The sequence below is a fragment of the Tamandua tetradactyla genome, chromosome 1 (genome assembly GCF_023851605.1).
Source record: "Tamandua tetradactyla isolate mTamTet1 chromosome 1, mTamTet1.pri, whole genome shotgun sequence".
Taxonomy (NCBI): domain Eukaryota; kingdom Metazoa; phylum Chordata; class Mammalia; order Pilosa; family Myrmecophagidae; genus Tamandua; species Tamandua tetradactyla.
In genome coordinates, this window is record NC_135327.1 from 3,467 (window position 1) to 291,824 (window position 288,358).

General features: G+C 40.2%; 2 protein-coding genes, 6 long non-coding RNA genes and 5 pseudogenes across 32 annotated transcripts; 3 read left to right on the forward strand and 10 right to left on the reverse strand.

Moving 5' to 3' along the window:
* Nucleotides 1-10,832: 10,832 nt before the first annotated feature.
* On the reverse strand, nt 10,833-12,238 carry LOC143688430 (serine/threonine-protein kinase 40 pseudogene; annotated as a pseudogene).
* A 345-nt stretch (nt 12,239-12,583) lies between these two features.
* On the reverse strand, nt 12,584-45,630 carry LOC143688438 (uncharacterized). 2 transcript variants are annotated; one of them, XR_013178003.1, is made up of 5 exons: nt 45,123-45,630; nt 31,084-31,207; nt 18,976-19,061; nt 16,783-16,922; nt 12,584-13,266 (listed from the first exon to the last, which is right to left on the reverse strand). It is a non-coding gene; the product is annotated as an uncharacterized LOC143688438 (long non-coding RNA). The 2 variants fall into 2 exon arrangements; XR_013178002.1 differs by lacking the exon at nt 12,584-13,266 and having other exon boundaries at nt 14,921-16,922; nt 45,123-45,618.
* LOC143682910 (coiled-coil domain-containing protein 122 pseudogene) lies at nt 37,342-37,911 on the reverse strand (annotated as a pseudogene).
* Nucleotides 45,631-47,657: 2,027 nt separating the features above from the next.
* On the reverse strand, nt 47,658-101,206 carry LOC143688442 (zinc finger protein 510-like). 17 transcript variants are annotated; one of them, XR_013178027.1, is made up of 15 exons: nt 101,054-101,206; nt 100,084-100,181; nt 99,288-99,456; nt 98,904-98,957; nt 98,652-98,757; nt 92,850-92,973; nt 91,520-91,636; nt 81,264-81,389; nt 76,666-76,952; nt 75,822-75,880; nt 73,279-73,423; nt 60,789-60,917; nt 59,823-60,242; nt 49,746-49,859; nt 47,658-49,004 (listed from the first exon to the last, which is right to left on the reverse strand). XR_013178027.1 is itself a non-coding variant. In XM_077166361.1 (10 exons), the coding sequence occupies exons 7-10, from the start codon at nt 76,739-76,741 to the stop codon at nt 70,981-70,983; spliced, it is 369 nt and encodes a 122-aa protein (XP_077022476.1). In that variant the 5' UTR covers nt 76,742-76,952; nt 81,264-81,389; nt 91,520-91,636; nt 92,850-92,973; nt 98,652-98,757; nt 98,904-98,957; nt 99,288-100,240; the 3' UTR covers nt 70,661-70,980. The 17 variants fall into 17 exon arrangements, 2 of the variants coding, with proteins under 2 accessions (XP_077022476.1, XP_077022481.1); XR_013178029.1 differs by lacking the exon at nt 100,084-100,181; XR_013178015.1 differs by having other exon boundaries at nt 99,288-100,181.
* LOC143688425 (asparagine--tRNA ligase, cytoplasmic pseudogene) lies at nt 57,381-59,831 on the reverse strand (annotated as a pseudogene).
* A 304-nt stretch (nt 101,207-101,510) lies between the features above and the next one.
* On the reverse strand, nt 101,511-103,521 carry LOC143682921 (uncharacterized). The gene is made up of 3 exons (XR_013175366.1): nt 103,469-103,521; nt 102,666-102,709; nt 101,511-101,604 (listed from the first exon to the last, which is right to left on the reverse strand). It is a non-coding gene; the product is annotated as an uncharacterized LOC143682921 (long non-coding RNA).
* A 2,566-nt stretch (nt 103,522-106,087) lies between these two features.
* LOC143682954 (uncharacterized) lies at nt 106,088-119,976 on the reverse strand. The gene is made up of 4 exons (XR_013175392.1): nt 119,810-119,976; nt 108,618-108,769; nt 107,647-107,741; nt 106,088-106,182 (listed from the first exon to the last, which is right to left on the reverse strand). It is a non-coding gene; the product is annotated as an uncharacterized LOC143682954 (long non-coding RNA).
* Nucleotides 109,921-114,605, forward strand: LOC143682942 (uncharacterized). 2 transcript variants are annotated; one of them, XR_013175385.1, is made up of 4 exons: nt 110,077-110,146; nt 110,267-110,362; nt 111,608-111,837; nt 114,353-114,605. It is a non-coding gene; the product is annotated as an uncharacterized LOC143682942 (long non-coding RNA). The 2 variants fall into 2 exon arrangements; XR_013175382.1 differs by lacking the exons at nt 110,077-110,146; nt 110,267-110,362 and adding an exon at nt 109,921-110,004.
* On the reverse strand, nt 112,141-112,331 carry LOC143682929 (cytochrome c oxidase subunit 7C, mitochondrial pseudogene; annotated as a pseudogene).
* A 5,429-nt stretch (nt 119,977-125,405) lies between the features above and the next one.
* LOC143688469 (ral guanine nucleotide dissociation stimulator-like) lies at nt 125,406-138,620 on the reverse strand. 7 transcript variants are annotated; one of them, XM_077166393.1, is made up of 16 exons: nt 138,347-138,620; nt 136,786-136,979; nt 136,099-136,158; nt 135,136-135,344; nt 134,295-134,803; nt 133,289-133,504; nt 132,846-132,949; nt 132,323-132,386; nt 130,626-130,700; nt 130,066-130,098; nt 129,595-129,716; nt 129,409-129,507; nt 128,883-129,075; nt 128,522-128,686; nt 127,155-127,269; nt 125,406-125,806 (listed from the first exon to the last, which is right to left on the reverse strand). In XM_077166393.1, exons 1-15 carry the CDS (start codon nt 138,443-138,445, stop codon nt 127,156-127,158), a joined length of 2,256 nt encoding a protein of 751 aa, XP_077022508.1. In that variant the 5' UTR covers nt 138,446-138,620; the 3' UTR covers nt 125,406-125,806; nt 127,155. The 7 variants fall into 7 exon arrangements, with proteins under 7 accessions (XP_077022508.1, XP_077022519.1, XP_077022572.1 ...); XM_077166404.1 differs by having other exon boundaries at nt 135,151-135,344; nt 138,347-138,617; XM_077166457.1 differs by lacking the exon at nt 138,347-138,620 and adding an exon at nt 135,634-135,715 and having other exon boundaries at nt 136,786-136,834.
* Nucleotides 138,621-162,440: 23,820 nt separating this feature from the next.
* On the reverse strand, nt 162,441-178,164 carry LOC143682974 (uncharacterized). The gene is made up of 3 exons (XR_013175393.1): nt 178,096-178,164; nt 164,265-164,368; nt 162,441-163,120 (listed from the first exon to the last, which is right to left on the reverse strand). It is a non-coding gene; the product is annotated as an uncharacterized LOC143682974 (long non-coding RNA).
* On the forward strand, nt 165,714-168,138 carry LOC143682963 (E3 ubiquitin-protein ligase Praja-2 pseudogene; annotated as a pseudogene).
* A 32-nt stretch (nt 178,165-178,196) lies between the features above and the next one.
* Nucleotides 178,197-215,773, forward strand: LOC143682981 (uncharacterized). Its single transcript, XR_013175394.1, has 4 exons — nt 178,197-178,252; nt 213,528-213,816; nt 214,271-214,334; nt 215,566-215,773. It is a non-coding gene; the product is annotated as an uncharacterized LOC143682981 (long non-coding RNA).
* Nucleotides 215,774-288,358: the final 72,585 nt, after the last annotated feature.

Below are 288,358 nucleotides of genomic sequence, written 5' to 3' on the forward strand. Positions count from 1 at the left end.
ATCATTGTGAACAGAATGATTAAATCTACATGAACTCAAATGCTGTGTTGAAGTGATTTTCATAAGAGATTATCGGGATAAATCAGATGTGATGCAAGAACAATTATTTTGTTTGTGTTTTTACAGTCACAATATGGAGCTTCAGTTTCTGCCAAGCCTGATCTGCCTATCTTTTATACGCCAATTGATATGGTGGACATTAGTGTGGAAATGGCTGGACTGAAGTTCACAAATCCTTTTGGTCTTGCTAGTGCAACTCCAACCACCAGTGCATCAATGATTCAACGAGCATCTGAAGCTGGGTGGGCTTTTGCTTTGATGAAAACTATTTTTCTTGATAAGGTAAGAAAATATACTTAAAGTCATGTTTAAATGTCCACCATGCATTTTTACTGGGGCACTAATATTATATGGGAAATATTTTTCACTCAGAAATAAGAGTGATTAAATTATTGACAAGACCTATCATTGCCGTTTAGACTTTACTTTCTTTCCATTCTTTCTATTCCAAGGCATGGGGGTGGAGGATGGCATGTGTTTTCTCATTTTATATTGTCTTGAGAGCATCAAAATATATATAATGCAAAAGTGACTATTTCATTTCATAGTCACAACTGAATGCATGTTAATTTTGATATTATTAGTTGTTTTGTGATTTCTGGATATGTGTGACTGAGAGCACACACCTGAATTCAAAGTTAGAGAGATAGTAGGCGCCTTCTACAAAATCCTGACATCTGGTTCATGTCAAAAAGAATCACTGTATCATTGGTTCTGGTTGTAAATAAGACTGTTCTTGAATCTTTGAATCTATAAACTTGCCTTAAAATGTAAATGCCTTGAGTTTCACATAGTAGTACAACTTCGTCCTCATCCTGAAACTGGGTATACTCAGTAGAAATGAACTAGATATTAAAGTTGAGATTGATTCTTTGCAATACGAAAGCACATTTAATTTTTTTAAAAAAGAGCAAATGCATGTTTTCAAAGTAGAATGATTTATCCAATAGAAAGTTGCATCCTTATTAAGGTTCTGAATTGGAAAAGAACAGCAGAATTTAACATTTCTTAGTCCTTTTATTGATGAAATTGTAGATGCTAAATCTATCAATGTATTTAGTATTAACTGGTAGTTAGTAATAATTGATGCATTAGAATCTATGAATCTAGTGACTGAAAATAAGGTGTCATTATTTAAATCAGCCTTTATAGAGAACAAACATGCCCCATTAAACACATTCTCTCTTTTTCCTCTTCCTAGGATCAATAGCTGGCATTATTATGGCTTAACCACTACGGCTGTCTTATTCTGACAGCTTTACAAGATGCTATGTATAAATGTGGTCAAGGAAATCTAGAGACTCCTCAAAAGTTAGGAAAAAAAGTGCATGAAAATATACTTTTTTGCATATTTTGATTTTTAATTATTAAGCTAAGGGGAAGTTCATTTTCAAGTGAATCGGCTGAAAATTTAGAAATACTTTTATTTAAAATATTGTAAAGCAAATGTAGCATAGTAGATTCAGTTTTAGACTACAGTGAGTTTACAACCAGTATGAAATATTGATGATATATTCGGCTTTTTTTAGTTTGTCCATTAAGAGCCACTGTGATGCCATCATTAAATGGTTAATCTATTGGTTAAAATTGAGTCCCAGATAGCATTTAATGGCTATATATTTGTTATTCTATTTAAATTTTTAATATATAAATGATATTAGGAGGCTAATGAGCACAAGAGAAGAATTGTAGGAAAAAAATTTTTGCTTTCAATTTGCTGGGGTTTTTTGCTTATAAAAATTGAATTCTGATTAATCAGAGACATCTGTCTTTACTCTGTTGGTGACATGCATTGATTTGAGATGCTGTCTCTTTCAGTAACCTAGAAGCAGTTGCCCTTATTAGGATCACCAGCAGAAGTAAATGTAGACACCGACTTCCTTCTCAACCTCCAATTTGAATTTAACCTATCAATTCAGAAGTTTGTGATGCTGGTTCAAAAGAAGAGTTATAAACAAATGCAAATTAAATTTGGCATGTGAAACATAATTATGGGAGATTTTAAGAAGCTCTATTTTATCTTCTTTCATAGTGGGCATAACAAAATATTTGTGCAAAAAAAGTATTCTAAACATATTTGTGCAGATTGTAATGACAAAAATAATGATAACACCATGAGCTTATATATTGCCATTTTCAAACCATGATTTTTGCTCCATTCATGATTTTATGAAGTAGTCAGTTTGCTTCAAAGAGAGCTAATTTTTTGTTGTTTTCTTGTATTGGCTGTAATTAGTGATTAATACTTTTGTAAGAATATAATTATGTCTTATGAACGTCTGTGCTTTCTTATTGATGAAACGTTGTGCTGTACAACTCAGTATACGAATACATGGTTATCCCACAGCCTCTTAACAAATATGTCTATTAAAATATTATCTATTTGTGTAACATTTTAACATACCAATTTAAATAAGCCTTGTTATCATTTATTATGCCAATTCAAGAAGCTATTTAAAATGTATTAAAATGCAGAATCTTGACATTTGAAATTTGGATGTTCTTAGTATGACAAAGGTTATTCTATGGAGTTTTGTTATCATATGACATATTAATATTTCACAATACAGTTTTGATGAAGTACGATTTGCCAAGCCTGCATATGATAAAGAAATTAAGTGCTTACCAAGGGAGTTCAGTAAACATTAGAGCCCTGCCTGAACATCTGCTGGAAATGTTATTATCCTGTCCTACTGACAGTGTGGCTCCCTCGTTGTTTTTCTAGATTGACAGCTGAGTATTGCACTGATCTCTTCGGCAAATATGTGTAGGTGAACTTTGTTTCCTTTTTTATTTATTTATTTTTATTTTGGGGGGAATTTGGAACATGCTTTTGATTTTCATCCTATATTTTTTTATACTCTTGACATTTGTAGGTGCCAGATTGAGGTCTAATATGCTGTAGCAATGATAGGCCATTGACTTACAGTGGAATGCCAGTTGATATCTCAGTAAACAAAAATATTATTATTCTTTACTGTGCAGTCTGTCTAAAAGCTGTGTGTGCTTTTCTTTAGGGAGGCAAATTATCAGATTTTTAATGTCAAGTAGAAAAAGATCTGGGTTTGCTTTTGTGCTAAATAACATCAAAGATGGCCCCTGTTAATGCTGTCCTTCCTCCAAAAAATGTCACAAAATCCTTAGATTGCTTTTCTCGAGATTTAGTTTATATTTAATTGAAATTATAAAATGATATTTAAAATATAATCTCATATATTTTTTCTCTTTAAATATATTTTGGGTTCAAGCTTCAATGAAAAGAAGTCAGGGATAAATCAACCAGTTAAGAAAAAAGTAAAGCTAAATTATCATAACACACCAGATAAATGGTGAGTTTAGCTAGAAATATTAGAAATGCTTTTACTTTATATAAAAACCTCTTGATCTGTGGTCTCATTATATTGAAAGGAAATAGATAAAAACATTTTGTTTTTGCTGATTATCTCCATAAATTTTGTCCTTGCAGAGAACAGATTACATGCTGCAGATATATAATATTTAATGCTGAATTATATATATATATACATATATATATGCCTTTATCACTGTACACTTAAACAAAATTACAAGGAAGTGTTTATTACTATCTGAAATAAAATCCAAACCCAAGCAACAGTTCATTTCATTTGTAAACAATATATAGATATCAAAGTAGACTTATGATTGATTTTTAATAATATCTTGAGTACATATATTTTGTTTCAATAAATATCAGATGTTAGGTAAATATGTGCATACATTCTGAAATCATCATAAAATGCTGAAAACTAAAATTAAAAGCCGAGAAATATTTGAGTCTTCACTTATTTGGAGTCAAAATTTGATTTTAGCTGTTTCCATAAAATATTACCTTATCATAACAGGATGCTTAGAGTACAAAAAGACTTTGATAAAAGTTTCATAAATATTTGTTGGAGAAATGAGTTAAGCAAATAAATAGATTCTTGGGGGCAATAAAAAGCTCAGCATAGTGAATTTATTTTTTTCACACGATTGGACAGACAACACATAAAAAAATTAACTGTTTTGAATATTGATCTCAAAGAAGAAAAGACCGATTTCAAATTTTCTCATCCTATATTGCTTTAGTGATGTATTGTATAGTACATCTGCATGTTTAAAAATGAAAACATCAGAGGGATTTCTGAATGTATGGATTGTATTTTAAGACTTAAGCTGTTGCCCTTAGCCTTTAAAAATGCAAAAAATATTTGAGAAAACAGACTACTATCATACAATATTAGGAAAGTACATAAAAATAATATGGCCAAAATATCTAAGCTCATATGTCAGTAGCCTTATAGAAGAAATATAACCTGTTCTTGAGTCATTTTAGTAACAAATAATATGCTAGATCCTTAAGGCAGCCTTTTGTAACTATGGAAGGATCTAATATTTCAAATATCTTCCTTTCATTGCCTCTAAGTCTGCCTTTTAATAAGTTCCATCTGTTCTGAGATATCATGGATAAAGTAGTTTAACTTATTAACATAAATAATTGTTGATATTAAAATATGGTTGATTTTTTCCGACTAGACATATACCCTATAGAAAGGCTAACAAATATGGAAGGCAGCGTAATGCAGGGAAAAGAGTTTTGGTCTCAGAGATGCCACTCTCTATCCACAGCTACCTCTAAATCACTATCTCGGATATGGTTTTTAACATTAAAGGTTATTGTTGTTGTTTTTGTCATTAACTATTTGTGAGTACTAGAATGTATTGGCATTGCAAAATTGTTTTTCGCATTGTTCACATAATTTCTCATTCAATACTCAAAATCCCTATAAGGTAGGGAGTTTTTTTTGTTTGTTTTTGTTTTTTTTTTTTTAATACAGTGATAGGCTGGCAAAGTTAAATAAATTGCCCCGGGCTTAAAAAAATTATTTGTTTACAATTATATGCACTGGCAATACAGGCTGAGCTTAGAAGAGCAGTTCCTCCACCTCCCATGGTGTATGCTGGGCTCACTCATGCATTTGCAGTCAGTTGGAGGATTCCCTGGGTCCTAGCAAGGTGACCTCACTCATGTGTCTGGGACTTCCATTTTTTCTATCATTGATGAGATGGCTGGGCCTCTCTCTCTTCATCTCACGGTGATTCGTCCTGAAGATTGCTAACTTGGGCTTGCTCACAGTGGCAGTGTTCCAAGAGGACAAGAGGGGAAGCTGGAAGATTTCTTGAGGCAAAGGCTCAACAATCACCCATTGTTATTTGCACCATATTCTCTTGATCAAGGCAGATCTTGAGGCAATCTCAGAATCAAGATGCAGGGAAATGCCATATACTTTTATTCATAGGAATAACAACTAGATCATATTGCAAAGATGCATGTATGCAGTAAGGAAAAATTATTACTACCAATTTTGAACTAGCCTGTCTTAATCTACCCTCTGGTCTTGGTAATTCATATCCTCTTCCTCATATGTAAAAGGAAACCACCCTTTCTCAAGACACCCAAAATATCATCCAATCCTGGCATTAGGTTCAACATCAGTGATCTTTTGATGTGTATCAGGTACAAATGCATGTAAGACTCCTTCTCTTCATCCAGGATTCTGTGATGGGGAAAGACAAGTCATCTACCACCCAACATAAAATCATATGGTCATGATAACCACAGTAGATACTCTCATTCACAGATAGGAGAAAGAGAAAGTGCAAAGCAGTCATTAGGCCATAGCAACTTCAAAATTCATTTGGGCACATACTGTCAAGCCCCCTACTATAGGGACAGAGAATGTTCCTTGATTTGGGCCCAGTTCTGCTCCTTTGGAATTGTTCTCTAATCCATTATCTTTTAAAACTGTTGCCTGTGCCCCTGGGCTCTTGATTCTATCCTCTGATTTTTTTTTTTTTTTAAGAAATGGCCCATATCATTAGCTGAGTAGCTTTTATAATTCATGCCTACCCATATAAAGCTAAGGTTCTCTATTTCTCTTATCATTTTGAATGGTCTCTTTTAACTGTGGCTGTCAGTGATATCATAAAATGCTCTTAAGAACTTGTGAATCTATTAAGAGCCAATCCATGTCCTGAAGGTACATCCGCAATTCTTTTTGAGAAAAAAACCTTTTTCTTTGGGTATGTTCTGTGGCTGTGATACAATGCCTTTAAGATATTTAGAATCCCTATTGTCTACCTGAGAGAATCTACTAGGATCTTTCTTAAATCTTTCTAAGATCTTAACAAAGTATCCTAGAGAACACCCTTCATTTGATCTTTACCCTGACGTCATTTCTGATTTTGAGAATCTATTTCCATCAGGGAGAAACTGAGTATAAAGGACAGTTTTATTTTCCAACCCATCATGCCCTGGACCCCTTCGATTTATTCTAAATTTTCCAATATAATTCTTCACCTCTTTTCCTTTTCAGACTGTGATTTCACACTTGTTAATTAGTTAATCGTTTTTGGTAGAACAGACAAGGTGAGATTCAAATAGACTTTTGATAATATAAATTGATGTGTAAAATTTTGATCTGGGCTAGCTGATCAAGTTAGAAGAATCTAACTTGTAATGGAAAATACCTCTTATTCAGTAACTTTTTTTCCTTAGAGTAACTGGTGTTAAGGTTAATGGAAAATTCTGATAATTATGACTAATGTAAATTTCCTTAGAGAACAGTCTTGCTCTTTGAGAAACTGATTTTACTCTCATCCTGTCTCACATAACTCTTTTGGAGATTTAAAATACAGCTAATTAAAGGTATCCATATTGTAGGTTTGTTACGATGATATAGTTTTTGGTTGAAATTAACATGAGTTAAGTTCCATAATGCCTTCTTTGACTTTGGGCTTTTTGTTTTGTTTTGTTTTCTTTTTGTTTTGTTTTTGTTGGTTTTTAACAAGATTTTAAAGAGTCCTTCGTAAGTAGGGATACTCTTTACCTTCTTTAAAAGAAAAGGAGATAAAAACAATATTTACATACTGTTTAAATAATTTAATGTTGAAACTCACTGATAACTTTCAAATTTTTGTTAAGGTCTACATCAGCTAATTTATTGCAAGATCTATTCAGTTTTACTAAAGTCACAGTTCTGTTTACACTCCTTTTCCTTCTATTTTGCACTGCTTCATAGCCAATCACCACTACTTTTGAAATAAGGTGTTATTAGATGCTGAAGAAAGATACTGTTTTTTTTTAATGAAATGTTTAGCCCAACTGCCCTTTCACACACTAATTACCTTTTCTTACCTTACTCCCCATCTGCTTCTCTCACTTCAGTTATGTCTACTGCCCTTTTTATCCTGCTCTGCCTATTCATTTGCATGTTTTTCCACAATATCTCATATGTCTGGAATAATTTCTCAGTTCTCGTCTGCCAAATTTCCTCTCCAATAAAAATTAAAATTCACTTAAAATTTGCCATCAAGTAAAGTGCCACTTTTAGGTAAATGGACTAGATTGGAAAAAATCCTGAGAGCTCTTGCTAATGGTTTCTATTTACTTTCTTTTTTTATTTAATTCACTCAGCAAACGTTATTAGGCCCTAATCATGTAGTATGTATATGTGTGTTGTGTGTATATATATATATGTGCTTGCATCCTGTTTGTGTGCATATATATATACATACACACCCATATATATGTACATATGTATTCTTTATGTATGTATAAAGAAATGGTCTATGGTCTGAAAAACTTAAACTCTAGTTCAGAAAGTAATTAATGAAAAGACAAAAAATGACTGGATGTTGACATGAGGCAATAGAGCTTCTTAGAGTAAAAAGTATTTTCCTTTTTTGTTTAAAAGTTAAGGAAAATGGCTTCACATTTGAGCTATGTCTGTCTTCTAGGCAGAAGAGAAAGCACATAGTCATCTATGTTCATAAATGAGAGCACAAAAATATTTAAGATTCAGCATAATGTAACATAAGATGGTATAAGTAGCTATAGAGATTGTAGAAAAGGCCTTCTAGACTAGGAGTTTAATTGTGATTATATAGACAACAATAAATCTGAAGAGATTTTCAAATGGGGGAATCACATAATTCAATTTGGGAGTTAATGTTAATCATAATATCACTTCCAGTCACCATTTAAACAACTTCCATGTCTCTCCCATACACATCCTCTTTTATGATTAAACTAGTCTATTCACTTGACTTGTATTTGCATCATCTGTACCAGAAGGCAGCTGTCTTTGTATGATGATCAATATCCAAACCATCTTTTAAGGCCAGTGATGACCTCTGTAGCTACCTCACCCCATGGTTGTCTTCTCTCTGTGCTCTGAACTATTATAGATTTTATGGTCTATACAGTTCAGGTTGAATGAATCTTTATGGATTTGTTTCTGTTTTTCCTAGCCTGTATATAAGCCTTGGGAAGGGAGGTCCTGTTACTTCAGGCAATGATAGAATGGTTTGCAAATAGTGGAGCCAGAAAGTACCTCTTGATTGACTAGTTCCCTAGGTTAATCAGCAAGACAATTGTAATTTGGGATGTACAACACTCTTCAGCATATTGAAAATATGAATTTGGTAAATATCACTAACCCCTGAGAACCAATTTAAATTGTTAGCATAAATATAATCATATAGAACTATAATATTCTTCTTTAGGAGACTTTTATTTAGGCTAACTCTTTCTCATGAGTGCTTTTATGGGTTCTTTGGAAATACTTTCTATCTCTAGGAAACTCTGACCTATAGTTCTTTTGATGCATTGGTCATAGCTTACTCCTTACACAACACCTACGAACTCTTTGACTTCTTTAGCTTTTCCATGCTGAGACTTTGCCTTCTTGAGAATTCCTACTGAAAATAACTTAAGGTGACCTCACACTGCCTTATTTATTTATTTATTTATTTTTGCAGGGGCAGGCACTGGGAATCGAACCCAGTTCTCCAGCATGGCAGGTGAGAACTCTGCCTGCTGAGCCACCATGGCCCGTCCTCCCTTATTTTTATATGGATTCTTCAACCAGTCCACAGAAGACTCTTACATATCCCATATCCACTGAAAAATCCTAGAAGTGCAGGCTGGTCCAGAAGTAGTTACATTTCCTTTAGTTACATTCCTTTCAACTTCCAACAGCATACAACTTGGTTCTCACAGTACAGATGTATCAAGCAAGAAGAGTGAGACACTTTCTCCTGTACACCAGCCTACAAAATATGAAAGAAAACTGAAAGGAACACATATCAATACCCCTTAAGGGGCTTCCTTCAGCTCCTCTTTCTCCTGGGGCTTGGATTGAGATGGAACCATCAGCACACTTCAAAAAATCATTTCTATTGTGTGCAACATTCCTAACTCTTTTCTGCACCCTTATTGGATAAGGATATGAGTGCTCTATGCACATTCTTGTCATCTCCATGGACATTTCTCCAAGAGGAAAATTTACTTTTGTAACTGATTTCTATTTCCCTTAGGGTCCCAATCAAAATTAACATTTTAATTTTCTGCTACATTACTCAAATCTGTATTGAATTTTAGTTATTGATAAAATTAATTTCATGAAAATATGCTATGAAAAAAATCCTTGCATTTTACCAAATCTCTCTCAAACTGAGATTTTTTACCCATAGCTTTTGTGGATATCATGTAACTTTTTTACTAGTAGCAGGATTATTTTAGTCCAGGTCTGTGTTAGTTACGGTTCTCTAGAGAAACAGAATCAACAGGGAACACTCACAAATATAAAATTTATAAAAGTGCTTCATGTAACCACAGGGATGCAGAGTCCAAAATCTGCAGGGCAGGCTGTGAGGCCGATGATTCCGATGGAGGGTCTGGATGAACTCCACAGGAGAGGCTCACCAGCAGAAGCAGGAAGAGAGCCTGTCTCTTCTGAATCCTCCTTAAAAGGCTTCCAGTGATTAGAGTGAGCATCACTCATTGTAGAAGACACTTCCCTTGGCTGATTACAAATGGAATCAGTTGTGGATGCAGCTGATGTGATCATGATTTAATTCTATGACATGTCTTCATTGCAACAGACAGGCCAGCACTTGCCCAACCAGACAAACAGGTACCACCACCTGTCAAGTTGACACATGAACCTGACCATGACAAGGTCCTCCAGGAAACAAGATGCAATTAAACATGCCAGGATTCTATTAGGTGTAATGCCTATGAAAGAAAATATAGATGGAGCCAACCATAAGACACAACTGTTAAATCGGATTCTAAGTGAAAGACAGAAGGAAAGAGGGTTAGCTAGAAATATCCCAAAGTACCTTGTACACTAAGTAGTTTTCAGCAAAGACATCAGGGAGCCCCTGTGTCTCTCAGGAGTGAATTGCTTTAGCTATAGCCTTTCTCTGTGGTTGGCTGGGAACAGACCAAGGGAAGCATGGTCACAGCACAAATGCAAGCATGGAGCTTGGTCAGTTATGCTCCTGATCATTGGAGTTCTGTGGGGTTGCCACAAAAATGTCTGAATTTTCTTAAATAGCTAGCATGAGGTAGGTAGTCACTTACTATGTGGTTCTTAAGTGGGTGAATAAACAAATGTTTGCATTGTATTTTGAAACCTTTTTTTTTTTTTAGATTAAAACATGATTAAAAGCAGATTAGTTATCTAGGCTTCTCAGATTAAAAAAACCAAACAATCAGGCAATCATTCCGAAAGGTAGCCATGTGGTACCTCTGCTGACCCTGTGTGTGACCTGGGCTGTCCCCGTCCCTGTCCCCATGCCTGCGTGGGGGAGAGCTCAGCACTATGGGGCCTGGCCCCAAGGACCCCCACAGCCAGGCCTCTGGCTGGGGGCCGGGAGGAGGCAGCGGACGGTGCAGGTGCCTTGGTGGAGGCGGCTCTGTCCTATTTCTGCAGGTAGCGCTGGGCCAGGATGGCGGCATCGAAGGGTTCATGGGCTGCACGTCGTGGCCCAGCTGTCACACGGGGGGCACGCTGCCAAACTGCCGCTTGGGCACCCAGCTCCGGGCCTCGTGTATGGAGCTCTTCTCCTCAGCCAGCAGCAGCTGCTGCTGCACGTAGTTCTCAAACTCGTACTGGGAGCACTCCTCCATCACCTTCGCCTCCTGGGAGCTGTCCGCATTGCTCATTTGGTCATCGATGTCAGGAACCACTCGCAAAGGCCCGCTCAGAGATGCAGGGACTGCCAAGATGCGATGATGGCACCGAGCGCCTCTAGGACGTCGGCAGCAGCGAGGCGCTGCTGGGGGTCTAGAACCAACCGTTTCCGGATGAGACACACGGTGTTTTCAGAAACCCGCCGGTCCTCGGGGATGGTGTACTCGGCGGCCTTGATCTTGCGGAAGAGCTCCTGCGGGTCTGTCGTAGAAGGGGACCTGGCCGTGCAGCACGGTGAAGAGCAGCACGCCCAGGGCCCACATGTCGCTCGGCTTGCCCGGGTACAGCCGGCCGCTCAGCACGTCGGGACTGTGTAGGCAGGGCTGCCCCTCTGGTCCTTCAGCAGGTCCCCCTCGCTCACAAGGCGCTTCCCAAGGCAGAAGTTGGTGATGGCTATCTGGTGCATCCTCTTATTGAGCACCATGTTTCCAAGTTTCAGGTCCCTGTGCACAATGTTTTTCTGATGCAGGGCTTCCACCACCCGCACCACGTCATAGAAGATGATCACCGTCTCCCGCTCGCTCAGCCGCTTCTCCTTGATGACGTAGTGCTGCCGGTTGATCAGGTCCGCAGTCTTGTCGCTGAAGTCATGTGCACAGAGGCAGTCGAGGACGAGGCAGATGCGCTTCTTCATTTTCTTAACCATTTGGCCGGATTCCGTATCCTCAACAATTTCACAGGTGCGGTCCTGGAAGAGCCCGTGGTGGTGCACCGCGCCATCCTGCGTGTGGAGGAGGGAGAGCAGGGAGTACTCGGTGTGTAACAGCATCTTGCCTTGCCTTTCTTCCTGGCTTTCTATTCCTTGGTCCCCCCTTTCCTCGAGGGTAAGGATCTTCAGCTGGTAGAAGTCATCCGTGCCGTCTTTCCTTGCCAGACACTGCACAATGCTTGGCACTGGCGAGTTGCCCAAACGGGGACCAAGGACAAATGGTCCTGCTCTCTTGGCATTATTTCCGGAAATTCCACTTCCCAGAGCTTTCGCCTTGGCCGACGTTTCTCCAGCTCCTCCGTGTGATGCTCTCCGCTTCATTCTCAGCTCTTCCCGCGGTGCTCAGCGCTGCTCGCCCATAGTCCGTAGCCCGGAGCCGGGGCTGCTCGGCTCTCGGTCCCGGGGGGCCAGGGCCGGGCTGGGGGCGTGGGTGCCGCTTACCGCCACCTCCCAGCGCAGCCACCCGAGCAGCCGCCGCCCCCGCCTCCCTCCATGGCTGCGGCGCCGCCACCTGACCTGAAACCTTCTTTTGATCAAGAAAGGAGAAATGGTAAGGTACCAGAGGTAAATGAAATTTGTACATTAAAGTATTATACTCTGGGAAGAGGAAAACAGGCTTGAATGCAAAAAAGCTGGAAGGGTAAAATAAAACTTTAATTTCCTTTCTTTTTTTTTTTTTTTTTGCATGGCAGGCACCAGAAATCGAACCTGGGTCTCTGGCATGGCAGGCAGGAAGTCTGCCTGCTGAGCCACGATGGCCCACCCAAACCTTTAAATTTTTAATTGTAGATAATATCAGTTATTATTCAAGTGTTAGAATTTCCCTCTTTTGTTTGAAGAAAGTGTTGAGGTTCATCTTTGTCCTAAGTAATGTGTCTGTCAAATTACTTAATTTCTCTAAACCTCAGCATGTTCACCTATAAAATAATACCATAATAGCTGCTTTACCATGGTATTCTCATTATGCACAGATTTAATTTAAAAATCAATAAATAAAAGAAGTAAAATTATCTGTATCATGCAAAACACCACATCAGTAAAAGTTATAGTTATCACAATCTGCATGTCAAACTAAAACATGAATAGTTATATAATCACTTAAGTAATAGAAAAATCACTAAAATTGTGTCCTTTACATGTAAGAATTCATCTCCTAATTATTACCACCCCCTGAAAACTGCTGTAAAAAAGTACCAAAAACTGAATGCACTAAAACAACAGAAATTTATTGTCTCACAGTTCTGGAATGTAGGAGTGGAAAATCAAGGTCTCAGGGCTGGGCAGGGGGAATATGACCATCTGAAGCCCATATGGCAGAATCCTTCCTTGCTTCTTCAAGCTTCTGGTGCTTGCAGGAAATCTCTGCTCTTTCCTGTCTGGTTGATGTATCCCTGCAATCTCGCCTCCTCCATCTTCAGTACCTGTGTGTGCCTGAGTCCAAAGTCCATCTTCCTATAAGGACACCAGTCCTATGGGATTCAGGATCATCCTAATCCATTTTAGCCTCATCTTAACTCATCACATCTTCAAAAACCCAATTTCCAAGTACACTCACTCTCATGAGACCAAGTGTTAGAACTTGAAACTTGAATATGCTTTTTGATGAGACATGATTCAATCTATAAATACCCCCTAAACATACTTTCTTCTTGGAAAAGTACTTTTCCCTATTATAGGCCCATATTTGAGAGGTTAATGGGATGTAGGATTAATAATGGTGAATCTTGGTCTTTGACACAGCATGACCCATGTGCAAACTATGGAAGGTTTTAGAAATACAGACTCTCAGACCCTACCTCAAACATGCCTCAGAGTCTGCATTTTTAAGAAGCTCCCCAGGTGATTCCTCTATGCACTGTACATAACACCTCAATCATATTAAAAGCTAACTTTTTAGCTCAAATGCCTGAGGGAGAAACATATTCACTGAGATTATCCAACAACTCCCATCAATTTCCTTTTTTGTTTTCTTTTTACCATAACATTATAAAGCACTTGCCCTCTTTTCCCACTACAGGTTTTAACACAATTTCTCACCTGTAGTGAAAGTTATCTTTCAAGAGAAGTTATCTCCTTATGTAATTTGATAGGAAGAATTATGTCTTTAATTTCTAAAGGCTATCACCATTTTATTACCTTGTGGTGAGAGATCCTGAGAAAACTGCCAGGGTGGGGGTTCTCCCTTTTCCAAAGGAAGAAATTTACAAGTGCAAGCTACTTTTTGGTCTCCTCTGGTCTAGGCTACCCCTTCACACATACCACTCCCTGCAGTGAGTTCCCACTGATATATAGTTTTCAGTACTTCCTCAGAAACTACCTAATCACCATTGACATGGTCTGTGATGATATATCTGATTCCTTAAAGCTGGCATCCATGACAACTCCCAGCACTGACCCATAATGCCCTAATATCTAATTCTGCAAAATCTTGATCACCCAAATTGTGACTGGTGATATCACACTGATTCAGATGAGGTTCCCAAGTTACATGTATTCTGCAGATCAGACAGGTAATTATCATGCAGCTTAAAACTTTTTTTTCCTCCTACTGAAGAATCACAAGTTGCAGAGCAGCACTGGGAGAGACCATTGCTCTGCATAATCAAAGCCTGTCTGTCAGACTTCTGATCTTAATTGTTGCCTTTTTGTAAGTTCGCTCATATTCACAGTTTATTGATTTGTAGGATTTTCTGTTCTTTGAACACTCACTGGTTGGATTATAACAAACAAGATGACAAAAACAATAAAATATGGGGAACATATTTCAGCAACTAAAAGGCAAGTTTAAATTGTCTTTCCCTTTGAAGATGTCTATAGTTGATGCTATCTAATCATTATTTTTCATTTTTTTCTAGAAATCCGCTGGACTCGGGATTTCATTTATGAGTGGTTTCAGTACTCACTTTTTTTGTAACAAAATGTTAATTATGATATTTATTAAAACATAATTTCACAAGATAATTATCTAGTTGTGAATGCATAATAGCTAAATATGCAATTATTGGCTTGAGCACAAAGTTGCATTGAGAAATTATTATTCTTTCTTTGTGTCCTTTTCTTGCATGGGTAAGCATGAAAGATGACAAACGAGACTTTCAGCATCACTGATGAAAATTCAATGTTTAGAGAACACTTTGAAGTTTTTCTGGTACTAAGGGTGGTTACTAATCAAAAGAATTGGATTTTAAAGATATGATTTCAAAAGTTGTCCCTTTTGACTTTGTTTTTATGTTTTCTTATTGTAGTGAGATATGTCTACTCTACTTTGGAAAAGTTAAATGCTTGATAAATAAATATGTGTAAAGATGAAGGAGAAGGGAGACAAAATCAGTTCATTCTAGGGGCAAGAAGCACACACGCATTCCACAGAGAAGCTAATATTTACAAACCGGGTGTGCTTTAAATACCATCCCATGCAAGAAACATAAATAAGTCCATAAATAGATTTCTAATTTAGTAAATTCAGAGGCATATGTCAGGAATTATATTTAGTTGCAGTGAAAGTTCAGTCAACAAAAGAATCTATGACTGAACAGTGGACAGCTCTAGACCTTAAAAATAAGGAAACAGGGAGTGCAAGTATTGTTCAGTGGTAGAATTCTCACCTGCAATGCAGGAAACCTGTGTTCAATTCTCTGTCCATGCACTTCCCAAGGATATGAACAAACAAGCAAAACAAGTAAACAAAAACAAACAAAAATGTCAACAAACTGTGCTGCAATAATGCGATACTCACATGGAAAAATAATGAAATGTGACACCACCATACAGCATACAAATAAAAAGGGAAAATGAACAAACAAACAAAATAAACCTTAACCCATAAAACAAATTCAGAAGTCAGGACACACAGTAAATTTAATTGATGAATGCCTTCCACCCTAATGTTTTGAGTCTTCCAGATTACTATGTCCTAGTTATCCACCTATTTCCAAAGCCTACATAAAAGGAAAATTTTTTCTCCATGAATCATGATACCTTTTCTTTCCTTTCCAGAAAGAAGGAATGAATTTGTTTTAAACAAGGTTCCATATAGCCTTACAAGTTCTACCTTAGAATTATAAAATACTCCCCAGTATAGCTTCACATATAAAGGTGCTTAGACAAACTCCAGGCAATCTTCCACTTAGAAGAGAGATTGGATTCTAAGCATCTGTTACTAAATTGGTTGTTTGGGAGGAAAAACCTAGAAATAACATATATGATAGTTAAGCTCCCAAAATAGCCTACAAATATCCATTTCCTTCTGGATTCTGGGGAAAATGGGGCTTTATATTACATGATAGAAAGGAAAAGTGCCTCTCCACCATTTTCTGGTTCAGTTTCCTTTAGAATTCTTTGACATCACTTTACACCTTTTCTGATAATCCCCACCCTTGAAATGCAGAAACTATATATTGCTTCAGTCAGCATAAAAGGTCTTCCTGTGGGACAGAGCAGTTTAGACTCCATCCATAAAAAATAACCGTGCCTCAAAACAACACTCAACCTTCTCCAAGTCATACCTTCTGCTCCTACAGTGCAACTGGTTTTACCAAGTGCAGGAGGCAAGGCAGTCATGGGGTGAGGGAGGGAGTGCTGCTGTGAGAAAACCACCACTGAACTGAACTCCACTGTTTACCAGCTTTGCAACCTTAAACTCAGTGCTTATCTTTTCTGAGCAATGGTTCCTTCCCTTTTGATACTTTGCAGAGTTGTGGTGACGGTTCAGGGGAGCTTAGCCAACTCCTCCCTTCACCCTAAAACTAATTCAGTAAAGGTGTATGTGATGTACGGTCATTTATAAACAATGGAAGAAAACAGCATTTTTAAGGTTAATGCTTAATTAACTAATAATATGGAGGACAATAGCTAACATTTTTTGAAGACTTCTCACAGGCCAGGCACCATGGCTTATATGGATTTCTGTTGGGGTAACAATATGAAATGCAAACAAAACAGTATCAGACAGTGTGTGGAAGGTTATACCTGAGACCCGACTTCTCCCGTCCTCACCACATCCCATGGTTTCCGGAAGATGACCACAGAGTGAATCTTTTTCTTATCCTTTACTTTGTATTTCTCAAATGAAAGGTTTTTGTAGTAGGAGTCACAACAGCAGCAGTTGACTTTCACAATAGGGTAGGAATAGGGAAAAAGAAAATACCATTTGTAAATACCGCATTTTTATATGACAAATGGTTTCTAATTTGTAAAAGATATTTAAGTGAAAGAGCTATTCAATATCTACATCTACTGGAGAAAAAAACCCTTCTTTGAATAGCATATCCATTGCAAATTTGACCTCGTTTACATAAAACCCTGCTATCCGGCTTTGGTTTTGTTCCTGAAGGGACATGCCATGACAAACTAGGGCCCATCCTTTCCCCTGTTTCATGAAAGGTGAAATTATTCTTCTATCCCTTCTGTACCCTGCTTTTCTCCTTTTCACCAAATCTAAGTCCCCGAGGGACTAGCAGGAACTCTGATTTTCAGTGAAAAGTTTGAGGCTCTAGCAGACGGCAGATCGTGTGTGTCCCTTTCCTGGGCTCCACGAGGCAGCCAGAGGGCAGACTCCATCTCTGTGTCCTCTGAGATGTACCAGGAGAAACCTGGCCAGATTCAAATGCCTTCCATTCATAGTTTAATCCATTCATTTAATACATAAATACTGACTCCCTCTTACAGGCCAGAAATAGATAAATTCCCTTCTCCAACAGAGCTAAGAATTTAGTTGGAGAGATAACTATTAATCCAATAATGACACAAACAGAGTTTAGGTTTCAAACACGGGAAGTGTTTACAGGAGATGGATGAGGTGCTGAGGAAGGGGTGTTTGACCTGGTCTGGGAGTGAGGGAGTCATGGGGGGTTTATCTGTGAAGAATAGAAAAGACTGAATTAGGGAAAGAGGGGAGAGAAGCATATTTTAGGCAAAGGTGCTATTGTTCAGAAAGGTTCTGTGAAGGGGGGGAGAGCATGTCAATTCCATGTGTCCTGGGGCAGGGCATTGTGACTGGAGGTCAGCAGTGAGGGAGACTACTATGCAGGATGAAGCTGAAATGATCCTCTAGGCCATGCTAGTGATTTCAGAATCTGTCCTATTAGCAAATACCTCTCGTCAAAGTTTCTAAGGAGAGAGTTAACTGATTGATACCCAGGAAAGTTTAGATTGGTGAGAAGGTCAGAAAGGATGTTCCTGGGCCAGTTAGCAGGTTACCAGAGTAGGTTAGGTGACAAATGACATGTATTCATGTGGCAGTCATGTAAAGGGAGAGGAGTGAGCACATTCAAGGTATTTTTAGCAGGTAAGATAAATATTACTTGATGTTGGGATGAAAATGGGGGTGCGGAGGAGAAAAGAGATTTTTAGCCTGTGCCCCTATTTACTTACAGAGGGAAATAAGAGGAGGACCCGGTTTTGGGGAAAAGAACAAGAATTCAGTTTTAGACAATTGCCTTTAAATTTTCCCAAAGGAGATGTCAAATAGGCAGGTGACATCTGTTCATCTAATATATTTCTGAAGAGAGAGATGAGTTTGTGAAAATTCTAGGACTCATACAGACCTGAGTAATCTCTGGCTTATCTCAAGAATGTCCTCAAGAAATACTTAAAAAACATACAAAAACAATTCATTCACTGAAGTTCTATTTCACAGAACTATGTACTAGATGATATTAGAATACATTTTCCCTACTTTAAAGACTCATTCAACAAATATTTGTTGAGTGCATACTATGTGCAAAGCATTGATGTAAGCACTAAGTGAACAAAAGGGATGAGATACTTGTCCTCACAGAGCTTACATTCTAATAGAGACAGATAATAAATGAACATATAAAAATGTAATCACAGGTGATGATAAATACTGATGAAGTGTCTATCATTCAATATCTAAAACAGTAAGCCAGATTTATTGTTTGCGTAAACAAGGGAGAACTGTGCTTATAAGACAAAATTTAAAAACAAAGAAGAGAGCTTATCTTTTATAGAGTTTTAGAAATTATGGATATTAGAAGCTATTCTAGTTTGCTAGCTTCCAAAATGCAACACCAGAAATGGAATGAATTTTACAAAGGGGAATTTAAAAAGTTGCTAGTTTACAGTTCTAAGGCTGAGAAAATATCCCAATTAAAGCAAGTTTATAGAAATATCCAATCACAGGCATCCAGGGAAAGATACCTTGGTTCAAGAAGACTGATGACGTTCAGGGTTTCTCTCTCAAGTGAGAAGGCACATGGCGAACACAGTCAGGGTTCCTCTCTCATCTGGAAAGGCACATGGTGAAAAGGGGGTCATCTGCTAGCTTCTCTCCTGGCTTTATGTTTCATGAAGCTCCCCAAGAGGCATTTTCCTTCTTCACCTCCAAAAGTTGCTGGCTGGTGTACTCTGCTTCTCGTGGCTATGTCATTTCCTGCTCTCTCTGAATTTCCTCCATTCTCCAAAATGTTTCCTCTTTTGTAGGACCCCAGTAAACTAATCAAGACCCACCCAAATGGGCAGAGACATGTCTCCACCTAATCCAGTTTAACAACCACTCTTGATTGAGTCACATCTCCAGGGAGATGATCTAATTACAGATTCAGGCATACAGTACTGAATAGGGATTAGAAGAAATGGTTGTATTTATAAAATGGGATTAGGATTAAAACATGGCTTTTCTAGGGTACATACATCCTTTCAAACTAGCACAGAAGCTGACGTGTTGACTTTACATGCCATGGAAATATGTTTACCAGAATAAGACTGTTGCTGAGTGGCTGACTCTCAGAAGTGGGATGGAGTGAATGCCACTGATGGGCATTCTTTAGAAGTCTGTGTACTGTTAGGAAACCATCACTGAATTATTAAATAGGTTTAGCACTGTTTGTGATTGTTACTCATTGCTATGGTGAACAAAGATCATCATCTCTTTCCTACAAGGGAGGAAAATTTATATTCTCAATACTATGAAGAAAAGTAATTCAGGATAAAGAAATAGAGAGAAATTGGAGTTACTGTCACATTTGAGCAGAGATTTCAAAATAAGGAAGCAAGTCAAAGTATCTTTACTGAGAGTTCCAGGAAGATGGAAAAACAAGTGCAAAGGCTCTGAGTAAAGAGTAGACTGGTGGCTGAGAGTTCAAATAGAGTTGAGAGGCTACTCTGGAGGTCACTCTTATGCATGCTTCAGTTAGATGTTGCTACCTATCATAACTTCACAAATCCCAACCAAAACCATTCCTGCCAAACTAAAAGAACACCTAGGGCATTACATAAAATTCTACAAAAGTTCCATGCACTGGTGTAACTTTACAGAAACCTACAAACTCCAGATGGATCCCTGGACCAGATAAGTCCTGAAATTCGGAGGGGCCAGCATTTCCAGAACATCCACTAGTTCGTTCCCCCATCCAATATTATTGACAGCCCTTCCAACATGAAAAAGGTAGAATGACCATAGCCCAAATACCCCTAGAGATCAAAGGTGATGGTGGAGTTATACAGAAAAGGTCGGATTTGACATATGAGTATGAGTGCTGAATCATTTTACAGATATTTCTTTTAGTTTCCAGTACCTTAGAGCAGCAAAAAAAAAACCCTAAAATTGTGGAATTTTAACCCATACCAAACTCTGAAATCTGCTGTACAACTCATTGTTGTGATGTACTTTGAAATGTATTGCTTCTATGTACATGTTATTTAAAGAGAAGGAGGATTATAATAGAGAAGATAGGGCTTAACAAATAAACATGACTGCTGAGTCATTATATGTTTGCCTGCTGGTCTCCAGTGTCTTGGAGCAGCTAGAAGAAAGAATGAAAAATCATGGAACTGTAACCCATACCAAATGTTAAAATCAGTTCTATAACTACTTGTTAAAATGTACTTGGAAATACACTGCTTTTTTGTATATAGGTTATATTTCACAATAGAAAAGAACATATATAGCAGGCTGGGCAGATGTGGGGCCAAAAAATTGAACAGGAAATAAACTTTCAGGACTTCACAATTTCCTCTTATCCTTGCGTTTACTGTTCTATGTCATAGTCTCTCTAATGTTAATTAGAGAGGAGAAAGAAGTTATTGTTTATGAGATTTTGACACTCACAAATTCAGCAATAAACATAACATTTTGTAATTTTGTTTTTTAACATCTCATATTTGTTTTGAAATATGTGATTATCTTAGAAGGAAAAGATTTTGAATAAAAATTATCTAAATGCAAATGGGGCTGTGTCTGTTTCTTACACTATGACATTTTTGCTGTAAGAAGTCAGCTGGCTTACAGTGATGCAAAGTGCACAGATATTAAAGACTTACTGGTTCAACAATTCCACCACCTATCACATGAATAACAGATTAATAACCATTTAAAAAATTATACCGCTTGATTTACCATGTTGACCCTTCGAGTTTATTTGTGTTTCTTTTTTATTATTAATTTAAAAAATCAACTAACACAACATTTAGAAATCATTCCATTCTACATATACAATCAGTAATTCTTAATATCATCACATAGATGCATATTCATCATTTCTTAGTACATTTGCATCGATTTAGAAATAGAAATAGAAAGACAACAGAAAAAGAAATAAAATGATAATAGAGAGAAAAAAATTAAAAAAAGAAAAAAAGAAGAAGAAAAAAAAACCTATACCTCAGATGCAGCTTCATTCAGTGTTTTAACCTAATTACATTACAATTAGGTAGTATTGTGCTGTCCATTTCTGAGTTTTTGTATCCAGTCCTGTTGCACAGTCTGTATCCCTTCAGCTCCAATTACCCATTATCTTACCCTATTTCTATCTCCTGATGGTCTCTCTTACCAATGACATATTCCAAGTTTATTCTCTAATGTCGGTTCACATCAGTGGGACCATACAGTATTTGTCCTTTAGTTTTTGGCTAGTCTCACTCAGTATAATGTTCTCTAGGCCCATCCATGTTATTACATGCTTCATAAGTTTATCCTGTCTTAAAGCTGCATAATATTCCATCGTATGTATATACCACAGTTTGTTTAGCCACTCGTCTGTTGATGGACATTTTTGGCTGTTTCCATCTCTTTGCAATTGTAAACAATGCTGCTATAAACATTGGTGTGCAAATGTCCGTTTGTGTCTTTGCCCTTAAGTCCTCTGAGTAGATACCTAGCAATGGTATTGCTGGGTCGTATGGCAATTCTATATGCAGCTTTTTGAGGAACCGCCAAACTGCCTTCCACAGTGGTTGCACCATTTGACATTCCCACCAACAGTGGATAAGTGTGCCTCTTTCTCCACATCCTCTCCAGCACTTGTCATTTTCTGTTTTGTTGATAATGGCCATTCTGGTGGGTGTGAGATGATATCTCATTGTGGTTTTGATTTGCATTTCTCTAATGGCCAGGGACATTGAGCATCTCTTCATGTGTCTTTTGGCCATTTGTATTTCCTCTTCTGAGAGGTGTCTGTTCAAGTCTTTTTCCCATTTTGTAATTGGATTGGCTGTCTTTTTGTTGTTGAGTTGAACAATCTCTTTATAAATTCTGGATACTAGAACTTTATCTGATATGTCGTTTCCAAATATTGTCTCCCATTGTGTAGGCTGTCTTTCTAATTTCTTGATGAAGTTCTTTGATGCACAAAAGTGTTTAATTTTGAGGAGCTCCCATTTCTTTCTTTCTTCAGTGCTCTTGCTTTAGGTTTAAGGTCCATAAAACTGCCTCCAATTGTAAGATTCATAAGATATCTCCCTACATTTTCCTCTAACTGTTTTATGGTCTTAGACCTAATGTTTAGATCTTCAATCCATTTTGAGTTAACTTTTGTATAGGGTGTGAGATACGGGTCCTCTTTCATTCTTTTGTACATGGATAGCCAGTTCTCTAGGTACCATTTATTGAAGAGACTGTTCTGTCCCAGGTGAGTTGGCTTGACTGCCTTATCAAAGATCAAATGTCCATAGATGAGAGGGTCTATATCTGAGCACTCTATTCGATTCCATTGGTCGATATATCATCTTTATGCTAGTACCGTGCTCTTTTGACCACTGTGGCTTCATAATATCCCTTAAAGTCAGGCAGCGTGAGACCTCCAGCTTCGTTTTTTTTCCTCAAGATACTTTTAGCGATTCGGGGCACCCTACCCTTTCAGATAAATTTGCTTATTGGTTTTTCTATTTCTGAAAAATAAGTTGTTGGGATTTTGATTGGTATTGTGTTGAATCTGTAAATCAATTTAGGTAGAATTGACATATTAACTATATTTAATCTTCCAATCCATGAACACGGTATGCCCTTCCATCTATTTAGGTCTTCTGTGATTTCTTTTAACAGTTTTTTGTAGTTTTCTTTGTATAGGTCTTTTCTCTCTTTAGTTAAATTTATTCCTAAGTATTTTATTCTTTTAGTTGCAATTGTAAATGGAATCCGTTTCTTGATTTCCCCCTCTGCTTGTTCATTGCTAGTGTATAGAAATGCTACAGATTTTTGAATGTTGATCTTGTAACCTGCTACTTTGCTGTACTCATTTATAAGCTCTAGTAGTTTTGCTGTGGATTTTTCAGGGTTTTCGACGTATAGTATCATATCATCTGCAAACAGTGATAGTTTTACTTCTTCCTTTCCAATTTTGATGCCTTGTATTTCTTTTTCTTGTCTAATTTCTCTGGCTAGAACCTCCAACACAATGTTGAATAACAGTGGTGATAATGGACATCCTTGTCTTGTTCCTGATCTTAGGGGGAAAGTTTTCAATTTTTCCCCATTGAGGATGATATTAGCTGTGGGTTTTTCATATATTCCCTCTATCATTTTAAGGAGGTTCCCTTGTATTCCTATCCTTTGAAGTGTTTTCAACAGGAAAGGATGTTGAATCTTGTCAAATGCCTTCTCTTCATCAATTGAGATGATCATGTGATTTTTCTGCTCTGACTTGTTGATATGGTGTATTACATTAATTGATTTTCTTATGTTGAACCATCCTTGCATACCTGGGATGAATCCTACTTGGTCATGATGTATAATTCTTTTAATGTGTTGCTGGATTCGATTTGCTAGAATTTTGTTGAGGATTTTTGCATCTATATTCATTAGAGAGATTGGTCTGTAGTTTTCTTTTTTTGTAATATCTTTGCCTGGTTTTGGTATGAGAGTGATGTTGGCTTCATAGAATGAATTAGGTAGCTTTCCCTACACTTCAATTTTTTTGAAGAGTTTGAGCAGGGTTGGTACTAATTCTTTCTGAAATGTTTGATAGAATTCACATGTGAAGCCATCTGGTCCTGGACTTTTCTTTTTGGGAAGCTTTTGAATGACTGATTCAATTTCTTCATTGTGATTGGTTTGTTGAGGTCATCTATTTCTTCTTGAGTCAAAGTTGGTTGTTCATACCTTTCTAGGAACTTGTCCATTTCATCTACATTGTTGTATTTATTAGCATAGAGTTGTTCATAGTATCCTGTTATTACCTCCTTTATTTCTGTGAGGTCAGTGGTTATGTCTCCTCTTCTATTTCTGATCCTATTTATTTGCATCCTCTCTCTTCTTCTTTTTGTCAATTTTGCTAAGGGCCCATCAATCTTGTTGATTTTCTCATAGAACCAACTTCTGGTCTTATTGATTTTCTCTATTGTTTTCATGTTCTCAATTTCATTTATTTCTGCTCTAATCTTTGTTATTTCTTTCCTTTTGCTTGCTTTGGGGTTAGTTTGCTGTTCTTTCTCCAGTTCTTCCAAGTGGACAGTTAATTGCCGAATTTTTGCCCTTTCTTCTTTTTTGATATAGGCATTTAGGGCAATAAATTTCCCTCTTAGCACTGCCTTTGCTGCGTCCCATAGGTTTTGATATGTTGTGTTTTCATTTTCATTTGCCTCGAGATATTTACTAATTTCTCTTGTCATTTCTTCCTTGACCCACTGGTTGTTTAAGAGTGTGTTGTTGAGCCTCCACGTATTTGTGAATTTTCTGGCACTCTGCCTATTGTTGATTTCCACTTCATTCCTTTATGATCTGAGAAAGTGTTGTGTATGATTTCAATCTTTTTAAATTTGTTGAGACTTGCTTTGCGACACAGAATATGGTCTACCTTTGAGAATGATCCATGAGCACTTGAGAAAAAGGTGTATCCTGCTGTTGTGGGGTGTAATGTCCTATAAATGTCTGTTAAGTCTAGCTCATTTATTGTAAAATTCAAATTCTCTGTTTCTTTATTGATCCTCTGTCTAGATGTTCTGTCCATTGATGAGAGTGGGGAATTGAAGTCTCCAACTATTATGGTAGATGTGTCTATTTCCCTTTTCAGTATTCGTAGTGTATTCCTCACGTATTTTGGGGAATTCTGATTCGGTGTGTAAATATTTATGATTGTTATGTTTTCTTGTTTAATTGTTCCTTTTATTAGTAGATAGTATCCTTCTTTGTCTCTTTTAACTGTTTTAAGTCCACTGAAATGACTGGAGTCATGTCGCCACCTAATCTAGCAAAGCAAAAACGCTGGATTAAATCACAGCTGCAGGGAGAGGATCTGACTCCGGTCTGAAACATACAGTATAGGATGGGGATTATTCTGCCTTTTGGAAATGGGATTGAAATTAGAACACAGCTTGTCTAGGGAACATGCGTCCCTTCAAATCAGCACATTTCACCGTTTGGACCCTAAAAAGGACCTGTTTCTCCCCTGTGCAAAACACATTCATTCCAGAACAGTCTCAGGGAACCTCAGAGCACTTCACTAACAACAGACATGACATACAAAGTGAGAAATGAACAAAGTCCTTCCTAAGTTCGTTATGGCACGGTCTCTGAACGGCAAAATTACCCTCTGCCTTGAGATCACTAAGAACCCAAGACAAGTCATTTGCTGCCAACAGACGAAGGAGGAACAGTCCTGGGATACACGTATGCTGTCCGATAGGGTGGAGGGAACACAGGGGACACAGGACCCAAGCAGACTGGAAAATCTGCAGGACAAAGTCCATCCGAATGTTCCAGTCTGAAAGTCACTGGTCCTCGGGGCTCCTGAAAGCAGCAGGCCCACCTGGAACAAAGGCCTCTGCAGAGGTCTGCCTCTTGACAAAGGGAACCTTCTGGGACACTGGGGAGAACACCTTTTTCTTGGCACCACCCTCTCCCAGCACAGGGGCGGCACCCAGGCTCTGTGCCATCTCTGCGGCACATGCTCACCCCACCATGTGGTGGCAGCCAGGCTCTCCCCAAACCCCAGGGAATGTGCTCCCCTCTCTGCAAGGCCTGGAGGCGGAACGACGCTTCCATTGCCACCAGGAGGAAGGCCCACCCTCGGCCTTTGGGGCAAACTCACTCCTTCTCCACGGGCTTGGGTGGGTCCGCTCTCCTGGCCTGAGGCTTCTTGACTTCAGAACTCAGCCTCCAAGCTTTTGCCTCTCAAGTCAGTTTTCTTCCATGCTGTCCCTTCTCTGAACCCCACGGTCCACACTGGCAGTGGCTCTCTTTCTACCGGTCCCACAGCCCTCTCGTTGGCTTTCAAGGCAGTAGCCTTGGATCATGCCCATCACACAGATGGCGTTTCCACAAACCCTCCCTGGAAAACTCCAGGTCCGATCCTGGCTTTCTCGGAAAACACTGACTGCTTCCGTCCTCACAGGGTGCACTATTCTCTGGTGTCTCCCTTCCGGGAAGCCCATACTTTCCCAGAACATCAACTTCTGGTTTCTTGCTACCCAAGAATTCAGGCCTCAGCTTATCTCTCCCCAGTCACATCTGACGATAATGCCAGGAGAAACCAGGCTGCACCTTCAACATTTCATGGGGAGATCTCTCATGTGAAATATCCAAGTTCATGGCATTTGAAGTCTACCTTCCAGACAAAGCCACTCGTCCATTCCGCCCGACTAAATGCGGTAGGGAAACAAGGATCGCCTTTCTTCGAGTTTGCAATTGCACATGCCTCTTTTCTGTCTACGGCCTCATCAGAGGTATCTTCAGAGGCCACATTTCTACCAACAATTTCTTCAAAGCAATCGAGGCCTCCTCTGTCAAGGTTCTCACAATTAGCCCACATCCTTCCCTCATCCATTTCAAAAGCCATTCCAACATCTTTGGTGTTTGCAAACTGCAGCAGCAGCACCCCACTCTCTGGTACCAACATCGGTTCTGGTTTGCCAGCTGCAGGAATGCAATACACCAGAAACGGAATGGTTTTTCAAAAGGCGAATTCAATAATACTATATGGAAATATGACTGATTTTTAACCCACCCTGTAGGAGTATTTCAGATCATTTATAGTTTTTTTCTCACAAATATTGTTGAGCTGGACATCCTTTTTCCTGGTGAACACATACAGTAGGATTTTTCTAGAGTATGTAAGCTAGGGAGTGGAACTGCTGGATACAGAATGAATATATTCACTTTAAGTGTAATGCCCACCTCCTTCTCCAGGGTACTGTGCCAATTTATACTGCTGCTTGCCTTGTGAAATTCCTGTTATGACATTACACCAAACTATCACTCTCTGGGAAGAGTCAGCCTTCTTATTCTTTGACAACTTCTTGGGTATATAAATTCACAACTCATGATACGAAATTATACCTGCCAGATCACTAATCAGGTAATGAATATGCATGATAGGTACTTGAACTTTACCTTTGAAAAATGTCTGATCTGTTTTTTGCCCATTTTCCATTTTAGTTATTTACTTTATGAAATAACTTATATGATGTTCAACTTCAAAAACTATTTGCTGATTTCTGAATGTATGATGAGCATATTTTCAGTACAATGGGGATGAAACATTAATGAAAATAGAGAGAAATACTTATCCTCAAAGGCTTTATATGAGAGGACATAGAGACACAATAATATACATATAAGCAGGGTGGCAATGGCAGCTAAGTGGTAGAGTTCTCACCTGCCATGCCAGAGACTCGGGTTCGCTTCCTGGTACCTGCCCATTGGGGGGGAAATATATATATGATATATGATATATGTATATAGATATATCAGCAATTTATGTTACATTAGATGGTGAGAATGGGTTTGGAGAAAAATAAAGTGGAGGAGGGAAGACATGAAGTACTGGATGTGAGGAGTGCAATTTTAAATGGGGTATCATGAAGTCCTTATCATAGGAAAATTAAGGAAAGTTTGAACTATTTATGCATTCTAAATGCCTGCCTATTTCGGTTATATATGTTACAAATATCATCTGTCACTTTTGGTCCATCTCTTATGTCTTTATTAGGTGTGAAACATAATACACATCTGCATAAAACTCTTTTATGGAATATGGCATTACAAGTGCTAAATAATTTTTAATAAAGTATTTATAAACTAAGTCAAGAAATAGAAAATGATTGGCTTTGTAAAAACTTGTATTTACTGTTTTTGCCTGATCACAACTTCTTTATGCTGAAATTTCACCACTCCTTAATATTCATGTCATTTGATCTTTGCTTTTCCTTATATTTCATGACTAACATATGAATTTCTAAAAATGCAGTTGAATTGTGCCTGTTTCTGACCTTTACATAAATGTAACCATATAGGCATATTCTTTTGGTTTCTTCTGCTTAGCATGTTTCTAAACATTTAACAAGTTTTTCTGTAGTTGCCTAATATTCCATAAAGAATATCACTGTTTCTCCCATCTACTGTTAATAAACCAGTGTTTGGCAATTATAAAAAATAATGGCCTAAGTATTATTTTAGCATCCTAGAGTGTATAATCATGACTTTTTCCAGATTATACAGTTAGGAAAAGCATTGATTGACTATATGTTATGCATAACTTTTAAAAATTATTGTTTAGGGCATTCAGATATTTTAATTCTTCTGTGTCAATTTTGGTAAGATTTTTTTGTTTTTATTTTCCTGTTTTTACATGTACACAAAAAACATACATTCTTGACATACAAACATTCCATACATGGTGTAAAATCAATGGCTCACAGTATCATCATATGGTTGTGTATTCATTACCATGATCATTTTTTTGAAAATTTGCATCACTCCAGCGAAAGAAGTAAAAAGAAAAAACTCACAAATGCCACACCCCTTACTTCTCTCTCTGACCACTAGTATTTCAATTTACTGAATTTACTTTAACCTTTGTTCCCCCTATTATTTATTTTTCATCCATATTTTTTACTCATCTGTCCATAACCCTAGATAAAAGGAGAATCAGACACAAGGTTTTCACAGTCACACAGTCACATTGCAAAAGCTATATCATTATACAATTATCTTCAAGAAACATGGCTACTGGAACACAGATCTACAGTTTAAGTACCTTTCCTCTAATCATCATAAACCTAAAAGGGGCTACTATATAATGTGTAAGAATAATCTCCAGGATAACCTCTTGACTCTGTTTGAAATCTCTCAGCCAGTGACACTTTATTTTGTCTCATTTCTCTATTTCCCCTTTTAGTCACAAAGGTTTTCTCAATTCTTTGATGCCAAGTCCCAGCCCATCCCAGGATCTCTGTCTCATGTTGCCAGGAAGGTTTATATCCCTGGGACTCACATACCAAGTAGTGGGGGGAGGGCAGTGAGTTCTATTGCCATGTTGACTTAGAGAGAGGCCACATCTGAGCAACAAAAGGGTTTCGCTGGGGGTGACCCTTAGACCTATTTTAACTAGGCTTAGCCTATTTTTTCAGGGATAAGTTTCTTTGGGGCAAACCCTAAGATCAAAGTCTTGGCCTATTGATTTGGTTGTCCCCACTGCTTGTGAGAATATCAGGAATTTTTCAAATGGGGAAGTTGAATTTTCCCCCTTTCTCCCCATTCCATCCATTCCAAGGGGTCTTTGGGAATACTTCTTTATTCACTGTTCATATCACTCTGGGATTTATCGGGGCATCACACTAACCTGGACAAACCAACAAAATCTCATGCCCTATTCAAGGTTCCATGTACTTATGGTGTTCAATTAAACTGACCATACAAGTTAAATTAGGAAGTACACTAGTCAAAATATAAACTTTGCGCCAAATAAACATTTCTCCTTTTAGTCTCACACAGAAGTTGAAGTTCTAAAATATGAATGACTATCTATTTTCAACACCCTCAATACTGACATTCCTTTGTTCTTCCTCATGCAAAAACATTTTTTTTAATTTGTACATTTAGTCACTATTATTGTACACTCTAGGCATTCCTAAATTATACCATCTCAGACTTTATCATCTACATTTTCTCCTGCTTTCATATGTGCCCCCAGCCCTTCTCCCTCATCATTCTCACATGCAGCTTCATTCAGTGTACTTATATTATTGTGCTACAATCAGGTAGTATTGTGCTATCCATTCTGAATTTTTACCACCAATCCTGTTGCACAATCTGTAGTCCTTCAGCCCCAATTACCCAATCTCTACCCTATTTCTACCTCCTAATAACCTACACATAACTTCATTTTAACCTGCTAATATCATCCTGACTTCAAGTGGCTCTACCAGTTTATATTTCCACCATCACTGCATGAGGGTCTCCCATATTCTACCTCTCACCAGCACTTGGTATTGTGGGATTCATTAATCTCATCTCTTGGGTAGCTCCCTGTTTTATTTCACATTTACCTCAAAATTAATGAGACTGAACATGTATTCAAGGCCATTCAGATTTCACTGAAAGTTTCAGTTCATACTCTTTTGCTCATTTTTAATTGGGTTGCCTACCTTTTTCACACATTCACTTACAGAAGTTCTTTATAATGTTAGGATGCTTATCCTTTCTAGGCTACTTGAACCCATTCTGCCACTCTGTGGCTTTTCTTTTCACCTATTTAATGATATCTTATATGAACAAAGTTCTTAATTTTAACATAGCCAAGCCTATTCTTTTGGTGCTTTTTGTATCTTTTGGCCTTCTAAAAATAATTCTGGAAAATAAAGGTGTTCACTTCAGAGTTAACTTTCTGGAGTCTCCTTCCATCTGCAGGATTCTGTCTGGCACTGCTCAGTAACCTACCTGGGTAACTCTAGTTTGAGAATTGTTCCTCTAACAACCATGGCCCTTTTCTTTGTTTCAACTTCAAAACCACCTCTGGTTTGAAATGGGAACAACTGAGAACTTAGGTCAGCTAAATGAGCCTTTTGGTTTCCAAAAGTGGAAGAAGACAAAGCTTCCAAGGCAGCAACGTGAAGGTCTCATGTAAACTTCCCATTGCTTTCAAACACTCTAGTCCTAAGAATGTTCAGTTACTTTAGACTCCTGAAAGAAAAGACTAAATATTTAACTAAATATTTAACATAAACTCTAAATAAAGTATACAGGTGTAAAGGCAAAATTTAAAGGAAATATCTTCTATAGAGAGGTATACAGGTAAGTCATGCAAACATGCTCACCCACTAAGACAAGGTGGCTGTAGTTCTCTAGCATCACATCTCTGTACAGGGTCCTCTGGGCAGGTCCCAGGAGCTGCCACTCCTCCTGGGTTAACTCCACAGTGATGTTCTTGAATGACACTGTCTGTAACAAGACAGCTCTGTTCAATCTGAAGGTCATACTTAGGTTTTATAGAAAATATACAAGAAATCTATTCTTATACTTTACTCTAAACAGCATAAAGCAAATTATTGTAAGGGATGCCTATTCTGGACTTAATTTTATCTTATACTCTGTAGGAACTCAATTACAAAAAATGCTTTTACCATATAATTCACTTGGATGTATTTATGAGTTATGTACATGTATTGTCAATAAATATATTAGAAAAGCTATGTTTTTTAACTCTTATTTTTCTAGCTCATATAAAATATAAACAAACTTCCTACAATCTTCATTCCACATCCCAACAGATTTCCTCTGGCATACTCTAGGTCAGGGGTCAGGAACCTCTGTATGGGCCCATGGGCTAATTCCAGCTTGCCACTATTTTAATATAAATAAAGTTTTATTGGAACAGGGTGATGCCCAATCATTTACAAAAGAGCAGAGCTGAACTGTCCCATCAGAGACTGTATGACTCTTCAAGCTGAAAATATTTACTATCTGACTCTTTACAGAAAAAATGTGCCAATCCTTGGACCATGCAATCCAATTCAAAGAAGGGCTGTCTGGTTACATTAAAATCACAACAAATAAAATATTTCATATAGAAAGTTATCTGTAGACTGAAAAAAAAAGGACGTAAAATGATGTACCATGCGAACACTAATGAAAAGAAAGTTGATGTGGGTTACATTATTATCAAAACAGTAGGTTTTAAAGGAAGAAAGAATTATGAAAAATAAAGAGGAACAGTTTATAATAATAAAATGTTCCCTTCAACAAGATAAAGCAAAGTTAAATTTGCATGTAACTTTCCCAAATATATAAACAGAAGTTGACATAAATAAAGTAGACAAATCCACAGTTCTTTGTGATTTTAATACAACTCTCCAATTAATTCATGTAAAATGTAGACTAAAATAATTAATAAGGACAGAGAACAGGGGTTAGCAAACTACAATATAAAGGAAAAATCTGGCCTGTCACCTGTTTTGTAAGTAAAATTGTACTGGAACACAGACACGTTCACTCCTTTATGTATTATCTATGGCTGCTATAGTGCTTCACTTGCAGAGTTCATTAGCTCCAACTGAGACCAATCCTTGTAAGAAGCAAGCATTCTAACTTGTGAAATCACAAGTCAATATATTATTATTGTTGAGCCCATTAATTGTCTGCCATTTGTTTTAGAATCTAGTAAACAAAAATGAGAAATAAAGGAAAGTATGAAGACAATGTGTCACTAAATAAGAGGTTCAATAAGGAGATTCTGAAAAAGAACCAGCTCACTGGGCTCTCACCTGATCCAAACGGCAGAGTGAAAAGGTTTCAGGGCTGACTCCCCAAAGAAGCTTTGAACAACTAGTAAGAACTTGCAGAAATGTGGTTCTCAAAACTCCAAAAAAAAGTTAAAGGACTGCAGTAATAGGGTTTCTGTCAAATCAAGAAAGACTACTTGCGGTGCCCTGGCTGGCCCTTTCCCTTCCTTACTGGCCCATCATGCAAGAGGCCTGCACTCCCCAGTGTGGATCCCTGCTCCTCGTTTCAGAAGGAACGGAGTAACCCTTGTGCTCATACAGGCAGCACGTATGTCTGGCCTCATCTGTCTGTTGACGGCCCGAGGGATTTCTGTCACGGGACCTATCCTATGCACAGAGAGTGGCACAGAAAGCTCCTACAGAACATTCTGGGAGGCAGTCAGATGTTGCCTCTTAGGGAAAGATACTGCTGGCTTGGACATACAGAGCAGTGCCTGGGACTGAAGAATCTGTTTCCTATAGAACAGAGGACACTGCTATCCTGTAAAAGGAGAATTCCTAGGGTCAAATATGCATGCCCCAGACCAGACACCCATGCAGAAAGGACCTAGGAGGTCCCTATGCTTTGGCTTGGAGTTATTCTCTAAACACTCTGTGGATGGATAAACTCTAATGGAGAGCACCCAAACAGATCAATCTGCAAAGATTAGGAGGGGGATTTTCATTTTTCCTTTCTTTCTTAGCTCCTGGCATTCAATGAAACTTCTGACATAAAACTAGCTAGATACAAACGTAAGGAATATATGTTCAGGGTCTAAATCCCAGCAATAACAGCTTAAAATAAACCAAAATGTCCAAGTTACAACAAAAGATTTTTTAAAATACAAAGAAACAAGAAGTTATGGTCAAGTCAAAGGAGAAGATTGGAAACCATCAATGAGGAGATCAGACCTGGGTATTCCAGATGAAGACTTTAAAGAGAAGTAACGGTTGAAAACTCCTGAGATTTAATGAATATATACATCCAAGATGCTCAATGAACTTCAACCAGGATAAACATAAATAAACCGAAACTGCACAACATTACAATGAAAATGTTGACTTACAAATATAAAGAGAGAATTCAGAAAGCCAAAAGACAGAAGCAACATGCCACATACAGGGGAGCCTCAAGAAGATTACGAGCTGATATTTTATCAGAAGGCATAGATGCAAGAGGGCAGTGGGAGGACATATTTCAAAAATCATAACCAAAAAAATTTCCAACAAAGAAATCTATAACTGACAAAATTATCTTTCAAACACAAGGAATTATTGGATATGTGAGGGTAGTTCAGTGGCAGAATTCTCACTTTCCATGCGGGAGACCCGGGTTCATTTTCTGGACCATGCACTTCCCCAAACAAACAAAAGCAACCAAGAAAAATTTAAACAAATGCTGCTGCAACAGTGGGATACTCACATGGAAAAAGAATGAAATGGGACCCCCACCATACAGCACACACACATATACACAGACAAATGAGGGATTAAGACATCCCTAGATAAGGAAAAGGTGAAGATTTTATTACTACTAGACCAACTCTACAAGAATTACTAAAGGGAGGTCTGTACATTGAAAGAAAAGGACACTAGAAAATTGAGTGAAGCCACACATGATGAATTGAAGATTTCTGGTAAAGAAAATAATAAAGTAAATACAAACACAAGACTTTTACAGATTTAGGATGTTAAATTTAAGTCACTAGGTAGCCACAAAGAAAATATCGGAGAATATGCAAAATGCGGAGACAAGAAACAGTGCACATTACCAAGGTTGAGGAGTGAATGCAGAGTGAATGTAGGGTGTCGGCTTGGGTAAAGGACAGTTTTATAACTGGATGGTGATGAGGGTCCTGCAACACTGTGAATGTGATACTCCCACTGACTGCTAAGCTTGGGAAGGATGGGGAGATTCATGTTGTACATATGTTTCACAATTTAAAAAAAGAAAGAGAAAGGAGGAATCAAAGAGATAATGACAATTAAATGCATACATGATATTGGATGGGATCTAAGTATGGAGGAGAAAAGGCTCAAAAGGATATTATTGGGACATCAGAGAAAATTTGAGCATATACTATAAGCTTCATATCAATGTTGAATCTCTTGAACTTCACAACTGAGCTTAAAGTGATCACGTAAGTGAATATCCTTGTTCAAAGGAAATGTACATGGAGGTCTTATGTGTCCAAGTAGTAGCATGTTTGCAACTTGCACTTAGATGTTCAGAAACATAGATAGATAGATAGATAGATAGATAGATAGATAGATGGATGGATGGATGGATGGATGGATGGATGGATGGATGGATGATAGGTGACAGAGAGACTGATGTGGCACAGGTGATAAAATGCTAACATTTGTGGGTGGATCTGTCTGGGTGTCTGCGGTGCGGAAGGGGTTTGCTGGACTTCTCTGTATGGTGTTTGTACTGTTTCTGTAGCTGTCCTCTAATTTTGAGATTATTTGAAAAGAAAAAGTAAAAAGAAAAGAAAAAAACCTTAAACTATAGAAAGGAAAAATATAATAACCAAAATGAAATATTCCCTAAAGGGACACAACAGCGAATATGAGCAGAAATCAGGAAAATAAGGAAACTTGTATAAAGGCAAACTGAGAATAATCAATGTGAGAAGCAATGAACAGAGTCTTAAAGACCTCTTGGAAACCAACATACATATAATGGGAACTGCAGAAGTGGAAGAGAGAAAGATATGAAGGTATTGAAAATGGTTGTAAACTGTTGGGCATGGATGAGGCAGAGATCACATGTTCACTGCAGAGATACAGCAATGCTGTCTCTGTGGAAACAGGCACTTGATGTCCTGGAAAGACTAAAGCATTGCAAAGATGCTTGAGTGTGGGGCTGAAGAAGGCCTTGAGAAACATTGTAACTTTTGACTCATCCCAGCACAGGAAAGCAGATGGTTCAGCCCTGTTTCCTCCTTTCCCATTCTTTAGTTACATTTTTGTTACTTTCTTTACCTCGCAGCCCTATAAAATAACAGTGATGAACCTCTTGGGGTCTTTCAGTCTCCATCAGAGCTCAGAGTTCCACCTGCCCCCAGCTTTAACTGTATCTTTGTCTCTCATCTTTCTTTCTTAATTCCCTATCATCTCCCTTCAGTCCCCACACTGAGCCATGCTGGCTGCAGCAGTTTTCTGCTTTTTTACTAATGGCCATTCTAGTGGGTGTCAGATGATATCACACTGTGGTTTGTTTTTATTTAAATATTTTATTGATGAATCTTCATGCACATATATTCCATACATGGAGTACAATCACTGGCTCCCAATAGTATCACATAGTGTGTATTTAACACCATGATCATTTTTCAGAACATCTGCATCACTCCAGAAAAAGATATAAAAAGAAAAACTTGTACATCCCATACCCTAACCTTTCCCTCTCACTGACAACTAGTATTTCCATCTACCCAATTTATTTTACCCCTTCCCGCCCCATTATTCATTTCTTTAAAACATATTATTTTACTCATCTGTTCATACTCTGGATAAAAGGAGCATCGGACTCAAGGCTCTCACAATCACACAGTCACCCTGTAAAAGACATCTTCAGGTAGCTGGGTGGAGAATGGATTAGAAAGAAGCAAGAGTGGAAGCAGAGGACCAGTGAGAAGGCTTTCACAGCAATCCTAATAAAACAGGACAATGGGCAGGAGGTGGAAAGTTGAGTGGAGACAGAGAGATGTTATCAGTACATTTACTGAATGTAGAAGGGTGAACTGTGGTGTATACCTACAGTGGATTGTTGTGTGACTACAGAAAGGAATGAAATCGTGAGGCATGCAACAAGGTAAATGAACCATGAGGACATTATGGTGACAAAATATGTCTGAAACTAAAAGACAAACAGTATATGGCCTCTTTGACAAAATACTTTTAAGAAAATTGGGGCCTAGATTGTAAGTTCTTACAGCAGTCACATTTATTCCTGAGCTTTGGGTGTTCTATCTAAATTCTGAGATGCTGCATTATATGTGCATGACCTGGTATTTCCTTTGAACTTTGGTACCTGTGTGACACCCAAGACTCAGAGTTGGAGTTCTACAACTCTGAAAATCAGCATTGATACCTACAACAACTGTTAAAGAAGCCAAAAAACTGATCAGGAAAACGAAGTTAATCAGGTTGATGCCAAGATAATCAAAATACAAGGTAAAGGATGATACTGTCTGTATTCTGTATGAGACTGTGCTGATTTGCAAGAATACATGCAGCCTAGAAAAGACATTTTTTTCAAATAATCAATAAAATTTTATTGATACCTTCTGATTAAAAGAGAAGTGAGTTAAATATCTGAAGCACGGAACAAAGAACAGCATTTTTGTAAATTTCAATATTCAGGGGCTCAAGTGATGGTGGTTCTAAAAAAATAAGTTCAAATAAAAAGTTTGAAATAGATGAAATTTTTAATATATTGACAATTTAAATCACAGAAAAATCAATTTATCCTTTTCTTCTAAAAGTTTTACTCCATATGGTGGTGAAGTTGACAAAGTTATAAATAGGCACTCCTGAGTACAATATATTGTGCATACTCAAAACATGCATGTCGCCTTTCACTATTCTCCAGTAAGCATTCTGATTGTCTATCTACTGCTATTAGTAGTAGGGTTCAGAAGAATTTTAATAAACAGATTCTGATTTTGAAAAAGAGCAAATATATCCCTCATCCAGACAGGATTCTGATAGTGGACCCTGGTTGCTAAGAATCCAAAGGAATTTCTCAACATTCTGTCCCATAATTGAGTTGGCAGAGTCTGTGCTCCCCTTTGCCCTATGACAATGTTATTCTTTCATTTCAATGCGTTTTCTTAGTTCAGCTGCAGTTTTTTCAAGTCGTTCAATGTTCCATTGCCACTGTCTTCTATTTGACTGAAGCTTGCTCACCTGACAACGCAAACGCTTAAGAATTGCATCATATCTCTTATGTTGTACCTCTATTTCTTTTCTTAATTTTTCATGTAACTTTTTTCTTCCTCAAGAAAACAAGCTTTTTCAGTGATAGATTCTTTTACAGTTAAAATTTTATCATTTAGCTTCGTAATGTCTTCCTGTACTTGTTCTATTCGGTTTCCTTCTGGATTTTGGAGATCTTGCATAAGTTCCTCTTTCATCATCTTTAGTTTTTTAACAAGATCTTGTTTTTCCCGGAGTTCAGACATAAATGACCATTTGCTCTCTACTTCTCCAAAACTATCTTTATATGCTTTTATTTTTGCATAATATGCATTATGTCTTATCATTTGTTCCTCAAAATCTTCTTGGGTTGTTCCAATGTCAAATTTAAGCTTTACATTTTCTGTATGTAAGGCTTTGATTTGAGTTTCAAGGCTTTCACATTGGCGTTGGGTATTCTCTATGGCAGCATCTTGATGATAAATTTGCTTTTCTGTTTCTTTATTTTCGTCAGAGACAGATGCTATTTGTTTTTCAAGCTCTTGAAGTTCATTCTTACTTTTTCTCTCCCTAAAACGCGATTCTCGGGTGTAGCTCCATGTAGAAAAGACATGTTTTAATCCTGCTCTCATTTTGTAAAGGCACCGTTCCTTCTAATCCCTATTCAGTATTATATTTTTGAAACTCTAATTAGACAATCTCCCTGGAGATGTGACTCAATCAAGAGTGGTGATTAAGCTGCATTAGGTGATGACACGTCTCTACCCATTTTTGTGGGTCTTGATTAGTTTATGGGAATCCTATAAAAGAGGAAACATTTTGGAGGAAGCTAGAGATTCAGAGAGAGCAGAGCAGAATGACATGGCCACAAGAAGCAGAGTTCACCATGCAGTAACCTTTGGAAATGTAGAAGGAAAATACCTCCCAGGAAGCTTCATGAAACAGGAAGCTAGGACAGGAAGCTAGCAAATGACACCGTGCTCACCATGTGCCCTTCCACTTGAGAGAGAAACCCTGAAATTAATCTGCCTTCTTGAACCAAGGGATCTTTCCCTGGATGCCTCTGATTGGACATTTCTATAGATTTGTTTTAACTGGGACATTTTCTATGCCTTAGACCTGGAAATGAGCAAATTAGTAAATTTCCCTTTTGAAAAGCCATTCAGTTTCTGGTATATTGCATTCCAGCAGCTAGTAAAATGGAACAGAGACCAAAGGAAGAGAGGATTATTTTGTCCAAATCTTGAAATTAGCATACACTGTAACTCAATCTGTCTGGTCAGTTCATTTAAAAAACCTCAACACATAGAGTCTAGAATTAGGAACAAGGTCTTGCAATTCTATATAACCTAATGTAATACCCAGATACCTTCCAGAGTATGTTGGCCAGATACTTAAAAAGTATTGGCAAAGTTTCTGGAGGGAATGGATAAAAAATATGGAACAATTAAACTTTTCTACCTCGTACTTTCTCAAACATTAGCAACTTGATCTTGAGCCTTGCTCTAAAGAAACTTATTTCTGTAATGGAGGAGCTAAGCCTACCTATAATAATGCCTAAGAGTTACTTCCAGAGAAACTCTTTTGTTGCTCAGATGTGGCCTCTCTCTATAAACTCAACTCTTCAAGTAAAATCTTTATCCTCCCCCCCACATGGGATATGAGGTCCAGGGATTTAAGTTTACCTGGCACCGTGGGACCTGACTGACAAGGATGAGCCTTGCTCAGGCACCATGCATTGACAATGCCTACCTGACCAAAAGGGGGAAAGAAATGTAAAAAAAATAAAATTTAAGTGGCTAAGAGATTTTAAATAAAGTTCAGAGGTTCTTCTGGAGGTTACTATTATGCAAGCTTCAGCTAGATACTGCTAATTACCATGGTAGCCAAGCCCCAAACAACAATATTATATTCCTATAAACTCTAAGAGAATACCCAGGGCTCTATCTGAGACTCAATAAAAGTGTCAGACTCTCAATTTCTTTTCTGAAACCTAAAAACTCCTGATGGTTCCTAGGCTAGATAAACACTGAAGCGCAGAGGTACCAGTCTCTCCAAAAACATCAACCAGTTACATCCCTCTACCCTATTATGTTGACAACTCTTTTCAACATAAAGAAGTTAAAATGGTTACTGCCTAAATACCTCTAAAATTTAGAAGGATCAAAGAAGGAGGAGGAGTTGTAACAGAGAAGATAAGATTTTACAAATGAGTGTAACTACTAAATCATTATATTGATACTTCTTTTAAGTCTCCAGGGTCTTAGAGCAGCTAGAAGGAAATAGCTGAAGTTGCTGAACTGTGATCCATAACATACTCTGAAATTTGTCCTATAACTACCTGTGAAAATGTACTTTGAAATTTATTGCTTTTCGGTCTGTTTATTTCATAATAAAAGTCTTTAAAAAACAGAAAATAAGAACTAGGGCACTCATTTATTGCTGGTTGCAATCTATGAGTTTTTAGCAAGACAATTTGTCAGTGCTTCAGAAAGCAAAGTACAGAATTACCATATGACACAGCAATCCAATTACTAAGTCTATACGTAAAGGGCTCAAAAGCAGGGTCTTGAACAGGTATTTGCACGATGATGTTTATAAGAGCATTTTTCAAAATTGTGAAGGATAGAAGCAACCTAAGTGTTCATTCATTTATGAATTAATAAATAAAAATTAATTAATACATACAATTAAGTATTATTCAGCCGTAAAAAAGTAAAGAAGTCCGGATACATGCAACAACATGGGTGAACCTTGAAGACAGCATGTTGAGTGAAATAATCCAAACATGAAAGGGCAAATATCTCATAATTTCATTGATTTGAAACAATCAAAATAAACAAACACATAGCATCAGAATCTAGAATGTATATTACTAAAGGAAGGGGTGAGGATTGGTGTGACAGTTTGAATCTGTTATATACCCCAGAAGAGCCATGCTCTTTAATCCTCATTTACTATTGCTAGGTGGGATCTTTTGATTGTTTCCACGGAGATGTGACCCACCCAGTTGCATATGGTAACTTCTGATTAGATGGTTTCCATGGAGATATTTCTCCACCCATTCAAGCTGGGGTTACTTACTGGAGCCCTTTAAGAAGGGACCATTTTGGAAAAAGCTTGAGAGCCAACAGAGCCAACAGAGCCCACACAGCCAGAGACTTCTGGAGATGGAGAAGGAAAAGGACCCTGAGGGAACCACTGAAGAAGCCTGGAGATAAAGCTAGCAGCTGTCAGTGGTGAAACACCAAACATCACTGGCCTTCTTGATCCACGGTAATCTATCCCTGGATGTCTTAGTTTGGACATTTTTATAGCCTTGCCTTAATTTGGACATTTTCACAGACTTATTACTGTCAATTTGCAGCTTAATAAATTCCCTTTTTAAAAAGCCATTCCATTTCTGGTATACCACATTGTGTTAGCTTGCAAACTAATACAATAGGGAATGAGAAGTTAAGGTTTAAAATGAACAGCCAACCCAATTACAAAATGGGAAAAAGACTTGAACAGACACCTACCAGAAGAGGAAATACGGATGGCCAAGAGGCACATGAAGAAATGCTCAATGTCCCTGGCCATTAGAGAAATGCAAATCAAAACCACAATGAGATATCATCTCACACCCACCAGAATGGCCATTATCAACAAAACAGAAAATGACAAGTGCTGGAGAGGATGGGGAGAAAGAGGCACACTTATCCACTGCTGGTGGGAATGTCAAATGGTGCAACCACTGTGGAAGGCAGTTTGGCGGTTCCTCAAAAAGCTGAATATAGAATTGCCATACGACCCAGCAATACCATTGCTAGGTATCTACTCAAAGGACTTAAGGGCAAAGACACAAACGGACATTTGCACACCAATGTTTATAGCAGCGTTATTTACAATTGCAAAGAGATGGAAACAGCCAAAATGTCCATCAACAGAAGAATGGCTAAATAAACTGTGGTATATACATACGATGGAATATTATGCAGCTTTAAGACAAGATAAACTTATGAAGCATGTAATAACATGGATGGACCTAGAGAATATTATGCTGAGTGAGTCCAGCCAAAAACTAAAGGACAAATACTGTATGGTCCCACTGATGTGAACGGACATTCAAGAATAAACTTGAAATATGTCATTGGTAACAGAGTCCAGCAGGAGTTAGAAACAGGGTAAGATAATGGGTAATTGGAGCTGAAGGGATACAGACTGTGCAACAGGACTAGATACAAAAACTCAAAAATGGATAGCACAATAATACCTAATTGTAAAGTAATCATGTTAAAACACTGAATGAAGCTGCATCTGAGCTATAGGGGTTTTTTTGTTGTTGTTTTTTACTATTATTACTACTTTTATTTCTTTTCTCTATATTAACATTTTATATCTTTTTCTGTTGTGTTGCTAGTTCCTCTAAACCGATGCAAATGTACTAAGAAACGATGATCATGCATCTATGTGATGATGTTAAGAATTACTGAGTGCATATGTAGAACGGTATGATTTCTAAATGTTGTGTTAATTTCTTTTTTTTTTCTTTTTTTCTTTCTTTCCGTTAATAAAAATAAAAAAATAAAAATAAAATAAAAAAAAATGAACAGGGTTCTTAACTGGAATGATGGAAATGTTTTGGTAATGGATGGTGGTGATGGTAGCACAATATTCTGAATACAATTAACAGCACTGAAATATATACCTGAATGTGATTCAAAAGGGAAATGTTAGATGGTATATATGGTAAAGGAATAAACATTTTAAAAATCCATGGAACTACACCACACAATGAACCCTAAATTAAACAGTGGACTACAGTTTACACTTCAATTACTACAATGTGCTATCATCAATTGTAACCAATATCCCACACCAATGTAAGGTGTTAATAATAAGGTGGTTCATGGGAATCCTATCATTTACACATGATTGTAGGATAAGTCCACAACTTCTCTTATAGAAAAATAACTCAAAATGTATCAAAGTCTAAACATTGGAAGAAAAAGAATAAAACTGTTGAAAGAAATTGGATACTAATCTTCACAACCTTAGATTTGGCAATGATTACATAGAAATAACATCAAAAGTATAAGCAACAAAAGAAATATGAACTGGACATAAACAAAACTAAACAAATGTGTAAGTATGAGAGGATACAATCAAAAGAGTGAAGACAGCCAACAAAATGGGAGGTAGTATTTGCAAATCATATATTTGATAAGGTTCTAGTATCAAGAACACATAAAGAACTCTTATAACTCAACAAAAAAAGCCAATGACCCAGTTAAAATATGGGCAAAGGACTTAAATAGATATTTCCTTAAAGAAGATACTCAAATGGATAATAGGTACATGAAAAGATGCTCAATATCATTAATCACAAGGGAAATGAAAATCAAAACCAAAGGTGGTATCACTACATACTCACTAGGATGACTACAATTTTCTTAAAAAAGCAAAATAGATCAAGTTGTAAAAAGGATGTGGAAAAATTAGAACTATTAAATGTAGTATATTCATGTAATGGAATATTATTTGGCTATAAAATGTATGAAGTACTGACACATGTTACAATATGGGTGAACTGTGAAAGCATGACAGCAAGTGAAAGAAGCCAGATACAAAGACTATATATTATATGATTCCATTTATATGAAATGGTCAGAACAGGCAAATCCATGCACAGAATTAAATTAGTGGTTGTTTAGGCCTGGAATGGGGGGGGCCCTCAAGAGAGAAGAGTGATTTCTGATCAAACATTTCAAGTGATTTTTTTTCATTTTCAGTGACAAAAATATTCTAAGATTGATTATGGCAAAGATTACACAAATTGGTGAATTTACTAAATACTGGAACTGTATACATTAAATATGTGAACTGTATGTATGTGACATGTGAATTACCTCAATAATACTGTCATATACAAAAAGATACCAGAAGAAATAGGATTGTTCAGACTTTAAAAGAACATCAGAGGGTGGTGTGATGGTGGCTCAGAGACAGAATTTTTGCCTGCCATGCCAGAGACCTGAGTTTGATTCCCAGTGCCTGCTCATCCAAAAAAAATAAAAGTACATTAGAGAACTGAACACATAATTAGAAGTAATCGCAAAGAAAATCAGGCTTCAGTGGTATATGTTTCCATAACATATGAACATTTAAGAAGGACATAACTGCAATCTAACACAAATTCTTTCACAGAACAGGAAAGAATGAACTATTTCCAAGCTCATTTTATAAGAGCAGTACATTGATGTCAGAATCTCACACAGAGCAATATCTCCCTATTAATTTAGACTCAAAGTACTAATTCACATATTAACAAACTGAAACCAGACATACAGGTAAAGAATACTGCATCATAATCATATGGGATTTATCTCAAGAATGCAAGTCTGCATTAAACATTTAAAAAACCATTCAACAGAATTTATCCCTAAGAGAATGAAAGAATAAAATTATATGATAGTCTCACTAGAAATAGAAAAAGCAGTTGACAAAATTTAATACACATATGTGATAAAAATACTTGGGAAACTTAAAACAGAAAGGAAACCTCTTTATTCTAATAAAGAATATGTACAAAAAAATACAGAGAAGGAAAATAAGATTTAATGGTGAAATATTGAGTACTTTCCCCTTCAAGTGAGGTATAAGACAAGGATGTCTGTTATTACTACTTCCTGTCAACATGTACTGGAAGTCTTAGCAATAAACTAAAAAACATAATTAAAGATAAAATAGATAAGGAAGGGAGATGGAAAATTGTTTTTATGTGAAAAGACATGATGGTGCACATCTAAAATACAAAAGAATCTACAAATAAGCTACTAAAACTAATAGGTGAATATATTAAAATGGCTAGATAAAAGATCAATATTTGAAAATCCATTGATTTTAATGAACTAAAAACAAACTGGAAAATGAAATTGAAGAAATATCATTTATAATAGTGTCAAAATAGATTAAATATCTGGGAATAAAATTAATGAAAGACATCCAACATTTCATTCACCTCTACAGTGAAAAACTCCCAAGCAATGTTTCCTGTGGGAAATGATAAAGTTCTGAGAAAAATGCAACAGACCTAAAAGAGTCAATACATTCTTGAAGAAGTAGAACTCGGAGGCCTTACACTACCATATTTCAAGTCTTACTATAACACAACAGTAATTATGACAGTAAGTACCAGCCAAGACACTGGTAACTGGGACCTGATACAATGAAAAATTTAGATTAGACCCATCTGGTCAATTGACAACAGAGGCACCAATGCAATTCAGTTGTCCAAGGATGGTTTTCTCAACTTTCTTACTGAAAACATCTGCCCTGTCACCTGCATGAAGAACATCAGGAAGTTTTTCCAGATTTCAGTGTGTTTTGTTTCTATGAAGTTTGGTTTATTTTCTCTATCATTTCAAGTCGTTAAATAAATATTATCTGCCTGACTTTCTTCTGCAGCTTTCAGAAAGTTCAGAAATAAACTCTCACCTCCACTTCGGAAATCTGTAACACCAGAGGACCTGAATTTTCCTGCATGCTGACTCTCCCTGCTGTTCTGCTTGTCTATATGCCCCCTAAATGATTCTTATCTATCTTTAATTCTACTTTTCTATTTTAATGTGCGGATCCCTAAATATCTATAAAACCCACCATAAACAATGTGTTAAGAAATAACTCACCTGAGACGTGTCTATTTTCTGCCCCTCTTGGAAGAATGTAGAGAACTGCAATGGCTAAGCTGAGGTAGAAAAAGAGGAATGGAGTCATGAGAGATCTGGTGAGCTCCTTATCTGCCTGCCTAAAAATCTTAACACAACACCTTTCACCACCTGAATTTGTACATCTCTTAGAGGATCACCTAGGCTTAAACCCAGATTTTTACTAGGTGAATTAAACTTTTTTCCTACTGACTTATGAACAATTTATGTTCCCTCTAATCAACTCACAAAATAGTAAAAGAGGATTAATATTTCATTAATATTATTTATATCTCAAATCAGGAACTTCTGAAAAAAAGGGATGTTTAATAAGAGAAAATGTCTTAATCCTGCTGTTCTAACTGGTTGCTGTTTCACAAGAGGCAGTTCTGATAAGAATCTTCTGGTGACTTACTGAGACAAACTGAACACCTCTGTGCTCTACTCCTAGCACTGTCCTAGGTGATCCTGGAAAAGCCACTTATTTGAGGCCCAATATTTTATTAAGCTTTTAAGAGTCAGAAAAAAACCCCATACCTGTACTATCATTTTTAAATTCTATATGTTCAGGATAGAGGTAACCTTAGACAACTCCAAATGCAACATGGGACTGACATGGTGGTTCACTTCCAGAGAATCTCTTCTGTGGCTCAGATATGGCCTCCCTCTTTCTCTAAGCACAACTCTGTAATAAATTCATTATCTTCCCCACGACATGGGACATGACTTTCAGGGGTGTGGGTCTCCCTGGAAATGTGGGCCATGACTCTCAGGGATGAGCCTGGCTGGCATCATGGGACTGACAATGCCTACTTGACCAAAGGGCAGAAAAAACATGTAACAAATATGTTTCAGTGGCTAAGGGAGTTTAAACAGAGTCAAGAGGCTATTCTGGAGGTTACTGTTATGCAAGCTTCAGCTAGATATTGTAAATTGCCACAGCATGCCAAGCACAACCAACAGTCTTCCTAAAAACCATAAACAATATCCATGGCTCTATCTGAGACACCATAAAATTTTCACTGACTAAGTTCATTTTCCAGAAACTTAAAATACTAGATGGTTCCTATGTCAGAGAAACCCTGAAACCCAGAGGTACCAGTCTCTCAAAGAACACCAACCAGTTGCATCCCCCTATCCCATAACATCAGCACCCCTTTTCAACATGAAGAAGTCAGAATGATCATTGCACAAATATTCCTGAATATTGGGAGAAAGATCAAATCAGAGGGAGGAGTTGTTAGAGAGAAGATAAAATTAACTAATGATTATGACTATTGAATTATTATACTGGTATTTCTTTTTTGTCACTAGTGATTTGGAATAGCTAGTAGGAAATACCTGAAATTGTGGAACTGTAACTCATACCCTACTTTGAAATTTGCCCTGTAACTTCTTGTTAAATTCTGCTTTGAAATATATCAATATCTGCATATGTTATATTTCACAATAAAAATGTTTTTAAAAAAACACCTGTTCAAAAAGTTTCTTGCCAATTTTGTGCAATATTTACAAGAGTTAACGAGTAAAGCACTAACAAAATCCATTTTTATTGGAATGGAAAAAATTGGTAAATATTTCATGAAGAATAGATATCTTTAAAATATTCAGGCTTCTCATTCATAAATATGGTGCATGTTCTCATTTCTTAAAAATCTACTTTCATAATATTTTTGTAAGCTTTGGTAGTTTTCATCATATAATTGTATTTTTCTTAAATTAATGCCCAAATTTTGTTGCTGTTCTTGTAAATGGGATTTCTTCCTTTGCATTGTGCAACTGGGTTTTGTCTTTATAAAGAAAGCTATGCCCTTTGTTTATATTTTTTGCATTAGGATATCTTAACTGAACTGTTATTAAATCTGATAGTTGGTCATAAGATTTTCTAGGTAAACAGTCATAGCATATGCAAATAAATGATATTGTCACACCCTTTAAAAATACAAAAGAGCCACAAACAATAAAAGCTGCTCCACTTTACTCATCAGAACATAAAAGCTTATCAAATTCAGAACATAAAAGATATCATGTTTTTACCACACCTGGCAACAACTCAGAAAATTTGAGAGAACACCCTCTATTTGCAAGGCTGCAGGGAAACAGGCACTCTGATTCTGTTGGTTCTACCTCCAAAATACATCCAGAATCTGACCACTTTGAAGTTTCATAACTGCTAACACCCTTATGAGTATCATTTCTTGCTAGAATTACTAAAATAGCCACCTGCATTGTTCATGTTTCCATTATTGTTATTATATTCTCGAATAGTATCAAAGTTATTCTTTAGAAATAGATGTCAAATCAGTCCTTTTTCACGTTAAAACCCTTTGTTATGACTTAAATAAATGGAGGGAAATACTGTGTTCATGATCTTTAAGACTCAATATGATAAAGATATCATGCAATCAAAATTAAAATCTCAGGTTTTTGTTTGTTTTTTTTGTTTTGTTTTTTTAAAAATCTCAGCAGGCTTTTTCTAAGAAGCTTATTTTAAAATATTTATATAAATTGCAAGTGATCCACAATATTCAAAACAATTGATAAAGAACAAATTTGGAAGACACATTACCTCATTTCAAATCTTACTGTAAAAGACACTAAAACACTATAATAACTGCAAAAGGATAAACATAGAACAATCAAGTAAACAGACTTCAGAAAGGGATGACATATACGGAGCCCCTTGAACAGAGGTGTCAAGGCATTTCAGAAGAGAAAGTATATTCTCAATAAATGCACTGGCACGTGGGTCTGGAGAGGTGGAGAACATAAATATGGTGAGTTCACATTTCCTGTACTCAAATATTTACAGCACAGAGCCAGCACAAAATGTTACCAACACTAGGGCACTAATATTTTAAGTTCTGGATTGGGCCAACTAGAACATATTTTGTTTATTCTGATCAGCAGCCTCAACACTAAAATAAAATAAAAAAACTGATCAAGAAAAGAAATACTTATATGACAAAGGACACATAAAGATTCTAAAATCCTAAGAGCAGCTCATGAATATACATCTAAAAATATAAATGGAAATAAACAACTTTCTACAAAAATGTAAGGATAAAAATTTAATGAAAAAATTCAGGATAGATATATGACTATAGATATTTCTTAATTCAATAATCAAAATCTGCACCCCAAAAGTCTCCAATGGCACAATTTTATAGGTAAGTTTTACAAAAACATACAAGTAACAAGCAATTTTCTCATCTAAATTACTACAAAGTAAAAGAAAGAACAGAAAAAAAAAGTGTCCCCATTTCCTTTGGAAACTATAACCATGACATCATTATTAGGTAGGAACACAGGAAAATTATAGTCTAATCTAGTTTGGGAATATAAAAATAAAAATCCTAAATATAATTTCAGCAAAACAGTAACAACAGAACCCTTAAGAACATTTATTTATTGTTAAGAACAATAAAAATTCATCATTTATTAGTAAGTACAGCCTATTTAAGAATTTAATACATTCATATTAGAAAGCAGATTACAGCATTCACCATATTTACTGATCAAAGAAACTACAGCTTTCTTTCAATAAATATGCAAAAAGTACTCAATAGAATTCAATGCAAACTCATCACTGACATGACATCTTAGTAAACTGGTAACTGGAGGGAAGCTACTTGCCCTAACACAGGTTACCTACCAAATGCTAACAGCAGACATCAGGATTAATGGGAAATGTACCCTCAAGATTGATTTTATCTATTTCTAGCTCTCCTTTTTCAATTAATGTATGGACTTTTATAAAACTCCTAAATCCATTACAAAACAAAGTGGGAATGAAAAGAGCTCACCTGAGACTTTTTCATTTCTGTGGCTCTTAGGAAGATGCAGAGAACTGTGATGGTTCAGCTGGGGGGAGAGAAAGAGAATAGGGGTCAAGAGATCTAGTAAGCATCACAGCTCCTACCTTCGCCTACTAAAACTCTGATACTTCAGAGGGGAGTAGTGCCCTACAGAACTGGGCGCTGTGGGCTGTGTAAAGACATCAGTAGGACCACGTTGAGATGGTGGGATCTGCCCATGTGCGACTCGAACACAATCGTGTGGCCTTAATCTGCAGCTCTTCAGAGGGATGAATGTAAACTTTTCTCAACTGATTTAACTATATCGACTGTGCCTTTCTGGCAAATAAGCACAAAGAATTTACAGTGCACCAAAGGATGAGATACTATTCTTTCTTTCGGGTATATCAGATCTTTGTTTTCTCAGCACAGAAAACTCTAGAGAGCAGAATAAAGGGAACAGGGATGCCTTAAGGCAAGGACTTTTAACTATCTGTTTTAATTGTCGTTGTGGCACGGGGGACACAGCGGTAGTGCACGGTGGAAGGCCCTGGACATCCAATCCTCACCGCCTGCCTTGGGCCTCCCTGGACATGGAGTGCATACGTCTGATGGCAGTTGGGGGCTTCCCAGGGACTTGCCATTCTCGCTCGAGACACAGGCCCGCCATTCACGGCTGTCCCCCATGTGCTCTTATCCCCAGGTGCGCGGGGTTCACTCTGAGGCGATCCAAGTCACTTCAGGGGAAGCCCGAGAGACAAGAAAGAAGCCTCGTGACTCCGGCTGCGCACGCGCAGAAGAAACCTACCGTTCGTTCCCAGAGTGCCGTGCGACGCGTCTGTAGGGGTCCAGACTACATTTCCCACAAATCTTCGCGTCCATCTTTGAAGGGAGTCTCACTGTATTTCTGCTATTTGCAAGGCTGGGGAATGATATTATTAAAGGTTTCGTTTTCGCCAAATGCAAAGTGTGGTTCTAATCAGACCCTGAAGCAATCTCATCAGAGGACATTTGGATGCAGTTGGGAAAAACCTGAGTGTCTGCTCTGGACACCTTTCCTGGGGAATCAGGCTTTTAAGGCTGACTCGAACAAGATTCTTTGTACAGGTTTAAGAACTTTCAATTGGTGAAAATGAAAGTTTATTATCAGCTGAGAAAAAAGTAGGGAACAATAGACTTCTTACATATTTCTCTAAATCCCAAGAAGTGTTCCTAGTGTAACTCACGAGAAACCTGTCCGTACAAATTCCCTTATGGACACAAGGCCCATAATGGAAGTAAAAACCAAAGTATGGCCAGAAGGAAACATACAATGTCTAATCCACACCAAAGGAAATCAAGATCTTGCTCAATAGTAAAATAAGCAACGAGCGGTATCCGTGAAGATGGATACTTAGGATATTAGACTACTAAGAATGAAACAGACTTAGATAGGGTCCAATTGATCATATGAATGTTCTCACCATGCATTTAGGAGAAGCCCATCCTTTATATACATACCTTTAGTTGGTGTGTGTATACATAAGTATAAAGATATGTAAATATGTATATATATGTATCTATAAATGTCTATACATAGATATATAAAGATAATAGATACAGATGTAGATATGTGTGTCTAATGATATCCTGACATATATTTTTAAACTCTCCAGGCATTTCCAATATGCAGACATGTTTGTGAACAAGTGACATGTAGGGATTTGTATGTAGGAGTATATGTGTAAGAGTATGAAATTCTAGTTCTCATAGGTAGAAATTAACATAAGTCTCCACATAGGAATTCAAATCTATCTTTCCAGTTCCTTTATAGATCCTAATTTATGGACAGCAGTCTTCAACTGATAAGGAAGCTGGGTCCCTTTGAATAAATTCCTGGTTATTTAGTCAAAAATATATACTGTGAATCATTCCCAAGCACTCCCAAGGGAGATCTCTGTAGCCAGAGACAGGCTGAATCTCTTTCACATACAACCTACTATGTATGGTAGAATCATCTAGAAATGAATGTGGCTGCAATTATAGTCCCAGTGAGGTGTTTCTGAAAGGATATGGTGAAATGAAATCTTTCCAGTGTGCACACTTTAGCAAGGTATATACGTACACTTTGTGATGAATACAGAGATTCTGAGTTGAGATTTATATTGATTCTGGTACAATGGCTCAATCACTTCACTGGCACTTGGGGGTCAGAAAACAGTAAGAATGGAAAATTGGTGACAACATCTGAAGGAGACATATGTGGATGGACTTGTAGGAAGAAGCATAGAGTAGGTTTATGATTGCTTACCAGAGGATAGGACATTAGAGGGTGTTAAGCAAGTGGACATGGAGTATGCATTCTGATGACTCTGTTTGCTGAGTCATGTTTCCAACATTACAATGTTCTTATTCCTAAGGTCATAGCTTCTATTGGGGTGACATTTTCTGCCTGATCCCAGTAATTGTTCATTTTCTCACTTCAGACCTGGTGTTGATAGTTTCTTCACAGGGTGGTTCACTAAACCTGCCCATGGGTTGTCAAGAGTCCTTTTATTGACTCTCCTCCATTGTCCCAACTGAGTGTGACACCTGTTTCTAGTGGGGACCTTGACTTATAGTCTCCTCACAAAAATCTTGAACATTAATTCCATGGAGGTAGGGAATTTTACATTTTATTTGATGTTGGACTTCGAGTATCTGGAATGGTATTTCTTGTGCAATAGATTTCTTTCTTTTCTTTTTTTATTAGAGAAATTGTAGGTTTAGAGAAAAATCATGCATAAAATACAGAGTTCCCATATAACACCCTATAAACCCCTTGCATTAGTGTGGTGCATTTGTTATAATAAGGATCCACTATTTGTGTTGTAAACTTGTTTTTCTTAAATTTTTACTCTAGTAACATATATACAACAAGTTTACAATAAATGTTTGTTGAATTAACTAACCGCTTTTTCTCCTTCATTGATCTTAATGTTGAAGTCTATTAAAATGGATTTAACAAATATCCACCGGCATTGCTGTACTTATTACCTGTAATTGCTTAAGAATTATATAATATTGGGGAAACACAAGCAAATGTGTTGTTTTATTTTCCTAGAGTGTCAAATACCATGAAATACCATGAAATGGGCTGGCTTAAACAATGGGAATTTATTTGCCTACAATTTGGAAGCTAAAAAAAGTCCAATGAAGGCATGGTGAAAGAGATGCTTTCTCCCAGAAGCCTGAGGCATTCCAGGACTGGCTGATGGCAATTCTTGGTTCTTGGCTTGTCACATGTCAATCCATATGGCAGCCCCTCCTGGACTATCTGTTCTCTTCTGGATTTTCTTGATTTCAGCTTCTTACTTTCTGTGGCTTTTTTCCCCTAAGTTTCATTCTTCTTATAAAGTACTCCAATAATAGGATTAATAACTATCTTGACTGAGGTGGGCCACATTTACTGAAGTAACCTCAATAAAGGTCCTACTAATGTTGAGTTCACACTGATAGGAATGGAATAAATTTTTTTTTTTTTTTTTTTTTTTTTTTTAAAGGAAAGACAGAGAGAAGGAAGGAAGGATAGAAGGAAGGAAGAAAGGGAAACATTTTTAAACATTTTCTTGTTTTATTGTATTCTGTTTCTCCGTTCTTGTTACATGGGCTGGGGCCGGGAATCGAACCGAGGTCCTCCGGCATAGCAGGCAAGCACTTTGCCCGCTGAGCCACCGCGGCCCGCCCTAGGAATGGAATAAATTTTAAAAAATATTTTTCTGGGGTACATACACATTCAAATCACTGTACTTGTTATTATGTGCATGGAAATCTGAGATAAATTTAAGAAAAGCTTTGCTAGAACAATAAAAGAATACAGCAAGAAACAAGGTTAATATATAAAAACCAACAATTTCCTTATATAGGATATATCTATAGCACCAGACTCAGTTTCTGCTTAGAATCTTCAAGCTGGGATCTGAGAGTACCAGGACTCCATGTCTCAGGGTTGATTGTCCAGGATTTGTAAAAAGACAGCATGAAGGTCCCATGATAAATTTGATAAATTATGAGGAGGATTTATAGTTATATAATTTCAATCTTGAATATTTCAATACTCAGAATCCTAACTAATCAGATAAATTTCCTATACAACTCCAGCATTTTCACAAAATAGATTGTCTAATTGTTTGGAATATGGTTGTTCATAGTACTCTCTTATGATCCTTTTTATTTCTGTAGGCTCAGTAGTAATAACCTTTCCTCTCACTTCAGATTTTATTTGTTTGAATCTTCTCTCTTTTTTTTCTTTTATCAGTCTAACTAAGGGTTGTCAATTTTATTGATTTTCTTAAAGAACCAATTTGTTGCTTTGTTAATTCTATTGTTTTCTACTCTCAATTCCATTTTTTCTGCTCTAATTCCATTTATTTTTGCTCTAATTTTTATTATATGTTCCCTTCTGCTTGCTTTTGCATTAGATTGTTAACTTTTTCTTAGTTCCTCCAGGTGTGCAATTAGGTTTTTTCATTTTATCTCTTCTTTTTGAAATGTAAACTTTTAGGGGCTATAAATTTCCCTCTCAGCACTGTGTTTGCTGCATCCCATAAGTTCTGATATATTGTCCTTAGCTTGTCACATGGCAATACACATGGTGGTGTTTCCTGGCCTCTGTTCTCTTCCATGTTTCCCTGATTTCAGTTTCTTATTGCCTGTGGCTTTCTTTGAGTTTCACTCTGCTTATAAAGGACTCTTGTTTTCTTCCATCTCAAGATACTTACAGGTTTCTCTTCCAATTTCTTCTTTGACATACTGATTAAGAGTATGTTATTTAGCTTCCATATATTTGTGGATTTTCCATTTCTCTGCCTGTTATTGATTTCAAGCTTTATTCCATAATCATCATAGAAAATGTTTTGTATAATTTCATTATTTTATAATTTATTGAGACTTGTTTTGTGATTCAAAACATGGTCTATCCTGGAGAATAATCCATGAGCAATTGAGAAGAATGTATATGCAACTGTATTGAGGTTTGATGTTCTGTATATATCTGTTAGGACTAATTCATTCAGCATTTTATTGAAATTCTCTGTTGCCTTAATGATTCTCTGTCTAGATGTTCTATCCACTGAGGAGAGCATTGTATTGAAGTCTCCAACTACTATTGGAGAGGCATCTATTTCTCCCTTCAGTTTTGCCAGAGTCTGCCTCATGTATAAATATTTGTATAAAAATCTTTTTGGTAGATTGCCCCATTTATTAATATATAGTACCCTCCTTTGTACCCTATAACAGTCTTGAATGTAAAGTCTATTTTGTCTGAAATCAGTATACGTACCCCAGATTTTTGGTTACAATTTGTATGGAATGTCTTTTCAAACCTTTCACTTTCAACCTATTTGTGTCCTTGGGTCTATGGTAAATCTCTTGTAATAACCATATAGCTGGATAATGCTTTTTCTTTGTTATCCATTCACCCTACCTATGTCTTTTGATTGAGGAAATTAATAGTAATATTCAATGTTATTACTGCAAATGCAGTATTTACTTCAGCCAATTTATCCTTTAGATTTTATATGCTATTATCTATTTTGTCTCTCTTTTTACCCTTTTAATTACACTTATTGATAATCTTCATTTCTCCACACTGCTCCAAGACTGACTCTCCAGTCTTTTCCTTCCAACCTGCAGATGTCCTGTTAGTATATCTTATCAAAAAGATCTTTTGCTGAGGAACTCTCTAAGTTTCTATTTATCTGTGACTAATTTTAACTTCTCATGCATTTTTTAAAAATCAGTTTGCCAAGTAAAGAATTTTAGTCTGTAATTTTTCTCATTCAATACCTTAATTGTATTATACCACTGCTATCTTGCCTCCAATGTTTTTGTTAAGAAGTCAGCAATGAGCTTCATTACAGATCCCTTGTATGTGATAAATCACTTTTCTCTTGCTCTTTTCAGAATTCTGTTTTCATCTTTGGCATTTGACATTCTGATTAGTATGTGTCTTGGAGTAGGTCTATTAGAATTTATTCTGTTTGGAGTATGTTGGGATGCTGGGACATGAATGGTTACGTTTTCATAAGAGTTTGGAAATTTGGGGCCATGATTTCTGCAAATTTCTTTCTGACCTTGTTCCTGCTCTTCGCCTTCTGAGATATCTATGATACATGTGTTTATGTACTTCTTGCTGACCCTCAAATCTCCAAGACACTTTAATTTTTGCATTCTTTTCTCTCTCTGTTCTTCTAATCTGTGAGATTTCAATTGTCCTATCTTCTAGACCACTGATTTTTCTTCTGCCTGTTCAAATCGGCTGTATGTGCCTCTACTGTGTTTTTAATTTCTTCTTTTGTGACTGTCATCCCCATCATTTCTGTTATGTTTCTTATCAGACTTTCAGATTCTTCTTTATGCTTACAAGTTTTTTGTTATCTCTTTTGCCATATTTTCCATCATGTCCATCATCTCCTTGAATTGATTTTATTTGTTTGAAATTCTGTGATTAGATGCTGCAAGTTCTGTGTCTCCTTTGATGTTTTGTTCCCTTGACTGGGACACATCTTCCTGTTTCTTAGTATTACCTGTAATTTCTTGCTGATGTCTAGGCATTTCATTATCTAGATGAGTCCACTTTGAAGGAGAGTTTCTCTTGCCTAGGATTTTATTGTTGAATGACTTTGTTTTAAGGCTTTTTTTATGCTTAGCCCCTCTTATTCTAGACTTTTAGAAGAGACAGTGTTTAATTGATAAGATTATTTCATCTCTTTTTCATCTGATTCTTGCTCTGGATATGTGGTACAGTTTTAAAGATTAGACTTTTTGTGTATCTACATTTTTCTCCTCCAGGAGAAACTTTCCTTTCCTCTGTTCTTCCTATGGGAATCTTGATCTGTTGTTTGTTTTTGTGCAGACTTTTCTTCCCAGTTCCAGGTTTTTCCCTATTAGGGTATCACTGCCTGGGGAGCCAAATGGGGTAATTCAGAAATGCAGTTCACTCCAGAAAAGTCTGATTTGCATGTAGGTGGTCCTGCCAGCAGAAACTGGACTGAGTGAGTGCCCCACTTGCCAGACTTTTTGGTCTTATGGAGCCCCCATCTATGCAGCATTCTTAAGATGCTTGTGTTCTACCTAGAGCCTCTGGGGACTTGGGTCCCTGCATCTGGAGATTCATGTGATTCTAATTTACTGCCAAGCATGGTTCTATAACCTCTTTTGCCCATGGGATGGACTCAGGCCACAGCCTCTGAGCAGCTCAGGAGTAGTGTGGGACCAAGTGAGAGGAGGGGAATGGGACTAGCATATATGGGATTGAAATTTCCTACCTGCCATTTTAATATTTCTTCCATTTGGGGTTTATGGAGTCCTTCTCCAGTCTCTACCATCTTCCAAAGTGCAAGCAACTGGGATTTGCCCTTTTATTTGTTGAATCTCTGGGGAGGGTTTTTTAGAGGATGTCTTAGATTGCTGTTATCTATGTATCTAAAGTTATGCCAGTGCCACACTCTCTTGATAACTGTGGTCTTTTAATAGCATTTAAATTTTGAAATGTGACCCATCAAACTTTGATCTTCCTTTGCAATACTGATTTGGGTATTTGGAGTTCCTTGTAATTCCATGTGAATTTGACCTTAAGCTTTTCCATTTCTTTCCAAAAAAGGCTGTTGAGATTTTGATAGGTATTGTAGTGAATCTGTAGATCTCTTAGTGAGTATTGATATCTCAATATTGCCTTCTTATCCATGAACACAGGATGTCTTCCCATTTATTTACATGTTCTTCAATTTTTTTCAGCTATGCTTTATAATTTTTGCCATTCAGGGCCCAAACCTCCTTGGTGTGGTTACATTTATTCCAAGTTATACAATTCTTTTAGGACCTATGTGAATGGATATTTGTTTAATTTTATATCTGTACATATATTGATTGCTGGAAATACAACCTATTGAGAATATATGACATGCATTTTTGGGGAGAAATTAACTAAATCTGAAAAGAAATCATTCAATAAGCCCACTGTGATTTAATAAGGTAACATAGATTAGATCTGAAAACAGGTTGGGGACAACTCAAACACCCACTTTCAGTCACTATTAAGATTCCAGCTACAGATTCTTTTAGCTACAAATTCATTTATTCTTACTTACTTAGGAAGATCAGTCTGCCTCTTTAACTAAATCTTTCCAATGCTAGGAGAGATGTGAATCATTTAACTAGTAAAAAAGAAACATTCTCTTACTTTAAATTCTTGAAGACAATTCTATTATTACAAATTTTTCTGTATCACTTATATGTCTTAGAATTATAGGTAGTTATATAGATTTAGAAAAGATTGATGATGGATTGAAAAGACAGTATTAATTTGATCCCAAGTCTACTGCTGAATGATATCAAGTTCTAAAAATAGCAAATTTTCATGCCCATATTACCAAATTTTACCCAGGATTTTTAGCTCATTAATAGAATAAAATTATATAAATTAAATTCCAGCTACACTTGAAAAGACAGAAAGATTAAGTTACTGGGATGCCTTATAACATCACTTAAAATTGTTTAATTAAAAGCATGCTATATTTGGATACTAAAGTGCTGAAATGAATCCATATCCTCAGGGTTATATGCCACATTATTTTCCCAAAACTTTGTAATGGATTTTGTTTTTTTATAAATGACAACAACAATGTCACTTTTATGGTAGTAGGGATAAAAATCAGAAAGAGAAAACAGAAGGTTATATCCCAATGGAACAAAAAAAGGAAAATTTTGGCTGTTTCTTTTTTAAAGAGGCAGTCTTTTCCTTTCACAAAATGTGTTCTTTCCTAATGGTTCAAAAGGAATTGGTTATGGCTTACAGCACTGGACAAATCAAGGGTATAAGCATATCTCTCAGATGTGATACCTACTGAGAATCCAAGTTAAGAATGTTTCCAAGCCTAAGCCATATCCTCCATAAGGATGTTTCATATCTTCTCTGATCTATATACCAATAATATTGTGTGGGGTCAATCCCTTCCCTTTAATAGTCTGCCAGTATGTCTTCACACTCCCAGTGTGAAGTGTGAAACTATGTCTTGAGCCACCCACAATCTCACTAACATTAGACATCAATTTGTGGACAGACTCAGTGAGGCAGGAATCCTTAGGACATGGCTGCATACAGAAGGATTTGATCACTACAGGAAATCAACACAGCAAGATTGGTTCATTAATATTGTCTGTTCATCAATCTCTCAGGAGCTTCTGGGATATTTTCTCCAAATTCATAAAAAGTTCCATCTTCTCTCTTTATATTGTATTCTTTTAGAAACACAATGGCATCTGAATAGTTCATTTGTTTGAAAAGCTGTTTGGGGGGCTTGATGTTTGGGTTGAACTCATATACTGTGTTTGCTGTAGGTGATTTCAAGACTCTCTACCATGTCAAAAATCAAGTCCTCCAGTCAGTTCAGAAGCTCCTCAAAGGTCAGGAAAGGGCACTCTGCTTCAACATGAGTGTATTCTGCCAGGTGTCTGCATGTTCTGGATTGTTCTATCCTGCAGGACTGGGCAATGCAGAACACAGTGCTCAGAGCTGGGATGCAAGTCTCCAGGTACAACTGAGAGGAGTGAATCAAAAATGCCTCCTCCCTGAAATAGTCAAGGTTGAAGAGAATAGCACCACCTAACACTTATGTTTGTACTGATGTTGGGGGAGTGACTTCATAGTATCTGCTGTCAAAGAACTGGTCTCTAAAGCACCTGGTAAGAGGTTCCGGGAAGATAGCAGAATAGAATAGGTGGAGTACACCCCTCCTCCAAGGAACAGCTAGAGAAGGGATGGGAAGGAGACTGAGACAGCAATTCCAGGGTGTAAATGACCTGGGAGAGTATCCTACACCACATAGGGAGACCCTGCTTGCAAAAAGTGAAGAACTGAGATGCAGAGAATCAGAGACCCTCTGGCTGGTGCAAACAGCCTAATGTGCCCCTTTCCAAATGGAAGCCCAGAGTCCTCTGAGTACACAGATAGGGAATCAGAACTAGGAAGTAAGCCAAGCTGAGTTTCTTGAAAGTACTACCCTCACCAGTGCAGCCCCATGACCCAGAACTCACCCCACACTCCACACACATGAACACCGTCACCTGTCATCTCCTCCCTGCACTCCAAGTGTCACCTCCATGACAAACCCAAAGTGTGTACCCACCTCCCACCCCCACCCTCATCCCCACCCCCACCCCAAGCATGCCCTTGATGGCCCAAGCCCAGCCCACCTCTCTTGCACAAGTGCAGTCTCCCCCCACTCCCACTGCCCCCCAGAGACACACCATCCCTTCCCTGCACCATGTAGGTGTTCAACACCACAAAAAAGCTGCAGGTGATTACCTTCATACCCAGCCTACTCCTGCCCTCAGACCATATAATCGCACAACCACATCCCACCCCACCCCCAGCTCTACGCATCTGTACAACAGTTAAAGGACCTTCTGGAGCGGTACCAAGTCATATTCTGAGCTTTGGGCCGAACCCAGGCAGTTACAAACCCAGCCCAAGGCCCCTAAGCTCTGTGTAAGTGCCCCACACCCAAGACCAGTGCACAGGAGACCCACACACCTGCACAGCCACATCCTCCCAGCCACGGCGTACTCATATAATTATGCACTGACTTCTTGACCGTTGCACCCCAATGGCCTGCCCCACAAATGTGCACACTTGCTCCAACCCCCAGTACAACACCTTCTTCTTGGTACACCCTCTACCAACATGGGGGCTGCACCCAGGCTCTTTGTCATCTCTGCAGCACATGCTACACCCCACAATGTGGTGGCTGCCAGGCTCTCACTTGACCCAGTGAATGTGCTTAACTCTCTGCCAGGACCGAGGTGGAATGACTCTTCCACTACAAGGGGGTGGAAGGCCCATCCTCAGCATTTGGGGCAAACTCACCTTCTCCATGGGTTTGGGTGGGTCTGATCTCCTGGTCAGAGGCTTCTTGACTCAACTTCCATGGTTTTGCCTCTGAAGTTATTTTTCTCCCATTGTGTCCCTTCTCTGAACCCCACAGTCCAGACCGGCAGTGGCTCTCTTTATACAGGTCCCACAGCACTCTCGTTGGCTTTCTAGGCAGTAGCCTTGCATCATGCCCATCAGACACAAGGAGTTTCCACAAATTCTTCCTGGATAACTCCATGTTCGATCCTGGTTTTTGCTGAAAAGGCTGACTGGTTCCATCTTACCATGGAGCACTATTCTCTAGGGTCTCCCTTCCTGGGAACCCATAATTTTCCAGAACATCAACTTCTGGTTTCTTTCAATGCAAGAGTGCAGGTCTCAGCATGTCTCTCTCCAGTCACATTTCATACTAAGCTGTGAGGAGAAACAAGGCAGCACATTCAACATTTCATTTGGAGATCTCTTCTACTAAATATCCAAGTTCATGGAATTTAAAATCTACCTTCTAGACAAAGCCACTAGCCCATTCTGCCCAATGATCTGCAATTTGAAGACAAGAATCACTTTGCTTTCAGTTTGCAATAACATATGACTCATTTCTGTCTATGGCATCATCAGAGGTATCTTTAGAGCCCACATTTCTAGCAACAGTCTCTTCACAGCATTCTAGGCCTTCTCTTTCAGGGTTCACACAATTCTTGCAGATTCTTCCCAATATCCATTTTTAAAAAGCCATTCCAACATGTTTGGTATTGTTAACTGCAGCAGCAGTACCCCACTCTCTGGTACCTAAATCTGTTTTAGTTTTCTAGCTGCAGGAATGCAATATACCACAAATGGAATGGCTTTTTCAAATGGGAATTTAGTAAGTTGCTTGTTTACAGTTCTAAGGCCCAGAAAATGTCCTAAATAAAGCAAGTCTATAGAAATGTCCAATCAAAAGCATCCAGGGAAAGATACCTGGGTTCAAGAAGGCCAATGAAGTTCAGGGTTTCTCTCTCAAGTGAAAAGGCACATGGTGAATACAGTCACAGTTTCTCTGTCCTTTGCAAAGGCACATGGTGAACATGGTTAGGATGCCTCTCTCATCTGGAAGGGCAAATGAAGAGTATGGCATCATCTGCTAGCTTCTTCTCCTGGCTTCCAGTTTCAGGAAGTGCCCTGGGAGGTATGTTACTTCATCTGCAAAGGTTGCTGGCTGGTGGACTCTGCTTCTCATGGACATGGTATTCTGCTCTGCTCTCTATGCATTTTTCATTCTCAAAAATGCTTCCACTTTTACAGTACTCCAGAAACTTACCAAGACCCACCCAAATGGCAGGAGACATGTTGTCACCTAATCCAGCATAACAACCATTCTTCACTAAATCATATCTCCAAGGAGAAGATCCAATTCCAGTTTCAAACACACAGTATTGGATAAGGATTATTCTGCCTTTATCAAATGGGATTTAAAATTAGAATACACCTTTTCAAGGGGACATGCATCCTTCCAAATCAGTACATTCCACCACTTGGATCCTAGAAAGGACATGATTTCCCAATATACAAAATAAATTCCTTCCATAACAATATCAGGGAACCTTAAACCATTTTGCTAGCAGCAGACATGAAATACACAGTTAGAAAGGAATAAAGTCTGACCAACTTAGTTATGGTACAGTCTTTCAAAGTCAAAATTGCCCTCTGATTTTCGACCTGTAAAAACCCAAGACGGGGGGGGCCAAGATGGCGGCTTAGTAAGGTACGTGCATCTTAGTTCCTCCTCCAGAGCAACTACTAGGTGAACAGAAACAGTGCAGAACAGCTCCCGGGGCCACGGCAGGGAACGGACACACAGCGTACCCCAGTCTGGACTGGCTAGTCTGACTGCGAGACTCGGCTGCGGTGAGATCCCCGAGCGGCGCGCGACCCCCCGAGCAGCGGCAACTGTGGCAGCTGGGGCTCCTCCCTCCCTCCTTCCTGGGCCGGCTGAGAGTCTCGGAGAGGCAAGTTTCCTAAGCCGCGGCGGCCGGCGCCCCTCTTTTGCGGGCGGCTTCCTGGTCTGGCTACGAGTCTCGGATCAGAGGGCTACCCAAGCCGCAGTGGCCCTCCCCCGCGGGTGGCGTTCTGGTCCGGTAGCAAATTCCCCGGGCCCGCTGCGGCCGGCGACCGACACCCCTCCAGGGAGAGGAGGGAATTTCCGACAATGGCAGGGACTGGGTCCAACCAAACACCAATAGGGAAATTAATAAAGGAGCCATAGGGTCCCCTCAAGCCGAGGCGGCTGACGCCCCCACCACGCGCGGCCCCCCGAACCAACTGAGAGAATTGGATCGGAAATCCACAGGCCGCGGAGAACGGTGACTGGGGGATCCCTTCCAAACACATGAGACAAATGTGTGCCACGAGCGCCACCTACTGGGCAGGATAAGAAAAACAGAACCCAGAAATTTCACAGAAAAATCTTACAACCTTGTTGGGTCCGACACCCAGGGAAATCTGACTAAATGCCCAGACGCCAGCAGCAGAAGATAACGGTCCATGCTCAGGAGACTGAGAATATGGCCCAGTCAAAGGAACAAACCAATAGTTCAAATGAGATACAAGAGCTGAGACAACTAACGCTGAATATACAAACAGAAATGGAAAACCTCTTCAAAAAGGAAATCGAGAAATTGAGGGAGGACATGAAGAACACATGGGCTGAACAAAAAGAAGAAATAGAAAAACTGAAAAAACAAATCACAGAACTTATGGAAGTGAAGGATAAAGTAGAAAAGATGGAAAAAACAATGGATACCTACAATGATAGATTTAAAGAGACAGAAGATAGAATTAGTGATTTGGAGGATGGAACATCTGAATTCCAAAAAGAAACAGAAACTATCAGGAAAAGAATGGAAAAATTTGAACAGGGTATCAGGGAACTCAAGGACAATATGAACTGCACAAATATACGTGTTGTGGGTGTCCCAGAAGGAGAAGAGAAGGGAAGAGGAGGAGAAAAACTAATGGAAGAAATTATCACTGAAAATTTCCCAACTCTTATGAAAGACCTAAAATTACAGATCCAAGAAGTGCAGCGCACCCCAAAGAGATTAGACCCAAATAGGCGTTCTCCAAGACACTTACTAGTTAGAATGTCAGAGGTCAAAGAGAAAGAGAGGATCTTGAAAGCAGCAAGAGAAAAACAATCCATCACATACAAGGGAAACCCAAGAAGACTATGTGTAGATTTCTCAGCAGAAACCATGGAAGCTAGAAGACAGTGGGATGATATATTTAAATTGCTAAAAGAGAAAAACTGCCAACCAAAACTCCTATATCCAGCAAAATTATCCTTCAGAAATGAGGGAGAAATTAAAACATTCTCAGACGAAAAGTCACTGAAAGAATTTGTGACCAAGAGACCAGCTCTGCAAGAAATACTAAAGGGAGCACTAGAGTCAGATACAAAAAGACAGAAGAGAGAGGTATGGAGAAGAGTGTAGAAAGAAGGAAAATCAGATATGATATATATAATACAAACGGCAAAATGTTAGAGGAAAATATTATCCAAACAGTAATAACACTAAATGTCAATGGACTCAATTCCCCAATCAAAAGAATGGATTAAAAAACAGGATCCTTCTATATGCTGTCTACAGGAAACACATCTTAGACCCAAAGATAAACATAGGTTGAAAGTGAAAGGTTGGGAAAAGATATTTCATGCAAATAACAACCAGAAAAGAGCAGGAGTGGCTATACTAATATCCAACAAATTAGACTTCAAATGTAAAACAGTTAAAAGAGACAAAGAAGGACACTATATACTAATAAAAGGAACAATTAAACAAGAAGACATAACAATCATAAATATTTACGCACCGAACCAGCATGCCCCGAAATACGTGAGGAATACACTGCAAACACTGAAAAGGGAAATAGACTCATATACCATAATAGTTGGAGACTTCAATTCACCACTCTCATCAATGGATAGAACATCTAGACAGAGGATCAATAAAGAAATAGAGAATCTGAATATTACTATAAATGAGCTAGACTTAACAGACATTTATAGGACATTACATCCCACAGCAGGATACACCTTTTTCTCAAGTGCTCATGGATCATTCTCAAAGATAGACCATATGCTGGGTCACAAAGCAAGTCTTAACAAATTTAAAAAGACTGAAATCATACACAACACTTTCTCGGATCATAAAGGAATGAAGTTGGAAATCAATAATAGGCGGAGTGCCAGAAAATTCACAAATATGTGGAGGCTCAACAACACACTCCTAAACAACGAGTGGGTCAAAGAAGAAATTGCTAGAGAAATTAGCAAATAACTCGAGGCGAATGAAAATGAAAACACAACATATCAAAACTTATGGGACGCAGCAAAGGCAGTGCTAAGAGGGAAATTTATTGCCCTAAATGCCTATATCAGAAAAGAAGAAAAGGCAAAAATGCAGGAATTAACTGTTCACTTGGAAGAACTGGAGAAAGAACAGCAAACTAATCCCAAAGCAAGCAAAAGGAAAGAAATAACAAAGATTAGAGCAGAAATAAATGAAATTGAAAACATGAAAACAATAGAGAAAATCAATAAGGCCAGAAGTTGGTTCTATGAGAAAATCAATAAGATTGATGGGCCCTTAGCAAGATTGACAAAAAGAAGAAGAGAGAGGATGCCAATAAATAAGATCAGAAATGGAAGAGGAGACATAACTACTGACCTCACAGAAATAAAGGAGGTAATAACAGGATACTATGAACAACTTTACGCTAATAAATACAACAATTTAGAGGAAATGGACGGGTTCCTGGAAAGACATGAACAACCAATTTTGACTCAAGAAGACATAGATGACCTCAACAAACCAATCACAAGTAAAGAAATTGAATCAGTCATTCAAAAGCTTCCTAAAAAGAAAAGTCCAGGACCAGACGGCTTCACATCTGAATTCTATCAAACATTCCAGAAAGAATTAGTACCAACTCTCCTCAAACTCTTCAAAAAAATCGAAGTGGAGGGAAAACTACCTAATTCATTCTATGAAGCCAACATCACCCTCACACCAAAACCAGGCAAAGATATTACAAAAAAAGAAAACTACAGGCCAATCTCTCTAATGAATATAGATGCAAAAATCCTCAATAAAATTCTAGCAAATCATATCCAACAACACATTAAAAGAATTATACATCATGACCAAGTAGGATTCATCCCAGGTATGCAAGGATGGTTCAACATAAGAAAATCAATTAATATAATACACCATATCAACAAATCAAAGCAGAAAAATCACATGATCATCTCAATTGATGCAGAGAAGGCATTTGACAAGATTCAACATTCTCAGAGAAGGCATTCGACAAGATTCAACATCCTTTCCTGTTGAAAACACTTCAAAAGATAGGAATACAAGGGAACTTCCTTAAAATGATAGAGGGAATATATGAAAAACCCACAGCTAATATCATCCTCAATGGGGAAAAATTGAAAACTTTCCCCCTAAGATCAGGAACAAGACAAGGATGTCCACTATCACCACTATTATTCAACATTGTGTTGGAGGTTCTAGCCAGAGCAATTAGACAAGAAAAAGAAATACAAGGCATCAAAATTGGAAAGGAAGAAGTAAAACTATCACTGTTTGCAGACGATATGATACTATACGTCTAAAACCCGGAAAAATCCACAACAAAACTACTAGAGCTAATAAATGAGTACAGCAAAGTAGCAGGTTACAAGATCAACATTCAAAAATCTGTAGCATTTCTATACACTAGCAATGAACAAGCGGAGGGGGAAATCAAGAAACGAATCCCATTTACAATTGCAACTAAAAGAATAAAATACCTAGGAATAAATTTAACTAAAGAGACAAAAAACCTATATAAAGAAAACTACAAAAAACTGCTAAAAGAAATCACAGAAGACCTAAATAGATGGAAGGGCATACTGTGTTCATGGATTGGAAGACTAAATATAGTTAAGATGTCAATCCTACCTAGATTGATTTACAGATTCAATGCAATACCAATCAAAATCCCAACAACCTATTTTTCAGACATAGAAAAACCAATAAGCAAATTTATCTGGAAGGGCAGGGTGCCCCGAATTGCTAAAAACATCTTGAGGAAAAAAAACGAAGCTGGAGGTCTCGCGCTGCCTGACTTTAAGGCATATGATGAAACCACAGTGGTCAAAACAGCATGGTATTGGCATAAAGATAGATATATCGACCAATGGAATCGAATAGAGTGCTCAGATATAGACCCTCTCATCTATGGACATTTGATCTTTGATAAGGCAGTCAAGCCAACTCACCTGGGACAGAGCAGTCTCTTCAATAAATGGTGCCTAGAGAACTGGATATCCATATGCAAAAGAATGAAAGAAGACCCATCTCTCACACCCTATACAAAAGTTAACTCAAAATGGATCAAAGATCTAAACATTGGGTCTAAGACCATAAAACAGTTAGAGGAAAATGTAGGGAGATATCTTACGGATCTTACAACTGGAGGCGGTTTTATGGACCTTAAACCTAAAGCAAGAGCACTGAAGAAGGAAATAAATAAATGGGAACTCCTCAAAATTAAACACTTTTGTGCTTCAAAGAACTTCATCAAGAAAGTAGAAAGACAGCCTACACAATGGGAGACAATATTTGGAAATGACATATCAGATAAAGGTCTAGTATCCAGAATTTATAAATAGATTGTTCAACTCAACAACAAAAAGACAGCCAACCCAATTACAAAATGGGAAAAAGACTTGAATAGACACCTCTCAGAAGAGGAAATACAAATGGCCAAAAGGCACATGAAGAGATGCTCAATGTCCCTGGCCATTAGAGAAATGCAAATCAAAACCACAATGAGATATCATCTCACACCCACCAGAATGGCCATTATCAACAAAACAGAAAATGACAAGTGCTGGAGAGGATGCGGTGAAAGAGGCACACTTATCCACTGTTGGTGGGAATGTCAAATGGTGCAACCACTATGGAAGGCAGTTTGGCGGTTCCTCAAAAAGCTGAATATAGAATTGCCATACGACCCAGCAATACCATTGCTGGGAATCTACTCAAAGGAATTAAGGGCAAAAACTCAAACGGACATTTGCACACCAATGTTTATAGCAGCGTTATTTACAATTGCAAAGAGATGGAAACACTCAAAATGTCCATCAACAGACGAGTGGCTAAACAAACTGTGGTATATACATACGATGGAATATTATGCAGCTTTAAGACAGGATAAACTTATGAAGCATGTAATAACATGGATGGACCTAGAGAACATTATGCTGAGTGAGTCTAGCCAAAAACTAAAAGACAAATACTGTATGGTCGCAAGGATGTGAATCGACATTCGAGAATAAACTTGGAATATGTCATTGGTAACAGAGTCCAGCAGGAGTTAGAAACAGGGTAAGATAATGGGTAATTGGAGCTGATGGGATACAGACTGTGCAACAGGACTAGATACAAAAACTCAAAAATGGACAGCACAATAATACCTAATTGTAAACTAATCATGTTAAAACACTGAATGATACTGCATCCGAGCTATAGGTTTTTGTTTTGTTTTGTTTTGTTTTGTTTTTACTATTATTACTTTTATTTTTTTCTCTATATTAACATTCTATATCTTTTTCGGTTGTGTTGCTAGTTCTTCTAAACCGATGCAAATGTACTAAGAAACGATGATCATGCATCTATGTGATGATGTTAAGAATTACTGATTGCATATGTAGAATGGTATGATTTCTAAATGTTGGGTTAATTTCTTTTTTTCTGTTAATTAATAAAAAAAAAAAAAACCAAGACAAGTGCTGTCCACATTCAAAGGAGGGACAGTCATGAGATACACATATGCATTCCCATAGAGTGGAAGGAACACAGGGGACACAAGACCGAAGCAGTTTCAAAAACCTGATGGGCAAAGTCCATTAGATTTCAAAGATTGAGTGTCATTTGTCCTTGGGGCTTCTGAAAGGAGCAGGCCAATTTATGCCAAAGTCCTGAGTAGAGGTCTGCCTCTCTCCAAATGCAGCCTTGGGAGGCACTGGGGAGAACACATTTTTCTTGGCACCACCCACTCTGTGGTCTCCACGGCACATGCTCAACCCCACCATGTGGTGGCAGCTAGGCTCTCCCCATACCCCAGGGAATGGGCTTCACTCTCTGCAAGGCCTGAGGTAGAATCACTCTTCCACTGCCACAAGGTGGAAGGCCCATCCTTAGACTTAGGGGCAAACTCACCCTCTCCATGGGCTTGGGTTGGTTCACTCTCCTGGCCTGAGGTATCGTGACTTCACACCTCAGCCTCCATGCTTTTGCCTCTGAAATTATTTTTCTTCAATTGTGTCCCTTCTCTGAACTTCACAGTCCAGACTGGCAGTGGTTCTGTTTAGACAGGTCCCACAGCACTCTCATTGGCTTTCTAGGCAGTAGCCTTGGATCATGCCCAGCAGACAGTAGGAGTTTCCACAAATCCTTTCTGGATTACTCCATGTTCGATTCTGGCCTTCTTTGAAAAGACAGACTGCTTCCATCTTCACAGGGAGCACTATTCTCTGGTGTCTCCCTTCCTGGAAGCCCATAATTTTCCAGAACATCAACTTCTGGTTTCTTCATACCCAGGAGTTCAGGTCTCCACTTATCTCTCTCTGGTCACATTTGACGATAAAGTCAGGAGAAACGAAGCTGCACTTTTGACATTTCAATTGGAGGTGTCTTATGCTAATTATCCAAGTTCATGTCATTTAAAATCTACCCTCCAGAAAAAGCCACTAGTCCCTTCTGCCCAATTACCTGCTATTTGAAAGCAAGGATCACCTGCCTTCCAGTTTGCAATCACACATGCCTCATTTCTGTCAATGGCCTCATCAGAGGTATCTTTAGAGTCCACCTTTCTACCAATAGTCTCTTCAATGCATTCAAGGCCTTCTCTTTCAAGATTCTCACAATTCTCCCAGATTCTTCCCCTTATTCATTTCAAAAGCTGTCCAACATCTTTGATGTTTTCAAACTACAGCAGCAGCACCCCACTATCCAGTACCAAAATCTGTTCTTGGTTGCTAGCTGCAGGAATGCAATACACCAGCAATGGAATGGCTTTTAAAAGGTAAATTTAATAAGTTGCTAGTTCACAGTTCTAAGGCTGAGAAAATGTCCCAACTAAAACAAGTCTACAGAAATTCCAATCTAAGGCATCCAGGGAAAGACACTTTGGATCAAGAAGTCTGATCAAGTTCAGGGTTTCTCTCTCAAGTGAGAAAGCACATGGCGAACACAGAGTTTCTCTCTCATCTGCAAAGCCACACGGTCAGGGTGCCTCTCCATCTGGAAGGGCACATGGTGAGCACGGCATAATCTGCTAGCTTCTTCTCCTGGCTTCCTGTTTCAGGAAGCTCCCTGGGAGGCATGTTCCTTCTTCATCTCCAAAGATCGCCGGCTATTGGACTCTGCTTCTCATGGCCATGGCATTCTGCTCTGCTCTCTGTGGATCTTTCATTTTGTGAAAATTTCCTTTTTTACAGGACTCCAGAAACTAACCAAGATCCACACAAATGGCTGGAGATATGTCATCACCTAATCCAGAATAACGATCTTTCTTCATTAAATCACATCTCCCGGGAGAGGATCTGATTACAGTTTCAAAAATACAGTATTGGATAGGGATTTTTCTCTTATATCAAATGGGATTTAAAATTAGAACACACCATTTTGAGGGGACATGCATAATTTCAAATTAGCACATTCCACTGCTTAGACCCTAAAAAGGACATGATTTCCCCATATACATAATACATTTCTTCCAGAACATTACCAGGGAACCTTAAACCATTTCACTAGCAGCAGACATGAAATACACAGTGAGAAAGGAACAAAGTCCTACCAAAGTTAGTGATGGCACGGGCTCAAAGGCAAAATCACCTTCTGGCCTTGGACCTGTAAAAACCTAAGAAAAGTCATTTGCTGCCAACATACAAAGGAAGAAAAGACATGGGATACACATATGCATTCCCATAGTGTGGAGGGAACACAGGGGACAGAGGACTCAAGGAGTTTTGAAAACCTGATGGGCAAGGGGCAAAGTCCATTAGATTTCCAAGATTGAATGTCATTCATCCTTGTAGCTTCTGAAAGCAGAGGGCGAAAGGCCTCTACAGAGGCCTGCCTCTCTCCAAACGCAGCCTTGGGAGACACTGGGTAGAACACCATTTTCTGTGCATCACCCTCTCCCAGCATGGGGGCGACACCTGGGCTCTCTGCTGTCTCCGCGGCACATGCTCAACCCCACCATGTGGCAGCAGTCAGGCTCTCCCCAAACCTCAGGGAATGGGCTTCACTCTTTGTAAGGCCTGAGGCAGAATGATGATTCCACTGCCATGAGGTGGAAGCCCCTTCCTCGGCCTTTGGGGCAAACTCACCCTCTCCAGCAGCTTGGGTGGGTCCCCTCTCCTGGCCCGAGGCTTCTTCACTTCAGACCTCAGCCCCCATGGTTTTGCCTCTGAAGTTGTTTTTCATCCATTAGGTCCCTTGTCTGAACCCCACAGTCCAGGCTGGCAGTGGCTCTCTTTATACAGGTGCCACAGCACTCTGATTGGCTTTCTAGGCAGCAGACTTGGATCATACCCATCAGACATAAGGAGCATCCTTCTTGGATAACTCCGTGTCCGACCCTGGCTTTCTGTGGAAAGGCTGACTGGGTCCATCCTCACATGGAGCACTATTCTCTGGGGGTTCCCTTTCTGGAAGTCCATAAATTTCCAGAACATCAGCTTCTGGTTACTTCATTCACAAGAGTTCAGGTCTCAGCTTACCTCTTTGGTCACATTTAACGATAAGCTGTGAGGAGAAACCAGGCTGCACTTTCGATATTTCATTTGGAGATCTGTTCTGCTAAATATCCAAGTTCATGGCATTTAAAATGTACCTTCCAGACAAAGGCACTAGTCCATTCTGCCCAATTAAATGCTATTTGAAAACAAGGATCACCTGCCTTCCAGTTTGCAATCACACACACCTCATTTCTGTCTGTGGCCTCCTCAGAGGTATCTTTAGAGTCCATATTTCTACCAACAGTCTCTTCAAAGGATTCTAGGCCTTCTCTTTCAAGGTTCTCACAATTCTCCCAGATTCTTCCCCTTATCCATTTAAAAAGCCATTTCAACATCTTTGGTATTTACAAACTGCAGCAGCAGCACCCCACTCTCTGGTACCAAAATCTGTTTTACTTTGCTACCTGAAGGAATACAATACAGCAGAAATGGAAAGGCTTTTAAAAAGGTGAATTTAATACGTTGCTAATTTTCAGTTCTCAAGTTGAGTAGCTGTCCCAATTAAAACAAGTCTACAGAAATGTCCAATCTAAGGCATCCAGGGAAAGATATCTTGCTTCAAGAAGGCTGATGAATTTCAGGGTTTCTCTCTCAAGTGAGAATGCACATTTTGAATACAGTCAGACTATCTCTCTTGTCTGCAAAGGCACACTTGAACGTGGTCAGGGTGCCTCTCTCATCTGGAAGGGCCCGTGGCAAACACAGCATCATCTACTAGCTGCTTCTTCCGGCTTCCTGTTGCAGGAAGCTCCCTGGGAGTCATGTTCCTTCTTCATCTCCAAAGGTCACTATCGTGTGGACTCTGCTTCTTGTGGCCATGTTGTTCTGCTCAGCTCTCTGTGGATCTTTCACTCTCCTAAATGTTTCCTGTTTTACAGGACTCCAGAACCTTACTAAGACACACCCAGATGGCTGGAGACATGGCATCACCTAATCCATCTTAACAACCACTCTTGATTAAATCACATCTCCCGGATCTGATTATAGTTTCAAACATACATTATTGGATAGGGATTATTCTCCCTTTATGAAATGGGATTTAAATTGCAACACAGCTACTTGGAGCCAAGCTGATGTCACTGTGAGATGCCGGGCAAGCTAGATCCTGGAGTGAGCCAGGGGAAGTCAAGAGATTAAAGCCATCCCTGGAAAAGCAAAATGTGGATGCCCTATAGGAACAGAGGCTGAAAGCAATGGAGCCCAGGAGAAGGGACCAGCAGATGCCACCCATGTGACTACCCAGCTGACAGGTGTTCCAGACCCATCAGCCTTTCTTGAGGGAAGGTAACCTCTTGTTGGTGCCTTAATTTGGACATTTCCAGAGGTTTAAAATTGCAAACTTGGAAGTTATGAAATACCCCCTTTTAAAGGCTATTCCAGATTAGGTGCATCATATCCCAGCAGCTTACATCTAACACACACAATAACAGGGAAACATGGGACCAAAGCAGTATTTTGCCATTAAATCCAAGGTGAGAAGGAACAAAGACATTTGGTCGATGACTGGACATACTGGAATATCACTTCAAGCATAAGGAGAAATTAGGAAAAGATCCATGTGAGTTCAGTAAACCAGTGTGAGATCATTTCACAGTGGAGGAAAAAAAGTAGACGTAAACTAAAGAAATTCTAGTCATCCTAATGTAATTTTGCAATAAAAGACATGAACAGACAATGTTATCTATATTGTCTATACTTCTCTCCTCCCATGCTTTCCTTATTTAAGTTGGATATACACATAAATACTTTTGTAAGAAATAAGTAAACTAGTAAACTTAAAATGCAAATACTCAGATAACCACAGTCATTAACATATTTGAATCTATCTAGATTCTCCTCACCTATGCTGAGTCCCCTTTCCACCCAAGATGTAACTTCATCACATATAATTAGACCCTTTTTTGGTATAGAAAACAGGAGGCTATTTACTTATTATTTCTAAGCATTATTAATTTAACACAGATTTATGAGTTCCTTTTGCCTATATATTTTGATTCTTAGATTTATTCTGGCTGCTACCCTTGGTTAATACAGTACACTATATGAAAATATGATTTATTTGTAAGTTGCCTTGCCAGAACACATAGAGATCATTTATGTATTTTTTTATGTTGACATGGCCTTTCTTTTTACCTGGTGAACACATGCAAGAGCATTTCCAGAATACATAAGCCTGGGAGTGGAACTGCTGAATGAACAAATGAAATGAACAAAGAAAATGAATGCATTTATTGTAAGGATAATGATCACTTCTTTCCCCAGGTTGCTGTGCCAATTCCCACTGCTGCCTGCCTTGTGAAGTTCTTCTCATACATTACTACTTCCTGGGTTGGGTCAGACTTCTTAATCATTGACAACTTACTGGTGTAAATTCACAAACTCTGTGTCAGATTACTAATAAAGTAATGGATATGCATGGTAGGTATTTGTGTTTTCTATTCTGAAAAATGCCAGATCATTGTTCTCTGCCCATTTTTTTTCCAAAATCATTTGCTTTATAAAAAACTTTTATGATGTTCAATACGTAAAAAATATTGATTTCTAACTATGAGATAAGATCTTGTCCAATTACCATGGGAATGAAACGGTAAATAAAATTGAGAAAAATCTTACTCTTTGTGCCAGTTTCACCCACTGAGGGAAGGCACCTGTAGTTCTCCAGCATCATGTCGCTGTACAGGGTCCTCTGCACAGGGCCCAGAAGCTGCCACTTTTCCTGGGGGAACACCACAGCCACCTCCGTGAGTGACACTGAAGCCTGTAACAAGACATTCCTGTTCATTTTGAAAGGCTCACAATTAGGTCACACAGAAAAATACATAAGAACTCTATTCTTAGGATGTTTACTGTAAAGGTCTTAAAGGAAATGATTATAAAGAATGCCTATCCTGAACTTAATTTATCATATCCTTTGATGGTACTCAATTTGTGAAAATTCATACAACATAATGTGTATGTATTTTGGGTTACACACATGTACTATCAGCAAATATATTTTAAAAGATATATTTTTAAACTATTTTTTACATCATGTAAAAAGTGAAAATACACTTCCTACAATTTTCATCCCATACCCCAATAGACTACCCTCAGCAAACCCTAGGTCAGGGGTCAGCACATTATGGGCCAATTGCTTCTGGACTCAGTTTTTATAAATAAAGGTTTACTGGAACACTGCAATGCACAATCATTTACTTATTGACTGTGGTTGCTTCTGGGTAGGGAAAAGGAAGAGCAGTCATTGCCTAAATCCACTCAGATCTACTGCTTATTGTTATATTTAAATATTGACTGTGGAGCTGAATAGTCAGAGATCTTATGACTTTCACAGCTGAAAATACTTTCTACCTAACCCTTCAGAGAAAAAAATGTGCCAGTTCCTGGACTATATAGCCAATTAAAAAAAGGACTGTCTGACTATAATCAAATAACAAAGAAAGCACATTTTACAGAGAGAGAAATGTAGGCATGTTTTTGGGCTTATTTGCATTCCGGTGGGGGTAGAACTATTGTAAATAAGATACCCTAAAAAACACTTGTGTTAAGGTTGGGTTTTAAACCAGATTACTGGAATCCTTTATAAGCAGAGTGAAAGTCAGACAGAGAATAAGTCATGAGAAGGAGCTGAAAGGCAGTGCAACCCAGAGAGGCCAGCAGAGGCTGCCACATGCATTGCCACGTGAAGTAAAGACAAGGAAGAAGGACTGTTGGTAAGAGACCCAGAATGCCAGTCTTATGGAGAAAGCATCACCTTGATTTCAGACTCCTAGCCTCAAATCCATGAGCCATAAATTCTCATTGTTTAAACCAACCCATTCCATGGTATTTGATTAACAGTCAGGATACTAAAACAATAAGAGAATATCCTTGTTCATGGGAAACGTACATCGAACTATTTTGTGTTCAGTGTGTATTTGTGTAACCTGCTCTCAAATGTTCAGAAGATAGAAAGCATATACTCAACTGCAAAATAGGAGTAGCCCAAAGGAAGAATGAGTAAACATGAATCAAAGTTAATTGGGATAATCCAAACTGAGGGACGGAAAGTAAAAAAGAATGAAGAACAATGAGCAAAGCCTTGGAGACCAGTGGGACATCAACATACATGTAACTGGCACTGCAGAAGGAGAAGAAAAAAATGGAAGAATAATTTGAAGGAAAATGGCTAAAAACTTCCCCAATTGGATGGTCAATATTCACGTACACATTCAAGAATGTCAATAAACTAAAAGTATGATAATTCAAATACAAACATACTTTATCACAAACATGATAAAATACTGCTGGGTGCCAAAGACAATGAGTGAGTCTTGAAAGCAGTAACAGAGAAGCAATCCATCAATTACAAAAATTCCCGAGTAAGACTAACATGCATGCAACTAACAAGTTTCTAAATACATGAGGTAAAAATTTAGTGAATGGAAAGAAATAGACATTTTGCCAATAAATCTAATGAAAGATGTCCAACATTTCATTCACCTCTACAGTGAAAAACTCCTCAGCAGCATTTTCTGTGGAAATTGACAAAATTCCTAGGACAATGCAACAGACCTAAAATTGCCATAAATTCTTGAAGAGGTACGACTTGGGGACTATACACGACCATATTTCAAGACTTACTATAAAGCAACAGTAATTATGAAAGTGAAGTACTAGCCAAAAGATAGATAACTAGGGCTTTATAGAATATAAAGTTTAGCTTAGACCTGCACTGTCAATTGATTGACAACAGAGGCCCCAGTGCAACTTAGTGGACCAAGGATGGTCTTTCCAACTTGAGGGTTGTTAGTGAAAAGATCTGCACTGTCACCGACATGAAAAACATCAGGATGTTTTGCCAGACTTCAGTGTGTTTTGTTTCCATGAGGTTTGTTTTATTCTTCCCATCAATTAAAATCTTTAAACAAATATTACCTGTCTTCTGTGGCTTTCAGAAATGTGAGAAATAAACTTGAAGCTCCACTTTAGAAATCTACAACACCACAGGACCTGAATTTTCCTAGATGACAACTTTACCCCACTATTCTGCCTTTCCTCCCTAATGAATCTTACCTAATGATTCTGATCTATTTCGAATTCTGCTTTTCCATTTTAACGTGTGGACCCATAAACATTTATAAAATCCACCATAAAAAATGTATTAAGAAACAACTCACCTGAGATATGTTCAATTTCTGCTCCTTTTGGAAGAGTGCAGAGAACTGGAATGGATAAGCTGAAGTACAAAAAGAGGAATTGACTCATGAGAGATCAGGTGAGCTCCTTCTCTTCCTGCCTCAAAATCTTATCACAACAGCTTTCATGACCTGAACTTGTGCATCTCCTATAGGATCACCTGTGCTGAACCCCACAATTTTTCACTGGTTGAATTAAACTCTTTTCCTATTGATCTATGAACAATCAATGTCCCCTCTGACCAACTCACAAAAAATTAAAAGAGGATTAATATTAATAGCTTCTTAATATTATTTACATCTCAAGGTAGAAAATCAACAGAAAACTCTGAAAAAAAGAAAGATGGGATTTTTTAATGACAAAAAATTATTTAATCCTGTTGTTCTAACTGGTCGCTGTTTTTCAAGAGGACTTTTTGATCAGACAGTTCTGTTGACTTATTGAGACAGACTGAGCACCAGTACACCTAGCACTGTGCTGATCCTGGAAAAGCTACTCCTTTGAGGCCTGATAGTTTATTAAGCTTTCAAGAGTCAGAAATAAAGTCCCCTACCTGTACTATTATTTTGTGAATCTATATATTCATGATAGAGGGAGCCACAGACAAGCTCTAGATGCAACTAGACTGACACGGTGTGAGAACAACTCAGAATCTAGAAAGAGTGAGGGAAGAATGAAGAAAATGGGAGGTCCTTGAAGGAGGGGTGGAGGCAGGATTTCCTCAGCTCTGGTTGAGTCTGTCCTCCCTGCAGATAATGCCCTCATATTCCCTCCAGCCATGTGGCAGTTCCTGGGCAGTCACTCACCCCTTTCAACCCAGCTCACCAACTTCTGCAAGTTTATCCATGATGTCCACTGTCACATGGACTGGGATTGCTTGTGGATGTGGCAACATCACCATCTAATTCACTCAGGGCAAAGGCATCAAAAACGACTTCTGGTGGACCAATTCAAGACCTGCTCTTTTCTGGACTCTTCTGCCCTGCTCTGTAGCTCTGCTGAGTAGTCTCTGGCCAGCACAGCTGTTCTTTCAGGTAGGTCTCCTGTTTGTGCAGCTCTGTCCTTCCTGCCCCATGAGCACTGCTTCCTTCCAGGGAGGCTGGGACCTAGGCCTGGGGAGAAAAATCAGGTTAGTTGAAACCTTCATCTAGAGAAGAGTTGCTCAAAATTGGCAATACTGATATTTTGTGCTGGGTAATTGTGTGGTATGAGGGGCTGACTTGGGCATTGTAGAATACTTAGCTGCATCTCTGGCCTTTTCCCAATAGAGGCCAACAGCACTTCCCTTCTCAGTTGTGACAAGCAAAACTTTCTCTAGACATTCCAAAAAGACCCTGGGGAGCAAAACTGGCCCTCCCCATCCCCAGCTGACTTAAACGTGACTCTTGGACTTCAGGACTGTACCACCCATGTCTGTGGTCAGTAGCCACATGTGACCAAAGTATTTGAAATGTGACTAGTGTAACATGTTGAAATAATATTTTGGATGTTTTGGGTTAAACACAATGTATCCTTAAAATTAATTTCACATATTTATTTTACTTTATTAGTGTCACTAGGAGAATATTAAAAATTATACACATGGCCCCCTTACCTATGTATCAGACAAGCGCTGCACTAGAACATCAGGCTGTGCCTACTAAAAGCAGACACAGACTTGACAGAGCAGGAAGGGCAAGAGCCTCAGTCTGGCCCAAGGTCTTTGGAGAGAAGCCAGAATTTAAGGAATAAATCCACCTGGCAGAGGGTCATTGTGTCCACATTCACTTCACCATCACAGTCTTAGAGATTTGGGTACAAGTCACTCTGCTAAGCGCTGTTAATATTGAACTTTAGGCATGGAGTCTATTAGGAACAACTTGAATTTGGGAAGCATATCTACATCTGCATTCTAGCTCCTCCACCCCTGAAAGTTATATTTAAAGGTTATTTAACCTTTAAAACTGTTTTCCTTTTTGAAAGTATGGTGTTCTAGTTCGCTTGCTGCTGGAACGCAATATACCAGAAATGAAATGGCTTCGAAAAAGAGGAATGTAATAAACTGCTAGTTTACAGTTCTAAGGTCAAGAAAATGTCCCAATTAAAACAAGTCAATAGAAATGTCCAATCAAAGGTATCCATCCAGTGAAAGATACCTGGTTCAAGAAGGCCGATGAAGTTCAGGGTTTCTCTCTCAAGTGAGAAGGCACATGGCAAACACAGTCAGGGCTTCTCTCTCAGCTGGAAGGGCACGTGGCAAACACAGCATCATCTGCTAGCTTTCTCTCCTGGCTTCCAGTTCCATGAGGCTCTCTGGGAGGCATTTTCCTTCTCATCTCCAAAGGTCGCTGGCTCCTGCACTCTCTGCTTCATGGTACTGCAGCAATCTCTGCTCTCTCTGAATCTCTCTCATTCTCCAAAATGTTCGCTCTTTTATAGGACTTCAGAAACTAATCAAGACCCACTCAAATGGGTGGGGACATGCCTCCAGCTAATCCAGTGTAACAATCACTCTTGATTAAATCACATAGCTTTAAAAAACATGGCTTTTCTAGGGTACATACATCATTTCAAACCAGCACATATGGTTACACCTATAATTAGGGCATTTGTAAGGATTAAATGAAATACTAAATGAAAAGAACAAAGCAGCATCTGAATATGATGGAAGACAACATTTACACGTTACTTATTAAGTGGCCTTTGGCTGAATGATGCACAGGCAACACCTCTGCTCTGAGAATGACACCACGAGGCAGTTTTACTGACACCCTCCTTTTCAGATGAGGAACCGGCCTGTAGCTCCTGTGAAAGCGCTGGAATTTACCAGGGTCTCTCTGGCTGTGGAGCTCACTTTCCTGGAACTGCCTTATCTGCACTCATGGTCCCCTTTACAAACCTTTACTATGCTTTGCTCTTCGATGTAGCATGCTGCTCTTATAGTGGGCTATGCAGAAGTCTGGGAGGTCCTGGAGAAGCAGCATCAGACAAGGGGGAAGGAATGGAGGGAGAAAGGAGGGGAGGTGAAACAGGGGGTGGGGGAAAGGGATGGCCAGGTATACAACCAGCTCTCCCCCTGGCTCAGCTGACCAGGGCTGTGTTGGGGTCACAGGCAGAGCTGGGGAAGCTGAAGGCAGGGACTGAGTCTTCTAAGTTGTTGGATTTCTGAAGGTCCTGTGGATTTGTCCTCTTTATAAATGTGAATTTCAGTCTTTGACAATTTAGGCCCTACTCAGTATCATATAAGCTTCCTTGGAGAAGAAAAAAACAAACTTACTTTCCCTTAACCAGGTTTCACTTTCATTTTATCTATTTAGGATAGTCTTTCACTGGTGCATGTTCTTAGTTGCTAGAATGAAAGGAATTTTTATTTCCATTTAATTTGTTCTTTGTTGGTGTACACAATCACAACTGGTTTTTTCATGTTTATCTGGTAGGCTCCAACTTTGCTGACTTCATTTTTTAGCAGTTAGTTTTCCTGTGGATTTTTTGGATTTTCTGTGAGAAGGATCATGTCACTGGGGAATAAAGTTTTATCTCCTCCTTTCCAATATGGATGCCATATATTTCCTTTTCTAGCCTAATTCCTCAGATCAGAATTTAAAATACAATGTTCAATAGAATTGGCAGGATAGGCATCCATGTCTATTCTCTGATTTTAGTAAGAAAGTTTTGTTTTTCATGGTCATGACTTTTTATTTTATCTTTATTGACATATATTACATATTCACATGTGATGTAATCATCCAAAATGTACAACAAATGCTTCACAATATCATCATATAGCTATGCATTTATCATCATAATCAACTTTTTTCTTTTTTCTGAAAAATAACCTATATATAAAAATGCAATTAATTTCAAAGCACACTGCAACAATTAGTTATAGAATAGGTTTCAGAGTTTGGTATGGGTTACAATTCTACAATTTTAGGTTTTTTCTGCTAGCTGCTCTAAGATATTGGAGACTAAAAGAAATATCAATATATTAATTCAGCAATCATACTAATTTGTTAAACCCTACATTCTCTGTATCACTCCACCTCCATTTTTTATCTTTCTCCCACTCTTATGGGTTATTTGAGCTATGTCCATTCTAAGTTTTTCACTTTTGAAGAACAATTTGGCTGGGTAGGGATATTAACTGGAATTCTGTCTTGTAAGATCTTAAATACATCATACACTGCAATCTTGCCACCATCAGCACTAGCTGAGTAGTCCCAACTCAATTTTACATGCTTTTCTTTATATGTAAATAGATTGTTTTTCTCTTGCTGCTTTCAGGATTTTCTGCTTATCTTCATTTGACAGACTGATTAGTATGGGTCTTGGAGTAGGCCTACATGGATTTATTCTGTTTGGAGTTCATTGGGCTTCTATATTTACATATTTATGTTTTTTATAAGGGTTGAGATGTTTTCCCCCATTATATGCTGAACTAAGCTTTCTAGCTGTTTACTCTTCTCTTCTTCTGAGACACGATGATTCTACTATTTCTGCACTGTTTTGTCCATCATTGCCCTGAACTCCAATTTACATCTTTCCATTTTTTTCCTATGCGCTCATTTGCACATTCAAAATCATTTGTCCTATCCTCTAGATTCCTTGTTCTTTCTTTCACCTCTTGAAATCTGCTGTTTTGTGTCTCTACTATATTTTTGACTTGGTCTACAGCATCTTTCACTTCTATGATATCTGCTATTTTTCTATTTATTCTTCAAATTCCTCTTTGTGCTCTTCTAGTGTCTTCTTGATCTCCTTTATGTCATTAGCCATCCCATTTACTTTATATAGTAGATTTGTATGAACAACTTTGATTAGTTGTTCCAAAGTCTGTGTCTCCTCTGGTATCTTAATTTGGTCATTAGGCTGGGCTCTACCTTTCTGCATCTTCATATGGTTAGAGATCCTCTGTGGCCTTTGAGGCATGTAAGTATCTTGATAGGGTTCCTTTTGAACTTGATTTCATTCAGTAGTCTAAAGCTTTGTATTTGTGGGATGGATGTGGAGCAGGATGTGGGGCACATCCATGTGGTGACAGGTTGTGGCACATGCATAGGTACGGGTTGGGGATGCTATGCTGGTGCCTGTGAGCCTGCAGTGCAGGGCACTGGGCTGTGGAGGTGAGTGTGGGGGCTGTGGGGGTGGAATGCAATACCCTTTAAAGTGGAAAAGTTGAATGCTTAGGCACACACATGAACCTTTTGTGTCTGACACCATTTTCCAAAAGAGGAAGAAGATAAAGTTTCAGAGGTATCTTGAAGGTGCTGTGTTGAACAAATTATGTCTTTCAAACACTCTTTCTAGACCTCATAAGAATTCAGTTACTTTGAAATCCAAAATGAAAAAAGCTGAGTATCAAAAGTGTTCATGTGTGATGGCAAAATTTAAGGGAAATACCTTCTATAGAGAAGTACACAAGTAAGTCATACAAACATGCTCACCCACGGAGATGAGGCAGATGCATTTCTCCATTTCATATCTCTTTACAGGTTCTTCTGAGCAGGGCCCAGGTTCTGCCACTCCTCCTGGGTGAGTTCCACAGCCACGTCCCTGAGTGACACTGAGGCCTGGAACAAGACATTTCTGTTCATGTTGAAGGAGTCACAAGTAGGTCATTTCACAGAAAATACATAAGAAATCTATTCTTAGGATGTTTACTGTAAAAATCTTAAAAGAAATGATTATAGAGAAGAATGCTTACCCTGGACTTAATTTTCTCATATGCTTTGATGGTATTCAATTCATAAAAATGTTTATAACATAAAATTAATGTGCATATATTTATGAATTATATAAATGTACTGTCAATACATATATTAGAAAAGCTGTTGCTTCTTAAAACTATTTTTTATAGTATGTAAAAAACATCAATACACTTCCTACAACTTTCATTACACATCCAAATAGACTACCCTCAGCACACTCTAGGTCAGCAGTCAGCAAACTATGCTCCAATTCCAGTTGGACCGAGCTTTTACAAATAAAGTTTTATTGGAATGCTACAATGCTCAATCATTTACATACTGACTGTGGTTGCTTCTGGGTAGGTTACAGGAAGAACAGGCATTGCCTAAATCCACTCAGACCTATTGTTTACTGCTATACCATATTTACAAACTGACTGTGGAGCTGAACACTCAGAGATCCTATGACTCTTACAGCTGCAAATACTTTCTAACTGATGCTTCAGAGAAAAAAATGTGCCAACTCCTGGACTACATAGCCAATTAAAAGAAGGACTATCTGACTATAGTAAAATAACAAAGTGAGTACATTTTATCAAGAGAGATATGTAGACAAAGCAAAAAGGATAAAATAATACACATCCTGTGAACACCGACCAAATGAAAGTTGATGTGGTTATATTAATACCAAGAGCAGTAGATTTAAAGGTAAGAAATAATTATGAAAGATAAAAAGAACAGATTAAAACGATAAAATGGTCTTTCCAACCAGAAGACAGAACCTGTTTGCATGCACCTCCTCCAAATATGCAAACAGAAATTGACAGGATTGAGATACTACAGTCTAAAGGCCAAATCTGGCCCACCGTCTGTTTAGTGGGTAAAATTTTACTGAAACACAGCCACATTCACTCCTTTAGGTATCATCTTAGCTGTGATAGTGCTATAGCTGCAGAGTTCAGTAGCTGCAACAAACAGTATGGCTTACAAAGCTAACCACTGGAGATTCATGGAAAATATTTGTTCACCACCATGGTAAAAGATTTAAATTACATAATAAACCATGATAACTGAGACTGAAATGGACTAACCACTGCATAATATGATATTTTCTGGTGCATTTTTTTTATTTCAAAAACAGAACATTAGCCTCAACAAATTATAAAAAATTAAAATCGTGCAGAGTATATTTGTGTTTTAGCTTAAGTACAGAGACCTGAAAAAAGCAAAACATCATCAGCACAAGAAAAAAAACTGCTGGGTAAAGTGAAAATCAGTTTTCTTGAACCCATCAGGGAACTGAAATTGCAGAGCAAACACCAATCTGAAATAAGGAGAGGCAGGACACTGAAGACTGCAAAAGGGCCTGCTCAGTTGGTGATTTGGAGCAGATGGCACCAGACTCCATATAAACCACTAAGAAGATAAAAGGAGACAAATTTCAATACTTGTGAAGTATAGTGAAATGTGGGTTACAATGACTGTGTGAAGACCCAGGGGTCTAGAGACTGTCCTGTGGGACTTCCCCTGGAGGCCACGCTGTCAGTCACAGGTAAGACTGGAGAGAATCCAAAAGAAAGCCCCCTGAAGGTACTGGTTAGGGTAGAGAAAGAATAATCACTGTCTGAATCCATTCAGACCGATTGCTTATAAGTACAATAGAACAAATCACTTATAGAAAAGGAAAGTCCTGTAAACACATATCCTGGGTGGGACCCCTCTTGTGGCCTGAAGCTTCTTAACTTCAGACCTCAGCCTACATGGTTTTCCCTCTGAAGTTATTTTTCCTCCACTGTGTCCCTTCCATGAACCCCACAGTCCAGACTGGCAGTGGCTGTCTTTATACAGGTCCCACAGCACTCTCGTTGGCTTTCTAGGCAGTAGCCTTGGATCATACCCATCAGACATAAAGAGTTTCCACAAATTCTTCCTGGAAACTCCCTGACTGAACCTGGTTTTCTCTGAAAAGCATGACTGGTTTCATCCTCACAGGGAGCACTACTGTCTGGGGTCTCTCTTTCTGGGAACCCATAATTTTCCAGAACATCAACTTCTGCTTTGTTTCTACCCAAGAGTTCAGGTGTCAGCTTCTCTCTTTTCAGTCGCATGTCACGATAAGCTGTGAGGAGAAACCAAGCTGCACTTTCGACAGTGAATTTGGAGATCTCTTCTGCTAAATATCCAAGCTCATGGCATTTAAATCTACCTGTCAGACAAAGCCACTAGTCCATTCGGCCTGATGATCTGCTCTTTGAAAACAAGGATCATCTTCTTTCAGGTTTGCAAAAACACATGCCTCATTTCAGTCTATGACCTCGTCAGAGGGATCTTTAGAGTCCACATTTCTAACAACAGTCTCTTCACAGCATTCTAGGCCTTCTCGTAAAAGGTTAGCACAATTCTCCCAGATTCTTCCCCTAATCCATTTCAAAAGCCGTTCCAACATCTTTGGTATTTGCAAACTGCAGCAGCAGCACCCCACTCTCTGGTACCAAAACCTGTTCTAGTTGCTAGCTGCAGGAATGCAATATACCAGAAACAGAATGGCTTTTAAACAGGAGAATTTAATAAGTTGCAAGTTTACAGTTCTAAGGCCCAGAAAATGTCCCAATTAAAACAACTCTATAGAAATGTCCAATCTAAGATATACAGGGAAAAACACCTTGGTTCAAGAAGGCCGATGAGGTTCAGATTTTCTCTCTGAAGTGAAAAGGCACATGGCGAACACAGTCAGAGTTTCTCTCTCATCTGCAAAGGCACACGGTGAACACAGCAGGGTGCCTCTTTCATCTGGAAGGGCACATGGCAAGCACGGTGTCATCTGCAAGCTTATTCTCCTGGATTCCTGATTCAGGAAACTCCCTGGGAGGCATGTTCTTTCTACATCTCCAGAGGTCACTGCATGGTGGATGCTACTTCTCGTGGCCATGCCATTCTGCTCTGTTCTCTCTGAATCATTCATTCTTCTCCATGTTTACTATTTTACAGGACTCCAGGAACTTACCAAGACCCACCCAAATGAATGGAGATATGTTGTCACCTACTTCAGCTTCACAACCACACTTGATTAAATTACATCTCCAGGCAGAGGATGTGATTACAGTTTGAAACATACAGTATTGGGAAGGGATTATTCTGACTTTATGAAATGGGATTTAAATTAGAACACAGATTTTTCTAGGGGATACACATTTTAAATCAGCACATTCAACCACTTGGACCCTAAAAAGGACATGTTTTCCTTATATACAAAATACATTCATTTCATAGCAATATCAGGGAACCTTAAACCATTTCGATAGCAACAGACATGAAATACAAAGTTAGAAATGAACAAACTCCTATCAAAGTGAGTTATGGCACGGTCTCTCAAAGCCAAACTTACATCCTGCTGTTGGACCTGTAAAAGCCCAAGACAAGTCGTTTGCTGCCAATATACAAAGGAGGAACAGTCATGGGATACACATATGCATTTCCATAGGGTGGAAGGAGCACAGGGGACACAGGACTCAAGCAGTTTCGAAAACCTACAGGGCAAAGACCATTAGATTTCACAGTCTGACAGTCATTCCTCCTGGGGGGTTCTGAAAACAGCAGTCCCACCTGCTCCAAAGGCCTATGCAGAGGTCTGCCTCTCTCCAAAGGCAACTGTGGGGGACACGGGGGAGAACACCTTTTCCTTGGGACCACCCTCTCCCAGCATCGTGGCTGCAACAGGGCTCCCTGACATCTCAGCAGCACCCCCTCAACTCCACCATGTGGTGGGAGCCAGGTTCTCCCCAAACCCCAGGGAATGTGCGTCACTCTCGGCAAGGGCTCTCCTGGCCCGAGGCTGCATCACTTCGGACCTCAGGCCCCATGGTTTTGCCTCTGAAGTTGTTTTTCATCCATTAGGTCCCTTGTCTGAACCCCACAGTCCAGACTGGCAGAAGCTCTCTTGTTACAGGTCCCACAGCACTCTCATTGGCTTTCTAGGCAGAAGCCTTGGACCATGCCCATCCGACATAAGGAGTATCCTTCCTGGATAACTCCATGTCCGATCCTGGCATTCTCTGAAAAGGCTGACTGGTGCCATCCTCACAGGGAGCACTGTTCTCAGAGGTCTCCCTTCCTGGAAGCCCATCATTTTCCACAATATCAACTTCTGGTTGCTTCAGACCCAAGAGTTCAGGACTCAGCTAATCTCTCTCGGGCCATATCTCAAAATAAGGGGTGAGGAGAAACCAGGCTGCACTTTCGACCTTTCACTTGGAGATCTCTTCTGCTAAATATCCAAATCCGTGGCATTTAAAATCTACCTTCCAGACCAAGCCCCTCATCCGTGCTGCCCAATTATCTGCTATTTGAAAAAAGGATCACCTGCCTTCCAATTGGCAATCACACACGCCTCCTTCTGGTTACGGCCTCGTCAGAGGGATCTTTACAGTCCGCATTTCTACCCACAGTCTCTTCAAAGCATGCCAGGCCTTCTCTTTCAAGGGTCTCACAATTCTCCCACATCCTTCCCCTCACCCATTTCAAAAGCTGTTCCAACATCTTTGGTATTTGCAAACTGCAGCAGCAGCAGCCCACTCTCCGGTACCAAAATCGGTTCTGGTTTGCTTGCTGCAGGCATGCAATACACCAGAAACGGAATGGTTTTTGAAAGGCGAAGTGATGAAGTTGCTAGTTTACACTTTTAAGGCCCAGAAAATGTCCGAATTGAAACAAGCCTATAGCAATTCCACTCTAAGTCATCCAGCTAAAGATACCTTGGTTCAAGGAGGTCGATGAAGTTCAGGGGTTCTCTCTCAAGTCAGAAGGCACATGGTGAACACAGAGTTTCTCTCTCATCTGCAAAGGCACATGGTGAACACAGTCAGGGTGCCTCACACATCTGGAAGGGCCCATGGTGAGCACAGCATCATCTGCTAGCTTCTTCTCCTGGATTCCTGTTTCAGGAAGCTCCCTGGGAGGCATGTTCCTTCTTCATCTTCAAAGATTGCTGGCTGGTGGACACTGCTTTTCAAATGATGTACAGGTGACACCTTTGCTCTGAGAATGACATCACAGGGCAGTTTTAATGACACCCTCCTTTTCAGGTGAGGAATCTGCCTGTCACTGCTGTGGAAGCACTGGTATTTACTGGTGTCTCTCTGGCTGTGGAGCTCACTCCTGGAACTGTCCTATCTGTGCACTCACGTTCCCCTTTATAAATTTTGCTATGCTTTGCCTCTTTGACATAGAGCGCTGCTCTTATAGAGGGCCATACAGAAGTCTGGGAGGTCCTGGAGATGCAGCATCAGACAAGGTGGAGGGAATGAAGGAAGAAAGGAGGGGAGAAGGTGGGGACAGGGGGTGGGGGAAAAGGAGGGCCAGGTACACAATCTCCTCCAGACTCAGTCGACCAGGCCTGTGTTGGGATCACAAGCATAGCTGGGTGAGCTGAAGGCAGGGACTGAGTATTCAAAGTGTTGGATTTCTGAAGGCCCTGCGGATTTGACCTCCTTATAGATGCAAATTTCTGTCTTTGACAATTTAGGCCCTACTCAGTATCATATGAGCTTCCTTGGAGAAGAAAAAACAAACTTACTTTCCCTTAAACAGGTTTCATTTTCATTTTATCTATTTAGGATAGTCTTTCATTGGTACATGTTCTTAGTTGCTAGAGTGAAAGGAATTTTTATTTCCATTTAATTTGTTCTTTGTTGGTGTACACAATCACAACTGGTTTTTTCATGTTTATCTGGTAGGCTCCAACTTTGCTGACTTCATTTTTTAACAGTTTTCTTGTGGATTCTTTGGATTTTCTATGAGAAGGATCATGTCATTGGGGAATAAAGTTTTATTTACTCCTTTCCAATATGGATGCCACATATTCCCTTTACCAGCCTAATTCCTTGTCCCAGAACTTCCAATACAATGTTCAATAGAATTGGCAGGAGCAGGCATCCATGTGTATTCTCTGATTTCAGTAAAAAAGTTTTTTTTTTCATTTTCATAACTTTTTTATTTTTATTGACATATATTACATATTCACATATGATGTAATGATCCAAAATGTACAACAAATGGTTCACGATATCATCAATAGCTATGCATTTACCATCACAATCAACTTTTCATTTTTTTCTGAAAAATAACCTGCATACAAAAAAAACAATTTCGAAGCACATTGTAACAATTAGTTATAGAACAGGTTTCAGAGTCTGGTATAGGTTACAATTCCACAATTTCAGGTTTTTACTGCTAGCTGCTCTAAGATACCGAAAACTAAAAGAAATATCAATACATTAATTCAGCAATCATACTCATTTGTTAAGTCCTACATTATTTGTATAACTCCACCATTAGCTTTGATCTTTTTCCCACACTTTAGGGGTATTTGAGCTATGCCCATTCTAAGTGTTTCACTTTTGAAGGATAATTTGGCTGGGTAGAGAATTATTAACTGGAAGTCTTTGTCTTACAGAATCTTAAATACATCATTCACTACCATCTTGCCACCATCAGCACCAGTTGTGTAGTCCCAACTCAATTTTGCATGTTTTCCTTTATATGTAGTAGATTGTTTTTCTCTTGCTGCTTTCAGGATTTTCTGCTTATCTTCATTTGACAGACTGATTAGCATGTATCTTGGAGCAGGCCTAATTGGATTTATTCTATTTGGAGTTCACTGGGCTTCTTTGATTTGCATATTTATGTTTTTTATAAGGGTTGAGATGTTTTCCCCCATTATATGCTGAACTAATCCTTCTAGCTATTTACTCTTCTCTTCTTCTTCTGAGACACTGATGATTCATATATTTGCGTACTTTGTTTTGTCCATCATTTCCCTGAACTCCAATTTACATCTTTCCATTTTTTCCCATGTACTCATTTGTATGTTCAAAGTCAGTTCTCCTATCCTCTAGTTTGTTCTTTCTTCTCCCTCTAGAAATTTGCTGTTTTGTATCTCTACTATATTTTTTATTTGGTTTACAGCATCTTTTACCTCTATGATATCAGCTATTTTTCTGTTCATTCTTTCAAATTCCTCTTTATGCTCTTTTAGTGTCTTCTTGATCTCCTTTATGTCATTAGCCATCCCATTTACTTTATATAGTAGATTTATATGAACAACTTTGATTAGTTGTTCCAAAGTCTGTGTCTCCTCTGCTCTCTTATTTGGTCATTTGGCTGGGCTCTACCTTTCTGCATTTTCATATGGTTAGAGATCTTCTGTGGCCTTTGAGACATGCAAATATCTTGATAGGGTTCCTTTGGAAGTTGATTTCATTCAGTAGTCTAAAGCTTTGTATTTGTGGGATGGATGTGGAGCAGGATGTGGGACACATCCATGTGGTGACAGGTTATGGCACATGCATAGGTACAGGTTGGGGATGCTATGCTGATGCCTGTGAGGCTGGAGTGCAGGGCACTGGGCTGTGGAAGTGAGTGTGGGGGCTGTGGGGTGGAGTGCAGCTCAGGCAGGCCTTGGCACACACCAGCAGGGTGTGACATGGGTGACACAGAGGTAGGATGTGGAGGGTGGCAGATGGGGGGCTTTGTGGACACACGGGGTTTGGTATGTGGGCAGCATGTGGGTGGGTACATGGAGTGTGGGGATTGTGGGTAACACAGTGCTTGGAGGGGGCCCAGATTGGGCATGGTGCAGATGTGTCCTTGTATAGGGGTAGGGGTCTATGAGGGGGCTGGGATGTGGATGCACAAGTGTGCAGGGTTGGGGCACAGGCCATGGGGGTTGCAGGATATTGGCCAGGGGTTGGTGATGTCAGGTGGGCAGGTCCCTAACAGGTGTGCAACTGCAGGAGGGTGGGGAACAGAGTAATGCATGTGCAGGGCAGGGGCTATGTGGCACAGATATGCACATGAGGATCTGCCAGGTGTGGGAGCAGGGCGCTTGTGCCGGGGGCTGGGGCAAAGACCTGCACTTGTGCAGGGCAGGGTTTATGGGATGCAGGTGTCAAGAGGTTGGTGCACAGATGTTGGGGTGCATAGCAGGATGTGGCTATGCATGTGCATGCGTCTGGGGGACAGGGTGGTAGTGTGTGCGCATCTGGGAATGGAGTCCTTATGTGCATGTGTGAAGAGCTCACGGCCAGTGGGGTGGGGTTACACTCACATGGGGTGGGGCTGGATGCACAGGACCGAACTTGCCCAGAATAGGGAGGGTGTGGCAGAAATGTACGCATGTACGTGTGTGGGTCAGGGGAGGCCAGACACTGATGTACGCATGCACGTGTGTGGGTCAGGGGAGGCCAGACACTGATGTACGCATGCACGTGTGTGGGTCAGGGGAGACCAGACACTGATGTATGCATGTACAGGGTTGGGGGGGGTTGCATAACTCTACGGTCTCTGGGCAGATATTGTCTGGCTATAAGGTGAGCACATGCAGACTTGATGTGCAAGTGACTACCTACAGGGGGTAGGGAGGGATGGGGCTAGGGACTGGGAGCAGGTTCACAGTTCCCAGGAGGGGTGGGGTGAGACTGTGCACTTGCATGGGAGACAGGTGTCATTCTGGGGCAGGCGAGCGGGTTTGTGTGGGGTGAGGATGTGTGGGGGCTTTGAGGCAGGCATGCTTGAAGGCCGTGAATGGGTGGGTGATGGGGTTCAGATGCCTGGGTGTGGGGGAAGTGCAGGGCAGGAGCAGCATGTTTGGGTGCAACATGTTCAAGAAACATGGCTTGGCTTACTTCCTAGTCCCTGTCCCCCTGTCTCTGCACTCCTGAGGGATCTGGGCCTCTCTTTGGAAAGGGGCACATTAGACTCTGCACTAACAGGTTGGTCTCTGGTTCTATGTGTCTCAATTCCTCAGTTTTTGCAACCAGAGCAACCCTAAGTGGTATAGAAGACAGTCCCAGGTCACTTACACCCTGGAATCGATGTCCCAGTCATTTTTCTGTCACTTCTCTAGCTGTTCATTGTAGCTGCGGTGAACTCAACCTATCTTATTCTGCCATCTTCCTGTTAGTAAGAAAGTTTTTAGTTTTTCACCATTTAAGATGACCACTGTGATTTTTTTTCTTATAAGCAATAGGGAAAACCAAATCAACAGACTGAGCCCTCAACATTGGGGTTTGCTCCTGTGCTGGTTTGAAAGGATGCTTGTAACCTAGAAAAGCCATTTTTTCATTCTAATCCCATTTTGTAAAGGCAGCTGTTTCTTCTAATCCCTATTCAGTACTGTATGTTTGAAACCTTAATTACATCATCTCCCTGGAGATGTGAATCTATCAAGAGAGGTTGTTAAACTGGATTAGATGGAGATACGTCTCCACCCATTCTAGGTGAGTCTTGATTACTCTACTGGAATCCTATAAAAGTGAGACTCAAAGAGAACAGAGAAGGATGACAGAATGTCACAGAACCACAAAGCAGAGAGTCCACTGGTCAGCAAATTTTGGAGATGAAGAAGGAAAATGCCTCCTAGAGAGCTGGAAAGGAAGCTAGCAGATGATGCCATGTTCACTATGCGCCCTTCCACTTGAAAAAGAAATCCTGAACTTCACCAGCCTTCTTGAATCAAGGTATCTTTCCCTGGATGCCTTAGATTGGATAGTTCTATAAACTTGATTTAATTGGCATATTTCCACAGCCTAAAAACTGTTAACTAGCAACTTATTAAATTCCCCTTTTGAAAAGCCATTCCATTTCTGGCAGTTAGCAAACTAGAACAGCCCATAAGAAACTTATTCCTACAAAGTTTAGGCTAAGTCTACTTAAAATTGAGCTTAAGTTTCACACCCAGAGAAGCTCTATTGTTGCTCAGATGTGGCCTCTCTCTCTAAGCCAACTAGCAGGTGAACTCACTGCCCTTCCCACTGCATGGAACATAACTCCCAGGGGTGTAAATCTCCCTGGCAATGTGGAACAGAAATCCCAGGAAAAGCTGGGCCCCAGAATCAAGGGTTTGAAAAACACTTCTTGGCCAAAAGGAGTGAGAGATAAATGAAACAAAATACACTTTCCATGGCAGAGTTAAGAGGTTATCCTGGAGGTGTACTGGAGCGGCTGGAGGGAAGTACCTGAAAAGTTGAGCTGGGTTCCAGAAGGCTTGACTCCTGAAGATAATTGTATGAAGATATAACTTTTACAATGTCACTGTGTGATTGTGAAAACCTTGTTTCTGATGCTCCTTTTATCTAGGATATGGACAGATGAGTAAAGAAAAATGGATAAAAAGAAATTAATAATAGGGGTAAAATAAATTGGGTAGATGGAAAAAACAGTGGTCAAGGAGAGGGAGGGTTTAGGGGTATGGAATGATGAGTCCTTCCTTTATTTTCATTTCTTTTTCTGGAGTTATGAAAATGTTCTAAAAATTATCATGGTGATGAATTCACAACTATGTGATGATGTCATGAGCCACTGCTTGTACACCATGCATGGACTGTATCTGTGTGAAGTTTTGTCAATAAAAATATCTGTTTTAAATGATACCCATGTGTTTTTTACTAAGGTCCTTCTTGATGTTGAGAGATTTCTTTTATAGCTCCAGTTTGTTGAGTAATTTTATTATGGATGGGTGTTGTTCTATCAAATGCTTTTTCTGTCTCAATTAGGATTATCATGGGTTTTTCCCTGCATCCTATTTACATGGCACATTATATTAGCTTATTTTTATAAGCTGAATTACCCTTTATTCCTGGGGTAAGTTCTGCTTATAACAGTGTATTATATCTTAAAAATGCAGCTTGATTGAATTTGCTACTTATGGAGCATTTTGGATCAATATTTCTAAGAAATATTAGTCTGTATTTTATCTTAATATTTTGGGCTAGCATTGCTATCTTCGAAAGGCTGGTCTCCCAGAATGAGTCAGGACGTGTTCCCTCATATCTCCTACATTTTGGAAGTGATTGAGAAGGCCAGATGCTAATTCTTTAAAGGTTAGGTAAAACACTAATGAAGTCAAGCAATTGCGGACTTTTCTGTTTTGGAAGGTTTTACATTACTGATTCAATCTCCTTACTTGGTTTGGGTCTCTTCAGTATTTCTATTTCTTCAGGGTCAGTTTAGGTAGTTTGTGTCTTCCTAGAAATTTGCCCATTTCATCTGGGTTAATAATTTGTAGATGTTATAGTTGAGGGTAATATTCTCACTTTCATTTCTGCTTTTAGTAATTTGAATTGTCTCTTTTTTACACTTACTGTAGTAAAAGTTCACCAATATTGTTGCTGTTTCAAAGAACAAACCTTTATCATCTTAGTTTGCTGGGGCTGCTGCACAAAGTACCACAGATGGACTGGCTTAAAACAGCACATTTAGTGTCTTACACTTTTGGAGGCTAGACATCTAACATAAATGTGTTATCAGGGCCTTGCCTCCTCTGAAAGGAGAGAATGCATTACATACCTCTCTCTTGGCTTCTAATGGGTGGCAATGAAATTCCTTTGCTTCTGGCAGTCTGATTCAATCTTTGACTCCATCACATGGCTGTCTCTCTATTTCACTCTTACTGTGTCCAAGCTCACTCTTCCTAAAACAACAATCATATTTTATTTTGCCCCATTCAAACCCCAGGACTCATCCTCTTGAAATACCAGGTGGTGGCCACATCCTCTCTAAGCTCTGGGGAGTTGACCCCACCTCTTCAGTCACAAGGCTGGTATTGACCTCATGAGTTGAAGATGTCCTTAGGGCCAGACAGCTGCATCAACGGTTCTATCTTTCAGTCATTCTTATTTCATTTTGTTCCATTTCTGGAACAAATTTATCTACAGATTAAACACAGTACCAATCAAAATTCCAGGAACCTACTTTGAATATTTTTAAAAAGCCAACAACCTAAATTATCTGGAAGGGAAAGAGACTCCGAATAGCTAAAAGCATCCTAAAAAAGAAGAATGAAGTGGGAGGATTAATATTCCCTGACTTTAAAACCTATTATATAGCCACAGTGGTCAAAACAACATGGTTCTGGCACAAAGACAGAAGCACTGACCAATGGAATCGTGACTGCAGAAGCAGACCACCAAATCTATGGTCAACTACTTTTTTGACAAGGTCCCCAAATGTTCTGAACTGGAACAAAATAGTTTTTGCAATAATTGGGCATGGAAGAACTGGGTATCAATAGCCAAGAGAATGAAAAGGACCCCTATCTTACACTTTACACAAAAATTAACTCAAAGTTAACACCTAAATATAAGACTAGCATCATAAAGCTTCTAGAAGAAAATGTAGGGAAACATCTTTAAGACCTAGTAATAGGAGGCAGCTTCCTAAACTTTACACACAAAGCACAAACAACAACAACAAAAAATAGATAAATGGGAACTCCTTAATTTCAAATGCTTCTGCACCTCAAAAGCATTGTCAAAAAGATGAAGAGGCAGCCAACTCAATGGGAGAAAATATTTGGAAATCACATATCGGACAAAGGTTTGAGTTCCTGTATATACAAAGAAATCATACAACTCAACAACAAAAGAATAAACAACCCAATTATAAAATGGGCTAAAGATATGAATAGGCATTTTTCCAAAGAGCAAATACAGATGGCTCAAAAGCACATGAAGAGGTGGTCATTTTCATTGGCTTATAAGGGAAATGCAGACCAAGACTACCATGAGATACCACCTCACACCTATAAGAATGGCTACTATTAAATGTTGGAGAGGATGTAGAGAAACTGGGACACTTTTGCCCTGCTGGTGGGAATGTATAATGGTGCAACCACAATGGAAGACTGTTTTGCAATTCTTTAGGAAACTAAATATCGAGTTGCCCTATGACCCAGCAATAGCACTATTTGGTATATACCCAGAAGAGCGGAAAGCAACAACACAGACATTTGCACATCAATGTTCATAGCAGCATTATTCACAATTGCCAAAAGATGGAAACAAACCAAATGCCAATCAACAGATGAGTGCATCAACAAAATGTAGAATACACATACAATGGAATATTATGCAGCAGTAAGACAAAATGACATCCTGAAGCACACAACAAGATGAGCCTTGAGGACATAATGCCGAGTGAAGTTAGCCAGACACAAAAGGATAGATACTATATGAGTCTACTTTTATGACCAGCATAAAGGTATAATCAGAGGCTTATAATATAGAATACAGGGGACTTAGAGATACATAGAAGCTAGAGATGGGAATACAGCCCTCTTGCCTCATCTATTCTGGAGCAGCGAGAAGGAAAAATATGAGCATCATATGGTAGCCCATGACAAACTCAGGGATCTGTTCTATAACCACTTGTTGAAGAATGCTTTAGAAACTATTGCTTTTTTATTTCTTTGCTTGCATATATGTTATACTATACAATAAAAAAAAAAAACTGCAGTATCAGGCAAGCCAGCCCAGAATCAAGAAAAAAGGCTTAAAAGTGGTGGGATCTCACAACAGCCTGGCTGGCCTCTTCCTTATTTCACCACCAGCTGAGCGTGGAGCCACTCGGGTCCCCAGTGCAGATCCCTGGCCCCAGTTCCAGAGGGAGCAGAGCAGCCCTCATGCGCACACTGGGAACATGTGTGTCTGGCACAATCTGTCTGGCCATGGCCCGAGGGGATCGCCCTCCCAGAGCTGGTTCTGCACATGGAAGGTGGTTCACTGATCGCCATACAGACAGCAGGCAAGTGGCTGCCTGGGGCGAGGGGCTGCTGACTGTAGGATAGGCAGTGCAGTGGCCAGGACCATGAGGAAAACATTTCCTAGGGAAGAGAGGACATTCACACCCATGTAGATGGGATTTCTTAGGGTCAAACCTGCATGCCCAGTACAAGACACACCTGCAAAAAGGACCAGGGAGGGCTTGGCCTGGAACTATTTCCAGACTCACTGTATGGAAAAGAACTGAGGGAGAACACCTGCCCAGGCCTTCTGCAAAGACTGGGGAAGGTGTTTTCTTTTCCCTTTCTTTCTGTCTTCCTTTCTTTGTCAGTTTCTGACATTCAAGGAAAGCTCTGTCATAACATTAGTGGGATATAAATTTAAGGGATGCATGCTTCAGAGTCAAAATTCCAGCAATGATGCATTAAAACATCAAAATTTCCAAGTTTAGTCAAAATAATACAACTCAAAAAGAAACAGGAAGTGATGGCCCAGGCAAAGGAGAAGATTAAAGCACCAGAAACCACCAATGAGGCTGCTCAGATCTGGAACATTCCAGACAAAGACATTTTAAAAAATTGTCCTAAATATGCCCAAAGAGCTAAAAGAAAACATGGACAAAGAACTACAGGAAATCAGGGAAATGACAGATGAGCACAAAGAGAGTATCGATAGTGAGATGGAAATTATGAAAAGGAACCAAAGACAACCATGAGTCTGTATCTGGCAAAACTGTCTTTAAAAACGAGGGAAGAATTAAGACATTCCTGGAAAAACAGAGTGAGGGACTTACTCACCATCAGACTCACCCTACAAGTCATGCCAAAGGGAGTCCTGTGGGTTGAAAGGAAAGGACACTAGACATGAAATCAAAGCCACATGAAGAAATAAAAACCTCCAGTAAATTAATATCATGGGCAAATATAAATACCAGTAATATTGTATTTTGTATTAGTAACTCCACTTTTTACTTCCTATGGGATCTAAAAGGCACATGCATAAGATATGATAAATCAATGTCTGGGACTCATAATGTGTAACTATGTAATTTGTGATATGAGGTACATAGAATTGGGTGGGTGAAGGGGTTTGGGAGCATAGTTTATGATGGTATTGAAGTTGTTAAATTGGTAGCTAAGCAAAATGAGATTGTTAGAAACTTGGTGGGTTAAATTTAACCCATGGTAACCATGAAGAAACTTAAGTATTAGAGAACATGCAAACTCATAGTGACAGAAAGTAGAGCACAGGTTACCAGGGGTGGGAGTCAAGGCAATAAGGAGTTAATGCAAAGTGAGTGCAGGGTTTTATCTGGGGCGAGGGGAAAGTTATAGTAATGGATACTGGTGAAGATGCTGCGACACTGAATGTGACTAATCCTACTGCAATGTGTGCTGGGAGGGGCTGGGATGGGAAGGTTTATGTTGAATACGTGATTCTACAAAAAAAAGAAAGAAAAGCTGAAGAGATAATGACAATTAAATGTAACACATGATCCCAGATGGGAGCCAAGAATGGAGGTAAAAAGGCCCAAAAGGACATTAGTGGGACATAAGAAAATAGTGGCATATAGATTGTAACCCTTATATCTTAACTTCATAGATTTAAGTTTTTGGAGCTTGATAAAGTACACTTAAGGTGATTATATAAATGAATATGCTAGTTTATAGGAAATGTACATGGAAGTATTATGTGCCAAGGAGTAAAATGTGGACAACCTACTCTCAGATGTTCAGAAAATAGATAGATAGATGGACGGACAGACGGACAGGGCAAAGGAGGCAAAATGTTAAAACTGACAGTTCCGGGTATCTGGTGGAGGGGGTTTGTTGGTGTTCTCTGTATATGGGGTTTGTATTAATTGTGCTGCTATCCTGTAAGTTTGAAATTATTTATTGCCAAATAAATAATTTATTGCCAAATTATTTACTGCCAAATAAAAAGTTTAAAATATATATATAACATTATTCTATTGATGTAAAAAAAAAACCTCTTGATGATTCTTCCCTATTTTGAAATCTTCACCTTCACTGAACATTTTTAAAGTGTTATAAAACTCAGTATTTTAAATTATAATTATGTAATATCTTTTCATTGTCTTAATTTTCAAGTAGGACTGTTCTGATACTAATCCTGAGATTTATGCCTTTATACTTTTCATTGAGGTATTGCTAAAAATTATTCTATGAAAACCTAACATTTTCAGTTTTGAAATACAGTGCTTTAATAGAAGTCAACAGAGTTTAAAAGATTTTAATATACCCTCTCTAATAATTATAATGACATATTTTGCTTAGAATTCATCTGTTTTCTTTACAAGTCTATAACCTTATTTTGGCAATGACTAGTGAGATTTAATTAGAGTGAAAACTCACAGTCTATATATTTAAAGTGCTAAATGACATGCAGAACTTACAAATATTGAGTCTCCATAATAGCACATGAAGATAGTATACCAAAAAGTAAGTAAGGCTGGCAATCTGTCCTGTTATGGGTAGATAGATAGATAGATAGATAGATAGATAGATAGATAGATAGATAGATAGATAGATAGATAGATAGATAGACAGACAGACAGGCAGGCAGGCAGGCAGGCAGGCAGGCAGGCAGGCAAGCAGACAGACAGAAAGAGAGAGAGATGGAAGAGAAAAGAAGAGAGAGAAATAGAGAGAGAGGTAATGTAAACACTGTGTTTACATCAGCTCATCAGTTTAGACTGCCTTCTTTAACAACATCTGCCAAGGGACCATGCCAACTTCATGAATAGACCCCAGACCCACCTCCTCCCTCCGTCTCCACTGCAGGCCCTGGGATTTCTTTCTAGCCTATTACCACAACCCAACTCACTGGCTTCGGTTTGGCCTGCTCCAATTCCTCCTTCACAGAGGGTATGTGACTCTATCACTTTTCCACTTCAAACATTGTCTGACTCCCTCACAGCCTTCAGAATAAACCCAAACCTCTTGACTTGTCACACCAGACCTGACATCAGTTGGTCACAACCTCTCCGTTGTTTCATATCAACCTCCCAACTGGCTCCCAGACTCCAGCCAGAGACACCACCTGCCACGAGTCCCATCTTTTCATGCCTCTGTGCTTTAGCACATGCTACTTTCTGTCATGCTTCCCCACCCTTGTCCTCACCCAGCTAAATCCTTCTGGGGACAGCTTAGACATTACCTCCTCTGCAAAGCCTTCCCAGACCTTCTTGCTCTCACCTTTCTGGCACAGTTGGTATTTTATTTATATGTATAATATATATGTATATATTTATATATAGTTGTGTATTCATCCCCATGATCATTTTTAGAACTTTTGCATCACTCCAGAAAAAGAAATAAAAAGAAAAAACCCATACATCCTAAACCCCTGACCCCTCCCTCTCACTGACCACAATGGGGTACTAAACTTCACAACAGCCTTCTGTGTCATTACACCCAGGAAATGGAACCTTTTAAGAGTCTGGTGTATCTGTCTACACCACTTATTAGAATCACAAAAGGAAGTCTGATTTATGAATTTGCTCCCCTATGAGTATAACATGAAAACACACCATCAGCTTTTCTAAGTAACACACGTCATGTCTTACCTGAGGAGGCAATTTCTTCACGTCTTTTCATTCCCAATCTTTTATAAATTCCTCTCTCAGGATCAACACAGATTTCTTGAGAATATCCAGTCAGGTTGCAGACAGGCTAAAGAAAGAAAACAGCTCGGATTTTTTACAGGAACAAATAAGAGAAAAGTAACAACATCTAATGCAATTTATGCAAATTTTACCTACACTTAGTGTCTCAAATAAAATTTTTATCTCTGGAACAGATTTAATGTTAATATTTACCTCAATATAATGGCAGGATGACTGTCCAATCACTATAAGGGTGACATTTCCTTCCTTCAAAGAAAAAAAAAGGACAGACACAGATGATTAGAAATTATATATGTTTAAAAACTAAAAAATAGAAAAGAAATTATATGTTTTATACAACTTCCCTCAACCCAAGTTTTTTATTCCATTCTAATGCTACCTACAGGCTTTTAAAGCAGCAAAACTGCATGAGCCAGAGCAAAGAATTATATGCTAAAATGTTCAATTAATTTAGACAATTCTTTTGCCAAGATTTTCAAAATGATATAGATAATAATTCTCTTCACTTCCCCCAAAGGTATACATAAAAAAGAATAAAAGCTATTAAAGTTGGGTTATTTAATTAGACAATTTTACCTTTTTTTACATTCCAGTTGACATCTTCTATTGGACACAGATCTTAGATTCAGAAACGCTGCCCAGTCCCTTCACACAAAGCTCAATTGGATGAACTCACTGCTCTCACCCCTGTGTGGGACATGACTCTCTGGTGTGTAAATCTCCCCGGCAATGTGGAACAGGACTCCTGGAGAAGAGCCAGGAAATGGCATCATTGGACTGAGAAAGCCTTTTTGACCAAAAGGGGGAAGAGAGAAATGAGACAAAATAAAGTTTCAGTGGTTGAGAGATTTCAAACAGAGTAGAGAGGTTATTCTGAAGGTTATTCTTATGCATTACATACATCCCTTTCTGGTTAATCGTGTATCGGAGTGGCTGGAGGGAAGTACCTGAAACTGTTGAGCTGTGTTTCAGTAGCCTTGATTCTTCAACATGACTGTATAAACATATAACATTTACAATGTGACTGTGTGATTGTGAAAAACTTGTGTTTGTTGCTCCTCTTATCCAGGGTATGGACAGATGAGTAAAAAAAAATTGGATAAAACATGAAATAATTGGGGAACAAAGGGTAAAATTAATTGGGTAGATGGAAATACTAGTGGTCAATGACAGGGAGGGTTAAGGGGTCTGGGATGTATAAGTTTTTTCTTTGTAATTTTCTAGAGTGATAGAAATGTTCTAAAAATGATCATGGTGATGACTACACAACTATGGGATGGTATTTTGTGCCACTGACTGTTTACTTTGGAATGGACTGCATGTGCATGAAGATATCTCAATAAAAATATTAAAACAAAAAACAAAAACTTACCTGGAGATAAACTTATATATGTGCCTGAAGGAAACTATAGATACCTGGCTGTCATGAGGACGAGGCATGCACATCTATTAACAACTACACATTTTCACCTTTAAGACAAAATAATATTTTCTACAGTGAACAAACATTTGGAGTGTAACAAAAGAAGCAAAAGGAAGAATACATCAGCAATTTCCAGAATTTGTTTTTGATCATTATCGTTCTACATTTAAAAACAGACTGTTAGGTAACATGAAAATGACTACCATGGTTAGTAGGTTTATAAGCAGGCAGCCTTGAATAAATTAGGACAGACGTCCATTGCTAAGGTGTCTCTCCTCTTTTTTGGAGAAAGGGGGTGAGGAGCTAAAACTCTGGCTCTCTGGGTGTCTGTGCACTCCACACACACCCACTGCCCTTCTTATAAACCACAGGTACTTTCAGAAGGTCCCCTTGAAGTGGGCACGAGACCCTATGCTCTCAGAAAACTTACTTGTAAAAAACTCCTGGCGATTTTGTCCGGATTTTCTACATATTCCTTGCAGATAGTAAAACTGAAAATGCTGAAATTAAAACAGGGCAAAGGGGGTAAGTTAGCAACATAACATCCTCCAGGATCAGAAGGAACCAAGTATTTCTTCATGCTTGATGCTAATAGCCAAGACAGGGTGGGGAGTGGGGGAGGTGAGTGCCCGAGGCGCCCGGTTTGCATTAAAACCCGGTTGCACCCAATCCAGGCTGAGCTCCTCCTCTGCCTGACAAAAGGGCCTCGGCTCTGGGGGCTGGCTCCCATTCCCGTTAAAGGAAACGGGAGGAGCAGTTCCCATCCCCCAAGCCCCTAGTGGGCGGGAAAGGCCCGGCCCGGCCCGGCGGACCCTCCCTCACAGGCTCCGAACCCTCCGAGGGCCCCGACGCGCACCCGGGCGGGGGAGGCACCCTGCGCCTGCCACCCCGCCGCGCTCTCCCCGCCGCCCGCACTCACCGCACGAAGACCACGACGCCCGGCGCTCCCGGAACAGCGCGCCCAACAGCACCCGCTTCCCGGAGGCGTCCAGCGCCGGCAGTTCGCCCACTGCGGACCCAGGGGCTGCCGGCGCTCAGGGCCGCTCGGGGCCGGGGTGGCGTGACCGCTGACCTGCCGCGTGACCTGCAGCGCGGGGCGGGGCGCGGGGTCCTGGCGGGGCTTAAGGGGCGGGACCGGGTCCGGGGGGCCGGGCGCACGGGGTGGAGCGGCTCCCGGCTGCTCGCGGGGTCGGCGCAAAGCCGGGAACGGGACCCCGGGGGCAGGGCGCAGGTGTGTGAGCAGAGCTGGAGCCGGGCGGGGTGCAGGGCGCGCCGGGGTCTTGCCGGGAGGTTCGCAGGGCGCGGAACGAGGTCCAGGCGGGCTGGGCACTGGGGGCCGGGCGGGGCGCACCCGGGCCGCGTCGAGGTGTGGGTTCCACAGTCCTGGTTGTTTCAGGAACCCTCAGCCCACGGGGGTTTTCTTCCTCGGGATTCAGGGTAGGAGGAGCGAGACGTTTCGGGCGAGAAAAGCTTATTTTAAGGAGAAAGCAGCCCTTTACTTCAAAGTCGTCTAGACCGAGGATAATTTTTACCTATCTACTCAAGAGAACCGGAGTTGCCCAGGAAATTAAAAGGAATTTTTTTTCTTTTAAAAAATATTTTAAAAATTAAACAATCATATGTGTCAACCAATAGGAGTATTGTTTTCTTTTCATTCCGTTATTGACCCATCCCCTCCTCAGCTCTGGTAATACTCCTTTTTTGGGATATCAATTACCTATAGCGTAACGTACAGACCTAAAGTGCAGAGTTTGATTAATTTTTCCAACATTACATAATATTTTCAAACATACCGAAAAGCTGGAAGAATTTAACAGTGAACACCATATATCCACCACCTAGAGTCTAGCCCTAACGTTTTGCTCCACTTTTTCACGCATCTATCCACAGTTAGCTGAGTTTTACCTGATTATCCATCCCTGCCATTCACACCCCTATCAAAGTACTGGAACTATTTCCTCACTGGAGAAAATCCCCTCAACTTCACTATTTTTAACAGTGGGAACAATAAACCTATTTTAGAATTGTACTGGGGATTTCAAGAGTCCATGTCATTTCCAGAGTGTTTTTAACTAAAGCTGTTGATCAGGCCCTGATGTGAGGTAACCCAGCAGCGTGTCATGTGTGGGTCCCTGAAATAAATGGTAGACTGGCGGGGATGAGGAACATGGAGTGAGAGAGCTGACATCAGTTTTGTAGAGGAAGTCCCACCATGTCTCAGGTGTACCTACCAGGTGGTCCTTTTTAAAATATGTTTACTTTAAAAAAAATACAGTTCCCATGTACCACTCGATTAGTCACACCTTGCAGTAGTGTGGCACAGTTATGATTCATGAGAGAACACTGTTATAATTGTTCTACTATAATCCATCCTTTACAATACGGTTCACCATGTTGGACAATTGTATGTTTTTTCTTTTATTTTTTATTCTAGTAACATATACATGGCCTAAAATTTCTCTTTTTTACCACATTCACAAATATACTTCAAAGCTGTTAATCACATTCACAATGTTGTGCTACCATCATACCAGGCAGTCTTTTAAGGAGGCTTCCTGTTCCATGTCGATTTCTTCTAGGGCAAGAAAAAGGAAATTGAGGAATTTCTGCAGTCTGCATGAAACCCAACCAGCTTTAGACTTGAAATGGGGTCTCTCACGGGTAGTGGTGACCTGTGTGCAACACTTGCAGGGAAGGAGCAGATGACATGCAGGGTTTTTGTCTTCATAAGTGCACTCACTTTTCTGTGTGGGTTTGGAGTTCAGAAAGTTCACTCCTCTCTATGGCGTGCGTCTTGCTGAAGCCCTTCACGGCATTAGCCTATGTCAAGGGCAGAGCATTGCTCAGGAGAATGTGACTCATATGACTCAGCCACAAGGTGTAGAAGCTGGTCCTGAATCTAATGGCTCTCCATAGTGTGACAATTGAGGGCTTCTACTTTATTGAACACATTTAAATGATACCCAGTTTGAGGTCCTGAAGTGGACATAGAAATGTAGAGCTTCCTCCCTCTTCCACTCTCAAAGGAGGATACAGGAAAGGCTTTAATTTCCACCTCCATAAATTGTGATGCTTTGTTTGAGTAGATGACCCTTAGGGTTCTCAGGCTAAGATAAATATCTTTGGTCCTGGTTTTTCCATCAATGACCTGTGCTCTGAGCTCCTTGGAAATACTTTCTACTCCCTGGGGGTTTTCTAGTGAGACAGGACCAACAGAATATATCTGTAATAGTATGAGGTTTTAAAAAGTGCCTCATGCCACTGCAGAGGTACAATTCCAAATTACATAGGGAAGGCTGTAAGCTGGTACTCTGAAGGTCTTCAATGAATTTACCTGCTGGCTGAAGTAGAGATGAAAGTTCTCTCTTCTGACTGCTGAGTTCATCACTTCTCCCTTAAAAGCATCCAAGTGATTGTATTAAACGTCTCTCTTTGTGGAAGACACCCCCCTTAGTTGACTTCACATGCAATAGGGCATAGATGCAATCAACTCACTGGTGATTCAAGTCTATGAAATATCCATGCAGCAACAGTCAGGCAAGTGCTTGCTTGGCCAGACAACTGGGCGCCATCACCTGTCGAAGTTAACACATACACTAACCATCCCAAGGCCTCTTTCCTGGCTTCTGATGGGTGGCTTGGATTCCATGGTTTCCTTGGCTCCTGGAAGCAGAAATCCAAGTCTAGGTCTATGCCATGGACGTCTCTCCCTGCCTCCCTCTTACTGGCTGTTTGGGTTTGCTCAAGCTGCCAGATTGCAATATACCAGAAATGGACTCACTTTTATAGAGGGAATGTATTAAGTTATAAGTTTATAGTTCTAAGGCCATGGAAATGTCCAAATTAAGGCATCCAGAGATAAATACCTTGCCTTTGAAGAAAGGATGGTGACATCTGGAGAAACTCTTTCAGCTGGGAAGGCACAGAGCTGGCATCTGCTACTCCTTCCCAGTTTGTTGCTTTCAGCCTCAGATTCCAGTGACTTTCTCCATAAGTGCCTGTGGGACCTTACTTAGCTTCTCTGGGGCAATCTCTGGATTTCATCTCTTAGCTTAGCATCTTCAAATGTCTGTCTAGTTGCATCTCTCTGCTCACTATGTCAGATCTTTTAAAGACTCCAGTAAGCTAATTAAGACCTCCCTTGAATGGGTGTAGTCACATCTCAATGGAAATAATATACTCAAAAGATCCCACCACAATTGGGTGGGTCATGCCTCTATGAAAACAACCTAAACAAAAGGTCCCACCCTACAATAGGTCTGCCCCCTCATGACTGGATTATGAGAACATGGTTTTTCTGAAGCTTCAAACCAACACACTAACTCTATTTAAGGTTTCTCTGCTGATAAGGTCACCAGCAGTTTTCATTTGCAAAAGCTGCTGGAATGCAACATACCAGAAATGGAATTGCTTTTATAAAGGGAATTTACTATGTTACAAGTTAACAATTCTAAGGTCAGAAAAATACCTAACTCAGGCATACAGGAAAGGATACCTTGACTCAAGAAATACTGATATCTGTTACATGGGAAGACACGTGGGTGGTGTCTGCTGGTCCTTGTTCCTGGTTCTGTTGCTTCCAGCTTCTGATACCAGTGGTCTACTCTCTAAGCATATGTGGGCCTTCACTTAGCTCCTCCCGGACACAACTCTGCATTCTGGCTTGCTTAGCATCAAATGGGAAGGCACATGCCAATATCTTCTGGGTTCTTCCTGTGTCCAAGTATTTCCTCTGTCAGCACTGCAAGCATTTGCATCTGAGGTTTCTCCAAAGTGTTTCCCCTTTTAAAGGACTCTAGCAAACTATTAAAATACCCACCTTCAATGGGTGGAGTCACGTCTCCATTTAACCAAAAGCCAACACCCACAATTGTGTCCCATCTCCATGGAAACAATCCAATCAGAGTATCCCAGTGTTAACAATAGGTCTAGCCCCACAAGACTGGATTTGGGTGAAAACATGGTTTTTCTGGAGTACATATGTGTTTCAAACCATGATACCAGTCATATTGGATGAAGGGCCCAGCATAATTCAGGGTAGCCTCATCTGAACTAATCACATCTTCCAAGATTCTATTTCCAAATTGGATCTCAGTCTTGGGATTGGTGGTTGGGATTTTAACATATCTTTTTCAGGGAATCGATTTAACCTGTAACCATTTATCACTTACTTCACTTTTTTCATACTCTGTATTTTGTTTTCCTCCTCTACCTGAATTTTCCTTCATTTTGCTGGCACCGAGTTTACTTTCCTTTGTTTTGCCTTGAAATGTCCCCAAAACAAGGAAGTAGTGGACTGAGGGGCTAAAATTGTGTACTTCTTTTCTCTTAAAGAGTATTATCTGGAAATATCTATTGTGGAATGTCAAAAAAGTTCCTTCATTTGTCCAATGTTAGCTCTTCTGGAAGAAAGTCAGGCTTGTACGAGTTACTCTGTCTTGTCCAAATGCAATGTACCTATAAACTATCATTGTGTCTAATTAAGATCACTTAATACTATAGGTTATGGTGGTTAAAATGGAGAATTCCATCTTCTATTATGTTTCCACAATAAATTTTTTTAAAAAATAGAACTTTACAACAGAAAGATTGAGTCTTAAGGTGAAATATTGACTTCAGCTAATAATATAAATAACAATATTGGTTCATCAGTAACAAACATAACAGTGTGTAAATGTCTATTTCTGTCCCCACTCTCAGTTCCTCCAGTAAAATACCTAGCAATGGGGTTGCAGGGTCATAGGGCAACCCCATCCTTAGCCCTGGCAGAGCCACCACACTGCCCCCTGGAGGAGCTGCACCTCTCAGCTTCCCGACCAACAGTGAATAGGTACTTCTTTATCACCACATTGCCTCTAGTATTTATTTATTTCTGTTCATTTCTAAACAGCTTTATTTGCACACCTACAATTCAACCTAAGGAAATAGCCACATCTTTGCCACCATGCTTATATGAAGAAATTTCTTTTCTTCTTGAAAGAATCCAATGTGGGACGTACTCCTAGGGATGAAGTCAGGACCCGGCAACATGGGATTAAGAAAGACTTGCTGATGAAAAGGGGGAAAAGAAAAATGAGACAAAATAAAATTTCAGTGGCTAAGAAATCTCAAACAGTGTCAAGAGGTTGTACTGAAGCTTATTCTTATCCATTATATAGATAACCCTTTTTAGTTTATGGTGTATTGGAGTGGCTAGAGGGAAAAACCTGAAACTGTTGAGCTGTGTTACAGTAGCCTTGATTCTGGAAGATCATTGCATAGCCATATAACTTTTACAATGTGACCATGTGATTGTGAAAACCTTGCATCTGTTGCTCCTTTTATCCTGGGTATGGAGAGATGCATAAAAAATAATGGGGTGGATAAGGGGTAAAAAAAATGAGGTAGATTGAAATATTGGTGGTCAATAAGAGGGAGGGGTAAGGGATCTGGGATGTGTATCAAATTTTTCTTTTTTGTTTCTTTTTCTGAAGTGATGTGAATGTTCAAAAATGATCATGGTGATGAATATACAACAATGTGATGATATTTCAACCATTGATTGTACACTATAGATGAACTGTGTGTGAATATTTCTCAATAAAAATAATTTTAAAAAATAACAAATGTACCACACTAAATGAAAATCTTCTAAAACTGATCATTGGAATGCATACACAACTATGTGCTGAGACTGTGAGCCAGTGATTGTATATTTTGGATAGCTCTATGAAGCTGCATTTAAAAAAGGGGAAAATAAACCAGTAGGGAAAACAGTTTGTGTGAGGGAAGGGGTAGGTCGGAATTCTGAACCTTTCACATTATTTTTTTTTGTAAACATGAATCAACACTGGAAAATAACAAAAGGTCATAAGATCATTGTGGTTGTTTTGCAGAGTGTGACTAAAGGTGCGAAGATTACAAAAGTTAAAATCTTGTTGAAATAAACCCAGGAGAGAGAATCAGTGGAAACAGATATGAAGAGAAGGGAAGAGATATTTTGGGATCTAGAAGACAAAACAGAAAATAATATATGTTTGGAGGTAGTTAAGGAAATAGTTACTGTTGAATTCTAAGGCTTTTGTCTGAATTGGGAATGTTGGTGGAACCTACCAATAAAGTTACAAACATTGATTTTGTTTGTTCATACACACAAATGCTTTTAACAGAAAAAAAAAAAGCCCTGCATTTTAAAAGTAGTAGGGGCTCATTTAATCAGTAGATTGAGGAATGCAGTAATTGTACATAACAGCTCTCATAATTATACTGTATACACCCTCATGACATTATATCCTGGTATTCACACCCATGGTGTTTGCGATAACTGAAGAAACTCTTCTTTATGACAGAATGCCAGCTGATGAATGCAGAAGGAATACATTTTAAAAGATCACTCTTAGGCAACCATGGTAAGGGTCAGGAATAGATGCTAGCTCTGGAGGTGAAAGTTTGAGAATCAGCAGGATGTCTAACCAACAGTATCTCATCACCTGATATTTATTGATACAAAAGGTAAAATGGTGCTCTCCTTACCAGTTGACATCAGTTGCAACAGGATGAGTTGACAGCATGTTGCTCCTGGTCAGCATCCTTTCTGTGCTACTGCTGCCAAAGGTGCATTACTATGCCTAAACATAAGGAAACAGGAAAAGTCCAAACAAAATATGCTCCAAACTCTTGAAATATGACATGGTTGTAAAACACAATGAAATGGTAAGATGTGTGAGGTTAAGGGAGAATAAGGAGACATGACAACGGAATGTAATGCAATGCTCTGGATTTTCTTTTCTGCAATGGGTGTTATTTGGAAAATAGGTAAAAAATGAATAAGCTCCACTTATTAAATCCTAGCATTTTATCAATGTTAATTTCTTGATTTTGATAAATATTCTGAGATAGTCAAAGAGATCTCATTTTGGTAAATTACTTCTTATATATACTGAAATGTTGGCTATCTCCTGATACTAACCTTTTAAGTAATGAAGAATAATTCTGGGTAAGTTCTTATGATCATTTAGGGTGTCATGAGGGATTATCCCTGTGTAAATTTTCTGATACACATTGAGTTTGCTCACCACACAGAATTTATATTTTTAAGTTTTTTTAAACTATGATGAGTTTACTTCAGGATCAAGTACATTTAACCTACAGGTGCTCAGCAAAGAACAATTTTCCTCATCACAGTAAGAGCCACTGCACATGGAGGAAAAACTTCATTCACAGTGACTCTTTCACTCTGGAAATTTTGATCTTGGACTTTCTATCACTTTCAGAGTCCCGTGGTTTCCCCTGGGTTAATTTCCTTTCTGTTTTGATGAGAAACAGGAGACAACATTAAGATTTTGAGGGTGTCTTTAATGAGACTTGTGTGTCACTGACCCCTATGTTTCACTATGCAGAGGCTGGTGAATAGGAACACAGAATTTTTAAAATATGTAATTAATATTAAAAAAAGAAGAAGAAGAAAAGAGAAATCATTCCATGGGGGGCTACAATGTGCTCACCCGCTGAGATGAGGTGGCTGTTGTTCTCCAGCCTCACGCCTCTGTACAGGGTCCTCTGGGCAGGGCCCAGGAGCTGCCACTCCTCCTGGGTGAGCTCCACAGCCACGTCCTTGAATGACACTGAGGCCTGTGACAGCACATTTCTGGTCAATCTGAAGGGTTCAGGAACAAGTGACATAGAAAATATCTTAGGAAATTGACTCTTAGTATGTTTACTGTTGAGAGTTTCAAGCAAACTCCTAAAAAGATTGCTGAATGTGCCCCAGAAAAACATGTTCTTAAATCTAATTCTTTCCTGTGGGTGTAACCCCATTGTTAAGTAGGTACATTTGGTGGAGCTACTTCAGGAAAAGTGTGACCCACCTCGTTCAGGATGGGACTTAATCCTACAAATATGTACAATTTCCTAATACAGATGACATCTTGAATGAGCAGAGAAAAGCTGATGTCAATGTCACAGGGATAACTAGATGGCCCTATGGGCCATGAAAGTTACATCTATACCACACCCCCTAGAATAGGACAAATTTCAAATGCATACAAAGATATGAATCTATAAAATAAGGTCTATCACATTCTAGAAGACTACACAGAATGATTCTTTACAATGTTACTATGTTACAATGTTACTATGACTCAAAATCATAAAGGAAAACTGCTATATTTGAAAAAATGAACATCAAATGTTTGTATGGAAAAAAAATCTGCATGGGACAAATAGTAAGTGTCAAACCCTAGGAAAATTGTGCAATTTATATCACACTCACAGAATAGAGGTAGTAGGACATAGTAGACACTATAATTAAAAGATGAGCACATCGATAGAAGAATAGGTAAGGGATAAACAGTTCAATAAAAATAAATACAAATGAAAAATGATGCAGGTGTACAGAAGACAGCTTGGTGGTTGCTCAGTAAGTCAGGTATAGAATAACCATATGACCCAGTAATCCCACTTCTAGGTGTACACCCAAAACATTGGACATAGGGACTAGAACAGATATTTGCACATCAATGTTCATGGAGGAATTATTCACAATTGCCAGAATGTGAAAGCAATACAGGTGTCCATCAAATGATGACTGGATAAATGCAGTATATATATACAATAGGATATTGTTCAGTTGTGAATAGGAGAGAAGTCCAGATATGTGTGACAATATGGATGAACACTGAAGACATCCTGACAACTGAAATAAGCCAGACACAAAAATTTCATGATCTCACAGCTATGAAACAATTAGAACAAATGAACTCAGAGGCAGAATCTAGAACACAGGTTACCAGGGTCTAGGGTGGGGGAGGAAATGGGATCTTAATGCTTAAGTTGCATAACTATGTGAGGATACTGTGAGAAATTGATGATTTATTTTTGACAGAATATGTGGTATGTGGTTATATCTCAGTGATATCTGCAAATACAAAATACATAAAACAAACAGAAAGATTCAAATCCAAGAGAAAATGTGGAGAGAGTCATCTTTATTCAATGTTGAGAGGGTAGCAGAAGGGTGGAGTCCCTCTGGAGGGTAATTGTATTTGTTTCTTAAATGCTGCCAGAGTGTGAGATACCAGAAATGGAATGACTTTTTAAAAGAGAATTTAATAAGTTGCAAATTTACTATTCTAAGCCTATAAAATGTCCACAGGAAGTCATCCAGGGAAGATAATCTTAATTCAAGGAAGGCCAATGGATCTGAAACACCTCTGTCAGATGGCAAGTCACTATGTCTAGGAGAAGTCATGTAGGTGGCATCTGCTGGTCCCTTACTCCTGGGCTCCCATTTTTCAGTCTCTCATCCTGTGGGGGCTCCTCACTTCACTTCTCAGGGCCTGCCTTTCAGCTCTTGGCTCCCTGTGGTTCTCTCCAGGTGCTGGTTTATTTTAATATCTCATGGCCACGTTTGAGGGGCTCCAAGCTTCTCCAAACATCTGTGTCTCTGTTCTCCAAGTGTTGGCATCTGTGTCAGCTCTGCTTTGAAGTTTCTATTGGCTGTCTCTCTGTTGGCTCTGGAGTTTCTCTCCAAAATCTTCCTCTTTTAAAGGATTCCAATAAACTAATCAAGACCCACCTGGAATTGTTGGAGCTGCAGTTCCATAGAGTTTATCTAATCAAAGTTTCTGACCTACAATGATGAATTAGGGTTAAAAGAAGTGGCTGCCTCTGCAAAGACTGAATCAGGATTAAAACATGGCTTTTCTGGGGTACATAAGACTTTAAAAAAAAACACAGTAAAGTAGCACATTCACAGGATAACTACAGGGTCATGCTATGATTAGGTAGTCCTGTTACTAGGAATATATTTGGAAGAACTGAAAGTAGGAACTCTAATAGACATTTGTACACTGATGTTTATGGTAGCATTATTCATGATAGTAAAAGGATGGTGGTGATTGAAGGGTACAAATGGAAGAGTGGAATGGCAAACTGTGGTGTACACACACGATGGAATATTGTGCAGCTACAGAAAGAAGTGAAGCCATGAGGCATGCAACGATGTGAATGAACCTTATGGACATTATGTTAAGCAAAATAAACCAGAAACAAAAGGATAAATATTGCATGGTCTCTTTTAGAAAATACATATAAGAAAATTAGGGCAGTAAGTTATTCTTGAGTTTTAAGTGTTATTTCTAAATTCAGGGATGCTGTGCTCTATGTGTGTACCCTGGTATCTCCATGGAACTTTGGATACCTAGTGATGCCTAAGACTCAGAGTTAGAGTAAATGTGAAACTCAGCATTACTCCATACAGCAATTGTCAAAGAAACTGATAAACAAATCAGACTTCAATTAGAGATATGAGTGAAGTTGAATTTTCTCTTCAAAAAAATTTTCCCTTCAATTTGCTTTTCAGCCATCTGTATTTGCTCTTCAGAAAAATGCCTATTCATATCTTTAGCCCATCTTATAATTGGCCCTGCTCTGTGGTTTTACTGCATTTTTAAAATGAAAAAAATTTTTACTTTTATCATTATTATCTTTACAGACTTTGCCTAAGATACTGAGTCATATTGCACCAGCATTTTGCATGAGCAGCTGTAGTTTTGTAGTAGAAAAATCTAAAGAGTCAACAGCCCGTGTTGTAGTACGGAGAGAAATAGGAGTACAGAGAAGCTATACCATGGAAAGTACTCTGTGTGGCTGTGTTCAAGGAAAGTATAAGGTAAACCATCTCAGAACTTCTACCCACAAAAAATATTTGAAGACTTTCCTCCCGTAAGTACTAAAAGCATTTTCAAGTATTTAATAAATGATAGGTTTGTTGTACTTAGTTATATGTACTTTGCAATAATGAATTTAATCATCTGAATGTGAATAGTTTGCCTAAACTCCTTACAAAATTCTTAGTTATTTGAGTCTTTTTAAGGTCATAATTTTTCTTTTGGTTCATATAGTAAGTTTATTTATAAACATATCCAACATGCTATGCGTTTAACAGAGTTTGAGCCCTATTTCAGGACTGTGCTTTTTTAAAATGCTCCTCTTCATAGCTGTTTCATGAATAAAACTAAAATATTCTTATTTCTTAAGCAATTGGCTTCTTACTATAAAGAAAGGTTCAGAAAATCCAGATCCAAAGTACCAAGTCATCATAACTAGTAACCGCCACTTGTTTTCTACTGAAAATGGCAAATTCTTCCCAGGCCCCTCCTCACGGTGGCTCCTGTGGACACAGAAGTCGCGAGCCTCCAGATGCTCTGCCCCAACATGGTCCTGGTGGAGACGTGCAGAAAGCTCAGAGACTGAAGGCAGGAGAAATGGTGACGCCAACACAGTACACTTTCCCGACCTTGTCTCTGCAGCCATCATTTTAGGAATGTGCATTCCAGTACATAAATTTAAATACTGATTAGTAATTTACAAAGAACTGTTCAAGAAGTACATTATTAAAAAATTTTGTTATTAATATATTAGATGTAGGTATATATATTTGTGCATTTAAAAATAAACACATCATATTTGCTCCTAAAGCACCTAGTTTGTTAAATTTAGAATATTGTGTGTGATTTTTAAATGTATAACCCTTTAAATCTTTTCTTCACTGAGACTGCTTTTTTTTTAAAGGGGATATTGTATTGTTTATTTATTACATGTGATAATGGATGATACAAAAGGTTCATTTCCCATCTATAACTTTAACTGGTACCGTTATTCAGTTTAGATATATTGCATAGGATATGCCAACAATCATTTTTATAACCAAATGAAATTCTGTAAGTTTGATTGGGTGACCCTTTTTACTGATGAACTCCAGGTCACAGCACAGTAACTGTCAATTCAACTACACCAAGGTTTCTGAAGACAAAAAGGCTTCTCTGCACATGAGCAGTCTTCTAAGATCATAAATGAATTTTGAATAGAACCCGACATCACCCTGAAGGAAGTCTAACTTCACACTGTTGGGGCAGTTTATCAAGATGGCTTCAGAGTAGACTAATTTTACACAGCACATTTAAAAAATGACATATTTATTCAGCATCATGATCAGACTATTACATTAAGCAATCAACAGCATGGATGTAAAAAAAAAACTACATTAAAACCCTTTGTTGAAATGCTTTACACTTTCCACAGAACAGAAACTAAAATAGCCTGTTATACAATTAGTCACAAATACAGCCCTTGTGGGGTTTTTTTTACCCATACACATGAATATTGTCTAAAACATGTCTTCTTCACAGCCACCACTGTGCTTGGCTGAGTTCACAATCCATTGTAACCTGTGGCTTCCCTGTCACTTCTCTGACTTTTCTCTCCTGCTAAGCCTTGTTTCCTGGAAATAGTTAAAACCTTCTGCCACTGCTGTAGCTATTGCTGCTGCTGGAACAACCAAAGCCACCTTGGGTTCGTGGTTTCACAGAGTATTCACCTCTACTACCATAAGGACCAGAACTTCTGCCTCCAAAGTTTCCTCTCTGCATGGGTCCAAAATTTGAAGCCTGATTGTTGTAATTGCCCAAATCATTGTAGCTTCTGCCATGTCCAAAATTGCTTCCATCATTACTAAGCCCATGATGGAAGGGTTACTGTTCCCACTGCCACCACATCCACCACCACCTCGGCTGCCACCAAAGCCACCACGACCACTGAAGCTTCTTCCATGACCACAGTTGTCATTCCCACCAGAACCACCTCCACAACCACCACCGAAGTCTCCAGAACCATTTGACCTCTTTGGCTGGATGAAGCACTGGCCATCTCTTTCTTAGACAGGCCTTTCCTTACTTCACAGTTGTGGCCTTCAAATTATGGTATTTCTTAATTAAAGTCTTATCCACAGAGTTATGATTCTTGAAGGTTACAAAAGCAAAGCCTCTCTTCTTGCCACTGCATCCGTTAGTCATGAGTTCAATCATTTCAATTTTCCCATAATGCTCAAAATAATCTCTTAGGTGATGCTCTTAAGTGTCATCTTTAAAGCCACCAACAAAGATCTTTTTCACAGTTAAGTGGCTTTTGTTTCTTCCCAGAGTGTTAGTGAAAATAGTTTGCATTCTAGTGAATGAGAACAGACATTTTAGAAATAGTCTTTGAGGACATTTGGTTTCCTTTGTGACCTAAAATAATTGTATATTGTTAAGACATCGTACTTGTTGAGACCTAGTTCCATACAAAATACCAAACTTTAAATTTTTTAATGTTGTTATGTTTCTTTTATATAATTTTAATGAAATGCAGCCAAAAGACAGAAAATTTTCTAGTTACATCTGTAATACTGCTTTATTTCTAGGGTTTACAGATTGGTTCTCAAGAATTGGAAGAGATGGGAGCAAAATTTTGTGTTGGTTTATTATGCTTGAAAAGACTGACATCCCCATTGGAATATGATCTGCCTTCCAGCCTTCTTGAGTTTGAAAATGACTTAATTGAATCAAGCTGCAAAGTAACTAGGTGGGATAAACTTCTGTTCTTCTATTGTTAAGTTATAGCTTACTATTAAACTCAATTAAATTAATTAGAGTTAAGACACAGATTTTGACATCCAAGAGCATTCTAAAAATTAGTTAATTTACACATCTAATATTATTTGTTTCAAATTGTAAAAATCTGATTCTTTTCATTTTGATTTTTGAATGAAATTTTAGTGAAATATCTTCATATTTTGAGTGCTATTTTTAATAATCTTAATTCCTATTACATGTAAAGAATAATGATTTCCTTTTAACTTAGCCGTAAGCAATGTGAATTACTATAGTACTTGTATCAGCTATCTAGGTTAAGAGGGTTTAGAATCAGGATTTGTGTTTCAAAAAAAATTTTTATTTTATTGATGTCTACACACATTAAATGGCTAATCAGTAAACTCTGGTTACATATATTTAAAAGACCTCCTTATAGTTAAATTTGATTATTTAACTACATCTTCCAAATATATTCTTCTAAATAGGTAGTCCTTTTCTTCTAAAATTCAGTATACAAAAATTTAATTAATTATGAATTCAGAGAGAATTCAGTATCATGATTCATAATCATGATCATAAGCCATTTTGTAGTTTAATGTATAAGGACAAGAATAGTCTCATTTTATAGAACTTTTATGCTTTTTGTTGTTCAGTATTGACTTGTCATGAGAGTTATTAATTTATTGCCATCCACTGTTACATATATCAGTGTAGGAGTTAAATGCAGTAAAACATTAATTGGAATTCCATTCTTTATAAATACAAAATTTAAACAAGTGATCACTGTATTCTCTACCCTTGTGTCTCTAAGCAATAATGGAAATGAATATCAAAATTGGCAGTTATTCTTTGTGTTAGTTAGATTCAGTTGTCAACTTGGCCAGGTGAGCATACCTAGTCTTGTTGCTGCAGACATAGGACAACGGTATGTGAACCTCATCTGTTGCTAATTACATCTGCAGTCAGTTAGAAGGTGTGTCTGCTGCAATGAGTGATGTTTGACTTAATTGGCTGGTGCTTAAATGAGAGAGCGCCAAGTAGCACAGCCTAAGCAGCTCTGCATTCCTCATTTCAGCACTAGTAGCTCAGCCCAGGCCTTTGGAGATGCAGAAAGAAGTCACCCCGGGGAAAGTTGTTGGAAACCAGGGGCCTGGAGAGAAGACCAGCAGAGACCATCCTGTGCCTTCCATGTAAGAAAGAACCTCAGTGGAAAGTTAGCTGCCTTTCCTCTGAAGAACCAACAAAATAAATCCCCTTTTATTAAAAGCCAATCCATCTCTGGTGTGTTGCATTCCAGCAGCTAGCAAACTAGAACATTCTTGCTGATTTTAAAGAAGCCTGCTTTCAAATTTTAATTCATGTATTCTTAACCTAGGGTCCACAAACCTTTTTTTTCCATCCCTAAGAGATCCAAGGATTCAGGGTATCCATGAATTTGAATGGAATAAAAATTGCATCTTTATTTTCACTAACCTCTAATTGAAATATAAAACATAGACAATAAACCTCAATAGTATTAACAGTATCTGTGACTTGATCACTGTGCTGGTTTGAAAGGAAGTATGCCCCCTAAGAAAAGCCATGTTTTGATATAAATCCCATTTCTTAAAGGTAGAATACTCCTTATTCAATATTGTATATTTGAAAATGTAATGAGATCATCTCCCTAGGTGATGTGATTTAGTCAAGAATGGTTGTTTAACTGGATTAGGGGATGACATGTCTCCACCCATTTGAGTGGGTCTTGATTAGTTTCTGAAGTCCTATAAAAGAGGAAACATTTTGTAGAATGAGAGATTCAGAGAGATTCAGAGAGAGCAATATTACAAAGCAGAGAGTCCACCAGCCAGCAATCTTTGGAGATGAAGAAGGAAGACGCCTCCCGGGGAGCTTCATGAAACAGGAAGCCAGGAGACAAAGCCAGTAGATGATGCCTTGCTTGCCATGTGCCCTTCCAGCTGAGAGAGAAACTGTGACTGTGTTCACCATGTGCCTTTCCAGATGAGAGAGAAACCCTGAACTTCATCGGCCTTCTTGAACCAAGATATCTGTCCCTGAATGCCTTTGATTGGACATTTCTATAGACTTGTTTTAATTGAGACATTTTCTCAGCCTTAGAACTGTAAGCTAAGCAACTCATTAGATTCCCCCTTTTAAAAGCCATTCCATTTCTGGTATATTGCATTCCAGCAGCTAGCAAACTAGAACAATCACCAATAGGAATCCCAGATATCTTCCTGTCGCATTACAGTTGGTTTAGGTATCCTAAAATATTATTTCTGCTTATTAGTACCTCATATTTATAATTATTTGACCCTTGGCATCTTTTCTGTAACTGCTTGTTGAAGTTTACTTCAAAAATCATTTCTTTTTTTCCTCTTTCCTTTGTATATATGTTACATTTTAAAATAAAGAACATTTAAAGAAAATAAATGAATGTTGCCTAGAGAACTGGATATCCATATGCAAAAGAAAGAGGATCCATATCTCACACCCTATACAAAAATTAACTCAAAATGCATGAAACACCTAAACTTTAGATCTAAGACCACAAAGCTATTAGAAGAAAATGTAGGGAAATATCTTATAAATCATATACTAGGAGGTGGTTTTCTAGACCTTACACCCAAAGCAAGCACATTAAAGAAAGAAAGAAATGGGAACTCCTCAAAATTAAACACTTTTGCACATCAAAGAATTTCATCAAGAAAGTAAAAAGATAGCCTACACAATGGGAAACAATATTTGGAAATGATATATCAGATAAAGGTCTAGTATCCAGAATTCATAAAGAGATTGTGCAACTCAGCAACAAAAAGACACACAACCCAATCACAAAATGGGCAAAACACTTGAACAGACACTTCTCAGAAGAGGAAATACAAATGGCCAAAAGGCACATGAAGAGATCCTCAATTTACCTGGCTATTAGGGAAATGCAAATCAAAATCACAATGGGATATCATCTCACACCCACCAGAATGGCCATTATCAAGAAAACAGAAAATGACAAATGCTGGAGAGGATGTGGAGAAAGAGGCACACTTATCCAGTGTTGGTGGGAATGTCAAATGGTATAACTGCTGTGGAAGGCAGTTTGGCAGTTCCTCAAAAAGCTAAATATAGAATTCCCATATGAGCTGGCAATACCAGTGTCAGATATCTACTCAGACGACATGCAGGCAAGGACACAAACAGGCATTTGCACATCAATGATTATAGCAGCATTACTTACAATTACGATGAGATGGAAACAGCCAAAATGTCCATCAACAGATGAGTGGCTAAACAAACTGTGGTATATACATACAATGGAATATTATGCAGTTGTAAAACAGAATAAATTGAGGACATTATGCTGAGTGGGATTAGCCAGAAACAAAAGGACAAATACTGTATGGTCTCGCTGATATGAAATGACATTAGTGAATAAACTTGGAGAATTTCATTAGTAACACAAGCCATCAGGAGGCAGAAATGGGGTAAGATATTGGTAATCAGAGCTGAAGGGATACAGATTGTGCAACAGGACAGAATGTAAAAACTCAGAAATGGACAGCACAATACTACCTAACTGTAATACAATTATGTTAAAACACTGAATGAAGCTGACTGTGAGAATGATAGAGGGAGGAGGCCTGGGGGCACAAATGAAATCAGAAAGAAAGATAGACAATAAAGACTGAGATGTTATAATCTAGGAATGCCTAGAGTGTATAATGATAGAGACTAAATGTACAAATCTAAAAAATGTTTTGCATGAGGAAGAACAAAGGAATGTCATTACTTCAGGGTGCTGAAAATAGATGGTAATTAATATTTTAGAATTTTACCTTATGTGTGAGACTAAAGCAAAACATGTTTATTTGATACAAAAACAATAATAATAAAAAAAGTACAATGGGTTCCAGATATTTCTTATGAAAAGAAAAATAAATTCAAGCCCGGGTAGCATGGTATTTTGGGGTTAAAATCAACCTCAATTTTGTTGGATTATATTTCTAAAGACAGATCTTTTTCACTTCACAAATGCATTCTATGAGCACTACAGATACTTTATCTATGAAGCAAAAAGCAGAAACTAAAAGTAACCCACAATCCCATCATTGAATACATCTACTATTATTAATATTTAGTTTCTTATTTTTCAACACATTCTGATTAATAAATAAGTTAAATTTACATGTGGACATAGTATTTACTATATGTCATTTAAAACATCTAAGATTTACAATTTGAATCTGGCTGTTTATGGCACAAAATTCACCTAAACATTATTAGTATGTGTATGTTCTTACACATTAAAATAGTTTGAGAAAGCCATCTCTTTAAAATATACTTTTGTAACATTCCATCTTAAGAAAACTTAAATACAAATTTCCTCCCTAGTTTGTGTAAGGCCTGGCCCGGTCACCTCTGGCTAGAAGGCCCCCACCCAAACTAAAACCCATGACCATCCGGGCACACAGCTGTGCAAACTCAGCCAATCAGGACCTGCCCTGACAAACAAAGGACCCCACTGCGCATGGCCCCCAGCTATGCCCACTGCACACGGCCCGTAGCTATGCCCACTGCGCACGGCCCCTAGCTATGCCCACTGCGCACGGCCCCTAGCTATGCCCACTGCGCACGGCCCGTAGCTATGCCCACTGCGCACGGCCCCTAGCTATGCCCACTGCGCACGGCCCCTAGCTATGCCCACTGCGCACGGCCCGTAGCTATGCCCACTGCGCACGGCCCCTAGCTATGCCCACTGCGCACGGCCCCTAGCTATGCCCCCCACACTAAAGTGCGGGAAACTCCTAACCTACCACAGGAGGCCCTGTAGGCATCATCAGCACCCCACTAGCCAGCCTATATCTAGCCCCGCCACTCCTGGGGGGGTGCGACTTCCCTGGCCCGCATCCTAAGCACCCGGACCCGGGAACCTCACCCAGGGACAATAAACTTTTTAAACTCGGACTCAGTTTCTCTGATTTTTCAGTCGGCTACAGTTTAAAACCTAACAGTTTGCATTCAGATTTCCAATCCTTCTGTGTTAATCTAACACACTACTGAAATGAACAGCAACATGGAATATTAGGGATGTATCTGTGAGGACATTTTTCATTAGAAGAGGTAGCAAACCTATTTGATTCATGCACTCAGCTGCTTTCCCTCAAGGGGCTAACAAAAGCATCTATCACAGACCTATGTACCTGGGAGCATCTTTTTTACTGTATTCACACCATCTCCAATGATCACTGAGTTTTCTTTACTTCAATCAGTAAGTAAGATAATGTTACCTCATTTTGGCTTTCACTTCTCCTTGAATCATTCACGCATTCTTTGGGATTTACTGGTTAGGGCAAAATCTTCTTTACTGATAGGTTTCCTTCTGCCAAATTTCTTTTTTTCTTTGATATGTTCATCCTTTTCTGATAAATTTGTAAGAGACTGTTAGAAACTAGGAATGTGTAACCTTTGCTTTTTAAAACAATGGATCCCACAAAAACACCCCAATTAGAAAACACCTTCTAAACCCAAAAAGCCCACAGCAGGGACCCCACCGATTCCCAAAGTGCCGCCCCCGGCCAACCACAGCCACCCCCAGCCCCTGAGCCCTGGGGGACCAGCTCTGACCCCCAAACCGCCCCTGGCCCGCTGTGGCCTCATCGCGGCGCTGCCACCAAGCTCCCGCCATGGCACGGGGACCCTGGCCTCTCCGGTGCTGCCCGCCTCCTGCTCCGGTGCCCGGTCCCTGCTTCGTCAGACCCCAGTGGGAGGCCTCCGCGGCGGCCGGAGGCCCCTGGGCAGCCGCCAGGAGCGCGGCCTCAGCAGGTCCCATGGCTGCGAGGGCGGCGCCTCTGAGGAGCCTCCCGGCTGCAGCCATCTTGACAATGGCGCCCCCTGCAGGGGAGATGCGGGGGACTCTGGGGACTCTGGGGAGGGGGCGGGCGGGAGGGGAGCGGGCTGCGGGGAGGGGGGGAGCCGAGAGGGTCCTGGGCTGGTGAGGTGGCAGTTCACAGATGCGGGCTCAGTCAGTCACTGCAGGAAGGCCCCGCACCTGCCGCCCTGTCCCTGGTCCTGGGAGTTGGACCATGAACACTGCTGACCCAGAATCTCTAACTCAGGCCTCCAGGTGCTCTGCACTTGGGAATTCTCATGCATAGTCAGTCTTAGAGGGCTAGGACAATAAGAGAAATCGGAGAGAGAAAGAAAGAAAGCACAATGAGGAACAAACCATCCTTTGAAAGGGGAGGCCTTGAACCTTTGAAATACATGACAAATCCTTTCTTTGGCAGTATAAGAGCAATGAGAAAATTGAAGGAGCAGGTTCATGAACACACCACTCCTCAGAGAGCACCTAGGTTTGATGTTTTGTCCAAATCATAAAGCAACTGAAGCCAAAATAGTGCCTCAAGGTGCTATTTTGGGTACACATATTATTATTCATTAAACAGTTATTTGTTGAGATTTTACTTAGTCCAGAGTAAGAATTGTGCTGTGGTGGGTCCTAGGGAGTGAGTAGGGACACTGATTTGCCCTCAAGGAATTTACCTTGGGGCAGAAGGGGTGGTGAAATTATCCCAAATATATGGCTTCTCTTGACCCTTTGCACCTTTCACATGGGTAAATACTCCCTAATGCTCTCAGCCAGCAGTGGTTGCACTTTCTGGACCTGTACTGTTGCCAAAAGTGAGCTCATCAGCCTGATGTGCACCAAAGCCACTTTTAGTCACAATGTATTTTGAGAAGAGAAAGGGTTTATTGCTTTGTTGACTAATAAGGAGACTGGAGGAAACCTTAGATCAGCCCCATGAACAAAATAGAGTCTGGGCTTTTCTACTGCCTGGAGAAGGCCGGCAAAAGAGGTGGTGACAGAATGGGGGAGAGGCTGTGGCCTAATCAGTCTGCGGGAAGGCAGGCCTAAGGGGGAGGGTTAAGCAGAGCATCTGTCGGCCAAAAATGCTTGGTCTTAAATAGAGGCTTAGAATGCTCAGTGTGGCTAGAACCCACCAGGCCCGGCCAAGGTAGGAACTGCAGAGTCATAGGAAACCCACTTTTCTGGCCGTGAAACAAGCTTTTTCTGAATAAACATGAGGAGGTGAGAGTTCATGCAAAAGAAATGAAAACTTTTCCAAACTAGTAAGAGAGGGGTCACCTCAGTGCTAAGGGGGGTTGGTAATTGGAGGTTTCACCTGCCCTTTCAGTTTGTGTCTGAATCCAATCCTGAAGACTTCTTCAGTGAACTCCTAAGAAACACTCCTCAGAGTGCCTCTCATAAGATTAAGTTTAGCCTAACGATCTTATTACTCCTTTTTTGTTGTTCTTCTAACAACTTTTCTGTTCAGCAAAATACATTTGTCCCATTTTCCTTAAATAATCCCAGCAATGCTTTGCCCCAGTCTCCTGACATCCACTTTTAGCACACCAGAATGTATTCCTTATAAATACTGTTGGAAACAGAAATCTAATATGGCATCATTATTTACATCCTTTGGTGATTGATTCTTGTATGGTCTCCTAGCCTTTACTGCATGAGAAACTTATGACTGGATGAGATGTCACTACCATGAGTAGCTGCCTACTCGGTTGACATGGAGTTCACCAGTATGGAGAATGTCTGGCTTAGGCTTGACCTGATCAGGTGAGCCTGGAAAGGGGGCTGGATCCTTCATGAAGTCACAGCTTGGAGATAGGAGAGGTCATATAGAGAGGACCAAATGGCAAGGCTCTCAGAGTGGCCTCTAGGGACCAAAAGCAGAATTTGGTCAACAAGTAACAACACAAGGAAGATGTCAGTTGTCTAACCACCAAGAATTGTGTCTACCAACAGCCTGAGAAGGTGTGGGAGCTTCCCTCCTAAAGACCCCAGTTAGCTCTCAGCCAGCCAACACTTTGACCTGTTTCGTGACACCCTGAGCAGAGTACGTGACCACTCTGCTCAGACTTCTGACCTGCAGAAATGCTGAGGTAATCAGTTTGTGTTGTTTGAAATGTGGTGGTAATTTCTTACACAGTGATCAAAAACTAACTCCAAAACTAAGGACTCAGTGGGCATGTGAAGAGTGAGTCTCAAAGGGGAACACCGGGATGACACCAGGATGGCAGCTCGGGGAAGGGCTTGGTGCCAGCAGGGATTCTTTGTGTTCCATCTTCTGTTTAATGTCTGACTGCCTTGGCTAGCCCTTCTAGGATCTTTGAACTCCCGCCGAGTTGTGGTTAATGTCATATCTGTTTGTTGAGCTAAAATCTTGTCGGACCCACTGGTATGGAGTTTTCTGGCCATCAGGTAGAAGAATTCTCTACTATTTCTCTCCAGTTCTTCTGGTGCTATTCTGAAAAATAATCAGGCAGTCAACTCTGAGGAAGCGTATCTGTGAAGAATGGCTTCTCACTTGACATTTTCTGATTTTGGTCCTAGCTCTCATTCTGTTCTAAGAGAAAGAGGTGCACTCTAATAACCCCAAATTGACTTAGCCCCTGTGGGGATGTTTTGGTCAAGTTAAATTGAATTATCTCAAGGAGAAATGTTAACAGCCCCCAAATTAAAATGGAATGATAGTCAGATGGCAACCATTCTCTCTTCCTGCTGTTTCTTTTATGTGATCATAAATGAAAGGTCTGATGTCTAGCTAGTCTTAGACCAAATGGGAAACTTTGAAGATTATGAAGGCTCTCAAAAAATGATCTAATGTCTTAGGGGAAGATGATAGCATGAATGAAAATAATGGCAGCAACTTATAAGATGGAGAAAATGGATCAGCCAGAATTATTGGGTGTGTGGATGGGGGTGGGCAACCACTCAGGTGGACTGCTCTCCATGAAATATTGAGGGAGACTGGGCTATTACTTTCAACGGGGTTGCTTGAGGCAGGAAGTGCATGGGTTGGAAGCCTGGGATTTTGGAAGATAATAAAAGTGAGAGAATGGAAGGCTGGCTGGGTACAGGGCTGCCCTTCCTAGTGACTCCTCAAGAGTTCCAGAAGATGAAATCTCCACATGTAACAGGATTTCTTGTGAGGCAAGGGACAGGGGCAGAGAGGGTCCACGTGTGGGCCAAATGAACTGGCACAGTAGACACAGGAGGAGAAGGTGGGCAATGCACCAAATTTGGGGGTAGGGGCCTGGAATCACACAGGATGGGACACAGGGGTTTAAGCCAAATGTACCCAAATCCTGAGAGACAGTGTAGCTGAGAGCAGGTATTGGTCATTGGAAGCTTCCCATCACCCTGGAACCCTGCCCCTACATTTTGGATAATTTCTCACGTTTGAATCCTGTCCTATCAAGATAGAAGGAAGGAGACTCACAGTATTAGGATCCCTTGTGTTCTGGAACATGACCTGGGTTCTGCAACTTTGGTGCATCCGTGAGAGCCTTGTATTAAGAAGTGGGCACCATGAGGAAGTGACTACATGAAGACAGCCTGCTCTTCTGGTAAGCATGGTGGTCAAGGTATTCTGCCTGGCAGGGGCTGCAGAGAAGGAGCCCTGGCACTGGCTCTGCACGTTCACGAGGGCTGCGAGCCATGGCAGTGGTTCAGAAACAGTCCCCAACATAGGGTTGGACATTTTTCCTGATGCAGCACTACAGAATGGCCTTCTATAGACCTCCCAGGGATTCTGTGAGCTATCTGATACCCTCTAATAAATTCTTTTCTGTATAAAAAATATTATTTGCTAAATGAGATATTTTGACAAATAGCTACTAGTTCAGCAAAATGAAAGAAAATCCTGTGCTTCCACTGGCTGCTTTAGTTTCCTCCCCTCTACTATGCTGGCTGCTTTTCTCTGTTTCTGGCAGTGCTGCTAAAAACCCTTTTTGCCTTCTCACCTCCCCTCCTCAAGCTCGACCTCCTGCTCAGACCCACTAATGCCTTAAATATTAGCCCATCAAACCCAGCCCCAATATTCTCCCCGACCTCAAAATCAAATCTAAGGGAACTGAAACTAAGAACAGCAGAGAATCACAGATGCTCACTACTCCTTTGTTTCTTGGGCCCACAGCATTAGAGAGGGTAGGGTCCAGCAGGAGTAATCTGGGAGGCCTGCTTCTTTGCTGTAAGGAGAGGACACTGGATTGCTTAACTGTGCAAACTGCGCTTTAAGTGTGTATGTAAAGGAACTACCTGAAATGGTGGTGGAAATGGAGCACATGGTACAAAAACAAAAGACTTAAAGTTGCAGGGAAATAGAAGTATGCAGATTTCCACCTCTAGTATAATAACAAGCTTGTACAAAAACTAAATAAGAAAATAATATAGAGGTGGTAGGCTGACAGTTTTCAAAATGATGAACTAAAGTAAAATGAGAAAGAGAAAGAGAGAGAGAGAGGGAGACCAAACCAAATGTGACAGCTATGCTAGCTAAAAAATGAATAAATAAATAAAAGATGAGGATCCAAAATCCTGAAATCCCTGGAAGAACATTGAGAAATAACCAATGCAGTTAAAGTATTAGCAAAAGGGCAAACAGTCCAACCCGTGCTCTCTAAAAGCCCTACTTAGCCAGCAAGTGAAACTACCATTGTAAAGGAATATTCTGCTGGGGAATTCATTAAATCGGGAACAACTTCGTCTAATAGCCAAGAATAAGACATTTTGGCCTGTATGTGCCCAAAATTTCCACACCTGCTGAGGAAATTGCCTTATGATTATATTAAAAGAATGAGCATAAAGGAGGACAAAGGCATTAGAAATCCCTGTCAACTACTCTACTTTGATAACTATGATGCAAAATTGTGAGCTAGTCCCCACTTTACACTAGTTCAGTGCCCTATACTAGTAGGAAGATGCCCCTATACTGCAGGCTAACATGCCCCGGAAGGTTTTGACAAAAGTATGAAAACAAAATACCATCATGGACTTCAAAATTCATATAAAATTACATCTTTTATTTTGGGGGGGGCAATATAATATCTGGAGCTCAGGTGAGCCTGTCAAGGGACAGGGTCATGCCAGGCAGGAGGAAAGGCTCAGGGCTGGAACTTGCCTGGGGCTGGGAGGCCCCGGGTCACTGGTGGGAGGGAAGAGGCTGCCTGGACTGGCCTATTCCCACTGGGGACAGCTAAGCCACCTGACCAGCTGGAGACAGGCAGGGTGACCCTAAGGCCGACAGGCATCAGGGCCACTTAGAAGCAGCCCCTTGACCACTTGAGCCCCGTCTTCTTCCTGCGAAAAAGGGTGGAGCGGGTTCTTTTCTTCACCACGCAGAAGGTCTGTTTTGTTAGGACTAAGTGGTAATTTCCTGAAGGGTCCATGGAGTAGAATACATTACTGTCATCAGGAATGATGAGCCCTGGTGGGGACAGACAGAGGCACAGTCAGCTGTGCTTATGGGGTTTCCCAAACCACTCCACCCCTTGGGCAGCACACAAAGTCAGACTCTCCCACAGACATGAGTCCCCCAATTAGCTCCAGGGCCACCAAAGAGTCCTTGGACTGATGCCTGCCTAAGGGCAAAACTCAAGAAGCACTCAACACAACAAATCTTGTTAACACGTGACTCTGACTGCACCCCTGGCAACCTCAGCCTAGAGCTAACAGAGGGTCCTCCCACCAGCACATCTTATGGCCAAGTGCTTGATGCCTTCACTGATGGGGAGGTAGGTGTTATAAGAAGCATTCTCGAATGCAGACGTCCCTGAATACTGCACTCTTGGGGAAAGGGTAACTGAGGCCCAAGGCATGGCAGACCAAGTACAGGCCTTTGATGGGACCAGGGAGTCCTCCACGGCCTGAGGTCCCTCAAGCGAGCACTGACTTCTACTCTGATCCTCTTTGCCACCTGACTGCTCCGGCCTAGACAGTGCTGTACCATAACGCTCGTCAGACTTCCTGCTCCTGCCTCTGTTGTCTGCCTACTTCTGTGGGAACTCAGATTTCCTTTTCTGAAAGACACAGCCCACTTACTCTGCTCATCTCAACAAAATGCTGATGGAAGATAAGGTAGGATATAGGAAACAATGATCTGGGAGTCAGAACTGATTCCCTGGGCTAATTGGTGAGAAGCCATGAGTAGCTCACCAAAAATAAAAATAATAATAATAATAATAATAATAAAGTTACCCTTACAGGGTATGGGGAGGCTCTGTGCTCTCACATGGAGTATTTCCCTCTCCCATTGGGGACAAGAAACAGGCAGAGAGCACATGAGTAACTGCTCTATGGGCTCAGACCCCAGGCTGCCTGGCTCCGTGTCACTGCTGGGAATATTGAATTGGTCCCTGGAGCCTCCAAAGAGGATCAAGAGGTTCTGTTTTGCCTTGGCATCATAAAACATGGACTTCAATATTTGCTCTTGGTGTCCACAGACCCATGATTGCTTGCGATGCACAACTCAGCCCATCCTGGCTAGAGGGTGCCCTGACCACAGAGCTCCTGGGGCAAGAAGAGAGACCTTTGTCTTGGATCTCAATCCCACAGTCTGCCCTAGGGCTCCAGTGCTTGGGCCACACCCAGGGATGATACATGGAGAGGAGATGCAAGTCACAGGGGGACACACTTCAGACCCTGAGGACTCCGAAATGCTGAACATCTCCCTTTTGGAGGTTGTCTTGGGCAGACACCCCAGGTGGCGGGGGCTAGGAGGAGAGTGCTGAGGCAGCCCCTCACAGAGAAACTCCTGGACCTGCTCCCTGACTTACTTCAATCTGGTGAGATGATTTGCACCAGCTTGTATTCCTTTGCTGTCTCCAGATCCAGGTGGAACTCATCCAGGGCTTTGAGGATCACAGCCAGAGCCCTGTCATGGCAGGTGATCTGGGCATGTAGGGGGGACAGGCCATCAGGACATGAGTTCTGGAGTTAACTCCCACAAGGGCAGTGGCAGGGGCCCTGCTGGAGCTGTCTCAGCAGGGAGCACAGGGCTCAAAGACCCACCCCAGTTGGGTCTGGGTGTAGAGTGGCCCCACTGCCCTCTGTTGCTCTCCTCATAGGCCTCCATGGAAGGAGGGCCCTTTCCAATCATTCCATCCCATTTCCTGCAAGAAAGGCATGTCTCCCTTCCAGGTCACTGCCCTAGGGCTGAGCCCCTTGCCTCTGATCCTTGGCCTGCTCAGCTCCTGTTATAGGGTCAGAGGTCACCCTATAACATGGTATTGGGGACAGATGTGGCCACTCGGGGCCAGCTCCTCCCACTACTCCTTGGGCATCTCTTTTCTCCCTGAGATTTGTCCTCTTGAACAAGCCACTCAAAGATGACAGAATTAGTGACTCTGAGAACAGACATCTAGTCTAAGCCTGGATGGCAGCAAGGAAGAGGAGCTGGATGCCCAGAAGTCTACTGCATGCCAGGCATATGGTGGTTGAGGGGACCCACTCCAGTGCCAAGCCCTGAGCTTGGGCAGAACTCAGATAAAGAATCATACTAGCGACATCTCAATACACCCACCCAAACTCCAGTCTAAAACTAAACTGCAGAGCTGGACATATGTCTGATCCAGCACCTCAGGCAGCCTTCGTGCAGGTCGGGGATGAGGTGGCTCCATCAGCAGATCTATCCAGAATCTGCTCCCCTCATGGCCTCTTCCCTGCATCAGTCCCTACCCTCCATTCCTGGGTGGTGGCAGCACCCCCTAACTGGCTTCCCTGCCTCTCCCCTACATGCAGTTAGATGGGATTCAACCCCTGAGGCCTCTGTGACCTCAATCGTATCCCCTGGGCCCTGTTTCTTCACTTCTGACCCCATGAGTGTCCTCTGTTGGGCCAGGCCCATGTGGAGCTTGGGGTTCTCCATGCGGTCCTTTCCCTCCCTTCTTCCAGGGGCTGCCTCAGTGAGGTTTTCCCAGGCTGGCCCACCTCAAGGTGGAAGCCTCACATCTATGTCCACTGTCCTCAGCCCTGACCCACACCAAACACCTTTCTTTACTACTTGTGGATCTGTGTGGCTGTCTGTCCTTCTCAACCCACTAGGCTTGTGGTTCCAGGAGGGCAGGGAAAGAACATGTCAATCATTCTGCATTCCTGCCTCTCAGGCAAGGGGCCCCCGGGGTCAGCCACCCACCCAGCTCACCACTATGCTCCTTGGCACGTTGACATGGTCCCCATCCAGGCTGACGTGGACGATGCAGGAGTCACCCACCTGCTTTCTGTAGGACTGCAGGGGGCTCGAGGCTCTGTGGGCACTCAAAGGGGCCCCAGGCTGCGGGTGGTCTGAGTTGAAGGTCGAGTCACCAATCTGTGGGAGGACAGTGAGAGAAGGGTCAACCCCAGAGCCTGTGGGACACTTTCAGCTGAAGATGAGCTTTAGGGGTTTTGAGAACCTGTTTCCAAGTCAGGATTTCTGACCCCTTTTGAGGGTGTGGAGAGGGGAAGGCCCGCACTGGAAAGGGGCCAGAAGACAGACATTCAGGGAGAAAAAAATGTGCAGGCACCTGCTTCTCCTGGCCATCAGGGCATTTGGAGATGAGGCCCACACTCATGTTCCAGTCAGACTTGGAGGCATCGGCCTCACGTCCATTGAGTGAGACAGCTGTGACTCCACTGCTGCGGTCATGCACAAGCTGGAGCCGGACACTGGGCAGGGAGGCACCGCTGCAGCTGGGTTCAGCACTGAGTTCCTGGGGGCTGGATAGAAGGGCGCCTTAGCTGGGGCTGATGCCAGGGTCCCGTCCACTCCCTCCTGTGGCTACTGCCCTTGGCACTTTGGCCACCCTGCCAAGGGCTCCTGCAGGCCACGGGAACCCTGAAGCCCAGGCACCAGAGAGATCACTCAGCATTTCCTATTTCCATCATGGCACAACCTGGCCCTGCGATGGGGCCATGATGCTGTCACAGGGCTGGTCAGGAGAGGAGAAGAGTCCCCAGTACTAAAGTGTAGACACCCTGCGGCAATGCTGAGTCCCAAAAGACACTGAGCCCCGAGGCAGCTGCACCTGCCAGCCTGGAAAGGGAACTCACCCTGTGCTCCGAGGCTTGCCAACATCTGGGAGGTTTGGGGCATCGAGGATGTTGTTGGCTGACAGGGCCGGGGGCTTCCGCTCACAAGACAGATGAAAGCTACAGGGCAGAGGGCTGCTGTGAGGCTACAGAAAGCCACAGCTCATGGCGAGGCCCTGCTGCTGCTACCTTCTGCCCTGGTCTTACCACTCAGAAGTGCTGAGCTGTTCCACAGCCCCAAACCAGGCCCTAAATTCCTCCATGGGCCGAAAGTAGATATAGATGCATCCTGCCTGGAAGCGCTCGATCTTGGGAATGACCTTGTATTCCTGGGGCAGAGGGAAGGAGAAGATGGAGAAGAGGCCAGGGTGGCCTTGTTGGGTGGGATCAGGGCTGCAGCTGGGGTCTGTGGATTTGGTCACAGGAGCCACTTCCTGCCCTGCACTCTCATCCAAGTCCTCCCTGATCTCCGCCCAGGATTCTCACAGACCCTCCTACAGGGAAATGTTCTTGATGCCAGGACCTCCCCAACCCCCGTGGGGAAGTTCTACCTCATCTCTGTGAAACACTCTCCTGGTGAGAAACTGAAGGTGGATGGAGCAATGGATGTCATGCCCTGTGAATCTCAGATCATCCATCCCATACCTCAACCCTGCAGTGATGCCCCCAGCTCCTCACCTTCAATCCTATGTCATAATTTCTCAATCTCCCCTGCAAGACACAAAGCCAGGTCCATCAGCAGAGGCCCTAAAGGCCCTGACCCACCCCCTCACCCTCTCCTGTGCACTATTGGGAGGGGCCACCAGGGCCAGGCCAGCACTCGCAGGGCTCAGACCTATTCAGGGATCTGGGCACCAGAACAGGGGGCCCTGGGCAGAGGCATAGGGACCTTCCAGTCTAACCATCTCTGAATGCAGATGGGGAGACTGTGGGTCAGGAAGGAAGGGACTCAGCAGCAGTCTCACAATGGAGGGGCCAACTCCACTCTCTCCCCATGCCCACACCTGAGGAACAGTCTGTGCCCAGCTCAGCCAGGAGGGGATTCAGGAGAGGGACAAGGCCTATGACTTCTGGGAACCCTTTGCTTCCGTGGCTGGAAAGGGGACATGATGCCTTAGCTACCAGGGCTCGTATGGATGAGCTGGGCCCTGGGCTGAGAGCACAGCACTCAGGGAGGGGCTCTCTTCCCTATGCTAATGGGACTTGACTCCCTCCTCCTGGCCCGAAGTCCTACTCACTTCCCGAGAGTCTGTGGGAGCTAACTGAAGGGAGGCCAGCTCTGACAGGAGCGTCCACAGGTCGGGAACAGTGGGCTGGGGGAAAACAGTGGCATCAAGTGTGGGATGGAGTGCCCAAGCCCGCTGGAAACCACCCAAGGCCCCCACCCTGAAGCCTTATTCTCTCAGTCCCCTTCCCCCACACAGACCTCATCCAGCTGACATCTGGTGCTCTCAGACACCTCCTACCGAGTTTCCTTCCAACCCCTTGGACCGCAAGAGCACTGCTTGTCACCTCCCAGTGATGGCTCTTGGCAAATTACAAAATACTATGAGGTTGCTCAGCCATCTCTCCCAGATCCACCTTCAACTGGGCTCTGCCAAGGCCTTCCTTTGACTGTGAACAATCAGGGCCTTCTATATATTGCCTGGTCAAGCCTCCATCTCAGGGTCCAGATGATGGCACATCTAATGGAGGCTCCCCAGGCTCAGCGGCACAGAAAGCAGTGGTGCCAGAAGAAGTGAGCCCTGTACAGTCATGGATGCCAACCCCACCCTGACCCTCGGTGTCCTCAGGCACCCTCACTCTCTCCCATAGTGGCCTCTCTTGCTCTCTCCTTGCTATCACCTCCCTGTTGGACTCTGTAAAGATCCCCTCCTACCAGGGTGGACAAGGTCAGGGAAGCCATCCTCCCCTCACCCCATCAGCCCACCTACTTGACTGGGGTTTGTGCAGCCTAGAGGTGTCAGTTGACAGAAATGCTGCTGTCACCAATCGCCAACCCTGACTGGGAGGCAACCAAGGAGCAGCACTCCCTGTGGTGTGACATTGACCAAGTGGGCTGGCCACCCTGAGTCTCCTGTGTTGTGTGCCAAGTGCAGGCATGAAGTGTGCCTCAGATAACTGAGTGTTCCATAATGTTAAAAGGGTGCTGTCTCCAGCACCTTCTCCCATCAGAACCAGAGGAAAGCTCAACCACATTCCTGTGCTCTCTTGAACCCCTGTGGACTCCCTTGTGAGGAAGGCAGCACAGTGTGGTCTCACAGCATTTGCACATGAGGAACAGAGGCCCCACAGGGCTGTCACTTGCCCCTGGTCCTGCTGGGAGTAGGAGGAGTGAATGGCTCTGCCCAGATTGGTCCTAGCTGAAGTCAACTCAGCACTCAGCACCACTGCCCAGGTATTGGTTTTCCCACCCTCATGCTTTGTGACCGACAACCCAGTGGGTGAGTCATGCAGGGAGAAGGTGGAGGTGGCTCTGGAGCTGAGGATGTCCAGTCCTGCCATCCTGAGCCCAATGGAGTCTTTGACCGCCATTGCTCCCCAAGGCGATGCCAGATGCCTGTTCTCACCAAGGAGCCCCTTAGGAAATTCTCTGTGCCCAGAACTGTTTATGTCCACGCAGCAATGGACATAAATTCATAAATCCTCCAAACGATTCTCATTCCAAACTGGGACATATGTCACCACCCATGTGGGAACAGAAGAGAATCCTACAGGTGAGAAGGACACCGGCTAAACCTTTCCATTTATTATCTGTTCCTGAAATGCCCTAGTTACTTCTGCCATACCCAAGGACCAGTGCCTCCTGCCATCGAACTGCCCCTGAGCAGTGGCTAGCCACACAAATACCTCTCCCTCTTAGTCTAGACAAGACCGGCCTGGAATTTTTCAAGGAGTATTCCCTCCATGACGCCACCACCTGCCTCCACTTTACCTGGCCTGGCAATTCTCTTTTCTGGGAGGTTTTATTCATCATTTCCAAATGATAAATGCTTTCCCTTTGGGGAGGAGAAAGGACAGAATGTTTGGGGGATGGTAAGAATGGGTGTGAGTGCAAATCCATTTGATTTTAGACTTAAGGGATCACAATGGCCTGGATGAATGGGTTGGAAACTGAGGGGCTATAAACCCTCCATATCATATGGGACCCATTTCCCATGTCAAACGAGATGCCTTCTTATCTCATTTTGATTTTGGTTGGGCAAAGCAATGCAGTGCCTTGGAGAAAACCCTCAAAAGGTTCCCCCATGGCTTGGCTTTCACCAGACAGGTCAGCCACTCTCTTTGTAGGTAGGACTGCTGAAGTCACCTGGGGACTCAGACCCCCCCACCCATGCCATTGTCAGCCACAGGAGGTGCTGCCATGCAGCAGGGCTAAGGCCACTGGCGGGACAATGCTCTGCCCTTGGCAAGATCCTTGGCTCCCCCAGGGGCTGCTGTGGAGAGGGCCAGCCCACCTGGAAGCTTCCTCCCATGTCTGCTTCAGGTGCTGGATGGAGTTGCTCCATAGAGCAGACAGGATGGCATGCAGGGATGCGAAGTTCAGGAGCATTTGGCATTCCTGGGGAAGGAGAAAGGAATGAGCTGAGAAGGGGGAATGAGCTGGCATCTCCACTTCTGGATGATCCTGACATGCAGAAACACCCCAAGGGCACAGCCTGTGCCCAGCCCATGACAAAACTCAGGGAGGAGAGCTTTAGCACCAGCTGAGGAAGGAGAGTGGCAGGAAGTGAGTGCCCCACTCCTGGGACAGGCAAGGAAAGGACTGTGCCAGGAAACAAGCAGGGCTGGGGCCCAGGGAGCGACTTGGACCACAGATTCCAATCCTGAGAGCTGATCAAAGCCAAAAGTGACACCCAGGACCCAGGAGGCTGGGAGGTTCTGCTTGCCCACAGCGTACCCTGGCCACCTCTACCCAGTGCTCCAGGATCCTGGCCCTGTCCGAGGCTGTCGTGCTCTGGTCGCCGAGGCAGGTGGTTATTACACAGTTGGAGACACGGTGCATCTGGGCGATGACAGCACGGATGATGGGCGCCAGGTGCTCCTCACCCTTCTCTGAGCGCAGGGTTGAGATGGCTTGCACACAATCGAAAGCTACCACCTTTCTGAACAGCTCCTGGGGAGAACAGGAGTGTCACCCTGCCTTGAGCCCCCAAGGCAAAATGCACCATCCACAGGCCACTGCCCAGTGTTCTAAGCAGCAGCTTTGCAGGTGGACGTTGTGATTTGGGTCATGAAGGGACCTCTGGCTTTGGTTCTCTGCTCCTTGAGTGTGCTCAGCATTTGCAAAACCCAGGACCCTTATGCTGGCTGGGAGGAGAGAGCTACATTTTCCTCAAGTCCTCCCTCACCACCGCCAAGCACAGGATGGGAACTCCAACCCCACATGCCGAGGAAGCAGCCCAGGGAGCACGTTGTGCTCCTGACAGCTGCCTGACTCCCTCTAATCTCATTCACATGCATGTCCCCTGCTGCTGCTACATCCCGGAGCTTAGTGTGGAGCCTGTCCTCATGTCTAGGACACATCATGTCTGATGCATGTGGAGGCCGTGGAGTCCACTGGGACAGATGGCTGGGCTAGCCCTGGACTCTGCTTCGCATCTGATATTCCCCTCTTGCCCACAACATGCCAGTCTCTGACCAGCTCCCTTTGGTCCTACGATGTTGATTATCTGCACTCCCGTGCTCTGACATCCATGGTCAGGGCAGTGTCCTGTGATGTCCTCCCCAGCTGGGAATATGAAGCCTGAGGAATGAAGAACTTGCCCACATCACCAGGGTGGAAAATGGTGGAGTTGGGATTTGGACCCAGGTCATTGGACCCCAGGTCTGCGAATGGCATTTCAGCGACAGCAGATGCCAGAAAAGGTCCATCGCATTCCCCCCTTAGAAGCCCAGTTGCTCACCACATCCATCTGGGTGAGCTGCTCTGCCAGCAGCCTGGGAGGGAACGCCAAGACGGGGGCCTTCCTCTCCCTCAACCCCTGCTCTCGGCGCCCACGTGAAGAGCAAGAATGATCTTCTGGTGGAGCGACAGCTGGCGCTGACTGCAGCTCAACAGATAGCACTGCAGGTGGTACCTGGTCTGCCTCCTGCTGCTCGGTGGGTGCCTCAGGCAGTGAGGCAGCAGGTGCCAGATCAAGAGAAGTCACAGGTTTTTGGTCTGAGGGTGGCAACTCAGTTGGCATCAGAGCCACCGCCAGCTCTGCTGGTAAAGCAGGTGATGTCTCCAGCTTCGGCTCCCGAGTTGGGGATGATGCAGCCTCTGGACGTGGCCAGGTAAGTGGCATCAGTGGTGCCTCCCTCTCTGGAGCTGGAGTGATGATTGTTGGAGAAGGTGGAAGGAGCTCTGGAGGCCACGGTGGCTCCACATCGGTAGGTGGCATTGAAGGCGCTGTCACAAGTGCCTTTTGCTCTGTAGGTGACAAGATTTCTGCTGCCAACGATGGAACTGACCCTGGAGGGGGCACTACAGTGGTTTGAATCTCTGAGTCTCACATAAGAGCCCCAGGAGGTGGAAGATGCAACAACAGAATTGGCTTTCTATGGACCTTTCTCAACCCAGAAATGCGTGTACCGCCTCTACCTGCACCACTTCCCCCAAGGATGCCACTCTCAGAAAGTCTTCCAGATTGCAAGTGCTCAGGGGAAGGAGCCAATGCCCCTCTTGACTTCCTGCCCACAGGCAAAAGAGGGATTCTGCCCCTGTGACCCCCACCTCCTCCTCTACACCCCACCCATCCCTACCAGCATGCTTCTCACTCTGTGTCTGGGCCTCAGTGGGCCCTGATGGCTCCAGCTCAGAGAGGAGGAGCTGAGCCTGCCTCTCCAGGGTAGACCCAGGCAGTGCCATCTGGGCGAAGGCCACCAGCTGTTTGAGACTGGGAAAGTCCGGGGGCTCGCAGAAATCATCAGGAAACTCATGGAGCCAGGTGAGCAGGAGGCAGGAGAAGATGCTGGGGGTGGACGGGGCCGCAGAGTGAGGAACGACCATTCCCGCCACACTGCCCTCTGGTGACCACCCTCCCAGGTGCGGGGCTCCTGGGCAAGACCAGCCAGACATTCTATTTCTGTCTGTCTCTGCTGGGCACCCTCCCTCTGGAACAGAACTGACATGAGGAGAGGGAGGGGTTGGTCTGCTCAGTCAATGGCACTGCACTTGTACACAGAAGGAGCTTCATCAACTGCCTGATGAGGGAACAGAGCATGTCCCCTGCCTCAGGTCCTCCTGGGCCATCATGTCACCTCAGTCTGCAGTCATGCCTTGAAGTCATGCCTCCTTCTCTGCCAGCCATGTGAGGGTCTCCTCTTTCCACTGTCATGGTCCCTGAAGGGCACGGGCACAGCCCACTGCAGCCACCTGCAGCCAGGCTCACAGGACTGGGTAGTGAGGTGGATGTGTGAGCTGCATTCTCCCCACACCTCCTGATCTTTGTGTGCTGCTGGCGTGGTGGAGGGCAGCAGAGTTGGGTGTGTCTAGAGTGGGCTCTGAGCCCCGGGGAGCTCTCTGCACCCAGTGCCCCAGGAACTCTCCCATGGGTCTCTCTGAGTCCTGTCACCCTGCAGGGGATGGAGCCCAGATCTCTGCACTCCCGTGGGAATCATGAGATGGACTCAGTGACCTGTCCAGTCACGCTTGGCACCAGCCCCCACGTCCCATCCTGGGCTCTCAGGAAGGAGCCCCTCTCTCCTCACCCGGATCTCACTCACTTTTTTAGGCATTCCTGGCCTCCTCCATCCCTGTCACACAAAGTGCAGCTATCGCCATACCTAGAGGGATTATGGGGGTGTCACATGTACCTTCTTGGCTGAGTTCCGACTGATGACGTCTACCACTACTGTGGGACCCCCGACTCAGGCAAACACAAGGCCACAAGCACTTTGCAGTTTCCTTCAATGAAGTAGCCTAAGTGCCTTTCAAATTGCTTGCCCTTAGATTATTCTCCATAGATCTTTGATGAAGATGTATGAATGATCCCTGAGCTGCATCTTCCCATATAACTGGTGAGGCCTGGGACACCTCTGCCAGCCCCCAGCATTCAGGACTCAGGCTACACTGAGGACCGAATGCACTGAGATGTAATCTCAAACCTCCTTCGAATGGGAATACAGGACTCCAAAGATCACTTTGGAGCAGAGCCTCTTGACGTGGAAAGGAAATTTCTAGATGTTGAGAGACACTCCCCACCGAGCTTCCTTTCCAGAGAGCCTGGCATGGGGAAGCACTTTCCAACGTCTGCATCATGCAATTCTGACTCTGCCCTCAGCAGGTTGGTCCTGCTATGACCTCACTAGCAAAAGAAAGAAACGGAGGCAAGACGCTGCAATGACCTCCTTCAGATATTGAGCTCATACAATCCAGAGCTCTTGTGAGATTGGGAATGAACATGTGCTCACCTTTTGGACACTCGGTCCAAGACCCATTGGGTGGAAAGGAAGGGCCGGTAATGGAACATGAGGAGGGATACGCCGGTCTGGTTGCCCTCCTCAACAACTGTCACCATGCGCTCCAGGAAATTCTCCCATGCGCCCACCTTGCCAGTATACTCCTCCAGGTCACTCTGGACTGGTGACATGCTTGCATCCTGAGACTGGAAGAGTAGCAGCAGGTGGTTAACCAAGGAGCTGGGAAACCAGGAGAGGTGCAGGGCCTGGGGGTGAATGCAGACCTGCCTTTCCGTGGCCCCCCTGCCTTGACACAAGTAGTGGGGGAGGAATTCATCTAGCAGAAAAAGATCCCACAATCCAAATAAAAATTCTGGTAAAGGAATTATGAAATCATGGAGACGTTGTCGTCATTCAGGGGGCTGATTAGCAGTGGAAGCTGTGCAGCAATGCGTGCAAAGCGCTTTATTCCCATGAATCCTCACCAACCACCCCCATTCATGAGATAAGGAAACTTCAAGGGGGGACTCAACTTTTTGTAGGACAGAAGCCATAACCATTCACACTGGACGTTTATGATCTTCCCTTGATCCTCTGGCGGAGGCTCTGCTCCAGACATGGAGGGGAAGGGTCTGCTGCCCTCTCATTCTTCCCCACTTTAGAGGCAGTGCATGGAGAAGACCGAGATGGTGAAACACCTTTGTTTTCACACCAACAGCCAGATTTTAATGTCTTTTGCCTTAAAGGGAGTTCTGAGAACCTGCAACCATGGTGATCCCTGCTCAGGAAGTGCCAGGAAGACCCAGGTGGGAGAAAGACCCCCATAGACTGTGACTTGAACAGAAGTCTCAGCAAAGAGCAAACCCAAATGGTCGCCTGATGTGGATGGGAATCCAATTTGCACTGGACATCTGGAAATCAAATCACTAAAGGGATCCCATCAGCTCCCCTGACACCAGTCTGGCCAAAGAACAGCATGTTCATAGCTGGTCCAGGAGAAAACAGGGAAGCAGCCATGGTAAGAGACTGTTGGTGGCCACTGAACTGCTGCACACTTATGGAGGTTCCATGCCTCCAGCTATTAGTATTCCCTGTATGTGTGTGACATACCCATTTGAGTACAGGGGTTCTCACCAGAGGGGTGGGATGGGGGCCCAGTCCATTAAGACACACAGAAGAGGTTCTGTTCTCACTTGATCACACTGCTGGCCCAGGTTAAGGGGCCTCCTGGCCATCACCGCAGGGGGGCGCCCCAGCCATCCCTGCCACCCTGATCAGGTGGACAGGTGTCTGCACACTTGCCCAGTCCACACTGATAGGAGATGGCAACTCTTGGGCCCAGGATTAACATGTTGCATGGGGATTACCTCACCATCACCACTTGCCTTCCCAACAGCCATCTATGACTTCAGGTGTGACCAAAAAATGCCCATGAGGTTTCCCAACCTGGCCGTGGATGAACCCGTTCCTCATTCCTCCTCACAATGAAAGCAGGACTGATATGGGGCTGCAGAGGCAAGATGACAATGTTGGTAGTTCCTGAATTGTCTGACCTTGGGCCACTTTGACTTACCCTCGGGAACTCCCTGACCAACTGACAGCGGCGGCGAGGTGAAGGGTTCAGCCAATGCCTGCATCTATTGAAAAATGCCTCCTTCCTAGCTTTTCTCATGCCAGAACCTTGTCTCTACAAATGCAACACGAGAACATGTTGATCTGTCGACCGTCTCTGGCTAAATGAGCCTGATGGTGGGCTGTTGTGGAATCTAGGTGCCTGGTTACCAGTGTTCTATGTTCCACTGGACTGCAGCTCAAGGGAAGTGAGGTCATCTCCTTAGGCCGTTTAACTGAAACTTCTCAACCGTTAGGTCCTCCATGAAAGTCCCTCTTGACTCCTAACTGCTCATCCTCCTTAAACATGCTATCCTGTTCATTGGACATCAATCCCCACAGCTACCTGGGAAGGCCTGGGTGCAGACTGGGCCCCGACCATGAGGAGGGAGAACTCAATTCTAACACAGATGAACTTTCTTAGAAACCTTGTGACCATGGTGTAGTCATTGTTACTCTCATCTCAGAGTCTCCCCAGTTTCCACACCTACACGACAGGGTCATTCTCCCATCTACTTCCTGGGTCTACATGTGGATGTGAGATAATCAGTGTGAAAGCCATGGCTGGTTTTCGAGTAGCTGGCATGCAAAAAGACATGACAGCATTACAAGAAGTAACACTCTTGTGGGTTGTCTGTGGCTTTGTGATCCATGGAAAGTTAGATTCCTGTTTTGTCTCATTTCTGGGTCAGCACCATGAAGAAGTTGAAATTAAATGGAATTTAGATAGGATGGCTCTGTGGCATGACACTTCTCATGGTTTCACATTACCATCAAAATCAGACACAGGTGAGAAAAATGGCTTAGCCTGTCGACAGCTGTGCTGGTTTGAAGGGATTCATGTCTCCTAGAAAAGCCATGTTTTAATCAAAATCCCATTTCATAAATCTAAAATAATCCCTATTTAGCACTGTACGTTTGAAACTGTAATCAGATCATCTCTCTGGAGATGTGATTTAATCAAGAGTGGTTGTTGAGCTGGACTAGATGATGACATGTCCCCACCCATTTGAGTGGATCTTGATAAGATTCTGGAGTCCTATACAAGAGGAAACATTTTGGGGAATGGGAGCTTGGGAGAGATCAGAACAGAATGACATAGCCACGAGAAGCTGAGTCCACCAGCCAGCGACCTTTGGAGATGAAGAAGGAAAATGTCTCCTGGGGCGCTTCATGAAACAGGAAGCCAGGAGAAGAAGCCAGCAAACTAGAACAACAGCCTAGGTCAAGGTGAAGCTAAAGTATGAGCTTTATAGAAGAGTCCAAGGATATGTTCCCTAGGCTCAGCCTGAAAAATAAGTCAAACAAGGATAGATGGTTTGGGGGAGGGTGTGTCTTTCAGATGGACAAACTTTTGTCCTTCTCCCAAAGTATAAAAGGTTCCAGTGAGGCTGGCCATGGAGGAAGCATGGTAGGGAGCATGTTATGAGAAGAACACAAAGAAGGTGGTGTGCAGGTGTCAGGATGTATCATACAGGAAGAGAAAAGGTTGAACAACAGGGCATGGTCCAGGTGGCCTTATGACAGCCTCAGCAAATCAGAGCTGAAGGAACTCTAGAAGGCATATGTCCACCTCACTGAAGCCTAGATCCTTGACATTCACCCTTGGGAGAGGAGGCATACCTCAATGCCTTCGTTTTGGACAATGAATGTATTTTGGTGGCCATTTGCCTTCTTCCTGTATGGAAAGACTAACTGGAATGCCCAGAGTTGACAACTTGTCAAAACTGCTGCTCAGCAAATATCCTGAGACAGACCTCACAGCTCTCGGTCACTTGATCCTGATGCCTGGGCTACGATGGGTGGATTGAGCTGCTTGATGTCCAACAGCTCAGAGGAGATTCTGGGAATCATAACTGCAGGTTTGAAATGATGTATGTCCTCTAGAAAAGCCATGTTTTCATCAAAATCCCATTTCATGAAGGCAGAATAATCCTTATTCAATGCTGTATGTTTGAAATTGTAATCAGATTATCTCCCTGGAGATGTGATTTAATTATGAGTGGTTGTTAAGCTGCTTAGGTGGCAACATATATCCACACATTTGGGTGGGCCTTGATAAGTTTCTGGAGTCCTATAAAAGAGGAAACTTTTTGGAGAATGAAAGAGATTCAGAGAGAGCAGAGCAGTATGACATTTGACATAGCCAAAAGAAGCAGAGTCCACCATCCAGTCACCTTTGGAGATGAAGAAGGAAAATGTCTCCCAGGGAGCTTCATGAAACAGGAAGCCCGGAGAATAAGCTAGCAGATGACACTGTGTTCACCATGTGCCCTTCCAGATGAGTGAGAAACACTGACCGTGTTCACCATGTGCCTTTCCAGAAGAGAGAGAAACTCTGACTGTGTTTGCCATGTGCCCTTCCACCTGAGAGAGAAACGCTGAACTTCATCGGTCTTCTTGAACCAAGGTATCTTTCTCTGCATATCTTTGATTGGACATTTCTATAGACTTGCTTTAATTGGGACATTGTCTCAGCCTTAGAATTGTAAACTAGCAACGTATGAAATTTCCCTTTTAAAAAGCCATTCCATTTTTTGGTATATTGCATTCCTGAAGCTAGCAAACTGGAACCATACCCAAAGCTCTTTCCTTTCAGCTGTCTCACATTCATGCAGTCATTCAACTAAAAACTATGGAATACTTTCTGCATGTTCAGCAACATAGAGATGGCTTGGAGCATCATCCACGACTTTTTTGAGCTTGTAGTTTGAAGGCATATCAACATGCTAAATGCTGACCTAGAGATGAGAAGGACCTTTTCTGAGGACACAGAAAAGCTTCCTCACCAGAGACTGCAAAAATCCAAGCAGGCTTCCTGGAGGTGATTATAGAAAAGAAGGACTGGGTCTTGTCCAAGGCATGACACAGACACTGAGGGAATACAATGACTGATAGGTGGGAAGGGTAAGCACATGTGCTCTGCAACAGGCCTTAGAGTTCATGTGACAATATTAGACTGCAAAGGCGGGAAGGGATTCAACTGAACCACCTCTCCTCTGTCTCCACCATGCCCCCAGCAAGGAGAGTCTGCAAAATTAAAGGTACCGCATCATCTTAAGCTGGTGGGACCTGCAGTCAGACAAGCACCACATACTGGGCAGGATAAGAAAAACAGAGTCCAGAGACTTCACAGGAAAGTCTTTCAACCTGCTGGGTCTCACCCTCAGGGAAAACTGACGCAGGTGACTCTTTCCTCCTGATAGGAGGCCAGTTTGGTCTGGGAAAATCTGGTTGGGGTCTATAATATCTAAGTAGACCCTCCTAAGTGTGTGTGTGGGGAAGGCACCACACAAGCAGGACAAGAAACAAGAAAACAAGAACTGAAAAATTCTCCTCTGTTAAACAAAACTTAAGTTAAAGGTCCAGATAAAGCTGAACAGAATGTCAAAGAACAGATAGACAACAAATTCATCCAGCAAGAAAACCGTAGATAAAAGAAGTGAAAGCAATCTCCAGAATAAACTAATTAAGGTAATTAAATGCCTAGACACCAGCAAAAAATAACAAATCACACTAAAAAATTGAAGATATGGCCTAGTCAAAGGAACAAACCAACAATTCAAAGACATACAGGAGCTGAAACAATTAATTCAGAATGTATGAACAGACATGGAGAACCTCATCAAAAACCAAATCAATGAATTGAGGGAAGATATAAAGAAGGCAAGGAAAGAACAAAAAGAAGAAACTAAAAGTCTGAAAAAACAAATCACAGAACTTATGGGAATGAGAGACACAGTAGAAGAGACGAAAAAAACAATGGAAACCTACAATGGTAGATTTCAAGAGAAAAAACATAGGATTTCTAAACTGGAGGATGGAACATCTGAAATCCAACAAGAAACAGAAACTATAGGGGAAAAATGGAAAAATATGAGCAGGGACTCAGGGAATTGAAAGACAATATGAAGCGCATGAATATACGTGTTGTGGGTGTCCCAGAAGGAGAAGAGAAGGGAAAAGGAGGAGAAAAACTAATGGACGAAATTATCACTGAAAATTTCCCAACTCTTATGAAAGACTTAAAATTACAGATCCAAGAAGTGCAGCGTACCCCAAAGAGAATAGATCCAAATAGACATACTCCAAGACATTTAATAATCAGAATGTCAGAGGTCAAAGAGAAAGAGGGGATCTTGAAAGTAGCAAGAGAAAAGCAATCCATCACATACAAGGGAAGCCCAATAAGACTATGCACAGATCGCTCAGCAGAAACCATGGAGGCAAGAAGACAGTAGGATAATATATTTAAATTATTAAAAGAGAAAAACTGCCAACCAAGAATTCTATATCCAGCAAAATTGTCCTTCAAAAATGAGGGAGAAATTAAAACATTTTCAGACAAAAAAATCACTGAGAGAATTTGTGACCAAGAGACCAGCTCTGCAAGAAATACTAAAGGGAACACTAGAGTCAGATACTAAGACAGAAGAGAGAGGCATGGAAAAGAGTGTAGAAAGGAAGACTATGAGTAAAGGTAAAAGGAAGGAAAATTAGATATGACATATAAAATCCAGAAGGCAAAATAGTAGAAGAAAGTACTACCTACGCAGTAATAACACTGAATGTTAATGGATTAAACTCTCCAATCAAAAGACATAGTCTGGCAGAATGGATTAAAAAACACAGCCATCTATATGCTGTCTCTACTCAAAGGACACGAGGCCAAGGACACAAATGGACATTTACACACCAATGTTTATAGCAGCATTATTAACAATTATCAAGAGGTGGAAACAGCCAAAATGTCCATCAACAGAGAGTTGGCTAAACAAACTGTGACATGTACATAAGACGGAATATTATGCAGCTGTAAGGCAAAATAAAGTTATGAAGTATGTACCAATATGAATGGACCTTAAGGACATTATGCTGAGTGTGATTAGCCAGAAACAAAAGGACAAATACTGTATGGTCTCACTGATATGAACTGACATTAGTGAATAAACTTGGAATATTTCCTTGGTAACAGAGACCATCAGGAGATAGAAATAGGGTAAGATACTGGGTAATTGGAGCTGAAGGGATACAGATTGTGCAACAGGACTGAATAGAAAAACTCAGAAATGGACAGCACAATATTACCTAACTGTAATACAATTATGTTAAAACACTGAATGAAGCTGCACATGAGAATGATAGAGGGAGGAGGGCTGGGGCATAAATGAAATCACAAAGAAAGATAGACGATAAAGACTGAGATGGTGTAATCTAGGAATGCCTAGAGTATAATATAATGATAGTGACTAAATGTACAAATTTAAAAAATGTTTTTGCATGAGGAAGAACAAAAGAATGTCATTACTACAGTGTGCTGAAAATAGATGGTACTTGATAGTTTAAAATTTCAACTAATGTGTGAGACTAAAGCAAAAAATGTTTATTTGGTACAAATCTATACTTTGACTAGTGCATCTCCTAATATAACTTATGTAGATAGTTGATTGAACACCTTAAGTACATGGAACTTTGTATAGGACATGAGATTTTGTTGGTTTGTCCAGGTGATGCCATGATGAATCCCAGAGCAATTTGATCAGTGAGTGGAAAAATATTTGCAAAGTCCCCTTCGGGGAATGGTGAGAACGGGGGAAAACTCAACTTCCCCAATTTGAATTCTTGATATTCTCACAAGAAGTGTGGCCAAAAAAACTATAGGCTGAGCCCCCAGTCTTGGGGGTTGTTCATATGAAACTTAACCCTACATGGGATAGGTCAAGCCTACTTAAAATTAAGCCTAAGAGTCACCCCCAAGAGAACCTCTTTTGTTGCTCAGATGTGGCCTCTCTCTCCAGCCAACACAGCAAGCAGACTCACCACTCTACCCCTCTCTACGTGGCACATGACTACCAGAGGTGTGGATCTTCCTGGCAGCGTGGGGCAGAAATCCCAGAATGAGCTGAGATTCAGCATCAAGGGATTGAGAAAAACTCTAGAATGAGCTGAGACCCAGCATCAAGGAATTGAGAAAACCTTCTCCACCAAAAAGGGGAAGAGTGAAATGAGACAGAGTGTCAATGGCTGAGAGATTCCAAACAGAGTCGAGAGGTTATCCTGGAGGTTATTCTTATGCATTAAGTAGATATCACCTTGTTATCCAAGATGTAATGGAGAGGCTGGAGGGAACTGCCTGAAAATGTAGAGCTGTGTTCTGGTAGCCATGTTTCTTGACGATGATTGTATAATGATATAGCTTTCACAATGTGACTGTGTGATTGTGAAAACCTTGTGTCTGATGCTCCTGTTATCTACCTTGTCAACAGATGAGAGGAGCATATGGAAAAAAATAAATAATAGGGGAAACAAATGTTAAAATAGATTTAGTTTGAAATGCTAGTGATCAATGAAAGGGATTAGTAAGGGGTACGGCCTATAAATTTTTTTTTCTGTTTGTTATATTTTTCTGTTGTCTTTTTATTTCTTTTTCTGAATTGATGCTAATGTTCTGGGAAATGATCATGACAATGAATATGCAACTATGTGATCATATTGTGAATTGCTGAGTGTATGTGTTGGGGATGCTTGTATTTCTTGTATTTTTTTTAATTAGTAAAAGATTTTTAAAAATTTATTGAAGTTGTTGAAATAAATGATTAAGACAATTTCAAAAGATATTAACAGCCAAATCATGAAGTTTCTTTTGTACATCAGACGATAAATGGATAAAGCCCTGTTTCTGCTCTTGTTTCCTCTTTCCCCATGGATTGTGCTTGGTGGGGGGTCTGTCAGATGGATCAGTGCAAGGCAGGGGAGGTGTCTCACTGTATATAGTTCACTGAAGTAAAGTTTCCTGCCAATTTCTCGATTAGGGTGGGAAGAGGAAGATGGATGAGGAGTGGACAGGACTGAATGCTGATTTCTTCAACTGAGTGCAGTTGAGACAGTGTGTCTTCAGGCTTCTCTTCTGCTCCAGCTCCTCTATGCTAAGCTCTCACCTCCACCTTAGGGTCTTGCCCACCAGTGGCCTTATGGGACTGAGCATAACCCCCACACACACTGAGTATGCACTCAGAGAGGGGGAGACCAAATCTTCCAGGCCCTCCAGCTGATGGGTTTTGCTTCTTTTCACTTACAAGAAGTGAGTATAGTCAGGGCGCTTCCACATCATCCAGTCCTCCTGGAGGAACAGTAGTCAATTCCCTGGGCTGTTGTGGAGATCAGGGTTGTGTAACTATTGAATCTGCAGCCTCCTGCAAGGGTATGTGTTTGAAAGACAAGCAATCTTCACTACCACTGCATATCACAGTAGACCCTCTAATGTGAGGTGGACAAAGCCCTGCTTAGCGTCCTAGCCCAAGACCTCAAATGTAAACCTGTTGAGATGCCCTTCCAAAGGTAGTGGTCAGAGCAAGGGCCTCTAATTCCACGTGGGGTGCAGGTGTGACTCAGCACCAAGGAAAGTCCAGATCTTGCCCCTGTCAAAGGTGATTCCTGGTCCATGGACAAAGAGCTGGCCACTTGTAGCCTGGGGCCTCACAGTTCTCTGGAGCCCTCCAGTTACAGGAAGGGGTCTGAATTCCTTTCAGAGATCCATGTTTAAGTTCGCCTCTTTGGGCCATATGCAACAAGAGTGGGGACTCAAGTGGAAGGATGTTGAGGACTGCTGGAGATGACCCTAAACTTCCTGGCCTCAACCCCAGGGTCCCTTCACTCTAGGACGTGTGTTATGGCCCTGGCAGCCTTCACTTCTGTTCTCCCCTCCTAATGACTGACGATTTTTGGTGTCTCATTATTCTGGCGTCCTTTTGTTCGTCTCCATTGTAGTCAGCCTTTTACAGTTTACCCACGCTGCGTCTGAGGCCAACATGCCCGGTCTCCTCCCCAACAAAGGCTTTGAGAAGAGAATCCTTGGAATAGTTTGGCCCTCCTGGGGTTTCCTGGCAGCAGTTTTCTTGATCCATGCACTTGGCAGCCCCTACTTTCCCATCAGCTCCTTAGGCAATGGACATACTTGAACAGTGTGGAAAAGCCCATCAGCTTCAGACAGGTGGGGAAGGGGCTCTTGTTTACCCAAGGGGTACTCATGGACAGTACTTTGGAGGCTTCTGAGAGATGAAGGGGAGGTTCAAGTAGCTCTCATCCTGTCAAAGAGCCTTTGGTTGATTTCTTGTTCTGTCAGGATAGCCATGTGACAACCCCTGCTTAACTTGTCCATGCTGCTCACCTGCCATTAAGAGAAGCCCAACACAAAGAAGTTCTGTCTCTCCAAATGAGTGCTACAAAGGCTTGAAAGACATATGAGTTCATGGGGGGTCTGCTGACAAGTTATAGCAGAGGTTTCCCAAGGTCCCCAGTGCCACAGGGTTCCAAAACACAAAGCCCACATCAAAGTAGAAAGAAGAGGTTGCTCAGCTTACAACTGCTCAAGGGAAGGGGAAAATTAAGCTTGTCTAAGAGAAAAAATAGCAAATCAGGTGAAAGGGCTTAATTTCCTGAAAGCTGTAGCTTCCCCAACAGAAAGGTGGGGCCCAGATCAAGCGGAATCCCTCACTCAGGAAATTCAGGCCCCAGTTCCTGTAAAACTGAAGCAATTAATGCCAACTAACAACCTCATCTATGTCTCAACCATGACCCCCACAGAGAGAATCTGCTGAAGATAAAGGCACCTCATCACTTTACCCTAGTGGGATACCTCAGGCAGCCAAGCAACACATACTGGCCAGGATAAGAAAAACACAGAGTTGAAAAGCTCCATAAGACAATTTGTCAATCTCCTGGGTCTCACCGTCAGAAAAAACTGATGCAGGCGACTCTTTTCTCCTGACAGGAGAACAGTCCAGTCTGGGAAAATGGGACTGGGGCCTATAGTATCTGAGTGGACAATCCTCCACAAAAAGGCCCCATATATGCTGTGCAAGAAATGGAAAAACAAGAACTAAGAAATTCTGATCAGGTTAGTGGAACCAGTAAGCTTACTGAATTCAGCTTACAATAAGCTGAATTGAATGTCAAAGAACAGATAGAGAACTAAGCCATCCAGCCAGAAAATCCACAGGAAAAGAGTGAAAACAATCTCCACAAGAAACTAATTAAGGAAATCAATAGCCTAGATGCCAGCAAAACATAATGGGTCATACTAAGAAAACTAAAGATATGACCCAGTCAAAGGAACATACCAACAACTGAAATACTGTACAAGAGTGGAAACAACTGATTCAGGATATTCAAAAAGACATGAAAAATCTCATCAAAAATCAAATCAATAACTTGAGGGAGGATATAAAGAAAGCATTGGCCAAAAGAAGGGAAAAAATCAAGAGTTTGAAAAAAATCACAGAATTTACAGGAATGAAAGGCACAATGGAAGAGATGAAAAGAAAAAAAAAGACAGGAACCTAGAACAATAGATTTGAAGAGGCAGAAGAAAGGATTAGTGAACTGCAGGACTGGACATCTGAAGTCTGACACCAAAAGGAAATACAGGAATAGAATGGAGAAATAGGAGCTGTGTCTCAGGGAATGGAATGACAACAGGAAGCAGATAAGTATACATGTTGTGGGCATCCCAGAGGCAGAAGAGAAGGCAAAAGGAAGAAAAAGATTAATGGAGGAAATTATCATGGAAAATTTCCCATCTCTTATGAAAAACACAAACTTACAGATCCAAGAAGTCCAGCATACCCCAAACACAATAGATTCAAAGAGATATATTCCAAGACACTTATGAATCAGACTGTCAGAAGTTAAAGAGAATGAGAGAAGTTTGGAAGCAGCAACTGAAAAGCAATCCATCACATACAAGGAAAGCCTAAAAAGAAACTGTGAATTTATCAGCACAAACCATGGAGGCGAGGAGGCAGGGGTATGATATACTTAAGATTCTAAAAGAGAAAAATGACCAACCAAGAATTCTATATCCAAAAAAATTATCCTTCAGAAATCAGGGAGAATTAAAACATTTCCAGTCAATCACTGAGTGAATTTCTGACCAAGGGACCAGCTTTCCAAAAATACTAAAGGGAGCACTACAGGCAGATAGGAAAAGGCAGGCGTGGTGGGGGGAGGTCTTCAGAAGAGTGTAAAAATGAAGATCCTCAGGAGGGCTTAAAAGAGAAAAAACTTTGATATGACATCTAAAATCCAAAAGGCAAAATGGTAGAAGAAAGTATTGCCTTTACAGTAATAATGCAAAATGGTAATTACAAAGGGTCTTTCTGAAGGCCTCAGGGCAGGGGAGGCTGGCTCACCTCACCTTTACATAACCAGGAGAGGTCACGTAAGTGACTCTCCAACAAAATGTGCTGGGTCCACTTAGACAGAGAAGCAGTTAGAAATTTTAAGATGGCAATTTCTTAAAATTCTACCTAATCAGAGAGATTAGGTTATCTACCCAAATCAGAGAGAGAAAATGGGGGCCTCATGCTGAGTTTTGGTAAATCAGATCACTTCACAGGTTGTGGAAAGAGTGTTTGCAGCTGGTTTGGAATTCCTGTACCACAAAAGAGCAGCCTGATGGGATGCATGTATGCACATGTGTATGCGTGTGTGTGTGGGTGTGGGTGTGGGTGTGTGTGGGTGTGTTTGGTGCAAGCTCAACAAATCTTTGGATCTCCCTTAAAGATCAGTCAGGCCATTGGAACAGCCAGTCAGCAGGTCTCATGTCACAAAGCATTTCTCTAAAGCGGGAAATAAACATATAACCCATATTGTGTTTGAAGAAGACAACTGGTTCAAAGAGTTTGCTGGGCTATTTTTAACATTAGAGTCTGGAAGGAAAATGCTGTCACATGCTGGCAAGGGTGTTCAAATATTCCAATCAGACCACAGCTGAAGAATTCTTGTTTTTATTTGTTTCTTTCAGAGTTGGGATTCTTTCAAAAAAAAGTTGAATTTTAAGTCCCTCAGTCCAGAAGGCTTTGCAGCTTGAACTGTGCCCAGGGCTGCATTGTCTCCTGTGACTTGTCTAACAGACATGAAAGCTCCTGCATGCCAACAGATTTGATCAAAGTGCATGAGTTAGTGGTAGAGAAGGAGGGATTGTCTCCTGATAGGGGATGGACTTGCTCACAGAACAGCAAAAGGCCATCCATATGAAAGTGATCCTAATCAGGATTTCCTGACCCTACTGTGTGATCTTGAGCAAGTTTCTAAACCTTTCTGATTTTCAATCATCTCATATGTAAAATCGAATACTACCTACCTCAGAAGATTGTTGTGGGTAATGAAAAAATAATGAATGAAATCTGCTATTGCAGCACATACAATATAGTAGGTATTAAGTAATATTTGTTCCCTTCTCTCCCTTGTCTTTTCCAAGAACGCATTTTATGTCCCACATTTTTTACTATGGAATAAATGTTAAAAAGACACCTCCCCCCCTCAAGCCCTTCTAACCTAATGCCTTTGAGTGAAGAAAAGATCACTGAAGAAATAAAGTCATGGCAGTATGTGGGGAAGGGAGAGAAAGAGTATAATTGTAATTTTTTTCCTGCTCCCTTTGGGATCATGACTCACCTTTCCTCATGAAATGGTGGTTTTATTGGCAGATAAGTGACATAGTGCAGGCACTGGTTTGGGAATCTGGGGGCAGGTTTTTCATTTTAGCTTGTAAATTGCCTAATAGAGGAAGATCACTGCTCTTGGCCAGTACTCCCAGAGCAACCTGCTCTGGTATTTATGTTCAAGGCAACCGGATGCCTGGGAGCCTCTGGGACATCCACTGGCCTCTTGGTGAGAATCATGTTCTCTAATGTTATTTCACTTTTGTTCTCTTGTCTGATTTTCTTCTTTATTTGTTTAAAATGGGGAGACTGGAGACAGTTGATGATCACTTTAGGGGGAAATTATTACTTTTTAGGAAACTCAAGGCAGAAGGAAGAGAGGCAGGCACCAAGTGGGAGAAACAAGACTCTGCTTTCAGAACAGGAAGTGACACCTGCCCATTCCTTTCAGGGGGAGTATTGGTTCAGTTTTGGGCAGAAGTGGGTGAGTGGGTGGGGGTGAGAGATTATCAGTTCTCTACTGTCATATAAAATCTAGAAACAGACCCAGCTTCCTCCTCTCTTCTATTCACTGCTCATATAGCAGCTACAGGCCAGTGATTTTGTTTTATGAAAGAGTCTCAGAAATGACCAATCATGATGTTTCACGGCAGCTTGAGGGCAGAGGGATTCAAGCAGGTGTTGAGCAGAAGTAGGAAAAGGGCTTGTTCTTATAAGAACGAGGCTCCTGTCTACAGTTAATGGTTACATCCAGACCTGCTTGCTTCACCTGATGGCCAAGTGGCAGTCTTAGGCCACTGGTGTAGGCAAATAAGGAGTAAGCACCAATGATCAATGGCCAACTGGGCTTGTGTGGACCCTGGGAGACACAAAGGGAGCTCAGAGAATGGACACTTCAGTGGACTTGAAAGGTTAGGGAAGTCTTTCTGGAAGAAGTTAAGTTGGTGACATAGAAGATGGGCTTCACACTTGATGCCAGGCAAGAGGAGTAGGAATAGAAATAGAATTTGCAAAATTCTGGAGGAGAGTCGGGGCACAGCATTTTGGAGACACCTACAACTGCTTAGTCTAGTCAGTGCAGAATGCATAAGGAGTAAAGGAAAAGGTTGGAGAAGGAAGCAGGGGCTGATCACATAAGGCTTCTACTCAGAAGGGGTTGGGGTGAGGAGCTAAACATTTGCATCTCTCACAAGTTCCCCAATGATGCTGATGCTGCTGGCTCAGAAACCACAATTTGAGATTCACTGCTATAGGACTTTGGACTTACTAGATTGTTTTGGTTTGCTAAAGCTGCCAGAATGCAATATACCAGATATGGAACAGCTTTTATAAAGGAAATTTATTGCATTACAAGTTTACAGTTCTAAAGCATGAAAATGTCCAAATTAAGGCACCAACAAGAGGCTAACTTCACTTAAGAAAGGCTGATGCTGTAAGGAACACCTCTGTCAGCTGGGAAAGTACCTGGCTGGCTTCTGCTGATCTCTTGCTCCTGGGCTCCATTTCTTTCAGCCTCTGTTTCCTGTGGGGGTTCCTTGCTTGGCTTCTCCAGGGCTAGGTTTCATCTCTTGGCTTCGCTTGGCTCTCTCCAGGGTCTGGCTTGTTTAACATCTCATGGGAAGGCAAATTGTGACATCTGCTGGGCCCTGCATCTCCAAATGTTTTGGTCTCTTGTTGGCTCTGTTGGCTCTTTTGCTTCTGCTTTCCAAGTGTCTGCATCTGCAGTTTCTCCAAAATGTTTCTTCTTTTAAAAGACTTTAGTAAACTAAACAAGACTCACCTTGAATGGGTTGAGCCATATCTCCATCTAATCAAAAGGCCACACCCACAACTGACACACCACACCTCCATGGAAATAATCCAATCAAAGCTTCCCACCCTAAGCAGCAGGGTTTCCCCTACATGGTTTGATCAGAATTAAAACTTGGCTTTTTTGAGGTATATAATAGTTTGAAACTGGCACAGGGACCCATCAAAAAAGCAGTTTTTTTTTTGGTAACAGAGACCATCAGGAGTTAGAAACAGGGTAAGACAATGGGTAATTGGAGCTGAAGGGTTACAGACTGTGCAATAGAACTAGATACAAAAACTCAAAAATGGGCAGCACAATACTATCTAATTGTAATGTAATTATGTTAAAACACTGAATGAAGCTGCATCTGAGCTATATTAAAAAAAAAAGTAATAGAAAGTCTTCCACAACTTAACTTGAATGAACAAAATTACAGCATTCTCCAGGAGAATTGTTCTTGATAGGATGTCTATTGATCAAAGAATGTCTTGAAAAAATGTTAAAAGAACTTCTGAGTTGAGCATTCATTTTACCTGTTCCTTAAATTCTTCATCTTTTCTATTTTTTTAATCAGTAATAATTTAGAGTTGTCAACAGTAACCTTGTAAGCCATATAAAATTAAACTTAGAATGGAAATCTAAATTGAGGTCCATTCAATTAATATCTTCACATCACCAAAAAGGACATCACACTAGGAAAACATTACCTTTGTAAGCTTGATTTTCTGCTAAATGAAAATATTAAATATTGCAAATATTTTCATATGAATAATAAAATTAACAACCATAAAAAAAGCAGTTTTTCTAATAGAATGAGTTTGAAAATCTTACGTAAGTGGCTTGAGATTCATGCCAGTCCTGCCTCCACAGGACTGGGAATCCTGAGGATGTCTGGAAAAGAGCAAACCTGGATGGTCTGAATTGTGACTGGAAGCCTGGTCAGTGTGGGAGACCATTACTGGCTCTCACCATTAGATAGCCATCTGCGTTTGTCTTTTGGGACTGGTGGGAACTTGATCAGATGTGGAAGCTGCATGTATCCCATAAAAAAAAAATTTCTTAAATCTAATCCATTCCTGTGGATATGAACCCATTGTAAGTAGGACATTTTCATGAGGTTACTTCAGTTAAGGGATGTGTGGCCCACCTCAATAGGAATGCATCTTAATCTTTATATTAGGTCCTTTATAAGTGGGGTGAAATTCAGACAGAGAGAAAGTCACAGGAAGAAAAAAGCTAAAATCTCTAAAACCTGGAAGAGAATGGAACGGCCACCATGTGCATTGCATGTGACAAGCTAAAGACCAAGTATCACTGGCAGCCAGCCCCAGAATGCCACAGTGTTTGGGGAGAAAGTATCACTTTGATGATGATTTGATTTAGACTTTCTTTAAGCCCCAAAACCATGAGCAAATAAATTCCCATTGTTTAACTTGTCCCATTGCATGGTGTTTGCTTAAGCAGCCTAGGAAAACTGAAGCGCCAGGTAAGCGCGTCCTCACTGACAGGTGTTTCGATGCAGAACTCCCACTCATGTCCAGGCCGGTGGCCTGTACTCCATCACTGTCCAGTTGTTTCTTGCCTGCTTTGAATCTGTGGCCTGGGCTGTGCAAGTGCCTCTGAATCTCTGGCATGTTTCATCCATCATGACTTGGCTTTTAAAATACAACGTTTATTTTTCTTCATAAAAAGATACAAGCTGTATGCCTCCAAATGCTGAAAGCTCAAATATTCCATTTGCTTGTGGAGAGACAGACTGGATAGCACGATATCAATCAAACTATGAACTGTAACCTGGCATTTCATTTAAAGAAAAATGAGGGAAAATAATAACACTGTGTCCTCTTGGTTCTGAGAAGCGGGATAGCTGAGCATGCATGATTAACCCCTTAGTCCTGGAAGGGGGCCTGGTGGACGGATTGCATCAATGATGGATGATGAGGGATGCAGCTCGGCCTACAGCTGTCTGCTTTTTGGGGACAGGCGGGGAGGGCCCTGTGGTATGTACTGGGCCCTTATTCATTTACTCTGGGTGAATAGAAGTGTGTCCTTTTTGTTCCCAAATGGAAGTGACTTTATTATTTTCTAATTATGAAACTAATGGTGATCATTTAATTTTTTTTAGAAAACAAAGACTAAAGAAAATAAAAACCAAAAAGAGCTATGATTTCTGCCTGTCTTGATCTAACTTGCTTTTTTTTCAGCTATGGCCATCCTTCCAAGTTAACATATATGGATCAATATCCTAATTTTTGGTGGTTGAATATTATTCCCTCATGTGGCTAACTCAGCCCCCTGTTGAGGATAAGTTGCTTAGTTGCCAGTTTTTAGGATTTTACAAACTGGGCTGCCTTGAATGTTCTTTCATGTATGTCTTAGCACCTTTGTTTTCTATTTGCTTAGGCTCAACTCCTAGCAGGGAGCTGCTGCATAATTACTTTTGATTAGCACACCTGAAGTGCTCTCCACCTGTCTGTGCAAATGACACCCCTCCCCACAGAGTTAGAGGATGCCCAGTGCCTCATTCCACCATCCCCTCAGAGCCTCATTTTCTGCCATCATTTTCCCTTAGGCTTCTGAATGATTAACCTATTTTTTTTTAACTTTTAAAATAAATTTTAAATTAAAAAATATGACAACAAAGAAACACAAACATTCTTAACATATGATCATTCTGTTCTACATATATAATCAGTAATTCATATCATCACATAGTTGCATATTCATCATCATGATCATTTCTTAGAACATTTGCATCAATTCAGGAAAAGAAATAAAAAGACAACAGAAAAAAATTCATACATATCATACCCCTTACTCCTCCCTTTCTTTTTTTAACTAATTTATTTTTATTTATGATACACAACCACATACAAACACAAACGTTCTTATCATGTGATCCTTCTGTTCTTGTCATATAATCAATAACTCACACTATTATCACATAGTTGTATATTCATCATCATGATCATTTCTTAGAACATTCAGAAAAAGCAACAAAAAGAAGACAGGAAAAAACTTCAAACATACTATACCGCTTAACCCTCCCCTTCAGTGATCACCAGCATTTCTGATTAACATATCTTGATAGGGAAAAGTTTATATGACAAAAGTGTTTTATCCCTTGTCAATACAAATTATAGTTTAAATATTTCATTTGACTTTCTTCAGTTCTTTTGGTTATGAAAATGTACACACTTTGAAAATAGTACAATGAACACCCATAATCTCTCCACCTAGATTCTACAATTATTTACCCTTTGCTATACATGATTTGTATATTCTAGTTCTGTTTATTTAAAATTTCATATAGAGTTACAGTTCTAAGATCACACCTAAGAAAATGGTCTATAATTTCAGGTCATCTAATGTCTAGCCCATATTCAAAGGTACCCAATGTATGCTAAGTATTATTTCAGTAAAACAACTGCTATATATTATGTGGAGATAATATTCAGTGGTCTTAATCCTGGCTATGCGTTAGAATCACCTGGGACTATATTTTTAACAGGTGCTGGGGCTTGAATTCAAAATTCTTCAAAGACATTAAGAAAGAAAACTTTTTTCAGGAGGGTCAGAGTTCCCAGGCCTTAGAGGAGTGGGGTTGGAAGGGCAAATGGCAAAACTGGGCCGGAGTTGCCATGTCACCCCTAGGCTGGGCCATGTGTGAAACAAGAGACACTTGCCACAAACTTTTGCAGTTTGGGACCTGGGGATAAATCATGCACCCCAGAGAGGGTGAATGAGGATCTGCCCCTACTCCACCGTCCCCCAACCCCGACACTCCCAGGGTCAGGGGAGGAGCAGCCCAGCAGGGGGTGTGTGTGCACCCACCTATATATGTCTGTGTATTTGTGTACATGTGTGTATGTCCCTCTCCTGGAACACACTCTCCTCCCCTCCACTGCGTGTGTGTATGTGTGTATCTGTGTATATGTATTTGTGTGTCCGTGTGTGTTTGTGTGTCTGTGCATGTCTCTCTGTGTGTGTACATATATGTGTCTGTGTGCTCACGTGTTTGTGTAAGAGTGTGTTTGTGTGTCTATGTCTGGGCATGTCTACATGTGTGTTCCCCTCCTCGACCACCTTCTCACCCCTCTGCTGTTTCAGTATCTCCTCATCCTTGCTTAGCAAACCTGCTTCCACACTTGAAGGGGAAAAAGGAAGATTACCTAGAGAAAGCAGAGGAGTGGGACATGGGTTTGTTGGATTCTTTTAAATGGAAAGTTTTCTTGCAAGCTAGCAAGTGTATCTGGTGATGAGATCCTGAGGTGCCAGCATAGGAGCAGTGGCAGGGCAGAAAGAAGAGAGAAGGGGAGGAAACTTCCACAGTGCACAGAAAACCATCAGCGAACTAAGTGATTTACTTCTGAGTTTCAAAAGACAAAATTTGGAGCTGGGGGCTGGAGAAAGGAGGTGGACTCTGGTAGGTCCTCCTAGGTCCCTGTCAATGCCTTCTTTTTTGTACAGAATTGTGCCTTTCCCTGCAACAAGGGGCTGCAGCTGTTGATGGCCCAGTCTCTGCTTGCTGTCATCTGTTGCCAGCGTTTCCACCACTCATCTCAGTGGCAGAGCACAGAGGTCCCATTTCTGATGCCCTGGGGGGGGTGGGGTGGGACAAGGGAGGTGTACTCTGAAATTACCCGAGTCTCATAGCCAGGAAAGTCCACTTCATTTAGAACTTGGAAGCACTGCAGCTTTCAACAGGACTCTTAATGAACTGGGGCCTGTGAAATAGGCACTAAACTTTTTGACCAGCTTAACAGAGTCATGTCTGTCTCATACTGACAGCAATAATGTGTTTTGTTTCCCCACTTTTTAATAAAAAAGGTTATAGCTCCCAGCTAAAGGCTAAGCTACATGAGCCCCTGTGGCCTTCTTTTCAGGAGCACTGGAGATCTCAGCTTCACATTTGCATTCTGAGCATTTCAGATGTCCCTGATACTTCTCAGTGGTAGAGAAAAACCATCGAAAATGAAATTTTGGTGATGGCAGCAGTTTGCCATCTTCACCTTATTAATGTGCTCATTTTTCCTTTCCTATTTGTTTGGACTTATATTAGTTTGGATTACGGAGGATAGCAAGGTCTTTTTAATGAGAGTGGTGATGTCAACATGAAGAATTATCAGAAAAGTGGGAGTCCATGGAAAGGATACTTCTGGAATGTGTCTGAGAGCAGGACTTCTGCTCTGTTTTTGGAGTGGGCTTCATTTTGAAACATATTTGGCTTAGGCTTGAAATCATTAGTGATTTGCTAATTAGTAGCTAAAATTTGATATTTGCAGCAGAGGGGAGACAGAATAAGAGAGAGAGAGAGAGAGAGAAAGAGAGAGATGTGGCTTGGGCATCAGGCATCAGAGGCTTCAGTCTCACTTTGGCCACTTTTAACCCACTTTGAGGCTCAGTTTATTCAAATAGTCTATTATCTGTACCTGAACTCTAACCCCCCACTCCAGCTCTGAGCCTTTATAAGTGCCAATGATTACTTTGAAACTAAAATTTTGCAATTTTTATTTTATTATTTATTGGGATGGTGAACATAGATTCCACTCTCCCCCTTATAAATAGTATTTGAATTTTATGTCTAAATATAATTAGAAGGAAAAAAAACTGTGAATAAATGGAATCTACAATATATACCTATAATAAGTATCTATAAAATATTGTAGAAACTGTTAGTTCTCAATTTTATAAGAAATCTGTTATTTCTCAAGTTCTTGTAAGAATTGTTATATGGACAAATTCTCCTACATTTGACATATGAACAAAACAAAGATGGGCCATACAATTGAGCCACTGCACCCATAGGTCTTTACCCAGATGAGTTGAAAACTTGCACCTAAATGCTTAGAGCAACTTTATTCATAACTGTCCCAAAATAGAAACAACCAAGATGTCCTTCAATGGGTGAATAGATAAACTGTGATGTAGCTATACAGTGGGATATTATTCAGCAATGAAAAGATATGAACTATCAAGCCATGGAAGGACATGAAAAAAACCTTAGATGCATATTGTGAAGACTAAGTGAAAGAAGTCAGTGTGGAAAGGTGACATACTGTATGAGTCCAACCATATGGCATTCTGGGAAAGACAAAACTATAGAGACAATGGTTGCTAAGGGTTTCTAGGTCTGGGAGGGGGAGGAAGGGATGAATGGTTGGAGCACAAGGGATTTGTAGGGTAATGAATCTATACTGTATGATGCTCTAATGGCAGATACATGACAATATGTATTTATCAAAATCCATTCAAATGCACAACACAAAAGGTGGATCCTAATGTAAAGTATTTACCTTAGTTAATAATAATGTGTCAATATTGGTTCATCAACTGTAACAATTGTACCACACTAATGCAAGATGTTAATATTAGGAGAAACTGAGTATGTATTTAAGGGCGAGGGGAGAGGATGGAGGTGTTATATGGGAACTCTGTATTTTCCATGTAATTTTTCTATAAATCTAAAATTTATCTATAAATAAAATCCATTAATAAAAAAGAAGAAGGCAAGGTCTGTGAAGAAAACTAAAAACAAAAACAGAAGTAAAAAATCCCCACAGGACAAAAGAAAATCTAAATCTTCAGTAAGCTCTCTATCTAAAGCTGTTAGCATGTGAAGAATCCATCCATCCAACCATCCAACTATCCAACCATCCATTCATTCATTTATCCATCCGTCTATCCATCCATCCATCCATCCATCAATTTGATCAACTTTCTACTCCTTTTGAGTCCCTACTGTGTGACAGGCATCGTGCTAGACCCTGCAGTAGTGAAGATGAACAAAAGTAAGTCACTGCCTCAAGGACCCTTACATTTTGGATGGAGAAATACATATTTACAATACAGGTAGGGTGATAAGTGCTAGGTTCAAATGAAGGAATCACAGACCTTTGTTTGAGGAAGCTGAAGAGGATGGTTTTGGAGCGGGATCTTGACAGCTAAGAAGGGGAAACAGAATGTGCAGAGGCACAGAGCTGGAGGGGGCTTTGTGTGCCCCAGAAGTGGCAAGTTGGTATGGCTGGAATACAGGAGTTGACTCTGAGAAGGCTCAAGATAGAGGCAGACTGAGGAAGGCCTTGAATGCCAGGCCAGGCATTTTGGACATTAACTTCTGTGCAATAGGGAGACAAGGAAGTTTCTAAACAGGTGTCAGATCCCATTTTCAGGTTAGAAATATCATTCTTGTGGCAATGTAGAGCCCTGAAGATGAGATGTGAGTTTGTGAGATCAGAACTCAGCTCTGTGGCATCAGAATTCAGAGATGCTGAAGATTGAATAAAATGGTGGCAATGGAAAAAGATTCAAGGACCAGTTTGGAGGTGGAATAGATAGGCCTTGGTGATGGATTGAATGTGGGGACTGCAGGCTTCTGTGTATGGGTGACTGGTAGGCAGTCATATGCTGCTAAATGGTATAGGACATCTGAGGGTGAAGGGAAGGGTACAGTTTTACATGCTTGTAGAACCTTCAAGGGAAGACAAAGATTTTAGTTGCCTACAAGTAGAATGTAGTTCATAGCTGAACCTTAGAGGGGGAACAAGATTGCCTGGAGAGAAACCTGAGGACAGAAACCTAGCAAAAGCCAATAGGTAATGGTATTTGTGGCAATATCACCTCCTGGTTCTTACCCAGTGTGGTAGATTGAATTATGTACCTTGATATAGATGTGCCCTTAATCTTAATCTCAATGAATGTGAACTCATTTTAAACAGGACCTCTTAAAGATGTTATTTTTAGTTAAGGTGTGACCCAAACTGAATGAGAGTGTGTCCTAATCCAGATTACTGGAGGTCTTATAAAGAGAACCCAGAAATGACAGAAGTGAGGAAGGAGAAGACATTGCCATGTGACAGGAGATGGAGATAAACCAAGGGACCCCAAGAATTGCTGAAAGTCAGCACCAAAATGCTACAGACTTTGGGCCTTGATGATTTCTTGATTTTGGACTTCTTCCACCACCAAATTTGGGAGCCAATAAATCCCTCTTATTTAAGCCAATCCATTGTGTGATATTGTCACAGCATCTCTGGCAAACTAAGACACCCAAGCTGTCTGTTTCCTCTTCTCAACCTCCTTCTCTGGCCCCTTTCCCTGTTAATGAGCACTGTATGTTTTGTGTGCATATGTGTGTGAATGCATGCACTTGTGGGTATTTGTGAGGATGGTGTTGGCTTGAGGATGCTTGGAGATTAATATAAATCATAGATCAGGGAGAAGCTGAAGTATCAGGAGAGATGCTGGATATTTGCTCAAACAAGGAAGTGGAGGGGATGAGTTCAAGGGCTGAGCTTTGAACAAATAGAAAGGGAGGAGGAGAACTGGTATAGACAGAACAGTTTAAGGGTGGAGGGAACATCATGCCTGAATGTTTCTCTTTTCCCTATGAACTGGGAAAGGAGCTGAGAGTGTAATGTAAGGGAGCTTGAAGCCACTTGAGGGGCTTATGAAGAGTGAAGGCTAGACAATCAATGGTGTTCACGGGAACAAATGTTATTGAGCACTCATTGTTTACATGACTGTGTTGGGTGGTGTGCAAGGCTACAGAGATGAATAACACAGCCCTTTGCTCTCATGGAGCTGATAGTCTTGTGATGGAGTCAAGAAGGCTCACTCCTGGTCCTAAGAATGAAGCAGAATAAGAAAATTCTCCAACAGCTGTGAGCACCATAGTGGGAGGCTGAGCCTTGAAGGGTGAGGAAAAGCTTCCCAGAGGATGTGACATTTGTGACTGGTCTTAAAGGATGTGTAAGATGTCAACAGGTCCAGAAAGAAGGAGACTGATACTTTGGTTGCAAATATAGCAAGCAGAAGGATCAATCTCTTTACTAGAAAAATAAAAGCAAATCCAAGGGGTAGGGTGAAGGGGAAGGGGTAAAGACTGTTTTAAACCAGTGTCTGCTGCTTTTTCTCCATCTTTGAGAGTGGAGATCCTCAGCAGCATCTGAACAGTAATGAGCATGTTTTGAATTATCAGATCAAGTTCTTGATTTCTTTTAATTATTTGTTTCCCCTTGCGGACACAGATTTGACTCACTGATGCTGTATTTGGCCAGCTGCCCCTCTTGAAGGTGCTCGGCAGTGGGCCACAAATGTTTCCCAAGTGAAATATGAATGCTCTGGTCTTGTATTCAGCTTCACAAATATTTCTTGTACTCCTACTATGTGCTAGTTCACGGGGAGTGCACGAACAAAAAAATTGCCTCAAATGCTTCCAATACACACATGCAGACTGTCTCTCTGCAGGGATAGATTCTGGAAGAAGCGAGAAAAGAATGTGACAAAAGTCCCCACCAATTAGAATCCAATATGCAGAAATCTGAACACATTGCCGATGGGTCAATGATGGAGCCTTGTTACCAAAAAAAAAGAGGCTTTCCATTTAGGTTTTGCAGGATTTCAGCTCTGTAGTTGAAGCCTCTGCATCTATAGTGTAAAATATTCAGCAGTAATCAGATGAGGATGGAATGTAGTTCAGAATACTGCCAACTGAGGCTGGGAGGCAGAGATATCAAAAAGATTTAAAATTATGGACATGTGGATTTTTGGAATTAAAAAAAATTTTTTGTGGCATATTTTACATATCAGATAATTCATCCATTTCAAGTGTACAATTCAATGATTTTTAACGTGACTTCACCAAGTTGTGCAAGCATCACCATAAATCAGCTTTACAACATTTCTGTCACCCCAATCCGATCTCTTATGTGCATTTACTCTAATCACTATTCCTCCCTTCCCTTACCCCAGGCAATCACAAATCAACTTTTGGTTTCTACAGATTTGCCTGTTCTGTTGGGCTCATACAATATCTAGTCTCTTGTGCAGACTCTTTTCACTTCGCATAAGGTTTCTGATAGACCTTCAGGTTTGTTGTAACTGTCAAAATTTTGTGTGCTGCCTTGGCATCCATCTCACTTTGGCCAAGTTATTTGCCTCAACATTGACCTTCAGCTTAGTTAATAAACAGCTTTTCACCCCTGGGACACAAACTTCCCCAGAGTTCCAACCTGCACCTTCAGCCACCATCCACAGCACTCACATGCCTCACCAAAAACACACAGCTGGCCCCCTAACCAGCCCCACCAACCTTGCTCCCCAGACCCCTTACCCTTCATGTATGTGTTTGCCTTAAACCAACTGATCCTAGACCCTTGAGGGAACTCTATGAGCCCCCTCCCCTGAACCACAATAAAGGTACCAGCCTGTGGGCTACTCTTGCACTGAATGTGTCTTCCCCACCTGCTGAGGTGAGCTACCTGAGCTTCACATTTGACTCCTTGTGCCATTCCCATCTCCCTAGGGCCTATGAGTAACAAACTCTTTTCTCATGTGATATTGTCTCAGTCTCCTGTGGTGTAATACCTGACCTCCACCTGGACTCAAATTCAAAACCCAGCTTAACTAATTCAAAGCACGGTTCTTTCCAATTTTTAGCTTTTGTGAGTAATGCTGCTATGAACATCGATGTGCAAGTCTGCATGGGATGAAGATTTGAAATTTGGAATAAAAAGGTCTGCCTTCACTCTCAGTTATCCAGAATGTCACATCAGCTCAAAGAAAACCTGATGAGGTTTTCATGTGTAAAGCACAGTTCTAGACCTCATTGGATGAGGACAAAAGAGGACAGAGCCTCTGTCTCTAAAGAGATTAAAATGAATCCTGGAGACAGAGCATGACTGTGAAGACTACAGTTGAGTTGGCAGGCACTTCTGAATGTCAGAGACTTAATTCATGAGTATTCGAATCAGTCTGGACCTTTAGTTGGCAAGTGACAGAAAACCCAAGTAGAACAAGCCTTGTCAAAAGAAAAACAACAAAGAAGGAAATTTATTGGCTCACATAATGAAATGTCCAGGGCGTAGTACTAGCTTCAGGCATAGCTTGATCCAGAGGCTGAGATATTGTCAGTTCTTGGTTCTTTTCCATCTCATGTATTAATTTACTGGCTCCTCATGATGATAACATAGTGCCAGTCCCTCTTCTCCTTGCATAAAAGGTCGGGTTTAAGTTTCTGTAGTAAGTGTCTACTTCTCTTCTAATAGCTTTAGAAAATCTCATTATTTTCCATTGGTTGTGATTGTTGTATTTTCACTCCTGAGGGGAGCATGACCCTCCAGTTGACCGGGTCTCCAGCCAATGTGGTCCAGTTCTGGAGTTGGAGTGATGCATCTACAAGCCAAGGAATGCCAAAGATTGCTAGCAACCACCAGAACCTAGAAGTAAGGAAGGATCCCCCCCTATGGGTTTTGGAGGGAGCATGGCCCTGCCAACACTGTTATTTCAGACTTCTAGTCTCCAGAACTTTGAGACAACTTTCTACTGTTTTAAGTAACTTAGTCTGTGGTATTTTGTTACAGCAGCTAAGAAATAACAATAGCATCCACCTTGTTCTGAACAAGATGCCATCCATGGGAGGTGGACAGCACTGCTGCTAAGCTTTCATGTGGGCTTTCTCCTTTGACGGTTTTCCATTTGAGTGGGAAGGTGGCTTCCACTGTAAAGGGAAGAAATGGAAAGTATGGAAGGTATGTGGATAGCATCTCCTCCAGAAAGCTGATAAGAAAAGTATACATTACTACAAGGATAATTTGAGGTATAGTTTTCAAAACTTCATTTTGAGGAGCCCTAAGGGAAAAGATGAGTCACCCCAGGGATCCTGTGGCATGAGGGGGAGGCCAAGAACTCTGGTCTCTAGGATTCCCTTCAACCTTATGCACCCCCTTTTATTTGCCTTATTTTTTGCCTTTCATATAATATTCCATTTGAGTAAGATTCCAAGGCTACAAAGAATTAGAAAACGAATGAGATGATATATGGTCAAGAAACTTGTAAGCTTAAAAAGAGCTAGACAAATGCTAGCTAGATAAATAATTTTAAGCTCTCAAAACAGAAGGTTTCAGGCAGGGAGAACCCAAATTGTATTATAACTTCCAAACTACAGCTATATGGGATTTACATAATAGAATCTTTTCCAAATCCCTTATTCTTGAGATGGGGAACCTGAGACCCTTAAAGGTTAAATGACTCTCCAAAGGTTACACAAACTATTTGTGTCAAAGACTGAATCCTGGGCCTTGGGTCCCATTATCTTTAGAAATGTTATTTAACTCCTTCCTTATGGAAATCAAGTGCATACATATGTTTATTAAGCGTATTATAAATTTGGCTCCATATATGGGGGTAAAATTTTGGTCTAAGGTAAGAAAGAAAGGAAGCAGGAATGCAGAACTATCCTGCTAATTTTACGATTCAAAACAATATAATTAACTAAATATAAATCCAATTTACTATTAAGTTTCCTATTCTTTATTGCCTTGAGAATGGAATAAAAAAGGGGAAGAAGTTTATATGGGGACAAATAAGGGAAAATTGAGATGAATGAGATAAAAGGGGAAAAACAGACGTATTACCAAGGGGTACTGTGAGGGAATAAATATTCCCTTGCCATATAGGAGTCATTTCCCCCATTTGTTCAGAGCTTTCATTCATTCTATTAGCCACAAAGTCTAGTAAGAGCCTCATGGATATCACTTAACTCTATGAGATATCACTTGCCATATAGGAGTGATATCTATGAGGTTATCATCATCCTATTTTCAGAATAGAAAACTGAGTCACAAAAGATCTAAGTAACTTACCTGAGGTTATAAAGCTGGCAAATGAGAGTTTTATTCTTGGAACTCATCTTTATGCAGGCCTTAAAGGTTCAAACTCTGCAAGATTCCTTCCATAATGTGGTCACCTGAAACAGAAACCGTTGGAGCAATTCATGAGCTCAGGTTAGGGTCTACATCTCTCTCCTGCAATGAGTGAGGCAAAGGCATCCCTTTGTAGAAACCCTGGTAGTTGGTTCACTGTTGGGGAACATGGGTGGGTCTACTGGTCTCCATCAAAGAGTTCCCAGGACCGTGGTGCCTGCTGTCATCTAAGGTAAGAAAGGGCCTAGAGAATGAAGACCTTGTGTGGTGGACGTGAAGATCATGCTGGGGATTCAGCTTTTGCAGCTGGTCAAACATCTGTGCCCTAGCCAGACTGAGGGGAAGCTGTGGGCCTGGGGGTCTTGGGCAGTTCTGGCTGAGCTGATTGGGGCTAGACTTCCCTATCAGCCCGAGGCAGCCCTCAGTGTGGAAATAAGCCCATATCTGAGTTATTTGGTACTTTTCTCCTCATCCCCCCTTTTTCCCCCTCTGCCTTTTTCTTTAGCACAATTCCAATCCCAGCTCTCAGCTGAAGAAGGGGAAAGGAACCTGCCCAATTCTATAGGGAGAAGATTGAGAAGTAGAGACTGGGGAGGTGGGCCTAGGAAGAGTATCCTCATTGATATATTTTTGATTGGTCTATAATATTTGGATTCTCTCATGTGGACTTTCTGAAGTCTTTTCCTTTTTCATTAGAACTTCTGAGATGTGTCTCAGATTCAATGGAGTGGGAAGTATCACATGCAAATGAGGACCTTTCCCTCCTTGCTGCCCATCTTTAAATGGTTGAAAGGTGAGGTCATCTACAAGCATCTAGGGGATGAGTTGGCAACCTTTGTTGTAAAGGCCAGAAAGTAAGTATTTTAGACTTTGCAGGACACACTGCCTCTCTCACAACTATTCAACCCCGCCACTATGGCATGAAGGCAGACAGACAACATAAAACAAATGGGCATGGCTGTGTTCCAGAAAATCTGTAATATTCACCTCAACAGGTGATGGACAAGATTTGGTCCCTTGGCTGTCATTTGTCAATCCCAGCCAAGAAGTTGGAGTTGCCAGAGTCGGCACATGAACACCATTACCTAGATGGAAAAGATGTATCAGACTGATCTAAGACTCCGCGACCCCAGTGCAGAATTTGTACAGCCAAGAAAGAGCTTTGTGTATCAGCTGCCCTGTGTAGCCAGAGGCAATGTCTATCTGGCCTGGAAGGCGAGCTTTATATCTAAAGATCCTTGGGTGGGAAGGCGGTGGTGGCGGATGTAGGATCGAGCACTGTTCTCGTTCCGGAGTCACTTCACATTTCGTATTCCAGAGATTGTACTTCTATTAAATAATAAAGCTGAACTTGAGACTCTGAAGAAAAAGATAATGTTCCTCAAAAAAAAAAAATGAGGGGAGATTGAAAACATCCATAAACAAGAGCTGAGGAATTTATCACCATTTGATCCATCCTACAAGCAGTGCTAAAGGAAGATCTTCAGAGTGAAAGGAAAAGTCATGACAGTGAAGTGGCATAAGACCTGTGGTAAAGATATCTACTGCCGCTTATCCATTGAGTGAATAAAAACTAAATCACATCCATAAATCCACTGAACTGGGCACAAGAAAACTGTCATATATGTCACAGTACACTGAAAAAGAGCCAGCAGCAATGGATCAAGAATCCAGCAAGGCTGCCTGGCCCAAACCAGCAGGAGGGTATCAGACAATTACAGGCAGGAGATACAGACGAAGACATGCATATGTCAGTTTTAAACCATGTATGACTAGGCATGAAAGAAGCTTAGGTCGAGCTGGTGATGACTATGAAGTGTTGGAGCTAGATGATGTTCCAAAAGAAAATTCCTCAGGTTCCTGTCCACTGGATCAAGTTCATTCTTCTTTACCAAATGAACCTTTATTTGAACAGAGTGAAATGCGAATTCCCACTTCTGGTACAACATTGAATCAAACCACTGAAAGCAGTCCATCTTTTGCTGCAGAACATCAGAGCAAGGAAGGCAGGGAGACCTTAGGAAGCAGTATGGATCTTCATAATCATTCTGAAGAAGAATATACTCCAGAAGCTTGCAGTGCTTTAGGTGTCCAGAATGGTATTGAATTGGCTCATACTGACTCTAATGATCCAGATGGCAAACCTGAAGAGGATAATGACTGTCTTCAGCTTTCTGTAGAAGTTGTAGGAGGTAGTAGGTATCAGGAAACGTTGGGCAATACAGTGCTTGAGTTGGAAAATGGAGAGGTAGAGGCATATGCAGGTCTTTCACCATCAGTTCCTCCACTAAATGGTGAAATAAGAGAAGAGTTTGAAAAGTTAGAATCAGCACCTTTAGTGAAAAGTTCTGATGGCAGTTCTGAGTTTATCCACCCAAACGACCAGGAAATTCACAGGTCCTCTTCTGAAGAGGAAGATGTTAGAAAGAAACAACAAAATAATTCTTTCCAGGAAAATCAGAGAGGAAATTTAACCAAAGATTCAGCCTGTGCTGCAGGGCATATTTGTAGTGAACAAAATACCAGTAAAAGAGACAATAGCCAGGGAAGTTCTCCTGAACAGGTAGTGAGGCCAAAAGTTAGAAAATTGGTAAGTTCAAGCCAGGTGGAACAAGAATCAGGTTTTAATAGACATGAAGCTAAACAAAGAAATGTTCAGAGGTGGAAAGAAGCTTTGGAAGTTGAGGAAAATGGTCCAGATGACCTGTTAATAAAATGTGAGGACTATGACGGAGACCATGACTGCATGTTCTTGGATCCACCTTACTCCAGAGTTACACAAAGGGAAACAGAAAACAACCAAATGACACCAGAAAGTGGAGCCACAGGAGGAAGGGAAGAAGTTGTGGAGACCACCTTTTGGAATGGCTGTGGAGATTATTACCAACTCTACGACAGAGAAGATAGTTCAGAATGCAGTGATGGGGAATGGTCTGCGTCTTTGCCTCATCGATTTTCTGGTACAGAAAGAGATCAGTCCTCAAGTGATGAAAGCTGGGAGACTCTGCCAGGAAGAGATGAGAATGAACCCAAACTGCAGAGTGATAGCAGTGGTCCTGAAGAAGAAAACCAAGAATTGTCTCTTCAGGAAGGGGAACAGACATCTTTGGAAGAGGGAGAAATTCCTTGGTTACAGTACAATGAAGTCAATGAAAGTAGCAGTGATGAAGGAAATGAGCCTGCCAACGAATTTGCACAGCCAGAAGCTTTCATGTTGGATGGTAACAATAACCTTGAGGATGACTCCAGAGTGAGTGAAGACTTAGATGTGGCCTGGAGCCTATTTGATGGATTTGCAGATGGACTAGGAGTTGCTGAAGCTATTTCTTATGTGGATCCTCAGTTCCTCACCTACATGGCACTAGAAGAATGCTTAGCCCAGGCTATGGAGACTGCCCTGGCACATTTAGAGTCTCTTGCTGTGGAGGTTGAAGTGGCCAATCCACCAGCCAGTAAGGAAAGCACTGATGGTCTTCCAGAGACCCTTGTTCTTGAAGATCACACTGCTATTGGCCAGGAGCAGTGCTGTCCAATCTGTTGCAGTGAGTATATTAAGGATAATATAGCAACAGAGTTACCCTGTCATCATTTCTTTCACAAACCTTGTGTATCAGTTTGGCTACAGAAGTCGGGAACCTGCCCTGTTTGCCGTCGTCATTTCCCACCTGCAGTTATTGAAGCATCTGCAGCTGCTTCTTCTGAACCTGATCATGATTCCCCACCTTCAAATGACAGTACTGCAGAAGCCTCCTAAATCCTAACAGTTGGAAATGAGATCAGTCTATCAAAAGTAAATCTGCAAATTCCTTCTAAATCTGATGTGAAAATAATTATATATAAAAATATTAAAAATGCTATATATAGTATATACCATAGTTTAGAAAGCGATTATTAACCTTTCTAAACTAAATTTAGGTTTGCAGGAGGTACTAAACATTTTCATGCTTAGTGTTGAAGCAGTGCATCCATTTTCTTTGGTTGAATATGTTAATATTAATTGTAAAGTCAAGCTTATCATTTAACTCTCTCCAGAAGAAATAGTCATCTAAGTGGCACACATTATTGGTTTCGTCTAAACCACTGCTACTAGATGATTATAATTAAGCTTTCCTATTTGCATCAAATGTGAAGACTTTGTGATCACAACAGTAGTACAATTTGTTTTCCATGGAAATAAAAAGAATTCTAAAGCCTTCAAAAAAAAATAAATAAATAAAGATCCTTGGGTGGAAATGTGGGCCTGGACTGCATAAGTGATGATACCCAGCTTGTCCAACTTGCTCCCTGGAGCTTGCCAGCTGGGGTTGGGTCAGGGCTGAGGCTACATTCAAAGGCCTGTAAACTTTGTAGAAATGCATTTCACTGGCAGAATTCATTCCATGCATGTGTTGTTCCCAGTTGGCTGGCTCCTCACGGTGTTCTCATTGAAAACTTATCGGATTTGAACCTACTGTGGGTCAGCATAATTCCCAGGCACAATGGGGCAAAAGAAAGTGTGGGGCACAAACCCCGATGCCCAGGAGGAGCCAGGGCAGGCCCAAGCATGAAGGACACAAAATAGAGGAGGACAGTAGTGGCAAGAAGCCAAGAGGGGCTTGTGGTATTGGTTTCATGGAGATGGCAACATTTATGTTGGGCCTGGAAAGATGGGTCAGATTAAGTCAGGTGGAATATTGGACATGGGAATAGGAGGATGCAGGAATGATTGGTGGGCAGTCAGCAGTTTAGTTTGGCCTTCATCTCTGATTTCAAATTGTATTTTCCAAATACGATCACAACATCTCCCATGCCACATGCTTTTCTCCCCCACCACAGGGTAGAAATGAATTCCCCTCATTTTGAATCTTATGGGTTTTGACCTGTAATGCAAACCTGAGGATGCAGCAAAGTGAGATTGCATGACTTCCAAGGCTGGGCCATAGAAGGAGTTGCAGATTCTGCCTTAGGAGTGGCCTGAGCCACCTTGGAGGAAGTCTAAGTCCTCTGAACCATCCATGCTGTGAGAAAGCTGGGCCCATGAGGGGCCATATATAGGACTGCTACTGGGCTGTCTTTGTCCCCCTCCCAGCCCAGCAACAAGCATCTGGATGATTCCAGCTCCCAGCTGCTGAGTACCCCCAGCCTTCAAATCTTTCCAGCTGAGGCCCCTCCCATTATGAGCCGAGATGAGCCATCCCAGTTTTGACCTTTCCTAATTCCTGGCTTACAAGAATCATGGGAATGATAAGAGGATTGTTGTCTTATACCACTAAGGGTAGAGTGGTTTGTTACATGGACTCTGTGGGAAACAGGAAGAAGAGTGTAGAAGACTGCTTGGTTCAGATCCTAACTGATCTTGGAGCATGTTAAATGAACAGGTCATAGAAACCCACTGAAGGGTTTTGTGGAAGGGAATGGCTTACTCAAACAGTGCTTTAAGAAAAGAAATCTGCAGAACAGTCCAGGACATGTTGGTGGATGGCGGCTGGAGAATAAAAGTGAGGAAACTCCTTATGGACCTTTTGGACTAATTTAGATGAGAAATAATCTCATGTAAGCTCTGGCTGTAAGAACTGAAAAGAAGGCTCAGTGCAAGACACACTGGTAGGTTAGAATGGACAGGATTGCTTCCTCATCCCTCAATGGTTTCCAGTACAAATTGGAGATGACTGAGAACAAAATGTCATATGTTTGGAACCTGGCTGGGCACTTGCCTCATAAAAGCAGGACTTTCTGCTTTGATTTTGCCTGAAGTTTCTCACCAACCAGTAGAATAATAAAACACACAGCTGGTTTTGGGTGAGACTGTGTTCTATGTGGGTAGATGGGTGGGGGTGCTCAAGAAAAAGTTGAATTAGTGGGGAACAAAAGGACGAATAGCTGGAACAGATCTGGGAGGATGGGCAGGCAACATTTTCCCTAAGAACAGTAGAGTAACTTTGGCCTACTTTACAACCTACCCTGGCCCAACTGGCCAATGCCTTCTATTGGCATCTTTCCCTTCCCTCTATCACTTCCCCCCACTCTACCACACCTCCTGAGATCACCTCCCAAGTAAACTACAGGTACTCCCATCCATGCACCACCTTCTGAGGACACGATGTCTCAGATGAAAAAAAAAAGGGCAAATGTTGCACAGTCCACTCCTCTCCTTGCCCCATAACACAACCTTTGTCTGAAATAAGGGAGCACATAGTCTTGGCCATCTTCTTATTTCTGAAGAAATGCTTTAGCTTCCTGGCTATAAAACAAATATGATACAATGGGTTGGCTTTACAACAGGAAATGTACTTGTTCATGGTTTCAGAGGGCTCTCTCAGCTACCAGTAGAAGCTAATCAGTTCTTTGTATCCTCTGACAAAACTGCTTTTAAGTTCTGCTCCCTCTAATGACTAGATGATATTAAGACAAGATTTAAGCATCTGCTGTGTGTAAACACACTTCAGAGGGTGCCCCTTCTCGATTAACATGTAGTTAACCACATTAGAACACGGAGCAATCCACAGGCTGTGTGGGGAGTGAGTGCTGCTCCCTGCTTTGTAGAATTAGCTTTTGATGGAGACAAAGCAGCTTATCTTCTATGCATTTCTTTACACCTCCTTAGCTCTTTGAAGTCAGAAGTAGAGGCCATGAGGACAGTAAAAATAGGACCCTAAGGTTAGAGAAAACATGCAGATCTGAACTGTTTCCCTCTGGCTAATTTGGTAGCCTATTTGAAAACTGGAATCCAACTATTTAGTAGGAATTCATTATGATTTCTTTTTGGTGCCTCCTTTTCAGGGCATCAGGGCATCTCAAGAGTGCAAGAGTTTGTAAAGCAAGGGCCATTCCTTGTTGGGGGCCAGTAGGCACTCAAGAGGGACAATAATAGGTGCATAGAACTTGTGCCTATTGCAAAGCTCATTCTAGATGCATGCCTGTCAATGAATAATAGAGGTTTCCTCAACACTTTATTCGTTTCTTCTTCTTTCACTGTTTCATAGTAAGCAAACTCCTCCCCCAAATCCCAGGTGAAATCAAGAATAGTCGGGGATTGAATAATGCCCCCCACCCCCACCACAAGGCACATTCAAGTCCTAACTTCTGGTCCCGTGAATGTGAATTTGTTTGTAAACGGGATCTTCAAAGGTCCTATTAAGATGAGGCCAAGTAGAATCAGCATAGGCCTTAGTCTAAAATGACTGCAGCCCTTATAAGCAGAGAAAATTTAGACAGAAACACAGATGACTGAGCATCAGCCTGAGGACAACTAAGGAGTGAGAAGGAGACAGATCAGCACATGATGGAGGCAGAGATTCAGCCACCACCTGAATGCTACAGACTTCAGAGAATGCATGGCCTGCCGTTACCCTGATGTTGGATGTCTAGCCTCTAAAACTGTGAAACAATGAATTCCTATTGTTTATGTCCACCAGTCTGGTATTTGTTACAGCAGTCCTGCATAATAAGAAGGAATGCCTTTCTCCTCTAATCCTCCTCCTTTTCTTTTACTCTTCCTTCCCATCTTTTCTTCCTCCTTTCCCTTTCCAGTTTTCCTCTTCTCTACTTCTGCTTCAGAAAATGTCTTGCTTAATCAAATCACATGGGTTCCAATCTTGGTTTTGCCGTTTATAAACTAGATGACCTGCAAAGTCACTTGACCCTGCTGTATGTCATGGTTTGTCCATAAAATGAGATGAGACTACTTCATGGTTGGTTGTGAGGCTTGAAGGGGATGATAAATGTAGAATGCCTGATGCGGGCCACACTAAATACAGTTCCCCTTTTTCCTCCTTTCTTGTTCTTCTTGCTTGAACTTGTAAATGAGTAGGAATAACAGACTACCTCTAGAAAAGTTGCCTCTAAATGCCTTTCTAAGGTCTTGGGCTGCAATGGCTAAGGAAGGATCAGAAGCCTGGGGTTCCTGATAGATAATAAGACAAATCTCAGCTCCACTCCCAGAGGGCCAAAGCATAGGGCCTGGGGACTAAGTTTCCAGGTGATTTGGATGTGTTCGCAGGCTTGGGAATCACCTCCCTAGAGGTTTAGATTTTAGGTTTAATTCAATTTACTGGATAAATACATTGGTTTAAAACTTTTCATTAGTTATTGGCTCCTATTTTTTAATAGGAGCCTAGTTGTTAAATCAAAGATGTTTTTCTCTGATGCACATGCTGTATGTTTTTGGCAGAGTGAGTTGCATCAGTTTCCCAGGGAACTGAAAGTAGACCAGGTCTGGGGATCTAGACTAAATTCAGATCTAGTTTCAGATCTAAAACTAAATTCAGTTTTAACCATCTTGAAGCTCATGACTTCCATTTCTAAAACACACTGGTGTCTTCCCTGCAGATCACATAGCCTTTCTTTGATCAGCAGGTAGCCTTGGCTTCTTACACTTGTCATCTTGCTCTTTGGTCTACTACAAAAGCTGTGCTTATGCTCCAAGTCAGTGATTCTCAGTGGCAGACTCAATTGATGCTGTTTAATATTTCTGGATCAAGAAATAGAAGTTTGGGCAGGCCACGGGGGCTCAGCAGGCAAGAATGCTCACCTGCCATGCCAGAGGACATGCGTTCGATTCCTGGTGCCTGCTTATGTAAAAAAAAAAAAAAAAGAAGAAGTTTATTTACAAATATGAAGGCAAACCTAGAAGGACTAAAAGATTATATAACAAAAATCAAGGGGTATATATACAGAAAGTGTGGCAGATAGTTTAAGGGCAGAAGGTTCTCCTCATTATTCACGGTGGAAATATCAATAGATACTGTCTAGAGTTAATAAATTAAGAAATGAAGGTATGGTGGTCCCTGAATGTTATCTAAAATATGCAAGTCCCTATAGTTATAAGAGACCTGATAACTCAGATGTTGTCAAAATATGCATATATTCCCTAATTACATGAACATTGATAACATTAATTCCCACTAAGACTTCCATTTCTTCTTGATGTTTGTGGTTATCTCTACCTATCACATTAATTCATTCAATCAGATGATTGATCTTTAAGGAAATGGGTTTTATGTAAGCTCTGAAGTGATGCATAGGAGCTATGTGAATCACACGTGAGAATGTGGTGCAGTGAAGCCAGTTAACCACTGAGGAGGGTTACAGTCACTTCAGAGAGAATGGATTTGAATATGAACAAATAAAGAGGATATCTTGGGAGAATTTATGAGGTCTCCAAGCACTCTTGCGAAAATGACTATTCTACGACTGAGCTGTGAAAGTCAAATATGAAATAAAAGATGTCAGAACTGGCTATTGTAAAATTTTGTCTGAAAAATGACTCCCCAAGCCCTTCAAATGCTTAATTTTCACTTTACTCTTTCTAAGAATTAGTGTGTAGTTGCCATGATAATGTAAGCTTTATTAAATAAAAATTGCATTTATTTTTATAATTTTTGGTTTCAATTTTCATGATAATCTCCTGGTCAACATTTACTATGAAATGCTGATCTCTGTGTTAAATGGATTCACAGTAAGTGGCTTGTTACCAGTGCCAATTATCCTTGGACAATAAGGACCTCCGGTCTCAGTAAACTATTTAGACAGATGGTTATAGCCAATAGTTTAAAACAGAAGCCACTGAGAAGGTGAATCCCTCTGCAGAATGTGATAGAGCAACAAAGGGGTGGAAAAGAGGAAGGGTGACCTTTGTTTGATTGTGGACGTTGCCGTACTGTTTGAACTTGTTTTATTTCACTGTATTTTATTTTGCTGAGGACAAATATTATGCTTAAAATTTGATAGTTTTCTTATTTGAAAAAGCAATTGGTGTGTAATTGGTAAAAAAAAAAAAAAAAAGGGGGCACTGATGTAAGGTCTAATGGGACCCTCCTAGAGGAGATTCTTGCAGATGCCTTTGGTGACCCATCCACATCCACTCAACACCCATTGCCCTGAGCATGCTGGCAGCTTCCTACTGAGCTTATATGACTTTCTCTGCCTGAGGCTTTCTCTGGCTGCTAGGTCCATACATGGGGCAAGCCACATGCAGGGGAGCTGATGCTCCAGGAAGCGGCCCTCCACCATGATGGATTGAAAATGCAAGGCTAATATTCCAGCTTCCATCCCTTGGATGGGACATCTTTGAGGAATGGTCTACAGCATTCCCCACTCTATACCCCCACCCTGACATCCCCAGCAAGACTGAGTCCCACTAGCCTATACTGGCAACCTGCTCACAAACACATTCTCTCTTGGTTTCCTTGCCTTCCCTGCCTCACTTCCTCACTCCACTATTCCTTAGGATCACCTCCCAAATAACCATCTTGCACTTGAATCCTTGTCTACTTCTGGAGGAAGCCAGCCAGTTCTACGATGTACATCTGACAGGTTAACTGCCTTCCTACTTTGAGCAAGCAAAGTGGTTTGAGGAAGTTCTGATTAAGTGTGTACTTTTGACAGTCAGGGGTTATGGGATGGGGATGGAGAGTGGAGAGGGAAGTCTTTCCAGGTGCCAGGGCCCATGCACCCAGATGCACTTGGAACAGAAGGAATTCTTCTTCCCATACACTTTCTAGAGGGACAAGCACAATGGCCTTCAACGTCCATCTCTCACTTGTCTGTTGGAGGGAACTAGAAGAATGACAATGCCAGGAAGGAAGTGCCAGAAGGTTGGTCCGTTTTCATTCCTTCCACCCTGACAGAATCTGGAGTCCACTGCTGCTGGAGTGCTCCAAACCACAAAAGCCCGTGCTTCAAGGGGTCCCTCAGAGGTCCTAGGTCCGGATGCAATGCACAGACTCTTTGGTTTAGTTCTCCAGAATGTGAATTGACAGTAGGACTGAGAACAGGCTACAAATCCCAACACCTGCAGCAGCTTCTGTTCTTGGTGGGAAATTATTACATGGGTTTGAAAGGCTGTTCAAGTTCTTGCAGAATGCCTCGCAAACATGTTGTGCCAGGACAACATGTGTATTGGCTGCTCAGTTCTTGTGTTCCTGAGGATGCAATGAGATTTTAGACATGAATAGATGACATTGCTTGTGACTGCTTTGACCAGTAGAGTACAGTGGGTGTAACTCTATGCTGGTTTCTGGGCCCTGTCCTTCAAACACTGCAAGATTCTCTTGGAATACTCTCCCTGGTTATCATGTAAGAAGTCCAACAGCCATGAGACTATGGTGTTGGTGAGGGCATGAATAGGTTCTCTGGTCAACAGTCTCAGCTGACCCCTGCCTTTCAGCCATCCTGCCAAGGTGGCAGATACATGTGAAGTCCTCTTGGACCCTCCAGGCCAGCCTATCTACCAGCTGAATGGTACCCTGTGGTCTCAGGCAAAACTACATGAAGCAGAAGAATCACCTGGCTGAGTCCAGCCCAAATTCCTGGTCTATAAAACTGTGAAATCTAATAACACAGTGGTTGTTATAAGTCACTAAATTTTTGGCTACCTTGATTTGCAGCAATAGATAATTGAAATCAATATGTTAGATAAACACCTCAACATTTAAAATCTACCCTCATTAATATTCTGTAAACTAATGTTCTCTGCAGCTGGAAATACACTCAGAACCATAATTTTCTTAAACAAAATTTTTCAGTTGAAAATATACAGACTTCCAATCACTTAATTAATCTATATCAAAATTTTCAACTTTTCATGTGGTCTGTTGATTACATCAAATGTCTTAAATGTTCATGTCTTCTGGTATGTTCTCCTCCCACGCTGTCTCTGGACCTGATTTTTGTTGAATTGCTCTCGTCAGTGGGACTGTAGCAAAGTATATACAATTAGAAGTTTGAAAAGTTGCCTGTTAATTTCTGCTGCTTCTTTTTGATCCCTGCTACCACCAAGACCACATGCTTAGGCTAACTTACTGGAAGGATGTGAAAGAGACTGAGGAGAGACCAGATCTCCCGGCTAAGTCCAACCTAAACTAACCAGCCCACAGCCAACCTACTACCTGGCTGCAAGTACATGAGCTAGTCTGGCTATAGCAGCCAAGTCTGGCTCAGATTCGCAGTCACCCCGCTGATCCACTGATTTGTGAGAAATAATGAAGGATTGATGTTTGAAACTGCTAAATTTGGGGTGGTTCATTATACAGCATTATTGTGATGATAGATAACTGATATTTTCCATTCAAGGTCTTCTATAGTCTGCTTAATATCACCTCCTTTGATACTACCTTTTCACTCCTCCTCTACTATCCATTACCCTTTGGCATCAGAATGAAATAAAAAACTAAAGCAAAACATTTATAGCATGTGTGCTTTTACATATTCATCCACTATTTGGATGGTCCTCTCTGCCTGGTCTGACCTAACCATTCATTCCTAGGTTGGGCTCCTGAAACACAATTTAGTTTTCAAAAATAAAATCTGAGCTCTTCTGAGAGAATCCCTTCTTAACCTCCAATACTAGTTTCCTATTGCTGCTTTAATAAATTATCACAAATTTAGCAGCTTAACATAAAACAAATTTATGCTTTTACAGAAATGATTCAGGAAAACGACACAGATGGACTGGATCTGGAATTTGGAACTGGAAAAGTTTTAGGAACTGAAAGGCCCTAGGAGTCAGCTACTCTCTCTTCCTCCTGAGCCAAAGGGCTCTTCTTTGATAGACCTTTGCAGGTTTCTATGCGTCCTGCCTTATTTATGTCATTCATGGCCTGGACTTTTCTGCTTACACAGAGTTTATGCTTCTTCAATTGCTTGGGCTTTCACAGGACTATCAATCTCTCTGATTGTCCCTATTTAAATTCTAGAGGGAGAACGTCAGCTCAGTCCATTCCATCTTAGACCAGGCCATACCATAATTGCTGGCAAGTTTATGCATTGGATGCCTCCGGATTAGGTGTTTATTCCTAGTCCAATCTGTAAAGGCTGGGCAGCAAAGAGGCCAAGTGCTCTCAAATTAGGCCAGGGGAGCTGTGGACAGAGCGATTTTTCCTTAGAGGGGACTCTGGGTGAGCAGGCACCAAGTGACATAGCATAATGGGTTCATGCAGAGAGCATGGATCAAGTAGGAAAGTAGGAAAAAAAAAACCTTGGGAAATTATCTACAGACTTACAAAGATAAAAGCTAAATCAAGTTTGAAAGAATCAAATAAAAACATGAAAATCATACCTTCTAGTGTTAACACTAGTTTTCAGGAAGAACTCTAGGAAGAAGAATGGAATTTTGATCTCATGTCTAGAGCAAACATTTCGAGAAACAAAACAGTTTACTTGGTAGAGTGCAAGGCTGAGAAAGACAATGTGTATAAACAATGCTTAGTTTTGCTTTAGTGCTTAACTAGAGGCCAGCCTCCCACTTACCAAGGGCAGGGGGATCACTAATGCCTTTATATAGAATTAGACCAGGAAACCAAATCCAGAAGACCCGGAGCCATTTCAGGGAACTCATCTTTAAGAACCGGTTCCACTGGAGCCACTGCTGGTACCAAATTTTTTATCACTCAGGGTTCAATTAGAGAAGATCATTAGATTTTATATGTACGATTTCTTACAGGATTTGCCCTTACACAATTGGGGAGCTGGTTAAGCAGTCTCTGTACTCCACTGCCTCTTATGCTGGAGTTTGAAGCACAGAGGGGAAGAGGTCGGGAAAGGTAAGATAGAGGTATATCTCGGGCACCAAAGGCAAGCAGGGGACTGGGACTGCAGGCCGGGGGCCGGGAGCCAGCACAACCACAGGGGATGGAACCCAAAAAGAGACTGAAGCCTTGTTCAGTTTGTTGCCTTTGATTTTGGTGGCATGGACTCCCAAACCCTGAAAGAGGATCTGGAGGAAGGTGGGGACAGTTGCAGAACCTGCGGCTGCCCCGTGCTGTTGAGGTAAGCCGACACGTAAGCAACGTACATGAGCGCCAAGATGGCCGCTGTTCCACTTCCGCCCTCCACATCTCTCGTGAGCCTCACTTGACACGACCCTCACCGGAAATACGTGGGGAAGGGAATTCTGGGAAACGTGGTTTATCCTAGCCACCTCGACACTGCGTAAGCCACCTCGACACTGCGTAAGCCACCTCAGTTTGTGTGAATTTGTTTCTCAGTTTCTTGAATAAACAGGTCTATGGTTGTAAAGTCTCAAGGGAGACTTTATTCGTGATTACTGATTTTTCTATACGGAGCTGGCAAAGACAAGAGAGTTTCCTTTTCGTTAGGCAGATTTCTCTCTTGCCCACTCTTATTACCAGCTTTGGTTATCCTGGCAAGCCACACGGGTGTCACGGTCCCCTGCCTCATTTTAGATGGACTCAAGGCTTTATTTCTCATTCCTTTGTACGCAGTTGCTTATCCTTGAAGTTCTGGGTCCCTGGACTGAGCATTTGCCCCACTCTAGCAGAGCCACAGCCACTGAATTTGCTTGCCACTCTGTTTTAAGCTTGCTTTTTTGAGAGTAGAAATGGGGGCTGGAGATTCTTTTTTGGGGGGGCGGTGCATGGTCCGGTAATTGAACCCAGGTCTCCTGTATGAAAGGCAGGCATTCTAACCACTGAACTAGCTGTGCACCCTGAGGATCTCTTTTACTTTCTTGTGAACACAGAAATGTGTTAACAATTATGTTTTATTGATTCATCCAATATTTGGGTGTTGTATGGTGGGCAAGTTTTCAGAATATCTGGTCAACTTTTATTGTTGGCTTCAAAGGTCCTAAAATGAGATGGTGTTAAAGCATCCAGTGTAGTAAATGCCACATGGTGGAAACTCAAGACTTTTATTTATCATTATGTAGCTTTTGGACGGTTCTGGGCAGTGGGGAATATCATGATAAATAAACCAAGTATGTTCTCTGTCCTCGTGGAGATTATATTCTAGTGTAGGATGGAGGGAAGAAAGCAACTGGCAGATAAATGCAATAATTACTAATGGATATGAAAGAGTTGAATAAGGACTGAATTAGCAAGTCAGAAGCATGCAAATATAGAAAGATATATAGAGAGTGAGCCTTTCTTTATTCCTTCTGATGTGGAGATGGAATAGAAAATAACACATGAGAGAGAGAGAGAGAGAGAGAATGGATAAAAATGGCTTGGAAAAATAGATTAGATCTCTTTTGCCTTAATATCTGGATTATAAAGACTGTGTTCCAACCCATTAAGTTGGGAGAAATTTCAGGCTTTTTCTGAAGTTGCTTCTTATTTGATTTTCTCCGAGTCTGCCATCATGTCCCATGTCCCCTAATTTTCTAAGAATCACATGCATCAACTTCATGATTTGCTGGTGAAGCCAGCATCCAGCTGTTCATCTGGAGCTTGGGGCCCCTATGCAGGTTGTTTAGGATGCTTGGCTGGTGTATCCAGGGAACAGCATGCCCAGAGGTAGTGGAGTTAAAAAATTGTGGCTGTGTACCTTCCAAACAACAAGTAAACGAAAACCCAACCAAACAAAAATTCAACAAAATGGTGCTGCAATAAGGAGGTACTCATGTGGAAAAAGAATGAAATGTGACCCCCATCCATACTGCATACACACGCAAAAAAATTGTGGCTGTGCCCCCGTTTGCTCTGACAGGATAAGGAGGCTATAGCTCCTTCTGTGATCCATTCAATCTTTAAAAGGTATGTGTGTGTGTGTGCATGAAGGGGACACTATAGTATATGCTGAGGCAGGGTGCCTATGGCCTCATGATACTGAGAGGCAGGGAGATAGGTCAAGTCCTCACCACCTGAGCTACAGCCTGACAGGAGGCCTTGGCAACCCTGAGTACTGGGCTCGCACAGACTGGCTCTGTCTTGGTGATGGTGCTTGCTTCTTTTTGTGGCTGTGCAGAGTGAGAGGCAGGGATCAGTGCTTGGCTGGAAGCCCCTGTGGTTGTGCTGGCTCCCGGGCCCCCGGCCTGCAGTCCCAGCCCTGTCAGTGAACTTGTAGATGTTTGATGTCCTATCCAGCCTTGGCTATTCTTCAAAATAATGGGAAGAACACTCCTTTTCTGTCTTATGATGATGGAAAAGTGGTCCAGGTCCCAAGGAATTCAGCTCTTTAGTTGAATAATTGTTTTCTACAAAGATGCACACCCCTTGTTAAAAATTCAAGTAATAAATAAAAATACAAATGTACTAAATCCAACCATCCAGAATTTTAAAAAAGGTTATTTTCTGAACATTATAATTGACACATAATAGACATATTTCTGTATGCAAACACAGAAATAATTTCAGAATGGGATTATGCTATACATGGTGTTTTAAAAAGCAAAATTTATTAAATTTATTATAATTTGAAATCATTAGGAAAGGAAGCTGAAGTGAAATGGAAGGAAATGCTGAACTTCATATAAATGTTTCTTCATCACAAGAGATTGTTGTAGCTCTTTAAAAAGTATTATGGAGCATTTTAAACATACAAGAAGTATAAAGAATGTAATGAAAACTGTGCAGCCCCCGCCACTTGGCTAGAAAGCTGAAGGTTACAGTTATTTAAATTCACCCTCAACCCCTGTTGCTTAGACTACCTGGGTTGGACAAGTTCTGGCATCAGCTGGTGTGTGGAGTTGGATCCCATGCCCTACTCAGATGCACACCCAGTATGGGTCCCAGTGTTTCCCATTCTCATGGTGAGCTCCTTCTTGTAGCCAGAGATGAGACAGGGTAGGTGGGCTGGTACCTTCTTTTCTGGGACAGACACTCCCAGTCCCTTATACAAGCCAACTTCAGTGGCCCCAACAATCATCCCTGGTGGCTGCCATATTGAAAATGCCATTTTAGAAAGCTAAAGTCAATTATGAGTGTCTCTCACCTTGAAGTCCTCTTCTCCAGACCTTTGCTGTTGCTGACTTGGAATATTCAGAGATTCTAATGGGCAAAGGTTATTAGTTTTTGGGTGGTCCCCTCTGGTGACTCTGGCTATGTGGGTTCCTCAGGTCTATTGGATTATGCCAGTAATTGTTTCCGTTTGGCTTTGTTTCTAAATGTGTCACTACCTGGTCTTCTGGCTTATGGGAGTTTCTAAGGACTTACTTTAATAATTTGTGTTTCTCCTATTACTTCAGTGCAATTTGGTAGACAAAAAAGGTAAATATTTGCATTCAGTGGGTTATCTTGAATGGCAAGTCTCATTCTATCATTGTAATGAGAACAAAAGCAAGTTTTATTTTCAAAATAGTGGAAGGAAGTTCAGAGGGCTTGACCTTTGGGTGATGCAGGGGCAAAAAATTCCTACCCAAAAAGAAAAATAAATCTCTATTCCTTCCTGTAGTGGTTGTGATGGAAATGACCACAGCCCAGAGAGGCTGTCTTTACATCTGTCCTTCTCTCAGCATATGCATATAGAACCATGGATAAACAGATCCCCATGTGAGTAACTGCTGGGGAGCATGGAGGGGCAGATATGGTGAGGGAAGGATTTCCCATCCTAAAGAGGAGAGTATGGCCTTAGGTCAGAATCCTGGAAAGAAAGAAAAAAATGGTGGAAGGTTTTGAATATTTACTGGTGCACCATTTATTTAATCATTGTGTGTGATCCTACATCTTAAACATTCATTGACATTTGATGATAGAAGGCTAGAAAAACTGTGCACAGCAGCAGAGTGGGCTGGGAGATGGTCTGGTTTAGTCTGAGTATTTGCTACATCTGTTCTCTAAATGCTCTAGGTTGGCTGAGTTAATTTTAGAGTTGTTTGGGGGGACATGGGGTAGTGTGGCTAGATGTGTTTTAGACCTTGGGTTCTGGGCTGGATGTTTCCTTTGCCTTTCCATGTCCTGTCTTTCCCCCTTCACCTTGCTCTCTTCCCCATACTGATCAGATGAACTGAACCAATGGGCACCTTGGCTCTCTAGCTTCTGCTTGGCTCCAGTCAATGGGAAGAGAGGACAGAGCATAAGGTTGGGGCATTCATTCTCCTGGGTGCCACCCTGTGCGCTTGTCTTGGCTTCTGTGTCCTTTAGCAGAAGGTTACACTGGCTTTCAAGATGTCATCACCTATAGGACTCTCTCCTTCTGATCATAACCACTTCTTTCCAGCCTCCCTTGAGTATCAAGTGTCTAATTCCGATGGCAATAGCCCAAAGTACTGCATTATTCTTCCTAGTTTCCCTATGCAATTTTAAATAGTTCTTTTATATAATATTTCTTGAATTGTTTTAATTTGAATGTGTCATCTCATTCCCACTGGAACCCTGACTGATACAGGTTATTTGAAAATCTATCATTAATTAAGCATGATATTAACAACATAATTCTCATTATAAGAGGATAAGGAGACACATTTTCTTGTTTCTATGTGTGAAGGCTTGATTTTATACTTGTTCTGATTTCTTGTAACTTTGTGATGTAGGATAAAGAAGGAAAGTGACTATGGCTGCAGAAGAGATGAATCAGCATCACAGTTTTTGATTTGGGGTCAGAATTCCTTCCTTATATGATTCCTAAATTAGTATAGTACAATTAAAGGTACTTTCAGAAGACTTAAAAAAAAGTCCCTCTTCCCTCCTATTCTGTTTCTTGAGCATGTTTCCTGGTGTCTTAGTCTCATCCTGGTGTTTTTCCCTACTTCTCTTTCTAATCATGTGCTTTATTCTTTCTGAGAGAAGTTAGGACAGATGTGATCTTCATCATTGTGTTACTTTCTTGGAGATGTTTTAATGCTCCTTACAGCTAAGCACCCTGGACATTCACCTCTAGGGCTGGTACATCCTCACTCTGAAGACAGAGTTTGGGGAATGAGTCCAGACATCATTGGTTTACTCGACATCAATGTATGATGGGTTGCTATTATGTGTAAGATGCTGTGCTAGTCTCTGGAATTAAGAAGAATAAGATACAGTTTAAATCTGTCAAAAGTTTGTAATATAATTAGTGTTACCTTCTTAGCATCTGTAATGAAAGAATGTAAATGGTTTAATTACACTGTTGGATAATTGTTTAAAGACATGAGATCTATAATTGTAAGTATAAAATGAATACTTGTCAAAGATTTCATTACTCTTTAATTAGTGGGGGAACCAGTTAGATGTTCCAGCCAAAGGAGAAGCCAAAGAGCAGACACATATGTAGGCAATCAGAAGTGCTGAAATGAATGTGTAATGACATAAAAAACTGACATCTTCTATGGGTAGGAAGAAAAATCAATTGCACCTCCATCAGACAAAATTTAGTTACTTGTTAATGTACAAGAACTGATTGCATTGCTATTGGTTATCTACCAGAAAGGAATTGTTAAATGTGTCAAAGAGAAAGCCAAGAGACCTCCTGAAATCAAATAACCTGAAAGAGCTGCTGGACAACAACTAGTTCTCTGTTGATTTCAAAGTCTTTCACAATTTTCCCTACAATACTTATGGTTGCTAAGAGACACTCAATTCTGTGAAATAAGGAATAGAGCCATAGGAGCTTGTCCTATTTTAGTCATTAGCAGCACACTGTAATGTATAATATTCATGTTGCATTGCCAGAAGTGTTGCAGAGGTCCTCGCTGGAGGTGTGACTGGGTTTGTGGCAATGTTTCCAAAGATGCCCTGGCCAAGGAGAGCCAAGAAGCCTTTCTGGGGGAAGGACACAAAGTCCTGATGTCCAGTCAATCAAGCTAAATTAAATCTGCACTTGACTGGCAGGCAACTCTGAGACAACCTCAGATCAGCAGGAATTTAGCTTAAGGGAGTGGCTTCCCCTTACTTGATGAGAAACTGGGTTTTTTTTTCTTTTAAATATTTTTATTCAAGAAATCGTCACACATATGCAGTCCAACCATGATAGAAAATCACTGGCTCACAATATCATCACATAGTTGTGTATTCATCACCATGATCATTTTTAGAATGGTTGTATCACTCCAGAAAAAGAAGTAAAAAGAAAAAAGAAAAATGCATACATCCCATACTCCTTACCCCCCCCATTAACCATCAGTATTTCAACTTACCCAATTTTTACACACTTTATCCTCCATCCCATTATTTATTTATTTTTTATCATTATTATTATTATTTTTTAACTCATCTGTCCATGCCCTCGATAAAAAGAGCATCAGACACAAGGGAAACTGAGTTTTTGGAGAAGTGTACAAATCAGTTTCTATTGTCAGACTGTGAGTTCCTTAAGGGCAAGGATTTTAATGGATTCATTCTGTATTCCTGATAGCTCACTGGGTGTCTGGCAAATAGGGGCACCCAATCAGTGCTTGTTGAATGTGAAGTGTAGAATCTGTGGCTACAGGGAGCCTTGGGAAGTCTCTCTTTATTTCCCTATTTCTAGAAGGCTTGCAACTAAGCCAGAATCTCTCTAATGCAAATCAGGAGGGACTTCCTTGATAGCCAGTTCCAAAACGTATTCATCCACACATTTAAAATCTTTTTGTAATTGAATGCCCTATAATTGCAGGTTAAGCTAATTCTATTGGACATAAATAATAATGAATGGCAAGACATATCTAATACCTTTTTTTTGTATTTGAAGGCATTCTGACCTTCCCTGGCTTCTATCTCTTTCTTTTCTTTCCAGACTGCATTATTCCAACTTCTGAAAATGTTCCCAGGACTCAGCCCCACACAGTATGATGAATTTGGCTAAAGGCATTTGAGTTTATACTGAACTTGGTTTAAAGTTAATGTTTCCTGGAGTTATTTTGTCTTCTACTTTAGCATATTTTAAAAATGAAAATAATTCAGAAGTTAGTCATTGGCCTTGGGTTGCCTCCTGACAGCACCTCATTTCCCTGTAGTAGTGTTAAGGGAGATTGATGGCAAGAAAGGGATTCATTGAAGATAAATCTTTTCATCCAACTGGGGATTATGGGTTTTAGAAAGTAATCCAGAGAACTGGTGGCATCAAACCATGCATATAAGCAGAGGGGAATGGATCACCATTCACATTGCAGGGCTGTTCATTCATTTTCCAATGAATGGGAAAAGAGGAAATAGTTAGGCCTGGAAAAAAATGAGGGGTGTTTTTTTTTCTGGAGACTTGTATGAGCCAGTTGCTTGGGTAAACAGAAGCAGGAAAAGGCAAGAAGAAAAATAGGCAAAGCTTCCCTTATAATCAACTGAGCTTAATCCGGTGATCTGAGCAACCATTTTCAAAACAAGCCCAGATTCTTGAGAGAAGTGATAAAGAAGTCCACCCATTGATTTTTCTGGTCCCTGGTTGGATCAACTGCTAGAAAATGATCTGAGTGGGGGAGCAGATTCTCAGTTCCAAGCAGCCAGAGCTCATTCAGCACCTTCAGAAAGAAGGACATCCTCAAAGCAAGATGCTGTCATCAGCAGGGCCCCAGGGCCCCATTCACTCTCAATGCTATGCTGTCCTCAAACTAAAAGACATGGCCAATTGGGGTCTGCATCTCTAATGAGGTGGAAAGTATTTCATTAACAGCAGGCTCTGGACTATGTCTTAGTTTCAGATAATGCTCTGGATAGAAGGGGAAGCCTCACAGATTTGGGGGTCCATTGGAACTAGGGCTGTTGCTCTTCAAAAGAAAGGGATAAGGGGGTGCAAGCGTAGTTCAGTGGCAGAATCCTTGCCTTCTGTGCAGGAGACCTGAGTTCGATTTCTGGCCTATGTACTTCCAAAAAAAAATTTTTTTTTCAACAAATGGTGCTGCCATAATAGGATACACACATGGAAAAAGAATTAAATGTGACCCCCACCAGGCAGCCAAAAAAAAAGGGGGGGGGAGATAATTATTTTAAGGGGAGAGGTACTCTTAAACCAGAGAGTCAGAGAGAAAGGAAAGGAGTTATAAGAAAGAGGGGAGGAAAAGAACTAGGAAGGTGGAATCGATTGCAGGCCAGGGTCTACAAGGCTGAGGCAGTCGATGGATATTTTAGGAATGACGATGTCCAAAGCAGGAGTGATGCAGGCTGTTCATGGCACAGATTGCACATCTGAGGAGAGCAATTGAAGTCGCAGGTATGAATGTTTAAACTTGAATATTTATTATGACAGTTATCCACCAGATGTCAGTAAAGCATCTCTTTCTAATATGATAAGGCTATTAAAGACAATTTCCCAACAGATATAAGATACCACTTTCCAAATAGTACCATCAGTCATTCCAAGAAAGGGGTGCTTTAAAAAAAAAGCAGAGATCCAAGGATAGGCCTTCTTCCACTTACTATTTAAAATACCTTCCTTTCACACCCCTCCAAAAAAAGAGAGAAACAAAATGATTTTTTTTTTAAATCCTAAATTTTCTACCCTTTGTGAGCAGTTGTGATGGTTATTCAACCATTCATGAACCTAGGTGTTGCTGTAAAGGTATTTTGTATGTGGTTAAGTAACATCTTTAAGTGAAAGAGGTCACCCTCATAATGTGGGCAGGTGCATCCAGTCAGGGGAAGGCCTTAAGAGCAAAACAATCTTTTTCTGGAGAAGAATGAATTTTGCCTCAAGACTGCAGCATAAATTCTTGCCTGAGTTTCTAGCCTGCTGGCCCACCCACCCTGTGCCTTTGACAGGCTATAAAATCTCCTTATCCCGGAGACTCTGAAATTATTTCAAGATTGTTTTCCTTTGTATGGATCTTATTAAAATGAATTTTTCCAAGCATCTGGTGAATCCCTTCAATTTGTAAGTTCATGCTTTTCAATTTGCCACATTTTTCTATTATTATTTCCTTGAAAATTTCCTCCACTTGATTTTTTCTGTTCTCTTTCTAGTACCCCTAATAGTTAAATGTTGGGTCACCTGGATTTAAATCTTAAATTTTAATTTGAAAATTAAATTTAAATCTCTTAGTTTTTATCTCATTTTCCTTCTTTGTACTTTTTGAGAGATTTCCTCATTCTGATCTTCCACCCCTTATAATGAATTTTTTTCTCTAATTTTGTGGATCATATTTTTAATAAATAATAAATATTTTATTAGTAACATTTTAGTAAGCATACTCCATTTCTTTTTTGAGCATCCATTTCTTTCCTTTCTCCTTTTTTTTTTTGTATGGGCAGGTACCAGGAAATGAATCTTTTCTTATTTTATAGATGTTATATCTTTTAAAAATATTTCTCAGGGCATATTAAGGAAGAGTGTGAAGTTTTTCCCTACCTTACCTCACATTCTCCTAATATCTTCCTTTTCTCTTTGTATCTGAGCATCAGTATTTCATGCAGTAAGTTTTCATCAAATATTTGCTGGTCCTTGGCTTTCCATTCATGTTTAGGATGAGGTCCTAAAATTGATTAGGTGCCCCCATGACTTCAGGTTGGAGGTCCTCAAATATTGTTACCTGCAGCCCTCATTTTGGGTTCCTCAGTTTGGAGGAGAAGCACATGAAAGAGCCTACTAATTTTGCTGAAATTGTTCTTATACTTCTTCCCATCATATAGTTTCAAGAATTGTTTTTTTTGGAGCATAAAGCAACATAGCAGTTTATCTTGTATGCTTTATGATTTGACTAAAAGCTCACAATTCAGTGCCTTTTTTTAAGGAAAGAAAAGTAAATAATAGAATAACATCCTCCCCTTTTTCTTTTCTTTTTTTTTTTCATGGGCAGGCACTGGGAATCGAACCCAGGTCTATGGCACCCTTGTTTCTTTTTAAGTTTTAATGTAGGCCTCTATTTTCTTCTCCAAGTCTCTCACTGTTTTCTTTAATAACTTGACAAGACCAGTTTCATTTTCAACTGAAAAATTAAAAATCACAAAATCAAGAGAAAATATTTTATTTGAGGATTTGTAGATTTCTTCTTCTATTGCGCTATTTTATTATTGATAATAAAGCACATGAGAGGAACAAGTTGTTAGCAGAAGAGAACGGGACATGGGTTGGCAGACATCTCCTGTTCCAACTCTGCCTTTCACAAGCTGTGAAATCTTAATATGTCACCCAACTTTCCTGGTCATCAATTTCCTTATTTAACATTGGGAACAAAATTTCCCTAAGTGTAATTCCAGGAACACTAGTGCTATGTGATATTAAAAGATGGCAAAGAAAAAGCGTTTCATGATCAAATATGTTGGAGAAATTCTAGGTTAGACAAAGTAAAGCAGGCATCTTTGCTGCAGCGTTTCTTAGAGCCTTTGATTTGTTAAAGGTGTTGTGTTTCACCAAGAGGGCGGTAGAGTATTCCCTAAAGTTTCCTCAACTCAGAACTGCTTTATCTAAGAGTATATCTCATGCTTGTAGAACCACTGGGATGATACACATAAAAAGTATATTACCTCTAGCTATAGGCTGAGCCCCCAGTCTTGGGGTTTGTTCACATGAAACTTAACCCCACAAAGGATAGGTCAAGTCTACTTAAAATTTAGGCCTAAGAGTCACCCCCAAGAGAGCCTCTTTTGTTGCTCAGATGTGGCCCCTCTCTCCAGCCAACACAACGAGCAGACTCACCACCCTCCCCCTCTCTGCACGGGACATGACTCCCAGGGGTGTGGACCTTCCTGGCAACATGGGACAGAGATCCTGGAATGAGCTGAGACTCAGCATAAAAGGAGTGAGAAAAACCCTAGAATGAGCTGAGAATTAACATCAAGGGATTGAGAGAATCTTCTCGACCAAAAGGGGGAAGAGTAAAATGAGACAAAGTGTCAATGGCTGAGAGATTCCAAACAGAGTCGAGAGGTTATCCTGGAGGTTATTCTTACACATTAAGTAGATATCACCTTGTTGTTCAAGATGTAGTGGAGAGGCTGGAGGGAATTGCCTAAAAATGTAGTGCTGTGTTCCAGTAGCCATGTTTCTTGATGATGATTGAACAATGATATAGCTTTCACAATGAGACCCTGTGAATGTGAAAACCTTGTGTCTGATGCTCCTTTTAGCTACTATATCAACAGAAGAGTAGAACATATGGAATAAAAATAAATAATAGGGGGAACAAATGTTAAAATAAATTCAGTTTGAAATAGTGGTAAATGAAAGTGAGGGGTAAGGGGTATGGTACGTATAGTTTTTTTTCTCTATTATCATTTTATTTCTTTTTCTGTTGTCTTTTTATTTCTTTTTCTAAATCGATGCAAATGTACTAAGAAATGATGAATAGGCAACTATGTAATGATATTAAGAATTACTGATTGTATATGTAGAATGGAATGATATCTAAATGTTTTGTTTGTTAATTTTTTTAATTAATAAAAAAGTTAAAAAAAAAGTATATTACCTCTGCAGCCATTCATGTAAAATTTAAAGGACTAAACAAAATATCTCTTAACTAGAAGACCTTTCCACATAATTTTCCCCAAATTGCTACTGCTGTGAAGACAACTATTGTAAGTTCTTGGTACAATCAATTCTTATTGATTGTTCATCTTTGTTGATACCCACTTCTCAGATCAAATGTTCTTACTATTGAATGTAGGATTCACATAATAGTATGACTCATTTTGTATCTTTTTTTAAATTACAAAATTGTTTTCCATTGTCTCAAATTCCAGATGCCTACTCAGAAAAACTTATTGTGACTATAGGAAGACATGGGCAAAGACCCCCAAAAGTGAGACAGATTATGTATTATGAAGATAATCCATTTGGATTTTCTTCTTAAAACAAAGAGGTCTAGCAAATAAAGGAATTAGTCATCATGTATCAAAATGATATCTGGTGGCTCAGTAGCAGAGTTCTTGCCTGCCATGCCAGAGACCCAGGTTCCGTTCCCAGTGCCTCCCCATGCAAAAAAAAAAAAAAAAGAAGATATCTGAATTCATCATCAAATAGTGTTAGACTAGGAATATGGTTGTCCTTGTGCATATCTCTTTTATGAGATTGTCTGTCAAGAAAATCATAGGGTAAGAAGTACTGATGCTCAGTTGACATGGGTCATTTTTCATCATTGCCCCTCTCCCCCATCCCTTTTTTATTTTATTACCTCTATTTTATTTTTTTCTTATTTGTGAAAAACAGCATTATGCAAAAAAGATTTCAAAGAACATTGCAGCAATTAATTGTAGAACAGATTTCAGAGTTTGGTATGGGTTACAATTCCACAACTTTAGGTTTTGACTTCTAGCTTCTCTAAGATGCTGGTGACTAAAAGAAATATCAATATAATGATTCAGCAATTGTACTCATTTGTTAAACCCTATCTTCCCCATCACTTTTTTAAGTAGAGAAGTTCTGAGTTGAAATGTGAATAAAAAATAAAAATCATTGACAATAATTTACTGAATTCTGAAGCAAGCCAAGCACACAAGATGAACCATTTTGTGTGCAAAATGGAAATGTGAAACTTCTATCCTCTTAGAAATGATTTGTTTGTGTATGTTATAAACTGCACATATACTAGTATGCTAGTTCAATATTAAGCCAAAAGCATAAATATTTATTGTGCAATCAAAAGAGTTCATAAACTCTTTGGTGTAGCTTTTGTAGCTTCTTTTATTTCTATGAAATTTTATAACTTGAGAGTTTTGATTGAGGAGTGTTGGAGATCAAATATTTAACAACTTGAACCACATTTTGGATATGGATACATTTAATTCAGCATTGTCTGCAGGTCTGTAGATCCTATGCTCTGCCATTTAAACAACATCCGATTGTTATAACTCCTGGTTTTATTTTTCTCTGTATTCTCCCCCGCTTACACGTTAACTCTTGTGTCTCTTGACAACTGCCTCCCTCTGTAATTATTATTTGTCTCTGGCAAGGAAACTGGATGAGCAGGTGCTAAGGACTGCATTTAAATGTGCTCAGTAGATTCTAAGTACAGCCCTTCCTTCAATCAAGGTGGATTGTGCATCTACTCAGGCTCTCTGATCTTCTGTGCTTCTTTTCAAAATTACCCTTTTGTGTCATTGTGGATGTTTGCCCTCTGGGTAAGCGTATGCAGCTGCTGTAATTAAAAAAAAACTTGTTAAAAGTTACAAAAATCTTATTTTAGAGAATTTGGCAGACAGAAAGGTACAAAAAGAAAATAAAAGAGAAATTAACCACAATCTTACAATTAGAGGTATCCACTATAAACATTCACATGTATTTCTTCCTTTTTATTTCTTTACATATATTTGCTATATTTAACTTCTACATATTTTACAAACATTTGTTTATACTGCATTTAGAATTTTGTATTATACTTTTTTATTGGACAGTATTAATAAATATCTCCTATGTCATTAAATTTTCTTCAAAATCCTCACCCAGTTTAGCTAAATATACCCTATGGTAAATATACCATAATTTACCTATTTTTCCACGGGGCTAAACTGTGCCAGATGCCAGGTGCCAGATAAGTCAGAGCTCTTGAGAGGAAACCATGATTTTAACCTGAGGAACTCAGGAGTAAATGAGAGTGTGAGCTCCAGGCAGGCAGGAATTTCCAATGGTTTTGTTTATGACATGTTCTCAGTGCCTAGAACAGTGCCAGGAACATAGTAGGCTCTCAGCAAATATTTCCTGAATAAACAAGTCTCAAAGTCCAGAGGCAAGGTTGAAATTTGAAGTGAAGAGCAAGCAGGTCACTGGCAGGTGGATATGAGATTCTGGGGAGAAAGGACAAAGAAGAGAAACCCTGAGTATCTACTGTGAGTGGAGTTGGGAACTCTGAAACTAGCCTGTGAGTCTATGGCTCAAGGGTGTATCAGGTTGACTTCAAGGCCCAGAGGCAGGGCAGATAGAATCTATTTTTAAAAAATGAAGTGAAAATAAATGGATTTTATTTTGAGAATTTATACAGTAGGGGTAGACAGCACTAATATGTGAACAAGGATTTTTTTAATATCATGCTTTTGTTCATATACTACCTACAGTTTAAATGTACTTTCATATACATATGTCTAACCTTTGAGTTAGGTATTCATTTCCTGTGGCTGCTGTGACAAATTACCACAAACTGGCTCTACAAACAATAGAGGTTTATTGTTTTACAGTTGTGGAGGCTAGAAATCCAAAATCAAGGTATCAGTAGGGTCTTGCTTTCTCCAAAGCCTCTAGGGAAGGATCCTTCCTTGCCTTTTCCAGCTTGTTTTGTCCCAGATATTCCTTAGCTTGTAGCAGCATCACTCCAACTCTGTGTCACCTTCATTCCAAGGCTACCTTCTCCCTGTGTCTGGGTCTGGGTCAAAATTTCCCTTTTCTTATAAGGGCACTGATCATATCAGATTAGGGCTTGCCCTAATCCTGCATGACCTCATGTTAATTAATTCCATGTGTGAAGAATCTACTTCCAAATAAGCTGATATTCACAGATATGCAGAGAAGAAGAGGGAAGGACTTGAACATGTTTTTGGGGGGGTGGATACAGTTTAACCCACAACAGGCAAGAAGCAAGCATAAGATTATGCACAAATTTAGGTCTCATAGAAAGTAGTGGAGCCATGATTTGACCTCTACTCCTTTCACTTAAAACCAGTATTATTTCCTCAACACCGACACCATGGCACTCTCCAGTGGAGGATGGGCACCTAAAGACCATCCATCTCTGACTAAATCAGTCTTCTGATGAAAGGCTTAGAGTTTCTGGAGGGCACAGGACTGAGCACCACATTAGAAATCTTCTGCACTCCTCTGGTGAAGTGTGGCCACTGTTAGTGTAGGCTGTTCCCTGAGCTGAGAAATGGCAACAGGGTTTTCCTAAAGGGAGCCACTGATGGGAAAGCAGGGATACGTTAGCTATACAACTGTAAAGTATGGCCTAATAATGAATGCTTGAGTGGCTGAATCGTATGTTTTGTCTTTTTGTTAATTGTTCTTGAGAACGGTTGAAGAAAGTTTATGGGAGATGAGATCCTAAGTATGCAGGTGATGCTGAGAAGTGATCTCAAAATGATTCTGATCTCCTCTGGTGGCCATGTTAATGGAGTATATGAGATGTAGCGAATGGGTCAAACTTTCCTGTCAGGGCACAGATACATATTTCATTTTCACAGGTGATTCATTTGATCTGATTTCCTCACCCCACCCCCTTCTTAGTTGTTGAGGCATAAGCTAGAAGTGTAGAAGGTTTTCAGAGTTCCTTCAGGGGTCTACTAACCCTAAAATGTATAGGTTCTCAGGTACCATTTTTTCCTGGATAAAAGTGACAAAATTTGAGCTCAGTTTTCAAGAGACCTCTTTCCTGTGTCTGTTTTAAAATTTAGGTGTGCGTGTGTGTGCAAAATAGAAAAATAACATTTGCAGTATAAAGGCTCTTCTTTATGTCCCTTCTCCTCTTCCATACCTCCACCAGCACAATGATCTAGAAGTACTTTTATAAGGATCAAAACTCTTCATTCTGTAATTAGAGATGAGACTTTAGAGCCTCAGAAAGCTAACTTGACCTAAAAGTATGGGGAAGGAAGTAGAGCCAGGGGCATTGGGTATGTTTGATAAGGGTAAGTAGAAGATGGCAGCTGTCACATTTATCCCAATGTTGCTTGAAATGTGTCTGTTTGTTGGGGCATGTCATTCATTGGGACACATCTATTCATTGGACATGTCATTAATTTGGGCAGTCTGTTCATTGATATTCATTGCTAGTCATTCATTGTTGACATTTGTATGCAGTAATCAGTAATTAAGGAGCACTAAATAGGATGCAGTGGCCAGTTGGGTTCTATCTGAATCTCTTCCACCCCCACTTTCCTATGGAATAGTAATGATAGGGTGGGCTTCCTTTAAAATGACAGTCCTCTGGTCAAGAGGTTCATTAGAATCAGTAACAAAGCCAAAATAGCTTGTATGTATGCTCAGGTAACTCAATATACTACTTGTAAAATGATGACAGTTGTACAGGGCAAGGCAATCTTTTAAAATTAATCATTTAAATATAAGTTCTTCTAAACCTTGTTTGCCTGAAGAGTACATACCATAGAACTAAGGTGCAGAGGATTCTGTTCATGAAAATGGAAAGGTTTCATTCAGTTAGGAAATGATGTAAAAGATGCAGGCAGCCAAAAATACAGAATATATATGCTGCTATTGAAGACCCTGTTTCCTAAATGCGAAGGTGTGGTAGATTGAATCACATTCCCCATAAAGACATGTTCAAATCTTAACCCCTGGTCCTGTGGGCAGGCATCATTTATGAATAGGTTCTTCCAAGATCCTGTTTAGATGAGGCCACATCATATCAGGGTGGGCCTTCATCCATGTGACTGAAGTCCTTGTAAGCAGAGGAAATTCAGATTCGATTGGTTAGGAGAAGTCAGTGGAAAGCGAGATTGTCATGTGATGGGGGCAGAAATGCATCTGCAAGCCAGGGAAGGCTAAGGATTGCTGGCCAACCATCACCAAGATGCTATAGACTCCAGGAGAAAGCATGGCCTGGCAATTCTTCAATGTTGGACTTTCACCTTCCAAAACAGTGAGAGAATAAATTCTTGTTGTTTAAGCCAACCAGTTGGTGGTATTTGTCAAAGAGCACTGGCAAGCTAAGGCAGAAGGTAATGATTAATTCAGTTTATATTTGATTTCCCATGTTCTCTCTATGTGGAGTTTTTGAATTAAGTCTGAGTATTTTCTATGGCAATTTCTTCTTTTCCTGATTAAACCCAAATGTTTACTTCAGGTATCCACTACCTTTTGCCTGAGTTCCAAGACACATAGCATTTATTTGTAGCGAATGATTGACTCTGATTAATTGCCTTCTGATGGCTGAAAGGCCAAGTTCACCTTCAATCTCTCTATGATAATGGGAGTCAGGATCTTGGTTACAAGGGAGCCTAGTTGCAAGTCCCATGAGCTGTGTGTGGCTGAATTAAGCAGAGGAGCTTGTATAAAATGGCACTGGACAGGTCACAGACTCTCAGGGTGGGGATGGGGTGAGTGATTAAGTTCAAGGCTAAAATTCCAGGAAGATATCCCCAGTCCTTCCTCATACTCATAGTGAGCCAGCTGCAGAAGCCAAGCCCCAGAGGCTGTGGTGTATATGCACTGTCACTTCTGCACTGTGGACCTGATCCTATAGCATTGCTGTCACTCCCAGCACCCCTTTTCATGCTGGGAAGAGCTCCGTCAGCACCACTGTCAGTTTCACTAGCCTCTGCAGAATAGCCTGAAATGGGTTGTCTGATTGGTTGAGGTTAGGCCTCAATGCATTGCATTGCTAAAGCTGCCAAATGCAATATACCAGAAATGGAACAGCTTTTATAAAGGGAATTTATTACTTTACAAGTTTGCAGTTTTAAGGCCATAAATATGTCCACCCTAAGGGATCCAGTGAAAGATACCTTACTTCAAGGAAGGCTAATCTGGGAAGGTACGTGGCTGGCATCTATTGATCCTTTCTTCTGGGCCCCTTGATTTCAGCCTCTGTTTCCCATGGTTTTCCCTCTAAGCATCTGTGGGCCTTCACTTAGCTCCTCTGGGAAAAAACTCTGGTTTATGGCTTGCTTAGCATCTCATGGGAAGGCACATAGTGACATCAGCTGGGCTCTGCCTGTGCCTAGGCATCTCTCTCTCTGTCGGCACTCCAAACATCTCCAAACATCCATGAGTCTGTTAGCTCTGAAGCAACTGTTCTCCAAGTGTCTGCATCTGAGGTTTCTTTAAAATGGTTTCCCTTTTAAAGGACTGTAATGAACTATTCAAGATTCTCTTGAGTGGGTGGAGTCACATCTCCATCTTACCAAAAAGTCACACCCACAATTGGGTGTCCAGTTTCCACTGGACAATGCTGAATCAGAATTAAAAGACATGGCTTTTCTGGGGGAACGTAGCAGTTTCAAACTAGCAGAGGCCACATGCCAGAACCCAAATTGCAAGGGCAACTGGGAAAAGCAAAGATATGGCTTTCTCAGGTTTTGTGGGAGGGCCCTCCCTCTACAAGTCACATGGAGGTAGGGGATTCCCAAATACACAGCTCAAGAGGTTAAAAAAGTCTGAGAATTATTATTTTTTTCTCTTAAAAAATTCAAACTATACTATCCCTCAACTTGTAGTTACCAGAGCAGAGAGAATTACACTTATTTTGTAAGGAGAGATAGTCCAGCTGGCATGAGTCTATGGGACTGAAAAAAAATTGGACAGCCAAGTCCAAGGAGAAGCAAACACCCCAAAGTGATATGTTATGCTAATATTTGTAGGAGCTTTTATTCTCTCGTGTTTGTTGGTTGATTAATTTATTAGGCAAGACTGTACATTTTGGTAATCCATGTTCTGCTGAACATGAAGAATAAATTTACTCTTGCTTGATGCATTTGATGCCTTTCTAATAAATGAGGAGGAGAAAGTAGCTGGGGTCTTGGCCAGTGGTGCTCTGAAAATATTGAACTTTTCGTGATGACATTTACTTTTTCTTCTTGCCCTCAAATTTGCGTGCAGAAAAGACTGTTGGACTTTTATTGGTTTCCTATTGCTGCTGTAACAAATTACCAAAATTTTAGTGGTTTAAAACACAAATAAATTATCTTACATAGGTCTCATCAGGACAAAAGCAAGTTGTCACAGGTTGCCTTAATTTCTGGAGGTTTAGTGGAGAATACCAAGGGGTATTCTCTGGCTTTTCAAAGACAGCAATCATGGGTTGAGTCTCCCTCATACTTTGAATCTCTCCTACCTATTCTTCCATCCTGAATCCAGGAAAGATCCTCAGCTTATTGAGCCCATCTCAATAATCCAGGATATTTTCCCTACTTCAAGGTCCATAACTTTCATCACATCTGCAAAGTCCTTTTGCTGTGTAAGTTATCATATTCAGTTTCCACAGGTGTCATCTTTGGGAGACCATTATTCTGCAGTCCACAAACTGCAGTTAATTCTGAAAACAATTGGTATCTGTGTCTATTCAACCTTCTTCCCCCTTATGCAGATGGTATGTGCTGCATGCAGAAGGGTGCAGCTTGCCTAGAGCTCTCAGGAGCTGGCTGGGGCACAGTATGCTGCATGGGCAGGAGCCCTGCATGGCCAGCCTGCCCCACTGAAATCAGCTCTACCACACTGTCTTGGTGTCTCACAAAAGAAGCAACAACCAGGCCAGTAGAGTGGAATCTCATTCTGGTCCCCCAAGTCCCTTTTATTTTAGCTCTGCCTAAACAAAATCCAATTTGATACTTGTCTTGGGGTTTGATGATCTGCTGATCTGGAGGTGTACCTTTCCCTGAAAGAGGCGAGCATTTTCTGGAAGGCACCTACATGTCTCCTGGTTGCCTTTGGAGTTCTGGGCAGGGAGCCTATTCTTTCAGGGGATGCAAGTAGGTGTACTGGGTTGAATAGTGGTCCCCCAAGATTCCTGCCCACCTGAAACCTCAGGATGTGACCTCATTTGGAAATAGGTTATTTGCAGAGGTAATTAGTTAAGGTGAGATCATGTTGGATTAGAGTGGGTCCTAAATGCAATGACTAGTGTTCTTGTAAGAAGAGGGAAATTTGAACACAGAGATGCAGACAGAGAGAGAAGATGGCCATGAGACAATAGAGGCAGAGAATTAATGCCAAAATTGCAGGTGGCTGCCAGCGACCAGAAGAAAGGCATGGAACAGATTTTTGCCTAGAATCTTCAGTGGGAGCATGGCCCTGCTGACACCTTAATTTTGGATTTCTATCCTCCGGAACTGTGGGAGAATAAATTTCTGTTGTATTAAACCATCAGTTTTTGGTCATTTGTCATAGTGGCCCTAGGAAATTAATGCAACAGGTTAAGAGGTACTTTGAGTCTCTGGAAACTGAGTAAGCAGAACCATGAATGTATGCTCATAACAGGCTGCTGTGGGGCTGATTCCTAGAGAATTTTGTCCTGTTATGAATATTGATCATGAGAGCTTGGAGAATGACTGTTGCCATGGATATCTACTGTTTCAATCTACCCTACAAGTTACCTGGTGTAGGAACATGCCCTATCTATATGATTCAGCTGACCCTGCCCACCTGGGGACACCTGACTATGCTGTACCAGAGAGTCTCTTCCTGGGTATTTCCTGTCTTAGAACCAGAGAGAGCATCAGACCATCTCTCAAGCGGCAGCTGTATTATTCCCTCTGTGAAAACGCACATCGTCAGCAAGAAAGATACACACATGAAGAGAACTTGTGTAGCCTGGTGGTGCTTGATTCCAGTCCTGATGCCCAGACACCTTCTCTTGACTTCAACTGTGCTAAGATAACCCATATCCTTTCTAATAAGTCTCCTTCTTTGCTTAAACCAGGTTGGGTTGGGTTTCCGGCTATTGTCTATCTTGGTTTTTGAGGTGATATCTTCCCATGAGAAATTAAGAAGAGAGCCATAGAAGAAGGTAAACTCTTCAAGGGTAGGAGTTGGATTCTTACTTCTTCACTGTCATGACACTGCTCTTCATCCCATGAGAGTAGATGGGGTTTGTTGGGCCGCAAAGTGCAAGGTCTTAAGGTTAGCTCAGGGGTTTTCTTACAGAAACTTCCTGGCTATGTTCAGTTGAACCTGGACTTTAGGATGACCTCAGATGTATCACCCAGCAAAATGTGATGTAAAAGCAAAATCAATGTGTGAAAGATAGAGGTGGACCTGCTGGTTACCCCCAAATATGCATTTCCCGTTCTTCCAGAACCCTGACTTCAAGCTAGAAGCATGGCTGACCAGCCTTGGCTCCCAGGCTGCTAAACTAGTCATTTGTCTAAGTCCTGGGCAATGAGATGTGAGCAGTGGTGTTGTGTGGAAGCTCCTAAGAACCTTTTTTATAAGGAGGTGGCTTGCACTCTTTGGCCCCTTGTTCTTTGTCCTTCTCCCTTCTGCTGTCTGGGATGTGCATGTGAGAGCCAGCGCTCTACCTGTTTAGTGGATCATGAGGATCACATCCACACCTTGGAGGTGGACGAGTGAAGAGCTGGGTCCCTGAAGACTCCATGAGCAGAGTCCCCATATCAGCACTGTGGTGTCTAGCTCTGGGTTTTACTTGAGTGGTAAATAATTTCCATCTCATTATAGTTACTGTTCTATACTATTCTATTACTTGCATCCACTTCCAATCCTAACTGATAACAAACCCCGAACATTGAACACTCTTTTCCTGCTTTCAGAAATGATGGGTGATCCATATGAGTTGGCTCTCTCTCCATAGAGGGAGCAGCAGAACAGTGATATTTCTCCCCCCAAATGTGCCTCTGACCTTTACAAAATATGAAAAATTTTAACTCTGGACAACAGGCTGATGATGATCATGAATACAAGGTATGTTATCTATTCTCACTCATTTCCTGCTTTTAGAGGGCAATTGGATGAACTCTCATCTGAATAGCTTCAGAAGACAGCTTCTGTGATTTTATTGGCTCGGTCCACTTTCACAGCCATCCTTGATGCTCAGCTTCAGTTTCACAGTGAGCAAGACTCATTTGAAAAACGGCAAGTTTTTTTAGAAAAGAAGCTTTCCAAATTGCCTGGGTTTCCTTATATGTAACCCAACACAGATAAGTGCTAACTCCATTAAAGCATCATACAACTGCAATAAAATATGGTGAAATGGGACACAAATGGAAGATATTATTACTATTACGTTCCTAAGGCATTTCTGTTCTCTTTATGCCTAATGTGGAATTGTTGATAACATTATTCAACCTCGAAATGGGTAGTTTGATTTTTAAATGAGGGGTGTTTTTTTCCTTAGGCTCTCTGGCCCAGTCCCTCAGGTAGTACAGCTATGTACAACAATCTTATAGCTTGCCAGACATGTTCCCTTCATGGACCTTATGTCAGCTGATCCTTATAATGATCTTTAACCACAAAAGAACTGAGGTTCAGAAAGTTTAAAATATTTGCTCCAAATCCCATAACTGAAATGGCTGGGTTTCCATTTGGACTTCAAGTCCGGGAATGGCGGGGGAGCAGGGAAGAGGGAGGGAGGAGACCCCAGTAACCTCCCACTATCTGTGTGTTCCCTGCAATCAGACAGTGGGGACAGCCCATTCCAGGTGCCTGCACCAACCAAGAGGGACTTATTTCAACCTGAAGCTGCATCCTCACCTTGTCTGCCCGGGCATGCCCTCCCCTTTCCATGTACCCTGTAATCCTAATAGAAGACCATGTGCATTTAGGCACATCTGTGGAACTTGCAGGAAAAGCCTCCCCAGGCAGCCAACATGCTGCTGCCTCTTAGCAGATGGTGGTTAGTAATAGGCTTTGTTCCTCAGGTTCTTCTATTTTCAGCCACTGAATACAATTTATAAGGAAAAAAAAGTACACTATCATCCCCCACCCCCACCCTTAACAGAGCTCTTATAATTGTAGAAGGTGCCTGTGCACTCAGAGGGAGCTTGTTTCTATGGCAATGACAAGCTATTATATTCTAAAGGCCAAGCTAGAACTCTACCCCCTCGTCCTCTCCTCTGCTCTGTCTTGTTATTGCAGTGTTCCAAAATAAACTTGCTGCTTAATCGTAAGTCCCATATAATTACAGATGAGCTCATCGTTACCCGCCACCTCTGAGCAGCCCACTCATCGTGCTAGCAGTTTTGGCAACAGCTATGCTGATGAATTGTTTGATGTCAGAACAGACCTTCCTCCACCAGAAAGTGGGTAGGGCATAGATCCATGTATGGTTTTGGACATTGCAAACCAGAAAGGCCCTCTGAGTTATGTAACCTTTCCCAAGAAGCTTCTGGAATTAAGAGGGGTCACTTTGGCAGTGACTGGGCAGCCAGGTTAGTGGGTCCTTTCTTATTCCCTATTAAGAAGGGACTGTACTTTTGGAGATTAAAAGTTCAAAATCAAGGCATTGACATGCCAAGCTTTCTCTCTGGGTCTGTAGCATTATGGTGATGTCTTGCCAGTAGTCCCTGGCATTCCTTCACTTGCACCTCTGCCTCTTTCTCTGCCTTCCATTTCTGCATCAATTCCCTTGATCATACAGATTTCAGCAACATGGGATTGAGGCCCACCTTTATTCAGTTTTGTCTACACCCTTTACAGTCTCACTATTTCATGGAGGCTCCAATGGCTCCATAGCAACACAGTGGGAGGTCTGAAGAGACCCAGAATGCTAATGTGCTGCCTCTGAGGAACTGCTCCAAAAAAAGAAGGCCATTCTGATTTTTGTGGTGAAGGGACCAGTTTGTGGTCAGAGGGTAAAGGAAGGAAAATAGGGCCTCCTGTGGCTGATGCTGCTTGTAGTAGGAGAGCTGAGGCAATGTCACCTTGGGGCCCAGTGGTCTAGGTCCTACCTGGAGGCCAAGATCTTCATTTTCCCATGTTTTGGTCAACATATATATCTATGCTGAACCCAGATTAGAGTTGAAATATTAAGTGAAAGCAAAGGCCTCAAATCTAGGAACCAAGGAAAATAAAAACTTTCCCATCACTCAAAACCAAGCTGAAACACTTTACCAGAATTTCAATTTCAATTTGAATTTCACAGAATTTAAATTTGAATTTAAATAGCTGCTTGTGATGAGTGGCTTCCATGTTGGATGGTCCAAAATTAAGCAGCACTGCCTGAGTGGCTGCTCCTGGACTACCTCCCTACATTTCCACTCCCATGGCTGTGTCACCATGGGAATAATCTTTTGTTCTTTCCCACCTTTTATTCTCCCATATCTAGGCTAATACCAAGTCCTAATATTTCTTTAAAGCTTCTCACAAGTTTACCCTTTTTTTTGTCATTACACTGACCATCACCCTCTTCAAATGATCTGTTATCTTCCTGCCCAAAATGCTTTGCCATTGGCCCCAGATTTACCTTCTCAAAATGCCATGAGCTTGACATCTCCACTGTGGACTACTGGAGCCCCATGTCAAAGCACCAAGATTCCTCTTCCAGAAGAATAACTTTTGCTTTTGCCACCATCTGATCACCTCAGAAGTGGGTTGGGGGTGGCATGGTTGGGAACCAGTTGGTTGGGATACAACTACAGAGGCTCCTGTTGACTGACAAAGGGTCATGTCTAGAGCTGTTGGGTTCATTTTGCTTCCTGTAGAGAAGGACTTTCCTATTTCATTCATTCATTCAACTAATATATATTGTGTACCATGTCCAGGATTATTTTAAGTGATGAGGGAACAGCGGCTAATAAGAAAGGCTCTTGGGAAATCTCCATTCTCATAATTGAGGACAAGAGGCAAATAATAATATATGAAAAAAAATGAACAGGTTAATTTCACATAAGTGCTGTGAAGAAAATAAAACAGAGTCAAATTGTTAGAGTGTGTTTGGGTCTTTGGTGTGTGTGTGTGGCTCCTTCTGATATTTGAGCAGAAATCTGGATGACAAGATGAATTGCAATTCAGGTTCAGGAGACCTCATCCACCACCTTTAACCTGAACTTCCATCATATTCAACCAGTTTGCTGTGGTGCTTTGCATATACCACTTCCTTGGTTAATTACATCTGTGGTGGATAACTCACATCTGTTCCTCCAGATCCACTTTCCCTCTTCTCCATCTATATCTCTGCCTCAGCCGTTTGTAGGTACCTGTGGATTTTCTGGCATATGGTTTTCTTGCCAGTGAGGGACAGCAGCTGAAGATGGTGGTAGTGGGAGCAAGTATCCCCTGGCTCCCTCATTGAGGACAACTGGTTGGCTGCCTCCCTCTGCAAGGTCACAGTGTTGTCGGATGACTCTATTAGAACTGTCCTCTATGGTTCTGGCAACTGCTCTCTTGCCTTGTCCCTTTAAGCTTAGGTATTACAAGAACTCCCCACCATGGCTAGCTCAAGGTTACTTCATCATCTCACGAGGTTTCTTCACACCCTGCCATCCACTCCATGGATGGGTCACCATCCTGTTTGTGTGAGCTTTCTTTTCTCTTCTCAGAAAAAAAAGCAGCCTCTCTCCCTGAATCACACCAGCTTGGACCCTGTCTTCCATCCTTTAACTGCTCACTCACTACCTCAAATGCTTTCCCCTTTCCCCTGTTTGAGTCTCAACTCTTCTAGAAGCTTCCACTGACCCAACTTCATTCTTCCAAATGCCTAGTCTTTTAAGAATAGCCACATACCTCTCCCATAACTTAGTGGTTATTTCCATGCTCTCTAATTGTTTCATATCTGTTGATTTTATTTCCTCTGCCAAACTTTAAATTTCTGTGAGGTCACAGACCATTCCAGAGGGTTCCTTAGTGTCTGACTCACAACGTGCTAGGTGCATCTTACCTGAAATCCTTCCACACTGGTGTGTTAGCTGCCTGCTGCCTGGGCCTGGTCTCATATATCACAAGCTCTCAGATTGTGACAATCAGGCAAGATGTGGGATGGGTAGGGGGCGGGGAAATGTATTTAAGGTTTCATTTAAGGGTCCTGGTGCATGGGGTCATGACAAAAGAGTACTACATGAAGTCACACTTTCCTTTCATTTTCTAAGACATGGCGGGTAATTCCGAAGATCTCATCCAATTTCCTTCTCAGAATAGAAATTGTAATAAAAGCAAGAAAGCTGTTCCAGAAAGTACATTGCAGACACTGTCCACACAAAAAGGAACAATTAATAGGTTGAAGAACAGGGTTATGGACTTGATAGTAATTCCAACTGGGCAGTAAAAGTAAATAAATACTTCCATGAGATGGTAATGCCCACAAGCAGGATTAGAGGGCTTACATCTTACATTTTTAGACTCTTTAGAATGTTAAAGAGCCTGGAGAGATATAAACAAAACCAACAGATTTCTTGCATCTTTTGGCTGAGGAAAAATGTGGCTGCTTTTGTAAAATGCTCCTTGAGAATAATCTATTGGAAACTCTGAGGGTTTCCCAGGAGATTAAAATCCAGAGAGAAAAACAAAAGGCAATACCCAAAGCCCAGGATCAACAAGGAGTATAGTTTCCCAGTATGTCAATGCACTGAAAGTTTGTATTAATTGACACAGTTCTCTGTTAATTACCTTTGGGTATCCCTTTGCCACTTTATTATGGCATTTCCTAGACAACACCCCATTAGTAAGGGGCTTTGCCACATGCTGTTTGCTCTGATACTTGCTCTGTGCTCGGGTCATCTAAACCAATGTTAGATTAATTTTCTAGCCTCTGGCAGCTGGGGTAATTTAAGGCATCACTGGCATGGGACATGTCACCACAGGTTGAACTATTAAAAGTAAATTCTGGTCTAATTTCCCTCTGGGTAACATATTGCAATACACTTTGATGGTTTGTCCACCAAGATTAAAAATTATTCTTTGGAGATATTTCCATTTATTAATGGAAGGCAATTCATTAGGTAGTCTTCTTAGGAAGAAATGTTTGTTCAAGTGACATCTATAGATTTTAATTTTGGATTTCTTCCCATGGGGTGAGGGGAAGTAGGCAGGACTAATTTAAGACCCTGCCAACTCAAAATGGGAAGGAGAATTTCTCTCTCATTTCACCATAGAATTCCACAGAGCTTGGATACCTAGAGTCTCCAGGGCATCAGCAGAGGTGCCTGGTTGGGGCAGCAGTGCCCAGTGGACACATAAGTGTTCAGCAAGAGCAGAACACTGGACAGCAAAGGCAGAGTACATATAGGGGTGATTGTCCAGAGCAGTTCATCCATGGTGGTGGCCTGGAGCTATGTACCCCAGAAAGACATGTTCTTAATCTTAATCCATTCCTGTGGGTGTGAACTCATTGTAGACAGGACCTTCAGATGAAGTTGCTTCAGTTAAAGTGTGGCTCAGCTTGATCAGGATGGGTCTCAATTCTATTGCTGAATACCCTATAGCAAAGACCATAAAGAGAGAGAAGCCTGGGGAATGGCCAGAAGCTGGAAGGTCAAAAGAACCTGTAAGAGGAAGGAGAAGATACTGCCATGTCCATTGCCATGTGATAGAAAAGTTGAGGAACACAAAGATTGCTGGCCAGCCAAGAGATACTGACCCTGTGACAATCTCAAAGAAATGTGTTTGAAAACTGATAGGACAGAGTACTTGGAGGTCAGTGGCTTTGTGAATTGGCTGAGATCTGTGTAAGCAGATGGGCAGGAGCCAGAGACACATGGGTGAGAAGCAGAGTTAGAAAAGTTAACTATGGGGAGATAATCAGGCTAGTGGGGTGTCTTAGCATGTTAAAGCTACTGCAAATACCATAAAATGGGTTGCCTTTCACAATGGAGATTTATTATTTTACAAGCTTAAAGTTTTGAGCCTGAGAAAAATTTCTAAATTATGGCATCATCAAGTAATGTTTTTTCCCCAAAGACTGGCTTTAGCACACAGAGGAAATGACTGTGATTACTGCCAGCAATCATGGATGCCTCTGTCACATGGCAAGGGACATGGTGGCATCTGATGGTCTCTTCCCTTCTCTTCATCACTTTCAGCTTCTGGCTTCATTGACTCTCTGTACTTCTGTGTTTTTCTCTTTCTCTGCTTGTCTAAATTTCATTCTCTTATAAAAAGCTCCAGTAAGAGGATTAAGATCCACCCTGAATGACCTGGGTCACAACTTAAATTAAGATCCTACTCACCAAAAGATTGTACTTACAGTAGGTCCACACCCCTAGGAATGGGTTAACTTTAAGAACATACTTTTCTAGGGTCCATAAATCCTCCAAACCATCACATGGGGGAATTCGGGATATGATAATAATGGGTTTAGATTTTGCTTGTTGAATTTGAAGTCATTGGACACTCAAGGGAAATGTTCTGTTGTGATTATGTTTCATTGTGGGGAACGGAGATTCCAGACATGTTCCAAATTTTTCAGGGCCATGCGTAGCAGAGGAGGTTATTTTTGAGTCTGGAGTCAGGAAGGTGTGCGTCCTAATCCCAGATCTTTCACATAGTAGTTAGGGAGCTTGTACACCTGGTCTGAATGACAATTTGTCATCTGCAAATTGTGGAAAATAATATCCACCTTGTAGAATCTTTTAGATGCTTGGAGATAACATATATGAAGTACTGTCACATAGGAAGAATTCAGTGAAATTATGCAATTCTTTTATTATAAATATACAAATGCTTACAAATGACAGAAATTGATGAAATATGGGTACTTAATTATGACGTTGATTGTTTCTCTATTTTGCAGCTTTATCAATGAGCTGGGGTAGGAAGGAGAAAGCAAGATTCATTTGTACTAATATTGGCTGCTCTAGAAAAAGCGAATGCATTTTGAAGTCTTAATTTCTTGTGATTACATGACTCAAACGATTCCCTCTGAAAAAATTTCTGAGAAATTTGCTCCACAAAGAGCCTGTCTGAATGGCTTGACTTCCCCTGACCTCCAGCCAACTCAACCTTGTATTTCACAATTTTGTCTTGCTTTCTTCTGAAATAGGTTTTGCAAAAATAAGATCTCGGCTTCAGTTTTTCAGAACTCAGGAGTGATTTTCTCTTCTGATAGGAAACTTAAGACCCATAAAATGCAGTTACCATTTCCTGTAGATATTCTGCAGCTGTATTACGATTCCATATTTATTGCCATCTGAGTCAAGATCGCAATAAGTTGCTCCATTGCCTTATGTGTTGACATAGTGTTATCTGTTTCTGTTGGGGAGCTTAGCTACTGGCTAGCCTGCAGCTAGGTACCTAGAAATCTGAACATGGCCACTAGGGGACGCCTTTCTGCCAGAATCTCCTCCAGGATCCTAATCTGGAAAGGGTGTGAGAGGAATAGGGAAGAGGCTGCTTCAGCCCCACTCCTCTTCCTCTCTGGCTACCTACCCTTAAGGAACCACCGCCATTATGCCAAGTTCTTCTGCTCCAGTCAAGTCTCAGATTGAGACAGCTTCTCTGTTCTCTGCCATTTTGAATTTTGGGCTCCCTGTATGGCCTCTTCTGGGGAAGTGTTTTTCTGGTTGCTCTCTCAGAATCAGTAGAGGTTGCTTGTAAAAGATACAGTCTTATATTTAATTTACTAGACAAAGTGAATCAGAACTCTGCATTCACAACGTGATCTTGGGATAATTTAAGTGCACACCACAATTAGAGCCTTAAAATGGGAGGTTGTTCTTGGAAAATGCATTTTTAATTAGATTTTCTCCCTCAAGTACAAAAAGAAAGCAAAATGTCAGGTTTCAGAGCTACCAGTGTATAACCTCACCCTAACTCTATGTTCATCTTAATCCACTCTTTGGGGAGAATAATACACTTGTCTCAGGCAGTGTTTGAGGGACTTTCAGGAACTCCTTTGAATTTCAGAAGTGGGTCTTAAGAAAAGCAGGTTTGATGTTACTACTTTCTTTAAAAAGAAATGGATTCACTGAAATATATATCTGAATATGATTAAAAGAGGAAATGTTAGATTGTATATATGGTAACAGAATAAATTTTTTTTTAAATCCATGGAACACTACACAAACAGTGAGCTCTAAATTAAACCATGGACTTTAATAAAACAATTATAAAAATGTGCTATCATCAGTTGTAATGAATGTTTTGCACCAAAGCAAGGTTTTGGTGGTGGGATGGTATATGGGAATCCTGTATTTTATGCATGATTGTTCTGTAAACCCACACCTTTTAGAATTAAATAAAAAAAAGAAAAAGAAAAATAGATTTGCATCATTTCCTATAACTGATTTATCTTCTTTTAAAGTTTCCAATCCACTGAGTAAAAAGAAAAAACTAAATTTAGCCCAATCCAGTAAACTCTGTCCAATCCAATACTTTAACTAGTTTATTCGTTCTCTATAGTCATGACCCAGGCAAATGTCAGTCTTCCTTATTTCACCTCTTTATATCTCCCAAAAATGATATCTAGATGTATAAAAGATTGGGTTTATGTGATTTCCTGGTAATAGAGGAAGAAGTAGAAATGAGGAACTCAGTTTCACTCCCTCCCCTGGATCTCTGTGGGTCTCTGCTGCAGGATGGCAGGGATGGTCTGCTCCAGCAATAATTTCCACTAAAGTAAAACTGATTCTGTCCAACCTTTTAGGATTATATGCTGGTACCCTCCTCTGGAGTCTCATATCTGAAGTCTTATCACAAAGTCTGGCTTTCAGGCTATTGTTTTATTAAAGGAACTGAGGATATTGACTTTGAGACTTAAAGGTGATCAATGGCCTTTTTGTTTCAGGTAGCAGGCAACCTCTCCATCCCAGAAATGATGGAGCCCCATTGTTTATTTAGTCTATTTTGGCAAGGGAACAAGCTTTAAGGGGAAATAAAAATGTGATACATTAGTTAGCTAGTGCTATGTAACAAAATACCCCAAAGCTCAGTGGCTTAAAAGAGAGGTTGCAAGCTATGGTCCACAGGCCAAATCCAGCTCACAGCATATATCTATAGGCCTATAAGCCCTATAGAAACAATTATTTTTGCATTTTAAGGAGTTTAAATAAATAAATAATTATATGAGACCATATGTAGTCTGCAATGCCTAAAATATTAACTATCTGACCTTTCCTAGAAATCATCTGGTAAAGAGTGTGATACTGGGAGTGGTGAAGAACTGAGGCCATTTTGTAATCAATTGACCACATATGGATTATCATTTTATGAATATTAACCCAGTAGCTAAAGAAGAGAATTGTATTTACCTGTCTTTCTCAAATATTCCTTGGGATCTTAAGACTCACCTGGATAGAAGCAGTGGGTTTGATTTAGAACACATTAGAAACTTCTACACTAGCATAGAAATTTTAGGATTAAATTTTTTTTTGGATGCTGTATGGTGGGTTTCACATTTCACTTTTTTTCATGTGAGTATCCTGTTATTGCAGTACCATTTGTTGATTTTTTTTGGTGGGGTGGGGGGAAGTGCATGGACTGGAAATTGAACCTGGGTCTCCCACATGGTGGGGGAGAATTCTACCACTGAACTACCCTTGCACCCCACCAAGGATTAAAATTTTAAAAAATTCATACTAGAGAGATCTTCCTTTTCTTTCAATAGTATTTCCCATTTCCCAAATTCTGAGAATTCTGAGCTGGTTTAGGGAGTCCTTTAGAGGCAATTGTTTTAGTTTGAAAGTTGCTGGAATGTGATACACCAGAAATGGAATGGCTTTTTAAAAAGGGAAATTTATTAAGTTGCAAATTTACAATTCTAAGGCTGTGAAAATGTCCAAATTAAAGCAGGGCTATAAAAATGTCCAATCTAAGGGATTCACAGAAAGATACCTTGATTCAAAAAAAACCGATGACATTCCGAATTTCTCCTTTAGCTGGAAAGATACATGGTGAGATCTGCTAGCTTTCTCTTCAACGGCCTCTCCAGAGTGCTGTCCATTCTGTTGGCTCTGTCAGTTCTAGTGGCTCTCATGGCTCTCTCAGCTCTTAAGCTTTTCCCAAAATGGTTCCCTCTTAAAGGGCTCCAGTAAGCAACCCCACCTTGAATGGATGGAGCCACAACTCCATGGAAACCATCTAATCAAAAGTTACTACCACATTTGGGTGGGTTGCATCTCCATGGAAATAATCAAAAGCTCCCACCCAGCAATATTGAATGAGGATTAAAGGACATGGCTTTTCTAGGGTACACAACAGATTCAAACTGGCACACCTATCTATGATGATGTTGTAGTGAAGAACCTTTCTGTGTTTTCCTTTTTAACATTTAAATTGGTCAGAAGTACCACCTGGAATTTCATTCTGGCCAATCACAAGAGTTTACCATCAAACTTCCCTTCAAACTCTGTGATTCATCTTCCCCTCTTTTGGGAATCCTACAATTTTTGCTTGATGTTGTTTTAAGGTGGAAAATCAATCAAACTAGAAGGGTCTAAATCAGGGTCTAATCATTGACTTTTGGAGTCAGAAAGAACTTCCAACTTTTTTCAGATACACACATGCTCTATAGCCTTTAAGAAGTGGTAGACCAACCTCTTCTTGTATGGCACCCATGCCACAGAGTTTACTACCTATTAAGATGGCTTTACCAGATTAGGTAGCATATGGGTTAATCTAGACTCCACACATAGCTCTAAGACACTCTAAGAAAGCTGTAGACCATGGGAGCCACTTTTGTTTAAGGTTTGAGATAGGAGCCAGCCTTTGGTTAGCAAAATAAGAAAACCAACCAAACTAGAGCTTGCTTGAATGGCAGTCCTTACTCGGTTGGAGAAATGCTGTGTTCCTGGGTATTATTTCCAAGTCCCAGTTGTAAAAAAAAACTTGCCAAATCTCTAAAAATGAGACCTGAAATGTAAATTCCCCAGAGATTTCTCCCAAAAGCTGACTGCTAGTGGAGGGAAAATGAGGGGCATATTGGTGTTGGGAACAGGAGGAAGAGTCTGGAACCAGGAAAATGGCATTTTTTTCTCACTGGGAAGAGGCTCATGTGCATGGAGAAAGCTGTCTAAAATTGTCTATGGCCTGGCAGTTTGTAAAGCTATTTTCTAGGTTGCTGCATGTGACAGGAGCTGCTGGCTACCTCCCCAATTGTCCAATATCCAATATCCCCTTCTTCCTTACTAATAGAGCCCCATTTTGTTTGGGGCAGCACTATGCTAAGCAAAGAAGACTCACTTTCCCAGATTCCGTTGCAGCTCATGGTGGCCATGTGATACACTGAGAGCTGATGAGATGCAAGAGGACATCTGCTGGGAATTTGGGGGAAATCTTCTGTTTTTCTGATACAGTTTTGGCCCTTTTTCTTTTTTCCTTCCTTCTTCTTCCTGCCTGTCATGTGGATAAGGGGCCAAGGAGAAAAGCATCTCTTATGGGAACCACGAGGTAATAAACATGGATGAAAGCTAACATCCTATGGATTCATCCTGTGCAGCCACACCAGCTCTGGATAGCATTCCTGGACTTCAGTTGTGTGAAAAATAACCCCCTGTGTGCTTGAACAACCATTAGTTGAGTTTTTCCATTACCACCAGCCAACCATAGTTTTTGCCCATACACTGTAGAATGTGGATTCTTTCATGCTTTTTCCTCTCAGCTCAATGCCTGAGCAGATGGGTCGGCATCAGGTATGGGCTGACAGGTCTGCTTGGGACTGAACTCAGAGTCAGTCTTCTCACAGTTTTGCTTTTTGGGAACTATAGCATCAAGATAAATGAGGAATGTTCTGTCTCTGGAAGCCCGACTCAGGAAACTGAAGCTGGGCTGTGAGCTGGCATGCAGACCCCAAGCAGGCAGGATGAAGGTGTGTGAAAGGTTGGTGGGAAACCAAGGCACTCAGTGCTGCTCTCATCCAGGGCAGCTATGCATGCCCCAGGTGGGTGAGGGAGAAAGGAGCTTGGGCTTTGGGATGGCTGCTGAGCTCCTGATGAGCTGGAAACACTGTACCTTGGAAACACTGTACCTGCTGTAGCTCTGTTCCTTATCCTTTCATAAGGCCAAATAAACATGCATCAGATTAAAGCCTACTTGTATCTTGTGAGTCTGACTGCCATTTCTGATCCACAGCAACTATGTGCTGGACCAAGACCCAGATGATTTTATTAAGATCAATTAGCAACATTTTGTTCTCTCACTGGCCATAATTATTTTGTTAACCTTGTATATGATCTCTTGTAAGTTGTGTCAAATACCTGTCTTGAATAGTTTGGGGTGTAAATAATTTCACTAAATACAATTTAAAAGCCCTCTTTTTCTTCCTTCTCAATGGTAATTGCCATTTGTTTGAATCTTAAAATGTCAGATCTTTAAGAAGGGTCGATGTGAACTTGTGTGGGAAATTGACCATCCACCTGTGGCAGGCAAGGAGGTGGCACTGAGAAAAGAAGAGCATTCGATGTCAGGGAGACCTGGAGTGAAATCCAGATGCCACCATGAGGGCTGTAAGGTCTTGGGGAAAGTTTTTAAGGCTTCTTGAACCTCAGTTGTCTTACCTGTGCATTGAGAATAAATCTGTGTGAATTTTATGAAATAATATAGACATATGAACTGATAGTGGTTCTTCACAGTGTTAGTTTCCTCCCATATCTTGAGACTGTAATAATAGTAGAAACAACAATGAAATGCCTAATATTTGCATCATGCTCTTCCACTTACACTGAGTGGTTAAAAGCATGAAATTTGGAGCCAGACTGCCAGGTTTGAATCTATGCTGTGCCCCTTGGTAGCTGAGTAACTTGGGACATGGCATTCAATGTTTTCCTGGCTCATTGGCTTCATTTGGGGATGAACAGGGATATAGTAATACCTGCTTTCTAGTATCTACTTTGTTGGGCCATTTTGAAGATTACAGAAGATGGAAGTAAAGTGTTTGAAACAGTGCCTGGCACATATTAAGGGTTAAATAAATGGTAAAAAAAAATTAGTTTACAGAGTTCAGGTTTAGTCTCTTGGTTAGTCCTGTCTGTAAGTGGCAGAGCTGGGGCTAGACTTACTCTGTTCCAGGCATGGTGCTTGGGCTAAGGGATAGGAGGAATGGGTGAGACGCAGCTTCAACTTCAGCTTTCAAGTTGCTCAGTCTCTAGATGGTGGGTGTACAGGAAAGGTCAATATTGCAGCTTACAGTCCTTTAATACTCCAAACTCACTACATTTCATTCTCTCAAAGCACAGAGAAGACACCCCTGCATTGGTGCCTGTGACAAGGTGGTAGACAGTCAAGCAAATCTCCCAGGTCCTGCTTGTTTTTCTGACGTCCTCTGCTGCATCCATCATGCCCTGCCCTCACAGAATTATGTAACTTACCATCACAGTCATGTCTGTGTGTTCTGTCGATGCCATTTAAATCTGTTACTATTTAATACCAAGAATAACCAGAGAGAATATTTTGAGGGACTTGAAAAAATCCGATTGGCTTGTTAGTAATTTGATTTGTAGGAAATAGGAGGAGATAGTATTCTGAACAGACTGCTTTTAAATGAATCATCACTGCTTTCTTTACAGCCAATAGATGAACGGAGATTGGTGGCCCTGCTAAGTCTCTCATTGGGTGGGAGATATATTCTATATTGGTTACAAAATGCTCAGCTGCAAGTGACAGAAAATCCAAAATAATAATGGCTTAAACAAGATAGGAGTTTATTTATTTCTCATGAAACAGAAATATGGAAGGAGAAAGTTCATGGCTGATAATCAGCTTTATAGAAACCTTACGGAACAAGACTTCTGCCTCCCTCAGCATGTGGCTTCCTGCTTGTGGTCCAAGAAGCTGCTGAGGCTCTCGCATGCAGGCCTGTCTTCACGTCCTTAGGAAGAAGGGAGGGATAAGAAGGGAACACATTCTTCTTTCAAGGCATTTCTCAGAAGTCACTCATTGCACTTTGGTTTATATAATATTGGTCATGCCCATGGCTATGTCTACTTCAAGGGAGGCTGGGAAATTTATTCTTTATTCCAGGTACCTAGAACTTCAGCTAAAATACAGTTTCTGTACTAAGAAGAGAGGATCCTGGGGATTAACCAAAAGGCTTTGCAGCACATTTTTTAGAGATCCAACTATACCTTCTTCACCGCCAACAAAAGTTCATTTGTTTGGGGTAAAAGCAGAGTCAACAGCAGGGAAATCCCCATGCAGATGAAGCTGCACAAATAAGGCACATGGGACTAGGGAAAAAACAACCCTAGAGAATTGTGAAGTAGGGTTAAAGGCAGAGGTTAAGAACTCTTAGAGACTCTGTAGGGCTTTAGGTCAACTCTCTCATTTTACATATGAAGCTACTGAGGAGGGAAGGGTAAATAGACTTGTCTGAGGGTCCCCAAAACCACCCTCAGGTTCAGCAATGTGATAGAAGAAGTCATAGAACTCAGAACAACTCTCCTACTCATTGTTATACTTGTTGTTATTAAGCCAAAAGATGCAGATCAAAATCAGAGAAAGAAAAAGGTGCATAAGGTGGAGACCAGAAGAAACCAGGCACAAGCTTTCAGTTGCCTTCTTCCAGTGGAGTTGCAAGGACAGTGTCTATTCTCAATGTCAGTCATGTAGCTGTGCAGTGTCTGCAGGACCAACCTTAGTGCTCTGTCTCCAGACCTCCGGCATGCTCCCCGAGATCAAACCAACACAGTGTGACTCCAAGTCCCCAGGCCTAAAATCCAGGCATGTTTCATAGTCCATCGGGCATGGCCGGGGAACCCAGGTAAGTTGGTGTTCCCTGATCTTTTATTATTCCTATAATCAACACAGAAAAATATTTCCTCTGAGGTGAGTCTTCAAGGCTTCCAGTCTTCTCCATGTTTCTTCAGATAAATGATTCCTAATTAGTTTTTGTCATTTGGCCAAACACAGCCTCAGAAGGTAGGAGCTAAGGAGTCTGGGATCCTCTTCCCTTAATTGTCATTATGTAGCTGTGCAAGTTTGGAAAAGTCATTTGACTTCTCTGGACTTCAGTTTCCTCATCTTTAAATTAAATGGAAAGGAAGTGATGGCTGCTAATAGTCTTGCCTCTATGCTCACATGAAGAATGAATATACTTTATTTACATCTCCAGCCATTTAATTACCATAATTATACATACCATGCTTATGTTCCAGTTGGGGAGGGGGCAGCAAAGGTGGAAGATGGGAAGGCAGCAAATGTTGTTCTCCCCCCAGGTTTATGATGCTGAGCAATCCTGAATTACATGCCTGTCGAAGAAGGAAGCTCTTTGCATTTGGGGTAAGAAACTCTTCACTTCTACTCCACCCCTCTCTCTAACCCTCGACTGTCAATGGACTTGCTGGAGAGCTTGAAGCTCTTCAGTTTGGGTCTGAAATCTGGGTCTTGGTGTTGTGTTGGACAAAGACTCTCAGTTTGATCATGCTCCTCTACTCTTCTGAGAAAGCGAGTTTTATGCAAAGGCCAAAACTAGGGCCTCAGGAAGGAGGATGTTTTCCCCTCTTCCTTCTTTCCCACTCCAGCTGACTTTCAGCTGCCTCCCAGCCTTGGAGTTCTAGAGGCAGTGTCACCCCAGGCACCCGTGACATGGGTAAGGGGACCTAGCCTGTGTACCTTCACCTTTCCCGCCCTCGGAGCAGGCACCTCTGCTGAACCGGGAATCGAAACCAGATTTCCAGCATGGCAGGCTAGAACTCTGTCAGCTGAGTCACCGTGGCCTGCCCTCAGTCTTCTTTTTTAAAGTGGTTTGAAAAAGGAAACAGACACTCCGGGTGAAGCCTGAATATCAGTGTTTGTATCATTTGTTGTCATGACATGAGCTGACATGGGAGCAGCTCAGCAACAGGGTTGACATTTGATGGGTTTAATTTCGGCGCAGATTTCTGCAAAGAGGCAGCTGCCAGGAAGGCACCACTAGTGGCGGGGGAAGAAGGAAGCAGGGGATAGCTATCTCCAGACAGTCACCACAGCAGACTCAGGGCCCCTCATTTCAGATTCTCAGTGGACTCACTCAGAGTCTGCCCAGCTCACCACACCTCCGCTGAAGGGGGCCCATCCTTTGTCTCCTCTGGAAAATGGAGGCAAACAGAGATCAAATAAATTTCCCTGAGTTCAGGAAGTTGGTGGACATGGCAGAGGAACCCAGCAATCGCAGTTCTTGGTCCTGATGCAAGCATTCTGTGAAATAGAGAGAACGAGGGACAAGAGTACCTTTGTTTCCCCCTCCACTCTTAATCCCATTTAGTGTTCTCTCACCAAGTGTACATAACAAAGGATTTAGTCCCAAGAAAATCAAAAGCAAAAACCAAAGCAGGATTCCTTCAGCCTGGCTATTTGTGCTTGGGTTCTCCCAGGATTCTCTCCCTGCAATAGTTTGTGAGCACCAAGTTGCAAGGGATGGAATGGTCAACATTGCACTGCCCTTTCCCGTTTTTCATTCCACAAACATTATTTGGTCCTGTGTGCTAGGCCCTGACTAAGTGCTGAATTATTCATTCTTCCCGTCCTGCAGGAGCTGACTCTCTGATGAGGGAGGACCCACAAGCAAAGAGATAATCTTTGGAAATGCAAATTAAAGCCCATTTGTGATGCCATTTTACAGACATCAGTTTGGGAGTATTTAAATGTCTGAGTGTATTAAGTGGTGTTGAGGATGTAAAGCAACCATATCTCTTACATACTATTGGTGGAAGTGCAAAATGATACAAGTCCTTGGAAAATAATCTGGCATTATTTAATAAAAGAGAAGATGCAACTATGATACCAATAGGTAATAATTATACGATGAAGTATACAGCTAGGAGAAATTCTTGCACATGCACATCACTACAGCAATGCTTGAAACAGTAAAAACACTGAAAGCAATCCAAATATCCATTAATAGTAGAAAAAAATAGAACTGCTTTGGAATACTATACAGCAGTAAAAAAGAATTCATCAGCATACATGAATATTACTAACAAACTATAGATGAGTAATGCAAGTCACAGAAGAGTATGTTGAATATGCATTTGTTCTCATAAAGGTCAAAGGCTAGCAAAACTGAACTTTATATATGGTGAACATATTTAAAAAAAAAAACAGCAAAGGAATGTTAAACACAAATTGCAGGATAGAGGTTACCTCTGGTGATTGGTGCAATTCAGGAGGGACATAGCCACAGGAATTTCAGGGTCAAACTTTGCACAAGCTGTTTCCTGGATGTCAAATGTTCTTTCACCTGCTGTGCAGATTGCTTTTCCCTCTCATTGAAAAAAATTTATTGATACATAATTTTGAAATAAAATAAATGGCACCCATAAAAGAGTACAATTTGACATATGCGCACAATCAAGATAGTTTGCAAAACTGTCACCCAACAAAATTCTCCTCCTGCCCATCCTTGACACCTACCCCTTGCTGATTTCAATACAGATGTTTATCTTTTTAGGAATTGTGCATAAATGAAAGCATAACATATTTACTTTTTCTTGTCTAGCTTTATTCATTCCCCATTATTATCTTCAGATTCACCTATGCTATAGTATGTATTAACAGTTATTCTTTTTCATTGTGGGGTAGTGTATTCCACTGCATAGCCATCCCTCAATTCATTCACTTGCTGATGGTTTTCCAGATTTTGGCTATTACAAATTAAGTGCTTTGATAGTCAAGGCTTTGTAAGGATGTCTGCCTTCATTTCTCTTGGTTGCATACCTAGGAGTGGAATGATGGGGTCATTTAAGAAGCTGCCTCACTTTTCCAGTGTGGCTGTACCACTTTTACATTCCCACCACAGTGCATGAGCGTTCCAGGCCTCTCTCATCTTCTCCAACACTTGATGTGATCAGTCTTCTAAGTTTTTAGTTACTGTAATAGATGGGTAGTAATGAATTATGGTTTTGATTTGCTTTTTTCTCATGACTATTGATGTTGAGCATCTTTTCTGGTACTTGTTTGCCATCTGCATACCTCCTTTGATGAAGCCCATGTTCAAATATTTGCCCAGTTTAATGTTTTTGGTTACTTTCCTATTATCGAGTTTTGAGAATTCTTTATACACTCTGGAATTTGTGTAGTCTGATTTACAAGTAGTTTCTCCAGACCTTTTAATTCTCTTAGTGGTATTTTTTTTAACCATGTTTTTTGAAGAGCATAAGTTTTTAATTTTGACAATGGCTGACGTATTGATTTGTTCTTTTATGGATTGTGGTTTTGGTGTCTTGCCTAAAGTACTTTCCCTAACCCAAGGTCACAGAGGTTTCCTCCTATAAATTTTATAGATTTAGGTTTATGATCCATTTTAAGTTGAATTTTTTGCACCAAGTGTGAGGTTTGGACTGAAGTTCATTTTATTTTTTCATATGGATATCCAATTGTTCTAACACCATTTACTGAAAAGACCCTTCTGTCTCCACTGAGTTGCCTGTAAACCTTTGCTGAAAATCAGTTGTCCAATTATGTGTGAGTTTATTTCTGGATTCTCTATCCTGTTACATTGTTTATCTTTGTTTCTTTGTTTATCTTTGGGTCCATACCACACTATCTCAATTTCTGCAGCTATAATAAGTCTTACTATCAGGTGATGTTATTCCCCCAACATGGTTCTTCTTTTTCAAAGTTGTTTTGGTTATTCTAGGTCCTTTGCATTTCCACAGGACTTTTAGGTTTAATAGCTTAAAGGTTGAGTGAATGTCAAAGGTTTGCTTTTATTGGGCTTCCAATTACACTAATTATTTAGTTGTTGAGGGAGGAGAAATAACAAAGGGGAATGGTGGAAACAGAAAGATTCTCAACTCTAAGTAGGTAGTAAGACCTGTGGTAGCTTGGTGGCATACAATTTTTAAAAATCAGAGGAGGGTCAAGTCTGCTCCAACTTGGGCAGACACAGCCTGTGGTCTTTATCCACAAGCAGCCAGAAGTTCCCCAGACAACCCCCAGACAACCCAGGCCCTGGAATGGCAACCTCATGGTCCTGAACAGTGTCTTCAAGGTCTTCTCTACTTGCCTCTGTGAGGATATGGTAGTGATGATACACCAAGTATGAAATAGAGCCAGAAAGGTGATCCCAGTCTACTCCTCCAAGTTCTTGAGTAGTTTCTTCAGGAAACTTCATGTGAGAACAGTATACAAAATAAAATGAAAAGCAATCTGTCCACTGACATCAGAGACCCTTAGATTCAACTTTTCTCTGCTTAAGCAGAGAACTGGTGACAGTCATGGTCTCTCTCTTTCCTTCAAATGTACAGATGAAGTGTGTCCCACATTTTGCTGCATTTCAGAGTTCAGATGTGGGGAAAGATAGGGTGCATCAATCATCAACTGACTGTCTAGCATCCAAATCCCTATTTTCCTTTGAGTGCCCTGATCTCTTTTTCATGACCTAAAGTGTGTCATCTTGGAGGGTAATTCTGAGTAACAGCCACCCCCTGCCTCTGACACCATGAAAGTTGATGGAGGCCAAATTCTTTCTCTGTCTCTCTTGTTGGAGAGGCTGGGGACAGGCACGTGACCAAAGGATGGCCTGGTTGACATTTACCTTCTGGGATATTGAACCTGGAGCAAATGGAATGAGATGGAGGTGAGAATTGGAGCAGAGGCAGAAGCTGGCCAGGTCCATCTCTCAATTTTCACATCCTCTGCACTGTGCTTGCTACCATAGAGGATGCACCACTAACGTTTAATGAATCAGTGCATGACTGTCAATACAATTAACAAATCTCATTCCTCCTAAATAAAAAACATTATCTAGAATCACAGATTCTCAAGCTGAACCAGAGCTTGGCTTTTGTTCCTCAGCTTACTCAAACCCTTCATGGTGCTAAAAAGTAAATAGAGGCCCAAGAACTCCAAGGAACTGGCCCAAAATTGTCCCCCACCTACTCTTAATCATCTCTAGGAAGGCAAAACTGGGACTGAAACATCCAGACTCTCAGTCCATTGCTTTTATATATATAATATATGCATATATTTTTGTCCATTTTACTAGACACATGCAGACATAAGCATGTGTATAACAGAACCATTGACAATTCTGTCAGTGGAGGGCAACTTCAATGCCAGCTGAGGTTCAGGGAAGAGTGATTTAAAACATTGATTAGTAGGATTATGGCTTATTAACAGCCTAGCTGGGTTAAATTTAGAGTAATTTTCAGGATCCTGAAACATCATCTTACTTCAGTTTTCTGACCAGAGTTTGCTCTGATTAGCTGTAAGTTGATTTCCCTAAGTTACTTAGCTGGACTCCTGGAAAGCTACCAATACCCCAGCTCCCTGGATGGGACTACTGGGTTTGTGAGTCCAGATGGGTCTTCTAGAATCTAGCACAAAAAATGTGGCAGTTTTATAAAGAATTGTGTGTTAATGATGATTTGCTTCACAAATCTGTCAGAAAGGGGTTTTGTGATTAATTATTAAGCAATCAGACTAATGGCCAATATCCATATTTGTTTCCAGGTAAAGCAAAGAGAAGCTTCAGAAATGTCTATGCATATATTTACCTGTGGGTATTGTGATCTGTCTTAAATTTTAAAAACTGCATTTTGTTAAATCTCCATGAAGTTTGTAGCAGTTTTTCAAATTCACTATTGATTAAAAAAGTAAAGATCTCAGGCATTAAAGAACCAGTCCTGAGTCTGCACCTAGATGTCTTATATATAAACGTCTCAAGTCAGACCCTGAGACAAGGACGTGGGTGCACATATTTTTTCGGGAGGTGATCCCAGGCAGCAGGAGGGAGGCAAAGGGGAGAACGAGGCAGGAAAAAAGGGACACACACACACACACACATACACAAGGTGTGATCATGAATAAATCAGCTGTGGGCAACCAGGCTCAATCCCATTGGGAATCCTTTGAGAGCTGGTATAGAGCACATCTCAGGTTCATCCACTTGGGGGGTGAGAAAGATGTGGTATTATGTACCAGGGCTTGTCCTTCATTGGCTGGGAATGATCCTTGCCATCTCTGCCTGCAGGAGGCCTCTCGGGTCGGCCAAGCTTTCTGGGTAGAGTACCAGTGGCATACCTAAGGGAAGGAAATATTCCAGCTACTTGGAGAAAATAGGGTCCTTTGTATAGCACTTTACAGTTCTCCCTTTCTTTAAAGATCACCATGACAACCATCACAAAATAGAACACCTAAAGTTAGGAGTAATTTGAAATTTCAGAAAGTGTGGTTGATAAGAGAAGATTTGCCTCTCCATTTGATAAGAAAACTCTATAGGAAAAATTCACTACTAAGATTGACTTTGTAGTCCTTCATTGTCTACAGAGGTGCTCTTAGCATTTAGAACTCTCTCCTCTCCCAATGTCTTGCATACTTACGGTACAATATCACAATGAGGAAATAGTTGATATAATTCAACAATTACTTTAGCTTCCTGGCTGCTAAAGCAAATACCATACAATGCATTGGCTTAAACAATGGGAATCTTTTGACTCATGGTTTTGAGGCTAGGAGAAGTATAAAATTGAGGCACCAACAAGACCATGTTTTCTCCCCAAAGACAATAGTATTCTGGGGCTGGTTACCAGTCATCTTTGGTCCTTGGCTTTTCCATCACATGGCAATGCACATGGTGGCATCTTCTCCTTTCTCTTTTGGGTTCTGCTGACTTCCAGCTTCTAACTGCTCCCCATGACTCCTTTCTCTGCGTCCAATTTCTTATGCCTATAAAGACTCCAGTCATATTCGATTCTTCATTCATTTTGGGGACACCTTAACTAGGGACCTACTCAAGGGTCTATTTGCAAATGGATTGACACCCACAGGACCGGGGGTTTGTACTCGAACATGCCTTTCATGGGGGATATAATTCAGTTCCTCAACTGCATCCTTATTCAGATTTCACCAGTTTTACATGCATTCATTTGCATGACTGCATTTTCTGTTCTATACAGTTTTATCATATTTATTACATGACAAATTATAAATTTAAATTATAAATTATAATTAATTAAATTATAAGTTTATACATATTTATTATATGGTACATTCATGTGAGCACCACCAAGAGAAACAGAACAGTTCCATCACAATCATTCTTGCTACCCTTTTATAGCCACAGCCACCTTCTTCTCCTCTGTTGTCCATCTCTATAACTTTGTCATTTTAAAATGTTGTACAAATGGAATTACACAGAATGTAACCTTTGAGATTGTCTTTGTTTTTTCACTCAGTATAACTGCCTTGAGATCCATATGTAGATAGTTGTTCTTTTTCATTGCCTGGTGCTGTTCTGTGGTATGGATGTACCCCAGTTTATTGAAGCATTCTCCCATTTTGGTTGTTTTATGCTTTTGGTTATTGTGACTAAAGTGCTGTGATCATCCATGTATGGGTTTTTGTGTGACTGTAAGTTTTCTCTTTTCTGACATAAATGTCCAAGACTGCAATTGCTTGGTCATATGGTAAATGTATGAATGCATGTTTAGTTTTGTGAGAAAGTGTCCTTTTCTTTCCCAGAGTGGCTGTACCTTCCCACTCATGGCAAAGCATGAGTGATCTGCTTTCTGATGTCCTTGCCAGCATTTGGTGTTAGTATCGATCGTTTTTGTCTTGGGTCAGGGATACGGGAGATTGTCTTTGTTTTGGTGAGAACAGTGTTGTGTGGGCGAACTTCACAGGAAGTTAGCTCCATTCTCGGGCTACCTAAATGATATCTCATATAATTCTTGCTCTTTTTTCCACTTTCTGATCGCCTCTGTTTTTTGCCTTGAAATCACAACTTATATGAGTAAGCTGTAATAGATGAAAGCATTTCAATCGACTACCTTCCCTCAGGTTAAAAAATAGTGGGCCAATCCTCAATCTTCAGAGATGAATAATTGACTTACAAATAGTCCAAATCAATGTGGAAGGAAGGAATCAAGGAGCAAAATGAAAGATGGGAGAAAGTAGAGGAAAATAACTGAAAAAGTCTTATTCATAAAATCTAAGGACTATCAAAACAATTTGTGAAATAGGCTAAATACTAAATGAAGAGAGATGTGTTTCTTTTGACAGGGTGCTATGACCTACTTTAAGAAGGATTAACAGATTATATAGAGTTAAAGGATGTGTTGTAATAACAGAATATGGGTTGAAAAGGACTTATGTTCCATTCCTTTCATTTTAGAAATGATGTGACTAATGCTCAGAAAATTAAACTTGTCCAAAGCCACACAGGTTGCTGACTGCCATCAGGGACTGGACACTGGTTGCCCTGCCCTGTGTAGACTCCTACACAACTATTTGAGTGTGAAAGGTTCTTTTTTTTGGAAAGATTTTTACTTTGACTCAGACCACGTCATGGCTCACCTTCTCTGGCAGGCAACCCTTTTGCAATTTCCAAGTTTCTAAGATGCCCGACCCCTATTGGTCTTTGGAGAATGGACACTGGGAGATAAGGGAAGCATCTCTGCACAGTACAGTGTTGTTACTTGTGTACAGTCATTTCTCTCATGTTCATCTATGTGTGAAGAATCAGAAGAAAAAAGCTGGCTTTTTTAAAAAAGCAGATTAGCCAGAATGGTTTTAAAATAGCCAGTCTTAAAAGAGGTTGGATGTTAACTGCATATTGAGTAAGGAAAAGATAGGAAGTTAATTGAATGAGTGAGCTTGGGGTTTCAGATAATTTTTTCATGATGTGAAGGAAATTATTAGAGTTGGATGTAGATCAGGGAGAGAGACAGTATGCTCCTTGGAAGCAATAAATGAAAGCCGTTTAGTTTGGTGGGGATACAGAAATCTGTTAGTTTGTTGTGCCTTAAAGCTTATAAAATTGTTTTAAAATAACTTAACCCTTTTTTATTATTTTAAATATATGACATGTTAACACAAGAAAATTTCGAGTATCTGGATGAGCAAAAAGAAGAAAAATAGAATTCATGATCTCACTAGAGAAACCCACTATTGGTATTTTAACATATATTTTTAGTCTTTTTCAATGACTATATGTCATTCATAAACATAGGCTCATATTGTTCTGGAAACTACTTTAAAATATAACAGCCCATGAATACCTTTCCAAAATAATTTAAAATCACTGCCTAGTGTTCTATCATGTCAATGTTGTGTAGTTTATTTACCCTATACATGTTCCCACCTATAAACAACCCTGTGTGAACATTATAGCTTCATTTTTGTCCTTATCTACATCTATTTCCTTAGGTTAAATTTGGAATTTCAGTGGGCCAAACTAGTGCCAAATTATCATCCTGGAAAAATAGTTTTCCATGTTCTCTGCATCTTCTCCAACCAAAGGTTCCATTTTCTTTTTCTCTTTCTTATTTATTTATATATTTATTTTTGCATGGGCAGACACTGGGAATTGAACCTGGGTCTCTGGCATGGCAGGCAAGAATTCTGCCTGAGACACCATGGCCTGCCCCTATTTTTTTTTAATTGTCAGTTTGATAAATTAAAAATTTTAAATATGTATTAAAATTTTTCATTCCTTTGATTCCTAAGGACACTGTACTTTTTAAGGAGAAACATGTTTATTGGCTATTTGGGTTTCTATGGTTGTAAATTGTCTGGTTATGTCTTTTAGCTAATTATTTTCTAGTGGGGCATCTATTTTTTCTTATTGATTTTTTAAAAAATATTTTCATTGTGAACAACAAATAAACATACAAATATTCTTGACATAGAAACATTATTGACATGGTTACAATCAATGACTCACAATATCATTACATAGCTGTGTATTCATCACCATGAACATTTGTTTGAACATTTGCATCTCTCCAGCAAAAGATATAAAAAAAAAAAAAAGAAAAACTCGTATATGCCATACCCCTAACCCTCTTTCTCATTGACCACTAGCATTTCAATCTATTCAATTTATTTTAACCTTTGTTCCCCCAATTATTTGTTTATTTTTATCCATATTTTTAACTCACCTGTCCACACTATAGCTAAAAGAAGCATCAGACACAAGGTTTCGCAATCATTCAGTCACATTGTGAAAGCTTTATCATTATACAATCAACTTCAAGAAACATGGTTACTGGAACACAACTCCATGGTCTCAGGTACTTCCCTCTAGCCATATGAATACACCATAAACCAAAAAGGGGGCAGCATAAGAGTAATCTCCAGGACAACCTCTTGATTCTGTCTGAAATCTCTCAGCCACTGACACTTTATTTTGTCTCATTTCACTCTTCCCCCTTTTGGTCAAGAAGGTTTTCTCAATCCCTTGATTCTGAGTTCCAGCTCATCCCAGGATTTCTGTCCCATGTTGCCAGGAAGGTTTACACACCTGGCAGTCATGTCCCATGTAGAAGGGGGAAGGCAATGAGTTTGCTTGCTATGTCAGCTGAGAGAGAAAGGGTCCACATCTGAGCAACAAAAGAGGTTCTCTGGTGGTGACTCTTAGGCTTAAGTTTAAAAAAAAAAATTTAATTGTATAATATAAGATATACACAAAGCAAAGAAAGAAAAAAACAATAATTTTCAAAGCACTCTTCAACAAGTAGTTATAGGACAGATCCCAGAGTTTGTCATGGGCTACCATATGATCCTCTCAGAATTTTCCTTTTGGCTGCTCCAGAATGTAGGAGGATAGAGGGGATAAATAATATTTATCATCATATTCCACTTTTTTTTTCTTTTTTGGGAAAATAATATATATACAAAAAGTAATAGTTTTCAAAGCACAGCACAACAATTAGTTGTAGAACAGATTTCAGAGTTTGGCAAGGGTTATAATAATTCCACAATTTTAGGTTTTTACTTCTAACTGCACTAAGATACTGGAGACTAAAAGAAATATCAATTTAATGATTTAGCACTCATATTCATTTGTTAAATCCTATCTTCACTTTATAACTCCATCATCACCTTTGATATTTCCATCCCTCTCTTCAGGGGTGTTTGGGCTATGGCCATTCTAACTTTTTCATATTGGAAAGGTCTGTCACTAATATGGGGTAGGGAGATAAAACTATCTGATATTCTACAGAGGCTGGGCCCTCTAGGTTTCAGGACTTACTGGCCCAGGGACCCATCTGGAGGTTGTAGGTTTCTGGAAAGTCACTCTAGTGCATGGAAGCTTTGTAGAACCTTATATAATGCTCTAGGTGTTCTTTAGGATTGGCTGGAATGGTTTTGGTTGGGGTTTGGCAAGTTATAATAGGTAGTCATGTCTAACTGAAGCTTGCATAAGAGCAACCTCCAGAGTAGACTTTCAACTCTATTTGAACTCTCTTAGTCACTGATACTTTTTTTGATCAGTATGGAATTGTTGATCCCATGGTACCAGGGCCAGACTCATCCTTGGGAGTCATCTACCACACTGCCAGAAAGACTTTCCACCCTGGATGTCATGTCTTACATTGGGGGGGAGGGCAAAGATTACACTTGCAGAGTTGGGCTTAGAGAGACTGAGGCCACATCTGAGCAACAGAAAAGGTCCTCCAGAAGTCACTCTTAGGCATACCTATTGGTAGGCTAAGCTTCTCTGCTACCTACAAGAACAAGCCTCAGGGTCAAGGGCTTGGCCTATTGATTTGGGCATCCCTAATGTTTGACACAGTATCAGGGGTTTCCTTAGTGGTAAAGTTTAATAGCTCTATGTTTTTCCTCTCATCCCTCAAGGGACTTTGTCAATACTTTTTGATTATCTGCTTAATATACTCTGGGGTACATCCAGGCATTACATAAAGCTATTCAGGATTAAAGGCTCTCATTTTTATTCTGGACTCCCTGTGTTTGGATTGTTTAAATAATCTAACCGGACAGGTTCTTATTGATTTTTAATTGCTTTATGTACATTAAGTATACTCATCCTCTCACTAGTTCTTTGTTATCTATGCTATCAACATATTTCAAATTTGTTCATGTACTTTTTTATGCTAGTGATTTTTGTTGCTCTTTCTATTTTTGTCTTTTGTTGATTGGATTTTTTTAATTTTTTATGTAGTCAAATCTCTTACCTCTGTGAATTTTGTCACTGGTATGTTTAGAATACCATCCCCACCTTCGGATTATAGAAATACTTGCCTGTGTTTTCATTAGCTTTTTAATCATTTTGTCCCAAATCTGGAATTGATTTTGGTGAAAGATCTTACTTCAGGACACAACGTCAAAATATTTAAATTTGTAAATCAACCGTTAGGGTGTATGTGGCCCATCCTGCTGTGTTTCTATCATGAATATTTTTGGACGCATCTTTTCTATTCCTGCTGAACACCATTCTCCACACCTGGGCCTTGCCTTCCCAGTGGATTAAGAGGACCATCACTATAATTTTGGTCACAACACTCAAATTTTTTTTTTTTTGGCCTGGAATATGAACCACTTTTAAAATTATGGCCATGTTTTGTTTTTTCTTCAGGCCTGTGAGAATAAGTGTGTATATTTCTCCTTATTGGGCAGCGAGCCTGTAGTTTTGTGAGAAAAGCTCTCCTGGGGGGTGGGGAACAGAGATGTCTCCTCTATGGACAATGCATTACAGCCATTCCCTACAAAGAAGCTCCTAACTGAGTGGATTGTAGATTCTGATACGCCATTGAGCTAAGATAAACTTTCCTCCATGTTGCCCAGCTCTGAATGTACCAACTGCACATCAGATTGTCTCCTACTTTAGAGCTAAACTTTGTCTTTTCTTTTTATTTCTTTCCACCAAGCTTCAAATGTGACCCTACTTGCAGCATCAGAGGGCCTTTCATATGGCACAGAAATGCATACATCTTTCCAGATTTGCAAGTACACAGAGGAGCATCTTGTTATTCCTGTTTTGAGATTCCTAATCTTCCAGCTCATAAAGTGCTGGTGACAGTGAATAGGGGTGTCACTCCTATAAGTTTACTAGACCAGAACCTTTGCCCAGATTCAAGGCTGTAAGATGCCACCACTTCATGAATGCCTGTCATTCTCCTGCTCCTACAAACCCCAGCTTACCTCCCCACTCCTTGCATCCCCTGGTTATATGGAGTGATTTGTTTGTCAAGGTAGGAATGGAAGAATCTTGATATCCTAATGACCAAGAGAACTATTAAGAGAGGAAAATCATTTTCTCCTTGAGGAAAAGCTCAACCTTTCCAAAATGGGACCTTCTAGGGTTTCTCACCTTTCCTGCCAACTCTTTTCCTTCTTTTCTATTCTCCAATTTGCCACTTTTCTAAGTCATCTGGTGAGGTAGGTCTGAAGTGTGAGGGTAAGTTCCCACTTACCCTCTGCCTTAGCCCACTCATGCCTGTGTTTAAGGGGTGCCTATTAGGGATGCTGGAAATAAAAGGTTGTTTGAGATAAAGGAGAAGGGCTTCTCTTACAGCTTCTCTCTTCAAGCTGATCATGGCTTCTGACACAGGCTGTAAATCTGGATTAAACTCTAGTCAGGACGACCTTCATCATAGTTTAGGCTCAGTGGTCCAGTGCATCATGCCAAGCCTAACCCAGCCCACCATATTCCCATTCAGAGGATGTGGGGACCAAAACAGACTCCATTAGTGAGAGGCAAATTTTGGTGATTCAAAAAATATTCATGGCCCTGTAAAGCTTGATATCTTTTGTGAGTTATCTCAATCACATTCTTATTTATTTTCATTTTGTTTAAATGATATATTGCTTACCATAGTTATTTAGAGGCCAATCGATTGAATGGGCCATTTGACCTTCCTCCATTCAATCTTTATTCAAGAAATGTTTATTGGCACCACCTACATACATGGGGTATCAAGTGAGGAATGGAAGATACCATGCAACAGGCAAAACAAAAAATTAAACACACACTGTGCTCTCAGGACTTACCATTAAATAAATAATCCACAAGAAACATGCAATTACAATCTAGAGATTCTGAAAAGGAGGAAGGTGTGTCTGTGATGGTATTAAACAAAGGATCCCACATTACTGAGCTGAGTCAGGAAGGAGTTCTGTGAGGTTGAGAAGCCAGAGCTGTGTTCTAAATGAAGAGGGAACAAGCAGAAGTTGGGAAGAAAAAGAGATTTCCAGTCAGCGGAGCTGGAAGTCAGAAAGAAGTTGGCACCAACCGAGGATGGAGAGAGAGATTGGGACATGCCCTATAAGGCCCTTTTAAGCCATCATAAATATTTAGATAATGATCACTGAACATATGGGGAGCCGTAAGAAATCACTGGACATATGGGGAGCCATAAGAAGTGCATATGTGTGTGTGTGTATGTGTGCATGTGTGTGTGTCTCTTTGTGTGAGCAGATGATTAGATTTGTATTTTGAGAAGGAAACTGGATACAGTGAGGACTTCATATTGCCAGGGAGACAGGCATGGAGGCTGTTGCCACCTCCCTGATGGGAGACAGTGGTGTCTGAAGGTGGGAGGGTGGACACTTAGGCTGTGGTTAGATGGATATTCAATGGGGGTGGCATCAAGGGTAATTCCCAGATTTATGGCCTGCATGCTGGGATGGATAGAGGTGCCATTTACTAAGATAAGGACATTGGAAGAGGGGACAGGAAGGGGGGCTTTCATGAGTGCAGTCTTTGCCTTTGTATTAGTGTTCAGCTGCAAAGGACAGAATGCCTTACTGGAGTGGCGTAAACAGTTAGGGATGTATGTGACTCACAACACAGGAAGTCCAGGGCTACGTGTTCTAGGCCTTGTAGGTTAGCACAAAAATTCAAGGATGGTTCACTGAAGGAGGCTCTTTTCAGCTTTCTGGTCTACCTGCTTTAGCATGTAAGCCTTTGCCCTCTCGTTTACCTGCTTATGGTTCAAGCTAGCCAAGTGTGTTCACTCTAGACCAAAAAATGGGGAGAAGGGCCAAGAGATGAAAGGCTTTATCCTCACCAAAACTTTCCCTATTATTTGGGAAAAGACTTTCCCCAACAACTTTACCCACACCACACTGGCCAGAGCTAAATAGAGGCTTGAAAATCCAGTATTTTAGCTTTCCAGCCCCTAGAGTAGGGAGGGCCAAGGAGAGGAGAGATATGAGTAACTTTTAGAACTAGCATATGTCTACTCCAGTCATGTGGAGTTTGAGATGCTTCGTGTCCCCCAAATTGAAATGTTAATTAGACAGATGTCCTGGCCTATTCTTCTCCCCCCTCTTTCTCTTCCTGATGACAGAGAGATGGTTCGGTAACAATTTTCAAACATGACAATTAAGGCATATGTACCAAGTCTTCTCTATCTCCTAAAACAAATGGAAAGCAGAAAAGCCTTGACCAAGAAATTTGGTCATGGGCCTGGTGCCAGGACACTGGAGGGAGGAGCCCGGGCTCGAGGCTATGGAAGGGACGTGTGCCACCCATTGCCTGTCAAAATTTGGTGTGTGGGAGCCCCACCACACCCACTTGAAGAAGCATGTTAACACCTTCATGTAATACATGAAGGAGATGAGGCCCAGGTGATGGCTGTAGGAAAGGGCTGCCATTAGCCAAATCCTGGGAACAAGGTGGCACAACTCTACTTCTTGAAGAGAACAAGTACTAGGAACTGACCCAGAAGGAGTGGCAGCTTCATTCCCAGCTCTATCCTACCTGGTCAGCCCCAGATGACTAAGGTAAGAAAAAAGAAGAGGAAGAGAGAAAAGCAGCTATCACAGTCCCAGTCACAGCAAGTCCAAGAGGCAGACAGTGCTCTGGCCTCCAAGAAGGCCAGTACCTGCCATAGAGAAGCCCTGTGACAGCTTTGTCTCTTCCCCAGCATGCTGGACTCCTTGCCACCCCTTCTGCTCTTTGTCCTCTCCAGCCCTACTGCCACCCAGCCCAGCCCCTCTACCTCAACATCGGGTCAGAGCCCTTGGCCCAGCTGGCCTTCCATGCAGCTGCTGTCCTGTCAGCCAAGGCTGAGCTGCCTCCTCTGGCAGGTGGGCAGCCCCTTCTCCTCCTTTTCTGGCCCCTCTTCCAAGGTCCAGGCCCCTCACCCTGTTGAAGTCCCCCATCCCCCTCTCCTGCCTATCCAAGCTCCATGCCCACCAGGCCCTGCCAATGCCACAGCCAAGCCTCCCTCTGTCTTGGTCACTACTTCTGCCCATCAAGCTGCCCCTGACCTATGCAGGCTGTAAGTGACAAATGGAGTAGTAGTGATTCAGAAGGAAAGAAGAAAACTTCATGGGTCAATATTTGACCACTCTGTGCTGTTCTGTAACAATAATGCTTTACATTTTGTAGATGTAACCAGTATTAGTTGAGAGGTTTTAAATCACATTTGTAGCTTGGGAGACTAATATTGGAGGCAGTCCTCCTCCTAAAAAGTAATGCCATCTGTGTCCCTGAGTGTATGGTGCACCAGTAGGAGAGACCATCACTGACTTGTTTAAAAAATGATAGAACCATTTAAAGAGTGTCTTTCAAGGGACATAAACACCTTTCCTAAGTTAACAAAGACTGTCATTGTGTCTCACACTTTTAGTCTGAAGGATACAATTATTCCTGGAGTCTCCCTGTGCTAGCTTATATTGTTATATCAACCTGATAAAGATACAAATCTGCATCAAAATGAGGCAATGTGTTTGATCTATGCTCAAGAAAAGAGATCACTGTTGACTGCGTTTAATGCGCTACTTGATTTTCACCCTTTTATTCAAACTTTATCTTTATATGAGTAAACATTTATGGACCACTTATATCTGAATAGTGTAAAGAAGATTTATTGCTGATGTTTTCCCCCATTTGTCTGATATTTCCAAATGAATGAGTTTCCTGTAGATTGTTTTGTGGATTTCTTTGCTACTTGAGTTCAGTTATATCTGTGGTGTCCTGGAAAAGACCAACTCAATGCAACCTCATTGAGCTCCAGCCACACCTGATCCTGGGATAAAAGCTGACCAGCCTTCATCTGGAATCTTGAACAATGGCTCATCTGTCATAGAGACCACCCGTACCGTATCCTCACTGCTACTTGGCAATTTTCTAGGTAAGGGAGGGAGGAAGAAGGGTAAGGAAGGGAAAAAAATAAGCAAGAAAGAAACGAAGAAAGGAGGGTTCTAAACAAAATTTCAGATCATTTCAGGCAGAAATTCTGTGATAAGAATGTAATAGAGATGAAGGAAAATGTCTTTCCCTTTGGCATCTGTGAACATTACTCTGGTAGACACATTCCAAGTTGTGGGTAGTGTGATACACCCAGACCGCCTCCACCCCAGCTCTTTAAATGTTTGTTAACTTGGTGAATCGGAAGTCCCTTTATGCAGACGAGGTGGCTCATGTCCAACTCTGGCTGTTTCCTTTCTGCTTCAGCAACCAGAGTAGCTTGAATGGGCATCTGTTTCTTGCTTTCCCTTCTTTCTCACTTGTTTCCATTGCCTGCTGACCAGGGTTCCATCAGTAACTAACCAGCTAGCCCGTTAGTTTGACTTGTTTCATGGGCCCATATGTGTGGAAGCTGATGATGATCTGCGTAAACAACCTTGTCGGGAAGTGAGCTGGGATCAATGTGTCTCTCTATATTGTCGTTATTTATTTAGGTATTTATCATTTAGACCCGACTTATTTCTAAAGCATCTTTGAGATGACTTATAATAAAAGAAGCATATAAAATTAGACCCATACAAGGATTAAAAATAAAATTCCTGTAGTGAATGAAATGAAGACCTGCGTGAATAACAGCTACTGCAGTTTAACACTGATTTTGATAGAGAGTTCTGAGACAATCAAAACTTTAAAAAATGTATTTGAGAGATTTAACTTTGTTGACCCAATAAAAGAATGCATATTAGGTCAACAGGAGGTAAACTTTCTCCTCAAATACTAGCTTATTATATGCATCCTTCAATTAATTCAAGGACTAATTGTTAATGGTGATATTTGGATGGCTATATATTTTTTAGATTGTAGAAATAGTCTTAACATGTCTGTTTTTCAGAGCATGAAAAAATGTCTTGGTTGGCTCAAAAAGGTTTTTAAATCTGTCAGAATACAGTATACCAGAAGTGGGTTGGTTTTTTCAATGGGGATTTACCAGGTAATGAATTTACAGTTCTAAGGCCATGAAAACATTCACATTAAGGCATTGAGAGGAAGATACCTTCTCCAAAGAAAGGCTAGTGGCATCCGGGGTTCCTCTGCCACATGCGAAGGCACATGGTGACATCTGCTATTCCTTCTCTCCTGGTTCTGGTTTCAATGGCTCTCTCCAAGTCTCTGGGTGTTTTTGTCTTAGCTTCTCTGGGCTTTTACTGTCTTTTATCCTCTCACAAAGGATCCAGTGAAGGATTAAGACTCACCTTGAATTGGCTAGGTCATGTCTCCATGGAAACAACCTAAGTAAAAAGTCCCACCTACAAAATGTCTGCACCCATAGGGATTGGTTAAAAAAACATGATTTTTTAGCATACATAATAAAAAATTAAAATCAGGACAGATGTTTTATAGCTTTTCAGTTTTCCTTCATCTGAGTTGCATCTTATCTGTGCCACAAACATGAAATGAGCTTTTGGGCACACTTTGTCCTTAGCCAAGGTGCTTTGTATCCCAGGTACTTTCCTCTCTAGGGTATCTTGCCATGGTTATTTGATTACATGGTACAGCCTTCACTAGGGATTCTTGAAATTGGCCTTCTTGGCTCACCCTTAGGGTTCTTAAATAGCAATTGATGGCCTTTTAAGTGTTTAGATCTGCTCCTAAAATCTCTCATTATCTTCAAGGAAGACTCAAGGTCTCCTTAACATCTTTTCCATCCTGGCAAGAGTGGTGTACTGTGTTCCATGAGACATCACTTGTGATGTGTGCTAATGCCAAGTGCCTGTACTCTAGTCCTTTAAGAGATGAGAACCATGCTTTGGGAGGGACCCTCAGAATTTGGTATCATTTAATTTCAACCAGTCAGTGCCACAACTAATTTTGATAATCTTTAGTATTTAATGACAGTGTTCTCCCACATTACTATTTAGAGTATTTAATTTCTAAAATCTTGCTTAGTGCAATGACATCACAAGTGAGTAATACTGTATATCCCAAATTAAAGACTGACAAATAATTTGATGAAAGCAGCAAACTGAGTCTGGTTCAGAACCACTTGTGCAGCAGACATGAAACCCAGATGTCAAATGTCAAATATCATTTAAGAATATAAGAACTCTAAAGCAACAAACCATTTTATCTGAAGAGGCAATATCATCTGGGCCAACAGAGAACACAAGAAGGAAATGACATCAGAAGTAGAAAACACATGAAAAACATTTAATAACTCTCAGAATATATGGAAATTAATGCTAGTCAGTGTTCGCACAATGCCAAGATTTTTCAGCTTAAACTAATCTTCCTGCTGATGTGCAGTTACTGGAGGCCTCCCAAAATGCTACAGAGAAAATCAGATGCCAGTAAAAAAAGCAAATCTCTGGGGTTCATGGAATGCAGTAGAAATGGTGTATAAAGTATGATTGTTTGTGAAGAAATGAAGACACAGAACAATATGGAGAGAGCAGTGAATTGGAACTTGGGTCCATGCCCAAGCCCAACTTAAGCATCATAATTGACTTTGGCAAAGACTGTTTTGCGCAATGTCTTTCATGGTAAGATGGGGTATTGCTGTGTTATCTTTTAAGGTACTTTACAGTTTAAAAATTGTATCATCTATGCAAATGCCAAAAATCCAGTAACCAGAATGACTTCTCTCAGAAGGATCTGTACAGACATGAGTAGTTTCACCCCGGATCACCAAGTGTTAGGAAACCCAATAAAAACATCTAGCAGAGGGTCTGGCTAACTTGCAAACTCCTGTTCCTACTATTACACCATACTGCCTAGAGAATAAAGCTTGACATGGGGGAAAGATGGGTGAAGAAAGCTTATAGTTAATTCATTGGAAACTTCTACCTAACCCCCTGACCCATTCATTCTCACCTATTTCTGCTTGAAATGGGGGTTGAATTGGCTAAAGAGTTTAACATAACCCCAAATCCCAAGGGTCAGATTTCTTCAAAGGCAAAGTTCTCCAATAAAAAATAATGGAGATGTCCCTGAGGTCTGGGTGAATACACTCAATCGTGATTCTCTTACATTCATTTACTATAATTGAATCAGAGCTTCAAAATCCTTGAACTCTGTCTTCCATTTAATCCCAATACCTTATTGGCAAGCAGGATGCCTTCTAGTGAGGGGATGAAACCAGAAAGCTTTTAGCTGATGCTGGCTTTAAGAGTGACAGACTTTCCTCAAAGGGCTCTGAGGTCTGCAAAAATCACAAAAGTGATGGGAGGTCACACAGCAGATCTTTGAATTATTAACTCATGTTTAACAATTAAAGAAAGACATATTGATAGGCTATCAAGTTAGTTAATTATTAAGTTATAGAAAGTGAAGAGTGGAGAAAAAATTAAGTGCAGTGGGTATAAATCTTAGGCCACAAAGGCAGGTGTGTACAAAATGCCTGTCATAAAACTATTTATCTGAAATCAAGTCACTTCTGACTCAAAGCCTCCATGCCACTGGGCTGGTGTGAAATTTAATCTCAATCATTGTCAGCATTAATTTTTTCACTCTCTTCCAGGGTCATGCAAAGGTTCTTATAGAGAAGGGAACAGCTCTTATATGGAACTGAATACTTAGGGATGACTTTTTCTGATACCGGAATCCAAACCTACCCAAGTAGGTTCAGGTTCCAATGGATCTACTAATTTTGAGGAATTTCTTAGGAAAAAAATTTGCCTGAGGCTTGGACCTCATGGCTTGTGATGAGGCCAGCTGTGGATGTCCCTTCTTGGAAATCCTACAGTCCTCCATCCCTGTAGTAGATTTAAGGCATTCGCATTTCTCCCTTGCTGTACTTCTTTTCCTGCAAAAATATTAGTTTCTTGCCCCTTTGGAACACCTGCCACCATTCCTTTACAATGCCTACTTTAATCTCCTCAAGGATCTCGGGCTTCCATAAAAAAAAAGAGAAACTGATTTTAAGTAGCTTCCTTTCTCTGCCATATACACTTCACTCCATTCAGGGAGTGAAAAAAAAGCCCAGTTCCCTACATGTTCAGAGGTGGGAGATAGAGAATGTGATGGTCAATTTTATGTGTCAACTTGGTTAGGTTATAGCAGCTAGTTGTTTGGTCAAGCAAGAGCTGGTATGATTGTTACTGTGAGGATATTTTGTGGATGCATTTGTGACTGTAGTCAGTACCACTGATTGCATCTACATTCAACAAAGGAAACTGCCTCAGCAATGAGAGTCTCCTCATCCAATCAGTTGGAGGTCTTTAAGCCAGAGCTGAGGATTTCAGAAGTCAGAAAGAAAAATTTCTACCTCTACTTTGGCTAACAACTTCACCTGGGGAATTCAACTTCACTTTCATTGGAGTTTCAAGCTTGTGGCTTGCCCTGTGGAATTCAGACTTGCCAATCCTCATGGTTGTATGAGCTGATTCCTATGGTGTCTCTCTTTCTCTCTCTCTCTCTGTACACATGGACACACACACACACACACACACACACACACCCCTCCTCTCTGTTCTGTTTCTCTGGAGAACCTTAATACAGGGAAGGAATAAAAAGACACTGTAAAGACAAGTGCAAGTAAACACCTCAACAAATCATCCCATTGCACTCTCCCCTGAATAAGTCTGGGTTTTTTTAGTCCAGATATCCAGGGATTTATCCTGAATAACTCTCACCCTCCCCCTTCCCCCACACTCAAACATGGCTGTGTGGGTAATATTTTCCCAGACTTTTCAAGGTCTGAGTAAGTGAGCCCAGGTACATGGCAACATTTCTGCCTTCTGGAATGAGGAGGCCACTCTGTGCAAGAATTAAGAACAAACTTGTTGACAAGATATTAGGGAAGCTAATTATTAAAATGTACCATGCAATGAGAAGAATGAAGAGTAATGCTCTAGCCCTCCTCTTTTAGAAGGAATCTTAGTAACAGGGCTTGTTGAGAGCCTTCAGGATGAATTGATACACAATGTTGTATGGCTATGGTGACCATTTTGGAAGTGAACAAGGGCTTCACTGGCTCCTTCATAAGAAAAGTTTAAGGAAAGTCTAGAAAGTTCATGTGGTTATGACAATTGAAATGCAAGGCGGACTGCTTGAACGACTGCCTCTCTCTTCACCCCTCAAATGAAATTCCCCCTGACTTGGAGGTTTCTATCATAGTACCTATCAAAAGGGTAATTAAATAATTCTTGAAATTATTTAAGGTTTGCCTTCCTGCTAGCTCCATGAGGACAAACGCTGATTATTTCATCCATGAGGATGAAAACTGATATATCCCCAGCACCTAGCTCAGAGACTAACACATAGTAGGTGCTAAATAGACAGTTTTGTTAAATGAATAAATAAGTGATCCAGGTCAAGTTTCATCTTTATTCTAAAGCTGTGGCCACAGAGCACCCTCGTCCTTCCTTCGAATGCCCAGGACACTAATGACTTTGTATCACTCATTTGCCACTGGACATAAAATGCCTTGTATTGTCCAGTTTCCCATCGTAAGTATCTGCAAGCCTCCACCAGCCATTTACAAAGTCCTGAAAGGCAGAAATCATGACTCATGCTCATCTGATTCACTCCAGCAGTAGCACTGAGCTTCTCATTTTAGCAGGAACTCGACATATCGTAGTTGTAAGCAACCATTTGTTTAGAAATATATGTTTAGCACTCAGCCTTTTCTGGCAAATGATGCTGTCTGTATAATGAAACCTACTTTATAGTATTTCTGCTATAAAACAATATATGCATTTTTGAAAAAAAATGATCTTAATGATAAGGTTTATGAAGAAACTAAGATTAGGGACAACTCTAACCACAACTCCTAGGAAAACAATAATCAATGTCTTCTGAGAGATCTTGTAAGGGGAAGGAGTAGCTGCAGCTGACTCAGGGAATACTATAAATGCACCAAACCAATGGAGAGGGAAGGCTGGCTTGTGGACAGTAAGATGGTGCAGATGGAAGCAAGCACAGGGCACACAAGGAATTTGCAACCTGCTGCCAGCAGAGAGCATTGCGATATTGGTGGGCTGGAGGCAAGGGGAGCCCTGGCTGCAGGTGCTTATATTTAATTTTCTTAAAATTAAACTAAAAGGGGTCCTGCCTAGGCAGCAGCTAAATTTAGGACTCTTTCCTTTGTTGCTGGAGTTCTTTCTGTCCTTTTGCCCCCCTTGCCTTGGAAAACTCAATAAGGAACCAACAAAATTTCTTTTTCCTACTGATATCACTCTCCTATTTAAGAATCATGTGTGAGCTAATTGTTGTTACATGTGTGTTAGCAGAATAAAGTGTATTTTCTCCTGGTCTTGATTTGCTAATCACCCAGTGGTTTAGAATGTGGTTCCTCTCAGAATTTTTGCTTTAAATATTTTATTTTCACCCACTTTACAAAGGAGAATATTCATGACAATAACAACCATCATTCTTTTCACACTGTGGCAGGCCACTGTAATAGGCATCTTACAAATTTTGTCTCATTTAATGATTAAAGCAACCCTGCAAAGAAGATATTCCCATGTTCTTGCTAATGTTGAGTAAACTTCCTGTTGGAGCAGACCGTGTCTCCCTGGGGCCAGGGGTGGTGCCTGGATGCTAAGCTGGTCCATTTGACCCTCAAAGCCCTACTGTAAAGAGAGGAAGTTCTGGAAAAGCACTCTATATGTTCTGACTTTTCTTTTCTGTGGAGCTCAGTAAGGGCATGCTAACATTCATAGGGAAGAGTGGCTGATGGTTTTTTGTTGCTGTTATTTTTCACCATCCGTAGGTAACTGATGTAATTCAGTATCTGGCCTTAGAAGGCAAATGGGAAAAGTCTGTTTAGATGGGCGAGTTGAATCACCTGTCTCCAAGCAGATGCAAGACTAAATATACAAATGGCAAGAGCTTGGTCGTAATAGAAATAGAACTCTCAACCTCTACTGTAGCAACCAGACCCGGGAACTCTGATCTACTAATCCTTACAACCAGTCCAGGAAGCCAAACCACAGTCTGTGCAACAATTGACTCAAAATAGCCAGGACTTGATCAATTATGGACAGCTTCCCTAAGTTTTGTCTCTGATTCCATATTAGGACAAAAGGGAGAAAGCCAAATCAACCCTTCTAACCAATCCTATGGAATGTCTCACTTGTAGTTAGTTTTCCTTGCCTCCCATGCCAACTGCCTCCATTCTGGCTGTACCTAAAGGCTTCCCTTTCTTCCGCCATCATGTTTTCCCACTCCTCTGCCTGCCTTTGAGTCTTTGCCAAACCCAAGGGAGAGTGGCTGACTCACTTGCTCTAGCCAGGCAGCTATGAAAAAATAGCCATTGCTTGTGGCAATTTGTGTGTTCTTTTTAATTTCCATACCAACTTCTCTCCTTGAAGCTTCCCAACCCCTTGTCTTACAGACATAAAATTCTGCTGAGAATTCTCAAGAAATAGTTCTTCCTTTATTTATTCTGGAAATGTTGTATCAGTTTCTTCCCTCAAACACTTTTGAATTCACTAGGGACTGACAAAAATTAAATTTCTTAAAAGTGAAAATTAATTAAATTTCTCCCTAAGTGCCAAAAAATGCTTTTGAAGATTTTTAGACCGTGACTAACAGTTTTCTTTTTGGGGTTACCCACTATACCTACACTCACACACACACACACACACACACATACACACACACTTACATGAGCATCTCTTGTTTCAATGTATATTATCATATGATGGCATCAACTTCTAATAATTTGATGTGAAAACACTGTAAATTATATGTTTAAGTATGTCAGCTATTCTGGTATTTACTGAAGTTGGCACAATAAACATGTCACATCAACAGCTTCAACAAAAATTTATACAAATCTAATGGGTTTATTATGAATATATTGGCCAGGGATTACAATGGACCCACAGAAAGGAGTTCTCAATGTTACTTAAAATCAGTCTTGTGCCAATAAACTTAAAGAAATATGGTAGAGAAAGACAAAGTTGAATTAAAGTATTAATTCCTTACAGAATCCTGAGCTTGCAAAAGGAGATATTTTTGGCTTCTTGTACTAAAACAGTGGGAAATCGGGGACATAGAGATAAGCAATTCAACTTTGGTAAATGAGATGAGAGACCAGGAATGGAGACACCATGGGAAGTTTCTCGATTTGGTTACCCAATAGCAGACGAGCTAAACTTACAAACCGAAGTGCCTGCAAGGCACATTGGGAATCTGTGTTTCTTTGGTGCATCAGTTGAGTTCCAACAAAGATCCCAACGTGAGAGATTATATGGGTTTAGACTTGAAGCTGTCGTTTTCCTTTGTGTCTTATTGTCCTGTCTGAGGACAGAAATAATTCTCATGGACAAAGAAAAGCCCATAACTAATCCTTCAAAAGTTCACAATTTATTTATTCTATTCTCTTGCCTCTAGATTGCATTTGACTCTTACTGCTCTTTCTCCATGGGTCCATTTGTCATTTAGGATGGTAAACAGAGTATGTCCCCATCTGGGCCATCATGCTGGAACTGGAAAGTATACTGAAGTACAGGCAGGGAGATAAAATATCTTTTATGGTGGCAACACTGTACCCTCTTGGTCTGGCTATTGGGAAAATCAGTACACACACATATATAGCTTTGTCTCCAAAAGATACCTTCTATTAGATAGATAGGTTGATAAATTGTTGTGTAACTTACAGCATGAACTAACTACTATCATTTTATGGCTGAATGAGATGCTTTGGAGTGACATGTCTCAAGTCTGAGAAACTAGAAGTCATTGACCAGCAACCTGAAAACTGTCCAGAAGTGTTCTCAGCCCCAAGACAGCCTGAACGTGTCATAGACTGTACCTTTTTTTGGTGCTCCTCAGTTTTCAGTGTGGCAAAGGAAAATGATACATAATTCATGCAGCACTGTCAAAAAAAAAAAAGCACCTTATTGTTATTATTATTTTTATTATTTTTCTTGAAAGGCACACATCCAGGCAGTTTTCTCATGGACTGAAAAAGTTGGTTAGCATATCTCATTTCTCCTTTTTGACTAAAATAGATCAAGATTTGCTACCTCTGAGAGACAGGAGAGTTTAGAAGTTAAAACATGGATTCTGGAATCAGACTATGGGTTCATTCTAACTCCACTGGTTACTAGCTCTGTGACTCTGGGCAAGTTACTTTACTTCTCTGTCTCAGGTTAAATGGTTAATTTATGTGGATACACTTTGAACAATATCTGGCAAGTGGCAAATTCTTAAATGTTTGCTAAATATCTCTATTAGAGCAGAAGCCCAGGTTTGTATATTTACCTCAGAAATTTTAGGAGGTAAAATTATGCTATACTAATTTATACTAAAAAGCCAATGATTTACTGGCTTTAAGTCACTGTAAATAAGTTTTTGAGTAACCTCAACCATGATAAACACAAATGACTCCTTACAGGGAAGCTAAACAAACACTAGAGATAGGATTTCAAAGTCTTATCTGGATGAGCAATTCACTTAGGCTCTCTGAAAGGGATTTGTTTATTCCTGGTATATCTATCTTCAAGAAGAATTACATATTTTCTGAGTGTGGATTTATTAAAGTCAATTAAAATCTTTGCTAGAATAAACAAGTTTATCTTCTTTTCTTCCAATTACTACTCATATTTCTTCCCCAGTGTCAGCAAATTAGCAGATGTTAAAATCAATAGTGTTTCCCTAACTTTGAGTCTTAACTTTGTGAAGCAGGAATCATTAAAAACAGCACTGAAAAACAAAAATGAACAAACAAAAGATCTTTTCTCAGTGACTTCCATTATAAAAACTTTTTTTTCCCCTCCACCCACTTCCTTTTGTTGTGTAAACTGCCTAGCAAGATGCAGATGTTGACCAAGAAGCCATTACAGATGACCTCCAATTTAGCTCTTAAGCTACGAGTTGAATTTAGGCAAAGGAACACGGGATTTGATTTCCTCCAGAAGCCACCATTCCCATAGCATTCGTAGGACATGAAACACAAAACCAAAGAGAAAGCACCTGGAAGAGACAAAGGAATGCTCAGGAATGTCAAAAGTTACCTGTGTAATCCTTAAAAATTATACAAAATCTAGTGCTTTTAGTACACTATGAATTCAGAATTAACTAAGGTATACAAAAATGGGAGATAAACATATAAAGAATAGTTTTTATATGACTCTCAAACATAGGTTCCAAATGATTTATGAGGGACTGACAATTCAAGAGGATTCCACAGAGGATGACTAGCAAAGGATGAGGTCGTGAAATCTGGTCTCCTGAGGAAAGTTAGAGGTAAGTAGAAGCATTTAGTCTAGCATAGAGGAAGGGAAAATAGCTGTCTCCATATACTTGAAGTAATGGTGAGTAAAATAGGAAGCAAATTTGTTCTGTGTTACTTTAAAAAACAGAATTAGTATACAGGTAGAAGTAACAGCAAATTAAATTCTGATTCAGTAAAAGAAAGAACTGAGCTGCATTTGAGAAATAACCAGGAAGTAGATTAAGTTGCTTTAAGACATAGTTAATGTTTTCATTAAATTAGGTCTTCTGGCAGATACATAATCATCTGCAAGCAAGTCTTTAGGAGATCACATTGAGTGGAAGGTGGGTGCTCTAGTTTGCAAGTGGCCGGAAAGTGACATACCAGAAACAGAATGACTTAAAAAGGAGAATTTTACAAGTTTATAGTTCTCAACTTAATTTGGAAAAGGTCCAAATTAAGGCACCAACAAGAGGTTACCTTCACTCAAGAAAGGCTGAAGAAGTTCAGAGTTTCTCTCTCAACTGGAAAGGCACAGGGCAAACATGGCCATGTCTGTTAGCTTTCTCCCCCAGCTTCTTGTCCCACGAAGCTTTCCCCGGGACATTTTCTTTTCTTCATCTCCAAAGGTGCTGGCTGCCTGGACTCTCCTGGCTCTAAAGCTTTTTCCACAAAAAAGTTCCTCTTAAAGGGCTCCAGTAAGCAACCCCACTTTGAATGGATAGAGACACATATCCATGGAAACCATCAAATCAAAAATTACCACCCACAATTAGGAATGAGGATTAAAGGACATGGCTTTTCTGGGGTACACCACAGATTCAAACTGGCACAGTGGGTCTTGCTGATCTTTTAAGTCCTTTGCAAATATAAGATTCTTGGAATTAAAAATCATATTAAAAACCAAAATTCTGTATATACCTAGATGGACTGAGTGTGGGGATACGAATGGGTATTTGCACACTGGTGTTAATGATAGCAGTGTTCCCAGATTCAAAAAGAATGGAGGTGGCCTAAGTATACAAAGGGTGAGGAATGAAAGGGGCAACTATGGTGTACACATACAATGGACTACTGAGCGGCCACAAGAAGGAATGAAATTGTGAGACATGTAACTAGGTGAATGAACCATAAGGACTATATGTTGAATGAAATGTCAAGAACAAAAAGACAAATACTATTGTGCCTCAATCATATGGACTAACTATAATATAAAAACATGGTGAACTGAAGTTGAGAGCATGGGTTATCAGGTTGGGGCCTATTGTAAAGGGTCCTAGATGGTAAGTTTTTACAGCAGTCACATAAATTCATGAGATGTAACTGTTAATTCAAAATTCTGAAATACTGAGCTGTTTGTATAGAACATGGTCATTCCCAGAAACTTCGGGTATATGTATGACACCTGAGACTCAGAGTTAGAGCTCTGAAGCAATGAAAGTCAGCATTAATGCATACAGGGACTATTTAAAAAGTTGAAAAAGGAATCAGACTTTGAGTAGAGATATGAATGAAGCTGATCTGGATAGGATAAGGTAGGTCAGGATACAGGGTAAAGGATGATATGGTCCATATTTTAAGATTTCAACTTCTGTGTGAAACTAAAGGGAGTGATGTTTATAGGATGTAAAATTTGTATTTTGGGTAGTGCATTACCTAATTTAACTTGAATGGTCAATTTAGTTAAAAACCATAAGTTCATGGAATCTTGAATAGGGTGTGAGATTTTGTTGGTTTCTCCAGATTAATATGATACTCTGAAAAATCCCAGAGTAATTTGGGCAGTGAATAAAGAAATATTTGAAAAGTCCCCTGGGAGACTGGGGAGAAAGGAGGAAACATTCAACTTCCCCATTTGGAGAATTTCTGATATTCTCACAAGCAGTGACAACCTAATCAACGGAGCTCTTGATCTTGGGGTTTGTCCCTATGAAACTTCTTCATGCAAAGAATAGGCTAAACCTACTTAAAATTGCATTTAAGAGTCACCTCCAGAGAACCTCTTCTGTTGCTCAGATGTGGCCTCTCTCTCTAAGCCAACTCAGCAGGTGAAGTCACTGCCCTCATCTCTATGTGGGATATGTCTCCCAGGGGTGTATATCTCCCTGGCAATATGGGACAAAAATCCTGGGATGAGCCAGGACTGGACATCAAGGGATTGTGAAAGTCTTCTTGACCAAAAGGGGGAAGGGAGAAATGAGACAAAATAAAGTCTTGGTGGCTGAGAGATTTCAAGCAGAGTGGAGGGGTTATCCTGGAGGTTATTCTTATACATTATATATATATATTGTTATATATATATATATATACATAACATTTACATTGACTGTGTGATTGTGAAAACCTTGTGTCTGATACTCCTTTTATCTGGGGTATAGACAGATGAGTAAAAAATATGGATAAAAAATAAATAAATAATAGGGGGTTACAAAGGGTAAAATAAATTGGGTAGATGGAAATACTAGTGGTCAATGAGAGGGAAAGATAAGGGGTATAGTATGTAGGAGTTTTTTCTTTTTAATTCTTTTTCTGGGGTAATGTAAATGTCCTAAAAAATTATCATGATGATGAATAAACAACGATTTGATGATACTATGAGCCATTGATTGAACACCAGGTATGGAATGTATGTGTGTGAAGATTTCTCAATAAAATATTTTTCAAAAAGACCAAGATTCTGCATCAGGAACAAATTAATTCCAACCCAAGTTGTAGAAGGTTAAAAACTATAGGTGGTTGTCAAAAGTAGAATAAAAGGAAAGAGATTGAGTGCATTTTCCCAGGCCTCAATAAGAATCTGAGGACTTCCTCTATGAGTATTTATTAGGCACCTATCATGTGCATAGTACTATACTAGACTATGTAAAAATGCCCTACACTGGACAGGTGTTATGATTTTGGGGCTGCCCGGTGTCTGAACCCTTTCTTATGTTTTTGGGAATTCTTTCTCTCTCTTTCTTCCTTTCTTCCTTTCTTTCTGTCACTTTCTTTTTTTATTTTACAAGCTTTAGGGAGAGGTAGATCCCAATTCTTATAGAAGCCTCAGTTTTTAAGTTTGCCTGCAACAAATTCATGAGGATCTAACCTGGGATCCACAAACTGGAGGCATCCACTGGAGACTTGCAAGGGTGGTGAGGATTCTCTTCAAGAGGAGTGATGATCTCAGGAAGACTGGGCTCCTGGAACAGCAGCAGCAGCAGCAATGGGGCTAAGGGACAGCATGCAGAATCCAGGTCTGGAGAAATCCATGAAAATGCAGAAGCATCCAATGGGGTATGCTGGGGAGGGATTGCTTCACCAGCAGTTCTGCAAGATGCCTTTAGGCATTATTGCTGGTTACATGTCCCTGAATCTCGTTCCCCAGCCTTCTCAAAGTTCTATGAACTGTACAACACCTTTTAATAACTTTCTTTTCTGCTTTTATTTTTCAGTGTCCATTTGCTGCCCTCATAGCAGAACCCTGAATGATATTGAAATTGGTAGCAGGAATGGTTACAGGAAACAGACCTTCAGAGAAATAGGAAAATCTAGACTTTTAAATAAAATCTTGGTTTGGTGCTGACGATTGTGATAGTACAACTAATATTAAGGCATGAGCTCTCATTGCTAAGTGCAGTTTAATTAGCTGCAAAAGTTAATTAAGCACAATAGAGTGGTATATGGAAAAAATAGAACTAATATAAACTCAGGTCTATGGTTAACCTTAAAACTGTAATATTCTTGCATTGATATAACAAAGGTACAATACCAAAGCAAAGTGTCAATAATAGGGGGATATGAAGGGTATGGGAGTTTTTCTTTGGAAGAAATGAGAATATTCTCATATTGACTGCAGTGGTGAATGCATAACTATGTGATTATATTGATTGTACACTTAGGATGTATTATACAGTGTGTGAATAAAAAACTGTTAATAATAATGGGAGGGAAAGGGGTATGGGATGTTTGGGGTTTTCTTTTTTATTTTTGCCTTTTTTTTTTGCATGGGCAGGAACTGGGAATGGAACCTGGGTCTCTGACATGGCAGGTGAGAACTCTGCCACTGAGCCACTGTTGCACCACCTTTTTTTGTTTTTTTCTTTTTATTTCTTTTTTTGGAGTAACAAAAATGTTCTGAAATTGACTGTGGTGATGAATGTGCAACTGTGAGCCATTGATTGTATAGTTTGGATAGATTATATGATGTGTGGATATATCTCAACAAATTGTATTTATGAAATAAAAATATTCTATTGAAATATGAAAGTTAACTAAACAAGTAAAATCTGGGAAAGCACTGAAAGACTTTGCCAAGTTATAGATCTTCTAAAGTCTGTAGTTGGGGTAGGAGTGGATTCTGAGGCAGCTAGATCAAGATAGAAAGAATATATTATACAAAGTTAAGTTTATTAATACAGCTGCTTTTATCGATATTCTGGATTCAGTGTGTTTGCTTATTTGATGGGAAATGGATCCAGCTGGTTGCTTGTTTTAGTGTCTGAAATCTGCATTAAACAGTGGCTGTGCTAAATGAAGTTGAGATGCCAGGACTCCCTTTGTATCATACAGAGGAAGGAAACCTAAACTCATTAGAAGATGAAAATGTTGAGGTGCGTGTACCATGTGGTATCTGCATTCACTAACTATATCCTGTTGGTAAATATGTCATTAGGATTAGAATCAGGCCTTTTGAAAAGTCCTTTGGTGTCTGTTTTTCTTAGGCTAAGGTGATCCTCTTCTCCTTGTCCTCGAATTAGTCTGATATAAAGTGACTTTGTAAATTAACCACTGGAAACAAATTCCTAGCAACCTATCCTTCTAAAAATAAAATCATAAAACAAAATTCTGTGCCACCCAGCACACTATTATGTCCACAATTCCCTTTCTGTGGCTTTGAAACAGAGAAAAGACAGATTATCATCATTCTGGTTGACAAATCTCAATTCTGGTGTTCCTCAAAGAACCTCAGATATGACATCTTATTAGCAGCCCTTGAGTTTCAGACTGGAATGGGGGTGGAGTTGGGCTTTTATTTAGTTAAGTCTTAAATTTTCCAATATGGGAGCTTTACTCTATAAAGGAGTGCCTGGGCTATCACCACATCCTAACAACTTTCATCTATTGAAATCTGATCTCTCCACAGTAGGGACATGCCCTGGGATTTGGGTTTTCTGAATTACTGTGTGGCAATCCTATTAGTTACCATAAAACTGCTAATGTGCCCCATTTAGACAGGTACATTGAATTCCAGACCAGAAAAGTGACAGAAAGCAAAGCTGACGGCTTCTCCATCAGTCATTTTTCTAGACTGAGCCCTGCAACTGTTTAGTGTTATCCCTTATTTACTGTTTAAAATAGACACTTTGTAACAATAACACAAAAGCCGACATGGCCACAAAGGAAGAAAACTGGCCCTTGAGGTCTGGGGAAACATTGTGGTTGGATATATAGCTACACTTCTGTCATTTGAATACATCTCATGGCTCACTCTGAGTGACCCTACCACTTGCCACATTAAGGTGATCAAGCTCCCTGGAGAGTGACTAAATGGAAATACACAGCCCACTTTGTCCTTAAATCCTCCTCATGCAACTCAAGTGCTTAAACACCTAAGAGATTTCCTTGATCCCAGGACTCAATGGGTATAGCTTAACCGGCTAAGCTCTCAGTCTTGGTTTCTATATCCCAATTAAATTTGCTGAATGCTGGATCCTTCCCTAAGAAGAAGTGTGTCAGCCCAGTAAATTTTTCTCTTAAGTCAATTTGTGGCAAAAGGCAGTAAGCAAGTTATAGCAGAGAGAGGGAGAGAGCACAAGAGAGTAAAGAGGTGAATGTTAAGACTGTGATTTAGGCTGTTTATGTAATACAAGCTGACCCAGAAAATTTGAGCATTTTGGTCATTGTTGCAGCAGCTATAAGTCAACACAAGTGAATGGATTGTGGTGAGATCCACACTGCTCATTTAAATGGCTGTGCCGTGGTTCAGCAGTTTGTGACTATAAATGAGATCTCAGATATGAAAGATTTTGGAGATTCTAGTTAATGATATGAGCTACAGCCGGGCTATGGAACCTCAAGCAAGATGTTCTAAAGATAATTTGCCATTCCTTGGTGAAGGTGGGGCATAGGGCAAAGGTAATAGAAAAAAAAAATAGAGAGAAAAACTTCTCTTACTATCTGTTCCAGAACCAAAGAGCTTTTCCTGATTTCTCTCAATGTCAGTACTAGTCATTTAAGTGATTAAAAATCAAGAGAAATTCCACCGGTATTATCAGGCAGTCAACCTTGATCGAGCTATATGAACCATTAGAATACAAATAAGAACATGGGGGTTTTATATATTTTTTAAAAAATCAGTTCTTTTAAATCTGAAAAATTATTTGTTAATGAATCAGTCAAGGATTCATGGTCTCTGTTATCTGTGAAATATGTTTTAAATTGCCTTCTGTTTACATTTGAATGAGGTATCTGTTTTGTTTTTTCTCAATAATCCAGTTGCCATCAACAATTAAAAAATTAAAGATGCTCAAGACATCTTTTGAAGATTAAATCTTTTTCAAATTAAATCCATGAATATTTTCAGAAAGGGGAAATTTATTTTGAAAAACCTCAAATGAAATAAACATGTTTTAACAACCGTTGCTTTAAACTACACTCTCATTAGATGGCAATATATGGTACAATTACATAAACACTGGAGCTTTTTCCAGTAAGGACAATGGAAAGTTTGGGGGTAGTAGAGGATGGAACGGCTGTGTGCCTTACTTTCCCAAGGCCTGCCAACCCTTTTCCTCTCATACTCCTTCTCATCTGGGGGCAGCACCATCAGTGGATGGAGAAGAGAAATTGGCCCCACTGAACTGAATGCTGACCTAAAAGTGTGGGTAAGTGCAGTTAGGGTGGTTGAGGGTATGTGTGTGGGGGCAGGGGGGGGGGAAGAAGATCAAGATGAAATAGGAAAGAGTCATGTAAGAAAAGGAAATCTCTGCCCCCAAATTCAACCCTCTGATGGACCAAGGTCCTCATACACCGATCTGTGGCCTATGCAGGTGAGTTTGGTTAGATCTGATATGCTCGCTTTGCTTTGACCACAAATGGATGCCCTGAGACACAAGGAGATGTGAATTCCCTATAGACTAGCCTTGTGATTTGTGGGGCCCCAGGCAAAAATACAAATGGAGGCCCAGCTAAAACATGTCTGGGTGTTTAAAACACAAACACTAAGCTGCAAACTGTTCAGTGAAAGATGTTCTAGCCTCAAATTTAAAATAAAATGGGGTCAAGAGATTTGCCTGTGGTTGGTGCTATGATCCTGTAAAAGACAGCTTACCCCTCATATCTGCTGTTTATTTTTCTGTATTAGACCTTCACTGCCCTGATTGCACATAAGAATTACCTGGGGGGCAAATTTTTTAAATACTGTTGCCTGGGCCCCACTCCAGAGCAATTAAGTACAAACATTGGGAGTGGGTTATTGGTGAGAAATTTATTTTTAAAGAGCCTCAGGTGATTGTGATGAATAGCTATAAAAGATTCAAACAAGAAGGGACTTACTCTCTTAGGACCCTTTTTGGCTTTTTGTATGTCAGGTTCTTTGCAAATTTCATTTCAGTGTTCCAAAGCTTTATTTGTTCATGCACTTTTCCCCATAGCTAAATCATTCTATCTTACTTGGACTAGATGGCCTTTGCCTGAAAATTGAAATCGAGACATTTGAGAGCTGGACTTCTCTGCTTCTTCTTCTTTTTTTTTTTGCATGGACAAATGCTGGGAATTGAATCCAGGTCTCCGGCATGGCAGGCGAGAAGTCTGCCTGCTCAGCCACGATGGCCCACCCTCTCTGCTTCATTTTGACATTCCTAAAAGCTAGCACCTGCTAGAGTAGCATCTCATTGAGGGCTCAATTTGTTCCATGTGGACCAGGTCTGGGATGAGGCACTGACAATACCAAGAAGAATTCCATCAAGAAGGAAAATGAATATTTGAAGGCAGATGGATCAATCTAGCTTTAATCCTGTGTTTGCCTGTAATTTCCTACTTCAACTGGGAGCAACGTGGCTCCCACCATCCATCATCCATTCATTTAATTTTTCAGCTCCTGTATATATATGTATAGTGGTTTTGGAATTGTTAACCCATACCTCCACTGGAAACAACTTCACCAACAAGAGTACAGTGCTTATGTACAGTTCCTTTTGCCTTTAGTCTTATAGATACCACTCATTTCTAAAGTTACTCAGGTAACCACCTTTTAACTAAGGCTGTTTATTCATTTTCAGTATGGTTAGTTCATTTTTGTCACATTCTGCATTCTATTCTGGCATCCCCTGACCTTCTAGATGATTTTTTTTTACATTTGTTTACATTAAAATTTACTCTTTATGTTGTGAAGTTTCTATGGGTTTAAACAAATACATAAGGTCATATATCTATTCTTGTAATATCATACAGAATAGTTTCACTATGCTAAAACATTTTCTATAGTTTACCTATTTGACCCTCCCTGTCTACCCCACCACATCCCCAACCAGGAAGCCTTAAAATCACTGACCTATTTACTCCCCATTGTTTTGGCTTTTCCAGAATATCATAGAAATAAAATCATGCAGTATGCAGCTTTTCCAGACTGTCTTCCTTCATTTAGCATTATAAATATGATTTTATATGGCTTGATAGCTCATTCTCTTTATTGATAAATAGTAGTCCATTGTGAGGATAATAGAATTAGTTTGTCCATTCACTTTTTGAAGTACAACTTGATTGCTTCCAATTTTTAGAAATTATGGATAATGATGCTGTAAATGTGCTGGGTTTTATATGGATATAGTTTTCCAGCAAGTTGAATAAATACTTAGAAATGCGATTGCTTGGTTGTATGATAGGATTATGCTTTGCTGTGAAAGAAACTGCCAAACTATTTTCCAAAGTAGCCATACCATTTTGCATTCCCTCCAACAATAAATTGCTGCACTTCCTAACAGGCAATTGATATTGTGAGTTTTTTAAAAAAATATTTAGCCATTCTAATAGATATATAGGTATCCCATTTTATTTTTTGTATACTGTATGGCCCATTGTTGTTTTAAGTTGCAATTTTCTAATGACAAATGATGTTGAGCATCTTTATATGTATACACATATATCTTCTTTAGTGAGGTGTCTGTTCAGATCTTTTGACCATTTAAAAATTGTGTTGTTTTTTCTTGTTTTCCTAACTTTTAAGAGCTCTTTGAGTATTTTGGATACAAGTCCTTTATCAGATATGTGTTTTCCAAATATTTTCTTCCAGACTCTGACTTGTCATCTTGCCATTTCATTCTCATAACAGTGTCTTTCATAAAGCTTCAGCTTACAATTTTTTTTTTTGCATGGACAGGCACTGGGAATTGAACCTAGATCTCCAGCATGGCAGGCAAGAACTCTGCCTGCTGAGCCACCGTGGTCCACTCTCAGTTTACAATTTTAATAAAATTCATCTTATTGACTTTTTTTCTTTTTGTGTTTTTTTTTCCAGCTCATTCTTTTGGTGTTGAATCTGCAATCTCATTTTCTCCTATGTTTCCATATAGAACTTTACTAGTTTTCATTTTACATTTAGGTCTATGATCCATTTTGAGTTAATTTTTGTCAAGGCGTAAAGTCTGTCTAGGTTCTTTTTTATTTATTTATTTTTTACATTTAGGCATTCAAATTTTCAGCACCATTTGTTGAGAAGACTATCTGCTCTCCATTGAATTGCCACTGTGCCTTTGTTGAAAATCAGTTAACTATATTTGTACAGGTCTATTTCTAGGCTCTCTGATCTCTTCCATTGATCTATGTGTCTATTCTCTTGATAATACCATGCTATTTTGATTGCCATATCTTATTTATTTATTTATGCTTATTATTATTTTGTTTTTATTTGACTACTATATCTTTAAAGTAAGTTTTGAAATTGAGTAATGGGATTCCTCCAATTTTGTTCTTCCTCTTTAGTACTGTGTTGGCTATTCTAGATCTTTTGTCTTTCCATACAATCTTTAGGACCAAATATTGATACCCACAAAATAGATTGCTAGGATTATAATTCACATTGTGTTGAATTATAGATCTGTTTTAGAGGAATTAATATCAATATTATGCCTTCCAATCCATGAACACAGAACATCTTTCCATTTATTTAGATCTTCTTTGATTGCTTTCATCATTGCTTTGTAGTTTTCTACATGTAAATTTTTTATACCATTTTGTTAGATTTATACTTGACTATTTATATTTTGAATTTCAAATTCCAATTTTTTTATTGCTGATATATAGGAAAGGGATAGATCTTGGTCGATTGATCTTATATCCTGCAGTCTTCCTACATTAACTTATCAGCATCAGTAGTGATTTTGGTAGATCCTTGGGGGAATATTCTACATAGAGAACTATGTCATCTGTGAATAAAGGCAGTTTTGTTTCTTCCTTTCCAATCTATATACCTCTAACTTCTTTTCCTTGTCTCATTGGGATGTCCAGGACTTCAAGTACAGTATTGAGTAGAAGTGGTGAAAGAGGACATTTTTGTTGTCCCTGATCTTAAGGGAAGAGTGTCTAGTCACTAGTCACTCTCTACTAAGTATGATATTAGGTGTAAGTCTTTTTTGTATTCATTCTTTAACAAGTCGAGGAACTTCTCTCTATTCCCAGTTTGCTGAGTTTTTGTTATGAATGGCTGTTGAATTTTGCCAAATGCTCTTTCTGCATCAATAGATATAATCATGTGATTTTCTTTTCTTTCTTTTTTTGGGTGCATGGTCTGGGAATTGAACCCAGGTCTTCCACATGGAAGGGGACCATTCTACCACTGAACCACCCATGCACCTAATCATATGATTTTATTTATTTAATTCATTGGTATGGTGAATTTCTCTGTTTGATTTTTGAATGTTAGCATACCTGATATAAATCTCACTTGGTTTTCATGTATAATCTTTTTTTTTTCATTGTTGGTTTCTATTTGCTAGTATTTTGTTGAGTATTTTTGTGTCTATGATCATGAGAGATATTGGTCTGTAATTATTTCTTATAGTGATTTGCATTAAGGTAATGCTGACCTTATCTAATGCATTAGGAAGTGTTTCCTCTGCTTCTATTTTCTAGACAAGACTGTGGAGAGTTGGTATTTTTTTTTCTTTATATATTTGATAGAATTCACAAGTGAAACCACCTGGCCAGGTTTCTTTTTTTATCCTGAATACTGTTAATTATTGATTCAATTTCTTCCATATGGGCTTTTAAAGTTACTTGTGTTTGTTTTGGTAGTTTATGTCTTTGAAGGAATTAGTCCATTTCATCTAAGTTATCAAATTTGTGGGCACAGAGTTGGTCATAATATTCCTTTATCTTCCTTTTAAGCCAATGAGATTAGTAGTGATGACTCCTTCTTCATTTCTGAGATTGATAACTTGTGCCTTTTCTCTTTTTTTTGATTAGCCTGGCTAGATGTTTACCAGTTTTGTTGCTCTTTTTTGCAGAAAGACAGGTTTTGATTTTATTGATTTTCTCCATTGTTTTCCTATTTTTGGATTTATTTATTCCTGCTCTATGTTCTATTGTTTCTTTTTTTTCTGTTTGCTTTGGTTTTAAACTCCTCTTCATCTCTCTAGTTTCCTAAAGTGTAATCTTAAGTCATTGATTTTAGATCTTTCTTTTTAAATATGCACTTAATTATAAATTTCCCTCTAGGCACTATTTTTACTATATTCCACAAATTTTGGTGCCATATTTTCTTTTTTGCTTAGTTAAAAGTATTTGAAATTCTCTCCTGCAACTTTCTCTGACCCATGCATTATTTAGAAGTAGGCTGCTTAATTTCCACATATTTGGGGATTTTCCAGCTATCTTTTTGTAATTGATTTCTTTAAGTACAATGTGATCTGAGAAAATACTTTGGATGATATCTGTAATTTAAAATGTGTTAAGATGTGTTTTATGGCCCAGAACAGGGTTTACCTTGGTGAATGTTCCATGTGAACTTGAGAAGAATGTGTTTCCTGCCGTTGTTGGATAAGGTATTCTATGAACATCAGTTAGATCAAGTTGATGGATAGTTCTGTTCAGGTCAACTCTATCCTTACTGACACTGCCTGCTGGGTCTGTCAATTACAGAAGAGAGGTAGAAGACTCCAACTGCAATAGTGGATTTGTGTCTTTCTCCTTGCAGTTCTATCAGTTTTTGCCTCTTGTATTTTGATGCTCTGTCAGGAGGTACATACATAACAATAAGGATTGCTATGTTTTTAGGGGGGAAAGAGGAGGGTGGGAAATTGGTCCCTTTATTGTTATATGATGCTTCTCTTTATGCCTGATAATTTTCCCTGTTTTGCAGTCTACTTTGTCTGAAATTAATATAGCTACTCCAGCTTTCTTTTGATTATTGTTAGCATAGTGTATCTTTCTCCATCTGTTTACTTTTAGCCTATCTGAATCTTTATATTTAAAGTGGGTTTCTTGTAGACAACATATAGTTGGGTTTCAAACACAGACTTTTGATTTTATTTCCAAAAGTGTAAGTCACAGAGCCACCCTGATGGATTTGAAATTTTTAATATGCATATCTCTATCAAATCACATTGCCAGAATCACACTGTGGAATATATTTCTACTGATCTTATAATGATGTTGTGACTGTCACGATCATATTGTATGGCAATTTTAAAGTATACAGTATTAATTTTCTAAGTGGCAATATGTAAAATGTACCACAGTTTATTTTTGGTTGTTGTTTTGTTAAAATAGCTTTATTAGGAGAGAATTCTCCCCATACAATTCACTTATTTAAAATATTCAATTCAGTGGTTTTTAGTATAGTCACAGATATGTGAAATCATGACTATAGTCAATTTCATGACCTTTCCATTACTCGGGGCATATATTTTTGGGGGGGCATGGGCCAGAAATTGAACCCAAGTTTCCACATGGCAGGCAAGCATTCTACCACTGAGCCACCTGTGCACCCTGTAAGTGGCACGTTTTCGTGTTTTTTTTTGGGGGGGTGCATGGTCCGGGAACAAAACCCAGGTCTCCTGCATGTACAGTGAGCATTCTACCACTGAACCACCCATATATGGGGCACTTTTTAAAAGATAAGTTATTCTGATAAGATATATGAAGTTAGCTATAGGTCAAAACTGTCCAAGATCAAGTCCAGCACCCTGTATCTTTTCATTACTATTCAATCATTAGGCCTTATATGTACATATGATAACTTCAAGAATTATTTTAAAGCTACAACTTAATTTTTCCATTTCAGATTATTGTCAAAAAACCTCATTAACTTTCCCTAATTAGGTCACCAATCTGAGCAAAATTTGACTTTAGAATATTTTTAAGATAAGTATACTTCATTGTATTTTTGTAAAGTTTAAGCAAACCAGGCTAACAACATTGCCATGTGGAGCTCCTCAGGAAACTTATTTTCATAAATAAAAATATCAGTTTGTTACTTTTCATCCGGTAATGAGACTTCTCTTCCTGAGAAGGTCATTGCTATCCAAACTTGGAACACACAGCTATATGCCACAGTTTCAAAACCTTATTTTAGGATTAAAATAAATATATATTCTTAATGTGATAGGAAATGGCCAGCGTATACTTTAGCCACTGTTGAAGGCTGTAGTGTAAGGTGATATCTCTGACATCAAAGAACTGGCTACCTGGTTGGGTTTTACATGGAAAGTGACAAGAATCCCTTTGCAGCTTTGTTGCATTAGGACTTGGCATGCTAAAAGGTTTCTCAGATGCTGTTTGGGAAAATAAATAAAATCTAGATTTAACATGTTTTCATTCCCTGGGAAAAATAAGGGCTTTAGGTTTTGTTGTTTTAACACAGTTGTGTTCATTCCAGCACCCTAACATACTGGACTCATCTTTTGCAGCATTGTTAGGAGAAAAATGAAAACTATTTATTTACAGCTATTAGAGGAGAGAAGAGATGCTGTGCATGTGCCAAAGAAATGGTAGCTGCATCCCATTGATGGCATGAGGACGTGGACTTGCTGGTTTACAGAAAAGGAAGCTAACTCATAACAAAGCACCATCAAACCATTCATCCTAGATATCTCTCTTCATTCTCCCCTCTTTTTTCCTATTAAATTTTTTAATAGAAATGCTGAGAAATATTTAACATAAAGAGGTAGATATGAATAGAAGAAATTTTGTTATGTTTCTTGGTTCTTTTGAGATCCATCTGGGTTATACCACAAAAAACACACAATGATCCATTACCAAAAAAATTTCTTATGGTCAACTGGCAACTGATTATTCTTCAATCAATTTTGTTGGAAACAAATAAATGAAAACCCTTTGATTTGCAAAATAAATTTTTATTCCAGTCATTAGAGTCATTCACTTTCTCCACATCTATGCCAATATTTTAACTGTCCCCTTGTGCTTGAGGTTTTTTTCTCTTTTTAATTGAGGTATAATTTATATACAGTGGATTACAGAGGTCTTAGGTGCAATTTGATGCATTTTGACAAGTGTATACACCTGTGCAACCCACATTCCTATCAAATGATGGACTAGTCCCATTATCCCAAAGTTCCCAGTCAATCCCACACCCTCAATCAGGCAACCATGTTCGGATTCCTATCACCATGGATTAGTTTTACCTCTTTTGGAACTTTGAATACTTGGAAACATACAGTATCTATTCTTTTGTTTCTGGTTTCTTTTACTCAGCATAATCCTTTGGAGATTCAATCATATTGTAGTTGGTTTCAATAGTTCATTCCTTTATTGCTGACTACAGTTTCATTTTTTTTTTTAAAAATGTTAAAAGTTTAATCATAACTTAAAATTAGAGAACAGAAAGTCAATTCTCATTGTCATTGTACACTAACTTTTTTTTTTAATTTTTTTATTAATCAAAAAAAAGAAAAGAAATTAACACAACATTTAGAAATCATTCCATTCTACAAATGCACTCAGTAATTCTTAGTATCATCACATAGATGTATGATCATCATTTCTTAGTACATTTGCATCGATTTAGGAAAAGAACTAGCAAAACAGCAGAAAAAGATATAGAATGTTAATATAGAGAAGAGAATTAAAATAATAATACTAATAATATATATATATATATAAAAGGAAAAAGAAATAAAACAAAAACAAAAGATACAAACACACAAACAAACAAACAAAAAACCATATTTCAGGTGCAGCTTCATTCAGTGTTCCAACCTAGTTACATTACACTTAGGTATTATTGTGCTGTCCATTTTTGAGTTTTTGTATCTAGTCCTGTTGCACAGTCTGTATTCCTTCAGCTCCAATTACCCATTATCTTACCCTGTTTCTAACTCCTGCTGGTCTCTGTTACCAATGATATATTCCAAGCTGATTCTCGAATGTCGGTTCACATCAGTGGGACCTTACAGTATTTGTCCTTTAGTTTTGGGCTAGACTCACTCAGATAATGTTCTCTAGGTCCATCCATGTTATTACATGCTTCATAAGTTTAGTCTGTCTTAAAGCTGCATAATATTCCATCGTAGGTATACGCCACAGTTTATTTAGCCACTCGTCTGTTGATGAACATTTTGGCTGTTTCCATCTCTTTGCAATTGTAGATAATGCTGCTATAAACACTGGTGTGCAAATGTCCATCTGTGTCTTTGCCCTTAAGTCCCTTGAGTAGATACCTAGCAGTGGTATTGCTGGGTTGTAATCCATTCTGCCATTCTATGTCTTTTGATTGGGAAATTCAGTCCATTAACTTTTAGTATTATTACTGTTTGGATAATATTTTCCTCTACCATTTTGGCTTTTGTATTATATATATCATATCTGATTTTCCTTCTTTCTACACTTTACTCCATACCTCTCTCTTCTGTCTTTTCGTATCTGACTCTAGTGCTCCCTTTAGTATTTCTTGCAGAGCTGGTCTCTTGGTCACAAATTCTCTCAGTGACTTTTTATTTTTTTATTTTTTTTTTTTTAAAGGAAAGACAGAGAGAAGGAAGGAAGGATAGAAGGAAGGAAGGAAGGAAGAAAGGGAAACATTTTTAAACATTTTCTTGTTTTATTGTATTCTGTTTCTCCGTTTTTGTTACATGGGCTGGGGCCGGGAATCGAACCGAGGTCCTCCGGCATAGCAGGCAAGCACTTTGCCCGCTGAGCCACCGCGGCCCGCCCTCTCTCAGTGACTTTTTGTCTGTAAATGTTTTAATTTCTCCCTCATTTTTGAAGGACAATTTTGCTGGATATAGAAAGTCTTGGTTGGCAGTTTTTCTCTTTTAGTAATTTAAATATATCATCCCACTGTCTTCTAGCTTCCATGGTTTCTGCTGAGAAATCTACACATAGTCTTATTGGGTTTCCCTTGTATGTGACAGATTGTTTTTCTCTTGCTGCTTTCAAGATCCTCTCTTTCTCTTTGACCTCTGACATTCTAACTAGTAAGTGTCTTGGAGAACACCTATTTGGGTCTATTCTCTTTGGGGTGCGCTGCACTTCTTGGATCTGCAAATTTAGGTCTTTCATAAGAGTTGGGAAATTTTCAGTGATAATTTCTTCCATTAGTTTTTCTCCTCCTTTTCCCTTCTCTTCTCCTTCTGGGACACCCACAACACGTATATTTGTGCGCTTCATATTGTCATTCAGTTCCCTGATCCCCTGCTCAAGTTTTTCCATTCTTTTCCCTATAGTTTCTGTTTCTTTTTGGAATTCAGATGTTCCATCCTCCAGTTCACTAATTGTAGCTTCTGTCTCTTTAGATCTACCATTGTAGGTATCCATTGTTTTTTCCATTTTTTCTTCTTTGTCCTTCACTCCCATAAGTTCTGTGATTTGTTTTTTCAGATTTTCTATTTCTTCTTTTTGTTCAGCCCATGTCTTCTTCATGTCCTCCCTCAATTTATTGATTTGGTTTTTGAAGAAGTTTTCCATTTCTGTTCGTATATTCAGCATTAGTTGTCTCAGCTCCTGTATCTCATCTGAACTATTGGTTTGTTCCTTTGACTGGGCCATATCTTCAATTTTCCGAGCGTCATCCATTATTTTCTGCTGGTGTCTGGGCATTTGATCAGATTTCCCTGGGTGTGGGACCCAGCTGGTTGAAAGTTTTTTCTGTAAAATCTCTGGACTCTGTTTTTCTTTTCCTGCCCAGTAGGTGGCGCTCGTGGCGCTCGTCTGTCTGCACGGCAGTCGGCCCGGGTAACCGCGCGTGGAGGCGGGGGTCGCTGGCTGCCGCGGCTTGGAAGAGTGCCGGTCCTAATTGCCCAGCTGGCCCAAAACGCCAAGCGTGACGGGAGGGCCCCGCTATCCAACGTTCCCAGTCAGACCGGGGAGCCACCTGCGTGGAGGGGACCCCAGTCGCCAGCCGCCCCAGCCGGGAAAACGCGAGCCCCTTGGGTATCTCACCGCAGCAGATTCTCCCTGCCCGTTCAGCTGCTCCAGAATGGGGTACGCTGTCTTTTTGGTCTCTGTCGTGACTCTGGGAGCTGTTTCGTATTGTTTCTGTTTCTTTAGTTGCTTTTCTGGAGGAGGAACTAAGACCCGCGCGTCTTACTAAGCCGCCATCTTCTCCGGAAGTCCTACAGTTTCATTTTAAGAGTAAACTACAGTTTGCTTATTCATTTTCCGGTTGCTAGAGATTTGTGTTGTTTCCAATTGAATAAAGCAGCTTTGACCATTCTTTTATGCATCTTTGATGGACATATGTACACATTTCTCTTTGGTAATAACAAGGTGTGGGATTGTTGAGTTATAAAGTATATACTGTTCAACTTTATTTAAAAGAAAAAACACTCAAATTTCTTCAAGTGGGGTACAATTTTAGATTCCTAGCAGGAATGTATGAAAGTTCCATTTACTTGACATCCATGTTTGGTGTTGTCATGTTTTAACTTTTAACCATTCTAGTGGGTGTGGAGAGATATCTCACTGTAGATTTAATTTGCATTTCCATGGTGACTAATGGTGTTGGACATTTTTTCCATGTGTTTATTGGACATCTGTGAATCTTTCTTTTGAAGTCTAAGTCTTTTGACTGTTTTTAAAAATTATGTTGTCACTTTATTGTTGAGTTATATAGGAGTTCTTTTTACATTGTGGATACAAGTCTTTTATTAGATATATAGTTTCTTCCAAGTTATGGCTTGCCTGATCGTTTTCTTTGCAAAACAGGCTATTTTAATTCTGATGAATTTTAAACATTTTTTAAAATTTGTACATTGTATGCTCAGTGTAAAAACTCTTTGCCAATTCAAAGATCGAGAAAAGATTCTCCAATGTTTCCTTTCTAAAACTTTATGGCTTTAGTGTTTACATTTATGTCTATGGTGTACTTTATGTGAACTTTTGTGTATACAGAGATGTGGGGAGTGGTTTGAAGTTCTTTGTTTCCCTTATGGTTTTCCAATTATTCCAGCACCATATGTTGAATAGACACTTCTTTTCCCATTAAATTGTGTTGATACCTTTATTGAAAACCAGTTGGCCATATACTTCAATACATGAATGTCTTAATTACTATAGCTTTATTCTGTCTTGAAATTAATTAATGTAATTCCTCTTAGTTCTTATTTTTCAAAATTGTTTTGGCTATTTTAGGTGCTTTGCTTTCCCATATGAGCTTTAAAATCAGCCAAATCAGTTTCTACAAAAACAAAGTCTGATGGGAATTTGATTTGGATTGTGATGTATCTATAGATCAATTTGGAGACAATAGACTTCTTAACAATACTGAACCTTTCAAACTATGAACATGGAATATCAGGTCTTCTTTAATTTCTGTCAGCAATGTTTTGGAGTTTTCAGATCACAAATCTTGCACATATTTTGTAAAATGTATTCCTAAGTATTTTGCTTTTTAAAAAAATTGTTCTTACATATATTATTAATATTTCATTTCCCAATTGCTTGTGGGTAGTATATAGGAATACTATATTGTGATTCCTTTTTGACCAATGGGCATAATGAAATTTATTACTTAATTTCCAAGATTTAGGGATTTTCTTGATATCCTTTTAATAATTGATTTGTACAAAGATCATAATTTTATTTGTTTTATCATTGTCAAAGAATATACTTTGTGGGACTTCAGTTCTTTGAAATTTATTGAGACTTTTAATGGTCTATCATAGATCTGTCCGGGGAAATAGTTCATGACTCTTTGAAAAATATGTGTATTCCACAGTTGCTGTTTTTAATGTTCTATAAATGCCAATACAGTTAATTTGGCTGAGATTGTTTTCACAGTCTTCTATATCTTTATTCATTTTCTGTACATTTCTTCTATCAATTGTGAGAAAAGAATGTTAAAGTATCTTTACTATAATTGGGAATTTGTCTTGTTATCCCTTAGCACTGTCAGTTTTTTCTTCATGGATTGAAATGTATTGTATTAGGTGCATACACATTTGAGGTCACTATGTCTTCTTAATGAAGTGGCTATTTCATTATTATTAAATGGCTTTCATTATTTCTGGTCATTGCTCCTGATCACAAATTCCACTTCTCATGATTTTAGTAAAGCAAATGCAGTTTTCTTATGATTAGTGTTTGCATGATATAACTTTTTCCAACTTTTCATTTTTAAGCTGTTTTATATAAAGTTTCTTTCTCAAAAACAATATATAGATTTGTCATTTTTAATTTTCCAATCTAATAATTTTACCTTTTGATTGCAGTTTTTAGTCATCTTACAATAGAAGAAATTATTGATATGATTGAGTTTAAGTCTACCATTCTTCTCTCTTTTTTTTAAATTTGTCTCATCTGTTCTTTGCTCCTCTTTCATCCTTCTTTTTTAAATTTTTTTGGGTGCATAGTCCGGGAATTGAACCCAGGTCTCCCACAAGGAAGGCGAGCATTCTACCACTGAACCACCCATGCACCCCTTCCTTCTTTTTTGATTAGTTAAATATTGAAAATATCATATCATCTTTTTCAGCTGTTGGTTTTTAGCTATTTCAGTGACTGCCGTAAGGTTACAATATGTATCCTTAAATTATTATAGTCTTTCTTGAATTAGTATTGCACTTTTTCATGTATAATGTGAAAACCTACAGTAATGTGCTTTTAGTTACCTCTCCCATCCTTAGTGCTATTGTTGCTTTTCATTTTACTTCTGTATTTTTTATAAGCTCCATAATACTTTGCTATTATTTTTACTTTGAATAGTACATTTTTAAGAAAAAAAATAAGGGAAATAATTTATATTTACCCACATATATATAATTTCCGTCACTCTACTTTCCTTCACTTAGATCTATGTTTCTATCTATCATTTCCTTTTTCTTGGCACATGCTGTTGCCATTATTTTTGTATTAGTTTTGAAGGGAATTTTCACTGGATATAGATTTCAATGTCAATGGTCTCCTTTTCTCAACACTTTAAAGATGTCATGGAAATACTAGTGGTCGATGAAGTAAGGGATATGATACGTATGAGTTTTTTCTTTTTTCTTTTTATTTCTTTTTCTGGAGTGATGCTAATGTTCTAAAACATGATCATGATGATGAATACACAACTGTGTGATAAGATTTTTGAGCCATTGATTGTATACCATGTACGGAATGTATGTGTATGAAGATTTAGCAATAAAAATTTTTTAAAAAAAGAAAAAAGGTATCTTTTCACTCATATCTTTTTGTTTGCATTGTTTCTGATGAAAGTTGTGTCATTCTTATCATTATTCCTCTTTACATATGCATCATTTCCCCTCTGCTTCTTTTTTAGTTTGTTTCTCTTATCTTAAGATTTTAATAAATTGAATATGATATGCCTAAGCATGTGCTTTTATCCTGTTTAGGATTTGTTAATCTTGGATCAGTGGATTTGTATTTTTTAGCAAATTATTTTTTGCTCTCTTGTTTGTCACTTATCATTAAGGAATTGCTATCATACATGTCAGACCACTTAATATTGTTTCACCATTCACTGATACTCTTCATTTTTGTTGTTGTTCTTTAATATTCCTCTTTGTGCTTCAAGGTGTTTTTTTTGTTGTTGTTGTTTTTTAAGCTTTCTCTTTACCTGTCTTCAAGTTCACTGATTTTTTCTTTTGTAGTTTGCAATGTCTTTTTTTATTTATTATTTTTTTTTATTAATGGAAAGAAAGAAAAAAAAAGAAATTAACACAACATTTAGAAATCGTACCGTTCTACATATGCACTCAGTAATTCTTAACATCATCACATAGATGCATGATCATTGTTTCTTAGTACATTTGCATCGGTTTAGAGGAACTAGCAACACAACAGAAAAAGATATAAAATGTTAATATAGAGAAAAGAAATAAAAGTAGTAATAATAGTAAAAAACAAACAAAAAAAAACCCTATAGCTCAGATGCAGCTTCATTCAGTATTTTAACATGATTACTTTACAATTAGGTATTATTGTGCTGTCCATTTTTGAGTTTTTGTATCTAGTCCTGTTGCACAGTCTGTATCCCTTCCGCTGCAATTATCCATTATCTTACCCTGTTTCTAACTCCTGCTGGACTCTGTTACCAATGACATATTTCAAGTTTATTCTCGAATGTCTGTTCACATCAGTGGGACCATACAGTATTTGTCCTTTAGTTTTTGGCTGGACTCACTCAGCATAATATTCTCTAGGTCCATCCATGTTATTACATGCTTCATAAGTTTATCTTGTCTTAAAGCTGCATAATATTCCATCGTATGTATATACCACAGTTTATTCAGCCATTCTTCTGTTGATGGACATTTTGGCTGTTTCCATCTCTTTGCAATTATAAATAACGCTGCTATAAACATTGGTGTGCAAATGTCCGTTTGTGTCTTTGCCCTTAAGTCCTTTGAGTAGATACCTAGCAATGGTATTGCTGGGTCGTATGGCAATTCTATATTTAGCTTTTTGAGGAACTGCCAAACTGCCTTCCACAGTGGTTGCACCCTTTGACATTCCCACCAACAGTGGATAAGTGTGCCTCTTTCTCCGCATCCTCTCCAGCACTTGTCATTTTCTGTTTTGTTGATAATGGCCATTCTGGTGGGTGTGAGATGATATCTCATTGTGGCTTTGATTTGCATTTCTCTAATGGCCAGGGACATTGAGCATCTCTTCATGTGCCTCTTGGCCATCCGTATTTCCTCTTCTGGTAGGTGTCTGTTCAAGTCTTTTTCCCATTTTGTAATTGGGTTGGCTATCTTTTTGTTGTTGAGTTGAACAATCTTTTTATATATTCTGGATACTAGACCTTTATCTGATATGTCATTTCCAAATATTATCTCCCATTGTGTAGGCTGTCTTTCTACTTTCTTGATGAAGTTCTTTGATGCACAAAAGTGTTTAATTTTGAGGAGTTCCCATTTATTTATTTCCTTCTTCAGTGCTCTTGCTTTAGGTTTAAGGTCCATAAAACCACCTCCAGTTGTAAGATTCATAAGATATCTCCCTACATTTTCCTCTAACTGTTTTATGGTCTTAGACCTAATTGCAATGTCTTTTTAAGCCCTTCCTGTGAGTTTTTCATTTCTGATCTTTTTAAAATGATTTCCTTTACTCTCCTGAGCTTCCCCATTTGTTTGTCCATTTTTATCACTTTTTAAAATTTAGATCAATAGCATATTTATAATAACTGTTTAAAAGTCTTTTGTGTAATAATTTCAACATCTTTACTGCCTCTCAGTCTGTTTCTACTGACTGCTTTCTTTTCTTGACTATGGCTCACATGTGCTTCTTTGTGTATCTAATAATTTTCATTTGATACTGAGCATCGTGGATGACTTTTCAGCTAGTTTATTGCCACAACAATTTGATCTCATGAAGCTTTATAACTCTCACTCTAAGATTAGGATAGCTTTCTCCTAAGGCATCATTTTTCTCAGATTTCAACTGAATGTTCAGCACGGTCTGCAAGGCTTTTCTACTCTGGATGGCCACAGCACCAACAATTTCCAGTACTATGCAACACAGAAACACAAATTATTGGGCTTACCCAGAGCCTGGAATAGGTCTCGGAGTCAACAACTGTATCATATTCAATTAGTCATTTATCTCCCTACTCAGATGGTGAGACAATTGTATGCTCTGTGTGAAGGAGCTAGAATATTGTTATTATTGCTTTAATAATGGGAATATTTACTTTTCCTGGATAACCAATGCTTTTCTGCCTTACTTATGAGAACACACTGTGAGCATATGTGCTTGTGAGGGTCTTGTCTTCTTGGTTTCCCTTCTCCCTGTCAGAGAGGGAGAGAGGGTATAGATTCTCTTTGGAGATGCTACATGGCACCAACAACTGGCAAAGGAGATTTAAATACAATTTGTGACTTCACACTTTACCACTGAAACTTAACAAAAAAAATTTTTTTGGAGAAGTTTTTTTTTATCAGGGAAAGAATCTTTTATACAGGGAACCCACAATCTTTTAGTGATAATTTAATGGATAGACATTAAGTATGCATATCTATATTTAATCTTGATCCTGTTAAAATAGACAAATTCAGAAAGCTAAATGGGGCTGAAGGAAAATAGACAAAGAAATTAAGGACTATTTACAGTATGTGTATGAGAGAGGGAGGAGAGAGAAAGAGAAAGAGAGAAGAGGAGAGGGGAATAGAGGAGAGGAGAGGAGGAGACCAAAAGAAGGAAAAAGAAGGGAGTTAACGCACTGTGGCTTCCCCCAAAGAGTTGGAGTTAGGCAAGTGCCCTCTTTTGTCAATTTGCTAATTGTCAAAAAGAATGTGTTTCCTCTCAGTCTCAGCTCAGTGAAATCTTCAAATTGTTTCCTTATGGTGCTGACTTGGTGATTTCTTGTCGCCATCTGAGTAAGTGGTGCTTACAAAGTGGGGGAGGGAGAGACATGGACAGGATTTCTAAAGACCCAGTCTATCTTCATTTCCAACTGGACCCTCAGTGGGGAGAATTTGGTGGCCCTGTCTGGATGCTCCAGAGGGTCAATTCTGTACAGCTTCCTCCTGTGCCCCTGAAGATGTGTTTCCTTCAGGAGTCAAGTTTCTCCATTCCTATTTCCCCTGTCACTGAGGTTCTGCCTGCTCCTATCCCCTTGGACAGTCTTTCACGTTTATATAGTCTCTGTAAGTGAGAAACTAATCTGGGATTCTTTCTGTGTCTTGTGTCATTCCTGGCCATTGTTTGTGTTTTCCCAGTGGACAACTCACATCTGTTTGATTACAGGGAGGAAAGACTCCTCGGGGTACAACTGAAAAGAATTTGGTGGATACAGAATGGGGAAGAAGCATAGGTTAATGTTTTGAAATATTACCCCTCCACACTGATGTTATGTAGACAGCAAAGGCAGTGTTCTTTGTTTTATCATTTCTTCACCAGTGGGTGCCAGATACAATTTTTGATGGTCATCTAAGAGAGAGTGACAGGATCATCTTAAAACTGAAAAAAAAAACAGAAAAACAAAGAAAGCTCAAAATACAGAACAAGAAGTCACATGGGGAGAATTCTCCATGTAAAAGCAATGCATTTGCTCTGTGTACATGAGAGATCTGAATTTACAGTGTTGACAGAATACACATCTTGACCTCTGAGGCTAACCCATTTGGGTTACTCCAGAGTTTGCAAATCTAAGTCAGTCTAAGTTGGTACATTCTGGCTGTTAGCCAACGTAAGGTCTGAAGTCTAGACCTCCCAGTGACTGAGTACAGAAAGCTGCTAATGCTTTGGAAGTGTTTAAAATCTTTCAGGCCATTAGGGGACCATCTGGTATTCTAAGAAAGATAATATACTGAAACAAATTATAATAGTATGAAATAGCTAATGCAACTGTCCAAGTAAGTTGTTTATTTTTGATTCCTCTTTTTCCATCAATTCTCACATCATCTTTTGAGTGTTACTTGGCTCAAGACATGGACCCATCTGGCTGGTGTCAAGGTTTTGTACTAAAGTAAAACACAACTGTGTCTTAAGGTTATCATATGGAGGCAGTTGAGCTGGAGGAGCTGGTGGGCCCAAGACCCATGGCAGACTCTGTGGGAAAAGAAGGGTGTCCCAAGCTAAGAAGGAAGAGCCATAGAGAGAAGGGACATAGTTTTCTGTCAGTGAGAGGCACCATTTTGCTCTCCTAATCCTCTTTCCTTCTGAGGATCATGCACTGAACCAAGCTCTGTCAATTATGTTCCCCCTTCATCATCTCAGAAAACTAGACTTTGGTTCCCAGGTCTCAGGGGGTTCACTGGGCAGGAAAAGTTTCCTGTGGAAAATCTTCTTCCTGGTTTTTGTTCTCAAAAGTCTCAACTCAGGGAAGAGACAGTGTTGAGTCCCCTAAAAGGAGGGAGGGGAATAGACAACTGTGGGATTCAGAGGCTCTTTTTCCTTTGAAGTGCCTTGAGGAAGGTGGAAGAACCTGAGAAAGGTTGTATCACTTGTTGTACCTAAAGATTTTTAGATTCTACACATCAAAGCTCCCTGCCTCAGCAGCAATTCCCAGGTCTATGCTTGGCTTAGAAGCAGAGAGTTACCTACTTCTAAGGGTAACTCTGAGGGTTTCAATTCTAAGCAGTAACAATTATGACACAAGAGAAGATGACCTTCTGGGGGCAGGTTGTATTTTCCCAAAGATGGCCACAATGATGTCTCACATCTCACTTGCTTTTCTACAATGTGGCCTTGCTTCTCTCTCATCAAAGGCAGTCTAATTCCTTTCCCCTTGATTCTGGGCTGGCCTTATTACTCTCTTGAAGCCAATACAATATTCCAGAAGTGAGGCTGTATGATATCCAACATTAGTTCAGAAAAGGCCATTCCACTTCTACTCGTTCTGGGGATAAGCCATGTGTCAGACATCTGACTACCTTGAGATTGCCATACTGGAAAAGATACATATATGTGAGCCAGTTGATATTCCCAGCTGAGTTTGTGGCCAGCAGTTGGTATCATCTGCCAGCCATGTAGATGAGGCTTTGTTCTTAGATGTCCAGCCCTGTGTGGTTTTCAGAGGACCACAGCCCAAGTCAACATCTGACTGTAACTACATGAGAGACCAAAGCAAGAATGGCCCAGGCCAGCCCATGCCAAACTCCTGACCCACAAAATCATGAGCAAAATAAAATGGCTGTCTTAAGCCATGAAGTTTTGGGGTAATTTGTTACACAGCAATAATAGCCAGAATACCTGTTCTGAATTCTCAGCTCTTTTTAACAATGCTAGGACTTCCACATAGCCCTGGGGAAGACAGGCCCAATTATAACACAGTGAAATTCCACCTCCACCCCACTATGGGACTGAGGTTCTGAATCATTTTTGTAAGGTTTTAATTTTTGATGTAATATGACTTTCCTTGCATATGTGAACGTGTGAAGGAGAGTTCAGCCTCCCTATAATTATCTGCCTAACTGTGCTTTCCTTTAGAATGAGTTCTTCCCCAGCTGCTATCCCTTTTGTGAATAGGCTACTAGATGGTCCCTCTACAGATCTTCATCAGAACTGGCAGATACCCCAAACCCTGTGGTGAGCACAACTGAAACCCAAGCTGGCTTTTCCACTCATGGAATATTGATACTATGTGTGACGTTTGATCTGATGTGTCCACATAGCTAAGCTATGTGCTCAGATATTCAATCAAAACACTAGTCTAGATATTGCTGTGATTATAAGATTGGCATTTATAATCAATTAACTCTAAGGAGATTACTCTCCATGATCTGGGTGGGTCTCACACAATCATTTGAAGGTCTTAAGAGCAAAAACTGAGGTTTCCCAGAGATCAAATTCTGCTTCAAGACTTTAACATCTACTTCTGTCTGAGTTTTCAGTCCATTGGCCTAACCTATGGATTTTGGATTTAGAACTGCAACAACTCTTGCCTCAGTTTCCAGATTGCTGGTCTACCTTATATATTCCTTTAAGTCACTGAACTAGGGCACAGCAGGGACCCTAACCAATACTTCCTTGTTCACTTTGTACCCCCAAGCCTGATGATTGACCTATAGTAGTTGCTCAGTAAACAGTTAAATGCATGCATGAAAGTCAAGAAAGAGGGCAGAAAACTTGGAATAAAAGTATTTAGGTCAACCTTAGGATTTAGGAGTAGGCACAGGAGAGTTAACAAATGCCATATATTTTTTACTTATAGTCATCTCAGCACAACAAAAGCTTTTGCTTTTAACCTAGAGAAACTCCAGTTCCATTTAAAGGGGGAAATGAATTCTGCCTCTAGGATTTGTCCATCAGTTGAGTCTAGGTCTATGACACAGACATACAATTTCTGTGTTTATTTTCAGTTCTTCTGTAAAGCTGATTGCTTTAACAGGTCATTTAGACTGAGAGATCACATTTCCTCTTAGAAGCTGCTACAGGTCTGTATATTTATCATCTAACTCAATTAAAAATAATATCCTGGGTGTTCTAGTTTGCTAGCTGCTGGAATGCAATATACCAAAAACGGAATGGCTTTTAACAAGGGGAATTTAATAAGTTGCAAGTTTACGGTTCTAAGGGCGAGAAAAATGTCCCAATTAAAACAAGTCTATAGAAATGTCCAATCAAAGGCATCCAGGGAAAGATACCTTGGTTCAAGAAGGCCGATGAAGTTCAGGGTCTCTCTCTCAAGTGAGATGGCACATGGCGAACACAGTCAGGGCTTCTCTCTCGGCTGGAAGGGCACATGGCGAATACGGTGTCATCTGCTAGCTTTGTCTCCTGGCTTCCTGTTTCATGAAGCTCCCTGGGAGGCATTTTCCTTCTTCATCTCCAAAGGTCGCTGGCTGGTGGACTCTCTGCTTCGTGGTGCTGCAGCATTCTCTGCTCTCTCTGAATCTCTCTGAATCTCATTCTCCAAAATGTTTCCTCTTTTATAGGACTTCAGAAACTAATCAAAACCCACTCAAATGGGTGGAGACATGTCATCCCCTAATCCAGTTTAACAACCATTCTTAACTAAATCACATCAACCAGGGAGATGATCTCGTTACAGTTTCAAATATACAGTATTGAATAGGGATTATTCTACCTTTAAGAAATGGGATTTATATTAAAACATGGCTTTTCTTAGGGGGCATACTTCCTTTCAAACCAGCACACTGGGCTTCTGAATTGTTCTGGTTTCTGCCTGTGTAAGTTTAAATGAAATATTTAATTTTTCTCTTTAATTTACCTTCTAAGCTTAGTAAGTCAGGGTCGGCCAAAAATGCTGTGTTTACATTTCAAGAAGTGCTGATTCTAGGACTGGAAACAACAACAGTGCAGATTTCTGCAGTGGAATATTATCAGATGAACTGTCTAGAGCTTTCTAGGTAATTCTGTACAAACATTTTACAATGATGACTTTATTTCTGATATTATCAAGAATGGGGTTCAGTTTGAAAGCTTACAATTGTTATTTATTTTCAATTTCTAAGTAAATTAAGTAAGTCAAAGACAGTTTTAAGGGCATATGTGTATGAACTGACCCCTGTATGAGTGTTATTCATGTATTGCATTTGCATTCTTGGTATTTTGGTGATAATATGTCAAAACAGGAAAATAATAACTACCCTTTAGGAGGGTGTTTTGATTACTTTGTGTGTCACCTTGGCCAGGTTATGATTATGGTGTCCAGTTATTTGGTCAAATGCTGGCATAGTTGTTATTGTGGCAGTGTCACAGATGGGATTAACATCTACAAGCAGTTGATCTTAAGTAAAGGAGATTATCTTCCATAATGGGGGTGGGCCTTGTTCAATCAGTTGGAGGTCAGAATAGAATGTGTATATACACACATATCATCTTTATCAATATGTATATCTGCATTTCTATGTGTATAGCCCCATATACATATATCCAGCTGCTTATGTTTCCTAACTGATAAAGGTTGTGATGTCTATATGTTAACTACTTAATGTTCTCTTGCCTTGTCTAAACAGACAAGTCATATTTGTCCCTTAGGTTCCCTGCATACTCATGCTCTCTTTGACCTTATTTTATGCATTTATAGCCAGCATCCCATAATTCTGCATGTAATTAAATACTATTTTGTGTTTTTTGTTGTTGCTTGAAGTCTGTTCATCTTATTTTGCAACTCAAGTGTAAGAGCTTGAATGCCTGTATATTCAGGGAGGGTAGCAGAAAGATGGGCAACATTAGGTCTCAATAAATACTCACAGTTTTGTTCAACATTCTTATTTTCAGATCTATGAGCATGAAACGTATGGATCTTGCTGAATTAACTGACAACTGATTTAATCTGACCCCCCTTCACAGCTCTATCAAAGGATGTTTTCCAGTGAAACTGTTGCTGTGCTTCCCAAAACAAATGGGACTTTTATTAGGGTGGTGTTTATTATATGAACATATAATAACCCCATGTTTTGAAGAAGACAGATGAGCTAACTGTTCTCATTAGCAACAGAACATCTGATCCCTGAGGAGTTATTAGCCTGACAACTAGTGTGGAGTGAAGAGCCAGAGAGGAAATAAGTGAACAGACCCATCCCCAGAGGATGGGACCTCTGGAAGCCCAGGTGCCTGAATTGTGCACATCCTCCAACATCTGAGTGTCCTGAGATGGGTCTTCCACTTGCTGTTGGATGGTGGAGACTGTCCTGAAGGAACACGCTTGTGGGGAGTGTGATTGCAGTGATATGCAGGGAACCAGAGCCCTTACTCTGCTTCTTCTCTTGGGTTTTCCTTGGGAGTCCCAGGAATGGAAGCGGCAGAACAAAATGATCACAGGCTGGTAGTTTGGGGATATGCAAACTTGGGTTAGAAATTTTGCTTCACTCTTTTTTTTTTTTTTCACCTGTGTGACTTTGGGCACTTTGTTTAATCTTACTACACCTTAATTTCATCATCTATCAAATTGAGTCAATAATACTATCTCATGGGATTGCTGTGATGATCAATGGATTAAGTACATAAGCGTTTTTATAAAGCATTCATGGATGGTTCCTGGCAATGCATGACAGCTATTGGAATTTTGATATCTGCTTAGAGATCTACCTCCAGGACACACATGAGTTTTCTCACACTGAATTTCCAGATGAAAAGCCCCCGTGTAGAAATTGTAACACTACTGGCCCAGATGCTGTGTGGGGCTGGCCCTTGTGTGTAAAGAAGAGCTTGGCAGGAGGTGGGAGTGAGGGTTGGAGAGCTTCTGAGACCAAAGACATCAAATTGTTTCTCTGGGGAGCAGAAGATTTTCTTCCTTTGTAGCAAAAATGTGGTTCTACAGACTTTCCCAAATAAACCATACAACAAAGAGATGTTATTCAGTTCCCATCCTCCCCACTTTTCCTTAGGGGTTGGCTGAAGCCTCATGGAACTCACTGAAAAGAGTTCTATTTACAATGGTAAATCTGGCTATAGGGTCATGCTTTATTCTTTCTTCAGTTTCTCATTCAGATTTTATTATCTTGGGCATGTGCATGGAAAGAGGCATTTGTTTTTAAAAGATGGGATTGTGTAGTCATCAAAGCATTTGGCCAGTCCCTCTCAGACTTTGTAGAACCACAGATATGACTCCTTGGAGGGCAATCCCATATCTTCTTCCTTTCAGGATAGTTTAGAGAGACAAGATGGTGCCATCCTTTTCCCTGAGAAGTAGAAGCTCTTTTTCTTTTCCCTTCATCATGAATACAGAGCCTGTGGGCACAGGGCATATGGAGCATACTCTGCTTGGGAGATATTGTAGGTCTGGGTGATAGGTAGACTGAAGCTTCAAAGAACAAGGTGGTTTTTGTAGGTTTGTGTGGGAGGATGGGAAGAAAGCAGACCTGCTTTCTATTTCTACAGTCTCCCTGTCTCTGGTGTGTGTCCCCCATGGATTTCCAAGCAGGGTGGAAGCTGTTAGGATGTTACAGACATTAGCTTCTTCTGAAAATAAGGACACACATTAAAGCAGGTGACTTCAGTCTGAGACCATGACAAAGAGAAAAGGGGCCACGGGAGGCTATGGGCCCTTTGGTGTGTGCTCTGGAGACCTTCTTGAAGCATGCTGGGAAATGCTTTATCATACTCTGTGAAAGCTTCATCAGTTATGGATTGTTTCTCTTGGGTGAAGAAATTCATTCCCCCTCCCCACCATTCCTGTCTCTGATTCCGTTATTCTGTTTTCAACCTTTGCTCAAGTGCAAAGAGCCCCAGACATCTCTTTGTTCTTCCATCTCCTTCTTAATACTTTCCAGGAGCTTGGGAGGGTCCTTAGATTCTTCTGCCCCAGGTGTTAGGGTGTCAGTGAGAGAGGCATTGGTTGTGGCAGTGGTCACCCAGGGAGCTTCAGAAAGCAATTTTGAAGGAAGCAAAACCTCTCCAGGACAAGGCAGGTGGGACCTGGAGTTACCACCTTCAGGATACCAATTGTAGAGCCTGCTTGTCTTCTCATCCAGGTGAAGCTGCTTTTCTATTTAGAGCAGAGTCACTGACCTACTGATTGCTGAGATATGTTTTAAAAAGCACCTGGAATCAGGCAATTAGTTACTCCTTAATGCAGAATATCAAAACAGGGCAACTGATTCTTGAATTGATCGACTGACACATTATTTCCCTTGCATGGTTTGACGTAGACTGAGGCCAATGGGAAAAATAAAGTAGAAGAAAAAATTTGAGAATGTGGAGCCAAAGATTTATCAGCCCCCCAAAGAAATACATTGTTTATCCATTCATTTCCCAGTAATTCCTTGTTTATTTAGACAGCCACTCAGAAGAAGCCAACAGCAAAAAATCACTGATAATAAAGAGGGGTTATTTGTTTACTGTAACTAAATGGTATTGTATTTCAGATATTAAAGCTCCCAGATTATAAAGAAGCGCAGTGAAAGTGCACAGGCCATAAAACTAAATATCAGCCATTGTCCATTAGGAAAAAAAATTTTGCTAGAGCCTATTGGCTTTAAGAGAAAAGCTACTCCTGGATAAGAAGAGTTACTGGATGTGATAAAGATACTCTTTGGAGCCGTGTCCTTGGGATACAGTGTACTGCATTGCAAAAAGTTTAGGCATATAGGTTGGTTAATCATGGTTTCAAACACAAGTTTTGTCACTTATGAACATCACTAATAACTTTGTGGCCTTTGGTCCATTACTTAACATCTTTGATCATCCTTATCTGAGAGGTAAAATAGTGTTGTGTTTGAGACTATGGACTCTGCAACCAGGATGCTAGTAAGGAACAATTCAAATGTCTCTCATTAGCAGAATTGACAATCCATTTGTAATATTTGTGCAAGTGGGATAATCCACCATAATAAAAAGGAAAAAAACTAATTCATACAACCATATGTATGAATCTTAAAAACAATAGGTTTAGTGAAAGAATCCAGAAACCAAGAGTATATACTCTCTCATTCTATTTGTACATAGTTAATAACAGGAAGAATTAACAGATGTTAATAGGCATCAGAATAGTGATTTCCTCTGGCGAATGGAAACTTAATGGAAATGAACACAAGATAATTTTTGGTATTATGGGAAATGCTCTATATCTTGATTGGTGTATATATTTGTCAAATCTCAGGGAAATTGACCCTAATTATCATGAGAAGCTAGACTTGGTGCTTCACAATGGGAGCCGGAAAGCCAGAAGCTTTCATGGCAAGTCAATTCACAGCTCAAATCCATCAGGAATGAAAGTCTGGACCATTCATTACATAAAAAACCTCAGAGTGGCTGAAGTGCTGACAGAGGGTGAAGGAAATCTCACAGAGGTAGTGAAGGAAAGTAATAATGCATATCAACTACAGCCTTGGGATCTGCTGCAGAACCAGAGTCTATAGTATGTTTCATTTTCACTAAAGCTTCCTGCCTTATGTCTTTTCCGATACTGCTTTGGTCCATACCTTAAGGGGAACTCTGATTGTTTTGAGCTTTCCCTTTTCCTTGAGGAAAGAAGTGAGATCTTCCAGTTCTCACAAAATTGGAAAACCCATAGTGTCGTTTTGGGTGGATATCTTGGAGGGATATCCACATGCATATGAGTGGGTCTGTGGTCCAAGGGGCAGACTGTATTGGATCCTGTTGGCCTCCCTTGTCTACTCTCAGCCACGACCATGGTGGCCAGTTCTGCACAAGCTCCTGTAATCTAAAATGACCTACTTTGGACCCAAGCTCTCATCCCTTCTCTGCCAGGGCTTCTCTATGGTCTCTTGAAGACTGGAAACTCACTCAAAGCTGTGCAGTTGGGATGCCTGGAGGACTGCATGTCTTTTGGGGAGGCAAGGAGTAAATGATTCCTCCTTTTTCTACCAACACAGGTTGTATTGAGACTCATTTCATGTACCTTCTCAGATGGTCCTGCAGGATGGAGTAACCCATGGCTTGCAGCAGTGACAGTGCAAGAATGGATCCTTGCATTCATTTTCCACCCTTCCCTGAACTGCTTCTGACCCTGGGATCCACTAAAGTACACAAACTTTACTTCCCACTAAGTTACACAAACATAAACCCTTGTCCTAGTTTCTGCTTTATAGAGGAACTTGGTTACTTTGACATATTATTTTAATCTGCCTAGAATTGCTGTTCCTTCCCTTCCCTAGGTTCTGATTTAAAGAGGAATTTGGTTACCTTGACATATTATTTTCATCTGCCTAGAATTGCTGTTCCTTCCTTTCTCTAGCTGACACACTGCTAGGTCTCTTTCTAGAACCAGATCAAATCTCTCTCATCTTAAAAGCTTTCAGGAATGCTCCCTTGACAGAGTTAAAAATCCTCCTTCTCTTAGGATATTGCTCAGACATCTATTACAGTGCATGCCACGTTGCATTCTCTTTCCATGTACTTGCCCCGCCCCCCTCCAGACATGCTCTCTTCATGTTTAAAGGCAGAGCTGCATATGGTTCATCTTTGGGGCCCCCGTTACTTATCACATAATAGATGCTTAGTAATTCTTGATGAATAATTGAGTCAATAAGAAGTCATCCTAACTCAGTATTACAGACTGAATCATGTCCTCACAAAGACACATTTAAATACTTAGCCTCAGTCCTGTAGATGTGAATCCATTTGTACATAGGAGCTTTGAAAATGTTATAGTTAAATTGAGCCCAACCTGAATCATTGTGGGCATTAATCTACATACAATTGGAGTCCTTAAAAACAAAGGAAATTTCAACAGAGGGAGGAGTAGGAAACAGGAGACAGATGGCCATGTGACAAAGGCAGAGATTGAGTTGTAGATATCCTGCAAGTCACCACCAGAATACCACAGACTTCAGAGAAAGCTTCACTCCACTGACACCTTGAGGTTGAACCTCTAGCCTCCAAAATTGTGAGCCAACAAATTCCTGTTGTTGAAGCCAACCAGTCTGTGGTATTTGTTATAGCAGCTTTGGCAAACTAAGAAACCAAACTGACCTCTCAGTTTCTTTTCAGTTTTCTTCCAAGTTATACTGTTACCATTCTTTCCCCAATGTTCTGCAATATGAAACTTGGTTCTGCATTTTTCCACAGTACTCTGGCTTGTCAGGAATATTGTATATTCCAAGTTATATATTAATACTCCTTGGTACATGAAATTTGAAAAAAAAACCAAATAATCCAGAAGAGTTCCTATAATAATCTCACAACCTAGAAAGAAACATGGTTTATATTTTGTTGAACATTTTTCCAGGCACCTCTCTATAATGTATTTATATCTATACAGATGCAGATATAGATATTTTAGTGTAAATGGGATCTTATGCATGCTGCCTTGTAAATGGATTGTTTTAAGCCTTAAATCATGACTATCTTTCCAAGTTAATCGATCTGCATTCAACCTCATAATTTTTAATGATTGCCTTTTTCATTGTATGTGTACACAACAATTTATTTAATCTGTTCCCCAGTAGTGGACATATAAACTGTTTCCATTTTTTATCTTTGTAAACAATGCTGCAACAATCATCCTTGTGCATTGTTTTCATCAGAGAAAATTCCTAGTGGTGGGTTGCTGGGTCAAAGCAAATAACCATTTTACAATATGATAAGTTGATACAATTGGCCAACACTTCAGGATTGTAGGATTCTGTATTTCCACTTACCACTTACCTCCTAGTTAAGATTTCTATCAGCAATGGGCTTTATCATCAGCTGACCTAAAAAAGTGAAAAATTCCTCATTGTTTTCTTCATTTTCTTTTCCTTGATTGCTAGTGGCATTGGATTTATACTATTTTCATTTCCTTTGACCATTTGTATTTCTTTTTGTGTGTGAATTTCTTGTTGGTATTATGTACTCATTTTATATCTATTTATAATTTTTTTAGAAAATAATTTTAACCCTCTGCCACATGTGTTGCAAATCCTTTTCTAGTTTTTTCTTCAACTTTGCTTATGAGTTGTTGCTTTTTGTTTTGTTTATACTATGCAGAACTTTAACATCATATATATATATATATATTTTAACATGGGCAGGCACTGGGAATCGAACCCGGGTCCTCTGGCATGGCAGGCAAGCATCCTTGCCTGCTGAGCCACCGTGGCCCACCCTAACAACAGATTTTTAATTTATGTTTTTTTAAATGAGAAGAATAGAAAGGCTCAAGATTATAAAAGCATATTCAACCATGCTTTCTTTTACTAATTTTATATCTTTTTATATTGACTTTTTAATTCATCTAGAATCTATTTTGCAGTAAGTAGTAAAGTAGAGAGGGAGCTTTTCTTCTTTGAAAAGCTAGATGATTTTCCAATGTTGTCCTTTTTTTCTCCATATCAATCATAAACTAAATATATGTACATGAACTTTGGTCAATTTCTGCCATTTCTTCTCACTAAGATCTTGTAATATGGGATGACATTTATTTTGCTCTTTCTTCTTAACTGCTATATATACAATTCAAACAAGGTAAATGCAATCAGATTATAGAATTTCTCACCTCTGCTTCTCCCCTTTGTCAACAGATTAATAGAAACCTTCAGATTCCTACACACTTTTTTCAGTATCCTAGATTTTTGATAAGGTTGCTGAGCCAACCCCACACCTGCAGGCCAACTTTAATGGGTCTCACTTGTGTCTCCAACTCCTTTTGAAGTCTTAGGAACAATCGTGCATAGAACTCAGATACTGAGGGGTGGAAGGCTTAAGTGTTAGCAAGAGGTCAGAATGAAAGATTTCCCAGAAAAACTTTAGGTAGAGGCTGTTCTTGCTGGAAATAGTCATTGACTAATGCCAAACAGGGCAAATTAAGTCACTGGGACTTCAGTGCGTCAAATTAACAAATTTCAGCAGTTCTTACCTGCTTGCTTATAAAGATTTTAAAACATATTGGTTAGCACACCAAGCTCTTCATCTGCTCACAGCCCACCCAACAGCAGATGATATTGCCTCTGAGAGAGCTGTGAGGCAACCAGATAGAGGCAACATGACATAGAAGCACAATGAAATGTGCAGGTACTTTTTAGTTATTCCCATCACTTGCTTGGTGCTGGGCACACAGTAAAATTCAGCATATCTTTGAGGCATTCAGGAGCACACTAAAGTGAAACACTTTAGCTTTAGAAAAATATGATATTTTCATTAGTCACTCTTCTTTCAGGAAGAATAAAGACATTCACATATCAGAAAGCATACTTAACTTAATCTTTGTGCTTGTGCCTAAAACAGCTCTGCTTATTGGTTTGCTCAACTATAAAACAGAGATAACATACTTCAGAGGGGGTTTTAGAATAAATGGTAGTGGTACATTTACTACCGTTTTAATAGTTACAGAGTTGATAGTTATGAAGTCCCTACCATTCCAAGAATTAACTTTAAAAAATAAAAGACTGTCCTTCAGGTAATTACTGCAAGCCTGTTTGTTCTTAAGCTAAGTAATTGCCCAGTAATTCATGTTTATTTCTGGTTTAAACACACATCAGTAGCAGCAGCTTGTTCCTGACCAAAGATCAAATGGCTATGCTGTTGCTAACAGGTGACTCTCAGAGATCAATATCCAAAGTGGTGTTGGGAGTGAGATAGTGGAGTAGGAGGGGAACTGGCTTAAACTAATGTAGAGAAAATAATTTTCCTGACTTTGAGTCACATCTGCTTGTGGATCTCCTTTGGCCTTAGGTGACTCTTCTTCCTCAGACTTCCTGAGATAACAGTCCATGTGAATTTGAGGAGGAGATTGGGAACAAGGATTGGACAAGATCATGGGAACATTTCTAAAAACTGGAACCCACACATGCTGGATTGCAATGCTCTATCCACTAGTCTTGCACACGGGCATGGTCTCCAGGCTGTTGTCTGAGACAGCTGACATATGGTTTGAGTCAACCTCCCCTTGCTCATTTATGTCATGTTCCCTAAAAAGAAGCCATTTAGCGTATGGAAACATTTTCCCCCTTTGATGCTCTGTGAGGTTATTGAGTTCAGTAACAGCGAAGACAAGTAACTCCAAAGACGGGATAAAAAAATTATCATTCTTCAACAAGTAGTTTGTGAGATACTTCATTCTTTAATGGTGTGAAATTTATTGTTGAATGCATGCTTGCAAAATAATCCTACATTTTTTTACTTAATTATAGAAGATTAATAAAATACTATTCTAAAATTTGAGTTAGTAGAAGTTCTAGTTTGTCACCTGCTGAAAGGCAATATATCAGAAGCAGAATGGCTTTTAAAAAGGGGAATGTAATAAGTTACAAGTTTACAGTTCTAAGGCTATGAAATTGTCCAAATTAAAAGAAGTCTATAGAAATGTTCAATCTAAGGCATCCAGGAAAGATACTTTGGTTTAAAAAGGTCAATGACATTCAGTGTTTCTCTGTTCTCCAAAAGTCACTGGCTGGTGGACTCTCTGCTTCGTGGTTCTGCAGAATTCTGAAGCTTTCTCCAAAATACTTCTTCTTTTATAGGATTCCAGTAAACTAAACAAGACCCACATAGAATGGGTGGAGACACATCTTCACCTAATCAAGTTTAACACCCACAATTGATTGAGTTGCATCCCCGTGGAGATAGCCTAATCAAGTTTCCAACCTATAGTACTGATTAAGGATTAGAAGAAACTGTTGTTTCCACAAGACTGATTTGGATTAAAACATGGCTTTTTTAGGATATATAAATCACTTCAAGCCACCACAGTACAGTATATCATAAACTACAGCTTTTAAAATGTGAAAAGAGTTTTTTTCATTGTAGCTATGCCAATTTTTTTTTTTTTTTTTTTTGCACAGGCAGGCACTGGGAACCAAACCTGGGCCTTTGGTACAGCAGGTGAGAACTCGGCCTGCTGAGCCACCATGGCCCGCCCAGCTGGGCCAATTTGACAGGATTTGTGTACCCCAGAAAAGCCATGATTTAATCCTAATCAAATCCTATGGAGAAAGCCATTTCTTTTAAACTCTATTCAGTATTGTATGTTGGAAACTTGATCAAATTATCTCCACAGACATGTGACACGCCCAATTGTGGGTATTAACCTTTCATTAGAGGGAGATGTGACTCCATCCATTCCAGGTGTTTCTTGATTAGCTTACTGGAATCTTTTAAAAGAAGAAGCATTTTGGAGAGAGTCCCATTTTAGACCCATGAAAGGACAGAATGAGAACCACAAGAGACCATGCAACCAGAGACCTTTGGAGATGAAAAAGGAAAACACCTCTAGGGGAGCTTTGTGAAATAAGAAGCCTGGAGAGAAAGCTAGCAGATGTCACCATGTTCACCACATGACTTTCCAGTTGAGAGAGAAACCCTGAACTTCATTGGCCTTCTGGAACCAAGGTATCTTTCCCTGGATGCCTTCGATTCGACATTTCTATAGCCTTGCTTTCATTTGGACATTTTTTTGTGGCCTTAGAACTGTAAACTTCCAACTTAATATAGTGACCTTTTTAAAAGCTGTCCCATTTCTGGTATATCGTATTCTGGCAGCTAGCAAGCTAGAACAGTAGCTTATTATAGCTTAACTGTATTTAGGTTGACAGTCAACTATTCAGACTAAATTTACATCTTTAGAATGGATTCCATGGAGTCTAACCATTTCAATATTTCAATATTTACAAGCTATATGATTTGGACTGTTTTCTCAGGCATGTCTAAAGCTATGGTGGGTGATGACTAAAGCTATGGTGGGTGATGAAAGTCTTGCTGATACATCATAAAAGAATCAAAATATTATGTTTCCAATGTATGTCTCATGAGGCAAACATACAATTCCATAGATACTTTTTCTTTCTGTTAAAGGAAATTGGTAATGTAAACCATTATGCAAATTGTGTTATAGTCAAAATTGTTTAATCCTTTTTTTCTCAAATACTTTGAGTTTACTATTTTTATTTTGTCTCATATTTTTATTAGAGACGTTGTGAGTTTACAGAAAAAAATCATGCTTCCAAATACCTTTAACCAAAGCCACCTTAATTTTTTGAATTTATGAACTATCCAGTAACATCTTACAGATTACCAGTGTTCCAAGGAAACCTTTTGGGAAATGGGGTTTAAGAGAAGTGAAGAAAACAATCTAAATCTATGTATAAGCACAATGAACCAGTCACAGACCCACAAACTTGACTGTATTAACTGTAAAATGCAACTGGGCCCTTTTCAATTTGTTTGTTGGACTATTTTAAACTATGATTATTTTATCTGTGGTTACCAAGGAATGTTTTTTAAGACCCCAGCATTCTATGTAAAATTTACCTCCTGGAGTAAGCCATTTATGGACCAGGTGCACACACGCACACACACATCAGGAATTAGGAAATAAAAGTGAATCCAAAGAATCTGTTTGATGAGGGTAGGTGTTGAAACAGAAATACAGCTTCATCTTACAGGAGAGGGTCCAAGGAATGCAATTTCTCTCTGCCTCCTCCCACTTGAAAACTATTTTCCATATTACTAAGCTCCTCCTTGTATATGATGCTGTCTAAAGTAATTTAATAGATACATTCCCTTCTCTTTGGGAAATACACATTTAAGATCAGATCTACTATTATCAAAGCAAATAGGAGCTTCCAAGAGTGGTAATCAAGAAGACCAAGGTAGACTTAGTAATAAATGTCTTTAAAGAGGGGTTTTTTTGAATCTTGATGTGGTGTAAAGCATTCTCACCACCTCGAAGTAACCAATGTCCTGACTCTTAGGCAATCACGTTCCTGCTTTTCTTTTACCTCTTATTTCTGCATTCCTGAAAAAATGGAATAGTTTTGCCTGCTTTTAAACTTCATGTGAATGGAGAAATACTGTATAATTATTTTTTTTGCTCATTGCATTCAGCATTATGTTTATAAGATCCATCTATACTGTTGAATGTAGTTCTAATTTGTTCATTTTCATTCCTATGTATTATTCCAAAGCATGACTATATTACACTTCATCTGTTCTATTTTAAATGCATATTTTTTCAATAAGAATATGGCCCAACATGTATCAAATGTAATGTGAGTGAGTAATAAACCTTTGCTGTCTGTTCTAGTTTGCTAGCTGCCGGAAATGCAACACACCAGAGACGGATTGGCTTTTAATAAAAGGGGATTTATTTTGTTGGTTCTTCAGAGGAAAGGCAGCTAACTTTCCACCGAGGTTCTTTCTTACGTGGAAGGCACAAGATGGTCTCTGCTGGTCTTCTCTCCAGGCCCCTGGGTTCCAACAACTTTCCCCGGGGTGACTTCTTTCTGCATCTCCAAAGGCCTGGGCTGAGCTGCTAGTGCTGAGATGAGGAATGCTGAGCTGCTTGGCTGTGCTACATTGCATTCTCTCATTTAAGCACCAGCCAATAAGTCAAAACATCACTTATTGCAGCAGACAGGCCTCCTAGCCGACTGCAGATGTAATTAGCAACAGATGAGATTCACCTACCATTGGCTCATGTCCACAGCAACAGAACTAGGTGCCTTCACCTGGCCAAGTTGACAACTAATCTAACTAAGTCACTGAGACTGAGGCTTGATCACCATAGACTATTATGGAATAGTCCACCTTATCATGTGTAATACACTAGTAACCAAAAAAATGGTCTTACCAAAAAAATCCCAGGGAATTTTTGAAAAATTTTTAAAAATTTTTATAAATAAAATCAATCAATGTACAATATGAACATTCTTTTTTATCACATAGTTGCATATTCATCGTCATGATCATTTCTTAGAATATTTGCATCAATTAAGAAAAAGAAATAAAAAGAAAACAGAAAAAAATTCATACATACCATACCACTTACCCCTCCCTTTCATTGATCACTAGCATTTCAATCTATTAAATTTATTTTAACATTTTATCCCCTATTATTTATTTATTTTTAATCCATATGTTTTACTCATTTGTCCATAAGGTAGATAAAAGAAGCATCGTACACAAGGTTTTCACAATCACACAGTCACATTGTGAAAGCTATATCATTATACAATCATCTTCAAGAGACATGGCTACTAGAACACAGCTCTACATTTTCAGGCAATTTCCTCCAGCCTCTCTGTTATGCCTTAACTAAAAAGGCGATATCTATTTAATGCATAAGAATAACCTCCAGGATAACCTCTCAACTCTGTTTGGAATCTCTCAGCCAATGATGCTTTATTTTGATTTCTCTCTTCCCCCTTTTGGTCAAGAAGGTTTTCTCAATCCCTTGGTGCTGAGTCCCAGCTCATTCTAGGATTTCTGTCCCATGTTGCCAGGAAAGTCCACACTCCTGGGAGTCAATGTCCCATGAAGAAAGGGGGAGGGCAGTGAGTTTGCTTGTGGTGTTGGCTGAGAGAGAGAGGCAGCAAAAGAGGGTCTCTTGGGGATGACTCTTAAGCCCAATTTTAAATAGGCTTAGTCTATCCTTTGCAGGGTTAAGTTCATATGAACAAACCCCAAGATTGGGGGCTCAGACTATTGCATTGGTTGTCCCCACTGCTTGTGAGAATATCAAGAATTCTCCACTTAAGAAAGTTGAATTTTCCCCCTTTCTCACCATTTCCCCAAGGGGACTTTACAAATACTTTTATTCACTGTCAAATCCTTCTGGGATTTATCAATCCATCTCTCTGGACAAACCTACAAAATCTAATGTCTTACTCAAGGTTCCGTGTGCTTATTGTGTTCAATTAAGCTATCCACATAAATTATATTAGGATATGCACTAGTCGAAATATAAATTTTGTACCAAATAGACATTTTTTTGCTTTAGTCTCACACATAAGTTAAAGTTTTAAAATATTAATTATCATCTATTTTCAACACCCTGCATTATTGACATTCCTTTGTTCTTCCTCATGCAAAACATTTTTAAATCAGTACATTTAGTCACTATCATTATATACTCTAGGCATTCCTAGATCATACCATCTCTGTCTTTATTGTATATCTTTCCTTCTGATTTCATTTGTGTCCCCAGGCCTCCTCTCTCTATCATTCTCACACTCAGCTTCATTCAGTGTTCTAACATTATTGTATTACAGTTAGGTAGTATTGTGCTGTCCATTTCTGAATTTTTACAATCAGTCCTGTTGCACAATCTGTACCCCTTCAGTTCCAATTACCCAATATCTACCCTATTTCTATCTCCTGATAGTCTCTGTTCTTAACTGAAACTATCCAAGTTCATTCATTAATGTTAGTTCATATCAGTGAGACCATACAGTATTTAGCCTTTTGTTTCTTGAATACTCAAGGAAGTAAAAGAACACCAATTTAACATAAACGATTTCAGAGTCTAGAAAAAGATAATAAACTCTCTGGTTTACCAGTCATTGTGGGCCGATTAACTGTCCCCCAAAGATGTCCACACTTTAGTTCCTGTTACCTGTGAATATGTTACTTTAAATAGCGAAAGGTACTGTACATAAGTGTTAAGGTTATGGTCCTTGAAATGGGGAGATTATCCTGTATTATCCAAGTGGGCTTGATCTTTTTTTTACTTTGTATGCTGTATGGTGGAGTCACATTTCATTTTTTTTTCCATGAGTATCCCCTAATTGCAACACATTTGTTGAATTTTTGTTTGGTTTGGTTTTTCATTTGTTTGTTTGCATGTTTGTTTGGGAAGCGCATGGTCCAGGAATGGAACTCAGGTCTCTCACATGGCAGGTGAGAATTCTACCACTGAACTATCCTTGCATTCCCTAATCACAGGAGTTCTTAAAAAAGAATCACCTTTCCTGGCTGGAGATAAAGATGTGCCCATGGAAGGGAGTTCAGAGATATGAGACATAGTGGGGATGACAACTGGTTGTTCCTGGCTTTGAAAATGGAGGAAGGGGGTTTCCAGCTAAAGTATGCAACAGCCTCTAGAAGCTGGGAATGGCCTTCAATTTACAGCAAGCAAGAAAATGGGTACCTAGGTCCTACATTCTCTAGGAACTGAATTCTGTCAACATCCAAATGAATAGGAAATGGATTCTCCCTTAGAGAATTCAGAAAGGAATGCAAACCTGCTGACACCTTGATTTTAGCCTGGTGAGACCTAAGACAAATTTCTGTCTTCTAGAATTATGAGATAATAAATTTGCATTGTTTAAGCTGCTAAATTTGTGGTAATTTTTAATCTAGTAATAGGATACCAACACTTTGGTGTAAGCTTCTGTGTTAGTTAGATTCAGTTGTCAACTTGGCCAGGTGAGCATACCTAGTCTTGTTGCTGTGGACATAAACCAACAGTACATGAACCTCATCTGTTGCCAATTACATCTGCAGTCAGCTAGGAAGCATGTCTGCTGCAATGAGTGACATTTGACTTAATTGACTGGTGCTTAAGTGAGAGAATGCAATGTAGCACAGCCTAAGCAGCTCAGCATTCCTCATTTCAGCACTAGCAGCTCAGCCCAGGCCTTTGGAGATGCAGAAAGAAGTCACCCCGGGGAAAGTTGCTGGAACCCAGGGGCCTGGAGAGAAGACCAGCAGAGACCATCTTGTGCCTTCCACGTAAGAAAGAACCTCAGTGGAAAGTTATTTGCCTTTCCTCTGAAGAACTAACAAAATAAATTCCCTTTTATTAAAAGCCAATCCATCTCTGGTGTGTTGCATTCCAGCAGCTAGCAAACTAGAACAGCTTGATACCTAAATGTGGCAAAGACATTACAAGAAAGAAAAAATTTAGCCCAGTCTCATTTATGAACATAAATGCTATCATAAACAATGTATTAGCAAACTAAATACAACAATATATAAAGGGGAAATACAGTATGACCATGTTGTGTTTCTACCAAGAATGCCTATTTGCCTGAAAGTCAATCAATATAATTCATCATATTGATAGATTTAAGGGATGCATTATACATTGTTCTCAGTGGATGCAAAACATTATCTGATAAAAGTCAACATTCATTTATAATTAAAGACACTCTTAGTAAATGGGAATGGAAGGAAATTTCCTAAGCTTGGCACGGTTCATGTACAAAATCACACAGCAAACACTATACTAGATTGAGTCACATTGAAGGGTCCCTTTGAAATTGGAAACAAAACAAGAAAGCTTGAGATCACCACTTGTATTTAATGTTCTATTGAAATCTGAAAAGGAAGAAGAAAAATCATCTTTGTTTGCAGATGAAGTTTGCACATGTAGAAAACCCTAAAGAATACACAACTATCAGAATTTTTAATAAGATACACCAAGTACCTTGCATAAAAATATAAAAATAATTGTATTTCCATGTACCAAGAACATACAATGATATAGTAACATGTCATAAAAAGACATGCAAAATCTTTCTGAGGAAAATGACAAAACTTTACTGAGATACAATAGAGATAATAGCATGTTCATGGATTGGTGTTTTAGTTTGCTGATGCTTCAGAATGAAATATACCAGAAATGGAGAGGTTTTTTTTAAGTGGAGTGGCTTTTATAAGGGAATTCATTAAGTTACAAGTTTACAGTCCTTAGGCCTTAAAAATGTTCAAACTAAGGCATCCAGAGAAAATTACCTTGACTCAACAAAGACCAATGTCTGTCACATGGGAAGGCATGTGGCTGGCATTTGCTGGTCTTTGTTTCCAATTCCATTACTTTCAGTTTCTGATTCCAGCAGCTTCCTCTCTAAACATCTATGGGTCCAGACTTAGCTGTACCAGGGCAAAATTCTGAGTTTCATCTCTTAGCTTAGCATCTCATGGAAAGACACATGGTGATGTCTGTTGGACTCTGTGTCCTGCCCAGCTTCTGTTGGCTATCTCAGTTCCTGATTTCCAAATGTCTGCATCTAAACTTTCTCTGATGGCACTTAAAGCATCTCCAAATGTCTGTGTCTATGCTGCCTTTGAAACAACTGTTCTCCAAGAGTCTGAGCTTCCTCCAAAATGTTTCCCCTTTTGAAGGACACCAGCAAACTAATCAAGACCCATCTTGAATGGATGGAGCCATATCTCCATCTAATCAAAAGGCCACACCCACAATTGGGTGTGTCACATCTCCACGGAAACAATCCAAACAAATTTTCCACCCTAAACAATGAACACTGGGGAACTCAATATTTTAAAGATGATCTATAGGTTTAATGTTATACCAATAAAAATCCTAACTGGAGATATTTTTGATGGAACTTGACAAACTGATTCTAAAATTTAGATAGAGATGCAAAAATTCTCTAGCAGAAAAAGTGAGGGGACTTGTTCTATCTGAAATAAAAACAGCATTTATTCTAAAGTAACAATAACACAAACATTGTGGTATTAGCATAAGGATAGAAAAATAGACCATGAAAGCAGAATAGAGAATCCAGAAAAAGAACTGCCCATATAGCAACAATTGTCTTGTGAAAAAGGAAGCACTGTGGAGCTGTGCAGAAACAATGGTGTTTTCAATAAGTGGTGCTGAGGCAATAGATATTCCACAAAGGAAAAATTGCAGCTGCATTCCTACCACATACTATACACAAACAAGTTGAGAGGCTACTCTGGAGGTTGCTCTTATGCAGGCTTCAATCAGACATTCTACATATCACAGCTCACCAACCCCCAACCAAAACCATTCCAGTCAATCCTAAAGAACACCTAAGGCAGTATATAAGATTTCACAAAGGTTCCCTGCTCTAGAATAACTTTCTTGAAACCTACAACCTCCAGATCAGTCCCTGGACCAGATAAGTCCTGAAATGCAGAGAGGCCAGCCTCTCCAGAACATCAACTAGTTCCATCCCCTTATCCTATATTGTCAACAGCTCCTTCCAACATGAAAAAGTTAGAATCGGCATAGCCCATAGGAGAAAGATCAAAAGAGTTATACAGAGAAGGTAGGGTTTAACAAATGAGTAGGATTGCTAAATTGTTATATTGATATTTCTTTTAGTCTTCAGTATCTTAGAGCAGCTAGAAGTAGAAACCTAAAAATTGTGGAACTGTAACCCATATGAAACTTTGAAGTCTGTCTACAATTAATTGTTGCAATGTACTTTGAAATTTATGGCTTTTTTGTATATAAGTTACTTTTCACACTCAAAAATAGTTGGTTGTAATAATAAATGCACAGCTATATGATGATATTGTGAACCATTCATTGTTCATTTTGTATGATTACACAGTATGTGAATATGTAATATATATCAATAAAAAATGAAAAAAAAAATTAAAAATCCATTACAGGTGGATTGTTAACTTAAATGTGAAAGGCAGGGTTCATCAATGTTGTAGCCTGTATCAGAACTTCATTAGAGACACTGTATTGAGTGAAATAAATAAGACTCAAAATGATAAATATTGTATTATCTCGCTGATATGAAGTAATTAGAATAAGCAAACTCAGAGTCAGAATTTAGAATATAGATCACCAGGGGATGGGGTAGGTGTAGGGAATGGGGTGGGGGAGGAGAGGGGGCAGAGAGGGGAGGAGGAGGGGCAGGGAGGCACACTGCCTACCTTGAGCCTGGGCTGCTGTCCCCCTTCTAGAGTCCAATTTAGTTTTGAACACTAGGAAATTTGAACAAAATTAGAACACGAATGCATTCTCCAAGTCAGCCCAGGCTTCTATGCGGAATGATTTTGGGTGACAAGCGAAGCTCACCTCAGTGCAAGAAGCATGCAGGGTACCCTTTGTATTCCAAATACCACTTCCTCTCAGAACCCAGACCATCTCAGGGGTGGAATCACTTTGGTTTAAGGTTTGGATTTCTGATGAATTACAACCCAACCTTCCCCATCTAACCCTGAATACACATAGCTTCCAGGTCACTTGAGAGAAGGCTTTGATATAAAATCAGCGTGAGGACGCTGGCTGTAAAAGAGGGATGGAGTATCAGAAGGGAAGCCCGTGGTGTCAGATTTAAGCCCCCATTCCCCACCTCTCACAGGGAATCCGGGGGCCATGCAGCTTTGAGACATGCTCCTGCCTCACATGGCTCTGGTAATTGAGTGACTGATGGTCAAACATCACACGGAACCTCCCAGGGACAGAAACTGGAAAAGCACAGTAATAAAGCTTGATTATTATTTCCATAGGCATTTGATATTTGAAAACAAAATAAAAAATATCCCCAAAAGATAACTGAATACAAATATTCCCAATTCCTTCTGTGACTTTCA

Coding starts and splice junctions, on each gene's coding strand:
- LOC143688442 (XM_077166361.1), bottom strand. CDS start 76,741: ATGGTGATGTTGCCACATCCACAAGCAATCCCAGTCCATGTGACAGTG. Junction 73,424..75,821: donor AGAAATTGAACATATCTCAG/GTGAGTTGTTTC, acceptor GTCTTGTTACAG/GCTTCAGTGTCACTCACGGA. Junction 71,070..73,278: donor GGGTGAAACTGGCACAAAGA/GTAAGATTTTTC, acceptor GTATTCCTTCAG/GTAGCAAAGTAAAACAGATT.
- LOC143688469 (XM_077166393.1), bottom strand. CDS start 138,445: ATGAGAAAAGCTAGGAAGGAGGCATTTTTCAATAGATGCAGGCATTGG. Junction 136,159..136,785: donor TTGGACCGAGTGTCCAAAAG/GTGAGCACATGT, acceptor TAATCCCTCTAG/GTATGGCGATAGCTGCACTT. Junction 132,387..132,845: donor ACATGGGAGGAAGCTTCCAG/GTGGGCTGGCCC, acceptor TCCTCCCCAAAG/GGAAAGCATTTATCATTTGG.